The sequence below is a fragment of the Plenodomus lingam genome, assembly GCF_022343315.1.
Source record: "Plenodomus lingam strain CAN1 chromosome Unknown contig_3, whole genome shotgun sequence".
Lineage (NCBI taxonomy): Eukaryota > Fungi > Ascomycota > Dothideomycetes > Pleosporales > Leptosphaeriaceae > Plenodomus > Plenodomus lingam.
In genome coordinates, this window is record NW_027093944.1 from 63011 (window position 1) to 285111 (window position 222101).

Genomic DNA, 222101 nt, shown 5'->3' on the forward strand with positions numbered 1-222101 from the left:
GTAATAGGTATCTTACTACTTAACCCTAATATTATCCTTTTAAGGTTTAAAGCACCTATAAATAATAGTAACTAGCCTTCTTTAAGTAATAGTATAACCTTAATATTAAGTATAAGTAATTAGAGAAAGATAGAGTAGTTACTCTATAATACTATAATTAATATCTATAATAAATAGTTAAAGAAGCTTAGCTAGATAATCTATACTATATTAGTAAGAAATACTCTACTTAACCACAAAAATAAACACCTAAGGGCTACCCTAGCTAATAAGAAGAAGCGTAGGAAGCGTAGTAAACCTCTATTATTACCCCCTAATAATAATTTATTAGTAGTGCCTAATTTATTTTATTATTAAAGGTAGAGCAAGTGTTTAAGCTCTAGGAGTAAAAGAACCTTAAAGAATAGGAGCTATAACACTAAAAAAGTAAGGTAATTAAGCTTTATAAGTAATAGAAGCTTGCTAAAGCTTAATTTATAAAGGAGCGTTACCTAAATTAAGTAATTACTAAGAAGGAGTAGGAGGAGAAAGCTACCTAAAAAGCTGCTACACGTAATAAGTAGAAAACTACTAAGTAACTAGAAAAGTAACTCTAAAATAATATTAAAATGTCCTAAATAGGTAAGAGGTAAATCCTTAAGCCTCCTACTATTATACTAGCTAAGGTAGTTAATAAGGAGCTAGTAGAAGAGGATATAGTAGTAGAGGCAACTTTATAGCGTGGGCGCCTAATTAGACCCCCTAAAAAGCTACTTATATAATCTAAAATATTTAATCTACTCTAATAGATCTAATAATCGCGACTCTAAGAAATCTTGTGATAATAGCTATTGTGGGTGGCGCAATATCCTCATTTAGTGGGTGGTGGATTTTGGTGTTGGTGGGCGCTCGGTGGGGGTGGGCGCTCGGTGGTGGATCACGTTATGTGATTTCTCCTCGGGATTCCAGCGCCAAGCTCGGTCAGAGCAGGGGTATGAATGTGCCCTCGGTGCGAGCGTCGGTGTTGATAAGGCTTAATCACTGCAATACTGGCTACAGCTTCGTTCATCTCGAAGCAATCTGATTCTCTGGGTGAGTCAGAATCAAAGTTAGCAGGAAAACAGCAGCAATGAAAGCGATCAAGATAACTACGAACCACACCGCAGAGGTGCAAGAAACCTCGACTCCGAATTTGCGAGATGATTGTGTGTTGATCCGAGTTAAAGCGGTAGCGGTCAATCCTAGCGATGCGTGAGCACAAAAGTCGAAAATTCCTGTTTTGATTACCATCTTATAACGCGGGCAGAAAAATCATTGATCGCCACGGTAGTGGAGGGGAGACAGTTGGGATCGATCTTTGTAAGCCAGTCTGCTAAGTCTTTTTAGATCCATGCTATCAGGACTAATTGCTTCCATTAGGCGGCAGCATTGGAAAAGTTGGCTCCAAAGTCGATAGACCATGGAAGAAAGGGGATCGCATAGCCACCATCTCACACGGTTGTAACACCGACCGGCCTGAAGAAGGTGGGCCCAGATTCAATAATGCTGCTATCATCTTTAGCATGAGCTAATCCGTAAACTGTCACAGGTGCCTTTGGCGAGTACGCGCTCTCCAAAGGAAATTTGGGTCTACAAGTCCCATCATTCCTTAGCGATACGGAAGCTGCATCTCTTCCACATGCCATAAACAGCTGTGGTCAAGCGCTATATCATTTTCTAGGCCTTCCTCTGCCTGACTCGTCGATTGAAGTGGTCCCCCTAGCTGCAGACCCTCCTCAATGGATCCTGATTTATGGAGCAAGCACTTCAATGGGCACTCTTGCAATACAATTCGCTCGATTATCGGGCTTTAGGGTCGTCGCAATTTGCTCACCACATAATTTTTCTCTGGCCCTTGACCGCGGCGCCGAGAAGACGTTCGACTACCACAGCTCTACATGCGCCCAGGAGGTCCGTCACTATACTTCTGACAGCCTCCAACACGTCTTTGATTGCATCAGCACGAGTTCTAGTGCCGCCATCTGTGAGGCCTGCATTTCTAGTTGTGGTGGTGCGATTGCCTCCGTCCTGCCGGTGAAGTACTCTCGTAAAGACATAAAGAGCGAAAAAAATTCAGGTTATACTTCCTTCGGAGAGCCATTTACGCAGTTCGGTGTACACACCCCTGTCATCCCGGAAGATGTCGCATTCGCAAGGAAAAATTACGAGCTGGCTCAAGAACTACTGGAGAAGGGGTTAATAAAGCCGCACCCTGTACGGCTTGGAGAAGGTGGATGGGAAGGAGTATTAGGTGGGATTGACCAGCTTCGCAAGGGTTTAGTTAGTGGAGTCAAGCTGGTATACTCCGTATCCTAAATACATGCGTTACATGTCAAGTGAAGGTTATTTTAGGTATACATTCGAAAGATTGCCAATAGGTTCAAAGTCTCGTCAGGTTGAATTTTCGAAGCACTTTTGAGATCTCACATCCCACCAACTAGAAATTCCAACTCCACAACACGCTGTTTCGCTAACTACGCTGTAGATTTAGGTGAAGAGTACTTCTGCAGAATATTCAAGTGGCGTGCAATGGTCCCGCTTAAGCGGCAGGACCTATGTTTCAACCTTGCCAATCAGCCATTCGATAGCGTGATCTCTGGCCTGCCAAGATATTGGAGGGGGCGAGAAACTGGTGTGGTGCAATTCCGTACAATATTGGCCATAGTGCCGACTGTCACTTAACATGGAGAAACTATCAAGCCCTTGTTAAGAAGACCATAGTCTGTGGTGCAATCATCTAGATCTAATGATTCTAGCCTCGATCAAACTACTCACGACGTCTTAGCTCTTCTTCGTTTCCGCTATCGCTGATGTATGCTAGCTAGGTACATAAGGTACATGTATGCATCGCGATCTCACTTGAACATACCATTAAGTACCTCTGTCAGTTTAGCAGGATAACTCAGTCAACGGGACGTGTGTAGAATTATAGTCACTCTACATGCGGTATATGCGCGCCAACACGCTTAAAAGCCATTGGCTCTCGCCGTATCGATAGATTTCCAGTTGCTTCTGCAAGTCACGAAATGAGGTCTGTGTACTATCTTTCAATCTATACCATACGAAGACGTAAGTTGGGACTGTAGAATAGGGAGAAGGCATAAGTATAAACATTGCGGTGGTAACTGATAAGAACAGCTATGGAACGAACTGAAGAGTCAAGGCAAATAGTACTTCCCTATAAGGCGCATTGAACAGCAGCAGATTCCCATATCTGCGAATTAAGGCAGTCTACAGCGATGTGAGCTCTGTGGCTTGTGATTGCGATACTCTTCATATCGCCGTTCCTTGGTATAATTTTCGGGCTTGCGAGTGGAATTTTGTCGTGCAGTTTATCATCTTACCCATTGCACGCAATAAATACAAGTAAGGAGTCGTCGATCACAGAAAGATCTTAATATCTCTTTTCTCTAGTACCCAAACTAGGATATTTGGCTGCAGCCGAAACACGATACTAATGGATATATACCTTGCATAAGTTATTTATGGACGTGACGCGTTTGTAGTGCTGAGATGTACAGGTTTCGCAGTCTAACTAGTAACATCTAGTATAAAGCTTGTCTTGACTACTTCAACCTCTTATTTAGTGCGACCTGAATTAAATGCTCTAGCTCTGGTATCCCATACTAGGCTAAAAGAACTTGACGAGGTTATTTAGTTCGGCTAGTGGCTACCAGGACCCCATTCAACATGTATATGTAACGACGGTAAGACAAAAGACACTTCATGAACTAAAAGCAACAAGCCACCATTGGGACGAATTGCGATTGGATCCTCAGCTGCTTGCTTTTAGTTAACTAAAAGCAACAGTATCTATAGACTTCTGTCATTTGATGAGCCGATCCCGTCCCCCGATCATCCGACCGCTGTCATTCGGCGCATAAGAAAAAAGCACTCCGCACGCCTAGAAAAAGAACAGTAACGGCAAGTGAAAGCAAGGTCAGGTCCTGAAGCGTGAAATTTGTGCTGGACTTGATGACGAACTGATCGTCGTTCTCCGATCTCATGACAAGAGGGCAAAATCCAATTGGTGAGATAACCTAGATGACTACTACGTGCACCACACTCATGACTATGTAGGTGAGAATCTTAATCTGTGAATGGCGACTTAGCAACCATTGCACCAAGGCTGTCCCTCCACGCCTTGACCCTCAGAGCTGAGGGCCCAGCAGCAACTTCCTTAAGTTCTTTCGCCGGAATGTTATCAAGCTGGGCAAATACTTCGTCCTCATAGTCCTTCAGCGACATGGCCTGAAGATTCTTAGGGGCCTGTTCCCGGTTTTCTCGAACGTACTCAGTCGCCACATATGGCGGCACAATCTCAATAACATTGACTGGAGAGTCTTTGAGTTGCTGGCGCAGGGAGACGAGAAAGTAATGAAGGCCCGCTTTGCAAGCATTGTAAACGGGGAAGGAGGGAATGGGCACAAATCCCAAGCCAGAAGTGGTGATGAGGAAGTGCGATTCGACGTGCTCTCCACGGGCGAGGAAGCGAGGAATCGTGTGACGTGCGATGATCGCTGCTGCAGTCAAATTGGTCGTCACTTCGAGCGTGAGATCGGCATCACTGCAGGAATTGATATCTTTGACCGAGTAACGCGTTGCGATGCCGCTGTTGATCCATACAGTATCGATGTCAGGAAAAGTCGAGAAGAGGGTGTCGAGATGTTTTGGGATTGCGGCAAGGTCGCTGACATCCATTGCGTAGGTCTCGAGACCTTCAGCCTTCAGCGCATTGAGACGAGCTTGTCGCCGGCCAGTGACGATGACTTTCTTCCCTTGGCCAAGGAGGCGCTTAGCGGCAGACTCTCCAAGACCGGACGTGGCGCCGAGAAGTAAGATGGTGTTGAAAGGGGCCATTGCTAGTGGTTATGAATTGGCATGCCAAGTCAAGAGTGGAGTTGCTGGATCTCTCAATTGAGTAATACCATCATTCTCTATGAGTTGCTTGTGATGTTGAATAAATACAGGCAGCCAACCCACAGAGCTCGGAGATAACAAGTATTGGAACTTTAAAATGTGATCGGTCACTAGGTTTCCACTGTCGGGAATCAAGAGCATTGTCTATTCGGTTTCAATGTTGATTCCGAGATACCGAGACATTTGATTGGGATTGGGGGTCTTGCGCACTATATACACTCGAAATACAACGACAGAGAAACTAGTTGACCGACTTTCGCATCCCTATACGTCTGAACTCCCGAGGATTTGAGGCACTTCTTCTCATTCTTGCTAGGCTACGTTAGCGACTCTCGTGGTGGTTCCTGCTGCACAGCACGTACGCCTTATGCAAACAGCGATGTTCAAGTCTCTCAATCCTCTTTCACCGCAGACAACTCCTCAACACTGATTATTGGGGCATCAATAGCATTCGAAATCATGGAAGCTCCGATGTTCAGGCCAACGAGATGAAGAATTCCAATGGTTCCACTTTTCCCCAATGTATCGACACACGTCTCCCAGTACTGAGGTGGCAATGGTCCTGGTGTGCCTACCAGATACGTGACAGCATCGTACGCCGCGCTTCCCGCCAGAGTCAAAGTGGTAGGTTTCGTGCGCCGGATAATGGAGTCCACTTGTGAAGTCGTCAAGGCTTTGATTTGGCTGGATAGCCAAGCAATCTCTCCTGTCGCTCCATAGTGAGCTGCCACTGCTAACTTGGTTGTTTCCTTGACTTCCTTCGGAACCTGGAGAGCGTCGATCTCTCTGGCAAGCTTTCTATATGCAGAAGCGACTGTACCGTCTAGAAGGTATGGAAACCCACCTAGCACCGCTGTCTTGCTTGTTTCTTTTTGGGGTCCAGATAGCCATTGTAGGTATCGATCGAAGCGGTCATTTGCCTGGACCATTGCAGCTGCCAATTACTTTTTGTCAATCTTGGTTGGCTGTTGTACTTTTTGAGTGAACCAGTGGCCATCCGCTCGTATTATTGTCTTATCGTAGAGTTCTAGACTCAACGAGTTGGTGGTTATGCCGAGAACCGACCGTCGGCGATATGGAATTGCAAGGATTGATGACCGATAAATGGCGGCATACGTCTCTTTCCACTAAGGAAAAACGTAATTCAGTATTAGAAGGCTTATATGAGTGCGATGGTAGTTCAGAGATCTGGGGTGAGGTCATCATAGCAACAGTTGGGGTTGACAGAAAGTTCCTTCAGCCCATCCAATCTTGTGCTATCGTATTTGACTGTAATCTAAAGCTCATTTGATAGTATTTCCTACCTGACGCACTACTTGGGCGATGCTCCACCGCTCTAGCTGATTGGGTGGAGAAAAAGAGAGAGCTTTTTGTTCATTTTTGTATGCGACAAATTAGCTGATATACACGATCCTTTCTAAAAACAAAAAAATCCAAAGCGGCGCACCATGTACAAGAAGGTTGACGAGTTCGCGGAGCAGAATACGCGGTTTATGACTTTCTAAATAACAGCGCTCAGCAGCGACCCTGAAGACATCTCCTTAGTCTTGTTGCGCGTCAACAGAGCGCCATTTACAAGAAACCGATGGCCCAGAGAAAGGTTGATTGTCATTCACAGATACTCTTGTAAAGGAGATTCGAGTACTGGTAGGCGACGCAATTGGAAGACGTAATAGAACCCCACCTGCGAGCTGCTCTGCCTGCTGGTCTTGGGGTCAGACAATGGCCTGAGAAGCATGGCCAGGCATTGCCATTCGATTGGGCAAATGTCAAAGATGAGCTGGCGGCGGGAGCACGAAGGAAATGGAGATATGCGACGTGTCTTAGATAACTAGAAAAATAAAAGAGCTATGGAAGCTACACGTTCTTTTTTTCGCTCATGAATAAATTAGAGATATGGTTGAGTCAACCATAAGCCAAAAAACCAATGAAACTAGTCCAGCCCTCCTCAGGAATCTTCCCATCGTCCCTTCATTGCTTGCTCTGCCACTTCTATACAGTCATATGCCCATATCCAATCTACGATGGCGGACGGACTGACTTGGCATCTATCAGTTGTGGCACGCGAAAAGGCAGGACAAGGCTCCAAAACCTACATTCGGGTAACTGATCTGGGGGCAGGAATCTTCTCATGGCAGTCTGTAGCTGCGGTGAAACGTCGAAAGCAGTAGAGTCGCGGCGGGACAGATAGACCATGGCGCTGGCTCTCGGCTTGCGTAACTTCTCCCAAATCTCTAAGCGGGATGCAATCTGCTGAGGTCGATGGACGTTCCTCAACACTACGCCCAAGACCGCTGCATCCTCGATAGCGCTGGTAGCTCCCTGGCCAAACGAGGGCATCATGGGATGGCAAGCATCCCCAACAAGAACAAGTCTGTCCTTGTAGAATTGGGGTAGCGGTTCGCGATGAGCTATCCTGCGTAGGTAAAACGGATCTTCAGGGGCTGCTCGAATTAATTGTGGGATGGGCTCTTTGTAGGACTCGAGACACTGGAGCGCCAGCTGACGAATCTCTGCCTTTGTCCAAATCTTGGCCTCGTCGACATGGCGGTACACGTAGACGCCAAAGTTCTGAATCTCATCACTGTAGCAGTACCGTCTGGTCAATACTCCCATGCAACTCATCTTGCCACACAGTTTCAGGGCATACTTACTTTCGGCAGGCCGAGCGAAAGAGGCCCACTGACTTGTCCTGACCTGAAAAGTGGCTCATCCGCCACGGGCTCTCTAGGACCATTTTCATGCAGGCTGGGTATTGTTGCAGGTCCTTGGATGCAAGGACAAATCGAATGCTGGCTGCCTCTGGCATCTCTGCTGGCCGCTCTTCTCCCACAACTGCAGCATGAGCTATCGATCGAACACCATCTGCGGCGATGACCAGGTCCGGCGTATGCACCTGGCCAGCGGCCGTCGACACGCTGGGCGCAACTGCGTTGAATGAGGTCACTGTGACACCCTCGACGATCTTGACTGGCACGCCTGTTCCCTCAGTCGAGATTGCCAGATCCCACAGGGCTCGGTGCAGATCGGCTCGATGGATAAAGCCGCTGGGGGCTCCGTAGCGATCCTCAATCGTTGCTGGCGGCGGAACCCATAATGTTCTCCAGGCTGGTGTCGTGGCATCGACGTCTCCCACATAGCCGTCGATGCCCAGCCATGGCGTGAAGCCTACATTTGAGAGGTCGATGCCCAGTCTTTGAAGGATTTTGGAAGCGTTGGGCGTCGAGCTCAGAGCATATCCATCTTCAGTCTTGCCGACCGCTCGCTCAAGAACGACGACTCTGTGGCCGCAACGGCGAAGGGCGAGTGCGGTGGCAAGTCCACCAATGCCGGCGCCCACGACGACAATGTCCAAGGGCATGTTAGAACGAGCAGTGATGCTGCCAACGAGGGCTGATGCTTCCTGTGCTGGGGGCCAGCCCCTGTGCTACAAAACATGCAACATGTCGGCGAGCACCGACGCCCAGGAGTCGGGGGCCAGAGCCACGTCGGTCCATTGGGCTGCTCGGTATTGCAGTATACAGGATTGAAGTCGAGCCGCGAGTCGGGGCTCGGTCGAGGTTGAAAAGCATCTGCTCCATTGCTGAGCAGCAGCATTGAGCAGCAGCAGCACCATCATGTCGCGCATCCCCCCCACGCCGCGCCACGAGCTCGACGCAGAGCAGCAGAAGGTGCACGATCACTTTGCAGCATTCACGTCACGGGCGTACGGCGCGAATGGCGAGACATTCACCTACCAGGATGAGCGGGGTGCCTTCATTGGCGGCTTTCCGCTATATGTGCAGCATCCGCGAATCGCCCTGGCGCACAACGAGCTCGCCGTCGCCGTCTTTCACCTAGCCGCGCCCGAGCGGGTCAGGAACATGACCACGCTGGCCGTCGCAGGGCACTTCCAAGCTGCCAGCGAGATGTCCAGTCAGAGCAACCGGTAGGTAGGCGAGGAGTTGAGAAGAAAAGACGACCACAAGACTTGTCGCTGACGTCGATGTTGTGGCAGATACGTCAAGAAGGCCATCGTGACGGCTTCGGAGGCGCAGGCGTTGATGGCGGGGAACAAGCCTGAGTCGCTAGAGGGTCCGTGCAGCGTGGCGCTGGAAGTCACCAGCCACCTCCTCTCCGCTTCGGGCCGGCTTCCGGATCCTTTGTGGGATGCCTGCGTGGAGGCATTGGGCGAGGACGCTTTCTTCGGTCTTCTCCATTCTCTTGCCTTTTACGCCTGGCTATGTGTCGGAGTCAATGCCCTCGATGTTCCCGTCCCAGCCTGAGTCTTTTTTCAAATCTGGAACCATGTTTGCTTGCAGTGGAAATTACAACAACAATGCAGAATAAGATAGAATATCACAGTTTTATGCACAATTTCTTTCTTTCTTCCTTTCTCTCTCTCTCTCTCTCTCAGAGAGATCTTTTCGGCATACTTAGATGCTACGAGATCTGCAGCTAATCACAGCATTGATTCATTGAATACTGCATGTGGTGTACCAGAGAGGCTTAGCGCTTTGACTAAGACTAGTGCCTTGGCGTGCTTATCCACTTACCTGGTGCTGACCATCTGCCAGATAACATCACTCCATCACTCTTATACAAAACACTTCACACGCCTCGCTCTGGGCCAAAGCTATAGCAAAAAGTACGCCAAGGAGAGTCAACTGAAGCAAGACTGGTCGTCTTCAATAGAGGCTCAGTAGATAGAATAGGACATGTATTTTTGCGAATCGAATCGATGCCTCATTGGATCAATTCCCTTGTACTGTTCTATCAGAGAGCACTTGATGAAAGCCACCCCGAGCATGACTTTTCCTCACTCTACTTCAAACATAATCGAAACAGTCTCATTTCTATCGCAGATTTGGGCCGATAATTCTCGCGGACTGTAAACATACAATCAAGTTTCAGCACCGACACGAGTGACCATTGTGATTCACTTACCGGACATGCTCCGGATGTTCCTGGAATTCCTTGGGGCTTTCGGCATTGTCAAGTTCAATGCACGCGGCCACATCCCAGCCTTTGGCCAAGTGCTTGAACTGCCCCGCCGGTCGGCCAGCTACCAGACTGCGAACACCTGATACCATGTCAGCGTATTAATCGACCTTGAATGGTCCCCACACGTATCAAGATACTTACACGGGATCTTCTCCGGCATGGTTTTACTGATGGCAAGCCACTCTTGGATGAGTGCGGGATCCGCATCCGGCTTGAACTTGAAGAAGGACATTTGGTAAAAAGGCATGTTGGGAAGGGATGCCAAAGGTTGGTTATTTGTTCCGGCAAGATGAATACAGTGGCTGTGATGCCACACTTGGAGCTGGCAGCAGAACACACTAATAAGCTATGCTCGGTGCTTGGCTACCGCTCGCTCGTCGGCCATGTCTGCTGTCACATTTTCGTCATGCAAACGACGATTGCCCTACATACACACGACTCCGTACGGGCCTTGCGTCAAAGTATCCAAATTTCGGATCAGGCTGTCGGAAGTGTGAAGGTTTGCGGCACTCTCACCTATATCGAGTCAACTATTGACACGTGTAGCATTCGTACAATGACCGAGGACGAGAGTACCTTCAAAGCTGGCGAAAGAGGAGCCTATGCGAACCCGACCTCTCAATTACTCCGTCCCACCAATGACAACGGTACGCCGCACAAGCAACTTTTCACGTTGACTCAGTTAGGATTCTAAAACCCTAGATTTCGAGATAGTGGCTGTAGTTAAAATTTCAGCGTGACATAGATAATTAGTAGGCACTTAAGCCAGCCCACTTTAGGAGTGTAGGCATCCTCCAAGAGCAAGCGCCTGAACCACATCCGCAAAAACCCTGCCTACCTACTCGGCAAGATTACCATTTATTTTTAGACAGATTTAGCTTCAATTGTTACTAAACGGAAATCAGAGAAGTAGATCTATTCAAGGCAAAACAGTATATCATAAGGAAACTACTTATAGCACTATCGAGAATAGTATACTACGATAGAATATGAATTCATCTCTTCTTAATCCTACCATCCTATCACGCCAGAGAAAGCTCCTAACCCTTACACAGATACGTGCTTCAATAAAGACAAAACACTGACATGTCCCGTCTGTGATTCAAGGCAATGAATGTCATGCAATCATACTACACTACTTGGCCGGAGCCGGAGTCAGGTAGGCAAGGCTGACATCGGACATGTCAGAAGCATCGGACGTCCGGCCATGTCGGCACTGCCCGCAATGCCAATAGCCTGGAACCCACGGCATCACAAAACCCAGTTGCATTGCATCTAGCCCGATGACGAAGCTCCTGACATAGTGAGCCTCGTACGGTTACGAATATCTAACTCCAGTTATCGGGCCCCTTATATTGTTCGCAATTATATTGATTACCTCAACTAGTACGGTTGTCTTTTGGATGGCAACATCTGTTCCCTCAAGTAGCGGGAGTGACAGCATGGAGCTTGCAGGCGCCAGTGAGACAATCTATATAGTGACTGGTGCAAACAGGGGTGAGTACACATCATAACAGTAGGAAATTGTAAAGAAGTCACAATTAATTTTGGCACACGCAGGACTAGGTAGAGGTTTGGTAGAGCAGCTCCTCCGTCGCGTATCAACTACTGTTGTGGCATGCGTCAGATCTATAGCGACATCGCAGGCGTCCTTTCAAGGTCTTGCGCTGGGTACCAACTCACGACTTCTAGTCGTCCAGTTAGACTGTGCGAACCCATCAGACCCCCAGCGAGCTGTCCAGGAGTTGCAGTCCGTTCACGGCATCACCAATATCGACGTCGTCATTGCCAATGCCGGAATCGCCAACGATCACCATCCGGCTTCCAGCACGCAACTAGAACAACTAGAAGAGCACATGATGGTTAACGCGTATTCGATTCTGCTCTTGTTCCAGGCCATGAACTCTTTGCTTCAAAAATCTATCCGCGCGCCGAAATTTGTGTACATCGGCGCACGCCTTGGCGTGATTTCAGACATGGACCGATTGGGAAGGGCACCATTGGCCGCGTACTCGCTTTCGAAGCTCGCCGGAAACTGGCTGATTCGCAAATTGCATTACGAAAACGAATGGCTGATCGCATTCGTCGTGGATCCCGGGTGGGTTTTCACCACATCACGACTGTCATTGTCAACGTGCTGACTCTACAGGTATGTGCAATCCGACATGGGTAACCATGCTGCCCGGCTACTGGGACGTGAACAGGCCGAGACAACTATCCATGATAGTGCACGGGGTATTTTATCTCGGGTACGTCTATCAATGCGTGTGTCGACCATGAAATCACCGCTAACACTTCATCCTTGCAGGTTGACGACGCGACAAGACAGTCAGGATCGGGTCAATTTGTGCTGTGGAAGGATGGCTCGCCTGTCGCATGGTAAATAGTAACTGTAGTTTTTCTACTCCGTACAGCTAGTCCCTAGCTTTTGCCCCCGTGATGCAACAGCTTTTTCCGTAGTGAAAGAATTCAATTTATCCGTGCGGCTTGATTGATCAGTAGAGGGTGTGCAATGTTCTTGATCTTTAGCAAGCACAATCCCGGTGGCCTTTCAGCAAGCACATGCTATCGCAAGATGACATTCAATACACAGTATAGTTGTGTACGACATCTGTGTACTACATTTCATCTTCATAGTTCTGTCGAGTGACAAATCTTGAATGTCGCACAATAATTTCCAGAAGTTGTTCAATTTGATTATTGCTAGAACGTCTTTTGGACGTTGAATGATGTAATGTTTTGCTGCCGAGTGTGTCAAGTGAGAGTAATGGAGGACAGTGAAGAATTACAACTCTCAGATTTGGCCAGGAGTACTATGAACATTCAAGGCCCCATCTCACGACCTCATTGATCGCCGTAGCGACGTGTACCACATTTCCATGGTTGAGATCAGAGATACTGATTCTGCCCGAGGATGGCATGTGGACATGATGCATGCTTTTCATGCGCTGGCACTGCGCGGGCGTCAAGCCCGTGAAGCCAAACATGCCGATCTGATCTGTCAGATGTCCCCATGTTCCAGGCGTCTCCAGTCCTTCCAACTCCTGTCGCAATTTCCAGCGCATCTCTGTAATGCGGCTGGACATGGTGACTAGATTTCGTTCCCATTCAGCATATAACTCGGGGTCGTTCAGCACAATTGAGGCCACTCGGGCCCCATATGAAGGGGGCGTCGACATTTCGGATCGTACCAGTATCGCGAGCTGGGATGCCACGCGCTCGATCACATCCGGTGCATTGGAGTGGGCAGCTGCAACGTAGTGGAAGCACCCAACACGCTGACCGTAAAGTCCCATAGTCTTAGAGAATGATTGTGCGATTACCATCTCCACGCCAGCCTCTACAAACAGACGTATGGCCAAGTTGTCCTCGGTCAATGAGCCTGAAGCAAAGCCCTGGTATGCACAATCCAGAAATGGGAACAGTCTTTGCTCTTGCACAATGTTCACTATCAGCCGCCATTGTTCTTCGTCGAGATCCATGCCGGTAGGGTTATGGGCGCAGACCTGGAGCAGGATAATACTCCCCGGGGGTGCACGCCCAAGAGTAGACACCATATCAGTGAAAGTGATAGATTTTTGGACGCCATCGTAATAAGGATAGTGGTCGACGGCCAGTCCTACATGCTCGAAGCACTGCGCATGCAAGTGCCATGTGGGTGCAGGCACGAAAGCCGAAGGCGTCGGACTGGGCAAAAATCTCGCCAAGAGCAGAGCACCAATGTGAAGAGCTCCTGTGCCAGAAAGTGTCTGGATAGAGCATACCTACGACGTCTTAGCAGCTGACGTCCTATGAGCTGGCCGAGCTTTGCCCGATGTCTTACCCGTCGCTCAGCTATGGCCTGGGAGTCTTTCCCAAGCAGAATCTGCCTCGCCGCGAGAGTGAATTCCTCGATTCCTAAGATAGGAGCATATTCATGCTTGAAATAGTTTGAACCCTCAAAGCATCTCTTCTCGGCCTATAATTTCCAGTACGTTAGTGTGATCTTTCCCGAACGCGCCGACTACACTTACCTCAATCACTGCAGGTAGTCTCCACGGTCGCCCGTTCGCGTCTCTGTAGGCTCCCACCACCAGACTTACTTTCTGCGTACTTTCATCTGCCAGAAAGTTGTGTTTCATACCCATCAGTGGGTCCGCATGGGCTTTTGGGATCGCGGCCAGCCCGTAATGACTGTCTTGAAATTCAGTCGACCCCATTGTCCACGGTTTTTCCCATGGGCTTGCGAAATGCTGCACAATGGTCCTTATCCAAAATATTCGATTTTACAGCGACAAGATACTTTCTCTGGATCACAAATATGTACGGTATTGTCGGGCATCATTTTTCGGGTCGGGGTTTTCCTTGGCTCGGTCATCGGTAGACCAATTTCCCATTCGGCCCATGTCATATACCGGTACCGTACCTACTTCTTGGCGTGCAACAGGTATGCAACGAAGAGAGAAGTAAAAGTTTATTGCAGGACAGCGCAAACTCAGGGCGACTAAAAGCTGACCAGGACGACGCAGGACTTTTTTCCAAAGTGATGAGAGTTGAACATGTAGAGACTCAATGATGGAACTCAATGATGGAACTTGATACATTTGCATTCGCGCCAGCACTACCGTACTGGTACCACTTGCGACCATGTCGCGCCACAACGACAGTCCTCTAGAAAGTGGAGAGCGCCTATGGAACAACCTCCTGAAGAACTCCAGGCTTAGCGATCAGAGCCTGTTGCTGGGAATGCTTTGCATCCGTATCATTGAAGTGCTTGAGTTCAATCATTTCAAGTCCGGCATTCAATCGCTTCAAGCATTCCTTGATACCTGGATACGTCCAGCAGTACCACGTGTACCTTTCCTCCAAGGCACGCTTTTTCCAAGTCTGAAACTCTCGGGTCCATGTCTGGATTTGAGTAGCACGCTGTCTCCTGACTCTGTCCATCATTTGCAGGATCTCTTCTACAGTACAAGCGTCGTAATCCGGGTCATTGAACAATTCAAAAGCAGCAGCATCTTCGATTGCTTGTGTGCCACCCTGACCCAGATGCGGAGTCATCGCATGAGCAGCATCGCCTATCAGCATCGTGCATCCTCGCGTATAAGTGTGCAGCGGGTCTTGGTCCCGCAATCGCCAGCAACGTGGTTTCTCCGCACGACTGAATAATTATTACGCAATTTAGCTTGTGTCACTTCCAATGCTCTAACATTTGCCATTTCACTTACTCTGCTAGGTCCAAAAATATTGGGTTGAAGTCGTGAAATAGACGTCGGATTTCGCCTTCCTCAGCTTCGGCCGCCCATGATTCAATTGTCTCTCTAGCTATCAATTTATCAGGAACGACGAAAGCACAGCTGAGTAGCTGGCCAAATCGGCACGGATAAGTCACACACGTGCGCTGTGACCCATCCATGGACATGTATAAGTTCATGTTGGGTGCCAAAGGATCATCTGTGCGGCCATGCTTCAAGTGGATCTCGCGCACTACAGGAGCAGGAATTGTAAATCGGAAGGCGGATGATCCAGATGGCCGAGCGTATACAGATTCTTCCTGTTGGAGAACCAGGTTCCGAACTGAGGACCGAATTCCATCTGCAGCTGTTCATTCACATTGCATATCAGCCGCAGCGCGACGCCAGCAAATGACGATACATACCTATGACAAGATCGCTTTCTATCTTTTGACCATCGTCTAGGTATACTGTCCCAGACTCGACGTCAACATTGACCACGTTGCATTCCCAAAGAATCTTTGCAGGACTACCAGGGAATTCATTCGAAGTCGCGAGTCGAAGGAACTCATCCCAGACGTCTCGGCGGTAAGAGAATGTGAAGTCCCCGCTCAGCTTTGCTGTATACTTCTTGGTGAGATTTTCGCTGATTCTGTCTAAATTTTTGTTCCAGACAAGAATCTTTTCCGCCGCCATGGTCCCGCCTCGCTTGCGATCAAAGCCAAGGGTCTCGATAATATTAATGGCTGTGGGACCGAGCGTGATTGCAGCGCCAAACTCATGGTTCCCAGCGTAGCGCTCGACGATGGTGACATTGTGTTTCTCACGAAGGACTCGTGCAGCCAGCAAGCCGGAAATGCCGCCGCCAACAATTGTAACATTCAATATGCGAGCCATAATGTTGGAGACTTTCGATCGAAGACGAGACACATTTGCAATGGTAGTTTTGATGGCTTCCCAACCCCGAAGCTCGGTCTCGGGCTATTGTGATTACGTGGTGACATGATTTCCAGGTCGGGCGAAACAACTGAATGCCGAGCACGACACGAATTATCGTTGATGATGAAGCAATACATCACTGTCGGAGCGAACGCGATCGAGGCATGGTGACCGACAACTTCTCCCCGTACTCAATGATTGAGGTTGCGCCGACATGAATTCGCGGGCATGCTGAACCTTTAAAAATGGAAAGCGGCTCACATTTTAGTAACGTCGTTCACTGCCTGTCGCTCAGAGCTTATACCATCATCAAGTGTTTCTTCGCAGGTCACTAAAAATTTTGCTATGAATATGTTGGCTCCTGTCAGTCTGTTCCTGTTCGGGGATCAGTCATACGACTTTGTGCCCAGTCTACGCGAGTTGCTGGAGACAAACGACAATCCAATTCTCTCGGCGTTCCTAGACCAGGCCCATTACGTTATCAGAGCTCAGGCTATAAAATCTTTACCGCCCAGCATCCACAAGGCATGCCGAACAGCAAGCCTCGCGCAGCTCTTACGCAAGTATGTGGAGGGTACCCTGCCGGCCAGTTTTACAACGCCGCTTTTCTGCCTTACCCAGCTTGGATGCTTCATGAGGTATGTTTCAAGATAGGTATTCTTGTTCTTAGACTGATGACTCACAGAGATCATTCGTTATGTCGCTATCCTACGGCCGGTTGTAATTTCAATTTAGGGATTTGTGGAGGCGCACTTGCTGCTGCCGCTATCAGTTGTAGCAGATCTGTATCCGAGCTGCTTCCCGTCGCTGTACAGACAGTTCTTATTGCGTTTCGTCTAGGCATATGTATCACCGAAAGGCGTGACCAACTGGAAGCTGCAGTTTCAGAAAGATCGCGCCCGTGGTCAGTCACAATACCTTTGAATCATCAGGATGCAACGACAGCAATCCAGGTATTATCTACCTCACTTGCACTCCCACCTCCGAAGCGACCCTGGATTACTATATCAAGCAATTCAAACACAACAATTAGTGGCGCTCCTTGGGTGTTGGAAATGCTGCTGCAGGTACCTCAAGTTGATGGCCTCCGCACGAAATCAATTCCCATCTACATCCCGGCACATAACCCTGATCTGTTCACACTAGAAGATGTCCAACAGATCCTCTCGCCGCTCATAGGATCTGCATGTATGACTACACCATCTACAATTCCTTTTATTTCCAGTGCCTCTGGGCAATTGACTCCCGCTGAGAACTACGGCGCTCTCATTGAGATTGTCTTGCAGCAGATTCTGCTGGAACCCGTTGCTTGGGACGCTGTCGAGAAATCGGTGCCACAGCTTCTCAAAGCTCGGAACAACAACAGCAGCGTTTGCATTGTGCCTTTCAACACCAATGCGGCTCCTTCACTGCGGTCTGCGCTCAATCCGCATTTTGATTCAGTCCAGATAGAGAAGTCCGGTACTTCTGGAAAGAAGGACCACTATCATAGGCCCGACGAGCAAAAGAAGAAGATTGCGATTGTATCTATGTCCGGTCGCTTTCCCGAGTCTCCCAGTACAGAATCCTTTTGGGACCTTCTTTACAATGGACTGGATGTATGCAAAGAAGTTCCATTGCGACGATGGAACGTCAAAACACATGTTGACCCATCTGGAAAGACCCGTAACAAAGGAGCAACAAAATGGGGCTGTTGGCTAGATTTCTATGATCAGTTCGACCCAAAGTTCTTCAGTATTTCGCCTAAGGAAGCCCCTCAGATGGATCCTGCTCAGCGCATGGCACTCATGTCTACATGGGAGGCGATGGAACGGGGTGGAATCGTACCAGATACCACACCATCGACGCAGCGGAATCGTATTGGTGTATTCCATGGTGTCACTAGCAATGACTGGATGGAAGTAAACACAGCCCAAAATGTCGACACATACTTTATCACGGGCGGCAACAGAGGCTTTATTCCTGGCCGTATCAACTTCTGTTTCGAGTTCTCGGGACCTAGTTACGCTAATGATACTGCCTGTTCATCGAGTCTAGCTGCCATTCATCTTGCATGTAATTCACTATGGCGAGGCGATTGCGATACAGCTGTCGCGGGTGGCACAAATATGATATTTATGCCCGACGGTCATACGGGTCTCGATAAGGGATTCTTCCTTTCCCGGACTGGAAACTGCAAGACGTTTGATGATCAAGCAGATGGCTATTGCCGCGCTGAAGGTGTTGGCACTATATTTCTAAAGAGGCTCGAGGATGCAATCGCCGATGGCGACCCGATACTGGGTACCATACTTGCGACACAAACAAATCATTCTTCAATGTCGGAATCTATCACGCGGCCATTCGCACAGGCACAAATTGACAATATGTCTGCTGTCATGGACATGGCATGTGTTGAAGCCAATTCCATCTCTTATGTCGAAATGCATGGTACAGGCACCCAGGTAGGAGACGCAGAGGAAATGAAATCAGTCCTTACTTGCTTCGCTCCGAATGAGAAGACCCGGGAGAACAATCCCTTATTCATCGGCTCAGCAAAGGCAAATGTGGGTCACGGAGAAGGCGTCAGCGGCGTAACCAGCGTGATCAAGGTGCTGCTCATGATGCAGCATAATATTATTCCTCCACATTGCGGAATAAAACCTGGCAGTAGGATCAACCGCAATTTTCCTGACCTGAAAGCGAGGAATGTCAACATCGCCTTTGAGCCCACGTCGTGGACAAGGAAAGACAGCACAACGCCTAGGAGAGCTTTGATCAACAACTTCAGTGCAGCTGGAGGCAATACGGCTCTAATACTGGAAGATGCTCCTATAATCTCACATACCACTGAAGAGGCCGACCCTCGCAACAGTCACATCGTCACTATTTCCGCACACACGGGAAAGTCTATGGTGGGCAACCTCGAGAACCTCCTTAGTCACTTGCAGAATGAAGAATGCTCACTGCCGCAACTCTCGTATACCACGAATGCTCGACGCTGGCATCATGCTCATAGGGTTGCCCTGGTCGGGACCTCAATCTCCGAAATGCAGTCATCAATCCGCAGAGCATTGGAGAACGGCAGTGGGGTGTATCGACAAAAGGGGAAATCTGACATCATCTTCGCTTTCACGGGTCAAGGCTCACAGTTCCTTGGGATGGGTAAGGACCTCTATTATTCTTACCCAGATTTTAAGGAAAACCTTCAGTGTCTTGATCGACTGGCTCAAAAGCACGGCTTCCAGAGTTTCATCCACATTTATACTGCCGAGAATGCTGCGCAAAAGATTGAGAACCTGTCACCAGTTCAAGTGCAGCTTGCAATCACCAGCCTGCAGATTGCATTGGGCAATTTGCTGATTTCTTGGGGTGCTCAGCCAAGTGCAGTATTTGGACACAGCCTCGGCGAATATGCTGCATTGTACCTTGCTGGCGTGTTGTCTGCCTCTGACACTATCTACCTTGTGGGAATGAGAGCTCAGCTCTTAGAAAAGACTTGTCAGCCGTTCACGCATGCTATGCTTGCAGTAAGGTCTGGTACGGCCGCACTTGAGCGAATACTCCTTGATTACTCTGGCGATATCGCCTGTATCAACAGTCCAACTGAAACTGTGATCAGTGGAAAGCTCGAGGATATGCGCGCTGCCCAGAAGATTCTTGCGGCTGCTGGCACCAAGTCCACACTATTAACACTGCCATACGCTTTCCATTCTGCCCAAGTCGAGCCATTACTAGACGACTTCAAGGGTGCCAGCCGCGGCGTGTCTTTCCAGTCTCCCTCTATTCCCGTACTTTCGCCTTTAACCGGAGAAGTGATGCAGGCCGAGGATCGTATTACTCCTGACTACCTGGTGGAGCACTGCAGAAAAACCGTCAACTTGGTTGCAGCCTTGGAGAAGGCCAAGCAGAAACAGCTAATCAAGGAGAACACTATCGTGATTGAGATCGGCCCAAAGCCAATTCTATGCGACATGGTCAAGGCTACTCTAGGCCACTCATTGGTATTCCCAACGTTAGACGCCAAGGGAAACGTGTGGTCTAATCTCCAAGCTGTGCTGTCCTCGCTCTATACCGCAGGCTTGAATATCAACTGGGTCGCGTATCATGCGCCCTTCAAGTCGGCACATAGGGTAATATCTCTGCCAAATTACGCATGGGATCTGCAGAGTTACGATATTCCATACGAAGGCGAGTGGATTCTGCATCGACATAAAATTCACTGTAATTGTGCGGACGGCGAAAACCAATGGGAAACTGCCAAATACGTGCCAGGACAACACAATTTCGCTAAGAATATCGTCGTTCCAGACGAAGCATCAGTCGCGGTCAACGGCGAGGTGAAGAAACCTTCCAAGCGCGATCCGAATGTCCAGGCTTACCCACTGATAAAATTGACCACGTCGGTCCAAAAAGGAATTTTAGAACAAACCTACCCATTGGGTGCGACCCTGATATTTGAGACAGATATGTCCCGCAAGGATATAAACGACATTGCCCGTGGCCATGTAGTTGACTCAATCCCACTTGCAACACCGTCAGTGTACGCCGATATTGCAATGCAGGTTGGAAAGTATACAATGGACCGGCTTCGTGCAGGACATGCTGGAGCCATTGATGGCATTGTAGATGTCTCTAAAATGGTCGTCGATAAGGCTTTGGTTCCTCATGGGCTCGGGCCACAGTTGCTGCGCACGACCTTGACTCTTACCTGGCCTCATAAGGCGGCAGGAACCTGCAGAGGCGGTCCAATCAAGTTCGAAACATACTACAGTGATGGGAAGCTGGATACGGCTCATGCCTCATGTACGGTCCGATTCTGTACCGAGTCGCAGCTGAAAACCTTGCGCAAGAAAGTTCCCGAATACCGAGCAGCTATACAGCGACTCAAAGCGAGGAGCAGCAACCTGTCTAAGTACAGTGGAAAGCGAGGATATAAGCTCATGAGTAGTTTGGCATCCTTTCATCCGGACTACAAGCTACTGGACTCGGTAATATTGGATGAGGAGGCAAACGAAGCTACGTGCATCGTGCGCTGTGACGGGTGCCAAGATCTAGGTAACTATATGGCGCACCCGGCATACATAGATGCCTTTATGCAATTGAGCAGTTTCAGCATGAATGCGAAAGATGATACTCACCTAGACGAGCACGTCTTCACAAACCACGGCTGGGGCTCACTACAAATTTACAAAGAGCTTCAAAAGGGTGTTTCGTACGAGATATACACCAAGATGACCCAAACTAAGGATCACGCTCATGGAGATGTTATCGTCTTGGACGGAGACGAGGTGGTCGCTTTCTTTGGTGATCTTTCAGTAAGCTTCTTCTAGCCCCGCCATGCACATCCGCGTTCCTGATAATGCAGGACTGACTATGTTATAGCTCCGTAAGGTCCCTCGTAAGGCTTTGAAAGCAGTCCTGGAAGCTGCCTCACAGCGCGCAACTCGCCGTGCTGGCCAAACCGACCCACATACGAACTCGATGCCTCGAGCTGTTGCCGTGGACACTAATAGCCCAAGCAATTTGCCTTCATCAGATTCCAAAGCTCAAAGTTTGCATGATTCGGCCATTGGAACACCAGTCGAGGAGAATTCCGCTTACATCTTTGAGAAGTCGCTAAAGATCATTGCAGAGGAAAGCGGAATTGCTGTGGACGAACTGACCGACGATACCGCTTTCGCAGATGCAGGAGTCGATTCGTTATGCTCACTTGTGATTGGGAGTCGTCTTCGTGAAGAGTTAAATCTGGATCTGGACCCGGATTTCTCGCTCTTCGATTCTGTCGCCACCGTTGGCGATCTTCGGACATGGTTTAAGGGGAATGTGAGAGATGCTGTTGGTGACTCCCAAGCAAAATCTTCGGTAGCCGCTCCAATAGAGTCCGAAGATAGTCCAGTCGAACTCGTCCCATTTTGCCGTCCGGCAAATTCGGTGATTTTGCAAGGCAACCCCAAGAGCGCTCGGAAGACGCTGTTCCTCCTCCCAGATGGCAGCGGAACTGTGTTTTCCTACACCACAATTCCCAAACTTTTCTCGGACATCGCCCTCATTGGCCTCATTTGCCCGTACAGTCGAGATGCCGAGAACATGAATTGCACTTATGGCTCTATGATGGAGAGCTTTGTGAATGAAATCCGCCGTCGTCAGCCAGTCGGGCCATACCATGTTGGCGGCTGGTCCTCTGGAGGCGCGTTTGCGTTCATGATAGCTGAGCTCCTTATCAACCAGGGCGAGGAGGTCCATTCCATCATCGTTATTGATGCTCCAGTACCACAGCCCATGGAAAAGCTTCCGCGTGAATTCTACGAATACTGCAATTCTCTGGGACTTTTCCCGCAGCAAGCTGGGGCATCGGCAGATTCTGGTGCTCCTGACTATCTGATTGCTCACTTCATCGCTGTCGTCGATGTGACCATGGGATACAGATCATCGCCTCTGAATACCCATCGTATGCCTAAGCTCGGATTGATATGGGCTTCGGATACTGTTCTGGATGAAGCAACAGCACCGAAGATGAAGGGTATGCACTTTATGGTCAATAAACGCACAGACTTTGGGCCTGATGGCTGGGACGAAGTGTTACCAGGTGGGGAATATGATATCGTTGTCGCCGAAGGCGCTAATCACTTTACCTTGATGGTAAGTAACCAATAACGCCTGGCACAGAGCCTTTGCTAACGTACACATAGCGTCCACCCTATGTAGATCTTGTTAGAGATAGTATTAATCGCGTTGTTGGAGAACAAGAGTAAGAAAATCACCTCATGTGGCGGAGATTGGTGGAAGGTTCATCGAAAGATTTTCTTGGAGATGTGCGACTACAATGGGTATTTTTCTCCTTTTGCACCAATACCTGTTCAGTTTGGCATTTTCGTTTTGGCGTCCTATCCTCATTGTCACCCGTACCATACCTTCAATTTTATGTTTGCTTCTTCTATCCTTTGGGAATGGCTCTGTGATTAGCAATGTGTGACAAGATTAACTATTGGGTGCGTAGATCCAGCTGGGAACACAATCAACATGCCTAAACATGATCAACGAGCACGGCCATTCTCAGCTGTGTGCCACCCCCACCGTGTGTCATTGAAACATGCGCCAGCATCTCGTGGTACATTTAGGACTCAATTTAAGAGTCGTCGGGTCGGCGCGCATTGCGTTGCGAATCATTACCACATTAGTCCCACCAACCCCGATCCGCGCTACGGCGAAACCTTGAGGGGAGATCGCACCGATTCTTTGGCCAATGCAGGGTCCAATATCGATCAGCATCGAGGGCTTGGATTAGCGAAATTAGGAGACTAAATCGTTGCTCGCTGTGAATGGCCGCTGCAGAATACCTAAGTCAGGGCAAAGCGACAAGTGCTACTGCCTCCAACATTGCAGCTTGATCTACATGCGCTCGAATGATGAGTTATCGCTTGAGACGCTTGTCTCGGATTAGGTGTGCAACACTTCACTCTGAAGACCCCGTAACCCTCAGCTAGTGCATTTGAGTACAAGCGTGAGGGATGGACACGTATTTCTTAAACATGACCATAAGTAGCTAGTAGTGTCTGAAGTCTCGGTGTACCAAAGACCCACTCGGATCTGCAATGTAGATGAGCCATGCATTCGCAGTGGTACAGAGTCCATGCTTGCCTTAGCGCGCTGTACATGACCCAGCTCGTTTTCCAGCACCGTTCATGTAAACATCATCAAATACAAGACTAAAGTAATCTGTGGACCTAATTGACCGTCCATGATCTTTGAATTGTGGTAATCCCAGACTTTGACAAGTTACCACTTATATACCTATGCAGGTATCATGTCTCCGATGTGTCGTTCCTGTCGGCCGTGCCTATGGAGCGAGTTAAACGGATCACTGGACAACCAGTACAGTACCTATGATCTCTCGATCAGCATGGGCTGATACTACGCCACCACTAGTGCATGTGAAAGACAAGATGCCAAGGGCATTTGCATACGTTGTGCAAATGCAACTTGCACATATGTTCAAGATTCATCCAATGTGGTGTCTATCAGCTCCAATACTCGTGAAGGCGTCAGGATCGACATGCAATCGATCTGAGCGAATGTAACCTTTCACATGTCGATCGGGTTGATAGGTCGCCGTCTACAGTTCAACAGGTCTACGTCGTCGAGACTCATGTAAATCTCTTGATTGTGTAAACTTGTATAAGTACCGCTCCAAATTCCTCTCTTTAACCATCATCAAACATCACTTCAAATCTTTGCTCATCTAAACAGATCTTGAAAAACACTTCATCACAGTAACTTCTATCTACCACCATCATGGTTGCCTTCAAGAATATCTTCATCGCCTCCATGGCTTTGGTTGCACCGATTGCAGCACAACTCACTCCGACTCAGGTCACAGCCAACATCAATATGCTCACCCAGAAAAGTCAGGCCCTTCAAGGTCCAGCCCAGAGCATTTCAATCCTCAATGGTCCCCTGATCCTTATTGGCCAAGGACCCTTTCCGCAAATCATCCAGGGATTCGCTGACATTGTGTCTACGGCTACTGCATCTGTACAGCAGATGCAAGGCATGCAACCGGTCGCCGCCGGAGCTGATAGTGATGCCATCTTCAATGCTTTTCGCGAGGTAAACATTCATTCTCTGTGTAACACATATATATTAACGCAGGCACAGTTCGTTCGAGTCCACCAAGCACTTTTGAACATCCTCATTGGCAAGGCAGGATTGTTCAGCACCGTTCCCTTCATTGGACAACCTATCTCGGCTGTTCTCAGACAGGTTGAAGGTATTGTTGATGTAAGTCAGCTGCATGTTGTCGCAACTGCGCATTGCATCTAATTCAAAATCAGACCATTGCTTTCAGCCTAATCGACTCAGTCCAATCCCGTGCTACGGACATCCAAGCTCAAGCTGCATCTCTGGACGGAACACTTTCCATATGTATCACCAAATACGACGGTCTTAGTCTTTCGAAGAGATCGCTCAGGTTTGCCCGCCGTGAGCAAGCAGTAGCTGCTTGAAATACTGCCAGACAATCTGTCGTATATCGTGTACAGAATACTACGATGTACGTAGGCATGGCGGCAGGATATAAATGGTCGCTCAGGAGAACATTACGGAGATAATTTGCAATTTGCATATTTAGTGTCGCAATACTATGTTATTCTACACTATTTTTCTGTTGCTGCATTTGCCTTTGGTTCTGTCCCTCCCTCTTCTCTCACTCCGACCCTAACCCTCTAGCATCTGTGTTACTCCTATGATATGATTTGACTGGTCTCCATTGGCTGATATCCATGGACTACTGAACAAGGAACTCAGTTTCTGACCTTATATGGTAAAGTGCACAATTCATCTCTTTGCCGCAGAAACATGTCAAAAAGTTGCCTGTGCAACTGCAATCTTTCCGAAGGATAGTTAGTGTTTTAACCACTCGAGTATGGCTCTCACATTGAACGCCCTCAAACATCAGCAGTTCATGCAGTTTGAACCATCTTCGAGTTAGGACTCTAGGATTCAGTCAAGCCTCCACTTGTCGTGCAGTCTGTTGCAATATGGCCACAATCTAATATGCACCTAAAGACACTACTTTGTAAATGTCTATACAGCATTTCTTCATTTAAAGGAATTCAACACGACTCGCGACTCAAAACTGTATAGGCTAGAGGCGGAATCACCATGCGCCAACTCACAAAGTTCGAACTTTAGCCTGAATCAAGGAAGCTGAAGCGCAAGACATTGGCCTGCACATCTCGAGTCTCACATTTTCACGATAGTTTCAAAGGAACGTGGCAATTGAAAGCCTTTACAGAGTGGTTAGATGCCTTGGAAGACTAAGGGTACTTTTTTTTGAATTATCGCTGGAGTTGATATGGGCCATTTCACATTGAGTGCATCGACGAAGTATTCACATAGCCCATGGTCTAGGCCTATGCTTGAATTGAGTTCTTAAAATATCTAAAAATCACCTATCATCAAAAAATTGCAATCTTGGTTCCCCAGCTTCCCCACAATCAGCTAAAATCCGTCGTTAGCTTCATAGGTGCTTCTATATTATCAAGACATACCCTTACCAGTGTCATACATACAAAGCTCCCGAGATGGATCGAGCAAACGCTTAATACCGCGTGTTCTGACTCTTTTGGCTGGACAATAACTTTCGCAATAGCTCTACGATAACAAGTGCGCCTAATAATGTATTGGGAATCCCTTTTCTGTTTGAAGGAACTTCTGAAAACGTCTTTGTGCCAGGATCATGCACTGCCTGATCTATGACATTAGGGACTGATTTCACCATTGCGATCCTAGTAGCAGTGTATTTTAAACATGTTCGAATCTAATTTTTACGAGAAAAATTCAGATTTTATTATCCAATCAGCATACATACTAATATTAATATTGTACAAAGGAACTAGCAGTTTAGCCCCTCTTCCACCTAGTTTTTCTGCGAAAGACAACCTGCTTTAATAGCAGCAACCATGGATTCATTAAGCCTGACATCTTCTTGGGGTTACGTATCACGTGAGTTCTCACCCTGCTTTCACCCTTGATGTATCCCATTTTTATTCTTATACACCATAATAACATGATATGATCTTACACATGTCCGTCCCATCATTGAAGTCTCTCTGGCATGCGCTTGAAGGCATTGTAAGAGATGAAAATGTTAGACTCGCAGAACAAACATTGGCTATAGACAATGTAGTTACCATCACTAATACCTAGATTCACTAGTACTACGCGAAGTGGTGGTTGTGCTTGCATGTTATATCTTGAAAATTTAGAAAAGTAACATTATAGACACTCTCTAATGTCGCAGAATGGAATATTGAGAACCTAGAAATATAGAACTAGAGCGCCCAAACTCTTCGGTTTTTTTAGTGCTAGTCTTGATTTCTCGAATATCGGAATACGAGTAAAGAGTCATAGTGCATTAGTATACGGTTGGCTTAGGAAGTAAGATCTGATATTAACGACCCATGAATGTAGCTATCATAGGCCAAATTAGTCAGAAAACATGCCTTCGCGATGATGGTCATCGTATGGCTGAGGTTGCGGTGAGATGAAGGCAAATCTTCTCCAAGCTCCATTTCAATGGCCACAGCATTACCGCGCCAGTAGCATATCGGTCTAAAGCTCATTAGTATATTAAGTTTGTTTCAATATAACATTACGCAGCATTCATAATGTAAATTACGTCACTTACTTCCATGCATGCTTCAAAACTATCTTTTGCCAGAACTTCTCGTTTCACCTGCGTGATCCTACATCAGCGATATCTTTTGCTTAGGCAATGAAATACGCAAAAACACTGAATTCGGGGTAAGCTAACTGCAATGAACAATGGCTATAGAATCTGAAAAGATGATTTTGCTCTAGTGCATCCGATAGGATACCATTGATCGCAAAACATTAGATGATCATTGATCGGCGCAGGTGGTGCACCCTAGGGCATTTACTTGAGCATAGATACGTAGTGCGGGAAACAGTACCTACAGCAAAGGCGAACAGCGTCCAAGACTTGATAGTGGGACTTGGCAATGCAACAGATTGCAAGCATAGTGAATTTTTTGAGAGCTTGCCAAGGGCACTTTTGTAGGGCATTAAGGTATCGAATCAAGTAATAGTAACATAGGGCCTCCGAAGGAAACCACATTGACATGCCGGACAACCGTTTGCAAGCCTGGCTATGAATATGCTTAAGTTCACTTTATGTTCGGGCAATCTATTAAGTCTTGACCGCCCGTGCTAAGAAGACAAATGTGTCTGTAAAATCGTCTACTATATTCTTACTAAAAGCAATCATCTGCACCATCATATCATCTTCTTCTAATATGCTAAGGTTGCTGTATAGCGTTAATGAGTAAACCTTGAATAACCGAATCTTTCTTGCGGGCATGCACCCACATGCCGTTGTCTATCATGGAGCCAACCCAAGCACGGCATGTAAACCCAATCGCTAGCGTTGTCCACACAAAGCCAATAAATCTCCATAGAGGAGAATCTTTAAAACCTAGAGATTTTCCCTTTGCAATAACGTGATCCTCGAGCATGATGATCGGGGCCTGTATTCCGAAGAAAAAGAGCGCTGAATCATCATTTAAAGCCTTACTGCACAGTAAAGCAACGCCTGCATGAAGGCCAGCAGAAACACCAAAGCCAACAAACAGTTGCACGTATTTCGATTGAAAAGATCCTTTTCGAAGTTGCATGAGATCACGGGCAACAAATAAACCCATAGTAGAGGTAAGCCGTCGCATGTGCTGATGCCACACCGTCCTATTACTGATATTAGCCAACGCGAACTACAATATAGGGGATCTAAAACTTACGACCAAGCTTTTCTCACTGTGAAAAAATCTTTGAGGTCCCCGAAAGCGCTAGGACATTCTTGTGGTGTTGCTAGGTGAAGTATCACACTCACGACACCGAGTATGGAATTCGCCATTTCGAGAGTAGCGTAAGCGAGAAATATGTGTACCCACGTATACTTGAATTGGTGCCACAATGGCACATTTTTGATACTGAGGGCTGGCTTCGTGTTCTGCGTATCCCACCAGCCCCCGTGAGGGGTCGACGCCGTGTAGACTTCTAGTGTTTCTTTCATAAGATAAAACGCGAGAGCCCGCAGACTCTTCCGAGCAATGAAATAGCTGTCAAGTCAGAACCAATGTTGCCCCGAGTGTTCACTTCTTAGACTCACCGTCGTGGGTAGCCAGCACTATGCTCCATAGGAACATTCTTGACCTGACATGACCACCCTATGTACCGCCACGCCGTTGCTATCCTGCAGCCAAACCAAATTCTCTGGAAGAAACCATGTGGAGGGCCTGATTCTTTTGCTTTCGTTGGGCCATTACTTTCTGTCTTGGCGTTGTTAAGCTTGTGCCATTGTTCTCGGTCCGGACTTTGCAGTAGAATCCAGTCGATATAAACAAACACGGTGAACATCACCAAGCTGTTGTTAGACAACAGATCTTCCCATGGACCATTCTGCTCTCTGTACAACGATTGACAAACCAGAAAGAGAAGAATGGGTAAAGTGAGGCAGACACGAAATGTGTGGGCCTGCGGACCCAGGGCAAAAGCTAAAATGATGTTGGCGTAGATGAGAGGCAATTGCGCTTCGATGAAAATGGATGGTAGCTTAGCAGATACCATAGCGGCCAAATTTCTCCGTTGGTGTTTGTAGGGTTTGTGGCTGAGATCAAAACAATTGGAGGAGGCGCATATCTTTGTTTTATTAAACCACAATCTTTGTTTTGATGACGAGGGAGTGATGTCAGGCTAAATATGAGCTGGATACCTCTTCCACGCTAGAAAGAATCGATACGGCACGGTACCGGTACGGGGCGCCTCGACCCGTTTGAACGCCGGACACAACATCACCGAATGCGCTGGACCAAGACAAAAAGACAAGATACCTCGTCTACCTTCCCGATAATACAACCCGCAGTGCGAATTCGCATTGGCATTTGTCAGAAATACTCAATTACTTAGTCAGTGGGGTAAGTAAGACGCGCCTTTGAGCAAAGAGATGCAAGGGAGCTTCCGTGTTGGCTGCCGTCTGGGCGAATACGCGCCGACGCCCTGAACTTTGCGTTACAGTACACGCCAGGATTTCGGCGATGAGCTGGTTTCGGCCGGCATGTAAAGGTGGCATCAAACTTTAGGTAAATCTAGCTAAAGATGAGGAAAAACATTGAGAAATCAACTGTTGGTTGAGATGAGCGTATTTTTTACAATACTAATCACACTGAAATGCTGCCTCTTATGGCAACAAGCGTGTATCGTCAAATCTTTTGACTAACCTACCGGTATGCTATTTTGACTAAAACAACTGTCCTTAAATTACAATGTCAAGATTCACCCTTCGAGGTCTATGGCTGATTAGTCACTTCTCCGAAACCGATCTATGGCCATGATGGTGATCGCACAAGAGAGACTTCGGGATTGAATCATCTATGCTGTCTTGCGCTGTAGGGTCTAATCTGATAGGTATAATCTGATCTTCCAACGTGAAGCGGCCAGCTGCAGAAGAACGATTGTTGTAGAGGCATAAATTGATTAAGTTCAGCCTGGTCATTGGAATAGTGAGAAGAGAATCTAAATAACGGGTAGTTTTTATAGAAAGTGTCATCTAGCATACATCAAGATATTCTTGAACTCCCTGATATCTTGAACTCCCTGATAATATATTCAAGGGGGTGTAGACGACTTATCGACGATCGGGAGCAACTTTGCCTCTTGCATGCATTTCCATGCAGTTTCAAAGCTTTCTTTGTGCTCCTCGTGCTGTTGAAAGCCAGTTTGCTCGCATCTTGTAAGGTCTAAATAGCGGTCAAATGGCATGTTAAGTGCCCAATGGAAATACCTCCATGGAATCTTGAAGAGTCTGCCAGGCTTCATTGAGTATTTCTCTTCCCAGCCCTTGACACGATCCATGTTATCGAGGACCCATGAAGCGGCATCTGGGATTCCGTGATGGCCAACAGGCGCTGTTCCCTTAAGTCCCCAATAACCCGCAAGTAGCGGCCAAAGGGAAGCCCAGGTAGTGAAGGGCTTGTTGGCTATGTTGAATGCTTCTCCGTTCTCAATACTGTTCTTGCAAGCAAGGTGAACATTGAAGTTTCCAAGAACACCCTGGCCAGTCAGGCTGAACTTGGCGTTCCAAGCTGCTTCCGAACCAGGAAAGGGCACCTCCTCTCCAGGCGTGAGATATGCATGGAATGCTAGATAGTATCCAATAGACTCGGCAATGCTATGGGAGTTCGGCCTAGGCAGATATCCAACCTATGGAAACAATTCGATCAGCATGGTCACTTTCTGCAACCACAAAGAAACCACTTACGATCATGTCAGGCCTAATGTCACACCACTTCCAGCTCTTGCCTCGGGAAAGTTCATCCATTTCATCTGCCATGGCGTAGAACATGAGCGAGTCCCGGAGTGGTGAAGGTAGACGCGGTAGATCTTCCTTCAGAGGTACTGGACCAAATCGTTCTCCAAGAACTTCGGCGAACAAAATGCCATAATGCTGCAGATAGAACGTCAATACCATCTCCAAGCATCTGCAATCGCGGATGACACGAGAGGCCTTTCTGTTTACTCACGTTCGAACCAGTCTGTACGGCAATAAATGATAATGAAGGTGCCACAGTTTCCATAGCTTCGACCATGGTCCTAAGCATCTTGGTATTCGAGGCCTTCATCATCAATTGGTTATCAGTGTGTGATGTACTGAATGCTTTTCATGAATTCCTGTCAGCTTGGACGATAGCGGTACGCACGGACTGAAGTCAGCCTTACCAGTGTAAAAGACGTGCGTGACATTTCCGATGCTAGGAATGCGTTCCCGTAGCTTTGCGATTACATCGTCTACGTTTGCTTGCAGATCAATCCCTGAATGCAATTGGAGTCGATCATCGTCCGGTAAGCCAGATTCTGCGAGAGAGAGTGATCTGTTGGTAAGTGCGATAATTTTGCTGAACGCGTTCTGTGTTTTTGCGTCTAACAAGGCTTTCGTAATGCCCCATCCAGAGATACCAGAAGCACCAAATACCACGGCGACGGCCATTTCTTAATAAAAGATTATGTCAGATACGATCTCTTTTCCAAAGAATTTGTTAGAGGTGGTCAATTGAAGTCTTTAAATTGGTAAAGATAGTAAGAATGTATTTCTTCCGAGCCCTCGGAGTTTATTGTGTCTTACGAGAAGCGATAATGGCCGGATTCGAGCGACTCCGATCCTATATTTGTGACAGCGATTCGCACACCAACAACGGCGCTTCCACCACCAAAAGAGACTAAGATGCTGTCACAGCGATCCCAGCGCAACACCTCGGAGATAATCCCTAGGCTTTTGAGGGAATATCACCAGCCTCAAGCCGGCAATATTGATATTTTGGACTTGAGCCAAGCGGAGAACTCAGTCCTGAGAGATGAGACTCTTGATGAGATACGAAGCGCGATCGGGAAGCACTTGAATGGAAGCGTACGGCATGCACATCGACCTGCAAGCTCCTGCAGTACAAGTATGATTTTCTTACTGATTTTCTTAGAATCTTTCGTATCCTACGGGCGTCGGAGGCGAATTAGCAGCACGAAAATCATTGGCCATGTTCTTCAACGATCGCTTTAACCCAGCTCGCAGCGTGAGCCCAGATCACATAGTAATGACGCCCGGTGCAAGCGAGGCACTCGAAACATTGATTTTCCATATATGTGATCCCGGTGAAGGTGTTTTGATAGCTGCACCGTACTGGAGTGGGCTCGACCTTGCCTTGGAGACCCGCAGTTTAGCTCGAATTGTTCAAGTCAATATCCCTCTCCACGAATTCTTCGAGATGTCCAGTATACAGTATTACGAAAGAGCTCTTGCTACATCGCCGATTCCCATCAAAGCAATATTGATGTGCAATCCTCATAATCCCCTGGGTCAATGCTACAATGCCGATGTTCTCGAAGGCTTGCTAGGCTTTTGTCAGCGTAACAAGCTACATTACATATCAGATGAAGTGTATGGCATGTCAGTCTTCTCGGATTCCGATAAAGAAGTGACGCCAGCTTTTACTTCAATTCTGTCCCATGCCACCGCACCCGGGTTAACGTCGTGGGTCCACATGGTGTATTCCTTGAGCAAAGACTTCGGCTGCAGTGGACTCAGATTGGTAAGTTGGGGTATAACTACAGCATCAAGTTGAATTCCATATTGATATTTTATAGGGTGCGATTGTCACGCAAGGAAATACAGATCTTTTGCTGGGTTCTGCGCTCATTACCAATAACAAAGTATCCTCCTTAACCTCGGTCATTGTGCCCTCGCTTTTAGAACCAAGAACTACGCAAAAATTGCTGAATCAAAACCTCCGTAGTAGGCTTAATTTGAATTATGGAAAGGTTCAGCGATTTCTGGAGAACAGAGGCTTGGAGTTTGTGCCTGCGAAAGCGGGTCTCTTTGTTTTTGCATGCCTGGGCAAGACACGTACGGAAAAAGAACAGCTTCTCTTGATAGAGTGCATGAAACGATCCGGGGTCAAGCTCGTTGCGGGAACATCATTTCACTTTGAACAATTTTGCTGGTTCCGCATCATGTTTTCTTTGCCGAAGAATATCGTCGACGTCGCTCTCCAAAGGATTGGAGATGCACTTGATGAAACGGAAAAATTACTTTAAGCCTTTGGCGAATTGCATCATCTTTTGCTGTTTTAAAGGGACATGTCCATCCATGCGCCGTATACCAGCCTACGCTTCACTACTGCGCACATTCCAGATACGTTCCGAAAGTACCTAACGGTCCAATCGGGTGGTTCACCACTCACATCATTGAATTTGCATGGCCACCCTGGCTTTGGACTATATCCTGAGCCGAAATAAGATATATTTTTCAAACTTGAATTGACATGAAGTCATCATAGCAAAAAGCGTTGTCGTTGTATTTGTTATCATTATGAAGAGCGAGCCAGGAAACGAATTTCTTGAACGGGCCGCGAACCTGTTGAGCCGTGTACCACTCATAGGTATGGAAGTTCTCTTCTTTCCTCGCGTCTCAATGTTTGCACTTTGCGCTGACAAGAAATCTAAAGATGGGCACAATGACTGGGCCAACATTATTCGGGGGTACTACAGCAACAAAATTCACGTGCGGAATTTCTCAAGGGAAGAGAGTCTCGTAGGTCACGTTGACATCAAAAAACTGCGCAAGGGGCTTGTTGGCGGGACATTTTGGAGTGCATATGTTGATTGGTAAATTACCCTGATTGGATTTCCTTCTTCACACCACAAGCCCCAGTCAGGCGAATATGCTCTCTGACAAGAAACAGTCCAGCGCAGGACAAGATCAACGTGTTCAACGATGACAGCTACCTCGAAACAATCCGAGAAACATTGCAACAGATCGATCTCATCCTACGATTGATAAAGAAGTATCCGGACGATCTTGAGCTCGCAACGACATCCTCAGGTATATTATCCAGTTTTCAAAATGGAAAAATCGCAAGCTTGCTCGGGATTGAGGGCCTACACCAGATTGGTAATAGCCCCAGTGTTCTACGAATGTTCTATAATCTGGGCGTACGATATGCTACATTAACGCACAATCATAACAATGCTTATGCGGACAGCGCTGTAGGTCATTGGAGCGAAGTAAACAATTCCAAGTACAGAGAAACTGATAATTTCCTAGACTGCGAAAACGCCTGTTCACAATGGTTTGTCAATCAAAGGTAGAGCTATCATTCAAGAGATGAACCGGCTAGGAATGTAAGCTTTCAACAAAGCAATTTGACTGCGCGGACCTGAAGAGCTGACTGTTACTGAGGATAATCGACCTTTCACACACAAGTGAGCAGACAGCTGAAGACGTGTTGAGACAAACGAGAGCCCCGATCATTTTCTCGCATTCTTCTGCGTTAGTCCTTTGTATCACTAAAAATCGAGATGGCTTTGCTGACTCACATGTAGATTCGGTGTACATCCTCATCCCCGTAATGTTAAGGACAACATCCTTCACATGCTAAAGAGCAACAAGGGTCTCATAATGATCAGTTTTGTCCCAGAGTTTTCTTCTGCTGATCCTGGCCTATCCTCTCTGATGGATGTTGTGAAACATATCATATACGTCGGAGAGCTTATCGGTTATGACCATGTGGGTATAGGTTCAGATTTTGATGGAATGGCGAGGGCTGTGTTGGGCCTTTCTGATACTTCTACGTTTCCACGCCTTGTCGCAGAGCTTATAGCGAACCAAATCCCTGAAGGAGATGTCGAAAAGATCGTAGGTGGAAATCTCATCCGAGTCATGGGGGATGTTGAAGCTGTTGCTCACCGCCAATGCGAGGATGATATACTTGAACTTGAAGAAGAGGTTAAGCCACTATGGGACGATGCATTCAAGGCAAAAATCGCGGCTGCTTATCCAGAAGCTCTCGCGCTCAACGCACTCTAATTTTGTCATCTGATGCTTCTAAAAATGTTGTCAAACCGAGATTTCGTTTCCCACACAGGATAGTGACAAGAAACCATTCGCAGAGGAAACATCTGAAGCGTTGTCGTCACAGTCCATCCCCTCTCCCAAAAAGATAGCAGAAAAAGAAGTCATGCTGAAACCACATAGTAGTCAGGAGGACATTAAAGATTGAAATAAACCAACTGGGGACTGTTCCAGAGTCATCTTTGAAAGACCTGATGCCCCATTCCAATCCTTTCTGCACAGATCTCCAGAAGTATAGGAAAGTGGCACTACCAATTCTGTACCGACAAGAGCTGTTTATTGTGAATACTGGGAGGTTTGAAAGGTATCTACGATAATCAGCCGGTAGATGATTCTCTTCCGCGCCACGGATGAGTAAATTCTTTTGCATAAATGCGTCAACATATGTTTCTCTTGATTGCTCCTGTTTTTATGGGGTAAACATACCAGATATCTGATAGTTGGACGCCTTTCTGGGCTCGAAGGAGTCCGACTGATCAAGGTGCGCACTTGAATCGCTCTTTCCATGTCATGGGCTTCATCTAGCAACATTGCTTCCAGGAGCACTTCCTTGTACGCAATTCCACCACCCTCTGTAGCTCGTATCCGGGACATGTCTTTGGAAGTGATCAGGTATGCGACACCAATGACATCGAGGCTGTCATGCGCCTTAGGGGAACGGTATCTCCTGATTGATCCTTGTGCTGGTTCCAGATATGGAACCCCTGGTACTTCGAAGCAGAGTATGTATCCTGGAATGGTCGCTACCGCCGTTTTCAATGGTCGTATACCTCTTCGTTCAAGAAATACCGATGAACACATATTTGAGCCGTAGGCAAAATACCAGCTAGGCCCATCATCATTGTCAGGACAAGGGTTCGAATTTGCGATGCTTTTGCGGGATTTCGCCATGCTCAACAGGAAAAATAGAGAGAAGAAGATGTATTGTAGCTGAATGTAGCTACAGAATCTACTAGCATTGAAACGCAGGATTGCTGCGTTGAACGACGTTGAAAGAAAAATGGCTACGTTCGGTTCGGGTTCCGAATGCAAGTCGTGTGATACACGCCGATTCATCGGCGAGTGGCGAGAACCGGATTTATGAAATTGCAAAAAGGCTGTGATGCGCTCGATATTTTTTCTCAAACATTTGGGGGAACAGAAAAACGATTCATATCTCTCACGATCGTGTCGCGCGCTCTCAACTGGGAAATCAAACATAATGGCTGACATGCATTCCAAACCCCAACGTGCGCTAGTGATTGGGGCCACAGGAGTCTCGGGGTGGTCTCTGTGCCTACAATTACTCCAAACTCAGACTCCATCGGCATTTGAGAGTGTTGATCTTCTCACAAATCGTCCTGTTTCCTTATCAGACGCGCAATGGCCTACGGATAGCCGACTGCGCGTCCATAGCGGAATTGATCTGAACAGAACCAGCGAGGAAGTCATTGGCAGCTTTCGAGGAATACCTGACATTGGGGAAATTACTCATGTGTTCTACGTTGGTAGGTTTCCACGTTTTAAGAAATGCAATTTACACAGCACGCATCTGACTCTTTTCTTGAAGCGTGCGGAATGTCGCCAACATACGATTTTGCTGAGACAGCCAAAATCAACGTCCAAATGACGAAAGCGGCCCTGGACGCCATTGAAGCGGTTGCAGTCTGCACAAAACACATCTCCTTCCAAGCAGGCTCCATTGTGAGTTTGAATGATGCCCGTGGTTTTTTGGTGCGAATCGCCCCATCACCCGATACTGAGTCAAAGAACAGGTTTACGGCATCCCGTTTGCTGACTGGTTGGGTGACAACTTCCGACCGGGCCCTTTCAACGAATCGTTTGCACGAGTGCCCCCTCCCTTCTCAGACATGGTGAGCCATTATCGTCAGGAAGATTATGTCAAAGCGATGGCGGACAAGAATTCATGGACCTGGTCGTCCATTCGGCCTGATACCATCGTACGTTGCCTACAACTAGCCGGGCGCAATGCGAGTCGTGCACGAACGGTTGCTGATTGCTGTAACAATTGCACAGATAGGCTTCACCCCAAGAAACAGCCCTCATTGCTTGAGCGTTTCTTTGGGTTTATACTTTGCATTTTACCGATACGTCTACGGCAAGGGTGCTGTTCTCCATTTTCCAGGTTCCGAGTCGGCCTGGAAGGCAGATTTTACCGTGATTGGCCAAGACCAATTGGCAAGATTTCACATCTTCACCAGCACTCATGCTGCATCGAACGGCACCCCCGGCGCTCTGAACATATCAAATGGGGAGACGACTTCCTGGGAGCAAATTTGGCCAAAGATTGTGCAGTACTTCGACCTCGTTGGTGCCCCTCCAGAACCAAAGATGGCCGAAGGTGATTCCGATGATGCAAGCTCCCCTCGCTTTGGACCCGAGTGGTTTCAGGGCGTCACAGCTAAAGCAACGGAATTTGAGGCCGAGTATGGTTTGCAGCCCGACTTTGTAACCAACATCGCCTGGCAGTATCTTACCTTTCTATTGAATCTGAAGATTGATCGAGTACTGGACATTGAAAAGGCGCGGGATTTGGGATTTCTAGAGTCTTCCAACACAGTGTCCGACTTTGAAAAGAGCTGGGATCATATGCGAAAAGCGAGGATAATACCATCCGTAGAACAGAGCGATTGAATAACATCGACTCTGGAATAGATATTTCCTATGGATTCGACCCGGAGAATGCAGTGGTCATTGGCAGGAGCAACGCAAGTAAATTTTGGTGTGAGCATCAGCCATATTCAGAAGTCAATAGCACGCATAGGAAGAATGTTCATACTCCATGTCTTGATATTTTGTATTTCGAATTTGTCTGCAGGTCCCCTTGCGCAAGCAAGCAAATTTCGTGCGTTCCGATCATGATCATTGGGCATGCTTGTGAAATTGGTAGAGATGCAGCGCACATAGACAATGATCACGTCTGGTTTACATGAATCGATTTCTGAATATGGAAATTCCGTCCATTGGAGGAGAAAACGTCTGCAGAGAGAAGAGGTTACTCAGAATAGCCAATTGCATATCGTATTGAGGAGTAGGTATCTTGTCACCACTTTTCCTGGCGCTCATCTTCCCATAGCTATGCGCCAATCACACAAATCCTACTCAGCGGTTGCAGGAAGCATCACTTTCTCATAGATTAGACGGTATCTGGAAGGCAGCTTGTTCATCAACCCTGATGTTGATTGTTATGATCAAGCTGGGTCTGCGCAAATCTCATTGATATTTTTGGCGTTACCAGCACAATAGTAGCGATTCGCGTATACAGAACATTTGATCAGTTGGGTAATGAAAATAAATATGGCTAGCATCTCTCCTTTTCTTTGATACGAGAAGCTTAGGCGTTGGGCGAACCAGTGGTGGAGGCATTCGGAGTTGCACTACTCGACAAATTTTGTGATACTAGAACCCCGGCACTACGATCACATGTTCTTGCCATCATGGAATTTATGCGGCTCTATATGTTTTGCTGGAATATTAGCAAAGCTATTTTCTCTTGCTAAAACACCAGACGTGTTCATAATTCTTCGCAACTTTACTTGAAGAGAAGATAAGCCACAGAGCCTTGCTGAATTATACATTGTAGCTTTCGCTCGGCGAACACAATAGAGTGAGAGACGTTCAGTCTTTCATATCTGTATTCATTTTTGACTCCTAGATAGAAAAACAGTTGGATGATAGTCATAGCTATTCAGGATATTCTATTCCCTTATTCGGTGACCCCATTACATGCCAGCAGCCACTCTGCTCTTAATCTTAATCTCCGGTGTCGGATTAACAAGAATTTGGCCCTCTATCACGATGTTTTCTGGTCGAGCCGAACGAGGCTCGGCCCAAGAGAAATCATAATCATTAATCAATTTTCCGAACAGTATCTTGGTCTTTCTTACTCCGAAGAAGCGTCCTGGGCAAGCTTGATTGCCATATCCAAAACTGTGAATATATAGTTAGTGATACTTGCGACATAATTTGATGAAAGACACCTCAGTCTTTGGAGATGGGCGACTTACGGAAGGAAAGAGGAGTCAATCTTAGTCGCTCCCCAATTGTACGCTTTTTTGGCCAAACGCGCTTCTTCCCTCTTGCGGAAGAAACGGAACCCGTCGAATTCGCTAGCGCTCTCATAGTTCTCAGGATCTAGACCGACTGGAAGGGTCGGGAAAGTAATTCTCGATCCAACCGGTAGGGTGAACCCATCAGGAAACGTGAATGGCTGGTTTTTAACAGTGCGATATGCTGTGACTGTTGTAGGGAACATGGTTAGCTGGCTTTTTTATTGAAATTTTTGCACCGCTGTACAGCATAGATGTGGGAAACGTACAAACGCTGGGTGGCTGTACTCGAAGAGTCTCCCTAATGAAACTGTCCAATTTCCACATCTCGTTCATGGCCTTTTCTGTCCACCCGCCGTGCGCTTTAGTGCAGGCCATAACCTCTTCGCGGAGAGGCTCCAAGTATTCAGGATACATGAGTACATTGTATATCATATGCGTAATGAGAATTGCAACTGTGCCAGTGGCGGCGAAGGACAGATGCAGAACGCGGTGGGCGTGACGGAGTGGCAATCCTTCCTTTGGGGAAGCCAGTGGCAGATCTAAGTTCCACTGAATCGCATCATTCTCTTTTCGACAATTTGGGTCTTCGGCTTGCGCTGCCATCCGCCGCTTTATTTCAGGAAGGACGAGAGCGGCTGCATTATCTAGATCTCGTCGATGCTGACGCGCTCCCAGATAATACACAATCTTCCGAAAAGGACCGAGAGGAATGCCATTGAAGGCAACTCCTGAAGAGAAAACACTCTCCGTATATTTCATCATCGCGTGGAGATAATTATCGTCTCGACACAGATCCCCCACAAGGACGCGACCTGAAGTCCTGTTGGTGAGAAAGGCGCTCAGGAAGAGAGCATTGACCGTTTTCCATGCTTGATGAGATAGTCAGTAAAATGAGAATAACGAATGTCTCCGTTATGTGGTTTTCTCACTTTCGAGCTTTCCCAGTTCTTTTTCAAATGCAAAGTTGGCCTCGTCCACCAACACAGGAGTGAGCGTGGCTGTGGTTGAAAATAGTCAGAAGACTTGCTCACTCGAATTAAATCAGTGAGTCATTTTCTATGACGACTTACTGAGCCTCGGGTTCAAATGCTTGGTCACAACTGCTATTTCCATGTCGCTATGGGTAACTAAATCGCCGAGCGAAGCATCGACATTGAGGAACTAGCAGCGTTTATGATTAGCTTTGATGATTCCATGCCAGTGCCGCTTTCTTAAATCCCAGAAATGCTATTTGACTCACATCATTGAGACTTTGCGCGAAACTCAGTCTGTGATGATCTACGGTTTTCAAACTGTCCAGGTATTTGACAGGTAGAACATAGTGATCAAGACCATAGATCTTCACTAGAAATGGCTTGTTTGCCTTTTTGGAGAACTATAACACATTAATCAGCAATTTATGGGATTAAGGGTATCTGTGTTAGACAAAATTGCATACCTGCTGATAACCCAGATAGCCATATTTTTCCAGGTCAAATCTCAGAGGTGTTTCGCCAGTCACTAGCGTCCGCAGTCGAGATTTTCCAACTCGTTTGACTCCACGGACAGTTCCTTGTGATATGAACAGAAAAACAGTAAGGAGAGTACAGAACAAGATTGCTGAAGCGTCACGAACGGTGACACGATGGAGGATTGCAGGTGCGATTTGGAAATCCTGCAATGTACTCATATTGGGTGGCTTCGAAGGTGCAAAAGCGTGCGAAATGGTAATTGGAAAGGATCGCATCAAGGCATGAATGCATTACTATGTACTCGCACATGGCTTCGTAACAATAGGCGCCGCCCGAGCGGACTTCACGGCAGCAATGTTTGGGAGCCTGCGATGATTTGCCGATGGGGTGTCGGCCCCACCCATCTGATTCGGCGAGTATTGCATGTTGTACAACGCTGATAACAGGTAATTGACCGAATCTATGAGAACCACTGCGATGCTCAGAGCAGCCAATGGTAATAAGAATTGTACGCAATTCTCTAACTGCCTGTTCTCCACGTGACCAACTGGACAGAATTTCGGAAAAGGGCCAGACCATGTGCTCACAGATCGTAAATGGCTGTTGGACGATAATGTAGATTCAAAATGTGTAGGCACATATTTTCATTGATTTTACAAGGTCCTCATACCGACACCATTGCAGTGATAAAACGAATTGCTCCACCAATGACAGAAATCTAGATGCACAAAAAATTGTATAAAATCAGGAATGATTCAAGCTACGAACTGTACAAGTGGTGCTGATTTTGGATCGGCTCCCGAGGATCAAATTTAGGAACGAAAACCCGAAAGGTGACTATGATCACGTTGCTTACTGTTAGTTCATTCATTAGCATGATACCCTGTCACGCTCAACAGTCGAACAACCATTTTTTGCGAGTGCTATCATGCACATTACCAAGGACATTGACACTATTTTTCATCGATCTTTGGAAGGCCTCACTGGAGATGACCACAGCCCTGAATCACGACGCGATTTTCCCATGTCTCAATCCTCAGGTTGTAGAAACGGCACCGATGCTACAGTTTGCCACATTTTCGAACGCATCGCCAGCCAATTCCCCGAATCTGTAGCTGCCGAAGATGGAGGACGAAATATCACCTATGGAGAGCTTCACTACGCTTCAAATCATCTTGCAAATCACCTTAGTCAGATTGGCATCCAATCAGGCCAAAAGATTGTAATAATTTCGAATCGCTCCTTGGAGATGATCGTGGCTTTGCTTGGAATCATGAAGAGCGGCGCTTGCGTCGTTCCAATAGACTTTGAGACCTGGAGCCAAGATCGCATTCAGACGACTTTAGAGACAACGCAGTGTCGATATGCCATATCTACCAAATGTATTAAGATACCTAATCAGGAACTCATTTTGTTCCAGGAAGGTGACCTTCAGCACGTACTGGACAATAGAAGGGATCAGCCAGCTTCTTTCTCAACCCGTGGATTTCAACTGCCCTCAGCAGACGATTTGGCTTACACAATCTTCACTTCTGGAACTACCTCAAAGCCCAAGGGGGTCATGGTTCCCCACAGTGCCATCGCTCATTACGTTCAGCAAGTCAGCGACGAAGCACCCTTCAACCTGAACGTTCAAGCGTCGAGCAGAGTACTGCTGGTCTTCTCAGTAGCATTTGACGGTACGTTGAGTGTGCCCATGGGTTTCCCAAGAGCAAAAAGGCTAACTTGTTCAAGCTTGCCTTGGTGTCGTGCTGTCCACAATTTGCAACGGCGGTACGCTGATTTTGGCTACGTCAATGAATTTTGCAACTGTGGCTACAACATGCACTATACTGCCATTAACGCCCACTATCCTTTCAACTCTGAGACCAGGACCTGAGTACGATTCGATAAAGTCAATATTCCTTGGTGGGGAAAGTCCATCGCCAAACTTGCTTCGACCTTGGCTCAACGGTGAGAGACGTATATTCAATTGCTACGGTCCTACGGAAACGACATGTACGTCACTCATTAAGGAGGTATTGCCGGACGAGCCAAATCACCTGCGTTATACTGTTGCGGGATCCTCCGTAGTGTTGCTGGATGGCAACCTGAGGGAGGTTTCCGAAGGCGAGATAGCTATCAGTGGGCCTGGCCTAGCGGTGGGTTACTTCAACAACCAGGCATTGACGGCCGAGAAGTTCATTGTCTATAAAGGTGTGCGCCACTATTTGACAGGGGACTACGGTCGAAAAACATCCTTTGGTATCGACTTCCTAGGCCGAAAGGATCGTGTGGTCAAGAACCGAGGGTTTCTTATTAACCTTGAAGCTGAAGTGGAGGCTGTAATTACTAATATGAAGTTAGCCAATTCTGCTGCAGCTCTCATGCACGAAGGTCGGCTCATTATGTTCGTCACTCCGGAAACTATAGACGTTTCTTCGTTGCGCTCTCGCCTCTTGGAAATCAGGGATTCTTTCCTCGTGCCGGATAGAATATATGCGATCTGTTCATTCCCAATAACGTCGAATGGAAAGGTGGACCTGGCATCACTCCGTCAACTTTTGCAAGAGGAGAAATTTACAGGAGTTGCAACACATCAGTCTAGCCCTTCATCTAATCTCCATGTGGTTCTGGAAGGGTTCAGCAGAGTTTTGGGTTTACCACCGTCTGCTTTATGCGGCAGCTCCTCATTCTTAGACAACGGAGGCAACTCTTTATCGGCCGTAAGCCTTGCTTCTCATTTACGAGAACGTGGCCTATCGATAACAGTCCGTGAAATTTTCGAATCGGATACTGCGCAGCGTATCTGTGATACTTTATCCGCCACAATACTGTCAACTAGCGACTCGGAGGAAGCAGATCTGGAAAGTCTTCGAGAAAATGTCGTCCGCGCCGGTTACCCACTCACACCTCGAATGGAGGTGGCATATATGACTTCAATTCAAGTCAACATGATCCAATCAACAATAAAGATGCCATCCATGAACTACATTCAGCTTTCAATGACGTTCGACTTGTCGTCAGGATTGTTCAAACCCGAAGTTTTCCGACGCGCATGGGAAATTATTGTTCAGAGACACTCCATTCTTCGCGCGACTTTCATACCTGCTTTAGAAGCTACCGTGATAGCAGCGGATTCAAATATGGACTGGAGGGAACAGTTGGTTGACAGTTCGGAGTGGGACTCCGCTGTCGCTGACGCACGAGAAAAGATACTGTGTTCCATGGCGCCCCTAAACGCCGAGTATTTGAAGCCCCACAGCATATTCAGACTCATAACCGAACCTAAATCACGAACAGAATTCATTTGGACGATTCATCACAGTCTTGTAGATGGTTGGTCGATCGCTGTTATTATGCGGGACTTGCAGTGCATCCTATCGCAAGAAGAGCTGCCAAAGGTGGCTCAGTTCACGTCAGTCGCCACTGTCCAAAAAGCACTTGCCCAACGAAGTCTGTCTCGCGGGAAGCAGCAGTCCTGGGAAGAAAAGATGGAAAATTATATCCCGGCACCAAGACTCAGATTACCAAAGCCACAGGGTTGGGCAAGAGCAGCTCGAGCTGAAAGACGTCAACTTCTGGGCGTGCATCGAAGTCAAGTCCAGCGATTCGTGCAAGAACACAGAGTATCTGATGCTTCAATTTTCCTTGCATCTTGGGCACTGGTTCTTTCCAAATATCTGAGCACAGATCGTGTCCTGTTTGGTGTCGTCCTATCAGGACGAAATCTTCCAATGGCAGCCGTGGATCAAGTTGTCGGACCACTGCTGGATACTGTGCCATTCCCAGTGAATACGACATCCACACAAAGCACAGCCGAATTCTTGCGTACAATACATGGCACACTTCATGAAATGAACGAATCCCCTTGGGAGATGAAACTCCAAAAATCAAGCATGGGGCCGGAATCGTTGGAGACCTTGGTTGCGTTGCAGTACGACCTGCCAGACTCGACCTGGAACGTAGACCCTAAAACCTGGCCCTCACCGCAATCAATGAAACACAACGAAACCACGGAGCTGCCCCTTCACATTCTTATAGATATGCAGAATGGAGGCGACCTTGAGGCTCGGTATCTCTACGATTGTTCTCACTTCGAAGCTGCAATGATTGACCAAATGCTGAGCCACTTCAGCAACATGCTCAAGGCGATACTTATGCATCCCACAGTCGAATTAGTCAAGTCCTCTATGATGAACCAACTGGAAATCAATGACTTACTTTATTCCTCTCCTCATATGCACGACGCATATGACGGACCTCAGAGTCTAAAACAGGCTTTCGAAGAGGTCGTCGATACTTGGCCTGATGCAATCGCGGTAGAAAGTGTTTCTGATTCAATTTCTTACAAGGAGCTGGACCACAGAAGTAGCGCCATATCAAATGCTCTACTCCCATTGGTAGGTCCGGGCCAGATTGTCGGGATCCTCAGTGACGGGTCGGTAAGTTGGATCACAGCAATCCTGGCCGTACTCAAAGCTGGAGCTGCATATTGCCCCATCGATATTGCGTTGCCAGAAGAACGTATCAAAGTCATGTTACGAGAAAGTCGGTGCTCTCTCTTGCTATGTACAACAGAGGATTTGTGTGAGCTTTGGGCGAACCACAGTGACCTGACCTGCTTCTCAATCGGAAGACTGTTGTCTGAAACCCTACAAACCCCAGAAAGGCTACCAGAAAGATGTTCGCCTCATGATCCAGCCGCTGTCATCTTTACATCGGGAAGCACCGGCGTGCCAAAAGGTATGTAATTGTAATTCTCTGAAGACCATTGACTGAAAATATCAATGACGTACGAAGGAATCCTGCTTGAACACATTGGCATCCTCTCCCTGCTCGACTTTCCAAATGCCAGGTTGCGTTCTGGTCCCGGGCGAAGGAATGCGCAATTTCTGTCTTTAGGTAAGTATATACGAGATTAAAGCTTACCATATATACCAGCTGAGTCTTATGTTGTAGGATTTGACTGCTGTGTCAATGAGGTCTTCGCAACTCTTTGTTATGGGGCAACCCTGGTACTCCGCGACCCGCTAGATCCGGTACAGCATATCAAAAGGGTGCATGCCACGATGTGCACTCCTTCGTTCCTGGCCACTCTAGACGTCAATGACTTTCCTAATTTAGAATTGGTAAGTACATCATGATTGCGGCAACGATGACCTGATCCTGTGTTTGGACGTCATTGATCGTATTAGATTGCGCTAGCTGGCGAACCAGTTCCCCAGAAGTTGGTCGATACATGGGGGCACAATCGGGTTCTACTCAACGTGTATTCACCATCAGAGGTATTTTACTCCTTGATCGTAACATTACAAGTGAGCTAATGTCCGCGTTAACTTAGTGCACTATCTCAACTGTCTATCCCCAGTTATACCCTGGTGTACAAGTGACCCTCGGTTCTCCGGTACCCAGACAGGCAATCTACATCCTGGACAAGGATCTGAACCCTGTTCCAGTCGGTGTTCCAGGCGAGATTTGTATCTCCGGGATCCAAGTTACCAGGGGCTATCTTAACCGACCGGAAGAAACACTAGTAAAGTTCCTGCCCAATCCATTTCAGAAGGGATGGAGACTGTATCGATCGGGAGATCTTGGACGGCTAACAAATTCGCATGAGATCGAATACATAGGTCGCATCGATAACCAGGTGAAGGTACGTGGCTTTAGAATTGAACTCGAGGAAATCGAATCGACAATCGCCGCTCTAAATCCAGAAGTCCGTCAAGCCGCTGTCATCGTTGTGAATGATGTCTTGATCGGGTTTGTCACCCCAAGTTCGCTGGACACTCTGGCCATTCAAGCTATCATTTCCAGGCATCTCCCTAGCTACTGTCGGCCTTCCTATTTTGTCGCACTTGACAATATGCCCATGAGCTCAAACCAGAAGATCGACCGAAAGAAACTTGTCTCGATGAAGGCTGAGCGCAACCACTTTACAAAAGTACCGATCGAAGGTACCACGGAAAGGATTATCCAAGAGATATGGAAGGATCTCATCCCGGAACTCGGTGAAGTGAGTGCCTTGGACAATTTTCTCCAGATAGGCGGCCACTCTCTATTACAAGCAAGACTTACTCGACAATTGGGCATGGCTCTAGGAAACCGGATTCCACTGCGAATAGTGATACAGAATCCTGTTCTCCGAGACTTAGCTTTGGCCATCGATAAGCACATCCTGGATGGTGGTTCTGAGGATATTTCCCGTGGTCAACCGGAGCAAAATACTGTTCTTTCACACCTCGAGGAAGAAATGTACACTGTTCATATGCTCTCATCGGAGCCGTCGGCGTGGAAGATTCCCTACATTGCACGCCTCACTGGTCCATTGAATCTCGCCGCTTTTGAGGCTAGCTGGAACAATATTATACGCTCAAATTCGATACTGCGAGCCAGATATCAAATAAAAGATGGAATCCTCACGAGATCGATATCAACTTCTATATCACCAGTAACCAGACGATACTGTAAGGTTACAGATGACGCGCTTCTTGACATCGTCAATCGAGCCTTTGACTTGGCCAACGATCAGCCGATCCGCCTGGACCTGTGTCTGGATCGGCCGACAATGAGTTATGTTGTTCTTAACATGTCTCATATGATCGGGGACAGATCTACTATGGGAGAAATATTGCGCCTACTTGAAGAGGAATACGCACAAATGATCTTGAATGACAATTTCAACCTCCATGAACCTCTTTCCGAGTCTCTTCCTTATTCCGTATGGACAGCAATGCGACGAAAGCGCGAAGTTGACGCCCGCCTCACTCATGTTTTGCAAAAGAGTCTCAACCCATCACTCATAAATCCACCTCTCTTCGGGACATTCAAACAAGAACTGGCGTGTAGCGCTCACCGCGATAAACGGATTGAAGGTGATCTCTTCTCGTCGCTCAAAAATCTTCGCGGCAGATTCAAAGCAAGTGGTCATCAATTAGCGATAGCTGCTGTCGGCCTGACATTACATCGATTGAGTCACCGAGAGGACTTTATTATTGCGGCTCCCATCGAGGATAGGACAGAAGCAGGAACCGAGAACATGTTTGGCCTCTTTCTTGACAGGCTACTCATTCCCTTGAGATTCAATCTTCATTCACCCCATTCGGCTGACGACCTCATTCACATGGTGAAATCGGCTAGTGAACAAGCTATGGCAAATTACATCCCTTTTGCAGATCTCAAGAACGTACTCGGGATGGTTGGGAAGTCACATTCATTGTGCGAGATAATGGTCACATACCACGCATCAGATCTGCAGGGTCCAAATCTCACAGGAGTTGATGCGTTGGGAATTCCAGTCCAACCAAAAGGCGTCAAATTCCCGCTAATGCTAGAATTTTCTGAGTTCCCCGAAAGTATCGGGATCGACTTGGCTTACGATTCGCACGCCATTGACAACGCCACGATGGATGAATTCGAAGTTCAACTGATGGCTGCGTTCCGATACTTGGCCGATGAAACATGCTCCAGCACATGCACGACCTATCCTCCCCGTTTGTTCCCTCTGATTTGGAGTCAAAAAGATACAAACACTGTTGCTCCTATCAGCGAGGACCAGGAAATGATAGATCTCGTGCGTGAAGCAATGGCCGAATGTGTTGGGCTGAACCGCTGTGACATAAGCTGCTCTCGGTCCTTTTTCGAACTTGGTGGATCATCGGTCGACTGCCTGAGGCTACAGGACAGGCTCATAAAATCCGGTGTATCGGTCTCTCTTAGTTCAATCATCCACTTGCAAACAGCCGAGCTGATTGCAGGCGCTGTAGAGTAGCCCTTGCAGATTGCCAAGTACAGTTCACTACAGAGACCCGATCTTTCTCCTATAGCTATCTTTTCAAATTGAGTCTGACATTGTTACCGACTAGATTGTAAGTGCAAAGAAGAAATCGGTGAATATCGGCGTTGCCAAGAAATCCCCGATAGTTACCGAAACCTTAGAATATATATACTGTAGATGGAGAATGTAAACAATCGTTGTATACACAGATTTACGATGACTGAAAGACCCAAGGATATTCCAGAAGACAAGCTTGTGCTTTATGTGGTCAAGGGTACGTTTTGGATATCCCAGTAGTGTGACATGACTGATTCCTCAGCCACTCCAACGTCTACCGCAAATACGGTAAAACCGTTGATAGTGATGAATGAGCTTTCCATTGATCACGAAATCTACGTGGTACCAAGTCCCACTAGAGATGAATGGTTCCACCAAATCAACCCGCACAAGATGGTGCCCGCAATAGAATCGGCGGAAACACGCGACGGGAAGCGCCTCAACATATGGGAAAGCACCTCTTGCTTGACATATCTGACAGACGCCTATGATCACGAGGGTTTATGGAAGGGATCTGATCTTTGGGAAAGAACTCAAGTCAACAACTGGTTGACGTTGCACACAGCCGCACTCGGGTATGAATATTCTCTGGACTGTAGCAGCGACATGCTAACCTTTCAGGGCCACGGGGAAATACTGGTTATATTTTAGCGCTATCCATCCCGAGAAGATTCCTGCAGTCATCGAGAAGTAAGATTTTTCCGCTCCACCCGGTTTGTACGCGTGTTATATGACGGGCAATGCTGACGTACATGTTCGCCGCAAAGGTTAGCAAATAACATCAAAGTTCAGTACGATATCCTGGAACGTCGACTCTCGGAGAAGGGCCAGAAATACATTGCTCTACCTGACAGACCGACAATTGCAGATGTGGCAAACTTGCCCTTTGTGACCGAGGAGCTCGCGCTGAAGGCAGGGCTAAGATTAGGTGACTGGCCCAATCTTCAAGCATGGAGTGAGAAGATGTTGGCAAGGCCCTCAGTTCAGAAAGCATTATCTCAAGTTCAGACCTTCGGTCATGATTAGGTAGCATAAATGATGAATTGCTTATCACACATGACACTATGTAAAGCGACTGTGTGCATTACCCATAGCAATAACTACCATGTGCAACGCATGAAGACCATAGCATGAGAAAGAGTATTCCACTTTGTAAGGTACCAAAATGAAGCTATCGCGCATTTAGAGAGACCGTGTGAGCCACCTTTACAACCCAGCAACCAATCTTGTAGGAGACTCTCTCACCAGCGTTTCTGTTCATCAAGTCAGTAAAGTAAGTCAACAACATGTATCGAAGACGGCTGAATCTCTATGGTGATCCAGCACCGTGGAATGAACAACTTCACAGTGCAATACGAAATTTCCTTCCGGATCTGGTTCAGTAAATGTGCTGCTTTACATTGCACCACATCAAGAAGCAGCACGAGGTACAATATACCCTACCAGCGATTCCTGACTTTCAAAAGCGGGATGGGACTGTCATTTCAATATTTCATTTCACATCGGGTAGCAAAAGAACAAAAGAAAATATGAATGTAGATATACAACGCCTAATCCTTGACCGTGCTCTTTGAATATACTCGAGTCATCATCATGGCTTCAAAATGCCGCCTAGGAGCCTCCTGACGGAACCCTTTCCATCTCGAGATTGACATCGGACAAGGTTACCCAATTCGTCTTATCGACCTTATACTCCCCATTCTTATACTGATCCGCTAGTAGCTTAAACCGGAACTGCCTCAGCAGAGGCACAAGGATAGCCTTGATCATATTCTCCGCCATGTGTTGGCCGAGACATTTCCTCGGGCCAAAGCCAAAAGTCGAAAGGTTGTACCGTATCTAAATAATGTGTCAATACTGTATCGTTGTTTCAAGGACTGTGAGTGCGGAGTTTACTTCTGCTTTGCTGAGGACTTGAAACCTTTGTGGTCGGTATTGCATTCGGTCTGCGCCCCAGAACGGATTACGCAGGTGTAATGCATTGACGTCAACAACTACGTCTGTCTACACACTCTAGTTAGCCATGCTGCTGATTTTGGGTAGACAGGCAAGGCTCACGTTCTTGGGCACCCTGTAGCCGCTCAGAACCTTGTCTTCCTGGGCACTTTCCGGTATCGTAAAAGCTTTAAGAAATCAGTCAAAACATTCAATACTTGTAAGTCGTTGAGGTCTAACCTAGTAGAGGACGCACGCGCAGACTTTCAAGAAGTGAATAATGTAGAAGCGTGTCCTTCCGATTCATGTATGTCTCGAGGTCATTTGTGTTTGCTTTGATTTCGGAGCGCACCAATTCCTGGACATCGGGGTGGTTGCCCAATAGTACGATAGCCCATGTCAATACATGGGTCGTGACGTCCAAGTTTGCAAAAAGAGATTCGTCGATCGTGTGGAGGACCTTGTATTTTACAGAGGAGTTAGCACAGGTAATAAGATTGTAAGGTTACACCTGCTTGCTTGGTACTGCTACATACCTCGTTCAAGGTTACCTTGCCATCTTCTACTTCGGCCATCAAATCCGTCAATGGTGATGTCCGCCCCTCGCGAAGTTGTTTCTGTGCCAGCTCTAGGGTGAACTGGCGCCATGCTGCGACAAAATGTGCAGTCTCCTTGTACGCCGATGTGGATAGAAACTTTGTTGCCTTGTACCGATGGATTCCGCCTTGGACCAGGCGTCTGAAGATATTCGTGTGAGTTTCTGCCAACTTCCATAATTCTACGCGTTCAGTAATTCCCAGTGGACCGTAGATGATTTCCGCCACATAGAAGAAGGGAAATCTCTGAAAAGCATCGACTGCGTTTAGATTGATTGTTGAAGCAGCCTGTTTTCCTCCAAGATCGTATTGATGTACCTCGTTTACATAGCCTTCTCCAGCCGCCATGATGTGAGGTAGTCGTTGTGCTGAGATCTTGCGTGTGAAAAAGGGGTCGAATGCATGGCGCACTCGGGACCATCGCTCGCCATTGATCAGACCAAGGCAGTCTCCCAGGATTTGTGAGAAGAGCCAGCCGGCGTTACTCGAGGCCGCTTTTTGGTGGGTATGCGAGTCGAAGAAGAATGCTTTGACATCCTCTGGTCGCGTAATGACCCTGGAAATATCACCAATCATCAGCAACGAGTCTATGCATGGAAATAATGATCGCACGTACACTTCAGGTCGAAACACTGTCCAGATACGATACAAGGGACCGTATGCCTGCCATGAGAAGCTTTTCTGACCTCCTTGCAGGAACTTCTCAACGGTTTGGCCATTGGGCCAGCTGAACTCTGGGCCACGTAGCGGTTTCCCTTTCTCATTGGTGATGCGGTACATAAAGTTCAAGTATAGCTTCATTTGTATCAGCAAGCTTTGAACAAAATTTATCATTGCAAGTGGATGTTTTACTTGGAGAATCGAGAGCGCAAGTCCATATCGGTAGCAGAGCAGCATGATAGTTCCAACTACCATACCCCTGAGGAGAGGTTGCGTTTCGTAGACAATAGACTCCATGCCGAGGTAAGGATATGCAGAGTTATGTGGAGAAAATAATGATGAACTGGTGCAAAAATGTGTACGGATACAGCGTTAATAGTTCTCGAGAGATAGCCTTTGACAACATGTGGCATACAAGACCCATTCTTGGACTCGATACACATCACGTTATCTTCGCAACAAATACTGTCCGAATTGGTCATTTACTCCCGAGCTTACTCACGAGACCTCGTGATTCCACCCGACCGTGTTCAGGCTGCGGCTCAGAAGGGGAAGTTGGGATAAACCCCGGCCCATGGCATAAATGGTGTGAGACCTCTGTACGATAAGATAATTTTGGCAACGTTCTAAGATTCAAATAATAGATACAGTTTTCATTGTTGCTCATCCTCTGCTGTTTCGTTACAGTCAGTATCTTATTGGGGCCATTCGCGATTCAACATGGACAACGAACTCGACAATCTGATCTCATTGCTGCAGAAATCAAAAGCCTCCCTCAAAGAAAAGCATGGTGATCGCATTCGTAGTATTTTCGCCGCTCATCACAGCGGATCGATTCTTCCAAAAGAGGACAAAAGCCTCTACGACAAATGTCTAGCAACAGTAGACTTGCTGGATGAAGTGCAGCAGATGCTGACGCCACCTCTACACACGCTCATTGATGGGTTCTTTGGTACGTATACATGTTGAAAAAACTAGTCGAATCATGTAATGGTTCTTCAATATAGCTGACATCTTCCCAAGGCTTCATAAACAGCAAAACACTACTCTGCGCCGTAGAATTCGGCATACCCGATGCCCTCTCACAAGGTCCAAAATCAATCGAGCAACTCGCCTCATCCTCGCCGCAAGGCGAGCTCTCCCCCCACCGTCTCACACAAGTCCTACGCACCCTGACCGGCATCGGAATCTTCAACTACGACAAAACCAGCAAGCTGTACAGCAACAACGCAACCTCTGACCTCATCACCACAGCCCACTGGTCCAAATGGGTCTACTGGACAAAATTCTACCCCACAGAGTTCTACGACATGATGCGCTTTCTGCCCGACCACATCAAGGCAAACGCATCGCGAACGGCCGCACAGTCAAATTACAACACCGACATGGAATTCTACGAGTACCTGAGCAACAGCGGTCTGGCCAAGGAATTCCATCGCGTCTTGGGCGCCGGTGCAACCGCGCAGCTACCCGGCATGATTTCCGATTTCCCCTGGGATACCCTCGGGGACGAAACAGTGCTCGATCTGGGCACGGGGAGTGGGGAGTTCCTCTTCCAGCTGCTTGAAAACTATCCGAGGATGCGGGGCGCGTTCATGGACATTCCGAGCACGATTTCGAGGATACAGGCAGAGTGCGAGCAACCCGGGGGACGGTTTAGTGGTGTCAGAGATCGGGTTGCTGGATTTCATGCGGGGAATTTTCTGGACGAGGTGCCGGCTTCGGTGGTGTATACTATAAAGTGGTGCTTGCATAATTGGTCCGATGAGGATACGATTAAGATTCTGCAGAATATCCGAAGGGCGATTGTGGTCAAGCCCGAGGCTCGGCTGCTCATTATTGAATCAGTGTTGGAGGATGGGCGGACGGGAAGACCAGCCCGGTATGGAGATATAATCATGATGGCGACCTGCAACGGTAAAGAACGGGATATTGAGAATTGGCAGGCTGTATGTGAACAAAGTGGTTGGGAGGTTGTCAAGAGCTGGGCCCTTCGCAACAGCATTCCGAGCTGCTTGGAACTCCGACCTATATAGTGACCGATGTGCGTTCGTCAGTAGCTATGTAGTGAAATTGTAAAGAAACACAGAGTTCTATCAAAGCGTAGTATTTGAATACTTTCCGAGACTATGATTCCTGTGAAGCAATGATGTACAGAGCGCCTTATCCCACTCTTGCCCTTGATCCTCACCCGTGACAAGTCCATCATCATCTGCACGTCTGACTCTCCCTCCTCGCTCGCCACATCAATCATGTCCACCTTCTGTAAGTACCGTCCGGACTCAACGCAACAACAGCGCCAAGATAACAACCGCAGGTTTCATTTTCCACATACCCGCCTCCCTAACGGGAGAAGTGCAGACCCTACTCGCCGCCCAGGCCACAAAACCCAACATGACCGAATTCCAAACCCGAGCAGCCCTAGTTCCCTACGAAGTAGAAGACATGGCACTCGGCCCCACCAGCACCAACGGGCAAACCCCCACCGACTCAATCTTCGTAGTCTACGTAGGAGCCAAGCAAGCCGACATGACACTGGCAGACTTCTTCAACGCAGTACGGCCCTACCGCACATCCTGGTCGTAAGTCCATGCTCCGAATTCCCAAGTGAGAGTTGTAGCAGGTTTATTGACGTGGCGGTGTGGTTGGTTCCTGATGGTAGAGATTGGTGGAATCCGCGGTATCAGCATATTGCGCAGAGTAGCTCGGCGACTTGGATGTTGACGAACGATGCCAAGAACATTCTGTACACAGCGTGCACGTTGTCGGGTCAGGACGGTCAGAGCGCAGCGGTACAGCCCCGGGTGGACCTGGTGGTCTCATGCGATTCGCAGATGGCGGAGGAATTTCGGACGTTGTATGTTGAGCTTGGTACGGCGACTGGATTACAGCGTGCGTGGCGTAAGTGGTCAAAGGAGGTTGGGTTGACCTGTAGAGTGGTTATGCTTGCAAAGAGAAGCGGAGGAGGAAGTGAGCAGGAGAATGAGTTTGTACTAGTCGTTCGATCCAAATACTTGCAGCGAGGTCATGATGACAGGATCGAATACGGCGCACCTGCATTCCCCAAGATGGAAGGTGAGCATCAAGAATTGAAAGACTGGGTGAACCGGCATACGGCCTTGGTGGAGGAAACCTATTCACGCAGCGGTGGGTTTCAAGCTAAGCAGCTTGACACTCTATTTGAGATGTATACTATGCAGACATGTCATGAGCATTGAAATATACAAGGCTAGTCATAGACAATCACACGCCATAGTCTTGCGAGTATCTGTTCTTCCAGGCGGAATACTGACACATGTGCTCATGTCGATCGACGGCGGTTAGGTTTTGCAGAGTAGTACTCACACATACACCTATCTATTCAAACCCACCCCCATTTCCTCCCCTCTCACACACAGAATCATCCCGCCATTGCAATATTTCCACCCACACTCAACCTCCCCACGCAAATAGCTCAATACAACCCTCACCAACCTACCCCCTCGCCCGAACCCTCACCATCACACTCGGATCAGGAATAATAACATTGCCCGCCTGAACATTCCGCGGCCTCCCCCGCTCCTCCCCATCCTTCTTCTCAAACTCAACATCATACCGTAACAACAACCCGACCACAATCGCCTTGATCGAGTGCACAGCAAAGTACCGACCAGGACAGGACATCCTGCCATACCCGAAAGTCAGGTTGGTGGGGGAAATGGCAGTTGCGAGATTAGAATTTGCAGCTGAATTTCCGTTTGCGGTGGAGACGTCGGTGGAGATACCGCTATCAGGTGTGACGTAGCGAAAAGCGTGGAACTCGTCGATTGGAGGCGGGTTCGACGACGTGGAAAGCGGAGGGCCGTTTGATTTGAGAATCGCACCGCCGCAGATACTAAGGTATGAACCCTTTTCAACACAAAGGCCCGTGGAGAAGGTGAGATCTTTTTGGGCCTGGCCTTCGAGGATGACTGTTGATTTTATATATTAGCGCTGGATACTTTGGCCCAGAGCTCAAGGTCCCGTAGGATGCGAGGGTTTGGCTTGGACTTGGAGATAATGGTACCAGGTAGACTTACTCCAATTCGTAGGATTCAACCTCTGCGACTCCCGAATACAACTATCCAACCTCCTCAACCTCTCAAACTCAACATCCCCCAACCCCAAGTCCCCCTTCCCGCCCGAAACCTCTGCAATCTCCTCGAGCAACGCACGCTTGACGTCAGGGCGAGCGAGGATATCGTACAGCACGTTTAGCGAGGCCATCATGACTGTGAAGATACTAATCACGTTTAGAAACATGATGCGGGCTACCTGCCGCTCCTCCGTTTCCTCAGGTACACCTCGCAGCTTCTGCGCTAGCCATTGCACAGCCGTGTACTGGCTCGATGCATTCTTTTCCTTTGGCGCGGAGTCGGGCCCAGCAAGCAGCGGTGCGATATGAGCGTGAGCCAACTTGCGGAGTTCAGCAAGACGCCTGCAATAGTACGGTGCGATGAGTGGTCTAAGAAAAGGCACAAGGGCGCGAATTTTCGCAGCCGAGGATTCCATCTCGGTCGCGTATTCGATGCAGAGATTGATGTAGTCGTTGTTGCGGCATAGCGAGGGGCCGACGAGAAGTCTGGAGGTGGATCTTGCGACTACGGCGATGATGATGGCGGCTAGGCTGGTAGACGACCATTCTGGAGAGGGAGTGTTAGCTGGGGCGGTTGTGGTTTGGGTAAAGGGGAAACGGGGGTGGTGTGGTGTGGTATGTGTATGTATGTACCCTTTGACTGGCCGCACACTGTTTCCAGCGCATTTTCAATCTCCTGTGTCGTTCCTGGTGTTATATCGCCTGCGTTTCAATATCAGTCAGTATTCCCCAAAACCTCGTGCAAAAAAAAACACATACCAATATGTCGCCTCAAAAGCGCCTGCACAACAGTAGCATGATGATCCGTCTCATTCGCCACCAACGTAACCGTATAACGAAAAAACATATGCTACACCAACCCATCAGCCCCCATCCCGTATCACCCAAAAAAGGAAAAAACAACGGGCCCCCCCTCTCCAAAACAAAAACCTCCAAAAATCCCCAAAGCTCACCTACATCTCTCGGCGCCGCCATAAAATCCACCTTGCCCCTCTCCAACCGCCCATACTCCTGCAACAACTCGGGCGGCAACACAACACTATACCCATACGTCGCCGGCACGCGAAATGCGCCCTTTTGCGCACCACGCATATACTTCTCGTACCCCTGCTCCCCCCATTCGACCTTGAAAGGCTGGAAGCGGCGTGTTAGTTTTTCGAGCAGGGTGCGCGGGGGTCCGACGGTGGGGAGGGGTGTGTATTTGCGGGAGCGGGTGCGGTGGGTGTGGAGGAGGGTGAGGAGGAGGAGGAGGATGGGGAGGGTATAGAGGGTGAGGGAAAGCATTGCGGAGGTAGGAGGATGTGGATGGGATGGGAGGTGGAAGGAGGGGGATGTGAAGAAATCACCATGGAATTGAAAGCTATGCTCTTGCAGAACAAGAGTTTAACGTATACTATCCACTAACTTCTAACGCGATTAAGCCATGTCGTTTCTCCTGCAGCTGTGTATGTAGAACCCGTGCGGTTTTACTGCCCGAGGTGCAATGGTACCCAAGGTAGGAAAGTGGTTAGCGTCGAGATTTCGTTCCGAGCAACTTCCGCCCTAGCAGCATTCACTCCATCCAACAACGTCTGCGTATATCGCTCAAGGTACTCTCCATTCGATTTGAACCTGAGCTACTAGCGCCGTTCAAGAGTAAACAATGCTACAGTATCCCAAACACCACCCATCCAATCCCCATCCCATCCACCAAGGCAGTAATATCCAAGATCAATCCAGAACCAGGGGTACCATGCAACCGCATATCCATATATCCAAACCCAACGTCTCCGCCATCTCAGCACATAACAGATCAAAAAAAAAACTATTAATAAAAACAAATGCAGCATCACATCCCCACCATCTGACCCCATCCCAAAAAAAAATGAATAAAAATACAACATAGCGATACATACATTCCGAGCCCTCAAACCTCCACCACCGTTAAAAAAAAAGCAACAAGAATACTACCCGAATCCCGCACCACATGTACAAATACATATATCCCACATCCAACATCTCAGCTCCAGAATTCAACGGCTTCATCTATTCCTCTTTTGCCTTGTTGAACGTAGCAAGATAGCCAAGCTGTATTATACCTCTCAATCGCTCAATCGCTCAGCCCCCAACCCCCAATCCCTCAAAACAAGTCCCCCATCCCCCCCTTCTTCCAAAAAAAATTATCAAAACAAAATGAGTCCCTCCAAAACCACCCCCCCTTCTCCCACCGCCCTCGTCTACGGCGCAACCGGCGTCACAGGCTGGGGTCTGTGCAAAAACCTACTCGAGCAACAAGCCGACTCCGCCTCCACACCAACCTTCAGCCGCGTAATCGGCGTCTGCAAGCAACCCGCCCAAGACCTGGGCCTGTTCCTCGAGGACAAGAGGTTCGAGCTCGTCGACGGGGTGGATCTGCTGCAAGGCGAGGATAGCGTGGTGGAGGTGCTCAAGGAGGTCAAGGGGATTGAAAATGTGACGCATGTTTTTTATGTTGGTGGGTGTTTTTCTTTTCTTGCCACGGCTGTTCTGGTGGTCGATGCAGGTGCGGCATGCTGGGGACCAAAGCGCAAGACTAACAGTAATACATGACAGCGAATCGCAACTCACCGAGTGATGGACCAGACGAGCGGATCAGCTTCAATGTCAAGATGATCCAGTCTGCAGTCAAAGCTGCAGAGCAACTAAGCAGCAACATGCAAGTATTGATCATGCAAACGAGTATCAATGTAGGTTAGCCTTTGTGGTTTGGGGGGGAAGGGATGATTTTTCCCTCACACCCTCAACATCAAGGGCGTGCATCCCATCTGCACCATCCCCGTACTGTTTGCTTACTCTGAAGTCAGGTTTACGGCATCTTCGCCTCCCTCATGGGCGGCACGCTCACATGCCCGAGTCCGCTTGTGGAAAGCGCCGATCGAACGCCGTCTCCTTACCGGGAAATGGACGTTCACTACGCCCAGTGCGACGAATTGAAGCGGCTCAGCAAAGGAAAATCCTGGTCATGGTTTGAAGTCCGACCCGATGCTGTGGTGCGTACACTCTCTTTTTCCCTCGCCGAGATATTTCTCCGCCCTCGGAAATGAAAACCGCGACACTGACGGCCAACAGATAGGATACGTGCCCCGCCGGCATGAAAACAACTTTACGGTATCTCTGGGTCTATTCCTGGCCACATATGCGCATGTGCATGGCGCCGGCGCTCCAGTGCGTTTTCCCGGCACGCCGGAGTCGTGGAAGTGCAAGTTCTCGATGGTGTCACAGGATCAGCTGGCTCGGTTCGAGATTCATCTGGCTACGCACGCCGAGGGCTTGCAGAGTGGCGAGGCATTCAATGTGTCGAATGGGGATGTCTTGACATGGTCCAAGTTGTGGCCTGAGGCTGCTGCTCGTTTCGGCCTCCGAGGCGTCGGGCCAGAAGGTGCCGGGGAAGAGGAGGGTAAGGGGGAGGCAGAGGGCGGTGCCAAGGGAGCTACAGGATGGAGCTGGCCATTGGGCGATGAGACGACCATGAAGAAGTGGGAGGAGGAGAATCAGGTTCAGAAGGGATGGGGAGGTAACCTGTCCGAGGTTTGCTTTGTCAACACCATGAGGCCGACGGTCGATCGGATCTTATCGCTGGACAAGGCAAAGAAAATTGGGTTTGAGGCACGCGACGATACGATTGCGGCTTTTGACAAGGCCTGGGCGCTCTTCAAAAAGGCACGCATCCTTCCGTAGTTGTCCTGGCCGTTTAGATACTGGTTGTAAATTGTTGTGAATGCAGTGCTATTCCTGCTACAACTACATTAAAAAATATGGCAGCACTTGGTGAATGACTTTGGACAGGTACGCCCCTCATCCGCAACCTGCGGGTCCGAATGCAATCTGCTCTGCAATCTATGTTGTAATCATAAAAATAAAACATGTATCCCCCGGACGTCGGGGATAACAAGCAAGTCAGTCGTCGGGGAATCTCTCTCAGCAGCCCACCTGTTTTTCCATGTGATCGAGGCACATGCGTATGTACGTAAGATCCCAGCGCTGTGTAGACTCGCTGCAATTGCCCACCTCTTGTATCGTGATACTGTTCACACGCTCTCGGAGTCTCCGGACAGCAATCTTGACCTTCTCGAGTGCTCGTGAGACCAGCATATTCTTGATAATGGCTTCTTCTTCTCCAGAGATTTCGTACTCGCCCAATGTCAGTTTCATGTTGGCGTTGTCATTCTGGGTGCGTGTAGCAGAAAGACCGCGAAGCCAACAAAGCAGGATTCGCACTGTCATGATGGCGAGGAGAAGGAATTTGTAGTCTGTTGCGCAGGAGGGACACAAGATCAGGGCATTGCACGAGTCGAGAATGGTGGACGCAGTGGCTAGGACGGTGTCCCCGCGCATGTCGGCGTGAGACCGGTCGACGAGATGAATGCGACACAGGGCAGAGGCCTGCAACTTGAGACAGGAACAAGACGGTCTTTTGGGGACCGGCTGGTACATGCCCGAGGATTGACTGTGCCTGCTAGACAGGAAGTTGCTGCCTTCTTGGCTCGAGCCGGGACCGCTGGTGGAGAAGGAGCCAGCCCTCGCCATGGCGTGCGGTGGATCGCCTAGCGACCTGGTGGCATCCATGCCCGAAGCGTATTCCAGACCCATTGTGTCTTCTGTCATGGTTTGAAGTCAGTCGGACACCCATGTGCATGGCACGGCTAGGGCCTCACTCGAGGCTGAGGTGGGAGTGGCGAGTGGAACCTACCTGCGAAGTGATTGAAGCGTGGAAAGTGGAAGGATGATCTCGAAGAGGACGGGGGTAGACAGGCGCTCTAAATACGATGCAAATCAGAAACTTGGCCATGGTGTTGCGCAATGGTCAGGAGGATAGCGTGCTTTTTGCAGGGTCGTGATTTGGGCAGGAATGGCGTGCTTACCCTCCAACTGGAGCACAGGAAGGGATCCTGCAAGTCCTGCAAATCATCCTCGATGGCTGGAAATGTCGTGCTCAAGAGTGATTTTGTGGGCGAAGTCATCCACGACAGGTCGTCTGCAGCGGAAGTGGAGGCATGTGGGAAACCGGCCAGGCCATCGGGTACCATATCAGCCGTCGGGTGTTGCAGGTCGTGTTGGGTGTTGTTGAGCAGGCTGGAGTGTGCCAACAGATCCAGAAAGTCCTCTCTCGGGGGGCTGATTTGCTCGAGTGGGTTTAGATTCGGAGGGTTCTCTACCAATGGCGGCTTTTCTGCCTCGTCTCTTTCCTCTTGATCGAGCAGCTCCTCTTCTGCACCCCCCTCCGCCGAGTCTGTATCCGAATGAGGGGGAGGAAGGGGGGAGGAATCTCGGCGCGTGGAGCCACTCAAGGCGCGGCAGTTGATGGCTTGGCTCGCGTCTACCGCTGTCAAGGACGTCGTCTCTTCTCCCTGTGTCTCCTCTGGTCTGGACATGGCCTTGGCCTGCCGCAGCCGCTCCAGTGTCTTTTTGTTCCTGCTTCCTTTTGGCTTCCCAATGCGGGCGGCATGGCTGTATACACACTCGACCTGCTTGTTTCGGCAGCGTGCGCAAGGCTGGCCACCCAGGCATTTGAGCTTGACTTCGTGACAGGCATTGCAGGCCGACCGGAACTTGGGGGCAGACTTTGTGTTTGTCGACTCCGCCTCGGCGAAGCCACAGGGCGGCGGTGCTGGCGACATTGGCCTTGTTAGCGGCTTGGCTGTTGTGTCCGGAAGCTGTCGTCCGTGTCCGTGGCGGTACCTAGGGTAGGCTATGTATGTCGTGAATCCAATGGTGGCGGGCGCTAAGGCTGAACGTGGGGGAGGGGAAGAGAAGGGGCGGAGGCGTTGGATGCAGGCCGAAACCGGCAGTGGAGAAATAGCGAGGTTCGCAGGCTCGCAGCACTTGCAACTTGAAGATGAGGGTGGTGATGGACCAGTCTCTCTGCTTATCAGGGAGGACGTGGAGGTAGGTAGGGGGTAGATATAGGGTGCCGAGGTTCAGGCGTACCGTACAGTGCAGTGCGTACTAGGTAGGTATACCGTCCACTCCACCAAGCCGTGTAAGCAGAGAGGAAGACTTGCGACAAAGCAGCTCAGCGATCCAAGGCGGGAGGACGGGAGGGGCCGTGCAGTATCCACAGCGGGGAGGAGCGGCGTGGTGTACTCGTATGGTAGGTAGCCTCTGCTTACGATGACCTAGCTACGATACCGGAACCGTAGGCGGGAGAGAGAGTGGCTAGGAAGGCAGAGTATTTCCTAGGCAGGTAGGTCGGTAAGGTAAGGCCAGGACAGTGTAAGTAGATGACTGAGTACGGGGTTCATTATTCATGGTTGGTCCATCCCATCTATAACCTACCTTGATATGGGCCAAATTGCCCTCCCCCGCCCTCGCCCTCGACCGTTCATGGATCCATTGCCAGTGGGCTTTGGCTTGTTCGGGCGCGCAAAGACGTCGAACAGGCAGGGCAAGGTCTACTACGGACACACACAGCGCACACAGCACACACAGCACACACATGGGACACTGACGATGACACTGATGGTGACGGGTGACGTTGACGGACAGGGAGCTTGTGAGACCCGTGAATAAGATACGAGGGCGATGGATACAATACTGCCCAAAGTACTGAAAACCAGGCTGTGAGAGGCTCGGAACGGCCCAGACGGCGCAGGGCTCAAGGCTTACCGGTACGTATGCGGCCGCTTGCCCGAGTTTGGATTTGGTTGAACCGTACGCACATCCACGCCTCTGGTCTGGTTCGGTGTGAGCGTTTGGGAATCTCGCGCTAGTCACCAAACCGGAATGGTCGAGAGGGAGTTGGCGGGGCGGGATGGCGTGGTGGCGGTGTGCACAGACGCGGTGTCCTGTCAGCAACGGACCAGTTCGGGCTAGAGCGGATGTGGCAACGGTACGGATCGCACTTGCTGTATACACCCATGCAAGACATGCTTGCCGTTTCCAGCTTAGTCTACAACAGTGACTACCAAATGCCAGACAGCCCGTTGTACTGGAGAGAGAGAGAGAGAGAGAGAGCAGGCCGGGCTTCCCTTTAGGCTGGATGCATGTGCCCTCCATTGGTGAATGGTCTGGGGGAGGGGACGGCGAACAGTCCTGGCCTCTTTCCCTGTCCCAGCCTTGCCATGTCGTGGACGGTCGACCGTTGAGCCGAATCGTATCGTAGTACCTACACACTCCCTGTGGAGCAGGGCGGCAAAACGCTCTCTTCTGCAGTAAGCATCCGTTTGGGCGATTGATAAGAGCAAGTCAGGCTGTTGCTTCGGCCGGTCGCCAGCGAACGTCGGGCGCCAGCAGGGTGCTCAGTGGTGGGAACAGCATCACTCGAGCTCGTCTAGGTACTCTACTCGACATGCCAACACCTCCTCTACCGGACGAGGATAGGCAGGTCAGCAAGCGGACTGGACTTGGCTCTACTTTATACACACTAGCTACTGTAGATGAATCATCTCTTACCTACATGGGGTAGCACACAGCCATCGACATGGAGCAGTAGTACTCTACGATACCTACTACTGGATGCACCCCCAAGGGCAGCTGGCCTCTTCCACGGCTCGCGCTGCCGCCATGTGGGCCCAGACAAAGCACACCAACGCCACCCACCGGCACCACCGACATGACCTGCATCTCGTGTGAGGAGAGGAGGAGTTTGCAGATCCTGATTGCCAAGGGTGAGAGCAGGTACCTACCTATAGAGGTACTCTACTGTAGGAGTAGTACTACGGGGTGGGGAAGGGGAAGGGGAAAGCCTACTAGTGCCCATCGGTAGGTACTCTATGTACCTACCTAGAGTACCGTGCTCTAGAGTACCCCCAAGCTAGCTACTCGGTACGCTGGCTACCAATCCCCACTGGTAGAGTACTGTACCGGTACGAGCCCCACGGCTTGTTGGAATCCCACAGGTACTCACTCTACTCTACATGGCGTATCGTACTCTAGATGCAGAAAACGAGACGGTAGCCGAGGCGGGTTACCGTAGTCACAGCAGCGCAGCGTAGTCACTCGCAGAGTAGCTGGTGCAGTAGGTGCAGTAGGTGCAGTAGGTGCAGTAGGTGCAGTAGTTGCAGTCATTGCAGTCATTGCAGTCATCGCAGTCATCGCAGTCATCGCAGTCATTGCAGTCATTGCAGTCATCGCAGTCATCGCAGTCATCGCAGTCATCTCAGTACGACAACGTCGCAGGAGGGGAAGATGCGTGTCATCGGCCATCCCTGGCTCCGCGGCCCGCCTGTCAAGACGAATAGACGCAGTCATGCAACTCGCACCCTGACTGTCGGGAGCCCGAGCTTCTCCTCCCGTCATGGCCACCTTACTAACCCCAGCTAGCCACATGCGGCCTTACTCTAACATCCCATCCAGCAACCACAGTCGTCTCGTCAAACTGGCTAGCCGGCTGAGACGAAGCTTGGGAATGTCCCCGGTAGGCAAGTCGACAAACCCTCCTTGGCCCCGCCCTTCTTCACTCTATACAACTCTCCGAAATGTCTCCGCCGTCCTCTCTCTCTCTCTCTCTCTCTCTCCACCCACCCAACAACAACAACAACAACAATAACAACAACAATCCAAGCAAACCACCTGCCTGCCATCCACTGCCTCCCCCCCCCCTCCTCTCTGGAGACTTTTTTTTTTTTGCTCTTTTCCCCCTTCAGCCTGCCAACGACGACCGTGCTGTCGTTCTTGGTCCTTGGCCGTTGTCATGCTGCTCAAACGCTCAGACTCTGTAATCAGCTACTTTCCTCTTTAAGCGCTTGCCCTCCTCTGCCTGTCCTCTCTCGACACACCACATCACACACTAAGAGCTTCCACCCCCCTCCACCCCCAGCTGCTGCATTCACCACCCTCTTTCTTCCACTCCTTTCCACTAGACACTAGAGCTGCATCACAACCACAGCCGCATCTGACCTCTCTTCCCTCGCCCTCCTCCCCTCCTCCCCTCCTCCCCTCCTCTCTACCGGTACGCCGCCATGGCTGAGCCCGAGAGCGAGAAGCCCAGTTCAGCCCAGGGCGGCGGACTGCCCTCCTCTGACCACCCCCTCAACCCCATTCTGCAGCGCCAGATTGAGCTGCCCGAAATCAAAATCAACTACTTCTCCCTCTTTCGATATGCGACCGTCAAGGAGTATGCCCTGCTGCTCATTTCGGCCTTCTTTGCCGCTGTTTCTGGGGTATGAAGGAAGAAGAGAGGCCTTGCCTGCCTCCCCTCTCAACCCCCGCACCCAGGCCCTGCTCCGCGGCTCAGTGCTGACCATGACTGCAGGCCATGTTCCCCCTGCTGATTCTTTTCATTGGTAACCTCGTGCAAGTCCTCAAGGATTTCAATCTTGGCACAATACCGCAAGAACAGCTCAGTGAGCAGATTCGCGATATTGCTCTGTACGTCCTACCACACCCCACTCCTCCTCACCGCCGGTCGGACAGGTCCCATGTCCCCTCTGTCACTGCCAAAAAGAGAGGCTAATCAGGCGCTAGCTACATTGTCTACCTTTTCCTCGGTCAGCTGGTCTCCGTCTTCATCTTCACCAACGGCTGCCTTCTCGTCGGCGAGGCCATCACCAATGCCATTCGCGAAAAGTATGTCCGCTCCCTCTTCCGGCAGAACATTGCCTTCTTCGACACCTACGGATCCGGTAAAATCACCTCCCAGCTCACCTCGAGCACGGCAACCATTCAAGATGCCATATCACACAAGATTGGCTTGTTTGTCAGCGCCTGCTCCTGCTTTGTCGCCTCCTACGCCATTGGTTTCGTCAAGCACTGGAAGCTCACGTTCATCCTGACCTCCACCGTCGTCGCCATCACGGGCGTCATGATCATCATGTCCGGCTTCATGGCCAAGTTTGGAGCCAATTCTTCCGGTGCGCTTGCAGAAGCTTCGGCAAAGCTCGAGGAAACCTTTAGCGGTATCCGCGTCGTCAAGGCCCTTGGCTTAGAGAAACGCTTATCCGACGAACTGGATCCACAGCTCCTCAACATCGAGTTCTGGGGTAAGCGAGTGAGACATGTCATGGGATGGATGTTGGCCATCATGTACGGTCTCATCTTTCTCAACTATGTAAGTCGTCCAGTCTACTGGCTCATCATGCGCATCATGATTCAAAAACAAGAGGCTGACAACAAGGAAAAAAGGGATTGGCCATATGGCAGGGCTATAGGTTCATGCAAGGCGGGACAGAAGACGTCGGTGCCATCATCACCGTACTCATGTGTCTCAACATTGGAGCGTTCTTGTTCGGCAACGTGGGGCCCCATCTTCAGGCCATGAGCCTCGGAGCCGCTGCCGCCCAAGACATATTCGCCGTCATTGAGCGTGAGTCGGTTACGGATGGCGGCGCGCCGCCCGGATCATTCGAGGTCGAAGGAAACATTGAATTCCGCAACGTCAGCCATGTCTATCCCAGCCGGCCAGACACACACGTCCTCCAGGATTTCAGCATGATCTTCCCCGCTGGCAAAGTCACGGCCATTGTCGGCGCCTCTGGTAGCGGCAAGAGTACCATTGTCAGCATCTTGGAGAGGTTCTACGAACCTGTCAGTGGGCAGGTCTTCCTGGACGGCCACGACATCACCCACCTCAACGTGCAATGGCTCAGACAGCAGTTTGGCTTGGTCGGTCAGGAGCCCGTGCTCTTCAACGGATCCATCTTCAAAAACGTTGCGTACGGTCTCAAAGGTACACAATATGGGCAAGAATCGAGGGAGGTCACCATGAAGCTCGTGACCGAAGCTTGCCGTATTGCCAATGCGCATGACTTCATCACTGCCCTTCCTCACGGATATGATCAAGAGGTTGGCATTCGCGGCGCTTCTCTCAGCGGCGGCCAGAGGCAGCGAATTGCCATTGCACGAGCCATTGTGTCGGGTCCAAAGATTCTCCTGCTCGACGAGGCTACCTCAGCACTCGATGTCCAGTCCGAAGAGGCGGTCCAATTGGGACTCAACATGGCCTCTTCTGGTCGCACTACCATTGTCGTCGCCCATTCGCTGTCCACCATCAAGCTCGCTGACAACATCATCGTCATGGAAAAAGGTCGGGTCGCTCAGCAAGGAACCCATGCCGAATTGGAGGCTCAGGAAGGATTGTACCAAACATTCGTGCGCAGACAACAATTGAAGCAAGCCACCTTGGAACCACCCCATGCTCGCATCACGCCCGCTGTCGATACTCCTGCTTCCCCGCAACATCGTCTCTCGGAGAAGACTGGCAGTATCTATGGACAAGGCGAATCGGAAGCAGCCGACAAGAGTCCCTCTACAAAGTACTCGTTTGTGCAGCTCGTCAAATTTGTAAGCAGCATCTGCCCTTTTTGCTACCCACGTTGGCCGTTTGAGTCGATTGGATTTTCATCTTGGAAAGCTAACATGATTCTAGGTTGCTAGGTTCAACAAGGAAGATTGGCGATTGATGGTGACAGGAATAGCGAGCGCCGTCATTTCCGGTGCCGTATGGCCGGCCCACAGTGTATTCTTTGCCAAAGCTGTACGTCATACCCACACTTGCATGATCGCTCTTCCCATTTTTGCTAATGTCTCTGTGTGCTAGATTGTCGCGCTTTCTTCTCCGTCACCTGCATCTCTGGCTCGAGGTCCAAACTTCTGGGCTGCCATGTACGTCATGCTAGCTTTTGTGCAGATCGCCAGTCAGGGAGTTCAGGGCAGTGCATTCGCAATCTGTGCCGAACGACTGATACTGCGTGCTCGTCGCGTAGCTTTCAAATACCTTCTCCGCCAGGACGTGGAGTTCTTTGACGATCCTCTGCACTCTTCCGGCATCATGACCAGCTTCGTCAGCTCTGATGTCAATGCCCTCGCGGGATTGAGCGGCGTCTTCCTGGGAACCCTGTTCAGTGCAACGGCAACGGTTTTGGGAGGCTTGATTCTCTCGCTGGCCGTTGGCTGGAAATTGACCCTGGTCACCATGGGCACGATTCCCATCATCATCGTTGCCGGCTACCTACGACTCAAATTGGTCGGAACTTTGGAAAAGATTTCGCGCAAGGTACATGAAGAATCTGCAGGCCGCGTGTGCGAGGAAATCAACGCTGTCAGGACCGTTGCGGCTTCTTGCCTCGAGGACGAGATGTGTGAAGACTATGTTCGCAGCTTGAAGTCGAAGGAAAAAACCTATCTACGGGCAACCCTGTGGAGCTCTGGCTGGTATGCTTTGTCGGAAGCAGTGCCGCTTGGTTGTATGTCGCTGGGCTTCTGGTATGGTGCTACACTAGTCATGAGAACAGAGGTGAGTTTTTTCGTTCAAACGAGTGACATTGTCACCTGCTTCGCATCTTGCTGACTTCATGTCCAGTACACGACCGAGCAATTCTTCATAGTGGTCACTGCCGTCATCTTTGGTGCCTCATCCGCTGGTCTCGTCTTTGCCTTTGCTCCTGATTTTGGCAAGGCTGGCGTATCAGCAGAGAGACTGCAAGAGCTCGTGGATCGACAGCCCGAGGTGGATACTTGGTCTGAAGAGGGCGATCATATCGAGACGACAAACGGAAAGGTGGACGTTTCCAATGTTGTCTTCTACTACAATCAACGATCGAAAACTCCTGTACTCAACTCCATCTCACTTGGCGCCGCTCCTGGACAATCCATCGGCCTTTGTGGTGGGAGCGGGTCGGGTAAAAGTACTGTCGCTTCGCTCCTCGAGCGCTTTTACAATCCCTCTTCTGGGACGGTCAGTCTGGACGAAAAGGATGTGCGCACGATCAACATCAACAGCTATCGCGCTCAGTTCGCCTTGGTCAACCAGGAACCCCTGCTCTTCTCCTGCTCTATTCGTGAGAACCTGCTTTATGGTTCGCTTGGCAAGGACCTTACAGACTCGGAGATTGAAGAAGCCTGCAAGATGGCTCAAGTCTACGACTTTGTCTGCTCATTGCCAGAAGGGCTAGACACTTCCTTTGGATCCAACGCGGTGATGCTTAGTGGTGGTCAGAGGCAACGTCTCTCGATTGCGTAAGTTTATCCTTTCTAAACGACATTGCAGCCAAAAAAAAAGCAATGTTCTGCAAGGCTCCCATGCTAATCTTGGTTTGAAACCATAGGCGCGCCATTCTTCGCAAACCCCGTGTCTTGATTCTCGATGAGGCTACCTCGGCCCTTGACTCGACCTCGGAACGGGCCGTCATTGAAGCATTGACGAAAACAGCCGAGGGTAGAACGACAATCATGGTTGCGCACAGACTCAGCACGATCCAAGGATGCGACAAGATCTTTTACCTCCGCGCTGGTGCGGTGGCTGAAGAAGGAACACATGAGGAGTTGATGGCGAAACGAGGCAGTTACTATGACAGTGTCAACCTGCAGTCTCTGGGATAAGTCGAGCTGGAGTCTCTGGCATACCGGTAGATCATTGGCAGGGATTACTACTCTAGTTGCATTACACATGGAGAATTTCACAGGGAAGCACTTCTTGTACTTTACTAATACTTTTTCGGACTTGATGTACAATTGGGACCTTTTCTTTTTGTATAGTAAGGAGTCTACTACTCTGGCTGCATTCAAGTGAGAAATTTCACACGCAAAGAAACTTATCATGGTTTACTATTCGTCGGACAAATGTAAAATCACCCTTTTCTTTCATTCTAGTACCCTAATGTCATCTCACGTGGAAAACTTTTCACGAACAAAAAAAGTTGTAGAAGCACTGTGTGTACTGTACTACTATTCGTCTGACTACACTACTCTCTGTTGTTTCCTTTCTTCAGTCAAGAGCTGGCCTCCTGCCCCAGACAACGGCAAAGCGCAAAAGACTGCCAATGGTCTCAATCTCCTTGTCCAAGTCTACAAAGATTTCTTCAAGCTCGGAGGCCTTGAAGGGTGAGTCGGCGGGTAATTCTGCGATTTTGAAGAATTAGCATGGATGGAGGAGACAAGTCGGCCAACAAGCAAACCAACAAGAGACAAGAAAAGCAAGAAGACAGGACAAAGACTCACTCGAACTAGCCTGTCTCCAAACGCCCATGACATCCCTCAAATTCTTCTCCGCCATGGCCCCCAACCTCCCATCCCCATTCGCCCTCCCCACCGGAATCTCAACCTCCATCTCCCCAACCTCCTCCAACCCAACCTCGCCCAACCACCCCCCCACCATCAACCCGGCCCGAATATTCCACCCAAATCCAGGCAACATCCGCTCTATAAAACTATGAAACCGATGCAGCGCCGGGAACCGGGTGCGTTGGGACTCGGCCAGCAGTTTGCCCTCGATCAACTGGACCCAGCCGCCCGGTTTCGCGAGCCCGGCGAGGTTGCGCACGGCGTCGAGGCCGCCCGTGGGTGTGGTGCCGGCGAGGACGAGGCGTTGGTGGACGAGGTCGAAGGTGTTTTGCCACGAGGCGGGCCAGGGGTCGGTTATGGATTGGATGTGGAAAGAGGTGTTTTGGGGTGGGGGGTTGGGGAAGGCGGCGGGGGAGATGTCGGTGCCGGTTAGGAGTGGGGTTGTTAGCGGTTTGGCGGCTTCGGTGAGCCAGTGGCCTGGTGGTTGCGAGTTGGGTTAGTGGCCGAGTTTGGGGGTTGAATTGGGGGCCGGGAAGTTTGTGGGGAAAGGGGGGACGAACCGTCAAAGGTACCGCTGTCTAGGATTTTTAGATTGGGTTTGGTGAGGTCTAGGGGTGCGAGGATGAGTTTGCCGGTGTATGCTTTGATGAGGTCGTGTTGTTCGCGGAGACGGCGTTTTTCCGTGTCGTCGTAGTCGAGCAGGTAGTTGCTCTCTGGGAGGTCTTTGGTTTCTACAGTCATGATTTACGTTTGGGAGTTGTTGGTGTTGGTTTGGAAGAAGAGGGGCAAGGTAAGATGGGGTTCTGCTGCCAGGCTTTGAGTCAGAAGATAGATGGGTTTTAAACATGGGGGGTTGGAGTTGTGGGGGTTCGTTGGGGGAGGTGTTGGGCCGAGAGGGCAGAGGCGCATGTTTAGGTTCGGTCGGTGGCCGAATTGCAAATGTTTGCAGGCTGGCTGGGTGGTCTGGCATATCAGTACGCTGTTTCGACTTTTTTCCGTATTTGAGCACGGGACCGAGGGTTACTGGCAAGTGTCATTGGATGTTTGCACCACGTGCAAGAAAATATAGGCCGGTTGAGCAGTATGAATCACGTGCTGGATGGTTGTTAGGATGGTTTCACTGAGTCCAAGCTCTTCACGGGATGAGCCACTGAATTATTTTAAAATCAACACGTGGAGTTGTCGTCTCATTCAGAATGTAAATCGCCCGTGATATTCTACACCATGCTGTCCCTCTCTAGAAACAGCACACTGGACATAGTCGCCGGAAGCCCGAGCCGTGAATAGTGGATAGTTGCCAAACAACAAGACAGCCTCTGACTGATATAAATCCATACACGCTTTAGCGCAGCACGTTGCCCCCCTCCCTTTTCCCAAAATATATCCCCCTTTGCCAAAAATTCAACGTCATGTCCCCGTCCGCCCATCCCGACGCTCCCATCATCATCTTCGGAACGGCCAACTTTGGCAGTCCGGAAGATTCAAAGGGGAAACTTTTTGGGCCTGTGACGGTGGAGCAAGGTAGGGAGTATCTCGATGTGCTCCAGGAATTCAATGTCGATGTGCTTGACACGGCTCGAATCTATGTATGTTTCTTGCTTCCGTCACATCATATCCCAGAGCGCGAAGGAATTGGCAAAATAAATGTGCGACATCATCGCATAGAATGCTGACATGATGGACGGTGTAACAGAGTGGTGGTGAGAGTGAGAAGTTACTCGGCGCCCTGGATGCATCTCGTGAGTTCAAGATGTGCACAAAGGCAAGCGGTACATTGGATGGATGCGGTACAAGGGATGCCGTTCTTTCTGCCTTCAAGGCCTCATCCGAAGCCCTGGGCGTAAAAGAGGTGCGTAGAAGAATGCAGCCGCTCACACTCCCACAGTGTCTCACTTGATGCAATATCCATGCCAACATCATACAGGTGGATACCTACTACCTCCACACCCCAGACCGCACCACCAGCCTCGAAGAAACAATGGACACCATAAACGAGCTCCACAAAGCCGGCAGCTTCAAAACCGTACGTCCACCCCCACCCCCCCGAACATCCACGCCCATCTAACCACCCACTCCCGCCCCCCAGTTCGGCATCAGCAACCTCCGCGCCGACGAAGTCCAACACCTGCACACCTACGCCCGCTCAAAAAACTACATCCTCCCCACAATCTACCAAGGCACATACAATCTCCTCTCCCGCCAATGCGAAACCAAACTCCTCCCCCTCCTCCGCACCCTCGGCATCCGCTTCTACGCCTACTCCCCGCTCTGCTGCGGCCTGCTCATCAACGCAGAAGCAAAGTTGCAGGCCTCGACCGGCCGCTGGGATACCTCGCATTTTGGGGGCAAGTTTATGAATGCGTTGTATAATAAGCCGTCGTATATTGCCGCCAGCAACGCCTTTCAGGATATGTGTGGCAAGTATGGGGTTAGGCCGGCGGGCGCGGCGTATCGCTGGGTGAGGTATCATTCGGAGTTGGAGGGGGGGTTGGGGGATGGGATGGTGGTTGGGGCGAGTTCGGCGAGGCAGTTGGAGGAGTCGTTGGGGGAGATTGAAAAGGGGCCGTTGGAGGAGGGGTTGGTGGGGGAGTTGGAGGGGTTGTGGGATTTGGTCAAGGAGGATGCGCCGGCTTATAGTTTGTGATTGTGTTTGTTGGGCTTCTTTTTGCTCGGGGGCTGCAAATGGAGGGATTGGTGGTGGGCAATGTGTACATGTTTTTAAGCTGTGTTTAGGAATGGATGGGGATGCTGTTTTGAGGCATTATAGAGAAACCGGATGTTGATGTACTTTCATGACACCCGGATGCTTTGTTCAATCAACACACAAGTCACATTTCCACCATCCCTCTACCACGTTCTCCCATGTTGATTACACCAAATTCTCAAAACGTCAAAATCTTGTAAAAGCATCCAAAAGTTCATAAATAACTCTAAATTTCCATGGCAAATGAGCAAGCAACCTAACCATCATGCATGCAGCTATCAAAATAAATGAAGGTCGAGGTAATGTAGATTCTAAAAAAAAAAAAGACCAAAATACAACCATACACCAAAACCTACAACGTAAAATGCACAAGGCAGACATTGAACAGAGACAGTCGCATGCATACTTTACTGTCTGTAGCGATTTGGATGGTAAATCTCGGGATTGAAATACGAAGTCACAGACAGTCCGGTCTTCTTGAACGTGCAAGAAATGTAGGTATGAAGACCAAGCCCGGAATCGAGAGATCGATGTGAACTGTCCTTGGAGTTAGCACCCGACGCGTACAGCCGACACCCGCATACTTACAAAATATCCGAAAGCGCGTCGACGTAGTTCTCCGCTGCTACAGTCTGTCCGCGGCGCTCAAAATATGTAGCCAGACCCTGGGCAATGGACAAGTCGTTGCTGGCATAATGCCGCACGGGAATGTACACTTTGGGAACGATTGCGTCTGACGTCGGTTTAATCTCGAAATAGTAGAGAACACCAGAGGTTCGATGAGGGACAGATGGAAGTTCCTGGTCTGACGGAAAGTCTTTTGGCAGACCCAGGACGAGCGCCCATAATTCACGTAAGCTGGCCACTGAAGCGGCATCGAGAGGGGCCTTGGCACCCATGGACAGCATTCGGCACACGCTATCGAAAGACGTCCCCCTGTGGCGGATGTAAATCTTGGCTCGTGATTTGACAGGACTGACACAGTCGATTCCAACGATTTCAATCTCGGGGCGATGGTAGCTAGTCGCTGAGAAGGCCTCGAGGTCGGAATTCAACCTGCGAAAGGCTTGCATGAACAGGGACCCGAAATGCAGCTCGCAAGCATCCATCGCCTTGACCACCAGTTCGGAAACCGGGGTATTCGACTCAATCGACTTGAGTCCAGGCATGAAGTACGCCTTCAGACGAGGATGTCCGACATCAAGGTCGAAAGCGACAAAGTACTGGGAGCGTCCTTCAAGAGAGAGCTTCCGGGTGCCAAACTTTTCGCGGGATGTAGTCAGCGCCTCGGAGAAGACGTCGAACAAGGTCAGATCCAAGGTGTGGTGGAAGGCGGGCCGAAGTCCATCGACAAGCTGGTAGACCATCTTCTGGTTCAGAGGGTCGGCTTGCGTGCCCGCATATTTTCCGATTGGCTCTATCGAGAAGCGAACACTGGACTCTCCCTCGGCGACACCCCAATCCCAGCTCAACTCGAGGGGAGAGTAGTCGTCGGTCATGAAGCTGTTCCATCCGGTTGGGTAGCCTTCGGGGGAGGGCCGTCTACCTAGCGAGGGTAGGACATAGATGTAGTAGAAGAGCAGGTGCTTCTGCTGTGCGTCTTGGTCGTAGCCAATCAACTCCATCATCCGGCCCAGCATGGGCGCGGTTGTCGTCCACCAGAAGCGCGTGTCCTCATCGTACAGCCTCAGCCATTGGTTCAGAGACAGCCAGACGCCCAAATTCCTCTGCTCTTTCTTTTCATAATCCCGAATGTTGGCAGCTGCAAGGTTCAGATTGCCCTGGAAGAGACGAGCTGTCTGCATCGTAGGCTGATTCGAGGACTCGGACGGTAAAGGCAAAAGGGTATAACGTGTGTGGAGACGCCAGATTGGGTGCGGTCAAATGCCCAACCGTCGCAAAGGCTATATACGTAGGCCCTATCTGGAGGCATGCTGACCTGGTGGATGCTGGATAGTGTACGGAACGGACTGGCTGAGCAAACAGACAAGAAACGATGACTTTCGGCGGCCGAAAAGGGGGGGGGAGAGCGTCCGTTTATTTCAGTGCAGAGTCGGCTCCTTTTCTCCATCCTGCCGATCCTTGCGCGCACTTTTAACACGTGATTGTTTCGCAGAGATTCGGGAGAGATTTGGGAGATGACATGACGTCTTGCAAGCTTTGTTTTTTGGTCTTGTGGTCTTCTCGGCGACATTCCCACCTGGCCCATGTTTCCTTCTCGGAGACATTGGCTCGGAGACATTCCACGCGCCTTGTCTCGTCCCTCGGCCAGCCCATCCACACTCCTCCACACTCTCCATTCACCCAATCCACCCAATCCATCCCTCCACACTCTCCATTCACCCAATCCACCCAATCCATCCAACCACCATCTCTTGTGCAAATAAAGGAGCCGCCCAAGACAAAGCCAAGCCAAGAGCAGCTCGCATAAAACGGGCCCCAATCTACTCCCCCCCCCCCATTCCATGCAGACAATCACGCTGCAAATCTCCTTTTGATCGCCTTTTGCACCTCCTTTTCCCAAAGGGTGAGATACAACATGGCGACTTGCCCCAGCATCTTCGACGCCCTGGTCATTGGAGCCGGTCCCGCTGGCCTGTCTGCGGCATTGGCGCTGGGACGGGTGATGCGAACGGCAGCCATCTTCGACACTGGTGTCTTTCGAAATGCACCTGCAAATCACATGCATACAGTGCCCACGTGGGATCACCAGAGCCCCGTTGCCTACCGGCAGCAGTGCATCACCGAGTTGCGCCAGCGTTACAATGGCACCATCCATTTCGCCAATACTGGAGTCGCCTCGGTCAAGGCTGGCAAAGACAGCGACTACGTCGTCACCGATGAGGCAGGCAAGACGTGGATGGGCCGAAAAGTCATCTTGGCCACGGGTGTCAAGGACGTGATGCCAGATGTCAAAGGCTATGCCCAAGCATGGGGCCGGTACATGTAAGTCGAAATCTCCGCAGAGTGGCCATTCATCAAACTCACCGCAGCGCCCTCGCAGCTTCCACTGCCTCTTCTGCCATGGTTTCGAACAGCGCGGGTCAGAGTCGGCCGGATTGCTGGTCCTGGACAAGACGATTCTGTCGACGGAGATTGAAATCGCCGTCCACTTTGGCCACCTCGCCCTGCAATTTGCCAAGAAGATTACCGTTTTCCTAGACGGCCATGTTGAATTCCTAGAAGATCCCCGTATCAAGGGTCTGGAGGCCCAAGGTTTCCTCATCAACCCCAAGCCCATTTCCAAAATCACCTATGCTGCAGATCCAGAGCCAGGCTTCGCTACCGTCCACCTGGAAGACGGAAGCGAAGAAAACATGTCCTTTTTGGTTCATCGTCCAAGGACACTACTTGCCGGAGACTTTGCCAACCAGCTGGGATTGGAATTAACTGAAGCCGGTGACGTCAAGACCACTCCTCCCTTCTACGAGACGAGCGTCAAGGGCGTCTTTGCAGCCGGTGACTGTGCTGTGCCATTGAAGCAGGTCGTCTGGGCGGTGTCGACAGGCGTCAGTGCTGGCTCTGGCGTAAACTTCCAGTGCTTGGGGGCCGACATGGCGGCACGGTCGAAGCTCTCATGATGACTGCGCGTGAATGGGCTGGCGAAGATCCTAAAGGCATCGAGCATCTGTCCACTCTCAGTTTCGGTGTCTACCTATATACATCATCGAACTACCTATCCATGTATCTAAAAGATTCCTCACACCATGGCTTCTTACATGGCTCTTGCAAGGACCTAGGGTAGCATGCTAGCAATGTGCATACTACTCCACATGACATATCAATGCCCTAAGCTCATCCTATCAAGCGTGACCTAACATCCAACTCCGCCTCAACCGCCGTCACTCTTTCCCAACCCAACATCACCCAATCATATCACGATAAACTACTAACCTCACCAACCCAGCTGTACAGATACTGATATCTAGCACCGTCTAGAGATTATTACCCCCGTAGCCATTGCAATTACCCAAAACCCCAACCCCCTCTCCTCATTCAACAACCTCCCCTCGTCAAAACATTCATGACATAGTACAGTATCTATCATCTCTCCACCTACCTCGTAGAAATCGTACAACTACCCTCCATCCCACTCTACAACTCTCTTTATTATACCCTGTATAATATACTACATTACATACTTAACAGCGTCTCTCTATCCATCCCTTTAAAACTGTATCCTAGCTCTCATCCTACTCTACTCTACAACGCCCCTTGCTGTAATCTTTACAACATACTATACTATTCGTGTACCATTCTATCTTGGTTTATACTGTTCGTTTACCATTCTATCTTGGTGTATTATCCCATCTCCGCCTTTCTCTTAGGCTTCTTACTCCTGCCCTTCTTCCTACTTTTATACCCTCCCCTTACCACAACCGTTTGATAGATGACATCATTCAGTATCCCCTCTCCGCCCATCTTTAAAAGTCTCACCCCTTGCCTTAATCCTCCCCCTCCCCCTCTCTCCATCAAAACTCAACCCCACATACCCATCCCGCCATACTCTCCCTCTCCCTCTGAATCGCGTACGTTCTCAAAGCCTGGCTTCCAGCGGCCCAGAAAGTAGGATTGTAGATTGTATATGCGGATATACACCCGTCTGCGTTTTTCCGGGATTTCAAACTCCTAGGTTGAGAATAGGGGCGAGGGCGGGGGAGTGCGGGTTATGCGTTTGGAAATGAGGTGGGGGTGGGGATTTGGGGTTAGGTTTAGGCTGGGGCTGAATGGGGTATTTGGAGCGGGAGGAGGAGGAAGTAGAGGGGAAAAGGTGGGTTTTATGCGCTGGTTGCACAGGCACAATGAATGTAGCCGTAGACTCGAAAGACTCGAGGAGGCAGCATCAGGTGTCGAATCAAAGCGAGGGCACACTTCAATCACACGCGAAACATGAAATGATCTTCACCATCCGCCAATCTATTGGCATTCACCTCCTCTACGCCCCATCCCCGACCCTCTCAATCGACTCCTTCTCATCCAACTTCCCCACCCCGCCACCCAACGCTGGCCTCAGAACCTCCACCCTCTCCCTCGTAAACTTCCGCGCAGAAACCCTGTGCTCAAACAGCAAATCCAGCTCAGAGTACGTAAACCCCTTCGGCTCCGGGAGGCGAAAGTAGCCCCACACAATGAAAAGGGCGGCAATACCGGCCCAGAAAAATCCGCCTTTTGCACCCCAGTTCCAGTCGTTGCGGCCGACCATTTTCGGCATAATGGTGTTTGTTACAAAGACAATGGAATTGTAAGAGGCGCGAGAGAGGGCCACAGTTTTCACGCGTAGGCGGGAAGAGGGGATTTCAGCGGCTAGCGAGTAGCAAATTGGACCCAGTGAAAGCTGGGTGTGGCGTTTTTTCGTTAGTATTGTGGAATGGGAAATAGGCGTCTGGAGTGCGCCAGTTTCGGCAAACACGTACCTGGAAGCAGAAAATCATAAGGACGATGAATATGCCGCCTGCTAAGCCTGCGCTTTCGTTTGTTGGCGGTGCAAGCCCAAGGAATCCGACAATCAGCAGGATGAGAAAGATGGCACAGAGACCGGTGAGGTAGATGGGTCGACGGCCAAATCTCGTCATAATCCACCACGCAATGAAACAGCCAATTAAACCCAGGCAGTCTTGCCCAACAGTCAGATAGAAAGAATCCTCCTGCTTCAGACCGACACCCAAAAAGAATTGGACCCCAAACCCCATAAAAGTCGTGCCAACTAGCGCCTGGGTGACAAACGCCATAGCCGAGACCTCCGTGCGGTGAAGGTCGCTTCCGCGGAACAGGTGCCAGTAGTTGGTACCCGCGCCGACTTCCTTTTCATATTGATTGGTGACGACCATCATCTCAACGTGGGAGTCGACGTCAAACTGGACGCCCGGAGTAGGCGTGGTGATTTTGCGGATCGCGGCTTTGGCTTCTTCGATGCGGCCTTGACGTACGAGCCACCAGGGAGACTCAGGCGCGAGGAGTGTGGCGAGGATGATGGGGATGGGCCAGACCCATTGGAGCGCAAAGGGGATGCGGTAGCCCCATTGCGAATTGTTCTTCATTAACCCGGTTAGAATACCAGTGGACAAGAGGCCGCCGATGACCCAGCACATGTTGATCCAGGATGTCATGTAGCCTGTGGACTTTGTCAGCTAGGGAACATACAGGCAAGGACTCGGTAGTCAATTTTTACCTCGAAGATGAATAGGGCATAGGTCTGCGGCGTAGGAGATGGCAAGGGTCTGGAAGACACCCCATGGTAGACCTTGGATGATACCACCGACGAGGAACATCTCCAGGCTGGTCGAAAAGAAGGGGATGAAGATTGCACCGGTCATAAACACCATACTCCCAATCATTGTCTTCTTGTATCCAATCCACTCGGTTATATATCCGTTGATAATCAGGCCCAATATACATCCGACCTGTTGTATTATTAGAGCCATCCATAGCACATGGAAACAATACAAACATACCTGTGTGCCGTTCAAAATAATAGTCTGCCAACGCGACGACACAAGCGGAATCCCGTCTGCGTCGACCTGATCTCCAAAACGGTTCTTGAAAGGAGTGAAGGCGAAGAACTTGTTCATCAGACTCGTATCGTACCCCTCCATGACCACGCACAGTGAGATGACAAAGGAGAATACAATAGCCTTCCACCAGAACCGCAACGACTGTCTGACGGTCATATTACGTTCATTATCGATGGCCGTGTTTGTGTCGTCGGTAACATAGTGAGCAGATGCCGACTCGACGCGCTCAGCGACATGGCCTTCCCCTTTCATCGTCGAAGCCATGATAGGTGATAGAAGGATCCCAGCGTAGTGTCACCCAGCGTAGCCGGCGTACCTCTTGCAGTTCGAGAGAAAGGGACTGCAGGCACAGGCGTGGCTCCCAGGTCGATGACCCCGGCGATGAAGCGAGTGTCCAAAGTGATGTATACTACCAGGCTTGCTGGCAAACTATATACATGTATCCAAGATAGGTCCAGGGAAGAAACCGCGGCTACATTCACGTGGCACCAAGGGGCTGGGCCCCACGCGACAAGGACCAAAGCGCCGGGTGACAGCCAAAGCAGGGTAAGTCTCGATCGAGTTGCGGGGAAAGGGACATGGCGCAGTTTTGTTCATCCAAGCTGCCCATGGGGGAATCATGGACTTTGTCACGTTTGGACTTGGCCATTCCCCAAGTGCGACTTCGTCGAGACTAAGAGAAACTTTCCCGACAATAGACCGCCGCTAATGCCTATCGAAGTGGACTTCCGCAGTTGTCGGGTGAAGTGGGGGAAGTGTGTATGGTCCTCATCCTTCCGAATAGGGCATAGCCAAGAGATGGCCACCCTACTCCGTCTCGGCGTTGTATGTAATTGTAATTTTGTGTACTGTGTGATACCAGCACGTACGCTAAGACGTACTACTCCGTGGTTCGCTGAGGTGCGGCTTGCGCCGCTGGCCTAAGGTTGGTGGGGGTGAAGGGAATTAGGCTGTCGCGATCTATACCTTTCGTTGTAACTACTTTGTTGTATTAGCTCGCATGGCATAATGGTTTTGGGCAGACATTTGGCCAGACATTTGACCACACATTAAACCACACATTGAACCACCCAGGAGCTAGTTTGGCAGTCATTGTGGACGGTATAACGTACATAGTAGGCCAGAAGCTGGTCTCAATGCTAGTGATAGTACTGCGGTACAGCCAACTGGTGGAGGTTGCGGTTGGGATCTTAGCGCTTGGTGAGAGTGAAGAGAAGGTGAGGTTGAGGACTGGGTTACCGGTATAAGTCGGCTGCTGCCTACTCCTAGCGGCAGCGTACACGTGCCCTGTTCTAGCCACATAAAGACTAGTGCGTCCACGGAGCGGACTAGCGAGTCGAACCTCAACACCATCGATCACGATGTTCCTCGCTCATAATCTACCTCAACGAGCAGATATCTTTCAGCCGATAGATTTGTAAGCAAGGTACACACAGCTAGTAATGCCTTGGCCTGATCTCATTTCTCAGCCAAGAGAGCCAACATCATGCCTAACAGAGTAGGAAGGGTGAGGATGGATACTAGCCCTTCTCGCGGAATGGCTTCCTTTCTCGGCCGTCTCTGGGATTCACTCGGCCCAGAGGCCTCTTGTAGTTAGCTGATCAAGCCAACAAACTAACTTAGTTTTCACGTTCCTGTGAATAGTTTTCCGCCTTTGTCCTCATCTCACACCCTTGCAACCCGTTGCCAGATCTCTGGAGAGATCATCGACCATAGGTAGTGAGACCTACTAATGCGCAAACCATCTGCATGCAACAGTTGCCGGTATGTAAGCTCCTGTCCCATGCTTAGCTCTTCCATTATCCGTACTATCACAAGCAAACGCCTGGCATCCCAGCTGATTTGGGGGTTTCTCGAGGGCTCGACGGCGCAAATGCACGTATCCCATAGAGGTTTCTTCTTCATCGCCATCATGCCACTACTGCCTGTCACACGGGACCAAGTGTGTACAAGGACCGCCTGAAGGGGGATATTATGCCAAGCGACAAGCAAGGATACAGCAATTTGCTGCGGCCGACAGCCAGCAAGGCGAAAATGCGAGCAGCCCTGGAGCGGAAACGACGCAGGCGCATCAACTGCCACCCATGGAGTTGAGGCTGGAGCTGGTGGCGCTGTACTTTGAGTACATCCACGACCAGTTCCATTGCATGTATCACCGTCCCTCATTCGTAGAGTTGGTGCAGAGGGGTAGACTCCCTGGCATTATCTTATTCGCCATCTTCGCTCTGGCTGCCCGCTTCTCTTCAAATGAATGCTTCCAGGGTACCGATCCACGCGAAAGAGGTCGAGGCTACCGCGAGACAAGCGAGCAGCTATTCAACATGCGCGACATCTCGCCCACTTCTGTCCAGGCCTGCGTCTTGCTCGGCGCATATGCAGCTGCAAATGGGGAGACGGATGTGGAGAACATGTACTATAGTACGGGCGGCCGCATGTGCCTGGCCCTCAACCTACCCAACCGACCCGTCGCCAGCCTGCTGGAGCGTGAACTCAATATTCGGATTTGGTGGACGCTATGCATGGTCGACGTGTGGTCGTCGACAGCCGTCAAGCTTCCGCGCATCATGCCCGTGGACGACACCATCCCCTTTCCCATTGACGAGATTCCATTTCGCTGCATGAGCACAGGATTCGGGTCCATCTTGACGCATGAGCAAGATGTCCGCACCTCGCCGCTCTTGGCAGAGATGATAAAATTGAACAGAATACTGGCAAAGATTATAGATTTCAATAGGGCATGCGTCTCGGAGCACCTCGAGGGTGCAGTCCTGGAGATGGGTGTTCGTGAGCTCTCGCAGGACTTGCATGTCTGGCTGGAGAACCTGCCCGAACACATGCGCGATACGCCAGGGAATTTTCTCTACTTTGCATCGCAGGGGCTGGGACGCATGTTCGTCGCCGTCTACCTTGGATACTACCACTACGGTCAACTGCTCAACTACCAATTCTTATCGAGCAGCACTGCAGACTCATCCACCCATCTAGCACAGTATGCCGAAGCGTGCAAGCAGCACGCCGCCCGCCTCTGCTCGCTCGTCTACCTCTGCAACGCCACACCGGGCAGCAATGTCGTCTACTCGGCTGTCTCCCACGTGCTCGTCATTGCCTCGACGGTCCAAATCCACACACTTCTCTTCTCCGGCAACGAACACCAAATCCGCATCTCCAAGACGCGGCTCGAACGCAACTTTGAAATCCTCCTGCGCCTACGCACATACTGGCCCAGCGTGGACGGCGCCATGAGCCGGCTCCGCGCATTTCACCAGACCTGTCTGCGCAGCAAGGAAACCAGTTTTGTGCTGGACAGATGGCTGTTGCGGTTCCTGGTCCAGTTTGCGCCGCACATGGAGCTCGAGCCGAGGCACAATGATCCAGAGTATGAAGCATTACTTGCATTGAGCAAGCAGTCTCCACTGTCATGTTATTCAGGAACTTCCATGTGAAAAAGGGACTCATCTGTTTGCCAAGAGCGGTTGGATTGCAACTTTCCCGGGCGGAGTGGGGCGGGTGAAGGTGGGGGTGGGGTACCCAGGCTATTAGCGGCGGAAAATGCAGAGACCCTGTTTCGCGAATTCCCCCCCTCCCCCTCCCCCCACTGACGCGAGATCCTAGGCTCTCGAGCAACAAGAGACCAAAGGCAGAACTTGGAAAAATGTCTTCAAGAATTCTCGATTCGATTCGAAAACACTGCTCGAACCTCCACATCTGAGATGTCCCTGTCTCTCTCTCTCTCTCTCTCAGCATGGCATTCTCTCCCCCCACCCTTCTCACAACAGCAGCGGCGGCGGCAGCACTGTTCAGCACCGCATCTGCTCTCAACAATGGCCTCGCCATCACCCCTCCAATGGGCTGGGTATGTCTTCCCCTTGGCTCAAAAAACAACATACACTCACATAGCTACCCAGAACAATTGGAACAGCTTCGGATGCGACGTCTCAGAGAAGCTCCTCCTCGACACCTCCGCCCAGCTCGTCCACCTCGGCCTCCGCGATCTAGGATACCAATACGTCGTGCTCGACGACTGCTGGCAGGACCCCAAGGGCCGCGATGGAACTGGGAAATTGCAGGTTGATTATAGCAAGTTTCCCAATGGCTTGAATGCGATTTCGGAGCATTTGCATGGCCTGGGACTCAAGTACGGGATGTATAGTAGCGCGGGGGAGATGACGTGTGCCAGATTTCGTGCGTATCTTTTTTTTCGTTTTTTCCAAAAAGTATGCGGCTGGCTAACTGTTGGAAATTATAGAAGGGTCATTGGACCACGAAGGAGACGATGCGCAGAGCTTTGCGGATTGGGGCGTCGACATGTTGAAGTATGACAGCTGCTACCACATGGGACGCGTAGGAACGCCCACTGCATCCTTCAACCGCTTCAAAGCCATGGCCGATGCGCTCAAAGCCACGGGTCGCAACATCCTGTTCAACCTCTGCAATTGGGGCGAAGACCTCGTTCACACTGTGAGTTATTCTCTGACCCCAACATCATGCACGCAATGACGTTGCACCATTCGCACACGTGGTATTCTGTATCCAACAAACAAGTCCATTAACGGAGCATCCAGTGGGGAATGTCCATCTCCAACTCTTGGCGCATAACCGGCGACATCTACGACTCCTTCACGCGCCCCGACGACCTTTGCGGCTGCAGCACCCTCCCCCTCGGCGCCACAAACTGCATCGCACCCGGAACCCACTGCTCCGTCCTCTTCATCCTCAACAAAGTCGCCCCCTTTGCCGACCGCAGCATCCCCGGCGGCTGGAGCGATCTCGACATGCTCGAGGTCGGGCAAGGCGGCATGACGGACGACGAGTACAAGGCGCACTTTGCCCTATGGGCCGCGCTCAAGTCGCCCTTGTTCCTGGGCAACGATTTGAGAAGCATGTCCGCGGCTGCGCTGTCCATTGTTAACAACCCAGCCATCATTGCACTGAGCCAGGATCCACATGGCAGGAGCGCAACGCGTGTGAGGCGCGAGACACAGGACGTAGCAAAGGATGAATGGGGTGTCGGCGAACTCCACATCTGGGCCGGACATTTGGCAAACGGAGATCAAGTCGTCATCCTCCTGAATGCCGGCGGCCAAGACACAGACATGAGCGTCTCCCTTGCGGAAATCTTCATCCCCTTTGGACCCGGCGGTTCCGCTCCACACGTCAAATTCGACTGGGCAATCCACGATCTCTGGGCCCACCGTATGCCGCAAGACACGGCGGAAGCCCTGCTCGCGGCCCGCGAGGCCAGCGAAAGAAACGCCATTTTGAAGCACGCGGATTGGTATAATGCGACCGAGATGCCGTATGCAGAGGGTCTGGCGCGCGAGGATCCAAGGCTGTTTGGCGAGAAGATTGGCGTTGTGGAGGCTGGGGGTGTGCTGAGTGCGCGGGTGAAGAGACATGCGGCGGAGGTGTATCGGTTGAGGAGAGTGGCGAGAGAGGGTGAGACTTTCAAGGGGAAGAGCATTTCGAGAGAGGATAAGGATGAATTGTAGGGTTTTCTTTACTGCTACTTTGTTTTGGCGCACACGGATTCAAGCATACTTTGGACGGTCCCGAAGATCCATGTCCAGATTCATGGGCACCGTCTTTGTTCGTTTTTCGGAGAGGGAGTGGGAACATGGCCAGGCGGCAGGCGCTATGGGATTTGTAAATACGCGGGCAAGATGGAATGAGAAATATAAATTCAAGTAGGCTTTGATCTATTGTCCTAAACTAAATATAGGCATATAAATGTACCAAGAGCCACGGCCGACTGTCCCCTCTTCATCTTCATCCTTTGAACAGTCGCTTCGCCATGGCCAGGTATTACTTACATATTGTAGCCATATATCCAATCCAATCCTGCCCTACCTGTACAAGTCATCACCAAGCTCGCTAACACCCAGAGTCGTGTACCATTCACAAAGCTCAGCATGCGATGCACAAAGTCCAAAAGGCCGTCAGAATCTGCACTTCTGAGCATCCAAATCCACTACATGGCCGTCACGACCTCCCCGCGCCCTTTCTTTGCTTGACCCTCGAACCAATCGTGCCTTGGTCCGTCGCGCTCGTCGCTCTCTCCGGCGTACTCGCATCCTCGGCGCGCACCTTCTGCAGTCCATTTGCCACGCCATCCACCGCCTCGCCAATAGCCTCTTTCGCGCCCTCTGCAATTTCCTTTTTGCGGTTCTCGGTCTCCTCATCCGTAGGCTCGTACTCGCTGCGATCATCATCTGCATCCTTGAATACCACAAAGCGGTACGCGATTCTGCAGATGAAGAACCACCAGAAGAGATTGACTGCTTGAAGAGAAGCGAGGAGTGCAAAGGTGATGTACTGGCTGATCCAGCACTTGTACTGTTGAGTCTCCCAGTTGAGCTCAAAGGGGCCAACGGTCTTGAAGGTGGTGATGATGGAGTAGAGAATCTTGAGGTTGAGGTAGTGCCGGGTGTAGCCCCAGATACACATGAAGACGAAGAAGTAGGGTCCGACGATAGGGGAATCGAGGTAATTTAAGATTTTGGATGTCTGTCATGTTGGGGTTAGTGTTTGCGTGGCAAGATGAGTGGTCACCAAACTTACAGCCAAGAAGAAGTCGGATATGTCGTGGGTGATGTAAACAGCGATACCCATATACGTGAAGTGGAAGCGGTAACTGAGCCAGATCAAACTAACGGTAATGATGTGATGTGCGACGAGTTCTTTGAAATCTTTCCGCGGCTTTTCTAGCATGAGGAGAAGCACAATCGCTTGCTGCGCCCAGTAACTAGCTTGAAGCAGATAGTACGCCTTGAAGATGGCATCGTGGGTCCTGTGAGGAAACCCCTCGTACATGCCTACCGTGTTGAAGTACCATACCGGCGTTCGCGACATGACCCATACACCAAAAGGCCCATATATTCCAAAGTACAGGGCTGTATACGCCTGCTCCATGAAGCGCGACTGCTTCGCTCTGCTCTTGATCCCACAAGCCACGGCAATGGGGCGGATGAGACGCTGCATGCAAAATTCGCGTGTAAAACTCAAGACGATGATGTAGAATGCGACAAAAGCAAAGTCGCGCGCGCCTTTGCCATAGTGAGTGGGCGCATTCGGGTCTGCGCGGACGGAGGCTGGGAGTAGGGGGTCGTCGCGTGGGAGCGGGTAGGAGAGGAAGAGGCAGGCAGAGAGCGGATTCGAAGGGTATGGGTAGACGAGGTAGAGTGCGATGATAGTAAGGCCGAGAATGAGAGGACCCATCCAGGTGTGCCGTATGCATACACGTTTGAGTCTGGAAAGAGCCCGGCGGAGGGTGCGTCTTTTGGAGCGACGGCCAGTCTTCTCAGGTTTCTGTGTCATGGTCAGTCTGTACGTACCTGCCAAGAGGGAATGTCATAGTGAGATAGTGAGTGCTATGAGATGTGCGAGGCCTGGTGAGGTCTGCACAGGTCCAAGTTGCAACTTACCGACGATTCCATGCCCGTTGGGCTCTTCAGCGGCGGTGTCACACTTCTATGCGTCGCGAAAGCAGGCACATCGACGTCTCCAGGTACATCAGCCCCAAGTCCGCTGGATTTCCTCCGCCGCCTTGTTGTGCCGTCTGAGCCATTGGCCTTGGAAATCGCGCCGTTGAGGGGAGGAAACGGCTCCGTCATCTTTTCAAGCCAGAGAAAGAACTGCAGGCACAGCAAAGGCCTGGTATTACAAAAAATGTAGCTATTATGTTTACAAAAAGAAGAGAGACACGTTTGCTTGTGTTTGATGCTCGCGTGCGACGTTGGGAGGGTCGAGGGTGTGAATTGGGGAGAAACAGAGGCAGAGGCGGACCAGCTTCCCAAGAGCCTAGGCACGGTAGTTACCGTAGTTATACCTAGGCTAGCTGGACCTAGGGAAGATCGTACCTAGCTGCGATGGCCTTGGCAGGTATTAAGGGACGCAACGTGTATTCCTCCAGGACAATGATATACCGTTGTGCTCTATTCATAGCATTCAATCATAAGTAGAGGTTCAGACACTTCACCACTTATGCCTTGATTAGGTTTAGTAAGAGTTGTAGGTAGGAAGTTTGGACCCCCAAGAGCTCTCCAATTAGTCCCTTGTTCAATGTGGAAGCATAGAGAAAGCTAATATAATTAGAAGGCGTGGTAGTACTATAGAGAAACATACAAGGGTCGTAGACACAGACTACAGTAATCTAGGAAAGATGGTACTGATGGTTATGGAGATGAGACATGACGCAAAAATGTTGGCTATTTTCCTAACTACTGTACTGGTACCGTACCGTACCTAGCGCTGGACCGGGACCTCCGGACCTCTAACAAGTACCGTAGTACCTAGTTGAAGACCATCATTCCTAGATACCTACTGAAATGCTGGCTCGAACTTGGTGAGGTGAGGAAAAGCACACGCTGGTTTGAAGTGTCCCTCTGCCTCCTCCGATGGGCTCACTGGCCTGAGCTTTGTCTTCCTGTTTGATTGCATGATGTCTCCTGTCTACACAACAACTGGTACCGTGTCAACACATAGATAGTGTTACTATCGCTGATTCTGCCACATCATCTAGACCGCTCCTGCAACCAGCTCGAAGAAAGCTTGCTATTCCGTGCGGTGTGTGAAGAATATCGCCAAGATAAATCAAATTACGCAGGAGAAAGACGCGCCTTGTATTCATCTAGAGTACTACTACCTATGCTACCTAACATGGACGAATTGCTATTGAACCAGGCAGCCATTGGGAGGGTTTCGAATACCTCTGGCTGGAGTACCGATACCATCCGCTGAGGCCGCTACTTAAGGCGGGCGTCTAATGTCGACCATTTAGCGATCACACTGTTAACGTTTAGCAAAAGCACTTGGTGTCGTGTGTAGCTACAAGATTTCTTACACAGACGATAGACTACACATAGGATAGTTAGTACTCCATTGCAGCACGTAGAAGATTAGGCAGGTAAAGAACTTACACCTTTATCTCCATTGCACCCATCAGTCCTGCCCCCCGGTCTCGAGTTAAAAAAAGGGTCCTGACAAACTCGCGGCGTAGGTAGTCCAGAATTCAAGAATGGATGAGCACACTATGCTAGAGTTTAGCATCTCTAGCCTGTTTTTTGCTTGCCAAATTTTACGTACGCAAAACACCCATGCGTCTGGATTCTACATCTATTTAGTGCCAAATACATTCTGTTAGGACCTGATACGTACTTCACAGTGTAAGTCGTCTGCAAGTGCATATCCTTCGTTACTGCAATCCATTACTGCTTTAGTTTCACCTTGGGCGGCTAACAGAGCAGCAGCAACAATACATGAAAGCTTCATGATCGGTAGTAACCTGCTTAAAGAAGTTGGCTAATTGTGGAGAAGAATCGATAACAATGCAATGATTACTCTAGGCTCGATGGAAGAATAGCACCTTTTATATTCGTCCTGACAGACCACAAGGTAGGTCTTAGCGCTTTCGTATTAATATACAATAATTAATACCTTGGCTATACCCGTGTGGCGGTGGAGCACTTCAAGACACAAGTGCTTATTGTATTGTCGTACTTAAATTATTGCAAAAGCGCTCAACGCTACCAGGAAAAGCAGGATGACCCGAGAGAATCCGATAGGGGTAGATTGCTTATTGGGATTGTTAGGGTCTGATATAATCCCTATTAGATATTTCTCACAATAGGTTGAACTTGTTAGACTATACTATTGGAGTCCACATGGTACCTACCTGTAAGCGTGTTTACCGATGATGGTCCAGATGGATTGCTACCGTATCCAGCAGAGCAGTACATATCCATACCTACCAGTACCAGTACGGCCACTAAGCACATGCCGGTAAGCCCACAGAAACGCGCAATAAGCCCCTTGACAACTACCATACCCACCCGCACCTATCGTACCTTGCCCCACATCTCGAAGACACAACAGTACCGGTACCCCAGCCTGATTCCATTTAATATCACCAAACGTACCATAGCTTATGTGGAATCTGGGTGGATTGGGTTGTCTAGGCTAGTTTCATAAAGGTGGGGCTTGAAACGGGGATGTTTGATGATGATATGGTTGATTTATGGACTATACTGAAGTGTGTATTAACCTCACTACAGCGAGTTTATATCTCTACCTACAGCACCGCGTCTGAAAAGCCGCTACCGTATCCGTCAACAGGTCTCAGCCGACTCCCCATCTAGGCAGTGCTTCTACCCTTACCGCCAAAGAACCGCTAGAGCTTAAAGCCTTAGTATTAATCTATAATAATAGACGGACCTTTGTCATGTGGCAATAAGCGAGAGACACAAGTGCTTACTGTATTGCGGCATTTACATCACTACTTTATACATAGTACAAGAGGCTTAGCTACTAGGAAAAGTACATTAGTCTTAAAGACTCCTTTATAGTTAACTGGATTAATTACATGCACGTGTTAGGACATGGTGTCTATTCCCACTGCGCCAAACAACCAAACAGGTGAGTGTCAGGCCATGGCGCTGCCTCGGCGCTTTGGGAGGATTATGGGGTAAGGTGTGCCTTGCGCCCATACGGTATATACTATTCTATTCGTGCATAATCCATTCATGGATTATACTCACCTTTTTGGTTGTTTGGCTCAGTGGGAACAGACGCCGTGTCCTAACAGTGAGTATAATCCATAGATATGGATTATCCACGAATAGATTAGTATATAATGTGCACAGGGCACACCATACCCCATAGGGTACTAGGAATAGCTTCTTGCTCTAGTTTCCAATAATGTGCCATAGTGTTTATCTACTAATGCTTTCTAGGCATTGTAAAACAAAGGCAGGTTAGTTAAGCAGATTGTTTTTGCATCCTTTCTCATTCATTGCTAGGACGATTGTCTATTGTCTAGCACATCAACTAAAAACCTCCTGGCTCCTGCCAAGTGCATGTTTATACCTCAAGTCTTGCAAATATCACCGTGAAGATACGCGCTATTCCACTCACCAACAAATGAATATTAAACTATCTTCGACGAACTGTACTATCTGTTTACGCTAATTGGCGCAGTAGAGAGTAGAAACCGTAGCGTAGCAGTTATAGTAAAGCGTCGAAAGCGAAAATTTGCCCTTGCCGTAGGTACCGTACCCATACCTATACGGTACCTACCACCACCAAGCACACAAACTGTTGTTGTAGCGCTCAAAAACACGCCCAAACTTGGAACAGCCAACAAGCACCTACATAGCACCCACCCTACCTCACCTAGTTAGTTCTCTTAGACTCACCAGCTCGCCACCCAAAAAAAAATCGACATTAGACTCGTGTGTTGTAACGGCACAGGTAGGAGGGACGTCTAAAAGGGGTCCAATACGACTTAAGGGCATATAGGAGTGCATATCTATATAGAGATTAAACAAATTAATCCTAATACCTATAGGTCTAGTATAACAGGATAAGAAGAACTTACCTATCTATCTAAGAGCGTAAGGCTCCTTTTATATTGCGGAGACAGAGGGGTAGATAAAGAAACCTTAGGCCTGAATCAGGCTTGGCTATGCTGATCTAAGATGGAACGAGGGCTGCAGTTGTTACATGTGTCGTACAAGTAACCTTCCCGACCGGCCCTTCACCCACGATTCACGGGCCATCGCCTAGCCTAGCGCACGCGCAGTAAGACGATTGCGCGGGAGACTTGCAAGATATGTAGTGTGTATAGTGATGAGGGTAATTGTGGTAATATAAACTATGTGTATGTATATCGACGCACATGCACCAAGTCCATGGCCTACCTACCGTACCTGCACAATCGCATCTTGGCACGCTATCTATCGACAGGTCGTAGCCGACTCCCCACCTGCGCACTACTTCTCCCTTTGCCGCCGAATAGGCCGACTAAACCAAGGTTCCCATCTTTGCCAGCGCCCGCGCCTAACCGCGCCCCAGCGCTCTCTAGATTCCTCTTGACCTCCTCCACCGGCGTGCCACCGCTCTCCACCGTCCCCAAGCTGCCCAAGCTATCCACACTGCCTTTCCGGATCTTACCGCCAATGCCTAGCAGACCCTTGATTCCGCCCGCTTTTCTCGCCGGCAATTCCCCTTTCCCCGCCGTCGCGATATACAAGAGGTATTTTAGGTTCGGCAGCGTGTGGCGGATATCCAGAGGACGGAGACCGAGCGCATTGGATAAAATTTCAATATCCTTATTGAGGAGGAAGACTGCATATTCAAAGCGATAGCGCACCACGCCACGCATGTAGAGGGGGTAAACGCGGAGATTGGGACTGGAGGCAGATTTGGCGGTTTGAGTGCCGAGGGCCAGAGGGTCGTGTATGGTGGAGGTGGAGCCTTGGAGGGTAACGGGGTAGGGGAGTATGACGGAGAGATAGGGGGATAGGAGGGTTACTATGTGTGCGACGTAGCCTAGAGCTGCTGCTGTGACGTCTTGGTCGGCTTCGTCAAAGGTGGAGTTGGGAAGTGGAAGACCGCGGATGGTGAAGCAGAGCGATTTCCCAGACGGAGAGGGTTCAATGAGGAAGATGCGTTGGATATCCTCGCATATACGCCGCCGTTGGGCATGTATAGCTTCGCATTGTTGGGCATGGAGCGCAAGGGTTTCGCTGTGCGTCTCGCGTTGAGAGATAAGCTCAGTGGAGAGCATTGATTGCTGTTCACGGCCTAGACGCATCTTTTCTCTTCGTTCCTCAATGTTGGCTTTCAACTCGTCGCGGCGACGGCGGGCGGCTACTACGCGGCGCTTTTCAGCAATGACGGCTGCCTCCACTGTCCTTAACTTTTCCTCGGTCTCAGGCACACATTCGACCGTGCTTATGGCTTCCTTGTTGGACTCAAGAATGTGCTCGATTTCGTCGGCGATGCGGTCTCGTGTCGCGAGAGCGTCTTGAATGCAGTCGTCTAGCGTCGAGAGGCGCATAAGCGCATCGTACGAGGAGGATTTGAGAACACGTCCTTCTGGGTGCTCCCGAGGTGGTGCAAGTACCTCTTGGTACACCCTCTCCTGCACTGGCAAGTCGGTAAAACTCGTGTATATTCCGTCTGTCATGTGGAACAGGACGCAATTCTGGGGTAGGGGATGTCTGAAGCGCCCAAGTGTTTTGCCAATGAATTGCAGCGACCTGAAGCGAACCGTGTAATCCAGGAGATACTGCCACTCGGTCATGGTCTCGCTCTTTGCCCAGACTCTGACCGTGAGCTTGTCGAGGCGTGTGACGCGAGGCCCACAGGCGCCCAGATCGAAGAATTTGAAGTTCGGGTTCATCGCCTTCTCTGCAACTTCTGAAACGTAGATTGGCTCTTCCTGCTCTTCTACATGCAAGGTGAAGAAGGTGTCGGCCATGCGCCCTGCTGTGATGTCTTCGAGCTTCTTCTGACGGGTAAGGGGACTGGCATTCGACCATTCCATTGTTGCTCGTCTTTCTAGCCCATTGCCTAATCGTGGTCTGGAGGAATTGGTGGGGGTCGTAGGACGATGCAAGCTGCCATTCTGCCGGGTAGCTTCTGAGGAGGATTGGAGATGGCTCGATGAGCGTGAATGGGACAGGCCTTTGCCTTGGCGCAGTGCAAGCGCTTTGGCAGGTGACTTCAGCGTACTGGGAATCGCTTCATCGTCAAACGTCTTTCCCCTTGCCCTCGATGGAGTGGCAGTCAGCGTGAGGTTGCGAATGGTGATGCCTTGGAGATGTCTGAGCTTGCGATTCTAACCCAACGTCAGCTAACAGCTATGGTATGTGTCTGTGTCTTGTTTTTCCCCGCAATGCATACATAAGGTAGCAACCATGGTCGCTCGCGAGGAGGCGATGCATCGAGCTGGCCATTGGCTTGGACGACCTCCTGTCCAGCCATGGTTACGTAGCCTACTGCTGTCTGTTCGGATGGCTAGGGGAGGTCAGAGAGGAGAGAGGCTGCGGGCGAGTGTGGCGGTGCCGATTCATCGATGCATGCCGTGGGACGATTCAGAAGCGCAAGACAAGAGCTCGCGCCACACTTCGTCATATTAATTGAATGTCGTCTTCGTCGAGGGTGTTGGGAGGTCCGACCGTATTGCAGCCAGCGGAGGTGCTGTTGCTCCGCCATGGTCCGTGCGTCGTGCCTTTCCGAACATCTTTTGCATCTCCATCACCACTCCAGCCATTTGCAGTGTGTGGCACCCCCTCCCTCTCCCTTTCCCTCACCCCCTCCCCCTCCCCCTTCTCCCTGCACTTCTCCCCGGCCGCCATGCCTCGTACCCTCGCCCGCCTGCGGTACAGAAATCCCCTCAAGCCTGTCAGATTCAACTTCATCAAAGACCGCGCCGAAATTGACTCCAAGGTGACCAAGTATGTTGAGCGACAGTCGCAACCAACTCCTCTCAAGCTGCAGACGGTTGTGAATGCCAAGGCGAAGCGTCAGCCTACTGGCGTCGATGTACCGGAGCCGTGGAAGCCATTCACCTTGCGGGATGTCGTAGACCCGAAGAAAAAAGCCAAGCACGGGGAGATCATCTATGTGTTCCGCAGCACCAGGACAAATCAAATCCTCTACTCGTTACAGGAATTGCTGGATGTATGTCACGCAAACGATGCATGACCAATTGAGTTGCCACGCCCCAATACTAACAGAGGCTCAGGATCATCATCTCGAACAACTCCCCTTCATTGGCAAGCACTCGAAACCGCCTGTGCTGCGGCCCGACGAATGGCAGCCACACTGTGTGGTCACCTTTCCCAATGCCCATCAAGGCCACAGCGCCTTCCGTCGGCTGCGCGAGTTCCGTAAGCTTCACGAGTTCAATTGGGACAAGACGAACCCCGAGTACAAGCGATTGCAAGTCAAATCGCGCATCAGGAAGATCATGGACCAGCGAGCAAACTTCAGTGCCGATCTAGCTGAGATTTTACGCTCGCAAGAGGCATATGGAATCAAGACAAAGCAGGAGCGTGAAGAGCTGGACCGGCAAGCAAAAGAATTTTTGGAGAAGCGTTGGCAAGAAATCGACCAAATGGCCACTGCAGCCAAGCGAAAGGAGAAGATAACGGACAATATCAAGTTGCTAGAAGGTCAGATCCGCTCAATGAACGTCAAACTCCGCATGAGGCACCATCAGAACGAAGCCGACCAAAAAAGTCTCAAGACCACCAAAGAGAGTCTAGAGACCCGCCTCCGTAGAGTCAGATTCGCTGTACGGAAAGCCGAACAACTCCACGATACACATGCTACTCTCACAGCCCGCGCCGAACCTGCGAACGTAGAAGGTGCAGAGATGAAATTGGAGCAAATGCGATCCCAAGCAGAAGAATTGGAAAGGGCCATCGAGAACCCTGATCCTACAGACACGATCCAAGACACGGCAGTTGACCGCGAGTTCCTGGTCAAATTGAATGCCGATATCAATGCCCTCGAACAGGCCTTTGAAGCAAAGAAACAGCTCGAACCCGACCAAGACCCTGTCCGTCTATCCATCCTCCCCAGATACTTCACCTCGAAAACGCGCTCCCCAGTCTACACACTTTCTGGTGTCCAAGTCGCTTGGGCCGACCTGCAAGACGCCCTCTACGCCAAGGGCCAATGGCCAGACAGCATTGAGCACCAGGTTGTTAACCACAACGACGCAAGAGGCAAGGTCAGCCTGCTCAGCAAAGACGAGTACGATATCGAAGTACAGAACGAAGCAAGCAGTATTCTTGAGGCGTTGGAGGAGAAGCAGAGGATCGCAGAGGAAGAGGCGGAGCGGGCGAGGCAAGCGGAGAAGGAGAGAAAAGAACAGGAGAGGAAGGAGGCTCGCGAGAGGTATTTGGCAGAGGGTGCGGCGGCCCGGGCCAAGTTCAACCTCGAGAGGCAGAGGCAGAGGGATCTGGCACAGTGAGGGGGCAGATGCGATGTAGTTTGAAATGGAAAAGACCGCAGGGTGTCTATGTATGCTTATTATTTTGTACATTATGAACGAATGACTGGCATGGTAACGCGTCGACTGTATTATATCGCGGAGACGAGAAACCCCTGGATAGCCTTTCTGGCTATGGCAATATTAACCATGGCTTCGAAACGGCTTTGAACTAGTTCACCCTGCGTACCGCCGTGCTCAACGAGATAACAAAGAGTTTTATGTCAGCAGCTTCCACGTACCCCATGAACCTCGAATCGAGATGGACACCAGGAATATTTCACCCAACACCAATTCATCTGCGCATCCACCCCTCGTCAAGCCCTTGAATTTTGAAGTCCGGTGTAACGTCAAACACCTGCTCGCTCCAAACACGCCCCGTCGCGATAATAATATAATTTCGTCATAACGCTAATTAGTACAACAAGTGGCATACTCAGATCCCATTAACATCGCCAGGTTTAACCAAATCCGTATTCTAACATCTTTTATCCTCACCAACTACTGAAGTGATTTCACTCCCTTATCTAGCCGACTAAAAGAACTGTCTCTTGGCCGTTTCAGGCTTGCGCTTTATGGTTTTTGAAGTCAGGGAATAGGGAATCGAGGGGTGCTAGTGGGTGTGGGGTACCGGTATTCCTTTTCTTTGTTGGCATGGTGAACTGACTTTACTTTACTTATGGTGACTACCTACCGGTTGTGAAGATGGCTATATATGTGAGATTCAGCATCAATATTCACGCCTTCACATTCTGTTCCTGTACTTTATTTCAGAATGGAAAAATAATGGCACACATAACACTACATCCTACCTCGTCCCATCACAACCAAAGAAACTCAAGAAAACAAAAGCAGCGAGAAATAACGATTGTGGCAAACCGTATGTAATCAAAGCCCCTTTTCCCCCCTTGCACAATGTCAACGTTGAATGTTAAATTTTGTTGCTTTTGTATCCCGCCTTTCATGGCCGCTCACAATGTAAATGTGGATGTTTGCTTTTCTCTCCCGCCTTTCATGCCTGCAGCATATGAAACAACACGAACAGGAGGGTCGGTTATGTGGATTACGGCAAGGCTAGGTTCTTTGAAGATGATGGCTTATTTTCTTGTGTTGCCAGATAGAGATAAAGAAGATGGAGATTTTTTTTGTGCGTGGTAAGGGGGTTGGGGTTTATATCTACATGTTTGAGGCTTTCTTTGCGCGCTGATCTGAGTGTGTGATTGTTTGATTGTTTGGAGTTTCTTTACGCGAGGGTGTAGGGAAGTGGTGTTGCGTGTGTGGTGTGCATTATGCATTGTGGTGTGAGTAACTCTCCTTTGTCAACAACCTTGAATATTTACCTTCTTGCTCACCTCATGGTGAATTACGTCCCACGACAACGTCGCAAACTTATAGTCACATTACCATATTTTCTCAAAGTTTGTCGCAGAAATAAATCGATTTGATGCTGAATCCTCACATGGCCGGCATATTCCACACCAAAACAATTCTCGCCATCCTCCTTTTCCTCACAGTCACCACCCTCGCAGCCCCTCAACTCATGATTGACACCAAGCCCCCGCCCGCCCCTCCGGCAGGCGGTAACGCCCCCATTTGCGAGAAACAAAAGTTTTGCGGGCGTGTGTATTTCGAGCGGTCGACTGTCGACTTTGACCAGGCGATGTGCATGGAAATTAAGGGGGATTGGAAGAGTGTGTGGGTTGCGAATTGTCAGTGTACTTTTTGGAAGTGAGTTTCGTTCCTTTTCTCTTGTTTTTTGTCTGTTGTGTGTGCGTTGGAGGGGGATGTAGGTGTTGATTGGAAATAGGAATAGAGGCTAACATGTACTGATAGGGCTTGTACACCAGGACAAAGCATCTGGAATAGTGCACCGAGGGATATATTTTTGGATTCTATGTCGACTTGTGGGAAGGAGAGGACGATGGGGAGTTTCGCAGAGAAGCCGAAGTTTATGTCGTGCAGTTATAAGAATGCCTTGTGATTTGAGTTACGGGGCGCAGAAGATGGATTTGGACTTTGCATGCAAGGGGTACATCCAGGGTGGGGTTATCTGGCTTGAATTATTCTTTGTTTTTCCCTTTTTTGTACTTTTCTTTCTCTCCTGTTCACCAGAGGCGGTGTCTTTGGTTGCAATTTTGCTATTGTACAATTACAAGAAATCGTATACTCGGACAAGTTACTACTATCTCTTGATCATTGTCAGTTGTACTACTCCAAATTGACTATTTATTCTCAAAAAGAGTCAGTCAGCAACGAACTCCCTTACCCGAAGACGATAAATCTGCAATAATAACCCCGCATATGAAAACAATCCTGATTATGCCCGAAGGATGAAAGACAGTCATAAGAAGCCAAATATCATGTATCCTGTACAAGTAGGCTGTGATAGACGCATGAATCTGGAGCATTGAGCAAATATCGGTGAAGCAATGGTATAGCCAAGAATCGAGTGATTATATTTGACTAACTTGGTGCAAGCAGATTGATAGTTGACTCTTCGTTAGTACAGCATGCCTATTACCGACTATCGGTATGACTGAACATGTTTGGACACAATTCAGCTCTGCGGATATGCCAGGTCGATTTCTTTTTCTGTAGCGATTCCTCAACTTACCCCCGTCAGTATACCCACTCATGCCCGGGATGGCCAATGTGAGTTAAATGGATTACTTAGAGTAGTACGGACTCAATCCCAAATATGATTCAGGATGGTGGAGTTATAAGAGGATCTGGGAGATCTAAAAAAGGGGTCGATGATGAGTCTCGGTTTGGATGCGACGTATGACGATGAAATTTCAAGACTCATCGCCATCAAAGTCTCGTACGAAGAGATTTGAAGAGGCACAAAGTCCAAAGTAGAACCTCGAGGGAACTCAAAAACAATGCTGAAGTCAGGGGCTGACTACCGCATGTCAGACACGAGGTCATGTTACATACTGTCGATCAAGCTCATAAAGAACTAGCATGAGGTTGATTTGAAAGCTGAAAGTTGACTTCAACTACTAGATAGCTACGAGACTTTGGGCGCTCTGGCTAATCGCCAGTGGTAGAGTCAAGGAGCTGACCTCATTTCTATCATTGAAGACACAGCTGAGTTTCATTCCCCAAAGATCTCTCTCGGTTGTACTGGTCGCACTGGGCTTGAGTGTCGTGCTTCGTTGTACATGGTCTCATCTTACACAGCATCGATCTGTGTAGACCGCACCCAGGTGGTACGATATCGCCACATCGAAAGATACCGTCTGAATCATCTCGTTGCTGACACGAGAAATTCCTTGGTGTTTTCTTAGTGACCAGCTACCTGGTCGACGGGCCCTGCACACAAGCCAATCTACCTCTTGTGGGAGCTAGACATGCTGTACGACTGGTGGGAAGGGTACCTGGATGTTGCTTCAAAAGTGATTGTGGAGTTACAGTCTGAAATAGGTGTGATTACAGTATCCTTCAAAGACTTTGTAAAGAGACGTGCGCAGCCATAGACCACAACTATCACGAGTGTCAATGAATCAGCCCTCATTATTTTTCTCGTCTCTCAAGTCCGTTTTGAGCGCATGACAAGGAAAATGGGAACTTTCTTAGCAGCATGCTCCTCCTCACTCGCGAAGTCAGGGGTTTACGTCAATCTCGCATGGATAGTATAGCATATCCTTGGAGAGCAAAACCTAGGCTAGATCATTCTTTATCATGATACCGATATCTCAGTCAAGTCTGCACGAGCGTATCAGCTTGTTCGGCCTCAGCTGAAGGATATGATTCGATCATTTGGTCTTCCAGATCGAAGCTAATCGGAAATTGAAGGCCTGCTGCATCTCGTAGAAGGAAAGGAAGGATGCACATTATGCCGCCGGCATGATAGCCACACCTAGCAGCGCGCCAGCGTCCCAGCATGGCCAAAACGATCCTCAAAAAGAGTATTACAATGCGTGAATATCTCAAGAGAGCAGGTGAAGTTTGAGCAAGTTCCCGTCACCTCTAAAACTCAAAGTGCTAATCCGAATATTCGTCTCACCTCTACGATCAGCCCACGGCAGTTCAACACCCCTTTTACATTCGCTCTTCGTTCACACCAATGGCCCGAAAGAGTCGTACGAAGAGTCGGTGAGATGATGGAAGATAATGTGCAAGGCGCATAGGGTGTCGGGAGATTCGAACCTGCCGGCAGTTTTGCGGCATGATCCTACGGAGCACTAAATAAAGGTGATAATGGCAGGTTTCTAGCCAAGATAAACAAGACATGAAGAAATTAGCGCCAAGCGTGGTTGGGTGAACGCTGTGCAAACGCGTTTGTACAGCTTGTTTTCTTCTATCCAGTGTGCAGTATTGTGGACATAATGAATGCAGCGATCCACACATGGTGCTTCATTTCGTCGAGAATTGGTACCCCACATGTCGAAGGGAATAGCCAGGCCCCACATACATGTGTTATCCGGGAACTGACCCCCAATCTGAGGTCGTGCAAGCCAGTGCGATAGCCAGTAGTCAAGATGAATCAGACAACTACGACATCGCCGAGTTGGAGACGCTGCAGACAGCCATAGACAAGACAGTATGGGTTCCTATTTACAGTATACAGTCATACTTGAAGGCAGGAAGCAGCATTATTGTACACCTGGAAAATGCTTACTTCTACACGGCTGTCTGCCCTGTAGGAAGAGGGAGTTCGGACTTCCAAGGTATGTAGGGAACATGCCTGCTAGTTCACGTGTAATCTCAAAGATATGCCGAGCCATTGGTGTTCTCAGGACACTACGGTAAAAAATTGTTTACTGTAGAATGGTACGCTAGGGGTTTACTATATAGGTGTAAACTGACCTTGTGTATACCTGTAAATAGGTTTAAAGTAGTAGTTTACTTTTTTATAGTATTAATATAATATAGTTTACTATAGACCTATTAGTAGAGTAAATAAAGTAGTTTATAATAGACCTATTAGTAGAGTATATTAAATAGTTTATAAAAGATAAAATATAAGTATTAGGTATAGTAATAATAGTATTAGATTTTTTTTAGTATCCTTATATAAACTACTAGTACGTTGTCGCCTATCCTATCCCTAGGCCTAACCTGCCTAATTAATAGCCTATACCTGCCTAATTAATAGGCCTAAAACCGCCTAATTATTAGCCTATACCTGCGTAATTGTAAGGCTATCTACTACGTACCTTATTTATTTTTAGAAAACTATAGTATAATATAAATTAAATAGGTATATAAGTAGTATAACTACGTAGTAATTAGTATAAGTTAGTACGTCTAATAATAGTCTAGCGTAACATATAGATAATATACTTACCTAATAAATGCTAGTATATTATATAGTAATAGTGTTAGTATAAAGAGCCTAGTACTATAAAGCTAGATATAGACCTATTATCTTACTTAACTATAGGTAGTTAGTCTTAGACTATCTATATTTATTAATAATATATAGCTTATTACTAGGTTAAAGTTAAGCGCTATATCTATAGTAAACTATAGCTACTCCTATAAGGTTAATAATTATTATTATTTAAATCTATTTAATGCTATTATTATCTTCTATTATCCTCTAAGGTTAGGCTAGTTAGCCTATAGCAGTAGCAGGTTATATCTATTGCTATTAAAGTACTCCTGCCTATTTAGAGTTATTAGCTAGATCTTAAAATAGGTGTATTACTATCCTAAAGAAGAGCTAAATATAGTTATTATAATTATTTCTAGCAGCGTAATATATAATAAACGTAGTACTCTAGGGGTAGTTACTATCTTTATAATTCCCTAAAACCCTAATAGTATACCTATTTAGAAGTATATAATAGTTATATATAACTATATCCTAGGCGCGTGTCTATATAGCATGCACTATAGTTATAATTATAGTATAAGTGTTATCTAGAATATATCCCTAGTGCGTATCTATACTACTATAAGACTTAGATTTTAGATAGTGCTCTTATAACTAAGTTATAATTATATTTTTATTAATATTATACTCTATACTAAGCCTAAGCTATTACGCGTGGATAATACACTTATATACTAGCATATTCTACTCTAAACTAATATACTTCTAGGAAAGAGAAGTTGCTATCTTCTTAATATAACTAATAAGCCTCTCTAAAGACTATTAGGTATAGTATATAGGTAGTCTAAAATCCCTAGTATTAGATATAAGGTAGAGTACGTAATAGATCTAAATAGAGTAAGATAGTAACTAGTCTACTTTACTATAGTAGTAGAGTAACTTATACTAGTAAATAAAATTCTCTACTAATATTTCTAACTTATTAATCTAGTTAATAGTAAACTCCCTCTAGCTTATATAGAAGAGTAGTTTATAGTAGCGTAGAAAGTTATTAGTATATTCCTTCTAAAGATAGACCTATATAGCTAGTGCTCTATAAGTAAGTATAAAAGTCTACTATTTAAATAAAGTCTATATCTTATATATTATAGTGCTTTATAAGGTAGTGCTAACTTAGGTTAGTACTAAGAAATAGGACTTATAAAGACCTTTATTAATTAAAGCCTAATTAGTGTTAGTAATAAGCTATAGTATAGTCTTATTATTAAATTTATCCCCTTTCTAGAGTTAGAATAAGGCTTTACGTATATTATAGGATATTACGTGCATAATATTAATAGGAAAGCTATAAGGAAAGTGTATAGTAGGGAGGTCTAATAGGATAGAGTAGTAGTTAATACTAGTATCTTAGTATAAGGTAGTATATCTAGAGGCTAGTATATTAGTCTATTATTTATATATATCTTTAATAGTAGTAGCTAAATTATTATATATAACTAGGCAAAGGGTATCTCTATTTAGGAAAGAGTATTTACTAGTTCTCCCCTTAGTTCCTTTATATAAGTATAGGCAGTAACTCCTTTTTAATATACTAGGCTATTTTATTCCTATAATCTCTACTATAGTTAGCCTATCTCTAGTTATTAGTATAAGGTAGGCGTAAAGGATAAATTCTTCCTAAGTGTCTATATTATATATATAAACTCTAACTATAAGTTAGCGTAATTCCTCTACTATTAGGTATAGCTAAGTGTCTATAAATTTTTTATTAAAAGTACTAGGTATAATAGTAGTAATAAGTATATTATAGTCTTAATCCTAAATAGATAGGTAAAGGTTTAAGATATATAGCACTACTAGTATAATACTTTATTATTTCTTAGGGTTCTTTACTATACCTACCACGTCTAATATAAGTTATAAAGCTAGATCCCTAGGGTCTTAGAAGTATCCTTTCCTACTATATTCTTAAAACTAGTCCCTATTATACACGTCTTAGTGTAAAGTATATTTGCTAGTAGGGTTAAAAGTTACCTAATATACTTTTAATTATTATAACTAATAACTATTATTATACTAGATACGTAGTTATAGAAGTATAGGGATATATTACTATTAATATTTTAATTTACCTTTCTTATTATACTAAGCTCTACTATAGGATAGGCACGTATAAGTAGTGTTAAGGTTGCTAGTAAAGGCTACGCACCTATTAGCATAATAATTAATAGATAGAAGAGTTATAGTATCCTAGAATAAGGTATATAGTATATGCTGCCCCTAGTAGATAGTATTACTAATATTAATATTATAGTATTTCTTTAAAGTTTATTATATCTTTTAGAACTTCTTATATAGAGTACCTATAAATATAGCGTATATATTAAGAGAGGTAGTGTAAAGTTATTAAATACGCTCTATTTACTTATAATATAGTATATGTCCTATTTACTATTATATATCCCCTAAAAGGTCCTCTAGGTATAGAACCTCTTTATCCTTATCTATAAGTTACATGTTATTATTATAGTTATCTATTAGGTCTACACTATTACTAGTAGAATTGCTAGCAGAATTATAGGAAGAATTAATATTAAGTACTCCTTATATATTATTAAGGTGTAATAGTTAACTAGCAGGGCGTCTAGTAGTCTATAGTATAGCGGCATCTTTAGTAGTAGTAAAGGGAATATTTTATTTATAGCACCTTCGCTAGTGTTATATATACTACTTTTAATTTACCTTATAGTATATACCTTAGTATAGAGTAAGATAATAATAACACTAGAACTTGTTCTATTAACTAGATATTTATAGGCAAGGGGTAGCAATTACCTACTACGTACTATCTATAATAGTTTCTACGTTAATATAGTACTTAGGGACATAGATAGTAGATATATAAATATAGATAGTAGTGTCTAATCTAAACTATAGTGTGTTCCTTTAATAAGCTATAATATAATTATGCTAGTCTTCTAGTATAATAGCTTAGTAGCGTGAACTTACTATTTTGCTATACTAGATAATATAAATATTAGTAAGCTATATATATATTAGTAGAGTTATAAAGTTTTATATTTATTATAGTTACTATAATAAACGTATTAGTATAGAAAGTAGACTTTGTGTTATCTTCTTTTATACTATATAGGTATTCTACTTTACACATCTATATATTCTATTTTACTATAAGTAGACGTACTAGATATAGTTTATCTTGCTATAAGTTAGACCTAATCTTACCTACTACTTAAAATAATACTATTAAAGATATAGTATACAACTGCGATCGCAATAGTTAAGACTACTAGAATAACTATCTAAACTATACCTAATTAAGGAAACTCGCTAAGCTTATAAGCTAACTCTTCTAACAAGACAAACTATACTATAGCAACTTTCTATAACTATCTTGTAATAACTAAACCTCTAACCTTATTATTACTATTAGACTTCTATAATAGGATATTTAAGTGTGTAGATATATAATTACTTAGAAGACTAATAACTATTTAAGAGTATAGTGTAACACTATACTCTACGCCTATATTCTATTCTACTTAGGAGATTTTGCCTTAAAATATATTAGTTCTAGGTGTTATAGACTAGCCTTAAGGGAGAATGCAATGAGCGTTAATAATAGTATTTAGTATCTTAAAGGAGAGATAAGCCCTCCACGCCTTTTTATAGGTGTCTAGTGTGTTTGCTTAGTAGTAGTGTTAGACTTAGTCTATCTTGTGTTAGACCTAGGCTTAGGTATAAGCCTAAGCCCTTTACATACCCCTAACCTTCCCTATAAACTATCGTGAAATTGTCTTTCTAGGGGTCTAGGGTTATGTCTCTATCCTCTATAATCTATATTAGGCTTTATTACTATATTTTTTAGTTTTATTATTATATCTTTATATTTCTTCCTAATTTGTAATAGGCCTATATATTAAGTAGTACGCGCGCGTAGCGTCTATGCGCTTATTTTAGTACCCTACTATAAAAGTTCTAATATAGCTATCCTACCCTACTATAAATTTCCTAAACTTACTTTGTTATATAATAGATTTTCTCTACTAATTAGCCCTCTTTCTACCCTCTCTATGTTAATCCTGCCTATTTAGCCTCTATTATATCCTTATCTACTACTACTAGTGCTAGTAGTAGGGATCTACTACAAGGTAGTTAGACCCTGCGCTAGGCCTACTAAAATAAGGTGCGTACTTCTACTATTCTCCCTATGTTTCCTATACTAACTTTTGCTTAGTACGCGTCTCCCTAAATATAGCTGCTTAGCAGCTTTATTATTTCTAGTAACTTAGATAATAAGGAGTATAATAGTAGCTTTATAAAGCTGCTTCCCTATAATTAATATATTAACTAGCTTTATCTTTTTAGTAAGTGTAACTATTAGGAGGGTAGTAGTAAGTCCCCCTTAATTTTTATTTTCTTTATAGCAAGTTCTAACTATATCTAGGGTATTTATGCAAGTCTTATTATTGTAGTTACAAGACCTATACTAGGTTAGAGGCTATACTTGCTAATAATCCTAACGTCTGCTAAGCCCTTTATAACTAGCTTTAGTTTTATTATAGTTACTAGGAGGATCGCCTCTATATTATAAAGAAAGGGACCCTTAGAACCTTTATAGGAAAACCTACTAAAGGCACTTACTACTAGTTTGTGCTATAGTTCTACTAGCTCTACTATTATTTTAAGGATCTTATATTAAGGGCTTAAACTAATAATACTATTACTCTACTTGCCCCTACTACCTACTTACGCGCCTATAATTAGTATTAGCTTAGTACTATTATTCTATCTACTACTAGTACTTTAGTATTTCCCCTTTAGTCTACTATTACGCCTTTATATAGTAGTTATAGCAATAATAATATTATATAGCTTGCTGCTACTACTAGTATTACTTTCTAGCGTATTAACTAGCGTATAAACAAGACCTAGGCCTAAACTAACCTTTAAATTAATAAGCTTAAGAGCGCTACTAAGCGCACTACCTGCGGTATTAAGACTCTTATTATTAGTATTAATTTTCCTTTATTCCCTTTATATATATTCTAATATTAGCTTTCTTTAGGCCTAGGGTGCTACACGTTAGTAAACTATTAAAGTACTACCCTCCTCCTACTACTACTACTACTACTACTTATACTTGTTAACTAAGTCGTCCCCTACCTATACCGCGCGCAAGCGTTACTACTATTACTAAGAGATATAGAGGCGTTAGAATAATATAAATAATAGTTTAGAGGGAGCTAGGGGGGGGTTAGTTATAGATAGTAATAGTATAGACACTACTGCCTAATTATTAGCTGCCTTATAGAACTTTAATAGTAGGGCACTTACTTAGAGTGTTATTAGGATAAATAAAAGATATCTCTAATACCTTTCTACTTCTTAATTATAACAAAGGTCTAAGTTATTATTCTAGTTTTCTTCTATACTTGCTTCCTAGCTTTTATACATATTAGGCTATTATTATACGCGATATCCCTATACTATTCCTTAAACCTATCTAGAGCCTTAGTATCCTGCACTACCTCTAGTAGGTGCCATGTTAGATTAACATACCCCTTCTACTTTACTAGGACTTAACGCTTCCCTTTTCCTCTTGCATTCTTTACACAAAGGATCTCTTCTACTTCCTATTTATCTAGTATTACGTCTTTATTTTCTAGAGTAACTATAGGGCCTAGTTATAAGTCCTAAAGCTTCTAGCTTAGTAGCAGATTATTAGTAGCTCTCTCTAGCAGATCTACATGCATAGTCTTATACAAGTTCCCTAGTAAGTCTAATACTACTATAAGTAGAGTAGGGACTTCTATTACTTTATACTTTACCTATAGCTAGTTAAACTTTTTACTTAGTTAGTTTATCTTTATATTACGCATTGTAAACTAAACTATATTACCTTTTAGGAACTTTTTAGCTAGCTATTAGGACTAGTTTATTACTTCCTATTATTATTACTATTAGAACGTAATAGCAGCTTACGCTAGCTCTACACCCCTCTATAGGTGCGATAAGAACGCTATAGCCTCTCTATAAGGATTCTTAGGCTTTACTAGTAGTAATATTTACTTTTATAGAGTATCTATAGTATACCTATTTAAAAGAAGATTTAGGCTAATACTAGTTATACTAGAGTCCCTATTATTAAGTATAAGTTAGTAGGCTAGCAGGTAGTTAAGCTAGTTAGTCTGCTTAAAGCATACTATTATACGCAGCACTGCCTACACTTCTTAGTTTGCCCGCTCTGTCCTACTATCTATCTAAGGGTGGTATATAGTAGATAGTAACTAGTTTATCTTTATTATCTAGTATAATATTATCTAGAAAGATCCTAACTAGTTAGAGCCTTAGTTAGTAATAATAGAGAATAGGAAGCCCTAGAACTACTACTAGTTATCCTAGAAGATCCTTGCACAATAATTAGCTACTATAGAGACTATTACTTTAAGCTAAACGTATTTAGATAATCTATTAGTAATAACTAATAGGAACTAAGGTTTGCTATTATCTTTTGTAGGTAGGTTAACTATAAAATCTATAGATATTTAGGACTAGTATTATAACGTAACTAGTATAGGTTATAACAGACCCTATTAGCGTTTCTAGGAGATATAAGCACTATAATAATAGTAGTTCTAGATATACCACGCAACGTCTCCTAATATTCTATCCTAATAATAGTTATAGCGCAGTATTTAAAATATTATATTCTTTCCTAGATATCCTACTAAACCTAATTTATATACTTACTATATAATAGTAGTTATAAGGGGTTCCTATATTAGTAACTAAATAACGCCCCTCTAAAGCAAAGTGCTGTGTGCGCTAATTATACAGTCCCTAATCTATTACTTTGTGTTAGCTAGAACTAGGAAAGACCTAGCGCCTTTCTAAACTATATTAAGACGCACTTAGTATATCTTATCTTCTAATACTGCTTTGTCCTATAGTGTCTATATATACAGGTTAGTAAAGAGGCTAGCGCCCTTTAGTAACTTAGACGCCTCCTCTACTTCTAATACTGTAACCTAGATTAATTTAGGGCGCATTACTAACTATAGTGTTGCTTTAGAGGAGTTTAAATCTTATAGTTGCCTACTTAAGGTATTAGGTTATCCTACAAGATAGCTAGGTCTATACTATAGGATATACTAGTATTTTAAAGGTTCCTCTACCTAGCAGCACTATTGCTTGCTTAAGCTTTAAAGGCTAGTAAAGTACTCTAGGTTTTTATAGTCTATAAATATTATAAATAGCTTATAAACACTCTATAGCTCTACTAACTAACTTTTAAGACACTTAATAATAGCTAGTAATTCCTTATTATATATAGTGTAGTTTTATCTCTCTAGTGTTAGTGCTATAGAGTAGTAAGTAACTAGGCGCTAGACGCCCCTAACTTTTTATAATAAGCAACCCCTAAGAGCGTATCCTAAATAGTCTGCTTCTAATAACGTTTCTTTAGCTAGGTCCTATTACGCTAGTACTAGTCTAGATATAAATACCTTTTTTAGTATATTAAATGCACTCTATTCTTTCTCTCCCTATTAGAATAGGGTGTCCTTCCTAGTTAGTTAGTTTAGAGGCGCTACTACTTTAGAAAACTTTGCGATAAAATCGCGGTAGAAGTTAGCAAAACCTAGAAAACTCCTCACCTCTCTTATATTCCTAGGGGATTCCTATTCCTGTACTGCCCTAAGCTTTTTAGGGTTAGGTCTAAGTAATTTACCTACCTTAATAATATAGCCTAGGTAGCGTACCTCCTTAATATAGAACGCATACTTCTCTAAGTCTAGGTGTAGTCCTACTTCTTTTAATAGTATAAGTATATGCTTTACTTTTTCTATATAGTTAAACTAGTCTCCTCCTAAATAAATTAGGATATTATTAAGGTAGGCTATTATATATAATCTAAGTAACTCTATAAGCGTAGTATTAATATATTATTAGAAAGTAGATAGTGCACTACTAAGACTAAATAGATATACTAACTATTTATATAACCTAAACTAGGTACAGAAAGCTATTAAGGACTTATAACCTTTTACTATTCTAACTTTATAAAAGGCAGCGCGAATATCTACTTTTATAAACTAATTTACGCTAAATAGTGTGCGCAAAGTTTCCTTAATAAGTAGTAGTAGGTATTAGTCTAATATTATTATGCTATTAAGTATCTAGTAATCTATATAAAGGCGCTAACTACCTAACAGCTTCTTTACTAGCAACACTAGAGCTCTAGCTATAGAAGAGCTTACTTAGATCTAGCCCTTGTCTATTAATCTAGTAAGTTGTGTTCTTAGTTCTAGCAATTAATTACGAGATATAGGGTATAGGGGACCCTATAGGGGGTTAGGCTAGGTTCTATCTAGGAGAGTTATTAACTAAATATAGTAATCTATACTACCCTAATAGGGTAGCAAACCGCTTGCTAACTCTTTATTAAATAGGTCCTTAAACTCTTGCAGTTCTAGTAGCAACTTTATCTTTCTAGTTTTATGCTTAGGCTTATAGGGAACCATGCTATTAGCAATATAGATAGTGTGTATATTAATAGGACTTCCCTTATTAACACTTCCTAGATATTTTATTAGGTGTAAGTTATATATTACCTGTAAAATATCTAGTATATTTATTGCAAAAATTTGTACCTATATATCTTCCTATTAGGGTCCTTAATTTAGTAACCCTGCTATAACTAAACCTAAGATAATAGAGATATAGGTAGGATATAGGCGTCTCCTACTCTCTTATACTACTATATTTCCTACCTTCCTAATTATTAATTTGCCTTATAGAATATCTATAATAACGCCCTCTCTATATAGCTATAGTCTGCCTAGTATTAGTTAATAGGAGAGACTAGGTACTATATAGGCTAAAAGCTAAGACTACTAACTATCTAAATTATAGTCTAATACTACTAACTATAAAATTCTTGTACCCTTAGTAATTCCCTAGGCATATTATAAGGGTTGCAGGGGAATATCTATAAAGTTCCTACTAATCTATCTTACTAACTTTTCCTTAACTGCACTAAAACACTAGCACCCTAAATTAACTATTACTTGCACGTTCTCTACTCTACCTAGGAGGAGGGGAATAAAGAAAGGAGGATTATTTAACCTAGCCTTAATATCTAGGGGACACTTAATAGCCTCTACTATTAATAATTCCTCTATTATAGTGTCCTCCTTATACCCCTAACTTAGCCTAAAGTTAGGGGCGGCTAGTTTCCTAAATTAGGGCCGCTTGCTAATACTGCAACTATCTTAACACCTACTAGTTATAGTAATAGGGTATTAAGGCATTCACGCACAAAATAACCGCCCTATCTACACTAGGTATAGACCTTAGCTAGTTTCTGTGCATTAAACAGGTCCTATAGGATCTAGTTAGGACGTAATATTAGCAGTTTAGTAGGTACACTTAATAAGGCTGCTACTTCTACTATATTTATATCGCTATCCTAATCTAAGTTAGACTTCTACTAGGGTTCCTTAGACTTACTAGCCTAAAGAAAACCTAGTTCTAGAGAGGCTATTTTAATATCTACTATAATTATCTTGTATTCCTCTATAGCTACGTTGTAGTTTATCCTAAAGACTCCCCTATTAAGGGAAACTAAGCGCATGTAACTATTAAAAGATTACTAAAGTTATAAAAGCTTCTATTTATTATCCTAGTATAAACCTCCTAACTATATAAGGAGCTGCACAAAATTTATAAAGAACTCTATAAAAGGCTAATTTTAGCCCTAATATAAGTGTTCTAACGTAACTTAGGCGCGCTCCTGCCTGTAATAGTTACTATAATAGAATGCTAGGTAGTCTAGAAACCTACTTATATCCTAACGCTTGCGTGTACTATCCTTAAAGTATAGTGCTATAGCGCGCTAGACTATAGGTAATAACTAGGACTAAATATATATAAATCTTGCCTCCTTATCCCTAATAAAGACCTTGTCTGCACGCAGTTTAAACTCTATAGTTATTTACTAGGAGGAGAAGTTTGCCTTAGTGCTATTATATAGCAAGCTAACTAGGAAGGGTTTGTAATATAAGGTAGGGGAGGGCAGAGGCAGCATATTATTAAACCTAGCGGGCTTAGAGGAGGGTTAGGATAGAATCTAATTGCGTATTTCCTTATTCTGTTAACGTAGTATAGCTATTATAGCAGAGTCTTAAGCCTATTATTCTATTAATCTATAGACCTGTTGTATTAGCCTTTCTACTATATTAGGTTGCACCTAGTTATTCTAAACATCTAGCGCGTCTATCTCTTATTACTATTATAGTATGTTTAGAAGAAGATACTAAAATATTATAGACTAGCCTTAAGGGAGAATATAATAAGCGTTAATAATAGTATTTAGTATCTTAAAGGAGAGATAAGCCCTCTACGCCTTTTTATAGGTGTCTAGTGTGTTCGCTTAGTAGTGGTGTTGGACTCAGTCTGTCTTGTGTTAGACCCAGGCTTAGGCATAAGCCTAAGCCCTTCACACTAGGATAGATAATTAACTTTAATAGATTATTAACTTAAATACTTAGGACTATTACCTTAAAAATAGTGTAGAGAAGCACACTAGTCTACGTCTATTATATATCCTATTAGATTGCAAAGAGTGTTATAACTATATTATAGAACCTACAATATTAAATTAATTAGTTTAGAATAGCTCTTTCCTTAACTTAATTAGATCCTAGAGTTGTATTTACTAAGATTATATTTATAAGGATAGGCTAGAGTAACTTAGATAGTATATTATCTATATAAATAGTACTATAATATTAATACTAATATATATCTAATTTAAAAACCTCTAAGTCTAATCCTACATGCTATAGCAATATTATAGTAGTTAGGGAGCTTACTTTACCTTTACTATATAATCTACCTTATAGAACTCTACTATTAAGTAGTAACTTAGCGTATCCCTCTATAACCTTAACACCCCTATCCCCTTATCTACTTTATTAATCCCTCCTATTACCTTCTTTGCATAGCTTCTTCTTCCCCTCTTGCGTTAAAGCTGCTTATTAACTACGCTAATTAAAGTTACTTATTAGCTACGCAGTCCTAAAGTTACTAAAACTCTAATAGAACTAAGTCTCCCTCTTTTAAAAGTAAATAGATAGTTTACTAAGTTATAGTTAGGTACGCTACCTATATAGGCGTATATATAAAGATGCTTATTAACTACGCTAATTAAAGTTGCTTATTAGCTACGTGGTCCTAAAGTCTCTAAAACCTTAATAGAACTAAGTCTCCCTTATTTAAATATAAATAGATAGTTTACTAACTTATAGATAGGTACGTTGCCTATATAGGCGCATATATAAAGCTACTCCTTAATTACACTAAATTAAGTTGCTTATTAACTATATAGAACCACACACGCTATCTATATTACTAAAACTAAGTCTCCCTTATTTAAAACTAAATAGATAATTCACTAAGTTATAGTTAGGTATATTACCCGCGTAGGCGTAAATCTAAAGCTACTCCTTAACTACGCTAAATTAAGCTGCTTATTATCTACGTAGTCCTATAGTTTTTACTTATCTTAGTAGAACTAAGTCTTACCTTATTTAAACGTAAGTAGATAGATTACTAATTTATATCTTAGGTATATTGCCTGCGCAGGCGCAAATCTAGAGCTACTTACTAGAGTGCTATAAAAGCTGCTTAATAGAGTGCTATAATACCTAGTTTAGATAAACTTGCAGTCTAACTATATTATTAATTAGTGCAACTCTATTAAAGGCTATAGTAGTTATATCTTTAGATAAGTAATTAATCCTACTATAGACTTTAATATATTAATAACTTATAAGTCTACCTAGCGCTCCTAATACTATTAACTTTATCTTTAGTAGATAGATAGTTACCTATCTAATAATATATCTATAGTTTTATACTAGCTATTCTTGTCCCTATAGTATTCCCTTAATATTATTTTATTAAGTTAGTTAGTATTAAAGGGATTAAGATATACTAGATACTAGCTAGGTTATAGTAGCGTAAGGACACTATACTAGGCGTAGTACTAGTTATTAAAACTAGCTTAAGTCTACCTAATAAGTAGTTATAGTAATACACGCGTCTCTCTATCTTTATATTACTTAGGGAGACGTCCCTATTAAGTGCTTACACTTAAGGTAATAAGGTAGTACCTTCTCTATATTATTATTCTATTAATATTATTAAGATAGGTAGTACCTCTAAGTTAATAAATGCTATAATAAGAGTTGTTATAGTTAGTAGCAGTTACACTTAGCACTATCTAATAAGCTCCTAGAGCCTATAGTTTATATAATAGATAAGTAGTAGGTTAGTATATACCTATACTTCCTAAGGATCTATAGTCTCTGTAGAGGATAGTTAGACCTAAGCTAAACTTAACACTTTACTTAACTAGTTATTTAATAGATTTTAAATTAGTAATCTTAGCTAGAATTAGGACTAGTAGTTAGTAGTTACTATTATAGTAAGGCTAAGGATTGTAACCTTTAGGCTTCTAAATAATAGTATAACTAGTGCTAGTATTATACCCCTATAGGAGCTAAGGAGTTATACCTATCCTTAATAAGGCTAATAGGTAGTGTTAGTAGTAGTAGTATATAGTCTTTTAGTTTATTAAGGGCGTAGTAGTTTATAATTATAAGTATATAGGTAGGTATATTAAAGAATAGTTAATTATACTAGTACGCTAGTTATACTTATAACTAGCAGGTAGAGTTAGTTAGAGTTAAAGTAAAGTGGCCTCTCTTTAGTAGTAGTCCTAGACTATAGGACTAATTATTTAGGTCTACTAACTATAGGTTATCTACCTATCTTTAGTATTACTTAGTGCAGATTAGACTATTATAGGCGTAGTAGGGCCTAGACTACCTAAACTTAATCTCTATATAGTATTAGGGGATAACCTTATATTCTTAATTACTTATAGTCTTTCTTTCCTTTAGAGTATTTAGTAATATTTACTTACTAGTAGTAGAGGTTCTCTTTACCTAGCTATCTCTTAAGACTTTATAATAGAGATATAATTAAAGGGGTTTCTTACTATAAATAAGTATAGGCTAGTAAATTAGGGGCGTTAGACACTATTTATAGTGGCCTTTTTAAGCGTTATAGAGACTCTTTTAACCTCTTTCTAATAAAGGTAGGACTAGCTTAGGCTACTCCTAGATAATCTGCTCTACTTAAATCCTTACTTAGTATTAGTTTCTTCTCCTTATACCTTAGTTAGCCTTATAGACTAAGGATATTCTAAGAAAGGTTTCTAGGCTACTATAAGACTGTATTGCTACTATTCTATATAAAAGAAAGCTAGTCTAACTAGTGTAGTCTAGGTAAGATAGCCTGTTAATAGTATAGTTAGCTTATTACTATCTACTATTAAAGGGCTTTATACTATAAGATATACTATCTAAGATACAAACTTGCTATATTATAATAGATACGTAGTTCTCTACAGGTTACTATATAGGAGGGTAATCTATTTCTCCTTATATAGGTTATCTAGTTACTACTAAATTTATCTATATAGAAAGGAGTAATTCTTTAATTATATAATATACTTATTTAACATGTCCTATTATATTATGCTTATATATAATATATCTATTATAAGTTTATTAATACTAAATTAAACAAAAGCTTCTATAAAGATAATCTTAACTTTAATAGTATACTATTAAAGATAAAGAGCCTCTTCTTCTATAACTAGGCTTTCCTTAGTAGGGACTACTACATCTCGCGGTAGTTAACTAACGTATATAATAGCCCTATTTTTTATCCTAAGCTAATATATATTAGTTCTATGCCTAGTCTAGTAAAATATATTAACGTGTGACGTATAGTTAATAGGGTATCTAAAGGATAGATTACCCTACTTTTAGAATACTATAGTATAGTAGATAGGTTATTACCCCTAAATTTAGTAACTTGTAATATTATCCTCTCAAATAGTGTTATAGTTACTATATTAATCTACGTTAATTCCTAGTCTAGTATAACTTATATGCTAATCTAGGTTATATAATAACTATGTTTTAGTAAACATAAACTATATATAGCTAATATAGGTTAGTAAGAGTGTATTCCTAGATATTTATATCTTACTCTATTAATGCGACTGTTGTACTCTAGTATATAGAGGAGTAGGTAAATAAAAGGATATAGTATAAATCTACGTAAGCTAATATAACCTGTTAGCGTTAGTTATAATAAGTAATAATAATATAATTATAGTAATATATATAAATTATATAATAATAATCTAGTGTACTCTAAATTAATTCTTAACCCCTTGCACACATATATAATGCAACACGTTAGCACACCCTCTTTACACTTCTATTACACTAATATAGCATAACTATAGTACAATAACTTATTGTTTAATAACTATATTATAGAAGCATATTAGCACAAAGATATAGCTAAAGATAATATGTTATAAGTAATAGCAACAACACTAGTGCACGAGTTGCATATAATAATATACCCTTTCTATCTATAATAATATATTTATAATATATTAGCTTTACTTACAACCTTATCTACTATAAACGCCGCCTTTGTTCCTAACACTGTCCTGCAGTTAATATAGGATTTAAGATCCTATTTACACAAAATACTAGAACTGCATAGTGTCTGCCTATAGCTAAAATTAGTAAGTAATAATCTAATTATAGTGTAGGTAGCAATATATACACCTAAAGTGTTTGCCCTATAGATCTATATATTTATAGTTAGTAAGAAGGGTATTAATAACCTTAATAAGTGTATCTATAAGGCTATAGACATATACTTTAATATAATCTAAGACTAACTATTTAGCTATATTTCTAACTCTAAGTAGACTAATATATAGGACACTATCCTTACTAAGTATCTATTTTTTAGATATTTTAATAGAGTATAGGTATTAAAATAGCTTATATAGTAGACCTAGATATATAGGAATAAGAACTAACACTCTAAACTAAAACGCAAGTATATTATCTACCTCTTTAAATACACTAAACTTACTATTATAAAGGAGCTATTATATATAATTATGCTATACTAGGTAATAATATTGCTACCCTAATTACTTAAATATTTACTATCCTATAAGGCCCTAGCCTAGGGAGGTCTATTATATATAAAGGTCTATATAGATACTAATAGCTAACCTCTAACTTTATTTATAGTAGTTTAGGTATATACTATAACTATATAGTAGCCTAGTTAGGATTCTATAGTAACGCTCCCTAATATTTAAACTAAGACTTATTATAGGCTAGGAGTAAGCTAGTATTACCTTATCCTATTAAATATATATAAAGATAATATCTACCCTAATCTAAATATACTAGTAGTATTACTAGCTTTAAAGACTAGGGTGCCTAGGATAGTAATAGTAGCGTTTTTAGGAGTTAGTATCCTAACCTAATAGTTAGTGTGCCCCTAGCTAGTAGTGTTAGATTATAATAAGTACTAGTATAGCTAGATATAAGACTATAAAAGCAAACCTATTTATATAATATACTAGCCTAACTAAATAATTCTACTCTAGATACTTATAAAAACACGCCTATAGAAGATAACTATAATATACTACTAGATATATAATAACGCTAACCTTATACTATTATAGACTCTCTAATAGAGACTTTAGATTCTACTCTACTAATATAGACTTATAAGAATACACATGTTAGGAATATAAAGGCTAGGCGCAACTATATAACTAAAGCTAAGGCTAAAGGTAATAGTAATAAGAGAAATACTTCTAGAGTACAAGGCCTAAAATTATAGTAGTCTCTAATATAAACTAGAGCATCTATTATAGATGCCCCTTATATAGATAGTAGTAGTATAAGAGAGCTAAATAATAGTAATAGTAATAATAGCATCTAGGTTTATAGATAATTATAATATAAGAGGGTCCTAACTATATAAGTTAAATAATATATATATACTATATTAGTATATATAAATAATATAATATAATATTACTATATATCCTATACTACACAAGCTTACTATATTATACTACCCCTTTACTACTATATATAATGTAGTATATATAATAATATATACATATACCTAACTTTAAACTAATATACTACTAAAAAAACCTATAATATATATAGTGTAAGTAACTAACTTACCCTAGAATATTTATAATATAGAGTATAATCTTTAGTAATACTACTATACTATAATATAGGAGTGTTGTTACAATAGGTAGCTTTATAGAACTTACTAACCTATTATTATAGGATATTTTAGATTATAATTTTATATACTAGGTATACTACCTAGTCTCTTAGTTATTATTATAGTATACCTAGGCAGCGGTATGCTGCACGCCTATACCGCCTAGGTATCTACTAGTACTAGTTCCTGTATAGTAACCCTACTAAATTATACCTACTACGTGCCCTCTATCTATACTAAATTTTCCCCCTAGGTGCTATATATCTATCTACTATATAACCTATAATTAGGTATATTATATAAACTATATTTAAATAGACACTAAAGTTAATATATATAATACTAATAATATATAAACTAAAAAGTGGTTTACCTTTATAGAATATATAGTATAGTAAACCCTATTTAGGTTTACTTCTTATACTTAAACTACTTTGTGGTCTACTTTAGATAAATATGGCTACTGTAAACCGGTTTTGTACCGTAGTGGGAGCTGAGGTAGGATTTAACACTGGTCCGGTCGAATTCGGTACAATACGGGAACTAGCAGGCTAGTGGCCAGATGTGCCGTTAGCCCTTCGTGTTGTCTCTGCATTGACATGTTTGACCAGGGATTGCTCTTTTTTAGGCAAGTTGATGGTTGATACTTCGAGTTAGCACCAGCCGATCCCGCCACATCGGGAAAGCTTACTAGAGCTTGCTACAGGTAGGAAGCTGCTCAGGCCTCCATTTTGACGGGTGAAAATGTTTTCCATCAGGGTTTCACCGAAAAGCTGAGATGGCCAGAGTCTAGTGATTGTTCCACTGCTTGGCCACAGGAAGAAGAAACTCGTTAGGCATGACTAAGACCTAACAACAAGTTACTAAATTCTACAACATACCCCATGGAGACTACACATGTGAAATCTAGCAGTATCTATTCATTTTACCATGTTGGCGGGTATTGAACCCATGCAGACCAGCCTCAGTCTGTTGCGGTGTAGCTGCTTCTATACAGGAAACGATATTATTCGTCAAAGAGATCAAAAGTTCGACTGGAGCTTGTCGCTGCTGACCTCATTGTGCTGTTGGCATCAAGGTAGATGGAGCCGGCCTGCCTTGTGCGTGTCGCTGAAACCTCGAACAGGATGAAGAGGAGCTGCAAGCTAGTGCGCAGTAGGACCTTCGATTCCTGCTACGAGGCGTTTTTCCGTTATTCGATGGTAGTTTCTCGCATTTTCTTCGTCAGCTCCTGCTCTTCAAGCTTGAGCCGAAGTCTTTCAAGGCGTTCTTGGAGGACCTTTTCAGTCTCCTTGAACTTTTCCTCGAAGGCTTCATCGTCGTCCACTTCCTTCTCGCTGTATTCTACGGCTGTCGGTGTCTTTTCGCCTTCACCGCTTGTCTCTTCCGCTTCCATATCTGATCTTGATTGATGGTTGGCTGCTGGTTTGCCGTTTTGAGAGTCTACAGCTGCAGCTGCAGCCGCAGTCGCAGCCACAGTTACAGTTTGTTTCTTTTCTTTCATCTCTTCAGCTGTTTTTAGACATAGTTCGAGTCTGTTGAGGCTACTCTTCGGCCAAAAGGCTTTGGGATCATAGTCTTTTGGTACTGTCTTTGTTCCCTCTGGTAGAATCACCCAGTCCAGTTTGGTATCAACGAACATGTGCAAATCAGGTTCCATTAGACTTGGATAATCCAGAGTTCCCACATAGAGGTCGGCTACAGCTTCGCCGAAAATGTTGTTGCTCCATAGTGCCACCTTGCATTTTGGACATTCCACATGCCGGTCGAAGCGTCCAGGCTTCTTTTCTCGAACGATTGCTACTGGCGTGGTTTCTGAGATAATACGGATGTTGGATACCTCGATGTTGAGGAGGAGGCCGAATGCGCTGCCCGAAGACTTCTGGCAATCGGCGCAATGGCAGGCATAACAGTAGAGCGGAGAAGTGAGCAGCCGATATCGAACCGTGCCACAAACGCAGCTACCAGTGACCGATGGAAAACGTTTAGGGGCAGACATGGCGCGGTGTTCACTTTTAGAACAATCTTTTGCTAGCTGGACGGTGCGTCTTTGCGTTGCTGTAAGGCTCTGCGGGAGAGAACCGCAACCTTTGAAAGAGATCCAGGGATGCCAAGACGCTAAACTCGTACCGTACAGGTGCAGACCAAAGCGGCCATCTCAACAGTTGAAGCATTCGACGTCTCAACCTTACTTTGCCATCTCAACGCTTCACATCAACAGGAAGAACCAAATATGCACGTTGCTCGAGCCGAAATGCCTCTCAATCGTGCTGTTTCTTTGGCCATCCTCGTGGCCCATCTGTTCTGCACTGGCTGATTTTCGATGAGACGAAATCGCCGCATCTGATGGCCTTGGTCGCTCGTGGGTCTGACTATCTATCTATACAATGAGGATGCAAAGCATCTATTCCTGGATAGCGGTACGCGTGGTTACCGGAATTGGGGCATCCGAATTGCGGCCCGTGTGCAGATCTGGGAAGATCAGTGGAGGCTTTTGGCCGGCCCTTGAAGAATAACGTGATCCACCACCGAGCGCCCACCCCCACCGAGCGCCCACTAACACCAAAATCACCAAATTTTCAACACTAAATTTCTTAACAACTATAGCACCTATTAATAACGCGCTTATAGTAATTAAATCCTTAACTCTTAGAGAAGATTTTATATACTTAGAAATAGTAGAAAAGTATAGTTACTTATAGTTAACCTTATCTAGACGCTACTAGAAAATTTAGTAAGTATATACTACTACTCTACTAAATAGTTAAATACTTAATACTATATAAGAAAGTAAGCTTATAAAGTATATTTAAGAGCTTTATAGGCAAGGATTACCCCCTATATAGACTATTATTTAAAATTTTATAACTAAAATAATAAGGAATCTAGTAAGTAAAAATTAGGTATAGCGCTTTATTAACTACTATAATATTAATCTTATCTCCTATTAGGCTACTAGGCTTAATTATAACTACTTTAAAGCTAATTCTACCTTTAAGTATAACTTATACTTTAAGCTTTTATATTAAAAAATAGAGTAATATAATATTAAGAGTTAGTATATCTATAATATAGATAAGAAGGGTTTTCTTATTAGAGTACTATTAAAAACTAAATATATATTTAATAAGAGCGCCTATAAGTAAAGAAAGATTAGAGCTATACTCTAGGATAGTAATAGGGAGTAGATTACTACTATAGCTTGCATATGCGCTAATAGTACTACTCTTACCTCTACCCTTATTTATTAGTCCTAATCTAGAGCTCTATAGGATACCTAGTTATAAGATTTTAACCTATTATAATACTAAGCTTTCTTTATAGGATTACTAAGTAGGTAGATAAGCTACACCCTAGGGGTATCCTAGCTTAAGGAGGTGTTTAATTATAAGATAAAAGCTAAAGCTTATACTTTATACTAGCTCCTTATCCTTAATAGCTATAAATCTTATATAATAATAGAGTTTATTAAGTACTATAATAAATATAAGATCCTACTTATAATATATCCCCCTTATAGCACTTATACCCTTTAGCTACTTAATATTATAGTATTTGCTCCCTTTATAGCTTTATATAAAGCTTAACTATCTAGTTTTCTAGATAGCTCCTAAGGGCTTACAAGTATTACTAAGAGAGATTTCTACTAGTTATTTAATACTATATAGAGCAATACCTTTAAGGAAAAGCTAATATTAATAGCTTTTAAAGTAATAGGTATCTTACTACTTAACCCTAATATTATCCTTTTAAGGTTTAAAGCACCTATAAATAATAGTAACTAGTCTTCTTTAAGTAATAGTATAACCTTAATATTAAGTATAAGTAATTAGAGAAAGATAGAGTAGTTACTCTATAATACTATAATTAATATCTATAATAAATAGTTAAAGAAGCTTAGCTAGATAATCTATACTATATTAGTAAGAAATACTCTACTTAACTATAAAAATAAACACTTAAGGGCTACCCTAGCTAATAAGAAGAAGCGTAGGAAGCGTAGTAAACCTCTATTATTACCCCCTAATAATAATTATAGTAGTAGTGCCTAATTTATTTTACTATTAAAGGTAAAGTAAGTATTTAAACTTTAAAAGTAAAAGAACCTTAAAGAATAAAAGCTATAATACTAAAAAAGTAAGGTAATTAAGCTTTATAAGTAATAGAAGCTTACTAAAGCTTAACTTATAGAGGAGTATTACCTAAATTAAGTAATTACTAAGAAGGAGTAGGAGAAGAAAGCTACCTAAAAAGCTACTACACGTAATAAGTAGAAAACTACTAAGTAACTAGAAAAGTAACTCTAAAATAATATTAAAACGTCCTAAATAGGTAAGAGGTAAATCCTTAAGCCTCCTACTATTATACTAGCTAAGGTGGTTAATAAGGAGCTAGTAGAAGAGGATATAGTAGTAGAGGTAACTTTATAGCATAGGCGCCTAATTAGACCCCCTAAAAAGCTGCTTATATAATCTAAAATATTTAATCTACTCTAATAGATCTAATAATCGCAACTCTAAGAAATCTTGTAATAATAGCTATTGTGGGTGGCGCAATATCCTTATTTAGTGGGTGGTGGATTTTGGTGTTGGTGGGCGCTCGGTGGGGGTGGGCGCTCGGTGGTGGATCACGTTACAGACCACAGTAGCGCCGTGGAGCCACTCGACTACGGCTGCTGACAGGCTTCGTATCAAAGCCACCAACACTCGAACAGGCGGTACCATAGTACCGTTCCTTGTATGCACAATCGGCTATTTTCGACCTCGTACATTCCGCGCACAGCCCATCAGAACGTCTCGGTTCCCCTTTTCTTATCGAGCCCAGATCCACATGGATACGAGCGATGCGAAATCTGCGCGAGGATCTCTTGAATCCAAGAAAATGCAGGATATGGAATAACGTTGTGCGCGATTCAAGCAATGATAGACGAGTGGACGTTGTGAAGGGGATATACGCTAAACCAGATCTGACCCGGGACGAATGACCCCACGTTCATCTACATTGATTGTCGGCTCTCATCGTCTATATGAACTATGCCCTGATGGAACCTCATAGATGGTATATTCAGTGACATCATGTCAGATAAGAGTGCAATTATGATCACCAGCACTTGGTGTGTTTAGGCATTACTACGTGTACCGGTAAGTTGGCGACTGTCAGAAACTCAACACACAAAAATATTGACACCCACAGCGTACAAGGCCGAAACCAGCTCGCGGACTTCGGACCGATGGGCTTGAGCCGCAATATTCCTGTATGAAGCTAGCATGGACGTGATAGCCGCATCGGCCAACCCAGACCCCAGTACATGAATATGGGCTAAAGATATGTGTGACGAGGATCCGTCAATTCCAGCTGCAATGAATTCTGACGTGTGTCTATCCTCCGAAATCTCCAGGGCCACATGCTGTCGGTACGTGAACCCTGAGAACGGCTCCGCGCTGTCGTGTTACCATATCAAACACCAATACAAACTATGCGCACAGAGCATAAACTTGTTCTTTGGTTTGATCGACTGGAACGTGTCGATCGAGTCAGCTACCTGTGACTAGGTAGGTAGTGGGGCCTCTGCTGGACGTACAGTAGCATCATCAATGACACCACTGTGAGTCTGTGAGCAAGTGACTTCGTGGTATCACTATCGCATCCCATATTATGCACTTTGACGGACCGAGTCTTACCATCCCAGATACAGGGTTCAGCCGGACGGCAGTTGCCCTCGTGATAGCGCAACGTCTTTCAACTGCACAGATGATTCACTACCAGGTACTCTCGGCATATCAGCGGCGCAGAATGTGGAAATATCGATCGATTGACGTACCTTCGTAGACAGCCTGTCAAGTGGTGGGGCTTGGCTCTTAAGATTGATTAAGACTCACCTCTCCCGGCAAAGTGTAGGTACTTGAGCAACTCAAATCACCCCCCTGCGGTCTGCTTTTCCAGTCACATCGTCTCCACATCACCAATTCTGGTTCCTCCCTCCGAGCACACACATTTCCAAGTAGAGCGACGAGCTATCAGCATGAGCCTTCCTCAGCCAAACCACTCTGCCAGTGGTAGTGTCCACACCCTCGATGATGCGGAGAAGGGTTTATGCGACAGCACGACAAATTTGACCATGGTACCTTCGCAACCATCCGTATACCTATCACATGAGAAGCATGGATCCATTCATGACTCCAGATCTACATTATTACCCCTTACGCCCGTTCATGAGGGCATCACACCGAACCCCAGCCAACCAGAACTGTCGTTGGAATTTCCCAAAGGGCGGAGACCAAGCGTTGCCGCAGATTTGAAGACAGTCGTCCCCAAGGCAAAGCCTGTGCCACCCAAGGTTAGCAGATGGGTCCTTGCTTGCCTTTGGTTCAACACCTACCGGAAGTTCTTCACATTCGTCGTCTCATTGAACTTGATTGGAATCGTCATGGCTGCGACAGGTCACTTTTCCTATGCAACAAGTCATCTGGGTGCCTTGGTACTCGGTAACTTGCTCATGGCCATCATGATGCGGAATGAGCTTTGGTTCCGGTTTTTGTACTTGGTCTCCATATACGGCCTTCGCAGTGTAAGTGGGCCTCTGACCTATGTTGGAACGAGAGTAACTGACAAGTTGACAGTGGGCGCCGATTTGGATGAAATTGGCAGTCACGTCCGCTCTACAGCATGCTGGCGGTATCCATTCGGGTTGTGCCTCATCTGCGGCTGCGTAAGTAGACTAGCCAAGGTCGCAGAGTTCACACTGACATATGTGCAGATGGCTGCTTTACAAAGTCGTTGACATCCTCCGCTATCACGCGATTCAGCATCCTTCTGTCATCGCTACCGGAATCATCACTAATGTCTTCATCATTATTTCAATCATCAGCGCGCTGCCGTATATTCGCAAGTCAGTACCCTCACTCAATTTTTTTCAATCAGATACTAATATCTGCTCAGCACACACCACAACATGTTCGAGAGGTACCACCGTTTCATCGGGTGGTTGGGTGTCGCAGTATGTACTCACACTAAAGACATGCGAGCTTCGCTAAAATTCAGCAGATGACTTGGGTATTCGTCATCCTGGGCAATCAATATGACATCAAGACCGGCCAGTGGGACAACAGTGCCAACTCACTGCTCAGTGCCCAAGAACTATGGTTCGCCGTGTTTATTACAGTCTTGTAGGTACCCCACCTTCAACCAATAGCTCTGGACTAATAGCATATAGCGTGCTCCTTCCATGGGCCACTCTCCGTGAAGTTCCAGTCGAAGTTGAAATCCCCTCACCCAAAGTGGCAGTCCTCAAATTCAACCGCGGCATGCAACAAGGCTTGATAGGACGCGTCAGTCGCACAGCCGTCATGGAATACCACGCCTTTGGCATCATCAGCGAAGGGCGCAAATCAGGCACACACTACATGATCTGCGGTGTCCAGGGCGATTTCACAAAGAGCCTCGTCGACAACCCTCCTAAGACACTCTGGACCAGAGAACTCAAGTTCGGTGCGTTAATCTTACCTTATTCTATCCCACACACACTAACACCCTCACAGCGGCCGTTGGTCACGCCTCTGCAATGTATAAGCGCGGCATCCGTATCTGCACCGGAACTGGTATCGGCGCCGCCCTCTCGACCTGCATCCAAAGCAAAGACTGGTTCCTCATCTGGATCGGGTCCGACCAGGAACGCACCTTTGGCCCTACCATCTCCGGCCTCATCCACAACAATATCGAGCCGGAACGCATGATCCTCTGGGACTCGAAGAAACGCGGGGGTCGCCCGGATACCATGGAGTTGCTCAAAGATACGTGGACCCGGTTTGGTGCCGAAGTCATCTTCATCACGAGTAATAAGCAGGGCAACGATGAGATGATGCAAGGCTGTCAGGTCGCTGGTTTGCATGCCTTTGGCACGTTGTGGGACTTCTAAAGGGCTGATTAGTTCCTAAAGAGAGGCAAACGTGAGGGGACTTTTTTTAAATTTTGCACACGTAAGTGAACACTGGGATTTGGCAAAGCGATGAAGGTACACTGCATTATTATGGCGCATTTTTTTTAGCGCGTGAGTAATACTCCGCTGGGGTGGACGATTGCGACATGGGGCTCGGCGTGTTTTGACTTTCTTCTGATTAAAGTATCTCACGGTCGTAATTTCGTTAGTCATCATGTTTATAAGCATATAGTCGGTAGATTGGGGATTTGGCGTCAGGTTACACAAATCATCATGTTTGCGCAAAGCAAAATGCAGTTCCTCACATACAACTATCACTGCGAAAAAGTACTTGTGTATACAAACTCCTGGCGAACACAAGATGGTGCAATGATGGATAGCATCACGAACCCATCGTCTCATGCTCTCTGGCTGTTTCCCGATGCCTTCTCACTACCGTGAAATACTTGTCCGCATAGCCTTAATCATGAAAAGTAAGCAAGTAAGCAAAACAAAAGTACCCCCAAACTCTTCTCATCCCCACATACCATACTCATACTCATAATCCACCCACTACATCGCCACGCCACACCCCCTCAATTACATACCTCTCACACTCCCCACTCATCCCCCAATCCCCCTCTTCTACCTACCCCCCAACCTCGCACCACTAATCCCATGCCCATGTTCTTGCAATCTACTTACCCCAATTCCCCGCTTCTCGTTACCTTTCCCGTCGTTCTTCGCTTTGCCATTTCCCCAATATTTACCGCCAATCATTACGCTCCCCACATACATTGCAGAAGAGGATGGTATGGTACAGCATAGTATACAGGCACATACATGCCACATGCACGCAGACCCCGTGTGCGGTCGCGTGACGACTGCATTTGTGGGCTACTGAGTGTAGGCTATGGATGTATGCATGATGGGGAATGGGGAAGGTTGGTGGAAGGTTGGGGTGAGTAGATAAGGTAGGGGAGTTGGCGGGGATGGCGGTGGCATACTGTAAGGGTGGAAGTAAGGTGACATACGCTGATGCTACGAATTGCAGGTATCAGGCCAAGTATGATTGCAACCTGGGATTTGTATTGGAGATCCAGCCCCGTTCTTTCAATGTCAAACAGGATTCATTCCACATCCCCTTTCCTCGCTCTTACTACCCATAACGGATCCAAATGATCCGGCAATCCTGCATCTCGAACCACCACCCTCCCTGTGTCATCCGCGATCCTCTTCCCAGCCTCGTCGCGCGCACACAAGTCAACGATTTCGACATGCTGCCAGCCAGAAAAATGCAAGTAATCTTTTGAAAGTTTCACGCAAAGTTAGCGAACAAGTCTTCACTCCCCGAAAAAAGCATCACCGTTAAGTCACCCAGGCAAAAAAAAACCCCCAATATAAAGTCTGCAAAACTCACCTCCAACAAGCTCGAGCCTCGCCTGCTCATCCAACATCATCCACTTACGCACCACTTTAGTTGCAAAACACCGATTACTAAGCACAAAATGCACCCGCCCACCCTCGGCCGTCACATCCAACAAGCCCCTACACACCTCCAGCGGCTCGACCAAATAATCTATACTAACCACACACGTCACCGCATCAAACGCACATTGCACCTGCGGCCACGCAGCGCGGACCTGATACGGCGGGGCATTCAAGTCAAAGACGCGCCAGTGAGCCTGGTCGCGGAACACGGGGTTCTGTTGCATTTCGAGGGCGTTGAGACCGAGGCCGTAGACGGTGAGGTGGTGGGAGTGGATGGCGGTGTGGAGGGAGGGCGGGTAGAAGGATTTCCAGCTTGTGCAGAGGTCGAGCAGGGTGCCGGTTTGGGGCAGCGCGGCGGCGTAGTAGGCTGTTAGCCGGGTGATGGCGGCGTCGTCGATGTGGGTGACGAGGCGGGGGTGGTGGTAGAAGAGGGCGTCGGGGGTTGGGTCGGTGCGTTGGAAGTCGGAGGGGGAGTAGGGCCATTTTGGGTAGCGGGGGGTGTAGGCTTTGGTCGGGTAGGGGGTTGGTGTGGATGTCATGTTTGCGGTGGGTGGGGAGGAGGAGGAGGAGGTGTGAGGCACTTTGGTTGTAGAAGTGTGAGGCAAGTCAGATGTCCGGCGAGAGTGAACCTTCCATGTAGCATTGCGCAATACCTGGCCGAATTGTCGTAACGGGAACTGGGACATGACAAGATCTTGTAGTTGCAACATTGAAAAATACTTGCCGCGCGACCAGCGTTGAGTTGAAGCAAGGATAGTGACGTCAAGACACACACGGAAGCACGTGAGTTCGTGATTGTCCATGTTATGTGCGGGTCCCATCAACCCTACAATCGACACTTGGCCCCCCCCTCCCCAGGTCTCGTATCCAAGATAATTACAGCAAGGTCCTGGATTTCACGTTCTGATAAATGTATTGTTAAGCAATTTTCCTTTGCATAGTACCCCCAAACCCCCCCCCCCCATTCCCATTCCCATCCATACTCTCCGCTCACACACCAAACCCCAACACAACCCAGCAACTCCACCAACCCCTCTACCAAAAACACCAGCGGTATCCAGATACCGCGGGTAGACCAAGGCCTCAGATGCCAAAGTAATTCACAGGTGAACGTTTGAATATCACGGGCAGTAGTATGCGAGTAAACGAGGGTATATTGCCTTGCAACATCAAACAAAACTTATCTCAGCAGGCGTAATTCTGGAGAAAAAGCGGGGTGAAATGTGAAGTGAGTCCCAGCCTATCGGATGCGGTAAGATAAGTGGGTATATGTATATCTCCGCGTAAGATATCTTCAAAGAGTAGGAAAAAAAAATAGAAATGAACAAGCGCCTGGAAACGAGGGGTGTGATGTATATTATACATCACACAAGCTTCCGACGTGTCGAAATACCCCCAAAGAAAAACACCCCGTCAACTGTGAAAATCCCATCCCTGACCCGAGGCCGAACAGTCCGCGCCACCAAACTGGCCAAGCGCAGACGAGAAATCATCCAAGACGGTGCGAGCATTCGTATGGTCGAAAAACTGCGGTATGATGCCCTCGATGAGACCGCTAAAGTCTTCGAGGTTCTCAAAGTTGCTGTAGGTGTCTGCAGAAGCGGCGTTGTTTAGCATGGGGTCTAGATTGAGGGGAGTGGGTGTGGTTTCATTAGTGTTCAAGAGAGCAATGTCCTTCGTTCGGCTCGAGGAGATGGTGCCATAGTCGCAGAGGGAGTAGAGGAGTTCGATGTCGGCTGCGGTCAGTGGGACTGTCTGGAAGGAGGTGTCGATCAAAGGAGAGTAGCGGGCGGATTCGCGGGAGAAGTGCGTGAGGGTGGCGACCTTGGTGTATCTGTTAATAACAATGCGCTGTTTGTTGTTGGTGAGGAGGAAAATGACATACCATACGAGCCGAGGTTTTCCAGTGTTTTGCCTTGGCTTCTATATGGGCCAAGTTTCCTGCAAGAGCCTCCGCCGACCTCATACGGGTCGTCTCGTCGGCCGAGTGCTGAAATAGGCCATTGATTGAGGCTGCAACAAGCGAGAAGTAGCCCAATATTGTGGCGGAAACTCTGTACTTGGCCCTCGCTGCGTTGGTCAAGGTGCGGCTGATTTCCTGGGCGTGGTTGGAACCGCTCTCGATAGCCCGCGCGAAAAACCGAGTGGGTATCGTCAAGGAGCACTCTTCAAGTCGACGTCGAAGCAGAAACGGATGCTGCAACAAACAATGACAGAGGTTATAGAGGACATAAGCAAATATCAGTGATTCGGTGATTTGCAAACCACATCCATCGAAAGCTTTTGCTTGATCCAGGATTTGCTCCTGTATATCCCCGTAAGAGTCAAAGAGCGTCTCAAAGCGCGTCAACTGTGAGCATATGACTTGATACTCAGAAGTGTGATCCCAAGGCGGCTTTTGATTACTCGATTTGTTGTGTTTGAACGCATAATTTGATGTCTGACTCAAAATGGAAGCCAGGACAATAGTCAGGGCTGATGGAGCGAGATTTCGAATTTGTGAATCCTCCAAGCTGTTGAAGCCTTCCAACGTAACAATCTTTTCGGGTGTCGACATCCAGAAAGAGGTATCCGAACAAGGCAACTGGAGATCGATGGTCTGATCTCGGAACAGGGACGGTCGGTCTCTGCCGCATGTTGCCATCTTGTCAAATAAGTAGATTGACCATAGGGTACGGCGACGTTCCTCTTGTGCTGAGAAGCATAATGTGTTGTCGGGTTCTTTTGTCATATGTAGGGCTTGAGCCATACTCACAGCTACCCCGAGCTTGATCCAGGCAGTCTCATGCTTGCATGCTAGTATTCGGTAAGCTGCGCACCGGCCGGCTTGGGAGAACAAGATGGTGCATACCTAAAAAGTCCCAGAGTGCTAGCAAAGTTGCAGCCTGAACTAATCGGTAATCCATGCCATCTTCATCATCAAAACATTGCCGTTCAACCTCTTTCCACGCGTTTGAAGCATACTTGGCGGCCATGTGAGGATTACTGCTATAGAAGGGATCAGGCGAAAAACGCAAGGAAATAGCTAGTACGGCGAAGATCAGGTAGTGTGGTAATTGGTTGCTCGTTAACTGGTGTCGAAACGTCTGCTCATGAAAAAAACAATATGGTTGATCATGACATAACTCGAAATAAAGATTGATCGTGGAAGTTACAACGTGTGGAGGAGGTAGAATCGTCGGATCAGCCCTATGCCAATGAAGGTGAGATCAGTGCCTTGAGGGAGTAATGGGGTTCACTTACGTAGTCGAGATTGACTGATACTGGGCTGAAGCTAAGGATCCATTTGCGGTAAAATAAGGAAGATTGCCGTAGCCCATAGTGGAGAAATGTGAATTTGCTGAAGATGATAGATTGGCTTGACCTTGGTCTCCAGTATAGTCCTGGGAGCTGAAGGAAGTATGCTTGTCAGAACCAATAGCCGGCCATCGAAGTTCCAAAGAAAGTACCTATTCAGATTGTGATGAAATGGGTTCGACCACGTTTCCGTAGGCGATACTTGTGAGTCCAGGCCATGCTATGAGGCTGTTAGAGGCTTGATTTCATACGGCATTGACATGGATTAGGTACATTTGAATATATTTCCGTAGCAGCGCGCTTTGAATTTGGCTTGTCCACTGAACTCATGGCCCACCGCGGACTTGGGTAGATGCACTCTTGAAGCAGCCGAGCACAAAAGCTACAAGTTGGCCGCTCGCCATGACATTTGACCTTCTTGCGCCTATGCGCATGTCATCAGCTGGTTGGGATCCTTCATGCCAGTTGATAATGCTGGGTGGATACCCGGTACAGGCGGACGCACGGGCCATGTCAGCTCCTCGAGACTTACCGGCAATTCAGGCAGGCTTGACGTGGTCGCTTGACCTCCCGGGTCTCAGTATTAGGACTGGACATGCCGAAGAATCATAGATGTCATTGAAGCGAGAATGTGTCGGCGCGTGGAAGGCTGATTAGTTTTGGTAATGTGGAGAGAGGCAAAGGCATCGCTGGGACCGAGCCGCGATAAACCCCGCAGATGCATACGCAGAAAATGGCATCGCTGATTGGCTTGACTACACGCTACGCATGCTTAGTGTAAGCCAAAGTCGAGACGTCGACTGCCGAGAGGAACAAAGTATCACATCTCCCTCCAAATGCCGTCTGTGAGTTATCACAAGCAACCATTTGCTTGCCTGCCTGCGTTGACTGTCCTAACATAGATTACATGTAGCTAAAATAGATACCAAAGTAGATACTAATGTGAAGAAGACCAAGAGAAACCCCCAAGTTTGAGTCGAACAAAGTTTACTCCCCCAAAATGCGTTAAAAGCTGTTCATATCATACAAAAGTCCTGAGACCGCGTCAAAAAAAAAAACCCCCTAACATCATACCCTAACGGCTTTTTGCCCTGTACTCCTCGCATGCACTGGATAATTGCCCCAAACGCCCAAATTCTTACCTACATTCCGTCTCACTACATTGGCACCACTGACACCCACACCACGACCGCCCACGTTGCCCATCTTTTCATGATATTCTGTCCATGTTCGCGTATCAGTCGGCAGAAGCCTGGCCATTTGTTCGTAATGCCTAACGCTCTTCTCGATGTCTTCTTGCTCGGCTGCTACATCCTTGTCCTGCCCTTCATTCGTTTTCCCCTTGCGCACCGGCGTTGCACGTAGCGGCTTACAAATGTCGCGTAACTCGTTGTCGTCAGACGAAATTTGGGCTTTGAGATAGGCGAGTGCGGTGGGGGAAGTGGTATTGCTGCCTTCTAGGGTTCTCATGATCGGGATACGGGGTTTATATAGGTGCGCGTATTTTTCGGGCGTGGGTGGGGACATGGGCGTAAGGCTCGGGTCGAGACGGGCTTCGCTGCCTTTTTCAAGCAGGGAGAGAATGTCGAGGGATTCGCCGTGCGGAATGGGCGTGTGGTGACTTGGGGTAATGCAATCCATGTCTACCTCTTTGCGGAGCACTTTGTCAATGTCTACAGCGCTGAAGTAGGCGCACGATTGAGGGAGTTCGTTGATGCCCATTTGTTGGCTGAACATTGCGCGTGTCCAGAGGTTGGCGACTTGCAGGGCCATGGCAGCACGGTACTTGTCCTTATCAGCGACCAAGTACCGAATTTCATCGTGTACGGTAATGGCGAGGCGGGCATCGAGGTTGTACCGCCGGGTGAGGAAATCCATGGACACGATAAGGAGGTGCAGGTAATCGACGCCGCTAGATTGGATAGCCCAATTGATGCGGGATGTCATGAAACCGCCCCTGGTCAGGTAGCGGCGCTGGAGGGCTTCTGTGATGGCGGCGCCGAGGACGGGGGTTCGTGGTCGTTCTTGCTCAGCGAAGTCTTCGAGTTTGTTGAAGACGAAGGATTCGGTGCCGCCACGCCAGAAGGGTCGTTCGTGTAGTTGTTTCCTTACTGTCTTCTTACCCTTGGTATTCTGATACAAATCGTTTGCTGTTTTGAGGGTTTGCTCATCGGTCAGTGTAGGATTGAATTGTCGTAACAGGGTGGCTGCGAACTTGAGGCCTGCACCATAAATGCGGCCATAGTTGAAGACTTTGGCGGCGTTACGACTTATGCCCAAGATACCGGCTGTTCGCGAATGCAAATCTGTGCCTGCGGCTTTGGTGCCCTCGAGGGTCATGAAGCCTACTGCGTTGCCCCCGTGTAATTTGAAGGTTGCATCGCCAATGAGACTCGCAATCCAAAGTTCCTGAGAGTCGACATCGGCACCGACGAAGCAGTAGCCCTCTGGTGCGCGCACCATGGACTTCAGTTCCGAACCAACGCGGTTTTTCTTTGCATTGCTAGCGGTGAGCCAAGTGTTCTCAACAGAGCGCCGCGTGATGGTGCCCATGGGTATGATCTGAGGCAGAATGAAGCCAACCTTCTTTCCTCGTCCTTCGCCCGATGCAGAAGCGAGTTTGGGAGCCTTGGGTACTTCGGCGTTGTAGACGACCATTTGCCATATGATTCGGTCACGCGCACTGATCCAGTAGGAGCACGAAGCATTCATTTCGAGAGCTTCCTTGGCGTAGGCATACTCTGAAGTTAGCCTGCCCTTTTCAAAATAGGCCAGATAGGCCTTGGCAAGGGGGTTAGCGCAGCGTGCTTGGGGCCCGTCCTTGTGAGGTATCTTGTAGTAACGATGTGCTGTGTCGTCGCGCAGCTTGAGGTTTTCTTCTTCTGACATGTCCAACTCTTGTAGCCCGTTTTTATTGTACGCAAAGACCTCGTCCATGGGAACTTGATAGGTCCAACCGTGCACGTCTGACCAGACGAGAGGGTATCCATCCCATGCCAGCCTCAACAAGATGGGCGCTACGCGTGTGCGCACCGTCAAATTCAACGGCGCAGTGTTGCTCGTAAACAAGTCCTTGTACCACTTGGGCATACCCGGCTTTTTCTGCCGTGCTGCTGGTCGAGGTGGGTCTCCCTTCTTCTTGCCTTTGGCCATTTTAATTTCCTGGCCTGACCAGTTCAGCTGGCTCAACCATGGATCGTTGTTGTATACTTCGGGTTGTTCCTTGACCTCCAGGGCCTTGTCGGTGAGTGCAACAAGCCGTTCTTTGACGGCATCATCAAGTTTGCGATAGGTCGCTTCGGCATTCTTCACGTAGGCATCCCATGTCTCATTGACTGGTAATATCTCGGCGGCGAGGAAGCGGAGGGCAGCAAAGCTGACTGGGTGGGGACAAGTCTCCATGAAGATGGGAAAGACCTTTTGATAAACCCGATGTGTGGTTTCGACATCGCCGGCACAGTAGTCTAGCAGTTCGTCGAGCTTCTCCCGTATCCCCGCTCGATCCAATTCACCAAAGTACTCTCTCTGTGCCTTGTCCATTGTGATGTTGCAATGAAACTTTGCGACTTCGCGCAACGAGTTGACGGCGCTCCTGCTAATCCACAACTCTTCCTCATCGTCAAGTACAGGCCCCTGGTTAGGAATGGGCAATAGTTCCGAATTCTCTACGGCCGTCGCATTTTTGTCTTTCATTTCCTGACTCTTCTTATGCTGCATCCAAGACGGTCTTTGGCGCGAGCACATGCCATTTGATGCAACGTGGAGTGACATGGTGTCGATGAAGGCGTTTTTGGATTGTTGGATGTTGTATTCCTCTGCTATCCGAGCTCTATCGTACCCAATGTTGTGTCCCACAATGATCCGAGGCGTCGAAATGTCTCCCAAAGGAATGAGGTGGCGATCCGACTTGGACTCGCCCAGCAGCCATGGCGATAGCCAGACGTACCAGGCCGTAGGGCTCACTGCGCAAGCCATGCACGCAAACGAAGTCTGCTTCCACATGACCTCGGTGTCAAAGGTCAGCATAGTCTCGTCTGGCACTTCTACGGCCTCTGTCGTTCCGTCGGCGTTGTATTTGGTCCAGCCGCTCCTTGTGACCCACTTGCGTGGTTTTGGTGGGGGATTCGCCCACGCCCATTTCTTCGCCATACTCAGATATGGTTCGGCCGCATCCATTCCCAGCTTGTAGAAATGCTCGTCGAGCGTGGTGCCCTGGAGGTCGGGCAGGTCAAAGCCCACGGGCGGGGTCGAGTCGGTGTTCTTGCCCAGCAATTCATGTCGAGTGAGATGGTCTTTTGAGAGTGAGATGAGCTCTGGCGGAGCAGTGGTGCTGACACCAGGGAAGACCTGGGAGTGAATTTTGCTGGAGAGTTGTTGTACACCAATGGGGTTGAAGCGCGCCTTTGAGGGGACTGTGAGATGATCAGAATATGCCGAAGACCGTCATGGAACTTGGTGTCGTCGCATACCATTGAGACTGGTCACTTTGGCCTCACTGCCTCGTTCGGTCGCTGCGTGGGCTGTGGCAAAACATGATCGCGATGCGCCGGCGAAAGGGAGCGGCGGGGCTACCAGTTTGGATCGATGGGAGGAGACATTGGCGGCAAACGTTCGACATGGGGTGCGGCGCATAATCGCGTCGAAGGTGAAAAGAGGAAAGTAGAAGAAGAAAAAGTCTTTTCACTACTGCATTCCGTCTTATGTCGCTTGGGCAGTGAATAGTCTCTCTCTCTCTCCGCCCAGATGACGATGAATAGAGACAGAGCAGACTTGGTTCGTCATGATTGACTAGTTTTTGGACTTGCAAGGCTTGGCGCCCCGTCAGCCACATGGGGCAGTTCAGCCCTATGGTTACGCCACGAACGCATCCATGACACGGCATTGCATGGTGGCAGTGCCATCGCCTGGGGGAAAGGAGGAGTGTGTGTGTGTGTATGTGTGTGTGTGTGTGTGTGTGTGTGTGTGTGTGTACTATAGTATGTACTGTTATTACACTGTGAACAGCAATTCGAGGCCCCCGGCCCCGTTCACACTACCCAAGACTACACAGTACCTACACACGCAGCTATCCCAGGACCATATCACGTGCGAGAGGTAGTGCTGGTGGGTAAGTACCGTAACTACCCGACTTCATACAAAGCATACCAACGACGACGGCTGTCTCTTTTTCCCCTTCTGCTGCCACCATGCCGTCACACCTCACTCACCAGCCCCCCCAACCCCATCACCTCGACCACCTCGACCACCTCGACGGCATTGAGCACACCAACACAGCTGCCCCTCCGCACCCCAGCGACCCCCTCTACTTCACCGTTGCCCCCCACGACAGCAGCTCGCAGTCACCGCTGACAGGTCACGACGCCAACTTCCTCGACAACCTACTGCCTGCTTACCGGCCCGATCAGCCCGGCTCGCCTTGTCCCTTTTACAACGAGGCGCGCATTGACGACTACCACGCACCCACGCCGCCGCCACCGCCACCGCCGTCGAGCACGTCCAACTTCCTCGAGAGCATCCTCAACCCAGCAGGCCTTGACCACGGCCGATATTCGCCCTTTGTCTATCGGCCCTCCCCACCAGCACCAAGTCGTGTTCGAGCTGTCCGAAACATGCCACCCAACACGCGCGCGAACGGACAGGATGCACAGCAATCTGGCCGCCTGTCCAACGGATACGTCGACCTCACAGCCACGCCCGACTCGCCGCCCCGGCGAAGAAAGCGCGGATCGTCATCGCCAGGCCCCTCTGCGAAGCGGGCAAGACGAAATGGGGGACGTGTTGGAGAGGCTGCAGAGGGACAAGAGATAGAAGAGGTGGATTTGACCGACGACTCCATACCAGTAGCCCAAGTCCTGCAAAAGCAGCGCCTCGATGCCGTCAAAGCCCAGGCCAAGCCAGAAGAGACGAAGTCGACGTTCAACACCTTCACCTGTGTCATCTGCATGGACAGTCCGACGGATCTCTCTGCCACCGCATGTGGTATACCTGCCTCTCCGCTCTCGCTACACTGTATACTGACAATGGCCAGGCCATCTCTTCTGCCACACATGTCTCATGGAAGCCCTCATCGCAGGCGAAAACCGTGCCGGTCCCGGGGAAACGAAGCGCTCTCAGTGTCCCGTGTGCAGAAAGGTTCTAATGCGCAACAAATCCACAGATGTCATACCGCTGCTGCTGATGAAAGGGCTGGCCACACAGCCGAGGAAGAAGGTGGCTGTTGCCAGTGCTGCTGCTGCTGCTGCAAAGGTATAGTGTTGCGAATGGATTTGAGCGTGCATTGCATTTGCCTGTTTTGGCTTACATACTACTTGCCAAAGAGTGATCACTAAGACGGCCAGACCACGGTAAAACAACCCAGGCCTAATCGGGGACCGTCGACACGGCTGACATGGAAGACTGCCAACGACATGAGGCAGTTTGTGTGATTGAGTACAATCAGCATGGGATCGGCGTTTACATGGGAGCGCGGGTGTACCTGCATAGTGCGGCAGTTCATTACTTGCATTAGCGGCATCCATCATGATGACGTCGTGTATTCTTTTGGCGCCTGTTTCGAAGAGAGCTGCATCATGTTTTGGATATAGGTTCCAGGGCATTCGAGCACTCATTGCACTCCAACGCCCTTGTCTTTCACTCGTCCTCTTTTCGAGTGTTCCCCCTTCCTGTCTCCGAAATCCAAATCTCCCCCACCACCGGCAGGTTTTCTCACCATGTCCAAACAGACGTCGACAGTCGCCATCATCGGCGCTGGCACTGTCGGCGCAACCATAGCCTACTCGCTCATCATGAACCCCTCGGCCGGCGAAATCGTACTCGTCGACCCAAAAGAAGAGCTCCGCGACGCCCAGGTCCAGGACCTCAGTGATGCCACCTTCCACGGTCACACCACGGTGCGCATACGCGCGGGCACGCACAAGGAAGCCGGCCAATGCGACATCATCGTCATGACGGCGGGCGCGGCCCAAAAAAAGGGCGAATCCCGCACCGACCTGATTGGCAAGAACAAGAAGATTCTGCAGTCTGCCATCAACGACATGGCACCCTTTCGCCAAGATGCCATTTTGCTCATCGTCGCCAATCCCGTGGATATTCTGACGTTGTACGGGCAGCAATACTCGTCACTCCCGCACGCGCAGGTGTTTGGGTCCGGCACCTTTCTCGATTCCGCACGGCTGCGCGGCGAAGTGGCAAGGGAGACGGGTGTGGCGGCGAGTAGCATCACGGCATACGTGCTTGGTGAGCACGGCGAGTCGCAATTCATACCTTGGAGTCTGGCGAGTCTATCCGGCGTGCCCCTGTCGTCTGCACTCATGCCCGGCTCCAGCACACTGGACAAAGAGGCCCTGGCAAGCAGGGTGAAGAACAAAGCAAGTCGGATCATTGACAGCAAAGGCTCCACCAACTATGGGATTGGCGGCGTCACGGCCAGTCTGTGCAAGAGCGTGTTGTGTGATGAGAAGGTGATTCGGGCGGTTAGTGTGTTCAAGCAGGAATTGGGGTGTTGTCTGAGTGTGCCGGTTGTGCTGGGGAGGAAGGGGGTTGTGGGCGTGCTGGAGATGGAGGTTAGTGAGGAGGAGAAGGCGGCGATGGAGAAGAGCGCAGAGGCGATTAGGGAGGTTATGGGGAGTGAGAGTTGAGGTTGTAACAGTAGATATTCCTGTGCTAGAGAGAGAACTCGAAACGAACACGGACATGGAGGCGTGTTCGCTGCCCATCATGGCAATGATGGAAATAACCCATACACACAACTACCAAGAGAATGCTACAGTATGTTGAGCTGGCAAAAAGAAACCCTTGTACACGCCCTAGAAGCCGTAGAAGTCCTAGAAGCCGTAGAAGTCCTAGAAGCCGTACAAGTCCTAGAAGCCGTACAAGTCCTAGAAGCCGTACAAGTCCTAGAAGCCGTACAAGTCCTAGAAGCCGTACAAGTCCTAGAAGCCGTACAAGTCCTAGAAGCCGTACAAGTCCTAGAAGCCGTAGAAGTCCTAGAAGTCCTAGGAAGCTCGGGAAGTCAGCCCCCAAGGCCGATGGCGGAACACCCCGGGAACGCGGGAAGTGCAGGGTCCGCCACTGTATTTGTAAGTCTTTCCCGAGAAGCGTTTTTTTTTCTGCGAGATTTAACGGGGGGATTTGGTAGTTAGCATGGGTTTAGGGGGGGTGTGGATTGGATTGGATTGGATTGGGTGTGGGAAGATGGGTGAGGGTTACATTCACGCCTTCTCACACTTGGACATGAATATACAAATACCTATCCAATCCAATCCAATCCAATCCAGTCCATGTACCCTTGACCCTTTGACTCCCGCCCTACCCGTACCGGTAACCTGTGACCGTTACTGTAACCGCAGTCATAATTGTAACCCTACAAGAGAACACACACACACACACACACCCCAGTAAACACCCCATCCCTACCGGACCCCCCATCCCTCACCGCCCCCACCCCTGTCCCAAAACCCCATTTTCCCCCCCGGCCTCGCCGCATCGCCCCTTTTTCGCCCCCGGACCCACACACCGCCGCCCCCGGATCTCCCTCCTTTATTTAAACAGGCGGCCACGTTCGTCCGCATGTGCAATCCACTTCCCCGCGTGCACTCCATCTCGACCACGACGACAACTCGACTTTTTGCGTGTTTTATTTTGGGGGGTGAAATTTTGTGGCTTGTGATTGTGTCTGTGTGAATTGGGTTTGCGGGGACATTGTTGCGGGGTTTACGGTTGGGGGGGTTTACACGGACGAACGAAGGCACGCACGCACGCACGCACGTACGTGGAAGGGTGACGGGTTAGGGATTGGGAGTCGAGAGGTAGTGGGGATACGGAAGGGTTGGATAGGTTTGTCTGCTGGATACGCACATTCACTTGCGTGTACACAGTCACCACCACAACATCAACAACAACATCAACATCAACAACAAAAATGCTCACCCGCCTCGCCACCCGCGCCGCCCTCGCAGGCAAACGCACCACCACCACCACCGCTCGCTACAACTCCTCCAGCACATCCAGCACCGCCGCTCGCGTGATTCAAATCGCCGCCCGGACTGAACGACCTTGTATGTTTCTTCTCCCTCTCTCCCTCCTTCCTTCCTTCTCACCAACCCTTCCAACCCCACATCACACACACACACACACTAACCCAACCCCCCAGCCGCCACCGAAGCCGCCATCCCCGCTCTCTGGGCCGCCTGCGGTGCCCTAACATACACGGCGTGGAACCGGTTAAGCGAGGAAAGCGCGGGCGGGAATGTGGAGCGGTTGATTATTGTTTAGGCAGAGCAGAGAATCGGAGGGCAGTTTTATGTTTTTATATTTTGTTTTCAAGAGCAAGGGGGAAGAGGAGGTGCGTGATGGATTAGCTCAGCTACGGGTTAGGGATTAGACTTGGGAATAGACTTGCAATCTGGATTGAGAAATTGAAGAAGAAAATAATGATGAAAAGGGATTGGCGATACTTGTGAACAAGTCTGTTGACTCCATGCCCGTCAAACTCGACGCGAAATCAAAGCAAACACATCAACACATCACCCATCCCCGGCTTCCAAAGCTACACTGTCTCTTGTCATTGTAATCAAGGCGGGGTTCTCTATTCATTGTCACCAAGGGGGTATCTAATCTACCAATTTCCACAAAGCTAATGTGGTCATCCCGCTTCATCCCATCCCATCATTCACTCATCTCATCCTTGATTTCGTCAAAACATATGCCTGTGCATCACAACCCACACCAGGTGTTCCCTCGCCAAGCCTGCCTACCAAAGAACCAAAATCATGATAAGAAAACGGCAGAACAAGAATCCAGAATCCATCTTCCCCATCATCATCATCTACTCATTCGCCGGCCCCTCGGGCGTCAAACCAACACGTCGACTCCCATCCTCCAGACTTATCGTCGCCTTGGCATCCTCGTCCTCCTCGCGCGGCGCACTAACAACATCCTCAATCATGGCCGCAAAGTCGACCGTGATGCCCCCGACATTCATCTTAAGCAGGGCCGTGGCATCCGGGCCGTCGGTCGTGAAATCCATGCTAGCATGCCGCGAGCCCTGGGCTTCCCCACTGCCCATGCTGTCCATGAGATTATCGTTGCCAAACATGCCTGTGCTGCCCCAGAGCCCATTGCTGGCCGTCTCGGGATCTTCGTAGAGATCAAAGCCTAGATTCAGCGGTCCGCCTTTGGGTGGCGAACTCGGCATTGGCATGTCGCTCGAGAGGAAATCGTCGTGCAAGAAGTCGGAAAATTGGGCGCCAGGCCGACCAGGGGTGTTGAATGTTGGGAAATTGCTAAAGTCTATGCCGTGCGAGGGCGAGGAAATGGGGTGGTCGGAAAGTAAGGCATTGAGCTGACGGGTAAACGGTGTCTCGGGGGCAATAGTAGCAGCGCGTGTGCCGCGTGGCGTGAATATGTTTCGCGAAGGCGTCGTAAGGGCATCCATATCGTCAGCACCGCCTTTCGGAGTCAAGAGACCACGGCGGCGGGAGCCTGGGGTGGGCGTCTTCAGCAGGTCTTGGAAGAGGTTGTTCTTTTGCGGTGTGGTCTTTGGCATAACGGAATCCTCGAAAAGGTCGGCAAAGTCATCGTCAGCTCGAGTTTTCTCCAACGGCGGTGGCGGACAATTTTCTTTATCTGCATTCTCTTCTTCACTGATTGCAGGACCTGCTAGAGGCTGTTCAAACCAGTGGGTTCGGGGCTGTTCACAGGGAACACAGCCATCATGCCCAATTCCAGCATCTTCGCATCGCCTGCAAGGCCGCTCGCGATCACATGCCTTTTTGAGTCCTTTGCAGCGTTGGCAGCGAGGCTTCTTTGGCGCATCATCATCGGCGACAGCGCTCGGTGCCTTGGGCTTGACCTCCAGTGACTTGGCTTCGCCCTCTTTTCTAGGTGACGGAAACAACAGTCTTCGGGTGGGCCTCGGGGTCAAATCTGCATCGATGTTGATGGGTGATTTCTGGCTGCCTCTGACCCCAGCTGGACTAGATTGAATGGCTCGTCGTAGGGCAGCCTGGGCACCGTCAAGATTTGAGCCGCCTGTATTTTGCATGCTGGTAGCACGCTCAGGTGCAGGTGGAGGGCCTAATTGGCTCACATGGGTGCCATCATAAGATACAACCGCTTCCTCTTGATCGCCTGGCATAGCTGAGTCAGAATCAGGCACAACAGCATCAGATACCAAATCGTCACCTTGGCTGATTGACTTGGTGCGAGATCCCGAAGCGGCTGCCCTCTTGCGCTTCGGTGGCTTCAAAGACTTGTCCCACACAGTCTTTGGCCTCATGGCTGCCTTCTTCATAAGCCAAAGTCCACATGGGTTGCAAAGATTAAGTGGCTCGAAGATGTTCATAGTCTTCTCTTCCCGAGTGAGGTTGTTCTTGAAAATGCGGTATTTTGGTTCGCCATCGTTGTCGTCCGTTGTGTCGATAGCTTCATACGCAATTACGTCGGTCCCCGCAGTATCAGTGGACAGTTCGAGTCCCTCAGGCGTTCCAAATTCGACACGCGTGTAAGCTTTCCTCCAGGTCGGTGTGTCAATCTCTCCGCAGTTGACACAGTGCTGAGGCATCTCGCCAGCGGCAATGGCCTTTTCAAGTCGATCTTTGATATGCTTTCTGCGCTTAGCCCCCGAACCACTACGTGGAGCACTTGGATCAGCAGCAGGAGCAGCATCCGACATGGGTTCAGCACCCGACCAGGTGTGCGATCTCGGCAGACCCCTTGTTTTGGTAGTCTTCGTCGGCTTCGTGGGCAGGTTCGGAGTGGCCGAACGACTGTATACTGCAGCCTCGCTCTCACCAGTGGGAGAGAGACGGGAGATCGAATCGGGTGAATCAGCCTTGGCAGACGCTAATTGAGACGCTTCCTTGTGTGGGTTCTGCTTTGCCATTCCAAAGGGAAATGAATCTGTCGGTGCTAAGCGTTGTGTAGTCCGGTTGGATTCTTGCTGGGAGGCGGGACCTTGTGCATAGGCACCCGAATTGTCCGGTGGAAATTGCTGGTTGAACCGGCCGGCATCAAACAAGTCATGATTCACTGTATCCGTTTCCATGCCTGACATTCTCGTGTCGTTTTCTATACTCTCGGCAATGGGTTGCACGGGGTGCTTCCGATATGGCTGTTTGGGTCGTGGAACGTATGAATGTGGCAGGTGCTCTACTGGGCCGGGATTCACGTGCTGCCAGGGTCGGCGCACTTTGTTCTGTCGTGGCCCAACTCTCTCTTCAGTGGTAGTAATCTTGCTTCCCGAACCCGTACCATCGTCCTCACGGCCCATAGCGACGTCACTAACAAAGCCCGAATCGACGGGTGCCGACATGCTAGGTAAGTTTGGGCTAGACGGTGTAGGAGACGCGGCCTCGTTCGCGGCCAGCGGTGGCGAAGACGGCATTTCTATCGGTGTATCGACAGGACTCTCATCTCTTTCGTCGGGCGAATCGATGGCATTGTCTGAAAATGCGGACGTATCGTACGGTGACATGTATGGGCGTCCAGCATCCATTGATGCGTGTCTCAAAGCGCTGGGGGCGGGTGGGCGTCGCTGTCCACGTTGCCCAAAAGCTCTATCACCAGGCCGAGGTGTTGGTGCACGAGGCACCATGTCCGCGTTCATCGATGAGTTACCGGGCGTTGGTCTATGGAGTCGTACAGAGGCTGCCGTGCTCGCTGTCACGCGGAGCGAATCATTGTGAGCGTTGAGTGGTGTGTTCCTGGGCCTCTTCGCCTGGGTGATGCGCGCTCTTTTCTTTGGCGGGCCATCATCTTGTTCTTCAATGACGTACGGGTCACTATGTAGGAACTGCTGTCGTGGTGGTGCCGCCTCGCTTCGAACGGAAGCTCTCGATGGAGGTCTTGAGTCTTGCTTGTACTGGTAGTGGTGGAAGGAAATTGTGCTCATAGCAGGACTAGATGGCCTAGTGGGCTGGCTGTTGAATGGCACGTGGGATTGATCGTAGAATGAGTCATTTCTGGGCTGTTCCTGTGAGGGGCTGTTGCGCGTAAGCATTTGGTGAAATGGTTCGACGCCGCCAAAAGAACCCTGTCGTGCATGTTGCATGGGATAGGATGGCTTGGGTTGTGCCAGCTGACCAAGCGTTGGATTCTCCTTCAAGAAGTCGGACCATTGGTTGTAGTCGAAGCCCGCAGGCATGAGCTGACTCAAGCTGTGGTATCGCTCCATGTTCTCCACATATTCTTTTTGCAGGCATGTCGGAACAGGCACCAGCTTCAGCTTGACCTCCAAGGTTTCCTTGATCCCGTTTGAGAAGATGCCCAGGATGTTCTTGCACACGCGACCTGTGACCATGGTTTGAGAATCCTCGGCAGGAGCGTTTGGAGTCGTCGATGCGGAGGCGAGGATCCAGGAAAGCATACCCTGACCAACAAGGGGTGTCTCATACTCGGAGAAGTCATAAGCATACACGGTGTAGTCGTGACCCAGCTTGGCCACGAGTTCGGGACTAAGGTGGTGAGTACTGTGTGTCAATGAGCGGAGTTGGGGTGTCGGATAGCCTACCTTGCGCCAACAATCGCCTGTATGCATGTTTTGAGCTCAATGACTCCGACTTGAGTGTTCTCGTCGAGGGAGACCACGGGCACATTCAACGCGTTGGGCAGGCGGGCGAGGCAGTTTGACTTGTTCTGGTCGTCAAACGTGTAGAGTACCTTGACTGTAATCGAAATCATGTTAGAAGGAGAGCCTCAGAAACACCCGACATGCTTGCCTCGCATTGGTCTCCTGGCCACGTCGGCCATGTGGTCATTGTCTGCGACAGTGGTTGCCGGCGGTAAGGCATGCTGCAGGGCACCGATCTCCATGGTACTGTGCGAAGGGGTCGACATGGCTGCCTATGGAGTTGACCGAGAGATAGGCAGGCCGCGTCTTGGAGAGAAGATAAGGAGAGGTGAGAAGGTGAGAGGGTGAGAGGGGTGGTAGTGGTGGTCGTGGTGGTCGCCCAAGGGAGGTGGTCAATGTTATATCCCAATCGGTGGCTGGCGTGCGATCATCGCGAAACGCGTCTAGATGAAGCACGCAACGAGACAAAGCGGGCGGCCGGTGAAAAACGAGCGAATCGAGACGAAATCAATATTGATTTGACGGGGCAAGGGTGTCAGCAGGCAGCCGCACGCGTGGAAGAAGGAAAAAGAGGGTGTAAAATGGGGGTGAGAGAATGGATGTTGTAAAGTGCAGATGGTACCTTGTAGGCTTGTACCCAGACAAGTCGCCATGCAGACGCACGAGCCGGAACGTCTCATGCTCCCCGGGCCGCGCTAGTACCACAACAAGTAAGAACGCGTGACGCACTCTCCACCAGAACGCCAAGGCTGCACGCGTCTCATTGGGCCGGCGTCGGAACAACCTGCATGCCTAGCGCATGCCTGGCCAGCTTCCCTCACTCCCCATCGCGCCTGCAAGACATGGACGGCTGGCCTAGTTGCACCTTCCTTCAAAGCGCGCGTTGCCCTGGTATCCTCCCTCTTTTGGAACTGTAAGTGTTTTTTTGTGTCGCGTGAGTCTGTGCATGCTTTTATGCTCGGACATTATTCTTTGTGCATAGCTTTGGGTCTCAGTGCACAGGGAAATTTCGCCAGTGCAAGCTTCACAAGGGCAAGGAAAGCTAATCGTCTGCAGATATACAAACAGACAGCCAGACAGACCCCCCATCTCCACCGCTTCAATCACCACACCGAACTCCACATAGTCGCAAACATGGTTGACGCAAAGATCCAGTGCGTATCGCTGCCGTTGTCTGTATTCACTTGGTGCTAACACTCGCGCAGAGAGCTCATGTCGAAGCCCCGGTCGGAATTGACGTATGGCCTCCATCCATGTCCTTGTCTTGCTACAGGAGCAACAACACTGACGGCTGCCTAGTGAATATGAGGTTGCCCAAGTCGAAGAGCACGAGCTCACCACCGGCCCCCTCTCCATCCTCCAGACCGCCGTCCGCTCTCGCACACAAGTCCTCATCTCTTGCCGAAACAATCGCAAGATCCTGGCGCGCGTCAAAGCCTTCGACCGCCACTGCAACATGGTGCTCGAAAATGCAAAGGAAATGTGGACAGAGACCCCGCGGCTATCGAACGGCTCCATGGGTCGCAAGGTGAACAAGGACCGCTTCATCTCCAAGCTGTGTGTCTCGGCTATCTTGATGTTTGGTGAACGTACTGACAGGCGGCAGGTTCTTGCGTGGAGACTCTGTTATTCTGGTTCTGCTCTCATAATTGCGCGGTGTACAGCTTGATCTGGCATGGATACGATATCTCGATAGGGAGTTGGGATTAGGCAAAAAATTACATAAATGTCGCGGACACAAACTCGGCGAAACTCTACGAACGAATCAATCACGATACCCCACACTTTTATTTCTTCAGACCCTCGCTCAGTCCCAGTAGCAGCTCAGCAAGGCCGTGCGCGCCTGGGTCGGGAACTTCTTGAAAGCCCTCTCCGCCAACGTAGACCGTACGACCAAGACTCGCCTTCATCCCCTGGGTTCCCTTGGCGGCTTGATCGGCCGCAGCGGCTGCCTTGTCGATATCCTCAGTCTTGGACAGCGTTTCAACAAAGGGATACAAGGCGTCCATTAACGTGCGGTCACCTGGTTTGGCAGGCGTGTACTTGCCAAGCGCCCTGAGTGACGAATCGAGAGCCTTTGCCCAGATTTTGGAATCCACTGGCTGGGGCGTTGAAGGCTCATTTTGTCGCAGGCCGTGCGCAAGGGCATTGAGGAAGATGGCGTAGATGGCTCCCGATGTTCCATCCATGGCAACTTCGACGACTTGAATGATATGATTGACAAGAATCAACAGATCGTCCGTCTCCTTTACCGTTTCAAGCATCTTCAAAATCGCTGAGATGTTGTCAGTATCAGGCAACCTCGTGCACGTGACTGTTACTCACCTTCTGCGCCCCGCTTCAGTCCAATTCCACAGTCACCATCTCCCACTATTGTGTCGTACCTTGTGACCTCTGGCTCGGCTGCAATCAGCCTGTTCAGAGCCGTTGTCAGAGTGGACTTGGCGAAGCCAAAGTCGACTGTTCCATGTCAGCAAAACAGCAAATGTGAGAAGATGGAATTACGTACCCCTTAGCTTACTCGGCAGTACCTCTTCATCATCCACCTTTGTCTCCTCGACCTGAGCCTCCCCCCGTCTTCCCCATGTTTCCCTGCTGATTGGTGCAGACCAGCCATTCGCCTCCGCCGGCGCATCCAACAGCTCCAGCATCGTGGTGCCTAACGCGCCAACATCGACCAGCTTCAACAAACTAATACTGAACCCCAGCCCATTCAGACTCGTCATGAACGTGCCCGCCAAAATTCTCACCGGCTTAATCGCAAACGTGCGCTCCAGCTGCTCCACCACCTCATTCGTGATGCCGCCCAACTCCAACGGGCTCACCCCGCCGAGATTGTTCACCAGCAGTACCACCGCGTCGCCCGCCTTGATGGTGGAGAAACTGCGGTCGGCATCTGTGGCATCAAGGCAGTGAGATAGCATGGTTTGCACGAGGCCGGGCAGGCCGGTGGTTCGTCGTTCAGACCCGGCTTCGTTATGGATGCCCATGCCAATTTCCACCTCGCCGTCTTTGAGCGCGTCAGCTTCTGTTTCGCGGCGCCCGGGGACGTGGACGTGGGAGAGCGAGGAGCCGATGGAGACGGTGTTGTCGGCAACGAGTTGGGCGACGTCTGCGACTTGTTTGAGGGTTGCTCTAGGACGGTTCTTGTTAGCGATTCTTTTCTCTCAACCCTCCCCTCCTCCCTAAAAAAACCACACACAAACGAGTTCAAAAAGCAGAAACAACGAGAGACTCACCCCCTCGCCGCCAACGCCCCTGCAATCTTAACAACAAAAACCGTCCCTGCGATCCCCCTCCTGCCCACTTTCCCCCCCTTCCCCCTTCCAACACCCACATCGTCCCCCACAACCACCATCTCCACCTGGACCCCCTGCGCCCGCGCCTTCTCCACCCCCATACCGAAATTCAACACGTCCCCCGTATAATTCATCACCACGACCAACACCCCGCTGCGCCGATCCACACGGTGCATAATCGCATGGCGAATCTGCGCCGCGCTCGGCGAGGCAAAGATTGTGCCGGCAATACTGGCGCTCAGCAGGCCTGGGCCGACGAGCGAGGCAAACGAGGGTTCGTGGCCGGAGCCGCCGCCGGAGAGGAGGGAGATTGGCGGGGTCGAGGTGCTGGACTGGATGGGGGTTGGTTTGAGGTAGATTGTCTTGTGGGCGAGGTCGCAGGCGACGGACGGGTTGGTGTGCGGGATGCTGAGGAGGGCGGTGGTGACGAGGTGGGTGGGGTCGTGGATGAAGTGTTTTGCTGGGGGGGTGGGTGTTAGTTTGGTAGAGGGTGAGGAGGGGGAGGGAGTCTTACAAGACATGGTTGTTGGATTTTACTCTTTTCCCGCCTTTTTTGTTTGTTCTGGTGGTGATTCTTCTTCTTGTAACGGGTTGAATACTTTGATGTCCAGTATATTCCTTTCAGCTCCCCTTACACAAGTCGCTTAGTGTGTAACACCTTTTGATTCCGTTTCCCCACTCCAAATATCAACATCAGCTACCCAACCCCTCCAAAACCCCAATACACTCGTACCTATCCTTCCTCCACCTTGTCCTATCCTCTCGTCCAATCAAACCCCACCAAATTCCCAAAGTCTCCCAAGTCCCAAATTCCCAAATCTCAAATTCTCCCAATAAATCAATCCCAATCCCACAACAAAAGTCCAGTTCACTTCGGCTCCGTACTACACAACCTGGTACACTCAAACTCAACCTCGAATTCACACTCAAACACAAGCAGGCTCCCCTCATAAATACACCTGCACCCCACCACACCCCAAGACCTTGGCCCTGTTCGGAACCGGAACGCGGAATGGCGGGGCGAGCGAACAGGGGCTTGGTACGGAGCTGGTTAGGTAGGGGGAGCGCGGCGCTAGGATGGGGTTGAGTTGCCGCGGCTATTGTGGAGGTGTGAATGGCTGGTTGGGTGTGTGTGTATGGATGAATGGGATTTAAGTATGTAAGGAGATTGTGGCTGGGTAGGGCGGTGCTGGGGTTTGTAGGATGGAGGTAGCTATCCTGTACCGGTAGGTATTTGGTAACTACTCCTACTATTCTGGTGTTGTGTAGACTACATGACCTATAGTACAGTATATCCCCCTACCACCCCCCCCCCCCCAATCCCAATCCCAACCACGCAGCTTCACACCCACATCCGTTATAACCCATCAAAAACGCCAATCTCCTAGAATTTTTCCAACCTGCCACTGCTGGATGCCATGCCATACCATGCCATACACATATTCTGCAAAACCCCGCACTTTCCTTGCTCGGAAACAAGAATAGAAAAGCTGGATTGCTGTAGTAAAGATATGCAGCACGATGCACCAGTGGCGTGCTGCATGATGCGTATGCGTATGCGTATGCGTATGGGTTGGGTGCGAGGTCAGTTGCTCGGGCGTGCGCGGGGAACCTGAGGGGTTTGAGGTGGTGAGGGGTAAAGGGTCACGTGAAATGCGGGGATTGGGTTGGGTGTCGGGGATTACTTGGGCCGGGGGCAGGGGGTGATGTGTGTGGAATTCCTGCCAGGAATTGAAATTGGCCATATATCCCCTAGCACATTATAAAATGCAACAAATATCTATAACTCTGTTTTTCTTCTTCATTCATACTGAATATGGGGTATCGTAGACTAGCAAAAAAGTAACAAGTCTGGCACGCATGGCAAGTCGGCTAATCACCAAAGTTGAAGAAGGCGTCGTCAAAGGATGAATTCTCTGGATTCTCGTACTCGTCCATGTTGAAAAGGTCGTCGAGATTGTCGGTGGTCATGGTTGCCATGAGATCCTCCTGGGCTGTAGCGTCCTTCATTTCTTCCTCCTCGGGCTGAGATGTTGCTGGTTCGACCGCTGGCTTGGGCTCGTCGGCTTTGGGTGCGGGCGTGGGCTCTGGTGCAGTCGTGGGTGCAGGTGGAGGCGCAGGCACAGGTGCGGTTTCCTGTTTGGAGGCTGTCGCGGGCTCGTTCGACTCTGGCTGGTTGGGTTGACTGGTCGGCATGCTGTCTCCCATACCAAGATCAATGTCCATGCTATTGCCTTGATCTGCATCGCCGTCATCGCCGTCCTTGGCAAAGTCCTCGAGACCTCGAAGTAAAGAAGGACCTTCGTTGCTGTCGTCGAGGTTAAAATCCATGTTGCCGGATGTGTCCATCATGTCGTCTGGGTTGTCATCACCAGTCGTGTCCATGGCGTCTCCAAAGATGGCGTCAAAGTCGAAATCATTGTCTTGTGGATTGGCCGTGGTTGGCGTACCATCAAACAGGGGATCTCGAGGTGTAGTGTTTCCGTCTGTCTTGATGGGCGGCGGGACATGTTCTTCTTCTCGATTCAGGGAAGTGGGCTCTGGCTCGTCGGCCTTTGCGACTGGCGCCGGTGTGCTCTCTGTCACCATCTCAGGCTCTGGTGGTGTAGCCACCTTCTCGGGCTGGCTGGGGGATTCAGGAGTGACTACGGGGGCGTTCTTTGCTTCGATCGCGAGCCTCGCGCGCTCGGCCTCGACCTGTTTGGCTGCAGCATCCCGCTTCTTGCGGTCCTCCTTTATGAGGGCGAGATCGCGTCGAAGGACGGTCTGGGCCAAGCGGACCTCGTTCTCGAGTTCGTCGAGGGCATCGTGGAAGCGTTCGGCGGCGATGGGTACGGTGCGCTGCATGCCCAACTTCATGCGTCCTGTGCCTCCGCCGGCCTGGTGTTCTTTGATGAAGCGGCCGGATTGGATGAACTGATGGCGTCAGTAGGGAGAGCGTATATAGGACATGGCCATGGGGCGTAGGGAGGGCTCGTGTTGGGCGCATACATACAATGAGGTTCAGCATGCTCTGTAGGGTGTCGAGGTTGTGATTGCCAGTAGAAGCTGGGGCTGGTGCAGTATTGGGAGCAGAGGCAAGCGGTTCTTGCACCGTCTGGGGGCCACTTGCGACGACCGCCATGGCGATGGTGGTATATGGGTGCGGGTGGGGGTTTGTACGTGTATTGGAGGTACTGTGCAGGTGGGTACATTGGGGCTCGACTTCATGTGCATTCCCGGTGTGGGCACGTGACCATTAAGTACGTGCACCTTAAGTACGTGGGTGTGCCTGGCCTGGCCTGGGGTGTGGCCTAGGCACGGTACCTACTGTACTGTACCTAGGTAGTGGGCCTGTGTTGAAAGCGTGTGTGCCCAGTGTGCCATGACCATACTACTCTAATGGCTAGGCAAGTTTCTTTTGGCCTCGACGGCTACTACCTACCGGTACCTACTCACCCACTACTAGCAACATACATACTAGAGTACCACAGTAGTACACAGTAGGTACATGGCCAGTCACCGGCGTAAAAAAAAAGGTCCCGCCTGAATGGGCCCCTCTTTGAAAGCTTCCGCGGGACCGGCGACCTTCCCCTTCCCCGTATTGGATGCCCACACAAGAGAGTGCGCACTAATCACTATCCAGCTTTCCATACAGGCGGGAACGCATACATTACCAGCCTGCCACCCGCCCTGCTGCCCCGTCCAGGCGGTATGAAACACAAGCAGGCCGCCCCCTCTTGTAAAATCAGGCCCTGTCGTTGGCGCTGGTTCGCTGGCTGGCTGGGCTGGCTGGCAGCTGGTTAGGTAGGTAGGACTGGGGACGGACAGGCTGCCCTACAGGCTACAGTTAGCTCCCGGGGGCATCTGGCGCTTGTGGTGTGTGTGTGTGCGTGTGTGTGCGTGTGTGTGGCCTGCGAGCCTAATTCTTTTGCGACCCTCACCTCGCACCCTCACACGCACACACACTCTCACACTCACATCCACACAATCACCTCTCTCTCTCTCTCTCTCTCTCTCCCCTTCCCTCACCCCCACAGTGGAGACACCAGCCTGCCAGCCTACAGTCGAGTAGTTCGGCGTTGGTCACTCGCCTCTCCTATTCTCTATTCCTCTCTGTCTTCCTCTTGTTTCTCCTTCCTTCTCCTGCACTTTCGCACACTGTTCCCTCTGGTATAGGTAGCCTTGTTCGTCCTTTCCATTCCGCTTTTTCCTGCCGCCTCCTCTCTCGAACCTGCACCCACCCACCCCCGCCCGTCCACTCAACAACCACTCTTCCAAGCCGGTCCTGTCCACCTCTCTGTTCCTGCATTCCCCTCCTGAATCGCGGAACACCAAAAGCTCGTTCGTCATAGTTCGACTGGACTTGCCCAACCCTACTCCTCTCACCGACTTGTTCATTACTGTGCGCATCTCGCAGCGACAGCCATGTCGGACCAGCAGAACCAAGGGGCTTCGCTGCCGTCTACCCAATCAGGTGGCGCACCTGGCTATGAGGGCAACCAGGGCCAGCAACAGCAGCACATGCCTCCCCCACCGCTAGCTCCTGTCATTATCCCACAGAACAACAACCCCATCCCGACCGCCATCAGCTCGCCCATGTCGGGAAACCCAATGTCCCCGACCAGCGGGCAGCCTGGCTATGTCCCTCGCCGTGCAGCGCCCGAGCCCAACAAGCGCGCGCTATATGTGGGTGGGCTGGACCCTCGAGTCACCGAGGACGTGCTGCGCCAGATTTTCGAGACCACCGGCCACATTCAGAGCGTCAAGATCATCCCCGACAAGACCGCGAGCTCTCCATCAGTAAGGCAGCCCCTCCCAACTACCATGCCCTCTTTTCATCACACAAGGCTGTCTGGGGTGGCAGGGGTGGCATCCGTCTTGCGTGCAAGAAGCTAATCGTGGATTGCGCAGGGCTTCAACTACGGCTTCGTCGAGTACGATGACCCCGGCGCGGCCGAACGAGGCATGGCCACACTGAATGGACGCCGCATTCACAACACGGTAAGTGGGGTGCCGAACAAGGGCAAGGCATAGCATCGTGGTCAATCTCTGACTCCATCAGGAAATCCGCGTCAATTGGGCCTATCAGTCCAACAACACGGCAAAAGAAGACACCTCGAACCACTTCCACATCTTCGTCGGCGACTTGTCCAACGAAGTCAACGATGAGGTTCTTCTCCAGGCCTTTTCCACCTTCGGTCCGGTGTCGGAAGCTCGCGTCATGTGGGATATGAAGACGGGCAGGTCGCGTGGATACGGCTTCGTTGCTTTTCGCGAACGTGCCGATGCTGATCGCGCGCTCAGCTCCATGGACGGAGAGTGGCTTGGTTCGCGGGCGATTCGATGCAACTGGGCCAACCAAAAGGGCCAACCTTCCATCTCCCAGCAACAGGCCATGGCCTCGATGGGCATGACCCCCACCACTCCTTTTGGACATCACCACTTCCCGACCCATGGTGTACAGAGCTACGACATGGTCGTCGCACAAACTCCACAGTGGCAGACCACGTGCTACGTCGGCAATCTGACGCCCTATACGTCCCAGTCGGACCTGGTTCCGCTGTTCCAGAACTTTGGCTATGTTACCGAGACTCGCTTCCAGTCGGACCGTGGCTTTGCGTTTATCAAGATGGACACCCATGAGAATGCGGCCATGGCCATTTGTCAACTCAACGGCTACAACGTCAACGGCCGTCCTCTCAAGTGCAGCGTAGGTTGATCCACATCTCTTTTGTTTCTTTCGTGTGCTCACAAGTGGCCGTGTAGTGGGGCAAAGACCGTCCCCCAACGGGTCAATTCGAGGGTTACTCCCCGGCTGGAGGACCCCCCTCAGCCTATCCCCAGACGCCCAGCGCGTACTTTCCTCAGTATGGTGGTGGTCCACAGGGTGGTCCCATGTCGGGCGGCCCCATGGCAGGTGGCCCCATGTCACCTTCAGGTGAGCGGCACCGGAGGAAGCTGCAGTATCGAAACAAACAATCTAATGCGCGGGCAGGACCCAGCCCCGGTGGACAACCCTTTGCCCAGCAGCAACAAGCCTTTGGCAATCCGCAGATGGCTTACCAGCAGATGCAACAGCCAGGCAGCGCGGGTGGCTACGGTCGTGGCGCTCCTCAACAGCAGCAGTGGGGTCAGTCGCCGCAGGCAGCCTTCAACCAGAATGGCTTCGGCGGATACCAGGGATAAGCTCAGCATCTGCGTCCGTCATATTCTGTTCTGCCTTGTCCAAAACCCCCCTATATTCATGACATGCCTGGTTGTTTAATGGGCGCCTTCTTGGATAGCACCATTTTCAGATCATCTCATCAGCTATCTGTTTATGTTATCTACTTATGTTTGCCAAAAAATCCGGTGCGAAGGACGAGGTTCTGATTGTAGGATGGGCTTGTTGTCAAAGTACCTTTCAGTGTTGCTTCTCCTCTCTCGGGATGCTCGTGGGGAAGCTGTTATGGTTCATTTATTTCTTGGCCAGAATGAATCTCCTTGAGCGCATTCTTTGTTGTCTTGTCTTGTCTTGTCTCAAGCCTAGGCTTGCCGCTGTTGGCCGCTCTCTTCCACACTACTCATTATGACTTTTAACATTTGCACCAAGCGCCTTCTTCTCTTCGTGGCCGCGCATGTTGGTAAAAAAGTTTCTCCCCTATGCTCCCTTATCCCCCCAGAACTTGTATGCCTCTCCTTCCTTACGTTACGTTCCCATCTTGCATGCTTCGTATACCCAGCGCTCACACAGAGCAGCTTTTAGCGAGTCGACTTGCAGAGGATGAGCATTAGGCGTTACGGCGGATGTACCATGTATGGGACTTTGGATATTGTACCCTTGGCCGGTTGATTGCTCGAAGCTTATATTCACCTTACGTGGATCGAGTGTGCCCACCAATTGGGCTTGCACGCCTGAGAAATACATATATATATACATGGTGGAATGGAATTGAGCCTGTCTGTGCTTTTTCATTTTGGTTATTGGTTCCCTGTCTAGATCCAGGCTGAGGCTGAGGCGTGCAGTGACCTGGCCGAGGATACTTGTGTACAACGCATGTCCGTCCCGACTTGCGTTCAAAAGCGCACAGCAATTGATAATGATCATCATGCATTCACTACTCTAGCTCTGGCTGTCGTGTTTGGCGCCCGGACGCGGAATACCCTGGGCGGCCTCATCGCGTCGCGTTGCACGTGATGTACAGATTTGGTGTAGCCTGATCGAGACGTCGCGCTGAAGGTTCGCGTTTGAAGGTCCATGCACTCACTTAACGTTCGCTCCCCACGTAAGATAACATCCAATTCCGTCACTCTTGCAGTGCCAGTCGATGTCGCTCTGAATGACAACCTCTCTTTTTTTTTCTTTTTTACCACTCGTAAAGTCTACCTTCGTCTTGTCGCTCTTTTTTTCGCTGCTGTATGCTTCTCGCCTTTGGAAGGTCTGGTGCGTCGCTGAAACTGTTTCAACGCATTGGGTCGCCTGCGTCCCTGCCGCCACAGCTTTCTGGGGCGCACCTTTCACAGTCCCGTTTCTCGATGACACGACCTAGAGCGGACGGGCCACTCGATACATCACGCTCGTCCACCACGCACTCACATTACAATAGCCTCCCCGCCCGCCCTCACGCTACCGCCACCATGCTCAAGCAAGCCGTCGTCCAGGCACAAAATGCTGTGGCCTCGACGTCACCGCCACAGCCATCTTATAAACAAACGTTGTTTGGAAACAACACAGTCGGTCGCGTTGGGTCGGCACAAGATTCGGCCACGCGCCCATTGAAAAAGGCTGTCAGGCAGAACAGCATAAGGTCACAGCAGCCTTTCAAATCAGTCACACAGGGCATCAAGAGGACGTCGAGTGGCCTTGCGAAATCTCTAAGCTCACAAGAAGACATATTCGACTATCCAACCCTCAATATTGCCGGCATGGAGAAAGAGAATGAGCTGCCCACTGCCTTTCACAATTCATTGCGAGGCGCATCGTCGAGCCTGGCTACTGCTCTGTTCGACGAGGACGACTTTGATAGTGACATTGATCTCGATGTCGAAGACCCTGCGACCAAGGGAACCGCTACATATCCTACACTTCCGTCAACAACGGCCTCGAAAGACTCTGGATGTGACTCAAGGCTACAGACCGCTCAGGCCAAGGTTGAGGACAATAACAGCAGCCAGCCAGTACAGTGGTCATCGTCGCCGGTGGAACATTTCAAGACGCCTCCCAAACCTGCAGTCAAGACGAAACGAAGACAGCTACCCTGGCCTGACATGCTTAGACCTCAGCCTATCGCAGAGACGTGTGATCAGATCGAGTGGGAGGAAGAGGAGGCACAACCAAACAAGAGAAGAGCTCTCGATCCCGAAAAGGCTGTTGCTACACCAGCGCCAAAGGACTCGACGGCACAGTACCCTTTCAATGTCACTGCAAGTGGTTTGAAGCAGCAACAAAAGGTGTTTCGAGAACAGATGAAGGCACAGACTAAATCGTCTCACGGTGCAGATGACGCCGTCAAGGAGGCGATTAAGAAGAAGAAGAAGAACAGCGTGCATCGCATCTTCTTGAGTGAGGAGCAACAACATGTGTTGAAACTGGTGACTGAGGACAAGAAGAGTGTTTTCTTCACTGGTTCTGCAGGTAAGTGATGCACACGCTGACGAGTGAAGGCCTAATGTTGACCACGGCAGGTACTGGTAAATCTGTACTGCTTCGAGAGATTATTACTGCACTACGGGCAAAGTATTCGCGTGAGCCAGATCGAGTGGCTGTGACTGCGTCGACAGGTCTGGCAGCATGTAACATTGGAGGCGTGACCCTACACAGCTTTTCCGGCATTGGCTTAGGCAAGGAGCCAGCGGAAGACTTGATCAAAAAGATACGAAGGAATATAAAGGCAAAGCAGCGATGGATGCGAACCAAGGTGCTCATCATGGACGAAGTGTCCATGGTCGACGGCGATCTCTTTGACAAACTGGAGCAAATCGCACGCACAATCCGCAACAATGGCCGGCCATTTGGGGGTATTCAACTTGTCATCACGGGAGATTTCTTCCAGTTGCCTCCTGTACCAGAGACTGGAAAGCCGGCCAAGTTTGCCTTTGACGCCGGAACCTGGACGACTTCCATCGAGCACACCATTGGCTTGCACCACGTCTTCCGTCAAAAAGATCCCGTTTTTGCCAACATGCTCAATGAGATGCGTGAAGGCCGGCTGACCCAAGAGTCGATAACACGGTTCAAACAGCTCGAGCGACCGCTCCCCCAAGCCGATGAGAATATCGAAGCGACGGAGTTGTTTCCCACGCGCCAAGAAGTCGACCGTGCAAATAACGTCCGCATGGCCCAACTCCACGGCACTACCTTTACCTTTGACGCCCGCGACGGCGGCACAATCACCAACAAAGAGCAACGCGACCGACTTTTGCAATCCTGCATGGTGCCCGAGCAAGTACACCTCAAAAAGGGCGCCCAAGTCATGTTGGTCAAGAACATGGATGACCAGCTCGTCAACGGCTCCCTGGGCAAAGTCATTGGCTTCATGACGGAGCCCATGTTCACCATCTACAAGGAACACGAAGAGGACCTCCTCAACGGGGACGGCGCCTCGGAAGCCGCCATGAAGACGGAACAGATGAAGATGGGTCTCGGCCTAAACACGGCACAAGTCTACCCCCTCGTCCGCTTTGCAAACGCAGACGGCACCACGCGCGACCTGCTTACCAAACGCGAAGAATGGAAAGTCGAGCTCCCCAACGGCGAAGTCCAAGCCTCGCGCTCCCAGATCCCCCTCATTCTCGCCTGGGCCCTGTCCATTCACAAGGCACAGGGCCAAACTCTCGAGCGCGTCCGCGTCGACTTGGGCAAGGTGTTTGAAAAGGGACAGGCCTATGTGGCGCTGTCGCGTGCGACGTCGATGGCTGGCTTGCAGATTTTACGGTTTGATGCCCGCAAGGTGATTGCGCATGAAAAGGTTCGTTTGTTTTATGCTGGCTTGGAACGCGCAGAGGCGGTGGAGGGTAGGGAGAAGGTGGCGAGGAAGGGTATTTTGGGGAAGGTGCAGGCCCAGGGGCAGGGCGGAAAGGTGTAGATGGGGGATCTACGGTTTTTCTTTGATGGTTTGTGGGTTGGGGCGTATGAGGTGGGCATTGCAGGCGCTTTTTCGTTTCAAATTACCTTGGGTGAATGGATGTGTATGGATGGACGAATGGGGCTAGACAGTAATTTCTGTACACTGAGTTTTTTTTTTTTTTTTACTATTCGAGATGAAACCCTGGGGGAGGCCAGGCAATGTCTTTTTTTCTTCTAAATATTCTTGTCATGACCGTCTACATTTCAATCATGAATGAAGATGTTTTCCTTTCAGTCCAAGTCTTTCAGAATCATGCATTGCAAGCAATACAACCTCTCTTCTTCCATTCCTCGATGCTTCTTCAACCAGAAACTTCCCCCTTTCACGTCATGCAAATTCCAAATCCCAAATCCCACCCACCTACCGATCATCACTCTGCCTCTCTGCATCCGCAGCCGTCATGCCCGACTCTCCGCGCCCCTCCGCCAACGTAATCTCCCCCGTAAACCCAGGGACATGCATGAAATTCGCCCGCAACGGCGTCACGCTCGTATACCCCTGAGCCACGGCCCAGCCATCGTTTCCCGGCTCGCTGGCCTCCACGCTCTCATACACGTCCTTGAAGAGCGGGGCCCACTTGAAGCTCTTGTGCGTGTAGCGCGCGTGTACCTGCTTGGTCTGTTGTTGATCGTGTGCCGGCGACGAAGATCCGGGCTGTGTTGTAGAGGCCGGATCCTCAGAGGTGTGGAGGGCTGCGGATTCCAGTTTTGCAATGTTGGCTTCTTGGAGTCTGATTGTGGATTCTGGGTCTGGCTGAGCGGGAGTGGGTGCCGGGGTCTCGACGACTTGGAAGCAGGAGCCTGATTTCCACGAGTTCTGCAGCATGTCTGTGTAGAGGATTTTGCGGCGCTGGACGCCCTCGACGAGGGGCACGTTGACGGTGTAGAGATGGGTGGATGGGTCCCAGTGGTCCCATAGGTGTTGGATGAGCCTTGTGCTGAGGGCACTGGCGTCGCTTATGATTTGGGCGTCGTGGTTGCGGTCGAAGAAGGCGTAGGAGAGGGCGATTGATTTGGCGCCGCAGACGGCCGCTTCCATGGCGCCGCCAATGGTGCCAGACGAGAGGGAGAAGACGGCGGTACTGTTGCGGCCGTAGTTGGGGCCTGATACGACGAGGTCGATGGGGCCGCGCTCTTGGAAGTAGTGGAAGAGTCCGATTTGAACGCATGAGGCTGGTGTGCTGTCCACGAGGACCCATTCTTCTTCCTTGCTGTCTGGCGGGAGTGGCGTGTCGTGCGTGGATCCGTGGTTTGTGAGACGCCCGTCAGACGTGGTTTGGAGGGGTTGCGGGCGGTAGTAGGTCGGGGAGACGGATTTGCCGACAAGGTGGGCTTTGCCGATCCAGGAGCGCTGGGTGTGAGGGAGGATGACGGAGACGGTGTGGCCGGCAGATTGGAGGTGTGTCACCAAGGAGTGGACGTAGGGGGAGGATTGGTCAGAAGGCGGGCCGTCATCGTTGGTTATCTAGAGACAGATGGTTAGTCCAAGGCCGGATTGTAGTGTATGTGGTCTGGGGAGTAGCAATTGCTCTGTTGAACTTGGGGGGCAGCTTCAGTGGCGGGAGAGAGAGAGAGAGCGTGTGTGTGTGTATTGTCATGCATTGACTACGAGACTTGACGTGCTCAGGATGTTCCATGTCACTTACCAAGATATGCATGTTTGGCGTTACTTAGTATCGAGATTGAGACTGCTTCGAGAGTGTGGTTTTGGTGTATGTGTATGTGTATGAAGATGTCGAGCATGGGCAGAGAATGAAGAATGGGGTCGATGGAGTGACGTGCTGCGTTGTTCCGAAATCTTTATCGATAGCTCGGAACCCATCGTCGTGGCTCCAGTCACGTTCTCCTCCCACCGCCTCACTTTCTTTCATCTGCCTGACCTCACCTGCCCTTCTGCCATCTTCACTTCTTCGCTACACGTTTGTGGGCATTGAAACATCCCCTCATCTCATGAGTGCCGATTTGTGCTTCTGTCGTTGCCTCGAATGATGGCTATTTCGAACCTGACATGGGTAATCGGCCGTACCAGCATACTGGGTGGGACCGTCGTTGTTCCTGCATTGTTGCATCACGCAGCACCGTACGCGGTGTAGATGCTTGAAACACGACAGCCAGTCATTGACAAGTGCACGAATTAAAGATGAGTCCCAAAGAAGAGACCATCTTGTCTTGAATTCATCTGGCTTCCCCATCGCCTCTCCAACAAAAGGTTCAGCTCCGGGAAACATCATGGCCCCTCTTCCATCCGATGTCCGCATCTTAGCCGGTCTTGCTGCGCGACAGTTGCGACTCGATCGGATGTCTTAGTTTAGTTTGGCTAATGGAACCATTGCTCCGGACGCAACGACGTACCTAGAGCCGCATCTCTCTAGTCGACCTTTTTCTCGGCTTCTCCATGGAGTCCGGATCCCCACCCAGGACCGCATACTACAATCATTCTTGCCTTTAATTGAGGAATGCACTATTGCATACTTATAGGTGCATCAAAGCATCCTAAAAGGCCATATCATCCATCCCATCCATCTTGCGCTCTTGATTGCTTCTTGTCGACCTCGGAGGCACGACATATTTCAGTTATAACGACCGATCATCTGAGGCCCTACAGACCGCATACCCTCACGTGACCTTCAAGCACAACAACGCCCACAATGGTCATCAACGTCCCCACCGCCTCCCTCGAAGGCAAAGTCGCCCTCATTACAGGAGCAGGCCGAGGAATTGGTCGTGGCTGCGCAATCGAGCTCGGCAAGCGCGGCGCCTCTGTAATCGTAAACTACGTCTCCTCCGAAGGCCCGGCAAACGAAGTCTGCCAGATCATCGAGGGCTTCAACAATGGCGCCAAAGCCATCGCCATCCGAGCCGACGTATCCAAGGTTAGCGAGATCAAGCGGCTGTTTGAGGAAGCAAAGCAGGCCTTTGGCAAGATTGACATAGTGATGAGTAACTCGGGGACGGAGAGTTGGGATGTCACTGAGGAGATTAGCGAGGAGAAGTATGATCATGTATTCAATCTCAATGCACGAGCACAGTTCTTTGTCGGCCAGACGGCGTACAATTACATTGAGGACAATGGACGCATCATCCTCATGTCCTCGATTGCCGCTGGGCTCCTCGGTGTCAAGGACCACGCGCTATACAACGCATCCAAGATGGCAGTCATCGGCTTCATCAAGGCATTTGCCACGGACTTTGGAAAGAGAGGCATCACGGTCAACGGTGTGGCACCCGGCGGTATCAAGAGCGACATGTTCACTCAAGTAAGTATATGTTGCCATGTATCATTGACTACCAATCAAAATAACAGTAGCTAACCACTATTTCTAGAACGCCTGGCATTACATCCCAGGTGGCAGCCCCGATTGGCCGGCAGAGAAGATTGAGACGTTGATGGCGAATCACTGCCCGTTGGGACGTTGTGCGGTACCCGAGGATGTGGCGCGGGTTGTGGCATTTTTGGCGAGCGAGGATGGAGGTTGGGTGAATGGGCAGGTGCTTACTATTTCGGGGGGATCCAGTCAGTAGTTGGGATTATTATCGTGAGATGAATAGAGTTGATTCGTCTTCCAAGGTGGAATTCAAAATACAGCTAGGACTTTTTTGTGAAAGCAAATGAATTTTATTCGGCTGCTGTTGTACTGTAGGGAATATAGTTGCATCTTGTGTTGGTTTGGCCACATGTTGGTGGCTCAGACTACCTCGAGTGTAATGCACGAGCAGAACGGTAATGTCCGCTGTATTCAATCTGGCATGGAGCACTCACATTGAATCAACCTCCCTTGTACTTTGAAATTTCACCACACCGTGATCGAATTCACGACTTCCTTCCATCCACACAAGCTCTTCTTTGATTATTCCCACTAGATTCAATGACACAAGTCTGAACACGATAAATTCGCCGCACTGAAAGTCAATGGAGAATTTCAAACATTCAACCCCACTAATCCATGTGGCGAGAGCGATGTCTCGTTTGCTATCTTCCCCTAACTAATCTCATCGCATAAGCGGGCAACACTTTACATATTCCATGAACGTGTTCAGCGTCCAAGTCAGGACCTTGATGCGTGTTTCAAGGACCCAAGTCCAACACTAAACGCTGCGTTCGTATCCGATTCGAATTCTTCTCTTCCACATCCAATTTACCAAGTCTTGCAGACTTCCTCATAGGCTGCTACTCCCTTGTTCATTTCCAAGCTCTTCGCTTCGCTGATCTACAATTCGGCTTCGGCTTCCGCCCCGTCCTCCTTCCTCCTCAGTCTCCTCAGCACCCATCAGATGAAAAGGTACAACGCATAGAGCCAGCTTTTCAAAGTGCCTACCCAGATGAGACCGATATTCTGACGAGGTGGCCAAGGGCTGAGTGCAGAACGGACAAGTCGTCCCCCGCGCGAATATTGTTTGAATTTCACAGCCGCGAAGATATTGCTCCATTCGCGCATCCAGTCTGCGATCTGCATGTACACGCGCAAGGTGTTCTCCGAGGGCTTCCGACGATTGAAAAGTCTGATTGCAACCCTCGATAAATTGCCAGCTTTTCCCGTGCATCTGCGTCTCGTGTTGCAACCACTCACGCCGAGATTCGTACGTAAGGTCCGGTATTGCGCAATATAGAACTGTACACATCTAGACTGGAGTTAGATGATGTAATCATGCAAACACATGGTAACTGGTCTCACATATGGCCGTAGGTCTTGGTAGACATGTTTGTACCACGCAGGCTTTGACCCAACAGAGATGATGCAGAAGCACAATTGACACTCCCATGGCTGTCCAAATTCCGCATTCTCAGGCAGAGCCGGAGGACGTAGTCTTTTTGGGCCATAAGTGGACGAGGCGTACGAAAGGTTGCAGCAATTTGCCATCATGGGCTTCACCAAAGCCATCGAGGGCAATGTAGGAGGGTCCCTTTTTTAGCTTTCTCTATGAATTTCACGATAATTGAGATATCGGCGTCGTTGAGAGTTTGCCTGGCCCAAGACGACTTGCAAGCTGGGGATCCATGGATGGGAAATTTTCCCGTACGTGTTTCATGTCAAGAGGCTCAAGGTGGGATTGGTCAATGGTACAATATCCTATGAACTGATCGTGCGGAGCTGGATTCTCGATGAAGATTGAGAGCCGCATGAGACAAGTGATCACGTCCTTCATCTCGTTCGCCAACTGGCCCAGCTCGGTGAGTGATGGGTTGTCGTGGGGCAGGTTATCATCCGAGTCTGATTTGGATGCGGATAGATCTTCCCAAGGTATCGTTTGGCCTGCCGATAATACAAGTATACGGTTCAAAATCGATGCAAGACTTTGAAGGAGTCTGAGCATTCGAGTGCGCACGTGGGAAGCGTCTCGAAGTTTGTGATCGGAAAAAGCGCCCTCAGTGCGGATTACTCCATAGTTGGCCGACCACACGTTGAAACGGCCTGCCTCTTCCTTGATATTGCTTAAGGGTAACTTGCTTGTGATCTGATGGTCGGCACAAGCCAGTGCGTGACGATTCCCATCGAAGCGTACCCGGCAGTGGAATACCCCAGGTATAAAGGCCTGTAACGTGTGTTGCTGATCAAGGGCCATGGGATATCGTTGATGTTCATAAGATTCTGCAATCGGGCATAGCAGCAATCAAGTTCGACAGTGACTTGCTCGACAGTGTTGCAGCGGCTATGAGTATGGTAGGCTCGCAAAAGGATGCTTCGTACTATATCAGTCGTACGATTAGAAGCAGAAGATGGGTGGTTGCTCACACTCGTCAAGCTGGATGAGGGGTACATGTCCAATTGAAGGTGAGCTGCAACGACACATGCGATATGGTGGGCAACGCAAGTGACGCAGCTCCAGGTCTGTTGTACCTAATCGTCAGCCTTCTGTCCAATCGAGCATGCAATTTACACCCCACATTCTCCGTCCTCCCGCCCCCTTCTCATCAAAAATCACCCGACGAAAAAGCTCACGAGGAAAGTTATCGGATCATATCTGGCCTTGAAGTTGCTGGAGTGGTGTTGGGCGCGCTGCCACTCGTCGTCGCAGCTCTCCAGTGCTATGCTGAAGGCGTCACAACCGCAAGACGATTCTATCGGTACCAGGCATGCCTGGGTTCTATGATTGCCCTGATTGAAACCGAAAGAACAATATTTCTCAATACTGTGGAGCTCCAACTTTCTGGCATCGTCAGGGCCGAACAGATGGCATGCTTACCTGAATACATTCTCTCATCGTACACTACGGTAAAAAATTGTTTACTGTAGAATGGTACGCTAGGGGTTTACTATATAGGTGTAAACTGACCTCGTGTATACCCGTAAATAGGTTTAAAGTGGTGGTTTACTTTTATTAAAGTAGTGGTTTACTTTTATAGTAGGGGTTTAAATTAAGTATAAAAAGTAGTTTTATTTCTATTATACGCGATAATACCTAACTAAGACTAAAAGGGGTAGAACCTAACTAAGACTAAAAGGGGTAGAACCTAACTAAGACTAAAAGGGGTAGAGAAACTTAGCTTCACGCTATACGCACATATGACATAATAATAAGTCATGATATTTTGACTAATAGGAGGTGGTAATAATAGAGGTGGTGATAATAGAGGTGGTGATAGAGGTGGTGGTAGAGGTGGTAGAGGTGGTAAAGAAGATTAAAGAAAGGAGGGGTAAAATACTTAGATAGTTAGTAGGAAACTAGTTATTACTACGTAATACTAGTAGATTAATAGAAGTAGAAGTAAAAGTGGAATACATGGTATAGTAAACCCTATTTAGGTTTACTTCTTCTACCTAAACTACTTCTTAGTCTACTTTAGATAAATATGGCTACTGTAAACCGGTTTTGTACCGTAGTGGTAGATGTTGCAAGCGTAGTAGACTGACCGTGCACCGCGCGCTGTAGACCGCCTCGAGCAAGCACCAGAAATAGAGCAGAGGTTAAAGGTGAGGCTGAGTCGTGCGTATGAAGTCTATCTGAAGAATGTCAGAGGAATAGGTGAATCTCTTAGCGTGATGATGGAAAAACTTGGAATGTACCAAGGGAAGGTACGTTGAGGCTGCCGATGCCACGCGTGTGCTCTTTCCCATTCATGCAACAAGCCACGTTCCAGGCAAGACCACTTTCCATGCCATGCAAGACCAACACTTCCACTGATGGCACATCTCTAGCTACGATCTACCAATCCCAGCTTGTTCCGATCAGAATACAAAAGATGGAAATTCAGCATCGGCAAGGCGGAATATGACGAGCAGATTGCGCAGCTGCAGAACTACAATGCAGCACTCTCGCGCCTCACTCAACGATCGATAACCTTTGAGCCATTCAGGGCCAAGAATAGCGCTCATTTTTGCCCACAGTTCAGCCTCATTCGACAACACGCGCGGAGTCTTTTTTGATAGCTTACGCTCAGGGTTGTCCCATGCCAACAGTACCGTACATCCTCCCATCTCCGCATCAAAGCCTACCGGTAAACCACGGGCAAGATTCAGCGGCGTGAATCACCAAGGCAGTAGCCAAGGCAGTAGCCAACGCAGAGCAGGACCTCCTGTTCCCTCACATTGTCCTTTGTCACCTGATGCTACATGGAAACAGATTTCCGATCTATGCAAAGCTCTTGCCTCCGTACCGCAACTACCGGTACAGCAGGAACCCTGTCTCGGCTATGTGGAGGATGGATCCAAGCGAAGATACAGCATACATCCGTGCCAGTCACCATGTCCACAGCAGCCATGGACCAAATACTCTCTACATCCGATACTCACGCATCAAGCCAATATAGGGCACGGATTGACCTTGGGCGACAGGCACAGGATTGCTGTAGCTTTGGCCTCGAGCACACTGCAGCTTTACCAGACACCGTGGCTAGATGAAGACTGGAGCGACAAGGACTTTATTTTGCCCATCGAGCAGGTGCTCCGATTACGAGCGTGTACGAACACCCATTTGTATACTGTGGGATGACGGCCTCTTCCTCTGGAGTCGATTCGCAGCCACAGCAACGGTCAAGGATGATACGCAATCCAGTCCTTTTTGCGCTTGGCGTCGTGCTTATCGAGCTCTTGTACGGGAAGACGATTGAGGAACTGCAATTGCCACAGGATCTTGTGGGCTGTGAGGCCACGCCCGGGGTGGTTTGGTGCACTGTGGAGACCAATTAACGAGCAATTGGTGTCCCAAGGGGGAACTCGGTATCGCGAGGTTGTGAGGCGGTGCGCGCGGTGTGACTTTGATAGCGCGGAGTCGAGTTTGGATAGCGAGGAGTTTGTGCGGGCAGTACATCAAGGGGTGGTGGTGCCTCTGGAGAGGAATTGGCAGCAGTTTAGGGGGTTGGATTGAGTGCGGTGATGGAGAGGAGGCGTGGACAGATGAGGAAATTTGGGATTATTTTTCTGATGATGGGTGGTGGGAGTAGGTTAGAAGTAGGGCTGGACAGGGAGTGGATATACTGTTGTTGACGGTAGGTTAGATGATGGAGCAATGCAAGCTGGTGTGATGGAATGGTATCAGTATTGTCGACATATCGTAGGGACTGGACAGTCAGTCAGCCTGGCATTACCCATGAATTATATCTACCTAGTTGAGATGAGTACAGCAGCGTCCAGCCCTCTGCTTCAAGACTATGGCTATGTTGCAGGATAGTATTGCACATGCATCATTCTCACCACAGCTATATTATATTGCAACACCTAGTACAACTTACATAGACTGTGTACAGCCCAACCCGTCCACTACCGGTAGCAGATTACAGTAAGTAGGGGGGCATAAAAGACGCGCTAGTATAGTTAGATGGGCCCAAGAATAGCCCAAGCCCAAAACAGCCATTGACCCAAGCCCAAAATAGCAAAGATTAGACCCAATATGGGAGTGGAGAAGGACGCGGTAGGAGGAAAAGGGAGACGGGAAGGTAGGCCGTGATTGGGCGGGGACAGACGGGCAGGAAGCAGGAAAGAGGGAAATTCGGGGTCGTGGATGCCGAGGCTTGGGTGGAGAATGGCTGTTGGTTTGGTGTTTGTGTTTGTGGTTGGTGGTGGTGGTGGAGACGTGAGAGAAGGGGAGGGAAGGGGAGGGAAGGGGAGGGGAGAGGAGGGGAGAGGAGGGGAGAGGAGTTGTGGTATGGCCAAGTACTTGTACACAGTAGTAGAATCTAGGATGTAGTATACAATCAAGCACATGGCGAGTCTTCTGTGCACCGCCAGTACGTACTGCATGCAGGCCCCAAATTCAGGGTCTTTTTGTTAGCTTCTGCTCGGCCCACGACGACGGCGGCGGCGGCGGCGGCGGTGTCGGGCGCGGGTCTTCAGGGATCATGGGTGTAGTGAATTGGGATTCATTTGCAGGTGGCTGGGTATGTACCTACATGAATATCGGGCAGTTGGGATGGCCCTTTGATGTCACGTCTGTTTATGAAGATTGAAATAGATGAAGGCGAGAGCATGATGGCGGTGTCTCTAATCTAGGTAACTACTCCAGGTGGCAAGGGCGTAGGAGGTTGCGCATTGTTGGCTGGGCTGTTTGCGTGGTTTCAGGGCCTTTGTTAGGGGAGGCATACCCTAAGTTGATTATGTTATGCAAGTGTGCAATGTGTGTGTAACCAGTAACCAGTAACCAGTAACCAGTAACCAGTAACCAGTAACCAGTAACCAGTAACCAGTAACCAGTAACAAAGAAAGTAGGTAGGGCTTAGGGCTTGGGATTAAAGTTGTCGCCTCGTTCGTGCCTGCCAAATTGGCCGCCCCCAGATGTAATTACTAGGTTAGGCAGGGGATGTGTCGGTCGGCGGCAGGCGCAAGTGACTTGCAGCAAGCAGGAGCAGCCGGCCTGCCTTCCAAGACCCCAAGAAACTCTCTCAAAGTGGCAGCCATGGAAGAAAGTAAAAAGTCGGTCTTATGCTATGTAGACACCTTAGCTATACTGCACTGTGTACGGGCAGGTGCCTGTGTAACCTCATACCAACCTGGGTCCTACCTACTATAGGCACACACACACACACACACACACACACACACACACACTACTTCTCCTTTCACCACTCCGACTCGGCTCGCGTACCTAGCTAGCATCACCCATCCCCCCCTCTTCTCTTCGGCCTCACACCCTCCCGTCTTGTCGCTGCGACGCTGCCCACCCTTTTGCGACAGTGCAGACGTGCGTGCATGCACCGGTCAAACAAATCGCTGTCCCAGACTCGTACCTAACCCCCCAAGTCGCCCAGAGTCCAAAAGTCGGTCTTCTCCCTCCCTCGCTCGCTATCCACCGGCTGAAACGCGGCAAGGTCCATCCTGCGCTCAGCAGTTGGCGCGACACGGTCCACGGTCCACCGACGATACCTTCCAATCCCAACCCACGCCCCGACTCCCTCTTCCCTCTCCTCCCCCTGCTCTCTCTCCCACCTCCACTGCTAGCCTCCCGCCCCAGCTCCACCGAGGCACGCACTGGCCCTGGCCCTGGCCCTGGCCCTGGCCCTGGCCCTGGCACGGTGAGGACGGAGGGCAGACCTCTCCCCTCCCCTCCCCTACCTACCGGTACCTACCTACCGACTCTACATAGGCACTAGAGTAGGTATGTATGTATATATCTATACAACCCGCTCACCGCCACCCCCATGACTGCCGCCCATTCGTCTTCCTCGCCCTTGGGAGCGAGCGAAGATCTGCACCCCCAGCATCTGCTCCACCGCCTTGAAGCCATGTCCACCGCAAATGACCGCGACCGCCCGGCGACTACGACGACCACCACGACCCCTACGACGGCGACCCCAACCACCATGACAAGCACGACGACGACGACGATTTCAACTTCAACTCCAACCCCAACCCCAACTTCGACTTCGACTCCAAGCCAGACGCCTGGTCACGACTCCACTACACCTTCGCTGCAACAGAACTCTTCCCTTCCTCCCTCCTCCCCCATGAACAACAGCCCAAAACCGCCAGCCTCTCGAGCGAGCTGCCGGCTAGAGGACACGGTGGACCTGGGCCAAGGCAACCACACCCTGTCACGGCAGCTCAGTAACGCGTCCGACGACAGCAGCACCTCGCGCCGACCCTCCACACCACGCTCTCAGACAGCTCCTTCCCCCGACACCATGACGCCCGCCCACGCCCAGCTTCCTCGCAACCGATCTCCCTATGCGCGATCTCACCTGCGTACCCAGAGCACCTCGGCCCTGCCCAGGGCACCTCCCATGACGCGCGCCCACTCTCTCCCGACGGTTATGCAGCCCATCGGGAACCTCATGCTCTCACCTACCCTGACACCGCTTGCCCGCCCGGTCTCGCCTCTGCGCTCGCCCAAGCGAACACGAAGCCCCCGCGATGCCGACGCGCGCGCGATGCCAGCAAGCCCACACGAGCGCTATGGCTCTGGACTGCGCCCGGCCTCGATAGGCTCCTTTGAGGGCGCACCCAGCGTCTGCGATATATCAGAGGACGCAGAGCTGGACCTCACACCGCGTGCCGCTTCGGGCGTGTCGAGCTTGTACAGCAGCACCGGCTCGCTCTCTAGGCGAAGACGGCCAGCATCGCCACTGTACCACGTCTCCGTCTCTTTGCCCGGTCTCTCGTCCAACCCTTCGAGCACCAGCACGCCGACCTCGACCACCTCTTCACCGCTTCTTGCCGCTTCCAAGTTCAATGAGCAGTACCCGCCATCGCTTGCCTCGTCGTCTGTGCCCTCGACCCCAACCTCGATGCGCTCTCGCAGTCCATCCATCTCTTCTCTCGAGACCATTGAAGACAGTCCGGATGCAGAAGAGGAGGCGATTGAGGCTGACCGCATTGCCCGACTCAAGGCCGCAGCGGACCGTGAGGAGGGTGAGGAGCAGAGGCGGTCTAGCTTGGACCAGCCCGATGGCCGTGGCCGTAGCCTTGGCTTTGGCTTTGGCTTCGGTAAGCGTGATGCCAGAAAGAGATGGAGTGTATGCGGAGCCGAAAGGCGCCAAGACTTGGATCTCGAGACGATCTGGGAGGACTGAGCCCGAGCATGTGTCAGCATGGTGGCAAGCCATTACCGACTCGACGGATGAGGTCAAATAGCAGCATACGTGGAGTCGTGGAGTTTTTGTCTTGATTGTTTTATCATCCGGCTAGGCTTTTATCCTGCATCTTTTGCCAGCCAGGTGAGCATGACCTTCATACTGTCTTTGAGAATACGATTTTTCCCGGTTTGGGAGCGAGCATACTGCGACACAAATGGGTCGGATACGGCGTTGCGGAACTTGATTTTTTTTTTTTGGTTTTCCGTCCCATTTGGTGAATGATGCATTCTACGATGGAGTCGAGCCCCACGTCACACTCCAACATGATACCCTCCTTGTTCGAAAGGAGCTCTTGATTCTGCACTGCATGCGATGGAAACTGGTGGTAGCAACCACGACTGTGGAATCCTAGGCTAGCAATCAATTCATATTTTCCCACTGGCGAGTTCTTGTGAAGCCGTGTGGTGGCGTTTGACGCTGCGCATGTCCCGTTGTCGAGATGGTAGTCGCTGCTTTGGGTAATCGCAACCGTTGGCCAATCAGCACCCGTCTGGCTGTGATCCGCACACATCATCGAGATTCGAGACTTTCTCCTTCAAGCTTCACGCCAGGATACGTTAGTGGGGTCGAAGCAACCGCAGAGAAGGCGGCTCAACGGAACAAGTGGTTGCTGACTGATCTACTGGGTGGAGTGTATAAAGAGGGTGTTGTTCGAGTTCACAGCACCCAATGCCCGTAATACCTTCTCTACCTACACCTCACATCGCCCCAAGAAACCACCAAAATGATCAACTTTGGCATCATTGGTACCAACTGGATCACACACTCCTTCGTCGCAGGCGCCCACGCAACTGGAAAATGGAATCTCGCCGCCGTCTACTCGCGCAAAACCGAGACGGCCGAGGAATTCGCGAGCCAATATGAGGGCCAAACCATCACCACCTACACCGACCTCGAGGCCCTCGCTGCCGACCCCACCATCACCACCGTCTACATTGCCAGCCCCAACATCCTGCACTACACCCACGCCAAGCTCATCCTGGCCGCGGGAAAAAACGTCATTCTTGAGAAACCAGCGTGCTCGACCGTCGCCGAACTCGACGACCTCTTCCAAACCAGCAAAGCCAACAACGTCATCCTCCTCGAAGCCTTCCGCCACCTCCAAGAACCAAACTTCAAACTGCTCAAACAACACATCCCAACCCTAGGCCCCCTCTACGGCGCCTCCTTCACCTTCGCCCAGTACTCATCCCGCTACGAAAAAGTCCTCGCAGGCGAAACACCAAACATCTTCAACCTAGCCATGGGCGGCGGCGCCCTCGTCGACCTCGGCGTCTACCCCCTCGCCGCCGCAATCGACCTCTTCGGCGCCCCCACCCAGTCATCCTACTCACCCATCAAAATCGCCACGGGCGCCGACGGCGCCGGCACCCTTCTCCTCACCTACCCAACCTTTGCCGTGCACCTCATGCACAGCAAAATCTTCAATTCCGCCGCCCCGAGCGAAATCTACGGTCAACGCGGTACCCTGTCCATGCCCAGTGTTGCCGATATCGAGACGGTGACGTACTGGGATGCAAAGAGTAAGCAGGTCCAGGTGCTGGAGGGGGTTCAGGAGCGCGAGCGGCTGAGCTTGAGGCATGAGGCGGAGGAGTTTGCGCGGGTGTTGGGAGAGCGGGATGAGCGGGAGGTGGAGCGCTTGGGGCGGGTGAGTCGTGAGGTGGTGGCGGTTTTGGAGCGGGTGAGGAGGGAGAATGGGTTGTTGTTTCCGGGGGGGATATAGGGGAGTTTTTGGGGGAGGGGGTGGAGAAGGTAGAAGCTGGGTTAGTTGAGTAGGTTGGGTTATTGCAGTGCAGTGCAAATCAAACTCGCGTACATTCAAGTCTCTTGAACTAGAATACACTCATATCTATCTTAACCCAAGTATCAATTCCAAAACTCAAGCATACCAAAAGAGAGAAGACATTCTACAAGAAGTAGACAGCAAAAATAAAATGTAAAAAAGTTAAATATTGAACCCCATACCAGTATTTTTGTATATCTCATATTCCATATCCCACCCTTAACCCACCTCCAAAACAACCTCGCTTTACAAATCTCACAAAAGGATTAAGAAGGTGCTGTACGGTAAGCTTTTAGATTGTGCGGATTTTGCTGGCTGGTGTTGGGGTGTGGAGTCCCTTCTAGCACTACACCCCCTCCCCGCCCAACACCTCCCAAACACAAGCGTCCTCACTACCCAGCATAATCTCCGCATCACGTGCACACAATGAACAATAGTAAGACTTTTCTTCCACCGGGATGGCGCAGCCGCGAACTACACCTGAGACTGGTCAAGGAGCGCTTAGTATTGTACTCGCGGGTCTTTGTCGTAGGAGCCCGGCATAGTGTGGTGATTGTTCTTGTGGGCTTGAGCAAAGTCAAGGAGTATTTTCAGGGATATTTAGGGGCTTGTTGGTTTGTGGGTTGGGGTGGTGGTGTGTTGTTTTGGGGTGATGTGGTTGGGTGGTGTAGGTCACGTGATTCACCGTCAAAACCGCAGGGGATCGAAGCGTGCACAATGGCTTTGAGGCATACGCGCCGGTGGCAAGTGTGAGTATAATAGTAATGTGGGATCTGAAAGTGTGTGCTTTGTACCATGGTTGTTATCCTCTAAGGGGGGTGGGCTTCGTTGCTAAAGTATTAGGCGGCTTTGTGGTGTATATATGGTGTATAGCGGGTATTTATTCCTTGGGGGTGTCTTTATAAACTTCTCACTGTTCTGATGAATTTGTTTTGATTATCGTTTACGCTCGTTTGTATAGCATTACTAGCAACTTAGTCTGTCATTTCAGAAAAGAAAAGCACGAATATCAATCACTGGAAAACCCAGACCACCAACCAACCATGCAACCAATCTACCTCCTCCCCCTCCTTCCCCTCCTCCCCACCATCCTCGCAACCCCCATCCTCCCACCCCCCGCCCACTCCCTCTCCCCCTCCTCCAACACAACCCTCCTCCCCCGCCGTCCCCCGCTCCCGGAAAACCTCACCCCAATGTCCACCTACTACGACCAAAACATCGGCTGCACCTTCCACACCACAATCCGTCAAGAATGCCATGCCGGCAACCTAGAAACCTACGCCACCCTCACCCGCCCCATCGACAAAGCCGGCGTCTTCGCCTACTTTGACGGCCGCCCGACGTTCAATACCCCGAATGTGCCCTACGTCCCTGGGCTCCGCCAGGTTGGACCCCGGCTTTGGAAGAAGCACGATGCCCGCTTTGAGAGCACGTGGTTTGGGGATCATATGTGGTATAGTTATCATGGACCCAGTTGGAGTGACAAGGATCCGCAGTTTTGTGAGAGGGGGGAGTGGACGGCTGGACCGTTGCGGTGTGATGAGGAGGGGAGTTTGGGGTGGAGGGTAAGTTGAATTTGTTCTCCTTCTTTTCCCCTGCTTTTTTGTCAAGTTTGGGTTGTTTGGGTTGCTGACGTTTGTGTAGACGTATGATACGGATTGTGTGTTCAAGTGTATCTGGTAGGGGTGGGGGGATGGAGCGCTGTTGCTGATTTATTTTTTCGTAAGTGGAGGGGGGAGTTGGGGGTGTTTTGTTCGATTTCATGTCGTGGACACTGGATTTACGGCTAGAGTTTGAGTTTTTTATTCTTTCGACTTGAAGTTTTTGTTTTGCGTGTTCTGCGATTCCAATCTATTGGCACAAAGACTACTTTTTTTCACCTATTGTTGTGTCCGATCCTGTACTGTACTGTAGGTTCCGTGTTGTTGTCTTGTTTTGCTGGCGAGTGACTTTACTTCAGCCCCTAATTGTGCCAGATGCGTATCTCAACCTCGAGAATTGGGTCATTTGGAGCGAAGAGGTTGGGGATCTTGTTGATTACTGTTTTCCACTGCTAGATGCCTCATGAATATTCGACTCTAGTGTATAGGAAAGCGGCCTTTGTGTCTTCGTCTTTGACGTCGAGCTCCTTGATGACTCTGCTGTAGATCTTCCGCCGTAATTACCTGATGCATGTACAAAACACTAGAAGTATGAAGAGACAGAAGAAGATGGTGAACTACTTAACGCAGTCAGAGGAAATCAACCGCTAACGTGATACATCAACGGGTTCAAGCCCAAAGTTGCTCTTTTCAATCAAACAGTCTGAGAACCAGTCTTCTAAGACAGACCAGCCAGGCCATTCATAGTTGGCGTGGGTTTGGGGCTCGACATAGCTGTTTGACTGATCATATTGATGTACTGTTGCCTCCCGCTACTCTACGCAATAGTAATTACAGACTGTAGTACGTCAATGACATACTTTCACAAACGAGTCTTATGCATGGCGAGAACGTATGAGTTTGTCCGTCATACTGAGGACGAACTGTCAACGGGAAGCGCAAAGCCGCAGCTTCACGCGCTGAACGAAGTGTACGCACAAGGGATGAAGACTGTAGTTTCCTAAAAGATAGGCTTACGAATTTCTTATCTAGAGGCCTCCCGATGGTGATGTAGTGCAGAGGTGGGGTCTCTCGGTGACGTGGCCCGTGCATACACTGTGAAAAACAACCATAGTGCGGTGAAGCTGCGTCAGTAGAAACTCGCTGTAAATCCAATGAAAAAGTCCAGCTCTCCAGTCTGCCTTGCTGTATGGTTTTCCGGCTGTGGTGGCGCATTCTGACCGCTACGCTCTCCGCGGATGAAATCTGTTGCGGATGTGATTTGATGCTGTAAATATCACAAGGGGGCTATGTTAAGTTTGATTGGAGATAGCAAATAGACATAATATGGCTCTGCAAAGAACCTGATTAGGGTTGTCAGATCATATGTGTAGTTAAGCGTAGCGAGACTCGTAGCTGCAATCCATGCGTCTTGGGAACTCATAGACTTGAGTGACAAGGCACTCACCCTAGACGGGAACCGAGATCAGTCTTTCGCCTTAGTGTTCAGGGCACATCTCGACTGGTTCTTCAAAAAGGGTGCTGTGGAGAGACTACGTGCATCGCTCAGTGTTGCGAGAATATACATGAACGGATATTTCACCATTGTCGAAATTCAAAAGCTGATTCAGCTAAAGGAAGTCCTAATCAGGGCTCTACGTGTTAGTGCACTACGTCAACAGTATAAAACCAAGTTCGATATGCGATTAGAGGACAAGCTTGAATCTGTCATACAGGACTTGTATGATACATGAACCCTTTATTACTTGTCACAAACGCTCAAGCTTCTAGGTACGACAAGACAACAGTGTACGACGCCACGGATAGGATAATGAAATCTGCAAGACGCAAATTAGCCATGGCTGAACAGAAGAGTCTTAGGAATCAGTCGAATTCGCAAACAGAACTGCTCCTTGCCTTCACAGAATCCGTAGAGAAGTGTGCCAGGAACATCATCCCTGCTTCGAAATCGAGAAAACGCACTAGAAGTGCAACGCCATCAGTGGCATCCCGCACGACGTCTTATGATACAGATTCAAACGCTCGCCCATCTCCAGCAAGTTCCAGGAAAGCTGCTAATATTCCAAGAACTATGACGAGCCAGTCTGGGATACGAACAAACAGCAAATCACAGCCCGGACCGCATTTGGATCCAAGGACAGTTAAAGTCAGTTTGAATCCTTCACAGACTAAATTGCCTCAAAAGGAAGCAGTCATACTGTCGCCAAGAACGATCAGAACTGAATCAGCATTGGACTTTCGCATAATTACCGAAAAAGTCGGACGGCACACGATATCGATGTATCCTCAGGCTGTAAAATTTAATGATCACTATTTCGATGTAGCAAATGGAAAGCATGTCAGGACTTTCTATCAGGCGCTAAGGAAGAATGTGGACAGGCTGGACGGTCTCGATCGTGCTCTCAAGTCGTATTGTGGAGAAGAGGGCGAATGGAACGAACTCCCAGGCTGGCGTATTCAACTACAAGGGTGGAAAGCAGCCGGTAAATTTGCACCAGAAACTGATCCCTTAAGCGATTCAAGCGGCTAGTGCGGGTTAAAGAGCCAGGATAGGCCCTGAGATGGCTTATATGGTATATTGGGATTCGTGGTAGTTATTGTCGAAGGAGATCTTGGCAGACTCAAGGAAGCTTCGAATTGTGCTCCTTCTCCAGGCGTTTTGGCCTCCTCGTCCAAATACCTGTGCTTTGAAGAAAATATCCCCTTACAGATACAAGGGTCCCGTGGTACGACACATCTTTTCTCTCATCATCTTATGAAGTGCGATATCCGGATTTTTGTGTGTAATATATTATCTGTGTAGTCCAGCGAGCCATAATTGCACAAAGATTATCAGAACTTGCCCCAAGACCTTCTACCGATATTTTGACGGATATAAGCTCTTAGAGACGGCCTGGTTCGATTTCACAACATTTCTCTATAACCATGTGTTCCGGGCTGACAGCATTGTCTTCTTCCTTGGTGATAAATCCGAAAGCCTCATGAACAGGAATTTGCGGTTGTCTCTTGATCTGGTCCAGAATCCAGCAATGTCACTTTCACTGCATTTGCGCAACATGCATAATCCAGTATCCCGGTTTCAGAAACAGTGGTATAGTATAGAATACTAGCATTCCGCTTGGGTCGATGGGCAATGACCTTGCGTTTGTCTCCCATTTTTAAGAGAAGAAGCGCTTTGTTAAGATGTCCTTTTAAAAGATTCGCGATTTTCGCACATTTTACATCAGGACCTGTGGCGCTTCCGCAGCTTGAACCAGTGACTGCAGGCCAAAATTGATACAATTGCAGGTGGGCTATTCTTCTTCACTCGAGAACTTATCTTGACCTTGATAGCTGACTATATCGTCCTCTAAGATATTGACTTGAAAGTAATTAGCTACATGTCATCCAGGCTACATAGTTTAGCCCTACATTAGCTCCAGATATTTGACGGTGAAATGCGTAACAAAGGTTGAAAATGTGGCAGGAAATCTACTAGGGTGATATATGGGTGTCCGCAAGGTGTTGATCATATCTGCTCAATAGAAGTTGTAGTGCACTGTAGTCAGCCGGCATGCATAAACGGTAGTGAAAATGGGTAGTAGTTTAATTTAGGGGCCCAAGCGATACGAATAGTAAGAATTGTTCTTGCGGTATTCAATTGGCGTAATTGCTTGATTATAACCAGGTACTTAGGCTTTGGCAAGAACGTCGCCCTGAATCTTGACAAATCCATCGACAGCAACGGTTCCGATTGTAAAAACGCCGTCTGTCAATCAGGTGTTAAACATTTCCGAGTTTCGCTTGGTGGCACAAATGCGCGGAGGCGCCTACTGGAACCGGCACTCTACAATCAGGTGTGCTACACAAGCGCAACGCGCAGTGCTCAAAGTCTGCGAAAAGGACAGAAACCACGAATTGCTTCGATGACAGTGACTTGAAGTCCTCACATGACATATGATATTGGATTCTTCTTCTCATTTGGCTGGCATTGACGCTGGAAAACACAACATCGTCTCCAAGCGCGCTCTTCTTTCCATTGGCATAGCATTGCCATCCTCAAACAAATCCCCAGAGAGTTGAGCGTTGGTAGAAGCTAAGGTGCTCATTAGCTGGGGCGCTACGCAGGTGTTTGCAGCGATGTGCTCTGCCTCCTCCAACACCCATGTCATATTGTCATTTGGCCCTCCCTCAACGTCATTAGCCGTTTGTCACACAAGCCCGGCCTTCACCTAGGGCTTTCCATTCACATGTGCGTTTCTGCAGGCGGCGTTTGCAAAATTTCCATTTACAGATGAAGAGTCTTTCTAAGGCAGATATTTCTTTTCTGACAAACAAATATCTATTGCTTTTTATATTACATTTCTGGTAATAACATCGTTTCACCAGCTTTTTCACGGCCAGATTAACGGTACTCATTGCAGCAAATGATCAAGAATGCATATCAAGCTGGCGTTTGCAATTATCGGCCTCACAGTGGGAGCAGATGCTTTCTTTCGCATGTCCTGGCCCGGCCGCATCGTGCGCGAACGCCTTGATCCTATCGTGAACCCTGGCGGCGTGGCCTCCCATGGCCATACTATATCCGGTGGCTCAGGCTCCTCTGCCAACATGACTTATGAAGATGCCCGTTCTTCCAAGTGCTCAACATGCGAGATCAAAGAAGACAAGTCAAATTACTGGCCCCCAACCCTCATTGGCGCACCTCAAGAACGGCAGTTTCACCCCTGTCCCCGTCGTCGGCGACCCCACTGACACCAATGGTGGGATGACAGTATACTACCTACAACGCCCTGCCAGTGTGCCTCTGGAAAATTCACCGGTTTCCCCCCAGGTTTTCGCATGCTAGCCGGCGACCCTTCTAAATCCTCCTTCGCCTGCCCCGGCACAAACACCGCAGAAATCAACAATCTCCCTCCATACAACTGTCCCAATGGCCTACGAGCACAAGTCTTCTTCCCAAGCTGCTGGAATGTCAAAGACCTCGACACTCCGGACCACATATCACACATGAGCTATCCTCTCAGTGAAACCTACAACTCGGGTCCCTGTCCCGCAGACTTCCCCATCCAATTCATCAGTCTCTTTTCTAGGAAGTCCTCTACGACACTTCACGCTTCCAGGATGAATGGTTCGACGAGCACCACCCTTTTGTCTTTGCAAATGGTGACCCGACTAGCTATGGTTTCCATGGCGACTTTATAAATGGCTGGGACGTGGCCGTGCTGCAGAACGCAATCGACACCTGCCCCGACAACTCCGGCGCCGTGGAAAACTGTAGAGCAGTAACCATGTTCACCCCCGAACAATGCAACGCCTGTAAAATTCCCACCACGGTCAGAGAAGAAACAGCCGGGATGTTGGACAAGTTACCAGGTCGCAAACCCGTTACGCCGGGCCCAGATCCAGCGCCCTATTTACCGTGCTCAGACGACACGGTCGCACTTGGTCATTGGACAACAAACTTCATCGATCTGACCGCAGAGGGCTGGGCGTACCTAGGCTGCGGAACAGACGACGTTGCAAATCGTGCATTGCCTGCTCCAAACGCGTGGACATATAACCCCAACATGACAGTCGAGTCATGCATCACGCACTGCACTGCCTCGTCCTCGTCCAAATCATTTACCTACGCGGCGCTAGAAAACGGCAACGAGTGTTTCTGTGGCCCAGGATTGAGCGGGAACCATGCACCGCAGAACGGGCATCATGGGTTCGTGCACAATGAAGTGTACTGGTGGTCAAAGCCAGATTTGTGGTGCGGCGGGAGCGATGAGTGTGTATCGGAAGTGTGAGGAGGGGGCGGCGTGTGTGAATAATGAGGATGGAGGCAAGGCCGAGGGAGCTGCGGGTGGTAGCAAGGGGCCTGAGGTGCGCAGGGTATGGAGAGCGTGAGAGAGTTGCTGATGGATTGAGATGTGACGGTGCATATACTCGGGAGGAAAACTAGTGCAAGAGAAGTCCACCTGCTTGGTTAGTAGGTTAGATAAACGCTAAAAGTATTGCTTCGTTTTTGGTACTTAATTTCAATGGATGCAGATCTCCCAATCTGCTAGATATTCTTTGGCCAACTAAGCATCAAGAGCCGCCAATTATTGTTGGACAGCCCATCCCAAGTCGGTGGAACAACGTTGAGTGGCACAGGCGATATGCCAAGCCATTCAGTCCATTATTCGAGTCTTGTGTGGAATTTGTATGAAACACATGCATTTCGTTTCTAAGCGCAAATGAAAATCGATGAGACCCTAAAATACACGCCGTCAAATGGATCGCCAGATGCTCCGTCAACCCGAGTCCATTATTTACCTTCTCCTCAAACTCGCCCGCTCCCCAACTTTCTCGCCTGTATTCATCTGTCTGTCTGAAAAATACAATGGGGTAAACATACGACATGCTGTGCATGCTTCTCCATAAGCGCCATGTGGTAATAGTATATCATGCGCGTGTACCAATTTCGATCCAGGAAGTATTGCCATGCTGCGATCGCGTAGAGCTCGGTTTGCTTATAGCTTGCTGACACAGGTGTCCTCGCCGGCCTTGGAGTTCATGAGAAGGGCGACAATGAGACCGTACAGACCTGAGCGGTGTTAGTGCTGCGAGTATGTATGTAAAGCAGTTTACATGCCCAAAACTTCGGCGAAAATGAGAATGAGAATCATTCCAACGAACAGCCTGGGCTGTTGAGCGGTACCTCGTACACCTGCATCACCAACAATACCAATGGCGAAACCAGCGGCCATACCAGACAGACCGACAGCGAGACCGGCGCCAAGCTGGATGAAGTTTGCGAACAGGGAAGACTCCTGCTTCAGTCCGTTGGAGATGAGGACAGACACGACAAGACCGTAGATACCAATAATACCAGCCATGACGACGGGGATAATGTCTGCATCGATAGTTAGCTGCTGCGCGTAGAGCTGGCAAATCAAGCGATTGCGCAAGCCGGAACGAGAGCGTTGACGTACTCTTGACGATTAAGTCAGGGCGCAGGACACCCATAGCTGAGACACCAACACCGGCCTTGGCAGTACCGTAGGCGGCGCCAAAGCACGCGAAGACGATGGCGGACGTGCATCCCATCGCACCGAAGAAGGGCTAACAAAGGTCAGCATGTCAAGTCCAACCGCAAGGGTCGCGATAGTGGTGCATCGCGTGTTGATGATGAAGGTAGGTAGGAGCTAGGCGCAGGAGTGGCCACAACAGGAGGCGAGGCGTGAGTCGGTCGTTCTCTATCAAAGACTTACAGCATACACGGGGCTGCAACGATCACGTTAGCTGTAGTTCCTTCAATAGAGCGATAGGAAATAGGAAAGCTCCCGCGGTGTCCTGAAGCCCAAGGCCGTTCCAACTGATCGCGTCGACGCAAGCTGGAGCTGGAGCTACCTAGGGTTCGAGCAAGGGGAGCTCTGTTCAAGACTCACCAGAGTTCTGTAGGCATTGTGACGGTGGTGAATGTGATCAGCGGGTCTTCTTTGAGGGGCTGGAGATATCTGCTTTGATGGGCAGACGGCGGAGATGCGGCGATTGAGGCGTTGTGATGTCGAGATGAGTAGTGACGATGGCTGGGTTGACGGAGTTCTTGCTTGGCTCTAGCTCCCTTGCGGTCTAGCGTTTCACGTGAGCCGCCTCAGACGCTGACCTCCGCGGTAGAGTTCTAAGTGAACGACACCACCATCTACCAACACACAGGCTCAATATTGCCTTTGTGGAACCACAGTCCAACTGCCAGATCCCCATCCCCGGTACAGTCCAACTACCAGATCCCCATCCCCGGTTCCGGTTCCCGGTTCCGGTTCCCGCACCGAATCATGTCTTATCCCCAACAGCATATTGAACAGCATAAATAGTATTTTGGGATGTTGGGGATAGCTGCAGGTTAGGGGTTGGAGGTGGGGAACAGTCCCCGTGTGTACTCAATTAATCTGAATCTATTTAGGGATTGATACAACTCATTCCTAAAGAAAAAGGGGGTTCAAATTAAATACAAGCATAATCTGTTATTTGATACGATACACATGTTCGATAATAGTGGCCTTGACTCTGAGATCACCACATGTGATAAGAAGTACCGGTAACAGATTTTAGAGTTGCAACGCAACGCATTGTGTTGTCGAGGTTTTGTCGACGTCGGGCACAGCATGCAGTAGGAGTATGAGGCCTCTCGTTTCCCTCCAACCTGATCCATGGAGATTCTTCTGCAGTGCTTAGTTCTCCATCAATATTGTCTCTGAATCCCATTAGATTCTTGACTGGAGCTTGCCGGAGTTCCTTGTGCGTTGTAGGAAGCACGCCCTACCACCTCGAACGCGATGGAAGAATCGTGTAGCTGATCGAGGCCCAATTCCTGCAATTCTACAGCACTAGCATATGCAAGGATATAAGCTATCCTACTCACCCAATATCTATATCCATAGATTTTACCTTGATACCGCCCGTGCGGCCGTGGCTTTTCAGATCGTACGCTAGATCATGCTTTCCGCACACTTATGCGATCTGTCCCCATGAAAGTGGACGACAAGGCGACGACAACGAAGGAGTAATCTAACCCGTTGTGTACCTGACAATATGTCAGCAAAGATGTCAATGAATTGTTTGATAAATGCAAGAATACCGGGGGCTGAGAACGCTGGCTCAGGCTTGCATTCAAAAATTGTGATCAGCGAAGTCGTCCAGCGACAGCTTGGCTTAGACTTTTTCCCGGAGCATCGAAATACTCTCAGTAATATTCAGGGGATTCGAGATGATATCCGGGAGCGAATAGTTATTTGATTTGGAGAGTGACATTGATTGAATTTGGCTATTGCCCGGCTGCGGCACAAGACCGGCTTGTTGCCATCCTGCAACACGGTCACTTCTGGCCCAATTCCAAGACCCAATTCCGTAGTCTCTTTCTTGAAAGGAGCCTATGTCTCCAAAACCTCAACAGGACAAAGTCCTACCTCAGTCATTGGCATCAGTCATTGCTTCAGCAATAGCCTCAAAAGCTCTGATATACCCGCACAATCGCATCGATACTGATGTCTAATTATGTTTTTGTACAGATTAATTCAAGGCAGCAGATCGTTACCAAGGTGCTATTGACGACCTTGGAAAGCTGATCGCTTAGTTGTTGATAACGCACAGGCTATTTGACTTGTGCATCATCAATGAATGGATGAATTTTGATACCATATACCGGTGTCGTCTTGAAACTCGTCTTAGAGTTTCCTTGGCCCGAAAACTGCCGCAACGAAGTATCCTATACTGTGTTTTTTTTTGGATTCAATCACCACACGCAAAAAAGAGCCAGAAACCGCGCGTAAACCAGAGTTTCGTGTTGGAAAGACTTCTCGAGCTAGCAGAAACCAATGGAGGGTGACGTTCCTTTTTGGGATTGCTATTCACTTACTCAAGGATGTTTAAGATTTCTTAGCGCAGAAACCTGTAGAGATCCAGAGTTTTGACGATGTCGGTGAACGCCTAATCGTTTGGTGGTTTTACGGGGGCCCAAGTGAAGACTCTAAGTAGTCGGGTTGAGTTGAGTTGTTGCAGGATATGGTACCCGTTTCTTCCAAAAAAAAAAAACTATCCCCGCATTGGACTGGGACGATATCTTGCCGTCGCAATGCTGGAGTCGTAAAGCACTGTAGTATGTCCCAGCCACTGTTGCTCAATGCGGCACATGAATAACAACAGAGAACGTGGGGAGAATGAGCACGTATCTGAATAAGGCTGTTGCACTAGTGACGGGACGGGCTTCCTCCGTCTTGATTTCACGAGGGAGTACGGCTTGGTACCTGGTGAAGACCCATGTAGAAGTGCCTACCATGATTCCCGCTTCGTCTTGTCCCGAAAGTCGGACCAATTTTGTACCATAGTTGGATCGATCAAAGAGAAGTCTTTCTTGCCCTTCGGATCATGTACATTGCCCAGCTAGCGCAATGTTCATAACTGGCTAGGGCCGCATGCACCCCGCAATTAGGTAACGCGCTAAGTACGATTCCCGAGGTTCATCCAAATTGATGCTTTCTCCGACACCAAGCCACATGGAGCTAGAAATGCTGTTGATCTACACACATTTTGATAGTTTTCATAGGATACATCTGTGCCGCTCTTGCGGATGACGACCGTGATCCCCACATTCCGAAAGGCATAAGCTCTTGATCATTGATTTCCATGGCTTATAAAAAGCTTTCAAGGCAAGTGAAAAGGTGCTAGATATCTGTTGACGACCTACCATCATGAAGACCAAACTAGTTTTCATTTCTGCTGCTGTAGCAAGCGCCCAGCAGGTCTACCTCGAAGTTGATGGACCGTCCTCATTACCGCAATGTGCCGCCAACAACTCATATGCAACTGCACGTCCTTCCTACACCTTCCGAGACTTTAGCTATACGCAGACAGAGACTGTTCGCACCGCCACATCTGTTCCAGCTCCCACAACCACAACATCATATGCGCCAGGTTATGCGTCTCTCAGCAGTCTGGTACCCAATCTGACCACCACCCAGTGGGGCAACTGGGATCCTTCGGTGACTCCGTCTGTAACGGACTTGCAAAATCCGTATGGGAATGCTTCTTGGACTGCGCTATGGACAACCATTCCATGGGTGAACTTCACGAGAGGCATCTACTCTACTACTGTGTCGTCTACACCTGTGCCGACTAGTGAGCTAGCATTACCTCCTCCCGAGGTCTTCGGTCCTCAGAGCTGTTACAAATTCCCTGCCGATTTTCTACTGGGTGTGGCGGCGTCAGCATGTCAAATTGAGGGAGCTGTTGCAGACGAGGGTCGAACTCCTACCCACATTGACCTATTGAGTCTGGCACCAGGAAGGGCCAGCAACTTCGTTGCCAACGAGAACTATTACCTGTATAAGCAAGACATCGAGCGCATTGCAGCCATGGGTGTGAAGTACTACCGATTTTCCATCCCATGGACGCGTATCATGCCGTTTGCTATTCCGGGTAGCCCGATTAACAAGCAGGGTCTGGCGCATTACGACGACCTGATCAACTTTGTGCTTGAAAAAGGCATGTTACCTGCCATCGTACTCCACCACAATGACAGCCCAATGTCATTTTACTCTAACACATCGGAGACTTCCATTGAGCCCGGAACAGGGGGCATTGGTGTCGTCGATGGTGGATTCCACCGCTCCTCCAAGAACGTCTCCTTTGAAGACGCTTTCGTGAACTATGGAAAGATCGTCATGACTCACTTTGCAGACCGTGTACCCATCTGGTGGACGTTCAATGAACCGCTTCTTGCTTCTCGCAACGGGAAGTCGATCAATGCTGTCATCAAAGCGCATGCGCGGCTGGCGCATTTCTACCGTGAAGAAATTGGCGGTACGGGCAAGATCTCGTTGACCTTCAACGATAATTTTGGTGTACCTCGCAACCCAGAAGATCCTGCAGATGTGGACGCCGCGTTCCACTTCAATTCTTTCCAGATTGCGACCTTCTCGAACCCCATTTTCCTTGGGCAAGATTACCCAGAATCCTTCAAGATGACGATCTCTGACTACGTACCACTCACCGCTGAAGATTTGGCATACATAAACGGAACCGCAGATTTTCTCTCGATCCAGCCCTACACTGCCACCGTTGTTAGTCCCCCGCCGAACAACACGATCGCTGAATGTGCCGCAAATATTACGCACCCGCTACGACCATATTGTGTAACACAGGGCACACTCAGTACAACTGGATGGAACATCGGCTATAGAAGCCAGTCATATGTCTACCTGACACCAGCTTACTTCCGTACCTTCCTCAACTACTTATACAACACTTTCCGCGCCCCCGTGCTAGTTAGCGAACTCGGCTTCCCCGTATTTGGTGAAGCATTGAAGTCTCAGCCCGACCAGGAGTTTGACAGTCCGCGCAGCTGGTACTACCAGTCTTATCTTAATGAAGGTCTTAAGGCTATCTGGGAAGATGGCGTCGAGTTCATCGGCACTTTTGCGTGGAGTTTCATGGACAACTGGGAGTTTGGTGATTATGATCAGCACTTCGGCATTCAAACTGTAAATCGGACAACACAGGAGCGTAGGTACAAGAAGAGCTTCTTTGAGTTTGTTGACTTTATCGAGAGTCGGAGACAAGCAGAGTGAGCAGTACCCATCTTGGTACAAGACAGAGCGAGAGCGAGAGTCAAGCTGCTAGTCAATCACGAAAAGTCTTTGAATTTAGAGGCAAGTAATAACATAATACATCATAATCATTTGACTATCTACAGTATCTTGCTAATGAGTTTTGGTGACGTGCATTCTTGAGACCTACCTCGTATGATGAGTAGACAAGTGGATACCTGGTATGACCAGCCGAGATCGGCAAGCCACCATTTTGTGTCGCGTCAGTCCCGTCGATATCGTCATCGTTTTCCACATAGCCGACATGGAAATAGGTAACATTGTCGCAGCGCAAAATCCTAATACAGCCAGCATATTCTCGGACTCATCTTTTGCTCTTTTTTGATTCACAAGCAATCTGTGCTTTGTATCTGCGCATCAGTTTCCAGTTTACAATCAACATTAATAGGTAACACAACTTCATCCAAGTGTCACACCAATGGCGAACTCCAAAGCCCACGACTTCAATTGTCTGACCATCAGTGAGCTGGAGGCGCTCGCAGCAGAGCGCATGGACAAGCAAACGCGTGACTATTATAATGAAGGCGCAGATTCTGGTTCCACACTACGGGAAAACATTACAGCATACCAAAAGTATCGCATCCGGCCACGAGTTCTCCGCGACATTTCTTCCATTGACACGAGCATATCCATTTTCGACTTTAGAAACAACATTCCACTGGGTGTTGCACCAACCGCTATGCAATGCCTCGCGCACGATGACGGTGAGCTAGCAACAGCACGAGCTTGTAAAGAGATGGGTGTTGTAATGGGTCTGAGTAGCTTTAGCACCACGAGTTTGGAAGATGTTCGTGGTGCACTTGGTCCAGACCACCCAGGAGCACTACAACTCTACCTCTTTGAAGAGCGAGCAAAATCTCGGGCTCTAATTCGCCGTGCAAAAAAGGCTGGCTATAAAGCTGTGATGCTGACTGTCGACACGCCGCTCCTTGGCCGACGCAATCTGGAGATTCGGAACCAATTCAAACTACCAAAGCATCTCAGTGCTGCAAACTTCAACTGCACCGAGGATATCAATGATGACGAGAAGGCGGAAGAGGAAGATGCGAGTCAAGTCAGCGGGGGTAGTGACCGAACTCCGCCCAAGGGACCTATCACTTTCCACTCTCATGCGCCAAATCCAACGTTGAATTGGGATCGTGACATTGCCTGGCTCAAGATAATATGTCAGCCTGAAATGCAAGTTTGGGTTAAAGGCATCGCGACAGCTGAAGATGCACTCCTTGCCTGCCACCATGGTGTTGACGGTATCATTGTTTCTAATCATGGTGGTCGCCAACTCAACGGTGCGCTGGCCACCATCGATGCGCTGCCTGAAGTTGTGGAGGCTGTGCACTCAGCGCAAGGCGACCGGAAGATTCCTGTACATGTAGATGGGGGTATTAGGCATGGAACAGATGTGTTCAAGGCAATTGCGTTGGGCGCTGATTTTGTCTGGATCGGACGGCCTGTATTGTGGGGTTTGGCGTATAAGGGTCAGGAAGGGGTCGAGTTGGCACTTAGACTACTCGGGGATGAGATCAGATTGTGTATGGGGCTTGCAGGTGTGACAAAAGTGGAGGATATCAGGAAGGAGTACTTGGTCAAGGTTGACAGGAGTGGATTTGTCAGTCGTTTGTGAATAAGACCACATGTGAATAAAATGTAGAACAATTATATTTGCAGTTTAGACAGGAAATCGGGCGGGACTGTTTGTAGATTTGCTTCATTCAAGCCTTCTTGAGCACATGATTGGCTCGATAAATTCTACAAAGAGCGAGGCCATAACTCTGGAGTTAGACCATATCAACATAAGCCATTTCCAAATAAAACCATAAGACACGGAGACTAGGATTCTTGATATATCTGCGATGCTTTGCTCGCCTCATATCTCCTTTCCATCTTTTTCCTTCCACGATAAACAACTCACTCGTACTCAATGGTGTAATAGTCGACATTATTCCGTGTCATTCCACCATTCATCTTCTGTCTTTCTAGTACTCTTTTGCAGTTGGGCGATCTTTCCAATCGAGTTTCATCATCTTTGATATGAAGATTTTGTCTGTCTGATTTCCTTCGCTCTAAGTAGTTCGTGAAAATGGCGTTGTCTTCTCCTCAGGGATATTTGCATAATCACCATTATCGATTGAATCGTTTCCGGGTCTGCAATTAGGATTACAGCCAGCTGAGCGGTTATGGTATCTATTATATATACATATCTGCTAGGTTCGCCTGTGACTTGGCGTGTGAAATGAGCTGGCTTCATGGTGATAAGATTACATCCCTTGTTGGCCACTAGTTTTTGTTGGACGTTGTGCGCAGCATAGTGTTGGTGGTGTAAGAGAGCATTACGCTGATTGAGTCCACGTAAAGAGATACACGCCATGGTGAGGACTCTCAGATCTTAACGCATCTCAGTGTATTCGAACAGGGTTCCATTCGAATATCGGATTGAATTGGGTTTTGCGGATGATGACCCTACACTTGGGTATCAGCGTCATAGAATAGATTTGCCAAGACTGATGGAGGTGCCCAAGACGTAGAAAAATGCTTAGAACAACCTCAAATATCGCTCTGTCGATTCCACAGGCACTCTAATCCTTATATGACTCTTGCATGACTGTCTTCTGCGGAGGCCTGAATTGTGTACTACACAGTACACGCATTCATTTTGTCCGCTTTCAGACAGTATGGGATTCAGGAAGTCCCATTTCTACCCAGTCGGGGAAAAGATCGGACACAAAGGTCACTCAACCATGATCACACCAATCAACATCTTAGAGAGGCGCATATAGCATTCGACTAGGGCATTTGACGCCACGTGGAGCGCATGGTCCGATACACGTACCTCCACACTGCCTGTGGCACAACTGCAGCTGTTGTTAAGCGGCTCCTCGTCGCTTTTTTGGTTTTGCTGCGAATATGTCAATATTCACGTGGCCAGTCTTACCGTACCCGTTGTAGTGTGAACCGCCTGGATGCATACGGTCCGTTGCCTGCATGGTCATTTTAGGATACCGTTGGTACCCAAAAGGTATTTAGTCATTCGCGCAGCGAGTACCGGTACACTAAATAGAGTGCTCGATACAAGTGCTCACGATTGTTCAATCTTGAATATCACACCGTCAATGCTGGATCTCGACGTCTCGATCCAGTAGCCTTTGTAGTTACTGGCGTGGCATTTTTTCGGCAACTTCCACGAATATCCTAGGTACCGTAGGTATTTGCATGCCCAAGGATCGGGGTAATCTCTCCGCTGCACTACGATACGCACTACGATGCGTTTTACTTGCTACACTGACACCACCTTCAAGACTTCTCGTCCCGCCCTGGATACGACAGACAAGGTGGAAGCCTATGTTTGCGCTAAGCATGCGCTCCGATGACGAAAACAAAAAATGTGCAATTAGCAGACATGATGGTTACGCAGCTAACCACCTTCGTCACAACACAGCAGCAAGATAATGGCACATGCGAATCATCACGGCCCAGCAGACTGGGTCGCGCTTGAGCGACAACTGTAATCACGCCGTCTAGAACAGTAACATGGACACTCGGAACTTTAGTGTATTTTAGCGGCCCGTATTTGTCGGCCATTCAGCCGCCACGGAGTTAACTGACAGGCGCCATCGTTGGATATAGATCACAATGTTTTGACAAAGAACGCTTCTATACTTCCGGTCCATTTCTCTCAGCTTTTGCTCGACTCTTCATCTATCCCCAAATGGCCTTCTGGGAAACAGTGCTCGATACCGCGAAGGCCTCACCACGATACGGAAGACGGCTCGTCCCTAATATCATTGATGATAATGCCAGAAATCAACCAAATCGGGCCTGCTTCTCAATTCCCAAATGTGACGCTCTGGAGCATGGCTTTCGCGACATCACCTGGCGAATGGTATGAGTTTTCGAGGGAAAGCAGCTTTTTCAGTCGCCAGAGCTCATTGTCATAGTATGCAAACGCCATCAACAAGACCGCTTATTTCATCGAACGAGAGATTGGTAGAAGCACTTCATTTGAGACTGTCATGTATCTCGGCTTCCCAGATATCAGATGTTTCATAATTCTGGTGGCACTGTATGTCGCCTCAATTGGCCTGTAGTACAGGAAAGCAGGCTCAGCTACTGACAGTGTGATGACAGAATTAAAACTGGACACAAGGTGAGAGCACACAATGTGCGTCCTACGAGGACACTACTAAAAGCACCTCTAGGCACTCTTCAGCTCATATCATAACAGCTTAGCTGCGCACACAGATTTAATCCAACGAACCAATTGCACAGTACTCCTGCATACACATGGACTCCCTGTTGCCGGCATTCTGGAAAAGAACCGTATGAAAAGCGTCCGCATGGTCGAATTAGAGGCACTCATAAACGAAACCCCTATCGAAAATTATCCTTATACAAAATCTTTTGAGGAAGCGAAATACGAACCCTGCTTCATGGTCCATACCTCTGGCGCCAGCGGAATGCCTAAACCGGTCCTTTGGACGCATTGGTCTCTGAGCACTATAGACGCACACAATCTAGTTCCACCATTAGAAGGCCGAAGGAGCCTGTGGGCCTCACCTGAGGACGCCAGGGACCGAACCTATTGCGCTTGGCCATTCTATAATGGCTCAGGCATTGGGGCAGGCATCATGGATACATGCTTCAACAATACAACATGCGTCATGGGTCCATCACAATTCGTCACTGTAGAAATATTTAACAGCATGATTGACCATGCGAAAATCGACAGTGCAAACTGTTTACCGTCTTTACTTGAGGAGATCGCGAAGCGGCCGCACATCTTGAACAAGCTTGCGAATCTACGTCAGATTTCTTATGTCGGGGGTAATTGGGCATCTACACCGAAAGATAACATCTACTGACAATCTGCAGGCCCACTGCGAAAGCACGTTGGCGATACGATATCGCAGCACACTACTCTCACGACCCTAATGGGAAGCACAGAGGCCAACGCCATTGTACAACACGCAACCGATCGAGAAGACTGGGCATATATTTGTATAAATCCTAACCTCAATGGGATACAGATGCGCCCCGTTGGCAAACTGTTCGAACTAGTCTTTATCAAGGACCCCCGCCTGAGTGAATATCAGGGAGTTTTCAAGCTTTACCCGTATCTCGAAGAATATTCAATGCAGGACCTATACACCCCACACCCTTCAAAGCCACACCACTGGAAGCACGAGGGACGCAGTGACGATATCATTGTGTTCCAGAACGGATGGAAGTTTAACCCAACAGTACATGAACGACTCATCAAGACGCATCCATTCGTCCGTCACGCGATCGTAGTTGGAACCGGCAGAGATCGACCTGCCGTGATAATCGAATTACTCCCAGAATATCAAGCCGAGGATCGATCGCGAATGGGGGCGCTGCTTGAAGACATTTGGCCATATATCGCACAAGCTAACAATGTTGTCGAAACTTATAGCCAATTAGAACGACGCTATGTGATATTTGCAAAGCGAGGGATTCCCCTTCCAGATGATGGTGGAATGATTGGGAGGAAAGCAGCGGTGGAGCTGTATGCAGAGGAGATCGATAACCTCTATACTTCTGTTGCCAATGGAGGCCTAAGAGAACTTTTCCGTACAGAGGGGTGACGGTTGAGCTGAGCCACATTATGATACACAGTACTCCGCCGTACCTCGTCCGACCTTTCGTCGTTCGTCGACTGCGGCGTCAGATTGCTGTAGATGAGACGATCCATGATGCAGTCAGTCCCCAAACATCCCACAATCATCTATCTGGGCAGATCAGCTTTGCCTACGATTGGATGAAAAATGACAGGAGGCTCCAAGGCTGAAGGTTCCAGGCTATGCGATTACCTGATCTCGGCACCTACCACCAATCGGAGATTACTATACATCCGTTCTCACAGTAGGAGTACTTTGTAATCATTGAATGCGTCCACTTTCGACCCTGTCTGCAAATACCTTTATCGGGCTTAGGGAACACTGAAAATGAGGCTGCCTTGCTCTTGGTTAGTCGCAAAAGTGTGGACTACCATAGTACATGAGATCTGATAAAGCGTATAAACTCATGTCTCTATGGAAATTTATAGACTCAAGGCGGAGAAGAGAGTTCCAAGTGCACTTAAGGATATTCACAAACTGGAAGCTCAAGTCAGTTGCAATAAACTGTGTCAAGGAAATTCCTTCTATCAAGCTTTGTTCTGGTGTTCCTTGCCAATTCCTTGCCAATTCCTTGTCTAAGCCCAGCATTGCCCGGCTGCTCAACTAACCGGCAGCCGGTATGTAGTATGATGAAGGAGGCAATTTTATTGGCTATTAGAGTGCAAGACGCACGAACCTTCGCAAAACCCCACCAAGCTTTCCACTCCCATACAAGGTTGATGTTTGTAGTGTATTATTCATCCGTGAAGGCTATACTTAAACCTCGATCGACCCCACATGTGAAGTCCAGTACCGATATCAGAAATAAATTTACTTTTACCATGTCGTCCGTTCCTTTTTACGAGCTATGCGTTACACCCGTGCTGTTCGGACTCAAGAATGCTCTTGCGGCCCTCGTCAAGGCCCAAGAGCACGCCAAAGCAAACAACATCCCGGAAAGTGATTTGCTCACTGCCCGTATCATCCAAGACATGCGCGACTTTGTCTACCAAATTCAGCTATATACCGATGTTGCCAAGTCGATTCCCAATAAATTGAATCCGTCTATCGAGGAGATTTCCTTCCCAGGCAACGAGAAATCGTTTGCAGAACTGGTAGACCGCGTGCAAAAGACAATCACATTCCTCGAGGGTATCGATCCCAAGAGTCTGGAGGGACGCGAACAGGCAGAGGTTGCGTTTTCACCAGGTGGTGGAGCCATCAATCTCAAGTTTACGGGAGTCATGTACATCTGGCAATTCTCTCACCCTAACTTTTGGTATGTAAAATGTGGATCCGTTAGCTGCAGGAACACAGTAAAATGCCTGTATTTGTTACCATAGGTACTGACTGTAATATTCTAGGTTCCATGTCACCACTGCATACGACATTCTGAGGCTCAAGGGCGTACCTCTCGGCAAAATGGACTTCCTCAACGGTGGCAAGGTTATGACAATATATTAGTCTATATGAACTTCGACCCCGGAGTTGCTATCACAATAACGATGTAAATGCCGATTATATAAACTCCAAGATACCAATCTATCCTTCGTTCGTCCTTCGCCTGGTCAACTCTTTTTCCAATTCCGCTTTTTCTTCTATCGTCAGATCGCTTTTTGCCTTGCCAATCTTAACTCCTAGAAACATGATGATGAGTCCCGCGCCCGATAGCGCGGTTGCCAACCAAAACGCAATCTTGTAGCTCTCCCTCTTGCCTCTCTCTTCCGTCTCACTGACTGCCAAATCTGCAAAACTCAGGAACACTGCGATTCCCAGAAATAGAAGCGAGTTCATGAACGCGCCTGCTAGGCCTTGCCGTGTCTTTGGCATGGATGTCGTGATGAAGATGTTACTAACGTTGTAGGTGATGTCGATACCAAGTGTAGCGCAGATCATGGCTGGGAACACGTACGCCCAGTAGTTGAACTCAACTGGGAGGATAGCGAAGAGTAGTGCGGAGAGTATGTACGCCGTGCCACTAAGCAGTAGTAGCATTCTTCCCGGTAGGAGATGGAGTACGAGACCGCCGAGAGTGACAAGGATCAAGCCGCCGACAGCCATGGGTGCAAACCATGCAGCTGTGAGGATCGGGCTAGCGCCAACGATTTCTTCAATGTAGAAGCTGGCATAGAAAAGAAAGATGCCGAAGGTGCCATATTGGAAGAACAGTGCTGTAGCCAAGGGCTTCATGCCTTTGACGGCGAACAGGTCGCCTGGTAGCAATGGTTGTTCAGCGACCCAGCCCTCAATGTATATGAAGACTCCGAGGAACAAGCATCCGATAACAAAGGTGACTGGGATATACGGTGTCGCCCAACCTTGTGATGCGTGACTGCCATCCGTCAGGGCGAAGATGATGAGCACCAAACCTGGAATGACCGTTGCCGTGCCCCACCAGTCCATTTTTATCTCGCCTTTGACACGATCCTCAATCCGATTGGGAATGCATAACCAAGACGTGATGCCCACGGCCGCCAGAATGAATGACCCAATCCAGAAAAACCAACCCCATTTTATGAACTGTGCAGCGACACCCGCAAAGAATATTCCAGTGAAGAAGCCCACGGGTGCAAAGGCGCCGTACAGGCTGAAGACGATGTTCTTCCTCGGTCCTGGACGGTAGATACTCCCTAGCAACATGATGCCAGATGGTAGAAAAGCAGCAGGTCCAAAACCCTGCAGCGCCCGACATACAATGAGCATGACGTAGTTCTGACTGAACCCTGCGATGATGGACCAAATGAGGAACCAAACTAGGCCAATGTTGAACACAATGTATCCTCCGAAGATGTCTGCTAGTCGGCCAAAGGGTAAGAGGAAAGCTCCAGTTACTAACGCGAAAACGCTAGCTGGCCATGTCTGCGCCTTGGAGGGAATGTCCAGTGCAACTGCAAGGTCGGGCAGGAGAATGTTGAAGCCTGAGATGAAGTACTCTGCTACGAACATGGAACCGAGGAGGGCGAAGCAGAATCCGAGTTCCATCCATATCGAGGTGAACACTTCAGGGCGCTCGCGGCCAAGACGTTCAATTTCGGATGGAGTGTACGAGCCGCGAATATGGGGTGTTGTGGCTTCCTCGACTTCAGCTGATGTTGGAGTGCCAGGCGGTGAGGCCTTGAGTGAGGTTGGTGTGTCCATCGTGGATGAGATGGGAGGTTGTGGTAGGCAGAGGGGGTTGTAACGAAATGTTCAAGAGTATGTGTGATGCATGTGAGGCGAAGGTATGTCTATCGATCCGGTATGAACATGAGCAGATGTAGGTTGTTGGTGGTAAGTTGTAACCCAGGAATCTACTCTTTCTATATCGTACAGTGGCCCAGAGTCCGTGAGCACCGACGGAACTGTGACTGGTAGAGTAAATGTGATGTGCAGCATATCTCTGGTCAACAGAAAGGCAAAGAACAAAAACTTTAGCGGTGTTCGTGACGTTGTGGTGATAGACCAGCACGATGTGATGCCGTCATGCAAAGCTTGCGTCTTGGCTTCCCTTTCCAGCGTAGACCCAAAGCTGGCCGGACTCGGCACAAGGGCGGCCGAACGATGCCAAGTGCAGTGCGCGAATCCTCCAGAGTTGCGAGCAGTAATCTGGTTCAGCGGCCGCCATCAGTGGCCAATTCATGATCCTATTACGTTCTTGGTGAAAATCGCCCTCTGTAAGTTACATGATCCCTCTCCCTCAACGGTCATGACGCACATGCCGTTCACCGGCTCTGCAGATCCCTTGCCAGTCACACTCTTCCACCCGCGCCGCATCTCCACACCGAAGCTGAATCCAAACAACCGCGACAATATCCGCTCTGACTGTATTTGTGCATCCTGGATCAAGCAACTCACCCACACGCCTTGCATGGCGAGCCCACTCAATGAGCGCCACTTTTCCGTCGGCTGTCACGTTGCCTTTTACAGCACCCACCAAGGCCTGCCACAATTGCCGCAAGAAGCGCTGGCGATGCGATCGCAGTCTACCAAGTTGCCAGAAATGTTTGGCTGCGGGTACAGAGTGCCTGGGTTATGGGAAGCTGTTTATCTGGAATCATGGAGTGGCGAGTCGGGGGAAGATGATGGGGAAGGGGTATGAGGAGAATGTGCAGAAGGAGAGGAACGAGATGGGTAAAGTGGCTAGGACAAATAAGGCACCGGCGTTGGTTTGGGATCATGAGGAGGATTCGAAACAACAGCACCTGGCTGGGGAAAATCAGGATGCTGGGCCCAGTTGCAATGCCCTGACTTCCACGAATAAAGAGGGAGACAATACCGCCATGGTTGTTCAGCGATCTCTGATTGACCCGTTGGTCAATGATCTTGACCGAAACTCGAGATACTACTTGTATCACTACGCCACCCAGCTATGTGAAGTCATGGTGGTTTACGACATGCCTGGGAGAAACCCCATGCGTGATCTGATACCGGCCACGTGCGCTTATCCACTCTTGCTGCACATCATAGTTGCCAACTCGGCTTTCCACGTCTACAATATCACACGGAATCCCATGGGCCATTCTACCTACCAGGGCGAGCAGAGTCCGACTGTTGTGGCATACTATCAAGCCGTCAGCCGATTTGGTGGACCACTGGAGTCCTCCTACCGTGATGCGCTCGTAGCGAAACATCACGCGCTTGGCTTATTAGCAGGGAGTGTAGCAACAGTAAACGCCTCCAACATCGACCTCATCCTCGTTACCATCCTGCTCTTTGTCAATTACGCTCTTGTTGAATCTGGCCGTGACAAGTGGAAGGTTCACATGGATGGCGCTTCGAGACTCATCAAACTCCTTGGTACACCACCTTACCTCCAGCAGCCTATGAGTCGGCTTCGCCAGACTATCCTCTCAGACTTCCTCGTCTTCTACATTCTCGGCTCAACTTTTTCCTTTTCCAATATGTCTGCTTTAATACCCGACTCTATCGAACTTGAACCTATCCTTCGCTACGCGGAAACAAACAACTACCTTTCTTGCCCCGGCCCCCTTCTCCGCATAATGATTGAATCATTCGCCTTACCCAGCTCCCAGGACTCCCCTCGCGTTACAACGATGGGATCAAATACTATCCAAGACCAAGTAGGTGCTCTGCTCCAACGCGCTATAGCTTTCGATCCCATCGCGTGGTCCGAATCTTTCGCTCCTGCTTCCCCCGATGAAGACCTCTCCCAACGCATCCGCATCGCCTCAGCCCACCGCTCCGCAGTTTGCATCTATCTCGCCCGCGTCCTACCGTCCACTAACCCCTTGCTCGACCCCGCATCCGGCTCTGCGCTTGTTTCGCTCACTGGGCTGGCTGATGACGTGGTACACCATATTTCGCACTTGCGACCTGGTGACGCATTGTTCAAAAGTATATGCTGGCCCTTGTTCCTTGCCGGCACAGAAAGTGAGGACAGCGAACAACGTGAGTGGATCATGAATACGCTAGATCAACTCTATGGGATTATGTTTTGGGGCTATCTCCATACTAGCAAGAGAGTGCTTGAGGTAATATGGAAACTGAAAGATGAAGGGGCGTTAGGGGAGGGAAATTGTTGGGTCGAGGAGGTCAAAGACTTGGGGAGTGAAATTTTGATTGCCTGATGAGCTTGGGGAGAGTGATGATTAGGCTGAGAGAGATTCACGTGGGGGAGAAACTGATGCATGTTTCACTGTTTTGTCTGGATGTCTGAGTTATAGTGCTTCTTCAGAGGCCTTCGGGGCTTGGATAACTCAACCACTCGAGCTTGTCTGTCCTTGTTCAAATGCTAAAGGTGAAAGAATAGCTCGTTCATTGTCAAATTTGCACATGTTCTGTATACACTCACTTTCAAGTTCACACAGTAGCAATGACATGGATATTGTTCGCAGCATTGGATCAAAGCGGTCCCATGCCATTCATTTGTCCTGCTCCCCAGCCAATCCGGCGCTGTTCCGAAGCATTCCGGGCGGAACGCGGGGTCACAGACCAACACAGCCGCTGCTTCACCGCTGTTGCCATCACCACCACCATCTGCATCATCAACATTTGTGCACGAGGAAAGGGGGGTTTGTCGAAGAAGTCATGTCCCTACCGGTAGATGAGTGTCTCTATGCTGACTACAATCTCGACTATTCTTGTTCTTAGCCGCTTAAACATTCATCAAACTCTCTGGCCACTCACCTTCCATTACCCCCACGATGTTATCGCCGTCTTTGGTATCCCTTTTCATGCATCGCGCTTATACATGCCAGTTCTTTGTCTTCGCCCATTCGAGACGCCTGTTTCTATTACCCGCCCCCAGTTGTTGAGGCCAAGCTCCCGGATATGAAACACCAGCCCGTTGCAGGCCAGGTACCTCTGAGCCTACGACCCACGGTGAGACTGATTTTCTTTCGCCATATCCACCCCAATTGCCTATTCTGGACTGAACTTACTATTCTGGGCCGATGGGCGACTGCGCGTGTAATGAGCGGATGGTGGCTGAGATGATGGGGCTAAGCGCGCATGGGATGGTCGCACTTGAGGTCGAGGATAATATAGAAGACGTCGCATAGTAGCTTGGAAATTGGGATTGTCAACTTCTCCGCAACAACTTCTCCTGCTTTATCAGCTTTTGTTTCCTCTCGTTGCTGGCCAGCGATCTTTCTGCCCCACATTGTGAGAGTGGGTTTCCATCATGCTTCCTTCATCACTTCTCCAATCACTCTTGCTCTGCACACCTCTTGTCCCTAACGCGTACGCACAAAGCTTCGAAGATACCATAATAGACCCCACAAAACGTGCAGAATACGCGCTTTCGACTCTTCAGATATGGTACAACGCCGGTGCAGGGATATGGGACACAGCAGGCTGGTGGAACGGCGCCAACATAATGACCATGGTTGGCAACCTTGCCAAAGCTGATCCCACCAATGGACGATTACAAAGCCTTGCAACCAGAATCTTCGCAAACACGCTTGTGCAGGCACCAAGTCGTAACCCGCAACCCGGCATTGAAAGAGAAGCATTACGCAGAAGAGAACTAGACGGAGAAGATGGCACCTTCGCCGTCTTCAACGGCACAGGCTTTGAAAGCGGCTATACGAAATCTCTCCTCCCCATTACCAATGAACCAAAGACCTCATATCCATCGTCCTGGCACGACCCGGCCCCTTATATTGACGTCAATAGCCTGCCAATATTCCAGTCCAAAGCCGAAGCTAAAGATGGCAGCCAAGAGGTCCTTGCCACTTCTCTGAACCCGGACGACTGGCTCGACGGTTTCTACGACGACGACCTCTGGTGGGCCCTAGCCTGGATAAACGCGTACGACCTGACCCAGGATCGCTCGTACCTTACCCTTGCCGAAGGCATCTTTGGCGCCGTCTCAAAAGTCTGGCCTACACGCTGTTTCAACGGCGGAATCTACTGGAGTTGGGAGCGTGACTATATGAACGCCATTGCGAACGAGCTCTTCATGAGTACAGCTGCGCATCTGGCAAACCGTGTTTCTGCGGATAAAAAAGCTGGGTATGTAGACTGGGCTCGCCGGACGCTGGCCTGGTTTCTGAGAAGCGGAATGATGAACGAGAAGGGGACGATCAACGATGGATTGAATGATAATTGCGAGAATAACGGAGCAACAGTGTGGAGCTACAATCAAGGCGTCATCCTCGGCGCACTGGTTGAACTCCAACGCGCAGCTCCAGATCCCACATACATTCCCCTCGCAACCCGCATCGCCAAAGCCGCACTCAGCGAATTATCAGACGAAAATGGCGTCATTCACGATCGATGTGAACCTGGGTGCGGAGCCGACGGGAACCAGTTCAAAGGAATCTTTATGCGCAATTTACAGGCGCTACACCAGCTCGCGCCAGATCCGGTGTATGTGGATGCAGTGGGCAGGAATTCAGAGAGCATATGGAGGAATGATAGAGGGGGAGACATGGGAGTTGTCTTTGGGGTGAATTGGGCGGGGCCTTATGCTGGGCCCCCGAACGCAACGATGCAGAGTAGTGCTATGGATGCACTTGTCGCTGGGATAGTAGTGCGGTAGATAAGCAGTTTGTTTCTCTAATTCTTGACTTGTGAGTGTTGCGTGAAACCCACGTCCTCGCCCCAATCTAACGTTGTCATGAGGTTCGCAGTCATGCGTTTGAGGCAAACGACGCAGTTTCCATATAGAGCTCCCGCTTTCACTACACAGAGCTAAGCTTATCGACGCAGATGTGTCTCAGGGCAGCAAACGGGGTGCATCACACTTTACAAAAGCCATTCACCGCGCCACAAACGAAGCTTTGTTAAAAAGCTCGAATCCAATTGCGCGACTGCACTCCAGGTTTGCAACGACACATCTTTGAGATTGCAACACTGGTTTAGCACTGGGCCAAGTCATCTTTCTGGATATACGACTCGCTACTCGCTACTCACTGCGATGTCATCCAACCGTGCCTTTTCCCCTTCGGATCGCCTGGAACCAGATAGCTCTGTGGACCGCGGCGCCAATACCAGCAAGGATGGTCATACGCCAGCTATACAGAGCTCGAATCTTCAAAGCGTAAGCACTATCGAAAATGAGGAGACTGGGGAAAAATACGAAAAAGAGTTGGGCCACCAGAAAGCAGACGTGACCGAGGAAGGTAGTGAGAGCGAAAGACACGATGAGCGCAGCCAAAGAGTCGATGCAAACGACGAGGCCAGGGCAAAGGAGGCGTCAACTGCAAAGGTCATTGATGAGGAGAAGGGAAAAGACGCGGGATCCACCTCAGACGACGATAGTGAGATTATACCCACCAAAATTGACAAGGGCAAAGGAACGGCGCGGGCTCATGAGCAAACACCTCAACCAACAACAGTAGACAGATCAGTCGTCGAGGAGTCCTCGGACGATGAGGGCATGACTGGCAAGCACCAAAATGCAGGATGGCGCAGTCACATGGCTAAGCTTGCACACGAGAAAGCCCAACGAACGCGGGACCGCCGTACAGCACTCCAACTCGAGGCCGAATTAAAAGCAAAACTCAGAACCAAATCCAAAGACAGGGCTGAAGCGGAAGTCGACACGGAGGCATCCGACAAGAAAAGACAGAGAAGGAGTGTTGGGGAAGCTTCATCAACGGCAAAGCTCTCTCAACGAGCAATACTCCCTTCGATAAGTGCCCTGGAATCCAGCAACAGACTGGAAGAATTCATGACCATGCCGCGAAGAATTGGTAGAGAGAATGCCCCATTTGTACCCACGCAGACGCCCATCACAGAATCTACGAATACACTACCAGACATCTACTCGCAACTCCACTCAGCAGCGAACTCATCATCACACACGGATCCCCAAAACGAGACCTTCACGCCGCCTCCCCCCCGCCCACCCCCCGCAAATACAACACCCCAAGCCCATCTACCCTCCACCCGCCGCAACCCATCTCCCCGCCGCATCCTCCCCAACCCACGCCCGCCAGCCCTCCCCGGCTACCCCCTCTCCTCACACTACATCGCCACGCACCCGCACCCGCCCCACCCCGAAATCTTCGCCCGCATCTTCGACATCTCGCGACGTCCCTACATAGCCTCTGAAGACCCCTCGCGCTTCATCCCCGCACCCCGCACCCCTTCTCTCCCGCCTCCTGTGCCCCCCGTCGCAGTCGATGCTCGAGTGCGCCGGAACGGACGACGTCGGGCTGTGAGTACGCAGAGGCCGGAGCTGGGTGTAGAAAAACGGGATGGTGTGGTTCAGCGCCCGAGTGTGTACTTGGAATATCGTCCCGAGACTGGGCAGTTTAGACCGCGTCCTGTTACCGGTATGCGAGTATCACAACGGGGCTCCCGTGGGGGATCTGATACACACTCCACGCGGCGTGAATCTGTTGGGCTGGGTACGCCTGGTGTTCCAGCACCCGGTGTTGATTCTAGGGCGGTGAGGGGGTATGTACCTGGGACGGCGGTGTTGCATCCCGTTGGTAGTATGATTGCCGCTGCGGGGAGGGCTGGGGAGAGCGCGGGTTTAGGTGGTGGTGAGGGTAGTAGAGTGGGGCGTGGGATGATTGAGGATGTGTGGAGAGGCTCAGCGCCGAGGAGGCGGAGTAGCGAGGGTACGACGCGGTTGCGTGTGGAGGGAACGGGTGCGGAGGAGCGAGATCAGGGCTATGGTGGTCGGGGTGTTGGACCGTCTGCCTGGCTAGTACAAGCTCGGTCTCAAGTTCCCCATGGTGCTGTGCACTCCATGCTTGCACCACCTGCTATACACTCGGAAGCCATGTATCGCTCTATGCCAGCATCGCAGAATTCAACACTCGGTGCTGGGAATTGGGTTTGGGTCCCCAGTCCCAATCCCGCTGCGGTTGGGCCATTGGTATCGGCATCAGTTCCAGCTTGGAATTCTGGAAATAATACCCGTATCCTTCCCCCGCCAGGATATACTCAAGCATACCATAACCCCCAGCCAGGATATACTCAAGCATACCATAACCCCCAGCCAGGACATGCTCAAGCATACCATACCCCCCAACCATACCATCCCGCATACTCGGCCCCAACCCTCCCCTTCCCCCCTCCAATTCCAAGACCAAGACCAAGTCCATCCATCCACCACCCCAGGATACCGATACCGCCTACACCGCGACCAACAGCGCCTGTGCCGACTGCTCTCGCTGTGGCGTCTCAGGCTGAGGATAAGGGGAATTCTGCGTCTACTGCTATTGTGATATCGTCTTCGCTATCGGATTCGGATTAGAGGATTATCGATGAGGTGGTGACTGCCCACTGCTATGGGCAACTCCCTCATCCCGGGTTGTCTGGGAGACACCCAGTTTGGGACTATGGATGGGCTATATCTAGCTACCTTTGGGCTCTTCGTCCATGGATTCTTCAATCAATACTTTCATCACATCAAGGATCCCATAACAATGACTACCATTCTCACCTCCCTTTACGCTGATTGCGGTCCGGATTGAGCCATGTACGATTCAGCTGCTTACAATTCTCTTCCTTCGCTGCGATCTGCTGCGAGTCTCGTTGATGATACGGTGCGGGCTCATCTTACCGGACCAGTGCGCAAATTATTTCTTGAGTGTAATGCCCACGAACAGTACGGTATTGTGTTGCTGCACAAACATTTCGCTATCGCGGACGGTGAACGTCTTGTCGAGTACCGCTCCTCCTCTACGGCCTGGAAAGTCGGTCATGAACAGACGGATATCGTGGCCCAATATGAGGGGAAGATCGTGCCTCGGTCTTACCGATTATACAACGGCGCAGCTGTTCCTTATGAGTTTGGATACTACCAGGAGGCACCACGCCTCAACAACACATTCCAGACGATGGCACTCAAGGTGCTCAAAGATCTTGGCCTTGATCAGATTTTCGGATTGCGATGTCTCGACGAGTATGATCCCAGTCTCTCGATCGAAGTGACGGAAGGGAAAACAAACATCATGCTGGTTCGAGGCTCTGTTCCGGAAGATGAGCTCATTGAAGCCGTATGGGTATTTAGTGTTGACGATAATGACAGTTGTCATTGCAAGGAACATTGTTGGCCAAGGAAGGACGGTCATGTTCAAGACCACAGCTGTGGATAAGTTATAGATAAGGATAGAATTGGTTCTTCGTGTTCGTAGATCATCGCTCCAATAACCCATACCGTACACTACGGTACAAAACCGGTTTACAGTAGCCATATTTATCTAAAGTAGACCACGAAGTAGTTTAAGTATAAGAAGTAAACCTAAATAGGGTTTACTATACTATATATTCTATAAAGGTAAACTACTTTTTAGTTTATATATTATTAGTATTATATATATTAACTTTAGCGTCTATTTAAACATAGTTTATATAATATACCTAATTACAGGTTATATAGTAGATAGATATATAGCACCTAGGGTGAAAATTTAGTATAGATAGAGGGTATATAGTAGGTATAATTTAGTAGGGTTACTATATAGGAACTAGTACTAGTAGATACCTAGGTAGTATAGGTGTGCAGCATACCACTGCCTAGGTACGCTGCAACAATAACTAAGAGACTAGGTAGTATACCTAGTATATAAAATTATAATCTAAAATATCCTATAATAATAGGTTAGTAAGTTCTATAAAGGCGCCTATTATAATAACACTCTTATATTATAGTGTAGTAGTATTACTAAAGATTATGCTCCACGTTATAAATATTCTAGGGCAAGTTAGTTGCTTACACTATATATATTATAGGTTTCTTTAGTAGTATATTAGTTTAAAGTTAGGTATATATATATATTATTATATATACTATATTATATATAGTAGTAAATAGGTAGTATAATATAGTAAGCTTGTGTAGTATAGAATATATAGTAATATTATATTATATTATTTATATATACTAATATAGTATATATATATTATTTAACTTATATAGTTAGGACCCTCTTATATTATAATTATCTATAAACCTAGACACTATTATTACTATTACTATTATTTAGTTCTCCTATACTACTACTATCTATATAAGGGGCATCTATAATAGATGCTCTAGTTTGTATTAGAGATAGCCGTGATTTTAGGCCTTGCACTCTAGAAGTATTTCTCTTATTACTATTACCTTTAGCCTTAGCTTTAGTTATATAGTTGCGCCTAGCCTTTATATTCCTAATGCGTGTATTCTTGCAAGTCTATATTAGTAGAGTAGAATCTAAAGTCTCTATTAGAGAGTCTATAATAGTATAAGGTTAGCGTTGTTGCGTGTCTAGTAGTATATTATAGTTATCTTCTATAGGCGTGTTTTTATAAGTATCTAGAGTAGAATTATTTAGTTAGGCTAGTATACTATATAAATAGGTTCGCTTTTAAAGTTATATATCTAGCTATACTAGTACTTGTTATAATCTAATACTACTAGCTAGGGGCACACTAACTATTAGGTTAGGATACTAACCCCTAAAAACGCTACTATTACTATCCTAGGCACCCTAGTCTTTAAAGCTAGTAATACTACTAGTATATTTAGTTTAGGGTAGACGTTATCTTTATATATTTTTAATAGGATAGTGTTGCAGGAGGGATATCAACCAGATCACGGAGCATCTTGATCCAATCAATCCTGATTAATACCCCTGTATGACCCACTATCTAATTAACTGCTAGCTTACTGCTAAGTGCCTAATAAAAAGCAGGAGCTCTAGTAAGGAAGGTTTACTAATTATTTACCTTCTAGTAAGGGTAGCTAAAGCTCTATATATATAAGTATGATCGTAGTAGATATAATCTAATAATCTATCTCCTAAATTATTCCTAACCTTAGTAATCTAGATTTCTATAGTTATAAGCCTAGTTAGCGCTTTACCTTATTAAAGATTGTCCTATCTATTTAAGCGTATTATTTAACTTAGACACTAAGCTAGTAAACTTTACTCTTTCTTTATACTATTTCTTAAGTAGAAGCTTACTTATTACTCTTCTACTATAAGCAACTAAATCCTAAAGGGGGATATCCTACTTACTAGATTAACTAACTAGCCTACCTAGTATATTTAATTTAGATACCATGCCCTAACTAAAGGGATCTAGGTAGAGGTAGACCCTAAGGCTTAGGATGCTAAAAACCACTTTAAGAATAAACCTATTAAGCCTAACATACTAATAGATATCGCGTTATCTAATATAACAAGCAAGTAGTATAAACTTAAAATAGCTTAGTACTAAGCCTACTTATTAGATTAGGTATTAAAGTTATTAGTAATCTAGAACCTTTTTATATAGGTTAACAATATAGTAAATTAAGGGATCCTTACCCTAGCCTATATAGAGCTTATTAATTAAGGAAGAGTAACCCTCTAAGCACTTATCTAAGTACTCTATAATAACCTAGCGCTAACTAATTTAAGCGCTGCAACACTAGCAAGATTGCAGTATAAAGCTTATCTTGCTAAGGTAAAGATAAGTAGCTAAGACGCTAATTACTAGTAGAAGGAGTAGATAATCCTATATACGCAAGCTAAGGTATACAACATTCCTAATATTAAAGGATAGCTTATAGTATAGGATTATCTTAAAGCTCTATCTACTAGGATCTTACTAGATTAGGGTTAAACTATATTTTAAAGGATTATTAAAAAGTTAGTAATAATAGAGCTAACTTATAACCTCCTATAGGTTACTAAGATCTATTTATTACTTCTCTAAGAGAACAACATAAGATTAAGCTCTAAAGGTCCTAGAGTGTTTGCAATAATAGGAGCTCCACCTTCTAATTAACCTAAGAAGGAGTCTTTATACTTATATAGTAGATCCTACCTATAGAAACCTCCTAAATATAAAAATATTATTAAAGCTTAGACTAATATAGGTAACAAGCTTACTACTACTTAATAATTAGAGATTAAGAAAAAGATTAATAGGAATTAAAAATTTAAAGAGTTAAGAAAAGCTCTAATTAAGTCCTATCCTATTAATTAAGATTATAGTAATAAGGTAAGCGCGATCACCTATCTAGGTAGTATCTAGGTAGCACTAATTAACCCTATGTTAATAGCAGAGAAAACAAACAGGATCTATTTAACTATAGACTTTAAAGCTTACGCTCTATTAAAGAGCACTATCTTTAATAATAGGGGTGCAGTACACCTAGTTAATAATATAAGCTACCTAGAAGAAAGCTTATTTAGATTAGTTAAATATAAGATAGTTAAAGTAGGAACTTAAGCTTTTCTAATCTTAGGCAGAGGGACTAGAGTAATCCCTAATACTCTTAATAGACTAAGAGGTCTAAAAATAGAAGATTTAGTGCTTACTAACGTGGTGTTAGTAGAAGGTTTTTATATAAATATTATATTAGAAGCTTAATTACTTAAAGTAGGAGTTTAGTTCCTTAGGCTAGATGCTACCTTGTAGTTTAGATTATTAGGAAAGAGCGTTGTATTAGCTAAGTTACTACGCAAGTTTAACTTAACTTTCCTAGAATACAAGCCCTCTACCCCTTATTAAATAATCTAAAGCATAGTGCCTAAATAACCCTAACAATCCTAGATAACTCACCTAAGATATAATAGTAAGGAGCTTTAGCACTAATAATTAGGCTATTTAGGACCTAAGGCGCTTAAAGCTCTAGTTAAGTTAGTAATAAATATTAGGATTAAAGGAACTCCTAGGAGCAAATATAAGTACTACGCTATTATATATGCCTAATAGGTTATATTAAGACAACTAAGGGAAAGATTACTACGTCTATACTACTAGGTATTATAGGATCTATTTAATATACTAATAGGTATAGCTTACAAGTAATAGATCTTAGTATTAAAGTATAACTACTTAGGAAAGCTTTATACGTATCTACTATAAGCTAAAAACCTTAATAAGATTATATAGGTGTTTTAAATTTTAAGAGCTTAATACTTAACTAATATAAGCTTAGCATAGTTAAGATTATACAAGACAATAATATTACAACGCTCCCTTAGCGTGGCAAATCTTACTTTTAGATCTAGGTAGCTAATAATAGTATTAAAATTAAGAGCTTACCTATATATACTTATAAACCTAATAGAGGAGTAGAAAGAGTAGGGCAGGAGATTATAACAAAATTAATTAAAATAAGGATTAGTGCTAACCTACTAACAAAGCTCTAGCCTAAAATTATTAAAGCAGCAACTTAGCTCTATAATATAAGCCTATCCTATACTTATAATATAATATTACCTAGCAAAGTGCTAGATTGTTAGTTTACTAGATACTTTAGGTAGTGGCAACTAGAGCAGATAAGGGAGGTAACTACTAATCTCTGCCCTAATTAGAGCGGAATATACGCCTATGGCTGTTAAGCTTACCCCCTTAATAGAGATTAAGTAGCTAGGCGTCACAAGAGGGTTTTTAAGGTAAACCCTTAGGGTTATATTAGATATCTAGTAGGATACAGAGCATCTAATATATATAGGATATAGATCCCCTTGCTTAATTAGATTATTATAACGTAGAATATTACCTTTAATAAGGATCTTTTCTATAAAGAGAAAGATCTAGAGTAGCTTTAATAGTTAGAGGCTTAAAAGATAGTTAATATTATTAGCAAAGATAAGATCTATAATATAGGAGAAGCATATAAAGAGCTTAATATCTTTAATTAGCTTTGTATTATAGTAGAGTAATATAAGGAGTCTAGTAAGCAAGGAGGACTAAACCTAGTGTAGGAGCTAGGGGGTAGGGTAGAGCTAGAGGAGGTAGATAATTAGGCTAGCTAGCCTAGTAATTTATAACCCCCTAAGCAGACACCTCTAGCGTAGGTACTAAGCACAGCTAGCTTAGCACAAAGGATCTATACAAAGTCCCCTAAGCTAATAGGGCTCTAAACTCCTAAACTAACACTAGAACTAAACTTTAGTATAGGAGATAAAGGATCTATATAGGTTATAGATTAGGGTCTTACTACCTAAGATAGTAGTAATCTAACTTACTTTAACGCTATAATAGGTAGCTCCTAGGAAAGACCTAGAGGGGAGAGTGCTATTAGTAGGTTACTCTATAAGAGCACAGAGATAGGTAAGGGCACCCTATCTAGCTCTTATAGGGGTGGTAAGCAGAGCTCCTACCTACCCGCTTTAGGACTAGATTCTGTATCTCCTGCAGATCCCTTACAAGCGGCACCTAGAGCTCCTAGAAGAAGTAGAAAACTATAAGTTAAAGGACTGCTACTAATATATATTAGTAAGTAAGCTTAGGGATAGGACCTTAATAAACTACTAGGAGGCTCTATAAGTGTAGGGATATATATAGTAATAGATCTATTAGATATAGATCTAATTAGAAATCCCTTATATAATCTTTTAGTATATGCTAAACTAAATACTATAATCTACGCTGTAATTATAGTAGTAATAGGGAGTAAATCTCCTAAAAACCCTAAAAGAAATACGCACTAGGACGCCCTATAAAAAGAGCTAAAATAATAGAAGGATCTCTATAACTACTAAATAGGACAGTAATTTAGAGACGTAGTATATAAAGAAATTAATACTCTACTAAAAGCTAGTACCTAGGAGGAGATTAATAGGCTAACTAAAGGAGAGTGTCTACTCCTACTTAAATAGGTGTTTACATATAAGCTTAATTAGGATAGTTACCTAATTAAGTGCAAAGCAAGGATAGTAGTAAGAGGAGATCTATAGCTTACTAACTCAATTTATTTAACCTACGCAGCTACCCTAGCAGCTTAAACCTTTAGGACTACAATAGCTATTAGAGCTAAGTTTAACCTTAAGATATATTAATATAATGTTATTAGAGCTTTCCTTAACGCCTTAAGGGATTAACACCCTATAGTTATCTACAAGCTACCTAAAGGATATTAAATACCTAGGAAGTGCGTTAAGCTTAAACAAGCTCTATATAGACTAAAAGACTTACTATTATTATAGTATAATAAGCTCTTAACTACACTCTAAGAAAATAAGCTTATTGCTTCTAAAGAGGAGCTATGCCTATTCTTTAATAGAGATTGTAGTATCTTGTTGATATTCTGTGTAGACGATATCCTATCGCTCTATTACTAAAACTACGCAAGCTAAGCTTATAAAGTTATCTAAGCTCTAAAGCAAAGATATACTATAGAAGAAAAGGGACCTGTAAGCTAGTTTCTAGGGGTAAGAGTAATCTAGGATAGAAAGAGACAGATAATAACGCTTGTTTATAATAAATACATTAACAAGATTGCAAAGAAATTTAATCTAGTAGAGATAGGAAAATTCCCTACTACACTACTATTAAGTAAAGATATTAAAAAGAGTATAGAAGAAGCTACTAAAAAAGAGATTAAGGACTATTAGGAGCGCGTTAGATTAATCCTTTACACCTTAATTATAGTGCGCCCTAATATTGCCTATGCAGCCTCCTGGCTCTCCTAATACCTTACTAACCTATCTAAACAATACTTTAATGCGGTTAATTAAGTGATTATCTATCTATACTAAACTTAATACTAATTAATCTAATATAGGAATAGGGATCCTAATAAGCTTATAATATATAGTAATGCGTTATTTACTAATAATATTAATACTTAGCGATTATTATATAGATACCTAATTACGCTCTTTAGAGGACCTATTATTTAGAAGGCAGCTTAATAAGCAACTGTTACTACTTTAACTACTAAGGCAGAGCTTCTTGCCCTTAAGTAAGTAAGTAAAGAAGTAATAGCGTTAAAACGCTTTTTAACTAAAATACACCTTACTTTAGATACTACCTAGATAATTAATTATAATAATTAATAAACTATTAGGTTAGTAGTAGGTAATAATAAAAGGATTACTACTAAGCTACGCTATATAGATATTTAAAACATATAGCTTAGATAAGAGTATAAAAAGGGATCTTTCTATATTACCTACCTACCTACTAGTAATATACTAGCTAATAGGCTTACTAAAAACCTAACTATATAATAATTTATAAGGTTTAGGGAGCACCTAAAGTTATATAATAGTAAAGTATATATTATATAGTATTAATTAAAGTAAGGTAGTATATAAGATCTATTAATATATAATATAAAAATAACTAACTATAGCCTACCTCTCTATTATTAACTAGGTAGCTTCCCTAAGGAGCTCTATTACGCGCGCAAAGCGTGCCTTAGAGTCTATAGGGAGCTACCTAGGTTACCCTAACCTAGGATCTATAGGGGGAACCTTAGAGGAGCTAGAGTCCTTATCTTCTAATAAGGATCTCTAGGCGCCCTTAGCTATAGTAGCAGCCTTGCGCGTAAGCTTAGCGGCAGTAGTAGCAGCTTTTACTAGCTCCTGCTGCTTAGCCTTGCTCTCCTTAAGGAGCACTAAGACCCTCTACTTCTTATCCTTAAGAAGGTCTTAGCTCTTACCTACCTACTTCCTTACTAGGAAAGATAGTATAGAATATTAGGCAAGCTTAGGGCTATTAGTTTATTAGTATAAGATCTTACTAAAGTATTATAAAGGAAAATTCTTATATAGATTATATATATTAGGATATAGCTATACCTAGAGGAGCACTACTAGTACTAAGTCCCCCTACTAGAAGAGTTATAGTACTTACTATTAGACTTATTAAAAAGCGTAGAGTATAGATAATTTAGATAAGTTTTAGTATAATAAATACTAGGCTCTCTATAATAGGAGGATCTTAGGGTCTCCTTAGGAGCTAGAGAGGGAGTAGGAGTAGGAGTAGGGATATAGGGTAGGGTCTAGGGAGGAGCAGGAGCTAGAGTTAGAGCTAGAGTAGTAGGAGCTAGAGTAGGAGCGCCCTTCCTTAGCTTTGCAATCTTAACTATAGTAGTAGTAGCTACGCACTTAGCTACTACACGCTCTATAATAGCCTTATACTTAGTAGTAGCGCGCTCTTCTTTAGTAGTAGTAGCCTTAGTAATAGTAGCTTTAGCAGCGTAGGAGGTAATAAGGGTAGTATAAGTAGAGTAAGCGTAAGTAGTAGTTTTTAACTTTAACTAAAGATATAGGTTAGTAGGGATATAAGTATAGTTTAGATCTTTAGGGTTATATAATCTTATAATTTAAGCTATAGTAAAGATTATAGTTAGGTAGATAGAGTTATAGAGCTTAGTCTAGATAATATCTACACGCGTAAGCGTAGGCTAAATAAGGAAGGCGCGCTAGTTAGTATCTAAAGGGTAAGCTAATTTAACCCTTTAGATATATAACGCTCTAATTAGCTACACTACCTACTAACTATAAGCGTAACTATAATAATAAAAGATCTACCTATACCTAGGGGGTGTGTTATAGGAGGGATATTAACTAGATTATAGAGCATCTTAATCTAATTAACCCTAATTAATACCCCTGTATAACCAACTATCTAATTAACTGCTAGCTTACTACTAAGTGCCTAATAAAAAGCAGGAGCTCTAGTAAGGAAGGTTTACTAATTATTTACCTTCTAGTAAGGGTAGCTAAAGCTCTATATATATAAGTACGATCGTAGTAGATATAATCTAATAATCTATCTCCTAAATTATTCCTAACCTTAGTGATCCAAATTTCCACACTTTGTAAGCTTAGCTTGCGTAGTTTTAGTAATAGAGCGATAGGATATTGTCCACATAGAATATTAACAAGATACTACAATCTCTATTAAAGAATAGGCATAGCTCCTCTTTAGAAGCAATAAGCTTATTTTCTTAGAGTGTAGTTAAGAGCTTATTATACTATAATAATAGTAAGTCTTTTAGTCTATATAGAGCTCGTTTAAGCTTAACGCACTTCCTAGGTATTTAATATCCTTTAGGTAGCTTATAGATAACTATAGGGTGTTAATCCCTTAAGGCGTTAAGGAAAGCTCTAATAACATTATATTAATATATCTTAAGGTTAAACTTAGCTCTAATAGCTATTGTAGTCCTAAAGGTTTAAGCTACTAGGGTAGCTGCGTAGGTTAAATAAATTAAGTTAGTAAGCTATAGATCTCCTCTTACTACTATCCTTGCTTTGCACTTAATTAGGTAACTATCCTAATTAAGCTTATATGTAAACACCTATTTAAGTAGGAGTAGACACTCTCCTTTAGTTAGCCTATTAATCTCCTCCTAGGTACTAGCTTTTAGTAGAGTATTAATTTCTTTATATACTATGTCTCTAAATTGCTGTCCTATTTAGTAGTTATAGAGATCCTTCTATTATTTTAGCTCCTTTTATAGAGCGTCCTAGTGCGTATTTCTTTTAGGGTCTTTAGGGGATTTGCTCCCTATTACTACTATAATTATAGCGTGGATTATAGTATTTAGTTTAGGATATACTAAAAGATTATACAAGGGATTTCTAATTAGATCTATATCTAATAGATCTATTACTATATATATCCCCGCACTTATAGAGCCTCCTAGTGGTTTATTAGGGTCCTATCCCTAAGCTTGCTTACTAACACGCGTTAGTAGTAGTCCTTTAACTTGTGGTTTTCTACTTCTTCTAGGAGCTCTAGGTGCCGCTTGTAAGGGATCTGCAGGAGATACAGAATCTAGTCCTAAAGCAGGTAGGTAGGAGCTCTACTTACCACCCCTATAAGAGCTAGATAGGGTGCCCTTACCTATCTCTATGCTCTTATAGAGTAACCCACTAATAGCACTCTCCCCTCTAGGTCTTTCCTAGGAGCTACCTATTATAGTATTAAAGTAAGTTAGATTACTACTATCTTAGGTAGTAAGACCCTAATTTATAACCTATATAGATCCTTTATCTCCTATACTAAAGTTTAGTTCTAGTGTTAGTTTAGGAGTTTAGAGCCCTATTAGCTTAGGGGACTTTGTATAGATCCTTTATGCTAAGCTAGCTATGCTTAGTACCTACGCTAGAGGTGTCTGCTTAGGGGGTTGTGAATTACTAGGCTAGCTAGCCTAATTATCTACCTCCTCTAGCTCTACCCTACCCCCTAGCTCCTATACTAGGTTTAGTCCTCCTTGCTTACTAGACTCCTTATATTACTCTACTATAATACAAAGCTAATTAAAGATATTAAGCTCTTTATATGCTTCTCCTATATTATAGATCTTATCTTTACTAATAATATTAACTATCTTTTAAGCCTCTAACTATTAAAGCTACTCTAGATCTTTCTCTTTATAGAAAAGATCCTTATTAAAGGTAATATTCTGCGTTATAATAATCTAATTAAGCAAGGGGATCTATATCCTATATATATTAGATGCTCTGTATCCTACTAGATATCTAATATAACCCTAAGGGTTTACCTTAAAAACCCTCTTGTGACGCCTAGCTACTTAATCTCTATTAAGGGGGTAAGCTTAACAGCCATAGGCGTATATTCCGCTCTAATTAGGGCAGAGATTAGTAGTTACCTCCCTTATCTGCTCTAGTTGCTACTACCTAAAGTATCTAGTAAACTAACAATCTAGCACTTTATTAGGTAATATTATATTATAAGCATAGGACAGGCTTATATTATAGAGCTAAGTTACTACTTTAATAATTTTAGGCTAGAGCTTTGTTAGTAGGTTAGCACTAATCCTTATTTTAATTAATTTTGTTATAATCTCCTGCCCTACTCTTTCTACTCCTCTATTAGGTTTATAGGTATATACGGGTAAGCTCTTAATTTTAATACTATTATTAGCTGCCTAGATCTAAAAACAAGATTTACCACGCTAAGGGAGCATTATAATATTATTATCTTGTATAATCTTAACTATACTAAGCTTATATTAATTAAGTATTAAGCTCTTAAAATTTTTAAATACCTATATAATCTTATTAAGGTTTTTAGCTTGTAGTAAATAGGTATAAAGCTTTCCTAAGTAGTCGCACTTTAATACTAAGATCTATTACTTATAAGCTATACCTATTAGTATGTTAAATAGATCCTATAATACCTAGTAGTATAGACATAGTAATCTTTCCCTTAGTTATCTTAATATAACCTGTTAGGCATGTGTAATAGCGTAGTGCTCGCATTTGCTCCTAGGAGTTCCTTTAATCCTAACGTTTATTACTAACTTAACTAGAGCTTTAAGTGCCTTAGGACCTAAATAGCCTAATTGTTAGTGCTAAAGCTCCTTACTATCGTGTCTTAGGTAAGTTGTCTAGGATTGTTAGGGTTGTTTAGGCACTATGCTTTAGATTATTTAATAAGGGGTAGAGGGCTTGTATTCTAGGAAAGTTAAGTTAAACTTGCGTAGTAACTTAGCTAATATAACGCTCTTTCCTAATAATCTAAACTGCAAGGTAGTATCTAGCCTAAGGAACTAAACTCCTGCTTTAAGTAATTAAGCTTCTAATATAATATTCACATAAAAACCTTCTACTAACACCACGTTAGTAAGCACTAAATCTTCTATTTTTAGACCTCTTAGTCTATTAAGAGTATTAGGGATTACTCTAGTCCCTCTACCTAAGATTAGAAAAGCTTAAGTTCCTGCTTTAACTGTCTTATATTTAACTAATCTAAACAAGCTTTCTTCTAGGTAGCTTATATTATTAACTAGGTGCACTATACCCCTGTTGTTAAAGATAGTGCTCTTTAATAGAGCGTAAGCTTTAAAGTCTATAGTTAAATAGATCCTGTTTGTTTTCTCCGCTATTAATATAGGGTTAATTAGTGCCACCTAGATACTGCCTAAATAGGTGATTGCGCTTGCCTTACTACTATAATCTTAATTAATAGGATAGGACTTGATTAGAGCTTTTCTTAACTCTTTGAATTTTTAATTCCTATTAATCTTTTTCTTAATCTCTAATTATTAAGTAGTAGTAAGCTTGTTACCTGTATTAATCTAAGCTTTAATAACGTTTTTGCATTTAGGAGGTTTCTATAGGTAAGATCTACTATATAGATATAAAGACTCCTTCTTAGGTTAGTTAGAAGGTGGAGCTCCTATTGTTGCAAACACTCTAGGACCCTTAGAGCTTAATCTTATGTTGTTCTCTTAGAGAAGTAATAAATAGATCTTAGTAACCTGTAGGAGGTTATAAGTTAGCTCTCCTATTACTAACTTTTTAATAATCCTTTAAAACATAGTTTAGCCCTAATCTAGTAAGATCCTAGTAGATAGAGGTTTAAGATAATCCTATACTACAAGCTATCCTTTAATATTAGGAATGTTGTATACCTTAGCTTGTATATATAGGATTGTCTACTCCTTCTACTAGCAATTAGCGTCTTGGCCACTTATCTTTACCTTAGTAAGATAAGCTTTATACTGCAATCTTGCTAGTGTTGCAGCGCTTAAATTAGTTAGCGCTAGGTTATTATAGAGCACTTAGATAAGTGCTTAGAGGGTTACTCTTCCTTAATTAATAAGCTTTATATAGGCTAGGGTAAGGATCCCTTAATCTACTATATTGTTAACCTATATAAAAAGGTTCTAGATTACTAATAACTTTAATACCTAATCTAATAAGTAGGCTTAGTACTAAGCTATTTTAAGTTTATACTGCTTACTTATTTTGTTAGATAGCACGATATCTATTAGCATGTTAGGCTTAATAGGTCTATTCTTAAAGTGGTTTTTAGCATCCTAAGCCTTAGGGTCTACCTCTACCTAGATCCCTTTAGTTAGGGCATAGTATCTAAATTAAATATACTAGGTAGGCTAGTTAGTTAATCTAGTAAGTAGGATATCCCCCTTTAGGATTTAGTTACTTATAGTAGAAGAGTAATAAGTAAGCTTCTGCTTAAGAAATAGTATAAAGAAAGAGTAAAGCTTGCTAGCTTAGTGTCTAAGTCAAACAATACGCTTAAATAGATAGGACAATTTTTAATAAGGTAAAGCGCAAACCAGGCTTATAACTATAGAAATTTAGATCACTAAGGTTAGGAATAATTTAGGAGATAGATTATTAGATTGTATCTACTACGATCGTACTTATATATATAGAGCTTCAGCTACCCTTACTAGAAGGTAAATAATTAGTAAACCTTCCTTACTAGAGCTCCTGCTTTTTATTAGGCACTTGGCAGTGAGCTGGCAGTTGATTAGATAGTGGGTCATACAGGGGTATTAATCAGGGTTAATCGGATCAAGATGCTCCGTGATCCGGTTGATATCCCTCCTGCAACACAAAGTTATCTAAGCTCTAAAGCAAAGATATACTATAGAAGAAAAGGGACCTGTAAGCTAGTTTCTAGGGGTAAGAGTAATCTAGGATAGAAAGAGATAGACAATAACGCTTGTTTATAATAAATACATTAACAAGATTGCAAAGAAATTTAATCTAGTAGAGATAGGAAAATTCCCTACTACACTACTATTAAGTAAAGATATTAAAAAGAGTATAGGAGAAGCTACTAAAAAAGAGATTAAGGACTATTAGGAGCGCGTTAGATTAATCCTTTACACCTTAATTATAGTGCGCCCTAATATTGCCTATGTAGCCTCCTAGCTCTCCTAATACCTTACTAACGTATCTAAATAACACTTTAATACAGTTAATTAAGTGATTATCTATCTATACTAAACTTAATACTAATTAATCTAATATAGGAATAGGGATCCTAATAAGCTTATAATATATAGTAATGCGTTATTTGCTAATAATATTAATACTTAGTAATTATTATATAGATACCTAATTATGCTCTTTAGAGGACCTATTATTTAGAAGGTAGCTTAATAAGTAACTGTTACTACGTTAACTACTAAGGTAGAGCTCCTTGCGCTTAAGTAAGTAAGTAAAGAAGCAATAGTGTTAAAACGCTTTTTAACTAAAATACACCTTACTTTAGATACTACCTAGATAATTAATTATAATAATTAATAAACTATTAGGTTAGTAGTAGGTAATAATAAAAGGATTACTACTAAGCTACGCTATATAGATATTTAAAATATATAGCTTAGATAAGAGTATAAAAAGGGATCTTTCTATATTACCTACCTACCTACTAGTAATATACTAGCTAATAGGCTTACTAAAAACCTAACTATATAATAATTTATAAGGTTTAGGAAGCACCTAAAGTTATATAATAGTAGAGTATATATTATATAGTATTAATTAAAGTAAGGTAGTATATAAGATCTATTAATATATAATATAAGAATAACTAACTATAGCCTACCTCTCTATTATTAACTAGGTAGCTTCCCTAAGGAGCTCTATCACGTGCAAGAAGCGTGCCTTAGAGTCTATAGGGAGCCACCTAGGTTGCCCTAACCTAGGATCTATAGGGGGAACCTTAGAGGAGCTAGAGTCCTTATCTTCTAATAAGGAGCTCTAGGCGCCCTTAGCTATAGTAGCAGCCTTACGCGCAAGCTTAGTAGTAGTAGTAGTAGCTTTTACTAGCTCCTGCTACTTAGCCTTGCTCTCCTTAAGGAGCACTAAGACCCTCTACTTCTTATCCTTAAGAAGGTCTTAGCTCTTACCTACCTACTTCCTTACTAGGAAGGATACTATAGAATATTAGGCAAGCTTAGGGCTATTAGTTTATTAGTATAGATCTTACTAAGTATTATAAAAGAAAAATTCTTATATAGATTATATATATTAGGATATAGCTATACCTAAAGAAGTACTACTAGCACTAAGTCCCCCTACTAGAAGAGTTATAGCACTTACTATTAGACTTATTAAAGAGCGTAGAGCGTAGATAATTTAGACAAGTTTTAGTATAATAAATACTAGGCTCTCTATAATAGGAGGATCTTAAGGTCTCCTTAGGAGCTAGAGAGGGAGTAGAAGCAGGAGCGGGGATATAGGGCAGGGTCTAGGGAGGAGCAGGAGCTAGAGTTAGAGCTAGAGTAGTAAGAGCTAGAGCAGGAGCGCCCTTCCTTAGCCTCTTAATCTTAATAGTAGTAGTAGTAGCTATACGCTTAGCTACTACACGCTCTATAATAGCCTTACGCTTAATAGTAGTATACTCTTCTTTAGTAGTAGTAGCTTTAGTAACTATAGCTTTAGCTACGCAGGAGGTAATAAGGATAGCGTAGGTAGAGTAAGCGTAAGTAGTAGTTTTTAACTTTAACTAAGATATAGGTTAGTAAGGATATAAGTATAGTTTAGATCTTTAGGGTTATATAATCTTATAATTTAAGCTATAGTAAAGATTATAGTTAGGTAGATAGAGTTATAGAGCTTAGTCTAGATAATATCTACGCGCGCAAGCGCAGGCTAAATAAGGAAGGCGCGCTAGTTAGTATCTAAAGGGTAAGCTAATTTAACCCTTTAGATATACAACACTCTAATTAGCTACACTACCTACTAACTATAAGTGTAACTATAATAATAAAAGATCTACCTATACCTAGGGGGTGTGTTATAGGAGGGATATTAACTAGATTATAGAGTATCTTAATCTAATTAATCCTAATTAATACCCCTATATAACCTACTATCTAATTAACTGCTAGCTTACTACTAAGTGCCTAATAAAAAGCAGGAGCTCTAGTAAGGAAGGTTTACTAATTATTTACCTTCTAGTAAGGGTAGCTAAAGCTCTATATATATAAGTACGATTGTAGTAGATATAATCTAATAATCTATCTCCTAAATCATTCCTAACCTTAGTAATCTAGATTTCCACAGATAGGGTAATACTAGCTTACTTATAGCCTATAATAAGTCTTAGTTTAAATATTAGGGAGCGTTACTATAGAATCCTAACTAGGCTACTATATAGTTATAGTATATACCTAAACTGCTATAAATAAAGTTAAATATTAGCTACTAGTATCCATATAGACCTTTATATATAATAGACCTCCCTAGGCTAGGGCCTTATAGGATAGCAAACGTTTAAGTAATTAGGGTAGTAATACTATTACCTAGCATAGCATAATTATATATAATAGCTCCTTTATAATAGTAAGATTAGTATATTTAAAGAGGTAGATAATATACTTATATTTTAGTTTAGAGTGTTAGTTCTTATTCCTATATATCTAGGTCTGCTATATAAGCTATTTTAATACCTATACTCTATGAAAATATCTAAAAAATAGATACTTAGTAAGGACAGTATCCTATATATTAGTCTACTTAGAGTTAGAAATATAGCTAAATAGTTAGTCTTAGATTATATTAAAGTATATATCTATAGCCTTGTAGATACACTTATTAAGGTTGTTAATACCCTTCTTACTAACTATAAACGTATAAATCTATAGGGCAAATACTTTAGGCGTATATATTGCTACCTACACTATAATTAGATTATTACTTACTAATTTTAGCTATAGGTAGATACTATATAGTTCTAGTATTTTGTATAAATAGGATCTTAAATCCTATATTAACTGTAGGATAGTGTTAGAAACAAAGGCGGCGTTTATAGTAGATAAGGTTATAAGTAAAGCTAATATATTATAAATATATTATTATAGATAGAAAGGGTATATTATTATATACAACCTGTGCACTTGTTATATTATAACGCGCACTAGTGTTGTTGCTATTACTTATAATATATTATCTTTAGCTGCATCTTTATACTAATATGCTTCTATAATATAGTTATTAAATAATAAGTTATTATACTATAGTTATGCTATATTAGTATAATAGAAGTGTAGAGAGGGTATGCTAACGTGTTATATTATGTATATATATAAGGGGTTAAGAATTAATTTAGAGTATACTAGATTATTATTATATAGATTTATATATATTACTATAATTATATTATTATTACTTATTATAACTAACGCTAACAAGTTATATTAGCTTATATAGATTTATACTATATTCTTTTATTTACCTACTCCTCTATATACTAGAGTATAATAGTTGTATTAATAGAGTAAGATATAAATATCTAGGAATACACTCTTGCTAACCTATATTAGCTATATATAGTTCACGTTTACTAAAACATAGTTATTATATAGCCTAGATTAGTATATAAGTTATACTAGACTAGGAATTAATATAGATTAATATAGTAACTATAACACTATTTAAGAGGATAATATCACAAGTTACTAAATTTAGGGGTAATAACCTGTCTACTATACTATAGTATTCTAAAAGTAGGGTAATCTATCCTTTAGATACCCTATTAACTATACGTTATACGTTAATATATTTTCCTAGGCTAGGCATAGAACTAATATATATTAGCTTAGGATAGAAAATAGGGCTATTGTGTATATTAGTTAACTACTGCGAGATGTAGTAGTCCCTACTATAGAAAGCCTAGTTATAGAAGAAGAGGCTCTTTATCTTTAATAGTACACTATTAAAGTTAAGATTATCTTTATAGAAGCTTTTATTTAATTTAGTATTAATAAACTTATAATAGATGCGTTACGTGTAAGCGTAACGTAATAGGACGTGTTAAACAAGTATATTATATAATTAAAGAATTACTCCTTCCTATATAGATAAATCTAGCAGCAACTAGATAACCTATATAAGAAGAAATAGATTACCCTTCTATATAGTATCCTATAGAGAACTGCGTATCTATTATAATATAGCAAGTTTGTATCTTAGATAGTATATCTTATAGTATAAAGCCCTTTAATAGTAGATAGTAATAAGCTAACTATACTATTAATAGGCTATCTTACCTAGACTACACTAGTTAGACCAGCTTTCTTTTATATAGAATAGTAGCGATATAGTCTTATAGTAGCCTAGAAACCTTTCTTAGAATATCCTTAGTCTATAAGGCTAACTAAGGCATAAGGAGGAGAAACTAATACTAAGCAAGGATTTAAGTAGAGTAGATTATCTAGGAGTAGCCTAAGCTAGTCCTACCTCTATTAGAAAGAGGTTAAAAGAGTCTCTATAACGCTTAAAAAGGCTACTATAAATAGTGTCTAACGCCCCTAATTTGCTAGCTTAAGCTTATTTATAGTAAGAAACCCCTTTAATTATATCTCTATTATAAAGTATTAAGAGATAGCTAGGTAAAGAGAACCTCTACTACTAGCAAGTAAATATTACTAAATACTCTAAAGGAAAGAAAGACTGCAAGCAATTAAGAATGTAAGGTTGTCCCCTAATACTACATAGAGATTAAGTTTAGGTAGTCTAGGCCCTACTACACCTATAATAGTCTAATCTATACTAAGTAATACTAAAGATAGGTAGATAACCTATAGTTAGCAGACCTAAATAATTAGTCCTATAGTCTAGGACTGCTACTAAAGAGAGGCTACTCTACTTTAACTCTAACTAACTCTGCCTACTAGTTATAAGTACAACTAGTATACTAGTATAATTAACTATTCTTTAATATACCTACTTATATACTTATAATTATAAACTACTACGCCCTTAATAAACTAAAAGACTATATACTACTACTACTAACACTATATATTAGCCTTATTAAGGACAGGTATAACTCCTTAGCTCCTATAGGGGCACAATACTAGCGCTAGTTATACTATTATTTAGAAGCCTAAAGGTTACAATCCTTAGCCTTACTATAGTAGTAACTACTAACTACTAGTCCTAATTCTAGCTAAGATTACTAATTTAAAATCTATTAAATAACTAGTTAAGTAAAGTATTAAGTTTAGCTTAGGTCTAACTATCCTCTATAAAGACTATAGATCCTTAGGAAGTTTAAGTATATACTAACCTACTACTTATCTATTATATAAACTATAGGCTATAGGAGCTTATTAGATAGTACTAAGTATAACTGCTACTAACTATAATAACTCTTATTATAGCGTTTATTAACTTAGAGGTGCTACCTATCTTAATAATATTAATAGAATAATATTATAGAGAAGGTACTACCTTATTGCCTTAAGCGCAAGTACTTAATAGGGACGTCTCCCTAAGTAATATAAAGATAGAGAGACGCGTGTATTGCTATAACTACTTATTAGGTAGACCTAAGCTAGTTTTAATAACTAGTACTACGCCTAGTATAGTGTCCTTACGCTACTATAACCTAGCTAGTATCTAGTATATCTTAATCTCTTTAATACTAACTAACTTAATAAAATAATATTAAGGGAATGGTATAAAGATATAAATAGCTAGTATAAAACTATAGATGCGTTATTAGATAGGTAACTATCTATCTACTAAAGATAAAGTTAATAGTATTAGGAGCGCTAGGTAGACTTAGAAGTTATTAATATATTAAAGTCTATAGTAGGATTAATTACTTATCTAAAGATATAACTACTATAGCCTTTAATAGAGTTACACTAATTAATAATATAGTTAGACTACAAGTTTATCTAAACTAGGTATTTTAGCACTCTATTAAGTAGCTTTTATAGCACTCTAGTAAGTAGCTCTAGATTTGCGCCTACGCAGGCGATGTACCTAAGACAAGAATTAGTAATCTATCTACTTACGTTTAAATAAGGTAAGACTTAGTTCTACTAAGATAAGTAAAAACTATAGGACTGCGCAGATAACAAGTAGCTTAATTTAGCGTAGTTAAGGAGTAGCTTTAGATTTACGCCTACGCAGGTAATATACCTAACTATAACTTAGCAAATTATCTATTTACTTTTAAATAAGGGAGACTTAGTTTTAGTAATATAGATAGCGTGTGTAGTTCTGCGTAGTTAATAAGTAACTTAATTTAGCGTAATTAAGGAGCGGCTTTGCATATACGCCTGCGCAGGTAATATACCTATCTATAAGTTAGTAAACTATCTATTTATATTTAAATAAGGGAGACTTAGTTCTATTAAGGTTTTAGAGACTTTAGGACTGCGCAGCTAATAAGCAACTTTAATTAGCGTAGTTAATAAGTAGCTTTAACGCAAGAGGGGAAGAAGAAGCTATACAAAGAAGGTAATAGGAGGGATTAATAAAGTAGATAAGGGGATAGAGGTGTTAAGGTTATAGAGGGATACGCTAAGTCGCTGCTTAATAGTAGAGTTCTATAAGGTAGATTATAAACTAAAAGTAAAGTAAGCTCCCTAACTACTATAATATTACTATAGCACGTAGGATTAGACTTAGAGGTTTTTAAATTAGATATATATTAGTATTAATATTATAGTACTATTTATATAGATAATATACTATCTAAGTTACTCTAGCCTATCCTTATAAATGTAATCTTAGTAAATACAACTCTAGGATCTAATTAGGTTAAGGAAAGAGCTATTCTAAACTAATTAATTTAATATTATAGGTTCTATAATATAGCTATAACACTCTTTGCAATCTAATAGGATATATAATAGACGTAGACTAGTATGCTTCTCTACACTACTTTTAAGGTAACAGTCCTAAGTATTTAAGTTAATAATCTATTAAAGTTAATTATCTATCCTAGAACTAATATATTTTAAGGCAAAATCTCCTAAGTAAAATAGAATATAGGCGTAGAGTATAGTGTTACACTATACTCTTAAATAGTTATTAGTCTTCTAAGCAATTATATCTCTACACACTTAAATATCCTATTATAGAAGTCTAATAGTAATAACAAGGTTAGAGGTTTAGTTATTGCAAGATAGTTATAGAAAGTTGCTGTAGCATAGTTTATCTTGTTAGAAGAGTTAACTTATAAGCTTAGCGAGTTTCTTTAATTAGGTGTAGTTTAGATAGTTATTCTAGTAGTCTTAACTATCGCGATTGCAGTTGTATACTATATCTTTAATAGTATTATTTTAAGTAGTAGGTAAGATTAGGTCTAACTTATAGTAAGATAAACTATATCTAGTATGTCTACTTATAGTAAAATAGAATATATAGATATGTAAAGTAGAATACCTATATAGTATAAAAGAAGATAATATAAAGTCTACTTTCTATACTAATACGTTTGTTATAGTAACTATAATAAATATAAAACTTTATAACTCTACTAATACGTATATAGCTTACTAATATTTTTATTATCTAGTATAGCAAAATAGTAAGTTTACGCTACTAAGCTATTATACTAGAAGACTAGTATAATTGTATTATAGCTTATTAAAGGAACACACTATAGTTTAGATTAGACACTACTATCTATATTTATATATCTACTATCTATATCCCTAAGTGCTATATTAACGTAGAAACTGTTATAGATAGTACGTAGTAGGTAATTACTACCCCTTACCTACAAATATCTAGTTAATAGAACAAGTTCTAGTATTATTATTATCTTACTCTACACTAAGGTGCACGCTATAAGGTGAATTAAAAGCAGTATATATGATACTAGCAAAGGTGCTATAAATAAAATATTCCCTTTACTACTACTAAAGATGCTACTATACTATAGACTACTAGCCGCCCTACTAGTTAACTATTACACCTTAACAATATATAAGGAGTACTTAATATTAATTCTTCTTATAATTCTACTAGCAATTCTACTAGTAATAGTGCAGACCTAATAGACAACTATAATAATAATATATAACTCGCAGATAAGGATAAAGAGGTTCTATACCTAGAGGACTTTTTAGGGGATATATAATAGCAAATAGGATATACACTATATTATAAGTAAATAGAGCGTGTTTAATAACTTTACACTACCTCTCTTAATATATACACCGCATTTATAGGTACTCTACGTAAGAAGTTCTAAAAGATATAATAAACTTTAAAGAAATGCTATAATATTAATATTAGTAATACTATCTACTAGGGGTAGTATACACTATATACCTTATTCTAGGATACTATAACTCCTCTATTTATTAATTATTGTGCTAATAGGTGCGTAGCCTTTACTAGCGACCTTAACACTACTTATACGTGCCTATCCTATAGTAGAGCTTAGTATAATAAGAAAGGCAAATTAAAATATTAATAGTAATATATCCCTATACTTCTATAACTGCGTATCTAGTATAATAATAGTTATTAGTTATAATAATTAAAAGTATATTAGGTAACTTTCAACCCTACTAGCAAACGTACTTTACAC

General features: G+C 46.9%; 75 protein-coding genes across 75 annotated transcripts; 46 read left to right on the plus strand and 29 right to left on the minus strand.

Moving 5' to 3' along the window:
* The first annotated feature begins 1051 nt into the window (after positions 1 to 1051).
* On the plus strand, positions 1052 to 2355 carry IAQ61_007430 (uncharacterized protein). The gene is made up of 4 exons (XM_003842393.2): positions 1052 to 1230; positions 1286 to 1338; positions 1399 to 1503; positions 1568 to 2355. The coding sequence occupies exons 1-4, from the start codon at positions 1109 to 1111 to the stop codon at positions 2332 to 2334; spliced, it is 1047 nt and encodes a 348-aa protein (XP_003842441.2). The 5' UTR covers positions 1052 to 1108; the 3' UTR covers positions 2335 to 2355.
* Positions 2356 to 4107: 1752 nt separating this feature from the next.
* Positions 4108 to 4878, minus strand: IAQ61_007431 (uncharacterized protein; the record flags this gene model as incomplete). Its single annotated transcript, XM_003842392.1, has 1 exon — positions 4108 to 4878. The coding sequence occupies one exon, from the start codon at positions 4876 to 4878 to the stop codon at positions 4108 to 4110; it is 771 nt and encodes a 256-aa protein (XP_003842440.1).
* A 452-nt stretch (positions 4879 to 5330) lies between these two features.
* Positions 5331 to 5867, minus strand: IAQ61_007432 (uncharacterized protein; the record flags this gene model as incomplete). The annotated part of the gene is made up of 1 exon (XM_003842391.1): positions 5331 to 5867. The coding sequence occupies one exon, from the start codon at positions 5865 to 5867 to the stop codon at positions 5331 to 5333; it is 537 nt and encodes a 178-aa protein (XP_003842439.1).
* Positions 5868 to 6957: 1090 nt separating this feature from the next.
* On the minus strand, positions 6958 to 8698 carry IAQ61_007433 (uncharacterized protein; the record flags this gene model as incomplete). The annotated part of the gene is made up of 3 exons (XM_066097581.1): positions 6958 to 7522; positions 7593 to 8360; positions 8676 to 8698. 3 exons carry the CDS (start codon positions 8696 to 8698, stop codon positions 6958 to 6960), a joined length of 1356 nt encoding a protein of 451 aa, XP_065952078.1.
* Positions 8699 to 10033: 1335 nt separating this feature from the next.
* Positions 10034 to 10615, plus strand: IAQ61_007434 (uncharacterized protein; the record flags this gene model as incomplete). Its single annotated transcript, XM_066097582.1, has 1 exon — positions 10034 to 10615. One exon carries the CDS (start codon positions 10034 to 10036, stop codon positions 10613 to 10615), a length of 582 nt encoding a protein of 193 aa, XP_065952079.1.
* Positions 10616 to 11031: 416 nt separating this feature from the next.
* Positions 11032 to 12062, plus strand: IAQ61_007435 (uncharacterized protein; the record flags this gene model as incomplete). Its single annotated transcript, XM_066097583.1, has 2 exons — positions 11032 to 11080; positions 11482 to 12062. The coding sequence occupies 2 exons, from the start codon at positions 11032 to 11034 to the stop codon at positions 12060 to 12062; spliced, it is 630 nt and encodes a 209-aa protein (XP_065952080.1).
* Positions 12063 to 12702: 640 nt separating this feature from the next.
* Positions 12703 to 14210, minus strand: IAQ61_007436 (uncharacterized protein). The gene is made up of 3 exons (XM_003842386.2): positions 13935 to 14210; positions 13745 to 13879; positions 12703 to 13685 (listed from the first exon to the last, which is right to left on the minus strand). The coding sequence occupies exons 1-3, from the start codon at positions 14118 to 14120 to the stop codon at positions 12735 to 12737; spliced, it is 1272 nt and encodes a 423-aa protein (XP_003842434.1). The 5' UTR covers positions 14121 to 14210; the 3' UTR covers positions 12703 to 12734.
* A 379-nt stretch (positions 14211 to 14589) lies between these two features.
* On the minus strand, positions 14590 to 14988 carry IAQ61_007437 (uncharacterized protein; the record flags this gene model as incomplete). The annotated part of the gene is made up of 1 exon (XM_066097584.1): positions 14590 to 14988. The coding sequence occupies one exon, from the start codon at positions 14986 to 14988 to the stop codon at positions 14590 to 14592; it is 399 nt and encodes a 132-aa protein (XP_065952081.1).
* A 136-nt stretch (positions 14989 to 15124) lies between these two features.
* On the minus strand, positions 15125 to 16031 carry IAQ61_007438 (uncharacterized protein; the record flags this gene model as incomplete). Its single annotated transcript, XM_066097585.1, has 2 exons — positions 15125 to 15477; positions 15560 to 16031. 2 exons carry the CDS (start codon positions 16029 to 16031, stop codon positions 15125 to 15127), a joined length of 825 nt encoding a protein of 274 aa, XP_065952082.1.
* A 333-nt stretch (positions 16032 to 16364) lies between these two features.
* Positions 16365 to 22821, plus strand: IAQ61_007439 (uncharacterized protein; the record flags this gene model as incomplete). The annotated part of the gene is made up of 4 exons (XM_066097586.1): positions 16365 to 16711; positions 16759 to 21370; positions 21438 to 22694; positions 22745 to 22821. Coding segments are annotated over 4 exons (6279 nt in total), but the record flags the coding sequence as incomplete, so codon positions are not given.
* A 1428-nt stretch (positions 22822 to 24249) lies between these two features.
* Positions 24250 to 25205, plus strand: IAQ61_007440 (uncharacterized protein). Its single transcript, XM_003842382.2, has 3 exons — positions 24250 to 24662; positions 24711 to 24833; positions 24887 to 25205. The coding sequence occupies exons 1-3, from the start codon at positions 24348 to 24350 to the stop codon at positions 25055 to 25057; spliced, it is 609 nt and encodes a 202-aa protein (XP_003842430.1). The 5' UTR covers positions 24250 to 24347; the 3' UTR covers positions 25058 to 25205.
* Positions 25206 to 27874: 2669 nt separating this feature from the next.
* IAQ61_007441 (uncharacterized protein) lies at positions 27875 to 29273 on the minus strand (the record flags this gene model as incomplete). Its single annotated transcript, XM_066097587.1, has 3 exons — positions 27875 to 28342; positions 28387 to 28690; positions 28741 to 29273. Coding segments are annotated over 3 exons (1305 nt in total), but the record flags the coding sequence as incomplete, so codon positions are not given.
* A 963-nt stretch (positions 29274 to 30236) lies between these two features.
* IAQ61_007442 (uncharacterized protein) lies at positions 30237 to 31614 on the minus strand (the record flags this gene model as incomplete). The annotated part of the gene is made up of 4 exons (XM_003842379.1): positions 30237 to 30830; positions 30889 to 31074; positions 31151 to 31284; positions 31347 to 31614. The coding sequence occupies 4 exons, from the start codon at positions 31612 to 31614 to the stop codon at positions 30237 to 30239; spliced, it is 1182 nt and encodes a 393-aa protein (XP_003842427.1).
* A 234-nt stretch (positions 31615 to 31848) lies between these two features.
* IAQ61_007443 (uncharacterized protein) lies at positions 31849 to 33212 on the plus strand (the record flags this gene model as incomplete). The annotated part of the gene is made up of 3 exons (XM_003842378.2): positions 31849 to 32031; positions 32099 to 32707; positions 32763 to 33212. The coding sequence occupies 3 exons, from the start codon at positions 31849 to 31851 to the stop codon at positions 33210 to 33212; spliced, it is 1242 nt and encodes a 413-aa protein (XP_003842426.2).
* Positions 33213 to 33486: 274 nt separating this feature from the next.
* Positions 33487 to 34983, plus strand: IAQ61_007444 (uncharacterized protein; the record flags this gene model as incomplete). Its single annotated transcript, XM_003842377.1, has 6 exons — positions 33487 to 33556; positions 33623 to 33782; positions 33860 to 34163; positions 34222 to 34298; positions 34357 to 34446; positions 34500 to 34983. 6 exons carry the CDS (start codon positions 33487 to 33489, stop codon positions 34981 to 34983), a joined length of 1185 nt encoding a protein of 394 aa, XP_003842425.1.
* Positions 34984 to 35533: 550 nt separating this feature from the next.
* On the plus strand, positions 35534 to 35842 carry IAQ61_007445 (uncharacterized protein; the record flags this gene model as incomplete). The annotated part of the gene is made up of 1 exon (XM_066097588.1): positions 35534 to 35842. One exon carries the CDS (start codon positions 35534 to 35536, stop codon positions 35840 to 35842), a length of 309 nt encoding a protein of 102 aa, XP_065952085.1.
* A 288-nt stretch (positions 35843 to 36130) lies between these two features.
* Positions 36131 to 37781, plus strand: IAQ61_007446 (uncharacterized protein; the record flags this gene model as incomplete). The annotated part of the gene is made up of 4 exons (XM_003842375.2): positions 36131 to 36515; positions 36578 to 36711; positions 36783 to 36968; positions 37045 to 37781. 4 exons carry the CDS (start codon positions 36131 to 36133, stop codon positions 37660 to 37662), a joined length of 1323 nt encoding a protein of 440 aa, XP_003842423.2. The 3' UTR covers positions 37663 to 37781.
* Positions 37782 to 38636: 855 nt separating this feature from the next.
* Positions 38637 to 40787, minus strand: IAQ61_007447 (uncharacterized protein). The gene is made up of 7 exons (XM_003842374.2): positions 40519 to 40787; positions 40321 to 40455; positions 40151 to 40241; positions 40010 to 40078; positions 39347 to 39949; positions 39036 to 39267; positions 38637 to 38958 (listed from the first exon to the last, which is right to left on the minus strand). The coding sequence occupies exons 1-7, from the start codon at positions 40747 to 40749 to the stop codon at positions 38751 to 38753; spliced, it is 1569 nt and encodes a 522-aa protein (XP_003842422.1). The 5' UTR covers positions 40750 to 40787; the 3' UTR covers positions 38637 to 38750.
* Positions 40788 to 41281: 494 nt separating this feature from the next.
* IAQ61_007448 (uncharacterized protein) lies at positions 41282 to 45264 on the plus strand (the record flags this gene model as incomplete). Its single annotated transcript, XM_066097589.1, has 3 exons — positions 41282 to 41300; positions 41509 to 42304; positions 42399 to 45264. 3 exons carry the CDS (start codon positions 41282 to 41284, stop codon positions 45262 to 45264), a joined length of 3681 nt encoding a protein of 1226 aa, XP_065952086.1.
* Positions 45265 to 45752: 488 nt separating this feature from the next.
* Positions 45753 to 48375, plus strand: IAQ61_007449 (uncharacterized protein; the record flags this gene model as incomplete). The annotated part of the gene is made up of 3 exons (XM_066097590.1): positions 45753 to 45782; positions 45882 to 48272; positions 48337 to 48375. 3 exons carry the CDS (start codon positions 45753 to 45755, stop codon positions 48373 to 48375), a joined length of 2460 nt encoding a protein of 819 aa, XP_065952087.1.
* Positions 48376 to 48503: 128 nt separating this feature from the next.
* Positions 48504 to 49370, plus strand: IAQ61_007450 (uncharacterized protein; the record flags this gene model as incomplete). Its single annotated transcript, XM_003842373.2, has 4 exons — positions 48504 to 48561; positions 48607 to 48919; positions 48966 to 49034; positions 49112 to 49370. 4 exons carry the CDS (start codon positions 48504 to 48506, stop codon positions 49368 to 49370), a joined length of 699 nt encoding a protein of 232 aa, XP_003842421.2.
* A 456-nt stretch (positions 49371 to 49826) lies between these two features.
* IAQ61_007451 (uncharacterized protein) lies at positions 49827 to 51904 on the minus strand. Its single transcript, XM_066097591.1, has 7 exons — positions 51728 to 51904; positions 51492 to 51670; positions 50816 to 51431; positions 50520 to 50739; positions 50403 to 50467; positions 50241 to 50348; positions 49827 to 50183 (listed from the first exon to the last, which is right to left on the minus strand). The coding sequence occupies exons 1-7, from the start codon at positions 51830 to 51832 to the stop codon at positions 49956 to 49958; spliced, it is 1521 nt and encodes a 506-aa protein (XP_065952088.1). The 5' UTR covers positions 51833 to 51904; the 3' UTR covers positions 49827 to 49955.
* A 351-nt stretch (positions 51905 to 52255) lies between these two features.
* Positions 52256 to 53571, plus strand: IAQ61_007452 (uncharacterized protein; the record flags this gene model as incomplete). The annotated part of the gene is made up of 2 exons (XM_003842371.1): positions 52256 to 52487; positions 52559 to 53571. 2 exons carry the CDS (start codon positions 52256 to 52258, stop codon positions 53569 to 53571), a joined length of 1245 nt encoding a protein of 414 aa, XP_003842419.1.
* Positions 53572 to 53787: 216 nt separating this feature from the next.
* Positions 53788 to 54753, plus strand: IAQ61_007453 (uncharacterized protein; the record flags this gene model as incomplete). The annotated part of the gene is made up of 3 exons (XM_066097592.1): positions 53788 to 53800; positions 53853 to 54117; positions 54198 to 54753. 3 exons carry the CDS (start codon positions 53788 to 53790, stop codon positions 54751 to 54753), a joined length of 834 nt encoding a protein of 277 aa, XP_065952089.1.
* A 256-nt stretch (positions 54754 to 55009) lies between these two features.
* On the minus strand, positions 55010 to 56496 carry IAQ61_007454 (uncharacterized protein; the record flags this gene model as incomplete). The annotated part of the gene is made up of 4 exons (XM_066097593.1): positions 55010 to 55485; positions 55594 to 56196; positions 56283 to 56351; positions 56409 to 56496. 4 exons carry the CDS (start codon positions 56494 to 56496, stop codon positions 55010 to 55012), a joined length of 1236 nt encoding a protein of 411 aa, XP_065952090.1.
* Positions 56497 to 57821: 1325 nt separating this feature from the next.
* Positions 57822 to 59345, plus strand: IAQ61_007455 (uncharacterized protein; the record flags this gene model as incomplete). Its single annotated transcript, XM_003842368.1, has 4 exons — positions 57822 to 58122; positions 58221 to 58354; positions 58472 to 58657; positions 58737 to 59345. 4 exons carry the CDS (start codon positions 57822 to 57824, stop codon positions 59343 to 59345), a joined length of 1230 nt encoding a protein of 409 aa, XP_003842416.1.
* A 240-nt stretch (positions 59346 to 59585) lies between these two features.
* On the minus strand, positions 59586 to 61635 carry IAQ61_007456 (uncharacterized protein; the record flags this gene model as incomplete). Its single annotated transcript, XM_003842367.2, has 3 exons — positions 60530 to 61635; positions 60358 to 60424; positions 59586 to 60265 (listed from the first exon to the last, which is right to left on the minus strand). Exons 1-3 carry the CDS (start codon positions 61283 to 61285, stop codon positions 59586 to 59588), a joined length of 1503 nt encoding a protein of 500 aa, XP_003842415.2. The 5' UTR covers positions 61286 to 61635.
* Positions 61636 to 64567: 2932 nt separating this feature from the next.
* On the plus strand, positions 64568 to 68924 carry IAQ61_007457 (uncharacterized protein; the record flags this gene model as incomplete). Its single annotated transcript, XM_066097594.1, has 8 exons — positions 64568 to 64768; positions 64861 to 64976; positions 65073 to 65655; positions 65730 to 66887; positions 66973 to 67080; positions 67144 to 67839; positions 67906 to 68561; positions 68651 to 68924. 8 exons carry the CDS (start codon positions 64568 to 64570, stop codon positions 68922 to 68924), a joined length of 3792 nt encoding a protein of 1263 aa, XP_065952091.1.
* Positions 68925 to 69309: 385 nt separating this feature from the next.
* Positions 69310 to 70346, minus strand: IAQ61_007458 (uncharacterized protein; the record flags this gene model as incomplete). Its single annotated transcript, XM_003842365.1, has 3 exons — positions 69310 to 69443; positions 69543 to 70082; positions 70166 to 70346. 3 exons carry the CDS (start codon positions 70344 to 70346, stop codon positions 69310 to 69312), a joined length of 855 nt encoding a protein of 284 aa, XP_003842413.1.
* Positions 70347 to 71014: 668 nt separating this feature from the next.
* On the plus strand, positions 71015 to 72249 carry IAQ61_007459 (uncharacterized protein; the record flags this gene model as incomplete). The annotated part of the gene is made up of 4 exons (XM_003842364.1): positions 71015 to 71191; positions 71299 to 71454; positions 71530 to 71628; positions 71692 to 72249. The coding sequence occupies 4 exons, from the start codon at positions 71015 to 71017 to the stop codon at positions 72247 to 72249; spliced, it is 990 nt and encodes a 329-aa protein (XP_003842412.1).
* A 467-nt stretch (positions 72250 to 72716) lies between these two features.
* Positions 72717 to 74114, minus strand: IAQ61_007460 (uncharacterized protein; the record flags this gene model as incomplete). Its single annotated transcript, XM_003842363.1, has 2 exons — positions 72717 to 72846; positions 72898 to 74114. 2 exons carry the CDS (start codon positions 74112 to 74114, stop codon positions 72717 to 72719), a joined length of 1347 nt encoding a protein of 448 aa, XP_003842411.1.
* Positions 74115 to 74848: 734 nt separating this feature from the next.
* IAQ61_007461 (uncharacterized protein) lies at positions 74849 to 75890 on the plus strand (the record flags this gene model as incomplete). Its single annotated transcript, XM_003842362.1, has 2 exons — positions 74849 to 75255; positions 75314 to 75890. The coding sequence occupies 2 exons, from the start codon at positions 74849 to 74851 to the stop codon at positions 75888 to 75890; spliced, it is 984 nt and encodes a 327-aa protein (XP_003842410.1).
* Positions 75891 to 77245: 1355 nt separating this feature from the next.
* Positions 77246 to 80021, minus strand: IAQ61_007462 (uncharacterized protein; the record flags this gene model as incomplete). The annotated part of the gene is made up of 5 exons (XM_066097595.1): positions 79858 to 80021; positions 78762 to 79802; positions 78479 to 78710; positions 77724 to 78421; positions 77246 to 77644 (listed from the first exon to the last, which is right to left on the minus strand). The coding sequence occupies exons 2-5, from the start codon at positions 79083 to 79085 to the stop codon at positions 77246 to 77248; spliced, it is 1653 nt and encodes a 550-aa protein (XP_065952092.1). The 5' UTR covers positions 79086 to 79802; positions 79858 to 80021.
* A 549-nt stretch (positions 80022 to 80570) lies between these two features.
* Positions 80571 to 82264, plus strand: IAQ61_007463 (uncharacterized protein; the record flags this gene model as incomplete). The annotated part of the gene is made up of 3 exons (XM_066097596.1): positions 80571 to 80585; positions 80680 to 80763; positions 80822 to 82264. The coding sequence occupies 3 exons, from the start codon at positions 80571 to 80573 to the stop codon at positions 82262 to 82264; spliced, it is 1542 nt and encodes a 513-aa protein (XP_065952093.1).
* A 299-nt stretch (positions 82265 to 82563) lies between these two features.
* IAQ61_007464 (uncharacterized protein) lies at positions 82564 to 84310 on the plus strand (the record flags this gene model as incomplete). The annotated part of the gene is made up of 4 exons (XM_003842358.1): positions 82564 to 82674; positions 82727 to 83003; positions 83068 to 83279; positions 83384 to 84310. The coding sequence occupies 4 exons, from the start codon at positions 82564 to 82566 to the stop codon at positions 84308 to 84310; spliced, it is 1527 nt and encodes a 508-aa protein (XP_003842406.1).
* A 490-nt stretch (positions 84311 to 84800) lies between these two features.
* IAQ61_007465 (uncharacterized protein) lies at positions 84801 to 86431 on the minus strand (the record flags this gene model as incomplete). The annotated part of the gene is made up of 3 exons (XM_003842357.2): positions 84801 to 85325; positions 85380 to 86126; positions 86243 to 86431. The coding sequence occupies 3 exons, from the start codon at positions 86429 to 86431 to the stop codon at positions 84801 to 84803; spliced, it is 1461 nt and encodes a 486-aa protein (XP_003842405.2).
* A 1162-nt stretch (positions 86432 to 87593) lies between these two features.
* Positions 87594 to 88088, minus strand: IAQ61_007466 (uncharacterized protein; the record flags this gene model as incomplete). Its single annotated transcript, XM_003842356.1, has 5 exons — positions 87594 to 87605; positions 87661 to 87672; positions 87737 to 87847; positions 87903 to 87926; positions 87975 to 88088. The coding sequence occupies 5 exons, from the start codon at positions 88086 to 88088 to the stop codon at positions 87594 to 87596; spliced, it is 273 nt and encodes a 90-aa protein (XP_003842404.1).
* A 2458-nt stretch (positions 88089 to 90546) lies between these two features.
* IAQ61_007467 (uncharacterized protein) lies at positions 90547 to 92585 on the minus strand (the record flags this gene model as incomplete). Its single annotated transcript, XM_003842354.2, has 2 exons — positions 90547 to 92439; positions 92505 to 92585. The coding sequence occupies 2 exons, from the start codon at positions 92583 to 92585 to the stop codon at positions 90547 to 90549; spliced, it is 1974 nt and encodes a 657-aa protein (XP_003842402.2).
* Positions 92586 to 92905: 320 nt separating this feature from the next.
* Positions 92906 to 95195, plus strand: IAQ61_007468 (mitochondrial 54S ribosomal protein mL67). Its single transcript, XM_003842353.2, has 2 exons — positions 92906 to 93284; positions 93349 to 95195. Exons 1-2 carry the CDS (start codon positions 92958 to 92960, stop codon positions 94582 to 94584), a joined length of 1563 nt encoding a protein of 520 aa, XP_003842401.1. The 5' UTR covers positions 92906 to 92957; the 3' UTR covers positions 94585 to 95195.
* A 3824-nt stretch (positions 95196 to 99019) lies between these two features.
* IAQ61_007469 (uncharacterized protein) lies at positions 99020 to 99283 on the plus strand (the record flags this gene model as incomplete). The annotated part of the gene is made up of 1 exon (XM_003842351.1): positions 99020 to 99283. One exon carries the CDS (start codon positions 99020 to 99022, stop codon positions 99281 to 99283), a length of 264 nt encoding a protein of 87 aa, XP_003842399.1.
* Positions 99284 to 117317: 18034 nt separating this feature from the next.
* On the minus strand, positions 117318 to 118124 carry IAQ61_007470 (uncharacterized protein; the record flags this gene model as incomplete). Its single annotated transcript, XM_003842350.1, has 1 exon — positions 117318 to 118124. The coding sequence occupies one exon, from the start codon at positions 118122 to 118124 to the stop codon at positions 117318 to 117320; it is 807 nt and encodes a 268-aa protein (XP_003842398.1).
* A 3165-nt stretch (positions 118125 to 121289) lies between these two features.
* IAQ61_007471 (uncharacterized protein) lies at positions 121290 to 121717 on the minus strand (the record flags this gene model as incomplete). Its single annotated transcript, XM_066097597.1, has 2 exons — positions 121290 to 121566; positions 121668 to 121717. The coding sequence occupies 2 exons, from the start codon at positions 121715 to 121717 to the stop codon at positions 121290 to 121292; spliced, it is 327 nt and encodes a 108-aa protein (XP_065952094.1).
* Positions 121718 to 122147: 430 nt separating this feature from the next.
* IAQ61_007472 (uncharacterized protein) lies at positions 122148 to 124040 on the plus strand (the record flags this gene model as incomplete). Its single annotated transcript, XM_003842349.1, has 7 exons — positions 122148 to 122693; positions 122746 to 122834; positions 122883 to 123014; positions 123065 to 123122; positions 123170 to 123291; positions 123339 to 123613; positions 123664 to 124040. The coding sequence occupies 7 exons, from the start codon at positions 122148 to 122150 to the stop codon at positions 124038 to 124040; spliced, it is 1599 nt and encodes a 532-aa protein (XP_003842397.1).
* Positions 124041 to 124748: 708 nt separating this feature from the next.
* IAQ61_007473 (uncharacterized protein) lies at positions 124749 to 126420 on the minus strand (the record flags this gene model as incomplete). Its single annotated transcript, XM_003842348.2, has 4 exons — positions 125461 to 126420; positions 125201 to 125346; positions 125075 to 125119; positions 124749 to 124937 (listed from the first exon to the last, which is right to left on the minus strand). Coding segments are annotated over exons 1-4 (1272 nt in total), but the record flags the coding sequence as incomplete, so codon positions are not given.
* Positions 126421 to 126563: 143 nt separating this feature from the next.
* On the minus strand, positions 126564 to 133569 carry MIP1 (DNA-directed DNA polymerase gamma mip1). Its single transcript, XM_066097598.1, has 7 exons — positions 133298 to 133569; positions 129975 to 133240; positions 128981 to 129048; positions 128775 to 128921; positions 128383 to 128519; positions 127417 to 128327; positions 126564 to 127355 (listed from the first exon to the last, which is right to left on the minus strand). Exons 1-7 carry the CDS (start codon positions 133458 to 133460, stop codon positions 126945 to 126947), a joined length of 5103 nt encoding a protein of 1700 aa, XP_065952095.1. The 5' UTR covers positions 133461 to 133569; the 3' UTR covers positions 126564 to 126944.
* A 341-nt stretch (positions 133570 to 133910) lies between these two features.
* IAQ61_007475 (uncharacterized protein) lies at positions 133911 to 135080 on the plus strand (the record flags this gene model as incomplete). The annotated part of the gene is made up of 2 exons (XM_003842345.2): positions 133911 to 134807; positions 134857 to 135080. Exons 1-2 carry the CDS (start codon positions 134015 to 134017, stop codon positions 135078 to 135080), a joined length of 1017 nt encoding a protein of 338 aa, XP_003842393.2. The 5' UTR covers positions 133911 to 134014.
* Positions 135081 to 135538: 458 nt separating this feature from the next.
* On the plus strand, positions 135539 to 136465 carry IAQ61_007476 (uncharacterized protein; the record flags this gene model as incomplete). Its single annotated transcript, XM_066097599.1, has 1 exon — positions 135539 to 136465. One exon carries the CDS (start codon positions 135539 to 135541, stop codon positions 136463 to 136465), a length of 927 nt encoding a protein of 308 aa, XP_065952096.1.
* Positions 136466 to 136597: 132 nt separating this feature from the next.
* Positions 136598 to 136969, plus strand: IAQ61_007477 (uncharacterized protein; the record flags this gene model as incomplete). The annotated part of the gene is made up of 1 exon (XM_066097600.1): positions 136598 to 136969. The coding sequence occupies one exon, from the start codon at positions 136598 to 136600 to the stop codon at positions 136967 to 136969; it is 372 nt and encodes a 123-aa protein (XP_065952097.1).
* A 47-nt stretch (positions 136970 to 137016) lies between these two features.
* On the plus strand, positions 137017 to 138488 carry IAQ61_007478 (uncharacterized protein). Its single transcript, XM_003842343.2, has 2 exons — positions 137017 to 137884; positions 137980 to 138488. Exons 1-2 carry the CDS (start codon positions 137749 to 137751, stop codon positions 138099 to 138101), a joined length of 258 nt encoding a protein of 85 aa, XP_003842391.2. The 5' UTR covers positions 137017 to 137748; the 3' UTR covers positions 138102 to 138488.
* Positions 138489 to 138654: 166 nt separating this feature from the next.
* Positions 138655 to 142664, minus strand: IAQ61_007479 (uncharacterized protein; the record flags this gene model as incomplete). Its single annotated transcript, XM_003842342.2, has 3 exons — positions 138655 to 142282; positions 142339 to 142492; positions 142547 to 142664. The coding sequence occupies 3 exons, from the start codon at positions 142662 to 142664 to the stop codon at positions 138655 to 138657; spliced, it is 3900 nt and encodes a 1299-aa protein (XP_003842390.2).
* A 349-nt stretch (positions 142665 to 143013) lies between these two features.
* On the plus strand, positions 143014 to 144047 carry SMD2 (mRNA splicing protein; the record flags this gene model as incomplete). The annotated part of the gene is made up of 6 exons (XM_003842341.2): positions 143014 to 143016; positions 143258 to 143311; positions 143455 to 143552; positions 143604 to 143636; positions 143698 to 143955; positions 144005 to 144047. 6 exons carry the CDS (start codon positions 143014 to 143016, stop codon positions 144045 to 144047), a joined length of 489 nt encoding a protein of 162 aa, XP_003842389.2.
* A 138-nt stretch (positions 144048 to 144185) lies between these two features.
* On the minus strand, positions 144186 to 146218 carry IAQ61_007481 (uncharacterized protein; the record flags this gene model as incomplete). Its single annotated transcript, XM_066097601.1, has 5 exons — positions 144186 to 144673; positions 144724 to 144858; positions 144908 to 145533; positions 145638 to 146157; positions 146212 to 146218. The coding sequence occupies 5 exons, from the start codon at positions 146216 to 146218 to the stop codon at positions 144186 to 144188; spliced, it is 1776 nt and encodes a 591-aa protein (XP_065952098.1).
* An 834-nt stretch (positions 146219 to 147052) lies between these two features.
* IAQ61_007482 (uncharacterized protein) lies at positions 147053 to 148873 on the minus strand. The gene is made up of 2 exons (XM_003842339.2): positions 148693 to 148873; positions 147053 to 148613 (listed from the first exon to the last, which is right to left on the minus strand). The coding sequence occupies exons 1-2, from the start codon at positions 148819 to 148821 to the stop codon at positions 147570 to 147572; spliced, it is 1173 nt and encodes a 390-aa protein (XP_003842387.1). The 5' UTR covers positions 148822 to 148873; the 3' UTR covers positions 147053 to 147569.
* Positions 148874 to 149521: 648 nt separating this feature from the next.
* On the plus strand, positions 149522 to 152625 carry IAQ61_007483 (uncharacterized protein). The gene is made up of 4 exons (XM_066097602.1): positions 149522 to 150479; positions 150591 to 150680; positions 150742 to 151389; positions 151446 to 152625. The coding sequence occupies exons 1-4, from the start codon at positions 150105 to 150107 to the stop codon at positions 151863 to 151865; spliced, it is 1533 nt and encodes a 510-aa protein (XP_065952099.1). The 5' UTR covers positions 149522 to 150104; the 3' UTR covers positions 151866 to 152625.
* A 452-nt stretch (positions 152626 to 153077) lies between these two features.
* IAQ61_007484 (uncharacterized protein) lies at positions 153078 to 155743 on the plus strand (the record flags this gene model as incomplete). The annotated part of the gene is made up of 2 exons (XM_003842336.2): positions 153078 to 154293; positions 154344 to 155743. The coding sequence occupies 2 exons, from the start codon at positions 153078 to 153080 to the stop codon at positions 155741 to 155743; spliced, it is 2616 nt and encodes an 871-aa protein (XP_003842384.2).
* Positions 155744 to 156145: 402 nt separating this feature from the next.
* IAQ61_007485 (uncharacterized protein) lies at positions 156146 to 157442 on the minus strand (the record flags this gene model as incomplete). The annotated part of the gene is made up of 2 exons (XM_003842335.2): positions 156146 to 157249; positions 157431 to 157442. 2 exons carry the CDS (start codon positions 157440 to 157442, stop codon positions 156146 to 156148), a joined length of 1116 nt encoding a protein of 371 aa, XP_003842383.1.
* Positions 157443 to 158432: 990 nt separating this feature from the next.
* Positions 158433 to 159306, plus strand: IAQ61_007486 (uncharacterized protein; the record flags this gene model as incomplete). The annotated part of the gene is made up of 2 exons (XM_003842334.1): positions 158433 to 159041; positions 159109 to 159306. The coding sequence occupies 2 exons, from the start codon at positions 158433 to 158435 to the stop codon at positions 159304 to 159306; spliced, it is 807 nt and encodes a 268-aa protein (XP_003842382.1).
* Positions 159307 to 159942: 636 nt separating this feature from the next.
* IAQ61_007487 (uncharacterized protein) lies at positions 159943 to 161612 on the minus strand (the record flags this gene model as incomplete). Its single annotated transcript, XM_003842332.2, has 4 exons — positions 159943 to 160404; positions 160458 to 160686; positions 160715 to 161372; positions 161486 to 161612. Coding segments are annotated over 4 exons (1476 nt in total), but the record flags the coding sequence as incomplete, so codon positions are not given.
* Positions 161613 to 161633: 21 nt separating this feature from the next.
* Positions 161634 to 164088, plus strand: IAQ61_007488 (uncharacterized protein; the record flags this gene model as incomplete). The annotated part of the gene is made up of 4 exons (XM_066097603.1): positions 161634 to 161915; positions 162687 to 162784; positions 163110 to 163704; positions 163777 to 164088. Coding segments are annotated over 4 exons (1287 nt in total), but the record flags the coding sequence as incomplete, so codon positions are not given.
* An 877-nt stretch (positions 164089 to 164965) lies between these two features.
* On the plus strand, positions 164966 to 166306 carry IAQ61_007489 (uncharacterized protein; the record flags this gene model as incomplete). Its single annotated transcript, XM_066097604.1, has 3 exons — positions 164966 to 165097; positions 165514 to 165645; positions 165896 to 166306. Coding segments are annotated over 3 exons (675 nt in total), but the record flags the coding sequence as incomplete, so codon positions are not given.
* A 48-nt stretch (positions 166307 to 166354) lies between these two features.
* Positions 166355 to 167725, plus strand: IAQ61_007490 (uncharacterized protein; the record flags this gene model as incomplete). The annotated part of the gene is made up of 1 exon (XM_066097605.1): positions 166355 to 167725. One exon carries the CDS (start codon positions 166355 to 166357, stop codon positions 167723 to 167725), a length of 1371 nt encoding a protein of 456 aa, XP_065952102.1.
* A 787-nt stretch (positions 167726 to 168512) lies between these two features.
* IAQ61_007491 (uncharacterized protein) lies at positions 168513 to 169511 on the plus strand (the record flags this gene model as incomplete). Its single annotated transcript, XM_003842328.1, has 1 exon — positions 168513 to 169511. The coding sequence occupies one exon, from the start codon at positions 168513 to 168515 to the stop codon at positions 169509 to 169511; it is 999 nt and encodes a 332-aa protein (XP_003842376.1).
* A 1089-nt stretch (positions 169512 to 170600) lies between these two features.
* Positions 170601 to 171254, plus strand: IAQ61_007492 (uncharacterized protein; the record flags this gene model as incomplete). Its single annotated transcript, XM_003842327.2, has 2 exons — positions 170601 to 171136; positions 171216 to 171254. Exons 1-2 carry the CDS (start codon positions 170615 to 170617, stop codon positions 171252 to 171254), a joined length of 561 nt encoding a protein of 186 aa, XP_003842375.2. The 5' UTR covers positions 170601 to 170614.
* Positions 171255 to 172545: 1291 nt separating this feature from the next.
* On the plus strand, positions 172546 to 174282 carry IAQ61_007493 (uncharacterized protein; the record flags this gene model as incomplete). Its single annotated transcript, XM_003842326.2, has 4 exons — positions 172546 to 172892; positions 172943 to 173655; positions 173767 to 173898; positions 173981 to 174282. Coding segments are annotated over 4 exons (1494 nt in total), but the record flags the coding sequence as incomplete, so codon positions are not given.
* A 1306-nt stretch (positions 174283 to 175588) lies between these two features.
* IAQ61_007494 (uncharacterized protein) lies at positions 175589 to 176946 on the plus strand (the record flags this gene model as incomplete). The annotated part of the gene is made up of 3 exons (XM_003842323.2): positions 175589 to 175869; positions 175927 to 176195; positions 176249 to 176946. The coding sequence occupies 3 exons, from the start codon at positions 175589 to 175591 to the stop codon at positions 176944 to 176946; spliced, it is 1248 nt and encodes a 415-aa protein (XP_003842371.2).
* Positions 176947 to 177654: 708 nt separating this feature from the next.
* VMA3 (H(+)-transporting V0 sector ATPase subunit c) lies at positions 177655 to 178698 on the minus strand (the record flags this gene model as incomplete). Its single annotated transcript, XM_003842322.2, has 5 exons — positions 178573 to 178698; positions 178396 to 178408; positions 178117 to 178246; positions 177777 to 178037; positions 177655 to 177728 (listed from the first exon to the last, which is right to left on the minus strand). The coding sequence occupies exons 1-5, from the start codon at positions 178587 to 178589 to the stop codon at positions 177655 to 177657; spliced, it is 495 nt and encodes a 164-aa protein (XP_003842370.1). The 5' UTR covers positions 178590 to 178698.
* Positions 178699 to 181371: 2673 nt separating this feature from the next.
* Positions 181372 to 183249, plus strand: IAQ61_007496 (uncharacterized protein; the record flags this gene model as incomplete). The annotated part of the gene is made up of 1 exon (XM_003842321.2): positions 181372 to 183249. One exon carries the CDS (start codon positions 181372 to 181374, stop codon positions 183247 to 183249), a length of 1878 nt encoding a protein of 625 aa, XP_003842369.2.
* Positions 183250 to 183706: 457 nt separating this feature from the next.
* On the plus strand, positions 183707 to 184909 carry IAQ61_007497 (uncharacterized protein; the record flags this gene model as incomplete). Its single annotated transcript, XM_003842320.2, has 1 exon — positions 183707 to 184909. The coding sequence occupies one exon, from the start codon at positions 183707 to 183709 to the stop codon at positions 184907 to 184909; it is 1203 nt and encodes a 400-aa protein (XP_003842368.1).
* A 2049-nt stretch (positions 184910 to 186958) lies between these two features.
* Positions 186959 to 189559, plus strand: IAQ61_007498 (uncharacterized protein). Its single transcript, XM_066097606.1, has 5 exons — positions 186959 to 187165; positions 187221 to 187345; positions 187411 to 187429; positions 187482 to 188106; positions 188155 to 189559. The coding sequence occupies exons 1-5, from the start codon at positions 186992 to 186994 to the stop codon at positions 188886 to 188888; spliced, it is 1677 nt and encodes a 558-aa protein (XP_065952103.1). The 5' UTR covers positions 186959 to 186991; the 3' UTR covers positions 188889 to 189559.
* A 112-nt stretch (positions 189560 to 189671) lies between these two features.
* On the plus strand, positions 189672 to 190364 carry IAQ61_007499 (uncharacterized protein; the record flags this gene model as incomplete). The annotated part of the gene is made up of 2 exons (XM_003842318.2): positions 189672 to 190179; positions 190265 to 190364. The coding sequence occupies exons 1-2, from the start codon at positions 189743 to 189745 to the stop codon at positions 190362 to 190364; spliced, it is 537 nt and encodes a 178-aa protein (XP_003842366.1). The 5' UTR covers positions 189672 to 189742.
* A 78-nt stretch (positions 190365 to 190442) lies between these two features.
* On the minus strand, positions 190443 to 192038 carry IAQ61_007500 (uncharacterized protein; the record flags this gene model as incomplete). Its single annotated transcript, XM_003842317.1, has 1 exon — positions 190443 to 192038. One exon carries the CDS (start codon positions 192036 to 192038, stop codon positions 190443 to 190445), a length of 1596 nt encoding a protein of 531 aa, XP_003842365.1.
* Positions 192039 to 193006: 968 nt separating this feature from the next.
* Positions 193007 to 194467, plus strand: IAQ61_007501 (uncharacterized protein; the record flags this gene model as incomplete). Its single annotated transcript, XM_003842316.2, has 1 exon — positions 193007 to 194467. The coding sequence occupies one exon, from the start codon at positions 193007 to 193009 to the stop codon at positions 194465 to 194467; it is 1461 nt and encodes a 486-aa protein (XP_003842364.2).
* Positions 194468 to 195522: 1055 nt separating this feature from the next.
* IAQ61_007502 (uncharacterized protein) lies at positions 195523 to 196884 on the plus strand (the record flags this gene model as incomplete). The annotated part of the gene is made up of 1 exon (XM_003842315.2): positions 195523 to 196884. One exon carries the CDS (start codon positions 195523 to 195525, stop codon positions 196882 to 196884), a length of 1362 nt encoding a protein of 453 aa, XP_003842363.2.
* Positions 196885 to 197262: 378 nt separating this feature from the next.
* Positions 197263 to 199493, plus strand: IAQ61_007503 (uncharacterized protein; the record flags this gene model as incomplete). The annotated part of the gene is made up of 2 exons (XM_066097607.1): positions 197263 to 199219; positions 199300 to 199493. 2 exons carry the CDS (start codon positions 197263 to 197265, stop codon positions 199491 to 199493), a joined length of 2151 nt encoding a protein of 716 aa, XP_065952104.1.
* A 287-nt stretch (positions 199494 to 199780) lies between these two features.
* On the plus strand, positions 199781 to 200401 carry IAQ61_007504 (uncharacterized protein; the record flags this gene model as incomplete). Its single annotated transcript, XM_066097608.1, has 1 exon — positions 199781 to 200401. The coding sequence occupies one exon, from the start codon at positions 199781 to 199783 to the stop codon at positions 200399 to 200401; it is 621 nt and encodes a 206-aa protein (XP_065952105.1).
* Between the last annotated feature and the right edge of the window lie 21700 nt (positions 200402 to 222101).

Bases quoted from the DNA above. Each gene is read 5' to 3' on its own strand.
- IAQ61_007430 (XM_003842393.2), top strand. From the start codon at position 1,109: ATGAAAGCGATCAAGATAACTACGAACCACACCGCAGAGGTGCAAGAA. The intron at 1,231-1,285 runs GTGAGCACAAAA...TAACGCGGGCAG, and splicing joins GCGGTCAATCCTAGCGATGC to AAAAATCATTGATCGCCACG. The intron at 1,339-1,398 runs GTAAGCCAGTCT...TGCTTCCATTAG, and splicing joins GACAGTTGGGATCGATCTTT to GCGGCAGCATTGGAAAAGTT.
- IAQ61_007436 (XM_003842386.2), bottom strand. From the start codon at position 14,120: ATGGGGTCGACTGAATTTCAAGACAGTCATTACGGGCTGGCCGCGATC. The intron at 13,880-13,934 runs GTAAGTGTAGTC...TGGAAATTATAG, and splicing joins GACTACCTGCAGTGATTGAG to GCCGAGAAGAGATGCTTTGA. The intron at 13,686-13,744 runs GTAAGACATCGG...AAGACGTCGTAG, and splicing joins AGGCCATAGCTGAGCGACGG to GTATGCTCTATCCAGACACT.
- IAQ61_007440 (XM_003842382.2), top strand. From the start codon at position 24,348: ATGGTTGCCTTCAAGAATATCTTCATCGCCTCCATGGCTTTGGTTGCA. The intron at 24,663-24,710 runs GTAAACATTCAT...ACGCAGGCACAG, and splicing joins TCTTCAATGCTTTTCGCGAG to TTCGTTCGAGTCCACCAAGC. The intron at 24,834-24,886 runs GTAAGTCAGCTG...ATTCAAAATCAG, and splicing joins AGGTTGAAGGTATTGTTGAT to ACCATTGCTTTCAGCCTAAT.
- IAQ61_007447 (XM_003842374.2), bottom strand. From the start codon at position 40,749: ATGAGTACATTGCAGGATTTCCAAATCGCACCTGCAATCCTCCATCGT. The intron at 40,456-40,518 runs GTATGCAATTTT...AATGTGTTATAG, and splicing joins GCTATCTGGGTTATCAGCAG to TTCTCCAAAAAGGCAAACAA. The intron at 38,959-39,035 runs GTAAGTCGCCCA...ATATATTCACAG, and splicing joins ATTGACTCCTCTTTCCTTCC to TTTTGGATATGGCAATCAAG.
- IAQ61_007451 (XM_066097591.1), bottom strand. From the start codon at position 51,832: ATGGAGTCTATTGTCTACGAAACGCAACCTCTCCTCAGGGGTATGGTA. The intron at 51,432-51,491 runs GTACGTGCGATC...TGATATTTCCAG, and splicing joins ACAGTGTTTCGACCTGAAGT to GGTCATTACGCGACCAGAGG. The intron at 50,468-50,519 runs GTTAGACCTCAA...GATTTCTTAAAG, and splicing joins GCGCGTGCGTCCTCTACTAG to CTTTTACGATACCGGAAAGT.
- IAQ61_007468 (XM_003842353.2), top strand. From the start codon at position 92,958: ATGCCTCGTACCCTCGCCCGCCTGCGGTACAGAAATCCCCTCAAGCCT. The intron at 93,285-93,348 runs GTATGTCACGCA...ACAGAGGCTCAG, and splicing joins CGTTACAGGAATTGCTGGAT to GATCATCATCTCGAACAACT.
- MIP1 (XM_066097598.1), bottom strand. From the start codon at position 133,460: ATGCGCCGCACCCCATGTCGAACGTTTGCCGCCAATGTCTCCTCCCAT. The intron at 128,922-128,980 runs GTACTTTCTTTG...TACTTCCTTCAG, and splicing joins TTTCATCACAATCTGAATAG to CTCCCAGGACTATACTGGAG. The intron at 128,328-128,382 runs GTATGCACCATC...ACCGAATACTAG, and splicing joins AGCACTCTGGGACTTTTTAG to CATGCAAGCATGAGACTGCC.
- IAQ61_007478 (XM_003842343.2), top strand. From the start codon at position 137,749: ATGCTCACCCGCCTCGCCACCCGCGCCGCCCTCGCAGGCAAACGCACC. The intron at 137,885-137,979 runs GTATGTTTCTTC...CCAACCCCCCAG, and splicing joins CGCCCGGACTGAACGACCTT to CCGCCACCGAAGCCGCCATC.
- IAQ61_007482 (XM_003842339.2), bottom strand. From the start codon at position 148,821: ATGGCGGTCGTCGCAAGTGGCCCCCAGACGGTGCAAGAACCGCTTGCC. The intron at 148,614-148,692 runs GTATGTATGCGC...TGACGCCATCAG, and splicing joins AGAGCATGCTGAACCTCATT to TTCATCCAATCCGGCCGCTT.
- IAQ61_007483 (XM_066097602.1), top strand. From the start codon at position 150,105: ATGTCGGACCAGCAGAACCAAGGGGCTTCGCTGCCGTCTACCCAATCA. The intron at 150,681-150,741 runs GTAAGTGGGGTG...TGACTCCATCAG, and splicing joins GACGCCGCATTCACAACACG to GAAATCCGCGTCAATTGGGC. The intron at 151,390-151,445 runs GTAGGTTGATCC...GTGGCCGTGTAG, and splicing joins GCCGTCCTCTCAAGTGCAGC to TGGGGCAAAGACCGTCCCCC.
- IAQ61_007498 (XM_066097606.1), top strand. From the start codon at position 186,992: ATGGCCTTCTGGGAAACAGTGCTCGATACCGCGAAGGCCTCACCACGA. The intron at 187,166-187,220 runs GTATGAGTTTTC...TCATTGTCATAG, and splicing joins GCGACATCACCTGGCGAATG to TATGCAAACGCCATCAACAA. The intron at 188,107-188,154 runs GTAATTGGGCAT...GACAATCTGCAG, and splicing joins TCAGATTTCTTATGTCGGGG to GCCCACTGCGAAAGCACGTT.